The sequence below is a fragment of the Arvicanthis niloticus genome, chromosome 5 (genome assembly GCF_011762505.2).
Source record: "Arvicanthis niloticus isolate mArvNil1 chromosome 5, mArvNil1.pat.X, whole genome shotgun sequence".
Taxonomy (NCBI): Eukaryota; Metazoa; Chordata; class Mammalia; order Rodentia; family Muridae; genus Arvicanthis; species Arvicanthis niloticus.
The window spans coordinates 33,776,209-34,053,579 of record NC_047662.1 but is presented as its reverse complement, the minus strand read 5'-3'; the positions used below and the strand labels follow the sequence as shown (position 1 = coordinate 34,053,579).

Sequence of the window (277,371 nt, the reverse complement as noted above, 5' to 3'; positions counted from 1 at the left end):
CCTGAGCCAGGACCCGGGCGCCGCCGCCCTGCAGGACCTGCGCTTCTTCGGAGCCGTGCTGCGCCGTGCCGCCTGCCTGCGCCGCTGCCTCGGGCCGCCCTCCGCCCACTTACTGAGTGAAGAATTGGACCTGGAGTTCAACAAGCGGAGCCCATACAACTACCTGCAGGTCGCCTATTTCAAGGTGCGACTGGTCCGGACCCCGGCGGCCGGGAGCGACCTGGGGAACTTGAGAAGCAGAGCAGGGAGGAAAGGGACCTCTGGCTGGGGAGCTCTCAGGGGACTCAGGGTTCTTATGGGCAGATGCTAACCCTAAGGGTCCAGCCAGTAGTGACAGCCCAAGGCAAGAAAAACCTGACCTTTTTCTTTTGGGAAGCCCTCCTAGAGGGAACCGAGGCGGCCGCTTGGGTCTCCCAGCTATACTTCATTGCAAGTGTCCAAGTGCTTCTGCAGCATCTTCCTTCCGGTTCGTTCTCCAATCATGCTTTCCCTGCTCCCTAATCCAACAGCAGCGCTCTTTCAGGACGTGGGATTGCCACGTCGCCAGCAGGGGCTGCCTGGCTCCTGGCTCCTCCCTGTGGAGGACCCTCTGGCTAGTGTGTCTTTTTTTTTTTTTTTTTTTTTTAAAGAAAATGACTGTCTTTTGGGATGCCACAGCGCTTTAAGGCCAAGTCAACAAACGAGCTTGGAACACCAGCCTTGTCTGCCCCTGGTGACTGGCAACATATATTTCCAGGACTCTGTTAGAGCACTTTGTTTATTACCTCATTTGCCCTGATACAGTATCCTTTGAGTGAATGCTGTTCATCCCATGTTAGGGGAATGGGCAGCACATGCAGATTACATAGCCACAATAGTTTCACAGACCTTTCAGTTCTGCCTAAAGAGAGACTTGGAGGCTCTTGGGGACCTCAGATTTCTGCTTTGTCCCCTCCATTCCTTCTGATTACTGGAAGCATGCCGGACTGATTGGGTTCTTACTGGGGTCCTGTCACTTAGTAGCAATACTTAAGTTTCATTGACATTTATTGAACACCTACTACATTCCAGTAGGACAGGTAATGAAAACGATTGATTTTTTTGTTTTTCCTTGTGTCACTGCTAGGAGTCACTGTACTAAGGGCTAACTAAAAAGGTTATGCAGTAAGTTAGAACAGGGGGAGCACAAAGGAGGGAAACTCTAGCTTTGCTTCAGTTAAATTAGGCCTGAGGAAGAGGAGACATTGAACAATGGTTATTCCCCAGAGAGTAGAAAGTAGAGCTGGAGGGTGATGTATTTTGGGCCATGGGGTAGTCCACTGCATGGCTCCTGTATGGGGAGACCAGGAGTGACTACAAAGTTCAGTGAGGCTCCTACACACCTCAGGCAGCCGTCATCAGACCTCATTTTCAGAACCTTAATTCTGGAAGGAGAAAGTCGTGGTGGTGAAGATGGGAGAATTAGGAGCCCTATGCCTTAGTCTACCAGAGAAGGCTGTGCCAGTGCCCAGAGGGAGAAGGTGAGGGCTGGGGCTGCGTAGCAAAGGAAGCAGGTGCAGCCTGAAGCACTGGGGAGTGTGAGCTGGGCATGGGCACTGTGCTCGGTCTGCAGCAAGCCTAGGGCTCTCACCACAGTGCAATTGTAAGTGCTCTTTCTGCAGTACTCCCAAATCACTGCAGCTTTAGACTCTTCAGCTCAGTCACTGTGTTTCTTTCTTTCTTTTTTTTTTTTTCCTTGTTTGGTTTTTCGAGACAGGGTTTCTCTGTGTAGCCCTGGCTGTCCTGGGACTCACTCTGTAGACCAGGCTGGCCTCGAACTCAGAAATCCGCCTGTCTCTGCCTCCCAAGTGCTGGGATTAAAGGCGTGCGCCACCACCGCCCGGCAGTCACTGTGTTTCAATCGGCTTTTGGTTGATTACTTGTTTGCTTTATTTTGTTTTGAGACAAAGACTCACCTATAATCCCAGCACTTGGGATCTGAGGCAGGAGGATTGAGAGTTTGAGAGTGACCTACATAGCAACACCCCATGTCAGTATGCGTGCGTACACACACACACACACAAATGCACACACAGAGAAAAACCAACCAAGCAAACAATTAAAATGTGAATGTATTCTTTTACTTCATCTATAGATAAACAAGCTGGAGAAAGCCGTGGCTGCAGCACACACCTTCTTTGTGGGCAATCCTGAGCACATGGAGATGCGCCAGAACCTCGACTATTACCAAACCATGTCTGGGGTAAAGGAGGCAGACTTCAAGGATCTCGAGGCCAAGCCCTATATGGTGAAAAGACATCCCCCACCCTGTGTGTGTGGTGTGTGTGTGTGTGTGAGAGAGAGAGAGAGAGAGAGAGAGAGAGAGAGAGAGAGAGAGAGAGAGAGAGAGGTGCTGTAGTCACAGGCCTTTGTGAGCCACCCTGTGTGAAAGCTGAGAACTAAACTCAAGTCCTCTGAAAGTACATGTTGCTAATCACTGAGCCATCTTTCTCTGGCCCATGTCATCTGAAAACTGTAAGCCCTACAGAAACCTATAAGCGTTACAGCGAGCTCTCCCCTCTTCCTACATGAAGAGCTAAGCATTGTGAATTCCAGGGGTACTTGGGAGCCCGTTTACTCTCAGCCTTCATTACGTAGCGGCACCCAGGGTCCCCGTCCGTCCGTAATTTAGGATTAGGAATCATCATTCCGTAAGTGACTTAGGACAAGGTGACGAGCTCCTCTGGAGCCTGTTTTGAGTACACCTTCCCTCCAGTAGCATGAGTTTCGGCTAGGGGTGCGACTCTACTCTGAGGAGAAGCCACAGGAAGCTGTGCCCCACCTGGAGGCAGCGTTGCAAGAGTACTTTGTGGCCGATGAGGAGTGCCGCACCCTCTGTGAAGGGCCCTATGACTACGACGGCTACAACTACCTAGACTACAGCGCTGACCTCTTCCAGGCCATCACAGGTGGGTGCTGTTCAGAGCATAGCCTGATCAGGCTTCAGAGGGCTTTAAGGTCAAAGTCCCGACAATGCACACAAACACCATACAACCTCATCCCCCAATTTTTTTTTAAAGTTTGTTTATTTTATGTATGTGAGTACACTGTCACTGTCTTCAGAAGGAGGCATCAGATCCCATTACAGATGGTTGTGAACCGCCATGTGGCTGCTGGGAATTGAACTCAGGACCTCTGGAAGAGCAGTTAGTGCTCTCATCCACTGAGCCATCTCTCTAGCCTGCATCCTCAAGTGTTTTAAGTCTGGAACTCTGACTAAAACTTGCCTTTCAGGGGCTGGGGAGATGGCTTGGTGGGTAAGGTACTTGCTGCACAAGCCTGAGGACCTGGGTTCAAATCCTTAAGCACCCGCATAAAAGCCAAGCATGGTGTCACTCATCTGTAACACCCCCCCCCCCGTGCTAGAGCTGGTCTGATCATATAGGTGAACTTCATATCATATGAAGTGATCATATAGGGTACAGAGCCTGTCTCAGAAACATGAGGAGTGATGGAAGAAGGCGCCAACATCTCCTGGCTCCTATACACAGGTGTTCGTACATGCCACTCACATGCGCACAGATGCATGCACACATCCTCCGCACAGATGGCTTTCCACTTCAGCTTGCCTATGTTAGCCAGAATTTGAAACCTAAATATGTCTTTATTAGTCAGGCAGTGGTGACACACACCTTTAATCCTAGCACTCAGGAGGCAGAGGCAGGCAGATCTATGAGTTTGAGGCTAGCCTGGTCTACAGAGTTCCAGGACGGCCAGGACTACACAGAGAAACCCTATCCTGGAAAACAAAACAAACAAAAGACCTCATTATTCCTCATCTCTGATTCCTTTCAGATCATTACGTCCAGGTTCTCAGCTGTAAGCAGAACTGTGTCACTGAGCTGGCGTCCCACCCTAGTCGGGAAAAGCCTTTTGAAGACTTCCTCCCTTCTCACTATAATTACCTGCAGTTTGCCTACTATAACAGTAAGGCCTGCTTTCTCTCTTCTCTTTGATGCCTCAACTAAGAAGCGTAGCCAGACAGGCAGCGTTGGTGGCCACTCCACTTCTTTAGAATGTCTATGTCTATGTCCATGGGAGGCAACATGCCCAGTGATTCCTGGGTGTTTGTCACAAGCTGGTGGCCTAGGTTGCCAATTTCTACTGCCCAGAGGGAGGAACAGGGGAGTCTAGGGCCTCTTCTTTTGTTCCTTTTTGTATATTTATAATCTAACTTTGCATTTGAATGAAAATAAATAGCAACAGTGAGGATGTACTACTGTTGACACTAGCGCACAGGGCATGCCCAGCCTTCCTCCCAGGGAAAAGGGACTAAAACTATCTGGGGGGGGGGGAATTCTCAGCACATCAGCATCAGCAGCTGTTTCCTGGGTACCAGCCAGCAGAGCACATCCATCTATCTAGGGCACGCTGCTATCATAACCCTCCTCTTCTAGAAAGTCATGTTGTGTAGCAAGCACTACTTTGTCCTGTCGTCATGGCCTCAAGACTTCTCTGAAACCAGATGATAAGTGGCTGTTGGTGTCCAGGATTATACCCTTCCCTCCCGGCCATTTTCTTTTCTTCCTTTGCAGTTGGGAACTATACACAAGCTATTGAATGTGCCAAGACCTACCTCCTCTTCTTCCCCAATGATGAGGTGATGAGCCAGAATCTGGCTTATTATACAGCCATGCTTGGAGAAGAGGAAGCCAGCTCCATCAGCCCCCGGGAGGTGAGAGACTTGTTTCAGTGAGGGCAGCTTCTGGCTGAACCCAATCAGAAGGAAGAAGACTGCTCCTGGTGCACGGTGGGGTGGGCCTTGGCCTCAGCTTGTCACTCAGAGTGGGAAGGAATACCAGGAGTTTGTAGAACATGGCAGAGCCTAATCCTCTAGATTTTGATGTACGTTCTTTGGATTGGCACACAGATTTCTCTGCCCTGATTGACACCCAAGCTAGATGCTGGATGCAGTTTGCCCAAAGGAAGTGCTGTTTCCTTCAGAATGGGTCTGTTTTGCCCACACCTGGTTTCTGTTTTAGTACCAGAGTGCATTTCTCCCTATCATTGTCTGCTTTCTCCAATTATTCAGCATTCTCCACATTTCTAGAAAGAGGAGAAAACCTAGGTAGTACAGACTTCATCTCTAAAGGACAAGCCATGGTTCCTCCCATAGCTCTGGAATTGGGTCTTTAGAGAAAATAGTCCCATTGTCAGCCTCTCCCAGGTGAGACTTGTAATTACCCATCTTGTAATTACCCGTCTTGGCCACTAGATGGCGGCCATCTAACTTTAAAAAGGCCCTTCCAGTCTTTGTCTTGTTTGGTTAATATTTTTTCCCTTCCTTGTGATCCTATTAAGGAGCCTGGGAAGGGAAGGAAAGTACTCTGTGTGGGCACGTTTACCTAGAACTCTCCCCCCAGGAAGAACTCTCCCCCAGGAGGGAGTAGCTAATACTGGTTTGAGCCCCAGACCAGGCTGCTCACGCTGCTGTATGTGTATGGCTTGGTTTCTGGCATTTGGAACAGGAAGCCGATCATTTAAACTCCAGATAGAGTTCCCACTTCTTCATGGGTGACTATGGTAGCCAACAGGGTGGACTCCTTTAATGTATTCCTCCTTGGACCTCCTTTCCTTTATTACTGTCTCTTTTTCTCTCCCTTCTGCTGCTTGGATCATGTGAACCCAAAAGGGACTCAGTTTCCCAGCTCTGGGTAAGCCCTACCCCTGAGCACACATGTGATGTCAGAGTACCAAGATTAACTATTCTACAGTTGCCCACCTTAAGGGAGGGATAGAGTCCAGCCATTCTGAGGGGTGGTGGTGGCCACGTGGAAAGAACATGAGCCTGAGGACCCCAAAACCCGGGTGTAAATGAAGGATCACTCCTAATCCTACTGCTCCCAAGAGTCTTCATCTTTAAGATGAAGGTAACAGTCTCCACCCATGAGCTTCCACTCAGGAAGCAGAGGCAGGAGAATCACAAGCTCAAGGCTAGCTTGGGTTATATAGTGACACCTGGTCTCAAAACTAAAATGGCAGACAAGATGGCTCAGTGGGTAAAGCCATTTGCTGCTAAGCCTTGTGACCTGAGTTTAATCAATGGACCCTCATGGTACAAGGAGGAAACTGACAAATTGTCCTCTGACCTCCACAGCACACACACACACATACACTAAATAAAAGTATTTGCCACATAAGCTTTTGTGGCATGGTTCAATCTGCAGAACCCACAAAAGGATGGATGTAAAGAACAGAGTCTATGAAGTCGCCCTCTGACCATCACACATGCACACAAAGTAAACAGATAAAACACAGCAAGAAGAAAAGAGGGCTCAGGACACCGTTCAGTTGGTAGAGAGCTCTGCCTGGTCTGCTTAAAGCCGTGGGCTCAATGTCCAGAACTTCAAAAGCAAAAATAGACTCTCTCCATTCCGAGGATTGTCAGCTCTTCCTCGTCAGAGATCCACTGGGATCTCCTTTCCTCCGTGAGCTGAATCATGCGGCCCTCAGGGCTCTTCTTGAGCATAGAAGGGAGATGTTTGGCCATACTGGGGAACACATAACCTGTGATGTGGAGAAGGCACCCCAGTCGCATAGGAAAATGCAAAATGCCAGGGAGGGCCACCCTAGGACTGAAGGGTAAGGATTGTTCTAGGGGACTCTCTGTTTCCTCAGAATGCCCAGGAATACCGACATCGAAGCCTGCTGGAGAAAGAACTGCTTTTCTTCGCATATGACATTTTCGGAATTCCCTTTGTGGATCCGGTGAGCCAGAGCCGGAGCTGCAAAGGAGGGGGAGAGAGAGGCACTGGGAACTGAGGGAATACATGCTGCACAACTTTGGGGGGGACACTGTCCAGGGCTGAGCCAAGCATGGGTGCGTGGACCCTAAGGATGGGAGGCAAAGTGGCAAGGTGATCCTGGGCCATTAAAAGTAACTTAGGTCCCAAGAGCCCACCACATCGCAGGCAGTGAGACAGGAAGCCATTGTCACACATTGATATCTGGAAGATTAAGTCTCCTGCTTGTTTCCTGACCTACCTTAGGACTCATGGACTCCAGAAGAGGTCATCCCCAAGAGACTTCAAGAGAAACAGAAGTGAGAAATTCCATGGTTGGATCGCTCTGACAAAGCACTTGAGGCTTCCTCCCTCCAGGCAGATGGGATCCTAGCCAGGGGTGGGGGGGTCCAGGTTGAGACACTGGGGTAGGAACCAGGGCTGGCCCCAGCACAGCCTTCAGTGCTGCCATGCTCACAGGTCAGAACGGGAAACTGCAGTCCGCATCTCCCAGGAGATAGGCAACCTTATGAAGGAGATCGAGACCCTCGTGGAAGAGAAAACCAAGGAGTCATTGGATGTGAGCAGACTGACACGGGAAGGTGAGCCAGCAGCGGGTGGCATGCCTGCCCACGTTCACCAGGTGGCAGCACCCACAAGGCTTTGCTCAACCCATCACGTACCAGCTTCTGCTTGGATAGCAGGTGCTAGGACTTCCTCCACATTCAACACACCAAGAAGCTGTCATCCAGACAGCCCTGAGAATGGGCCTTTGGCTAAGAAGCAAGATTCCCATGTCACAGTTAGACTAGCATAGTCACAGTAGGTATAGATAGCATAATCCTGCCTCCCCTTCCAAATGCTCTTCTGACAGCTCATGGTATTATCAGAAGCTGGAACCTTCCTGTCTTCTCTGCTCTGTTTGCTTCACTCTTGGTCCACAGTGATGGCTACTCTCTGCTCTCCTCCTCTCCTGCTTTTCCCTTTGCCATTGTCTTTGGCCCACATAGGCCCAGACTGCTCCTGTCGGTGCTCATCCTTTCCGACACAGATGCCAGGCCTGTCTTCCAAACACCAGGACCACGTATGCATTCTCAATAGTCAAGCATCCTCTATGCACTTGCTCTGTGTATCTGTATCCCCCATGTCTCTACATCAAATGGGATGGACTGTTTCTGGTCCCCTGAGCCTTCCGTTGGCCCACAGGTGATTGTTCATGCTTGTTTCCACTCCTGATGTACTTAGCATCATCTCTGCCCTTAAACACGCCCCAGAGACCTTACAGAGCCTCCTATAACCTCCCTCCTTTGAGTTTGTGAGTTCCTTGAGTTGGTGTGTCTTGCACCAGCTGTGTCTGACTGTGGGGAACAGCACTCTGGGGCCCTCTGACTAGGGAGAGTGGTGTTAGGCCCTCTCTGTCGCATCACTCATGAGGTCTCAGCATGTAGATGGGGTTGAGCCGGGTCTGTAATGTGGCCTATGCAGACACCTTACGATTACAAGCAGAACATTGCCCTTTGCCATTTCTAGGTTGAATTGAACAGGAATAGCATGTGACAGGGGTGTGCAGCACTGCTCTGTTTTCAGAAGTCGCTTTCTATTTTTCTTGCTTCTCTTCATGTCTGAGGCAGGTTAGGCAGATTACAAGATTGCTCTTGTACACAGTATGACAGTGAAGATCCATGGGCAACATTATTGAGCATTCGCTATGAGGCAGATACTGTGCTGAGAGCTTAGCGTGCCTTATCTGTTGCTCTCATTAGTCTGTTGTCAAACTTAGAAGGTAGACGATGTTACCAGTAATTGATTAAAAATTGAGGCTGGGCGCGGTGGTTCATGCTTTTAATCTCAGCAGAGGCTAGCAGAACTCTTGAGTTTGAGGCTAGCCTTGTCTACACAGTAAGATCCTATCTCAAAGAAAAGAGGTGGTTGGGTGGAGGTCTGAAGAGATAGCTCAACAGTAAGAGCATTGTCTGTTCTCCCAGAAGTCTCGGGCTTGAGTCCCAGCATCCACATGGTGGCTCCCAACTGTCTGTAGCTTCAATCCACTTTTTCAACTGTCTGCTTCTTCAGGCAGGGTTTCTTTGTATAGCCCTGGCTGTTCTGGAACTAGCTCTGTAGACCAGGCTGGCCTTGAACTCAGAGACCCACCTGACTCTGCCTTCCAAGTGCTGGGATTAAAAGCATGCACCACCACTGCCTGGCTAATATAAAATAGTTGTTTAAAAAAATAGTGTAACTTAGAGTAGTTAAGTAATTTGCTAAGGTCACACAGTAAGTGGAGGATTCAGAGATCAAGCCCAGTTCTTTGATTCTCGGGTTCGTTCTTTGAGAATGTGTGTAGCTGTTTACTCGTGAGGCCCAGGAGCCAGCAGCTGTTTGATGGCAGAGTGAGGCCTTGGGTGTGGACTTCCATTCCTTTTGAAGCATTTGAAATTCCAGAGGAATGCCTCTGGAATGCCTGTTCTTTGTGAGGAGGCCTTGGGCAGAGCTACCCTGGGACCTGGTCCATCTTGTCCTTGATCTTCAGGTGGTCCCTTGCTGTATGAAGGCATCAGTCTCACCATGAACTCCAAAGTCTTGAACGGTTCCCAGAGGGTGGTGATGGATGGTGTGATCTCTGATGATGAGTGCCAGGAGCTGCAGAGACTGACCAACGTAAGGAACCCAGTCACTACCTTCTCCCCACTCTGTGTGCCATGCAAGCACCTCCTAGGTGCAGCGACCTCTGATGTTCTCCATCGACCCCACTCATCACACATGCACGCACGCACACATACACACCTATGGGCACACGCACACACATAGGTGCATGCACACGCAGCTGCTCCAACTAACTTTGTCTTGTCTTTTGGGTCCATTAGGCAGCAGCAACTTCAGGAGATGGCTACCGAGGTCAGACCTCCCCACACACCCCAAATGAAAAGTTCTATGGTGTCACTGTCCTCAAAGCTCTCAAGGTAAAATCCAAAATCCATCTTGGTTCTCTAGAGCACGGAGCAGGGAAAACCTACCAGCCAAGGAGGAGGAGACCACTTGGCTCTGGGGAGGAGCTGGGGTGGGGATAGAGAGGGAGAAGTGTCTCACTGGTGACATTCCAGCTGCCAGCAAGTGAGGACAAGCTATGCTGAGGAGGTTTCCTGGTAAATCTTGGCTGTTAAAGCAGGTGCAATAAAAATGAGGCAACCGAGATGGGATGGATCCCCAGACATGTGGGCTGGCTACGAGTCAGAGCTGATCCCACAGGGCTGTCTGTGTTCCTGAGCAGGGTACATGAAAACTATAAAGGAGAAAGGAGAGGAGACCGGCAGGTGTGGGGGACAGAGATTGCTCCTTCATCAGTGGGAAGGGAGATGCTTTCAGTATACAGCCCTGTACCTCAGTGTCCTGGAAGCCTATAGAGGAGAATCAGGGCAGCTGACCACCAGTCTTCTTTGCAGCTCGGTCAGGAAGGGAAAGTCCCTCTGCAGAGTGCCCACATGTACTACAACGTGACAGAGAAGGTTCGGCGTGTCATGGAGTCCTACTTCCGCCTGGACACACCCCTCTACTTCTCCTATTCCCACTTAGTGTGCCGCACTGCAATAGAAGGTGGGCCTCATCACCCCTGCGGTTTCTAGGGAGCAGGCTGTGCCCTGGCACTATACTAGACGCTGAGGACATGGAGAAGGCGGGGTATGGTCCCTTCACGCCAGCTGGGAAATCAGTGCAAGTGTGTTGGCTGCAGCCCAGCGTGTTGAATGTGGCAGTAGCATGCGGGAAGATGCAGTTGACCACCCAGGGGTCAGGAAGCCTCCCAGCAGAGTGGTGAGAACTCTGCAGGGTAAATGTGTTTGTGGTGCTGAGGGCAGCAAGAAGACTTGCAAGCCAGAGAGACCTGTTCTAAAGGAACAGAAGCCCTGAGGAAGCTAAGAACACTGCTGGTGTACAGAGAGCCATGCTCTGGAGCTTGTACTGTGTCCTTTAACTCCGTCACCCGGTCCTGCTCTGTGCTCAAGCCCTGTCTTAGTAACTGTTAGATACCAGACGTGTGGGAACGAGTGTGTTTGAAGTCAGACAGAAGAACAAGGCCTTGTTCCCCCTCCCTGACATCCTTGCTTTCACAGCCCTGAGCAGGGGTGGGGCACAGCCAGCCTGCCAGCAGCACATTTCTGTGGTGCAAAGCCAACTCTGTCCTGCTGTAGCGTTCAGAAGAGTCTGGCTCTGACACTGCCTTGGAAGGTGGCTGGCGCTGGAAAGCATGTCTCTCCCTCCGGGCGTTAAAAGCACTAAGAAAATCTGGACACACCAAAGGAATGTGCCAGGCACTTGACTGTGTGCCACAGAGCCTCCAAGTGAAGTGCTGGCAGGTGGAGGCACAGCAGACAGTGACGGACGGACTTGGCAGGACCTTCTTGTTTAAAAGACGAGCTTTGCGGCTGTGTGTTAAGAGGTTGGGAACAGGCGGGTCAGGCTAGAGACGTGGGAGCCAGTCAGCAGTGACCAAGGTGGGTGAGGATGAAGGCTTGAGATCTGGAAGGGGCAAGGAAGCAGAGAAGAGATGCCACGGGAGAGGTGAGCTAGGCGGGGGCTGGTGACTGGCTGGACCTGATGACGTGGCTTCTGTCACTCCTACACAGTGTGCCAAGGTTTGCATTGGAGGAGAGCGTGATCTGCTGACATTTACAGTAACCCTGTTCCTTCTCCTCCCCGTCCCCTCCCTGTGTGGCTTTCTATCCATCCCCACTCACAGAGCCCCACTTGGCTGGCTGTGGTTCACTGCTTCTGTTACCTGCCCCGCCCCTCCTGCAGGCCTGCTGGAAAATGAAGTCAAAGGACCTGCACCCACCAGCCTTCACTGTTGACCCCTGTGGTCATTCCTACTTCAGAAAGTCTCTAGCTCTGTCAGGGTGATGGCACTCAGCCCAGGATCTGCCTTGTTGACCCCTGTGGGCTGCATCTGTTCAGCCAGAAAACTGCCCTAATCTCTAAGCCTTGGCTTAACTAAAGACTCCTCCCAGCTAGAACATGACAGTTGCATAGATTCACATACATTTTGGGACACACCTCCATCCCCTGCTCCATGTGTCAGTGAGAGAGCATCTCACTGTGTTTCCTGTGTAGTCTACTCTAACACTTATCTTGGCCACAGAGTCACAGGCTGAGAGAAAGGACAGTAGCCACCCCGTCCACGTGGATAACTGCATCCTGAATGCCGAATCTCTCGTGTGTATCAAGGAGCCCCCAGCCTACACGTTCCGGGACTACAGGTGAATGCAGCAGTGTGGTGCCCAGGCACTGTATGGCACTGTGCTTGCCCTGAAAGCTCCTGGGTACCCTGCACTCTGCCTCCCCACCCTCGCACATGTGCACACACAGGCAGAGGCAAGCCGTGTGTAGATGCCAGTTCCTCACCCTAGACCCCACATAAGAAGGCAGACACCAGGGAGTCTGTGAGGGGTGTGAGTAGGAGGGCATGACTGGGTTTGGCACAAAGGTTCACTAGCTAGGGTGTGGTGAAGTCTCCAAAGAGGGATGGGGTCCATGCGAGCTGTTTATGGCCTCAGAAAAGCTGCTGGTCTCCAGCTGCTCGTTGAAAGTACAGAGAGGAGGGTTGTGGGGAACAGGAAATAAGCCATGTCTGGATTCCTGCCTTTCCAGCGCCATTCTTTACCTCAATGGGGACTTCGATGGAGGAAACTTTTACTTTACTGAACTAGATGCCAAGACTGTGACGGTGAGTGCTCTCCTGTCCTCATCCCTGGCGACAGAACCCTGCTCTGTAGAGCTGATGTCCCCAGAAGACAGAGGAAGAATGACCACTGGGTTTCCTCTCCACCCCACCAACACCCAGCCTGTCCCCTGTCCCTGGGCCGGGGGCTTTGGGATATGACAGCTCTCCTCTGACCATGCTTGTCCTAATGATCCAGTGCTCTTCTGAGGCTCTCCCCCACTTCTCCTTCCCCACCCCCAACCCCAAAGGCAGAGGTACAGCCCCAGTGTGGAAGGGCTGTAGGATTCTCTTCTGGCACCGAGAACCCACATGGAGTGAAGGCTGTCACCAGGGGGCAGCGCTGTGCCATCGCCCTGTGGTTCACGCTGGATCCTCGGCACAGTGAGAGAGTAAGGGCTGTTGGGAGGGCCACTTGTCTGTTGCCCTGAGACTCCCCACCCAGGCACTCCCTGGACCTTCCTTTTCACGTGGAAGTGGGAGAGGGTGGGACTTGATGTGGAGTCCTTGGTTCTCGCCTTGGGCCCTACTCCAGCTACCAGAGCTTAAGCCTGCTGGGAAGAAGGTGGTCCCAGAGCCCCTGCAGCAATACTGCCCTTGTTCTCTTGGAAGCAGCAGCTAAGAAAAAGGCCTCTAGCGAGGCCCTCTGAGAAGAGTTTGCCTTGCAGGACAGGGTGCAGGCAGATGACCTGGTGAAGATGCTGTTCAGCCCAGAAGAGGTGGACCTCCCCCAGGAACAGCCCCTGCCTGGCCAACAGGACTCCCCAAAGCCTGGAGAAGAGTCTCTGTCAGACAGAGAGTCACAGCACAAGGATGAGCTATGACAGCAGCTAGGTCACAACTGGGTGTCGTTGGACCCATGGGGAGGGACTCAGTCCTGCAGCCTGGACTTCCCAGCCCGGCAAGGCTGCAGAGTGAGGGGCACTTCTGTTTGCTGCCCAGCCAGAGGATCCTGCCCACAGCTTCTGCATGGTGCTACTGTTCTTGGAGTGGGCATGGCAGGACACACTCTTCTCTGGGCTTGGCTGAAGGCTCAGGATGCAGGCCCAGAACCACCCTGGGCCTATGTAGGCAGCTGCCTGTCAGCAGCATGATGTATTTAAGTATCTGTATAGACAACCAGAGAATAAATGATTTGTGGGTTGTTTTTTTTTTTCATTTAGTGGTTTGTTCCAAGAGAGGAAATGTTTCCGTTCTTTCCCAGATGCGGAACTTGGTGGCAGCTACTCTGGGTAGTGTATGGTGGCACGTGCCATACAGGAATTCCTTTGTAGCCTTAGGCCAAATAACCCAGGTACCTTGGGCTATTACCATAGAAGGGGCATCTTGGTCCTCACTGTGTCCACCTTCTGTGGGAACTGGGTGGCCCAGATACAGCATCCAGTGTGGCAACACTTCATAAACTTGAACCCTGTAGACGAAGCATCTAGATTGTTACTAATTCTCTTCTGGCAGAGAACAGCAGTCAGCACTGCTCTGGCCTGTTACCAGCAGCCACATGCTTCCTGCTCTGCTGGATGGCCTCAGAGCCTGTACCTGACTGGAGAGTCAGCTCCTCCAACCACATAGCCGGCACCTTCACCGTGCCTGAGGTGCTGGTGTACAGAGTGTAGGCAACTGCGCCTGAGCAGTCATTAGTCAGTCAAACTATTTAGTGAGGACCAGCTTATTGGTGGAATATGAGAGGGAGCAAAGCAAGCCTGTTCCTCTCAGAGCTTGTATTTTATAGGGGATACATAATAAATGTGTAAATATGTATATGTGTGGTTTGTGTATCTCTAAGCCTTTGATGTACAAAATCAAGTCAGGGCCCCAAGGCAGAAGAAACAGCAAGGGGCAGGAGAGGGGCAAGAGAGGGGACTCAGCACTCAAGAGCCCTTGCTACTCTTGGCATCCTGGTTCCTGTATCAGATGACTTACAACCTACCTGTAACTTCAGCTTCAGAGGATCTGATGCCCTCCTTTGGGACCAGCACATGGCATACACATATACAAATAAAAACATCTAATTTTTTTTAATGGGCTAGTGCCTGGGCAGAGTGCACCAGGTAGAGGAGATCCTGAAGGCCCCAGCAGGATTTTGAGCTTGGAGCATCAACATGTGACTAACATTAAAAAGCCTCCTTGGGCAGGGCAGTAGTAACCCTTGCCTTTAATCCCAGCATTCTGGGAGGCGGAAACAGGCCAGCCTGGTCTACAGAGTGAGTTCCAGGACAGCCAGAGCTACACAGAGAAACCCTGTCTCAGAAAACAAAACAAAATCCTCCTTGGGCAATACATGAAGAAGAATCTGTTGGGGGCTGGAGAGACGGCTCAGCGGTTAAGAGCACTCACTGGCTCACACTGACTGCTCTTCCAGAGGTCCTGAGTTCTATTCCCAGCAACCACATGGTGGCTCACAACCATCTGTAATAGGATCTGATGCCCTCTTCTGGTGTGTGTGAAGACAGCTACAGTGTACTCATATACATAAAATAAATCTTAAAAAAAAAAAAAAAAAGAAAAAAAGAAAAGAAAAAAAAGAATAATCTGTTGGGACAGGAGGAAATGGAGAGAGACAACCAAAAAGAGTGGCAGTTGAATGATCAGAGGGACAGGAAGAGGGCCTAGGTCTGGGCCAGGGCTAGGCAGTAGAGGTAATGCAAGACCAGGCTTAGATCAGTTCCACAGTGCCAACAGAAGGTTGTCATGAGGCATGAGCAGAAGCATTTGCAAGTTAAGCCTCTAGATGAGGACCCCAGGCAGAAGGTGAAAGACAGTAAGCTGCTGGAACCTGGGTTGTTGTCCTAAGGGTAAGTTTGAGGGGCATATAGCGCTGGTGTTTGAAACCAGAGAAGTTAGGAGATATCTAGAAGTGATTTGGAGAACAGCAAGAGAGGTGTGTCTGGGCCGCTGCGAGGGCATTTAAGTGGGAAGTGAGCAGTGTGATAGGAGCCAATGAACTGAGTGAGCACTGTTGCCATGAGCACGGCCACGTCAAAGATCCCAGTGCCTTAGACCCATGGGAGTGGCAAGGCCCTCTTCCCCCGGTCGGAGTGGCAAATGGCTGTAGACCCCTCATTCTGGACATTGACTGTACTGAGTATCAGCCCCCAGAATCTTCCTCTGAGGTGACTGTAGCGGGAGACTGCTGCCCTGCAGAGATCCCCTGCCGAGATGAGCTAACCTGCCCTCTTCCTCCTTGGTGCTGTATATGATACATCAGCTGAGTTTCCAAGCCAGCCATCAGAGAGCACACAGCTCATCAGGTCCCAGGTTTTATACACACACAGGAAGGTAGTAAAGCTGGGACCACTTTTGAGCCTCCAACTTCCCATGGCAGCAGCAGGAAAAGTAAAGTAAAAGATTGCAACGGACTTGAGTCAGACCCTCTTAACCAGCCATGAGCAAGGATGGTGGACCAGTCCCTGGTATTTTATTACGAGAGAGGCAAAACCAATGCCTCTTCATACGAACCCATCAATGATCAACACATACCTACCAAGGCCACCCTCAGGCCAGCACAATGGTGAAGCAGGTGGAAACTAGTTCCCACCCTCAAGCAGTCTGCCATGCCAGGATGAAGCAACACCAGGGAAGGTCCATCCTAGGGTCAATAGCTTGGGACAGCTTGCATCATGCCCAGTTCTAACCATTTATGATCCTAATGACCTCATGAACCAGACAGGAAAGTAGCATCACCATTTTTAGTTGAGGAATCCGACTCAGACAAGCTGAAGACCTGCCTAAGGTCACACACTTTTCAGTAGCCAAGGAAAAGCCAGCACCCTCCGGAAGTGAAGGCATTTTGATTTATTTATTTTTAAACTGTGACTTTGTGTCTACCCCAGGCAGTTCCTGTCAGCTCTGATGGGAGGCTGGGAACCCTGAGCCATCACTCTCTGCATGCCTGAGAGTCACTGGGCTGCAGAACCACCAAGAATGGTAAGTTTCCTAGGGCGGAGAAGCTATGGTGGCTGGGCTAGGGAACTCGTAGCTTCAGGAGCAGGACTTGAATTCCAGATGACTTTGGAACATTGAACAACATAGGAATTCTGTTGGCGAAGCAGAGGATGTTCGGGTAGAACAGACCCAAACCTTAAATGACAAAGGAAAAACCAACTAAAGAGTTTCAGGGGGAAGATGTAAGCATCATTGGAGCTTACACTGAATGGTGGTGGGTTAACCCAGCACTCTGGAGGCAGAGGCAGGTGAATTTCTGAGTTCTAGGCCAGCCTGGTCCACAGCCTGGCCAGGGTAGCCAGGGCTACACAGAGAAACCCTTGAGAAGAAAAAATAATCACGGAGGCTCTGGGTCCTTAGTGTCTGGGAATGACTTGAATGGAGGTACAAACAGACAGGCATCCTGCTACCCCTCAGGCTTCATATCTGTCTAAGACACATTAGCTCTGGGGACAGTGACCATCATTCCCTCTACCTCAGCTTTCACATGTCTGAAGACAGGGGTCACAGCTAGTGTTCAGTGTGGCCCCGAGGCTCCAGAACTCAGGGATCTGACCAGTATGTCCGAAGTCAGAATGAGGCCTGGTTCTTCCTCACAGAGGAGTCTTTGCCAGAGGCCAAAGCTCAGCTGTGGAAGAGAGGGAGCCTTGACTGGCCTTTCCAATAGCCTGTGTAGAGTTGCTACCTGTGCAAGTCCCTCTGCCTCTCCTGAGTTTAATGTCAGCTCAGCAAAATAGTATCTCTTTAACGATGAAGACACTGAACCTCCACAGTTGTCTCATTAGTAGGGAGCATTTTATGAGGCACCCCCATCCCTAACCCACTCCCCCCAAAAGGTAGAAAGGCAAAGACATGGGGAGAGGCCGCAGGAACCAGCACCATCACATCCCAGTTACCTGCCTACCTGGAAGGCCTGCCTTAAGGTTATCAGAGCCTTATTGTCCCCAGCAGTCTTTTGCTTGTATCTCCTGCCTCACTCTGGGCTCTCTCTGGTAATCAATCTCCCGTTTCTTTTGGTCCTACTGTCTTATCATTCATGGGAAGAGACTTGGAAGCCTGAACCATCTTTTCTGTCACCCTACTGAACTCCACTGGTATTTTGGGGATTGGCAGGCTACTCTAAGAAGCAGGTCTTGTGTACACAGGAAGTCAGAGGGACCCAGTGTGTGGCACTGTCTCCCAAACAACACTCACCCCTTACCCAACTTCTCCAGGTCCCCTGAGCTCGGAGCTGGAGCTGCAGGCCATACCAGGGGCCCACGCCCTGAGCATGCACACAGGCTTGCCATTGTCTGAGAGTGCCAGGCACCCACGTGAAGAATGCAAGGCAGCAGGCTGGAGGTTTGTCCCTGCAGTGGGGGTTGAAGGAGTGGGGGAGGAAGCTGGTCATGTTGCAGCTCAGGAAAGGCAGTGGGATGGATGGATGCAGGGGATGCAGGGGATGCAGAGGGGCGGCTGGGAGGCTGGCTGGAGTGGGAGCAGGGGTGTCACATTCCTCCCGCACCCATGCCAAGCCTGTGGGGCTGAAATGAACGTGAGAGGATTGCTAATGAGACCCAGGGGAGTTAAACATTCCCTGCTCCCGAGGGCTGAGTGAGAAGGGGCAGGCAGGGGGCTAGGAGCGGGGAGCCTGAACCCCAGGAATGTACAGAGGCTACTGCTCCTGCCAGGCTGTTCTGGAGCTAGGGGCCAGGGCCTGCTGTCTCAGGACCCAGCAGGAGCTGCTGAACCAGCCAGAAGGGGATTAACTGGCTGAGTAGTTCTTTTTCTTCCGAGTCCAGGACAGATGCTGGCGTTGATCTCCCCAGCTCCCCACCATGTCTGAGGCTGGCAGGCAGCTACTGCTGGCCCAGTTACTGTGGGTCCCTCTTCTGACTTCCCAGATCCCAGACAGACCCCACAGCACACGTCCCCCAGTTTGGCCTCCCCTATTTTGATAGACATGCCTTCTAGGTACCCAGGACTCTTCTCCCCAGAAGCTCTCTGCACGTATGGCCTTAGAGCCTTTACCCAAACTAACACCAGGGGATCTAGGTGAGTGGTAGAGTGTTTGCCTAGCATGTACAAAGCCTGATTTCCATACCCAGCATGCACTATAGTTTTTCCTGTTGTAACTAAAATTTCTTTCTTTTTCTATCCTCAAGTCAGTGGGCAAGAAACCCCTGATTCAGATCAGACACCTAAACACAGCAAAGCCATCCACTGAGCTGGTGCTTGCGGAAGGGATTAGGAGAACCCTAGGTCACTGGAATCACTCCTGAAGGGGGTTTTCCTGGTTCGAAAGGGAAAGAGTCACTCCTCCTAGCCCCTCCCTTCCTTACTATTAAGACAGGGAGGGCAGGGGTCCCCCAGCTTGGACTCTAGGTTCCCGCCCTCCACTCCCAAGAAACTGGGCAAAAAGAGCTCTGCTGGGGACTGGCTGTGGGCGGGTTTTGGCCTTTTCCAGCCCCAAGGCCGCCCCCTGCATTCTGGAATCCAGCAGCCACTGCCTTTGCTGGGCTGACTTTTCGGGCTGGCCAGTCAGCCATCCCCTCTCCTCTCTTCCTGTGCCACTTAGCTCCCCCTTTCCAGCTGTTCGTCTTACCATGATCACAACGTTCCTCCAGACCCTGGCCCATCTCTAAGTCCTGGAACCCTCAGACTCCTACCTGTGTAGGCCATGGCCAATTCAGGCCTCCAGCTCCTGGGCTACTTCCTAGCCTTGGGTGGCTGGGTGGGCATCATCGCCAGTACTGCTCTGCCACAGTGGAAGCAGTCCTCCTATGCAGGCGATGCCATCATCACTGCCGTGGGCCTCTACGAAGGGCTGTGGATGTCTTGTGCCTCTCAGAGCACCGGGCAGGTGCAATGCAAACTCTACGATTCACTCCTGGCCCTGGACGGTAGGCCTCTGGTGGGAGCTGGGGAGGAGGCACTGACTGGGCTGGGGAGGTGGAGGGCAAGCTCTCTCACAGCCTGTCCTCAGTGCCGGGTGACACACTCCAGCCCCTGTGGCATTGCTGGCCTGTGTACACCAGACAGTCCAGGCCAGCCAGGTCTCTAGGCTCTGGGGAGGCAGGAGCACCAGAGGCTGGCAGCCTGGGCTCCCGATCCTGACATCCCTTACCCAACCCTTGCTCCCTAATGTTCTCCTATATAACTAGGACACTAACACCCAGGGCATCGGAGGGTGGACTGAGATGAGGGTCTGGCTCCATAAGACTGTTAAAACTCTCCACTACTCTTTTCTCCATATTCATAGTGTATACACACACACACACACACACACACACACACTAGGACACTAACACCCAGGGCATCGGAGGGTGGACTGAGATGAGGGTCTGGCTCCATAAGACTGTTAAAACTCTCCACTACTCTTTTCTCCATATTCATAGTGTATACACACACACACACACACACACACACACACACACTAGGACACTAACACCCAGGGCATCGGAGGGTGGACTGAGATGAGGGTCTGGCTCCATAAGACTGTTAAAACTCTCCACTACTCTTTTCTCCATATTCATAGTGTATACACACACACACACACACACACACACACACACACACACACACGGTCAAACACCATTACAGCTCTGACCTCAGGGCCATCCCACCTGCATTCCGACAAGGCTCACAGCAGAACTGCCCACCAGCCAGTGCCACTCACACTGGTCCAGGCAGATCACTGGCCTGCCTCCCTCATGGATCCAAGTCTCCTGAGCTGCCTGGGGCCTAGAACTTATCAATACACTCATAAAGGAGACATATGCCTCCATGGGTGATTGACAGGGTTGCCGCTGGGAATCAAGCTGGGTTTAGCTGGTCCTCACAGACTTTCAGCTCTTCCTCTGGTGATCCTGAGTGGTATTCTGCCCCATCTCCTGCTGCTTGAGGGCGTACCAGGCCCAGGAGAAAGGAGCAGAGGAACAAATTCAAAACTACCCCATCACTCAGCACCATTCAGAGGACCTGGTAAGGGCGGGTGGGAAACGTCTTCTCACAAGCAGGCAAGTGCTTGGGGCTCTTCAGGCTTCTACCCAAGCCCTTCCACACCAGCTTCCTCCCATTTTAGATTGAACACCTCCAATTTGTGCGCGCACGCGCGCGCACACACACACACACACACACACACACACCCCGTCTCCAAGTTTCCACTCCCGCTCAGACCCTTCTTAAACTGCCTCAGGTCATATCCAGTCAGCAAGAGCCCTGATGGTAGTGGCCGTGCTCCTGGGCTTTGTGGGCATGGTGCTCAGTGTCGTGGGCATGAAGTGTACTCGGGTTGGAGACAGTAACCCTATTGCCAAGGGCCGTGTGGCCATCTCGGGAGGTGCTCTCTTCCTCTTGGCAGGTGAGTGCTCTGCTTCCTCTCCCCCTCTTGACCAGGCAGCTTGTGGCTGGCTGGGCCAGGCAGAGCTGAGTGCCTCTGCTTGGTCCTTAGGTCTCTGTACTTTGACTGCTGTCTCATGGTACGCTACCCTGGTGACCCAGGAATTCTTCAACCCCAGCACTCCTGTCAATGCCAGGTGAGTGCTGGAGCTGGCCTCCCTCCTATCTGTCCTACCCTGGTCCCTGGCTGTCACTTGGAAGACGAAAGAGGGAACAGGCCCCAGCTAGTTTCTAAGAAATGAGAGGCACGTGAGGGCTGAAGTCTAACTCCATGCTCTTGCTGGGTGACCTGGAGCACTTGTGACTTAACCTTTTCCTGTCAGAACCAGGCCTCCTGTGGTTGTGAGGACCCAAGAGGTGATGAGGAAAGGGACTTCTCCCAGGGCTCTGCACACCAGCGCTTGTTTTACTTCCGTTGGTGGCAGCAGGCCAAGATGGCTTCTTGAATGAGGAAGTAGAATTGGGGGTGGGGGGTGGGAACATGAGACTGGAGAAAATAGTTAGCTAAGGTAAGGCCCAGCAGCTATGAGAATTTGCCCCTCATCCTGGGTAAGGCTGCTGCTGCCCTCTGTTGTGTGCAGAAGAGCAGAGAGGCCAGCTGCTGCCTTGCTTCCGGCAGGGGGCTCTGACTAAGGAGGTAGCTTCAGAAAACAGGCCATATAATTGGGAGCTTCTTTGGTCAGAATTTGTTAAGGCTGAAGTCCTATGGGTAGGTGGGAGTATAGACGGGATTTCAGAAGGGCCTGAGTCTTCCCTTCCTTTCAGCCCAGGCAGGAGTAAAGAATGATAGTTCCCAGGCCAGATGCCTTGCTGACTCTGGGTGGTGGGGGATGAGAAAGGATTCCTGGGCTGTCTTTATGGAAAGGGTCCATGAAAAAGACAGAGAGAAGAATTCAGACAAGAGAGTTGTACTCTGGGTGGGCAGCTACAGCACCAAGACCTGCCATACAAGGTCTAACCTAAGGAACCAAGCTGGAACTGGGACCATCTCTTCAGGACTCTCAGGGATGCCTGGGCTGGGTCCTGAGAGCACAGTTTAGCCTGTCTGCCCTCCGGTGCAGATTATAGGATCTCTCTCTCTCTCTCTCTCTCTGTATGTGTGTGGTGAGGGGTGAGGGGAGCAGGTAGGGGGGTGAAGGGGAACTGTAATATAAGCTCCTCAGTCAGGAGGTTCCATAGGAACTGGCCCTGAAGGTAGAACAGGGAAGGTTCTAGGAGAGGAAGACCTGTACTGAGCCACAGAGATGGAGAAACCCTAGGAGAGTCAGGCTGGTTGGCAGGGATGGATGTGAAGAGAGCAGAGGGCCAGGCAGAGGGGCAGCCATCTCCAGAGGGCAGTAAGGAGCAGCCCTGGCTGGATGCTGTTCTATAGACCAGACCACCAACGGTGAGACTTGGGTCACGGGGGTGTGGACAGCAGGTTGTTCCACTGTGTCCATCTGGATCTCTGTATCTACCAGATGAGGAACTGCCCATCCGAGGCTTGAGCTGTGTGGTGTGGACTTGTTGATGGGGAGGGACACAGGGTGAGCACTCACCCTAGTTTATTTGGAGAAAAGGAAGAGGCCTGTGAGCTTGTGTGCTACCCTCTGTGCACCAGGTGCTGGGGGGTGGGGGAGCGGACCCCCAGGAGGGTTGGAGCCAGTCAGGGCTGGGATTTGCAGCCTGATACAGTCCTTTCTACTTCTCACAGGTATGAATTTGGCCCAGCTCTGTTCGTTGGCTGGGCCTCTGCTGGCCTGGCCATGCTGGGTGGTTCCTTTCTCTGCTGCACATGCCCAGAACCTGAACGAGCCAACAGCATCCCACAGCCTTATCGCTCTGGACCCTCAACTGCTGCCCGAGAGTACGTCTGAGTCTGCTTATCCTGCCTAGCCCCTTTGCCCAGCAACCCCCTTGCCCAGAACTGGAGCCAGACTAAATAAGGCCCTGGGCAGGGTAGAGGGAGTATGGATCCCTTGAACTCAGTCTGGAGCTCCAAACATCTGGTCCTCAACATAGGCTTTGGGTCCCAGACTCAGACACTCAAAGAGATCAGAGACAAGACCCAGCCCACACATGACCCAGTGAGGCCCAGGCCTGTTCTATCTACACCAGAATGAGAACCAGAATGTACACACTAGCTTAGCCACCAGCTCCTTCACTTGCCAACTTACTTGCTGAAGGACCCATCTGCCTAATACAGGCTGGGCCCCGACGGCCTCCCAACAACGGAAGGACCTCAGCGCACAGCACTCTGGGCCAGACAGCCTTCCACACTCCCAGTTCTCACAGTGAGCACATAGAAGAAGTACTCTGGGCTAAGGACTGTCTCCACATCAGACCCAAGGACACTGAGCTTCAGAGAGACCTGGAGGCATGGCTCTCCAGTCTGTGAGAGCAGGCCTCGGCCTCTGGCAGTCAGTTACCCAACACTGTTTGGATGCCTATACAGGTCACAAGGTCAGACTGTCATTCCCATCCCTAGGAATGGCCCCCAGGTAGGGCTGCCATCAGAATCCTGCTCCTGGGCCTGAACTCCACAGCCCCTGACATCTCCCTCAAACTTTGCTCATCCCACTAACCAGCTTTCTCTCTTTTGACTTGCAGACCCGTTGTTAAGTTGCCCGCCTCGGTCAAGGGCCCCCTGGGTGTGTAAAGGCCAGGTTCCCAGCCAGGCCCTGCCCCCTACCACCTCTAGACTGTGTATTTGATATTTTTGGAAAGAGAAGTGAACATTTGGCCCCAAGTGTGATGTCATCCTATCTGTTCTCATGCGCCTAGGGTGGGGCCTGGACTAGAGAGGCCAGAGCCAGCTCTTGGGGCTATTGAGGTGGGTTCCAGGGTACAGGCAGAGCAGGAATCATTTAGGGTTCCAGCTTTGTATCTCTGCCTGCCCTGCCTTGGGAGTCATGGAGAACTTCCATGAGGGAAGATCACAGCTACCCTGGAGGCCACCTAAAGCCTGGCCTAGGAGGGATGCAGGGTCTCAGGGTGAGTGAGCCCCTGGCATGGAGACCATTCCATAGGTAGAATGTTCTAGGCCCTCCCTGGAGTCCTCCTGAGGGAAAAGACAGTCTCTGTGAGGCCCAACTGAGGGCTGTGTAACAGCCGAGTGACAGGATCCTGTAGGGGCTCCCTCAGTGAGGAAGGGAGTGGAGAGGGACATGGCATCAGGACGGCCCTAAGCCAACTCCAAAGCCCTCTGCTCAGCTCTTACCCTACTCCTGCAATGACTGTCAATGCTCCCTCACCCTGAAGTGTAGCCAGATGGACTCCAAGCCTTGAAGTCCAGGTATGACCTACTGGAAAAGGTTAAATCCTCCGAGGAACCGAAGGAAATCAACCCGGGTAAGCAAAGGACCAGCAATGTCCTTCATCCTCGGGTCCCCTATCCCAAGGATGAAGGGAGTGCTGGCCTCTGCCTTACAGGCTTCTGCTACCCGACCCTCTCCCTGGACTCTAGGTCTGTCCCTCTCCTGGGACCAGGTGTCTACCACTATCTTCTCTTGCTTCCCACATGTCTTCCTGGCTAGAGCCAGCTAGTGCTGGCCTTTTCCATGTCCAGTCTCTAACCATATCTCCCACCAAGTTACTGAATCCCCAGGAGCCAGCTCAGCTTCTTGCTTCTGTGCAGTCTTGAGGTGTGAAGACCAAAACATTACAGCTGACAGTGGGGTGGGAGTGGGGAAGCAGGTGACCGGGAGTTGCTATGCTCAGGTAATCACATACCTGCTGAATTGCTGACCAATTAATCTTCTGATTGATGGCAGCCATCTGTCCCTATGGACAACTCTGATCCTAAACAAGTTTCCCAAGTAAGAACCCTCTCCTGAGCCTGAAGCCATCAGGTGGCCCTTGGCTTTAAGTGCACATTGGAGTCATTTGGAAGTAGATGTCCAGACACAATAACTTAGTTGGTCTAATGGATCCAGGCTTCAGAATTCACACAGCTCCTTCAAATTGTGTGGTTCATTTAGAGGTAACTCCTTGAGGCCTACACTCCTGACCATTCTGAGGGATCTGCAGAGGGTAGAAGGAGCCTACCAGAAGAGGGTGGGGGAGGGGCACGACTAGAGAGGAAGTACCGTCCACCTCCTGCCTTTCCGGAGTCCTGACCACTGGAGGAGACGCCTATATCCTTCCCTTCAATGTCCCTTTGTGCTTAATGACTTTGACTTTGAATCCTGTCACGTGCGGCCTGAGTAACCCAGAGTTTGAAACCTGTGAACCAAGTGTGACACAGATAGCTCCTCCCCAGGTCTGGTACTTAGCAGCCCATGGTATTTGGTTGTGAGGCTGGCAGGAAGCCTCATGATTCCTCTTCAGAGTCTGAGGGCTGGGAGGCTCAAGATTTGGTGGTTGTGGCGGGGGGGGGGGGGGGGTTTGAGGATGCAGAGGCAGAATGTGCTGGCTACATCCTGTGGTTGTCAGGAGCAGGCATGAGAGTACAGAGCTCCATGCAAGGACAGGACCTGACGGAAGTGTGGCATTGTCTGTTCCTCTGTGAAAGGAAGCTCATTCTACCCTTGCTGGAGACTGGAAGGGCAGACAGTTACACACCTTTGATGATTCACCAACCAGTTTACACCCTGATTAAAAACCATTTGGTACTGGGGGTGGGAAGGAAGAGTGTGGGAGAAACTGAAGGAGTTTAAAGCTAAGAGTTTGGGGAACGTGATCTCCCAGGCACCTCCTGAAGCAGCCCCATTCAAACGTCCAGTCTGTTGTTTACTGTTCTAATCTCAAGGCTGAAGGCTCCAGGAAAGGCAGGGAAGATGAGGCTCAGACTCAAAAGGGATGGTTCTAAAGCTAATGCCATTGCCTTGAAATGGGCAATTTTGATTCCAGAAGGACCGTAGCTATGTGTTCTGTCCCTGAATTTCCAGGCCCTGGGAGAACAGACTAGGAAGTCATAGCCTGGGAAGAAGCTTGAAATCGAATATGACATACAATTTCCAGAAGTTATTACTTTTGTGTTACATAACGCTGTTACACTGCGTGGTAATGATGCTGTGTAGGCTTTTTTCCCCTTATCTAGCAGAAGCACACCTGAAAGGATGATGTCTGGATTGGCTTTAACCTCTTAGAAAAGGTTCACGGGCAAGGAGAGCTATGATGTTGGGAAGAGCCATCAGCTTACGAGGTCCACTCTACCCCGTTTGTATGTTTGCTAATGAAAAGAAAACTAAGAAATAAAAAGTTTGAAAAGACCCACGGTGTTTGCTAGATGCATCTGTTGTCGTTGTTGTCCTTACTCTGACCAAGGCATAAAGACTTTCATGTCTTAGAGCACCTCAGACTCCTTCATTGTGCCACCTGGCCTGTTGGCCACTCACCATTGTGCAAGTGTGACATTTTAACAAGACCTCTATGTTGGTGACAGCATGTTAAAGTCTGAGAAACGCTGAGGAGCACTGGGCTAGCTGCATCATGAGGATGTCCTCTATGCTTTGTTAGGTATAATGAAGGTGGCGGCTTCTTATCTGTCTCACTATGTGGCCCTGGCTAGCCTGGAACTTACACTGCAGACTGAGTTGGCCTCAAACTCACAGATTCACAGCCTCCTGAGTGCCCAAATTAAAAAAAAAAAAAAAATTGTTTTTATTTTTATTTATGTACATGTGTTTTCATGGATGTTTGCCATGTGGGTGCAGGTACCAAACAGGTTGGAAGAGAGTAAGGCAGAAGATCTGGAGTTTATAGATATCTGTAAACCAAGTGAAGTGGATGCTGGGAAGTAAACTAAAGAAGCAGCCAATGCTCTTAGACCATTGATCCATATTCTTAACTCAGCAAAAATTTGAGACAGGGTCCAAACACTTGTGATTATCCTGTCTCCACCTCTTGCATGCTGGGGTTTTAGGCATGCACCACTATGCCTGCTTCATGCAGTTCTAGGGACTAGGGACCAGATTAGAGGCTTCGGGCATGCTGGACAAACACTAGGTCAACTGAGCTGCATTCCCAGCTTCTCCACAAGGAATGTTAATACTGCTTCTTTTAGTTCTGTGAAGATTGGCTTTGGGATTTTGATGGGTATTGTAATGAATCTGTTGGTTGTTTTGGACAGGATAGCCATTTTCATACTTTTCCGCTCCAATCCATGAGTGCAGAGAAATCTCCCTTACTCCTTTGCCTTCAGGTTCTCTGTTTTAAAGTTTTTTATTGTATTCATCTTCCTCTTCTTTGGTTAGGTATCTTCTTCTGTTGTCTTCTCTCAACTATGGAGAGTGTAACTGTTTTCCTGATTTCTTTCTTGACATGCTTTCACAAACTTATTTGTATACAGGAAAGCTACTGCTTGTTAGTTAATTTTGTGTCCTGCTACTTAGCTGAACTGTTTATCAGTTTTTAGCAGAGTTTTCTGGGTGGAGTCTTTAGTGTCTCTTTGTTTCAATGCAAATGTTACTTCTATGAAAGCAACCATCCTACCCCAGGATGAGATGTTAGCCAAGACTGTTGCCTTGTACAAAATCTTAGTGAGCTAATTTTATCTTTGGTTGTCTTTAGTCAGCTTCTAGACTTGCCTATTGATTTCCCTTTAAATATTTTTCTGATTACTCATGTCCAGTGGTTCATTTGTCTATAAGCACTGTTCTGAGTTATTCTTGAGGGTTAAGACTTGGTGTGTAGTCAGGAGGGTGTGGACACAGTGTAGCTCACACACCTGCCACAATCTTCTAGTTCTCTCTCCTTGCTGGGTATCTTCTGACATTGGTATCTGGAAAGCCCATGGCTCCTTTTCTAATGGTTTTTTTTTTTTTTTTTTTTTTTTTTTTTTTTTCCTACCAGAGTGTCAGTTTAAATGACTAGTATGGAATGTTCACACAAGGTCCCTAACTCAAAGCGTAGGCTGGTTTACAGGGCTTGCAGCATTTGGTGAACCTGTATCTGAATGTCTCCCTCCTCCAGGTCAATACTCGGGGTTCTCAGTGGCCTCTGAGAGCTGAACAGTGTCTAGGGCAAGAGCATCCCTGGGTATCAGTGTCACTTCCCTGTGTCGCCATGTACTTTTGGAACTGTTGAGGATTTGCATTCAGAGAGCACACACATGGTCTCTCTCTCTCACACACACACACACAGAGAGAGAGAGAGAGAGAGAGAGAGAGAGAGAGAGAGAGAGAGAGAGAGAGAGATTACAAGATATCTTAGTGGGTAAAGCACTTGCTGCTAAGTCTAACGACCTAAGCTCAATTCTCCAGGACCTGCACACACTGCATCGAAGGTAAGAACTGACTCTTGCAAGTTGTCCTCTAATCTCCACATGCGTCTGGGGTATATCCTGACACTCACTCACTCACTCACTCACCCCATAACTGTAGTAAAAACGGAGCTCTGTGAGTCCAAGGCCAGCATGGTCTGCAGAGGTAGCTCCAGAACAGACATGACTACACAGAGAAACCCTGTCTCCAAAAACAAACAAAACTGTATTTATAAAATATGTTGTCTGATTTTCTTATATCAAAAGAATTGTCTCAGCATTGCTGGAGCCTGAAGTCAAGCATTGGTCTTTCATCTGGACATGGGAATCCCAGCCCTTAGGGAGCTGAGATTTGGGTCTCATACTGTAAGTCCCAGGACAACTGGGCTACATACAGAGTGAGACCCTGCCACCAACAAACAAATGAACAAATCTGGTGTGGGACACATGCCTATAATTCCAGCACGTGGGAGGTAAAGGCAGAAAAGTCAGAAGTTCAAGACCAACCTGAGTCTCTTTTGCTACACAGTGGATTTAAGGCTACCTGGGCTCTGTGAGACCCTGTCTCAAAATAACAACCACCACAAAAGGAGGAGGACCATGAGAAAAATGGCTGGAGAGACGGCTTGGCAGGTTAGAGCCCGTGTTGCTCCTGCTCTTGCTGCAGATCCAGGTTGAGTCTCAGCATCCACAGAGTGGCTCACAACCATCTGTAACTGCAGTTGCAGGGGATCTGACACCTTCTTCTGACCTCTGACAGGAACCATGACACACAGGTATATATGCAGAGCACAGGTACACAAAAAATAACCATAACTGTTGGGGGGCCGACTCGTAGCAGAAAGCGGCTGTCAGCTCTGCAGCCATCTCGAGCCATATACCCTGACATGAGACTTGGTTTTCAACAGCCTACATCAGCTGAGCACACTCTGATAAACATCTTGTTTATCCCACATAGCTTGTTTTGCTGTTTAGTGACCCCAGCTGCAAGGCGCACGTGCTATCCACGCCTGCAAGGTGCATGGTATCCATGTGCCTAGAAGGCACCAAAGTGTATAAACACCCTGGACTTCCCTTCAAAGGAGAGACAATAAACTGGAGAAACTTGACTATCCCCACTCTCTCTCTTGCTAGACCCTGACCCTCGGACTGGAGCAGCAGAGATCGAGCCGCAACATTTTGGCCCCAAAAAACGGTTTGCAACACAGTGGCCGCCAAGCCAGGCAGTACGGGCCTCAACACATAATAACCCCCACACAAAATAACAATTATTAAAATGTTTAAAAAACAGTACTGGGCAACTTCAGAACACACTTTAAAATTGTTATTCAATTAGAACAATTTTATTTTCCTTTTTTGTATAACAATTTTGCATTACAATTCAAACTCACAGAAGAACTATTAGGTATTAAGATACTGCATAACCAGCTTAAAATATCACCTCTTTACTTTTGCTTTTCTTGAGAAAATGAAATATGGCTCCGGCCTCTTGGAACTCACTATGTGGACCAGGCTGGCCTTTCACTCACAGATCCGTTTGCCTTTACCTTGACTGTATCCGGTGTCATTTTCTTGGTAGCTGTTCTCAATAGAGTGAAAGGGTATCTTAGAAGTAGGCTTGCATTTCCCTGGTTCCTAAGGATGTCCAAGCATTTATTATCAGCTGTGTTTCTTCTAAGAACGGTTTATCTAGTTCATGGCTAAAGCTGTCATGCCTGTAAGGGATCACCTACATCAGGTAAATCATGGCAGGAAGACCCACCTTAACTGTGAGCAGCAGTGTTTTCCTGGCTGTGGTCCTGGACTGAGAGAAAAAAAATGAGCCCAGCACAAGCATTCCTCTAGGTTCTGGCCTCTTGAATGCACACAGCGTCAACAGCAAGGCAGAGGCAGCATGCCTTCACGTCTGCTTCAGTTACCGCCTCCAGGCTTCTGCTCTGACTTCCCTCCATGGAGTCTAAACTGTGAGGTGAAGTAAACCCTTTCCTGCTTAGGTTGGTTTTGGTCAGTGTTTCATCTCGGTATTGGAAAGCAAACTAAAAAAAGCCTGTCAGTCTGGATAAACCCTGTAAGTCACTCTGGTCAGGTGCTTCCTTGCAGCAAAGAGGAAAGTAACCTATATGCTTTGTCGGCGTTTTAACTTCTGCAGATCCCTATGCATGGTACAGATGTTCTTTCTGTCCTGGGATGAGCTGGCAATTTTGTTTCCTCACCCGGAGCCTTTCTCTTCACTCTACTGGTTCTTTTCTGTTGGTTTACATCCTCCTCATTTGACATTTTTCTATTACTTACTTATTTTTGGTTTTCCAGACAGGGTTTCTGTATAGCCCTGGCTACTCCAGAACTTACTTTGTAGACCAGGCTGGCCTCAAACTCAGTGATCTGCTTGCCTCTGCCTTTGCATTCTGCATGCTGGGACTAAAGGTGTGCATCTCTTACAACCTGGCTCCATTTTCCAGATTTTTAAAATGATTTAAAAATATTCTTTCATAAATCATTGGATTTCATTGGAATCTCTAGAAACATGTTTCAGTTTCTAATTTTATTAATTTAGGTCTTCTCTTTCTTTTGTTAATCTTATTTTCAATGAATTAAGTTTTTATCCTGCCTTGTTACTTTTTGCCATCTTCAGCTTCTGGGTTGGACTGTTCAGGTTTTTAGAACCATGGGGATGTGGCTAGACAGTTCTAAGAGGAAAATACAATTACTAGTGACTACATCCTAAAAAAAAAAAAAAAAAAAAAGGAAGAAAAAGGAAAGCAAGCAGGGCTGGGAAGAGGACTGGGTAAAGTTTACCATGCAAGCATGGGACCTGACTTCAGACTGGTTGCAGGTGCCAAGAATTCACAACTGATTCCCCACTGCAAATCCCTGCTCCCTGCTTTTCTCTCTGCAGGTGTTGGCAATGGACTCAGGCTCACACTCACAACTGTGCTTTCCTCTTAGAACTGCCTGGCCTTGTCCCCATGGCTCTAACAGGCTGTTTTCCTTTTATTTCATCTAAGGATTTTTGTTGTTTTGAGATGCTTTCTGTGTAGACTAGGCTGGCCTCCAACTCAGAGATCCACCAGCCTCAGCTTCCCAAGTGCTGGGAGTGAAGGCCTGTACCACCAGCCCCTGGCTGTACTGTTCGCTGCATATGTATCTGTCAGCGTCTGCACCACAGCCCCAGTTGTAATGTTCAGTGTCTGTGCATCTGTCAGCTGTCTGCTGCACTTCTTGCTATTGACTTCTACTTCACTGTGCTAAGATCTGACAAGTTGGAAGAAATAATTTCATTTTTTATTTAGTAAATCTTAATTTGTGGCCTAGAATCTATTTTAGAAAATACTGGCAGAGAAACCAATATTCCCGGTCTTTGGATGAAATATGATATAATTTAGCTGTTTCTTTGCTGGTTTTTAGACCAGATGACCCATCTAGAAATCAGAATGGCAGAATTACTGTTAGGATCTATCTGGCCTTTCAGAACAATTAGTGTTTGATGAAAACAGAAGCCAACAGTTGGTGTATACTTACAACCATGACAACTCTGCCTAACTACTCCCTGTATCATGTAGTAACTTTATCTTCTAGCTTTAGTCTGATTTATCAGCTAGGTAAATCAACTTGCTTTTTAATGTGTTTATTATGGACCTCTATAATTTGATCCTCCACTGTAGGTTTATCTGTCTTCCAAGACAGGGTTTCACCATGTAGTTATGGATGGCCTGGAACTATGTAGACCAGGCTAGCCTCCGGCTCCCACTGGCATGTGTCACCACACCTGGCTCCTACTTTCATTTCTGAGTTAAGTCATTTGAGTCTTTCTCTTGGTTTGTAACACATACAAGCAGCTCGGTGGTAAAGCAAGAGCTCTGGATTCCATCTTCAGCACTGAATCCTCCTCCCCATTTGTGTTAATTTCCACAAACCTTGAGATTTTTACAACTTCACAGTGCTATGGTCAGAAGACACTAAGCTATCTTAGGAGGCTAAGGGACCTCAGACCCACCTGTAATTCCAGCTGCCAGGGTATGGGCGACCTCTGGTCTCTGAGGCACCTGCACACACCCACATATACATTAAAACAGTAATAATTGGAGGATGGGGAAACTGGCTGCTCTCCCAGAGAACCTGGGTTTGATTCCTAGCACCTACAAGGCCACATTCATAACCATCTGCATCTCCAGGGCTCCAGATACACTCTTCTTGCCTGTGCAGGCAACAGATACAGTGGTACAGGTAGAACAGCAAGAGGACCTGGGTCTTTAGCACCACAGAAAAACCCTAGGGGGCAGTGGATCTGTGATCCTGACACTGGAGAGGTGGGGTCAGGGCGTCCTTAGACACTGCTGGCCAGCACAGCTGAAGCAGCAGCTCCATGTTCAGTGAGTGACTTTGTTTCAGAGAGAAGACAAACACACCCACACACAAAGACTGAGACAGCAGATACCAACTTCTGGCCACCTCCCCTCCCACCCTGCTCTGGTTCAGTGAAGTGTCTATATGTAGTTTTCATCCTTTCCCTCACTTTTGTCTCAAAATCTCAGTCTACTGGGGATGCCATGCATTGTCTCATGATTGGAAACTTTAAACCTACTTCTTCCACCTTAAGTACTTGCTGATGAGGGTACTTAAACTCTATTTTTCTATGTACCTTAAAGCCCACTCCCTGCATTGACTTGTTTTCTAACTCCTTTTCTGGCAGTCCTATGGGGGTCACGTGCAGCATCATAAAGCCCCAGCACTCAACTCACGGCATCTTCATTTCTATAACAGAAGTCAATGCTCAGAGGTATTGAGCTCAGATTCTGTCTGCTCCTATTCACTGTCCCAGAAGCCTCTTGCATCTTCCTTTTCAGACAAGGTCTCATAAAATCCCAGGCTGGCATAGAACTACCATAGCCACGGATACCCTCGATCCTCTGCTTCTACCTCCCCAGTGCCGGAACTGCAGGCATGCATTGGCATGCCTGGCCTGGGCCCAGCTCATTTCCTCACTGTCTCCTTTGCTATCTGGGTACTCCAAGCAACCAGCTCTGAAGAGGACTAGATGTGAGACTTTTAGTAAGGAAATGTGTGTCAAAGAAAATGGGGAGAAAGGACAGAGTCCAAGTTTGAATAAAATTGTTGGTGAATTATCAGTGACATTAATACTGTCAACCTGATATAATCTACAATAACCTAGGAGACAAACTGCTGGGCGTATCTCGTTTTTCCTTTTGTCCTAATGCACACGGGTGTTTTGCCTATATGTGTGCATACATGTATGTGATGTGACTTGAGCATACATACATGAGTCAGAGCCTCTGCAACAGAATTCAGATAGACTTGAATAGCCACATAGGTGCTGGGAATTGAACCTGGGTCCTCAAGAAGGTACACCAGTGCTCCTAACCACTGAGCCATCTCTCCATGCCCCTGAAGGAGTTTCTAGGTTGGGTTTATTAAGGGGTGAAAACCTACTGTAGGCTGAGGAGACACTCAGTGGTCAAGAGCATGAGCTCTGTAAACATCAGTTTAAATCCCAACATGTTCGTTAAAAGCCAGCAGCACTGTGTGCCTGTGAATCCATCGCTGGGAGGTGGAAATGGGCAGATCCTGGGAACTTCTTGGCTAGATAGCCTGCTTCAAGTAATGAACGTCTAGTCTGGTGAAGCTTTGCCCCAAGGTAGTCAGGCACACCGCAATAGAAGACACCCAATATCCTGCTCTGGTGCACACACATGGGCCGGGGTATGTGATCCCACAAACTCTACATGCCACACACACCTTAAATGAGGTAAACCATTCTATGGGCTGGGTTCCAGTCTATACTAACTACTCTGCTTAGCTACAGTGTACTTAAATATATAAAATAAATAAATCTAAACAAGAACAAAAAGTTGCCAGACAGTGGCGGTACATGCCTTTAATCCCAGCACTTGGGAGGCAGAGGTAGAGTTTGAGGCCAGCCTGGTCTACAGAGCCAGTTCCAGGACAGCCAGGGCTACACAGAAAAACTCTAAAACAACAAAAGTTATTTTTCTCCCATAAAAAGCCTGGATGTAATTTGTAATAGAGGCTAGCAATGTTTTGGGGTTTTTGTTTTCTTTCGAGACAGGGTTTCTCTGTATAGCCTTGGCTGTCCTGGAACTCACTCTGTAGACCAGGCTGGCCTCAAACTCAGAAATCCGCCTGCCTCTGCCTCCCAAGTGCTAGGATTAAAGGCGTGCGCCACTATTGCCTGGCTGAGGCTAGCAATATTGAGTTGATCTGAATTCCTGCAGTTCTGGCCTTTGTCATGGTGTCCGTGGGACCCCACCCTGAGAGGGAACAAGGCTTCTATGTGAGCATCATTCTTTATTGCCATCATTTTCCATTTCAATGTCTTACTGACCAAGTTTTCTAGGTCAGAGGACTAACTCTAGCTGGAGTAAAGCAAATTTCACGTCTACTGGGTCGCTAGTCAAGAGGTCTACTATGGCACTCCAGCTCAGCATTCAGTTACCTTGTTTCAGAATTACTATTAATAATAAGTTTGTTCTGGCAGAACAAACTCAGGCTTTTTATCTTACTGTCACAAAATGGGTTACACAGGCATGGTGGCACATACCTTTAATCCCAGCACTGCAGAGGCAGAAGGATATGAGTTTGAGGAGGCTCTGACTTGGTTAATGTGTAAACTATACACTGTGTCAGGGTGTCCCTTCACTGAGTCATGTCGAAGCCCCAGTTGCCAGTGTGAGAGTACTTGGTGGTGTTGGGATACATACGAGCTTTCAGTAATCAAATCCTGACTGGTAGAGTGCTTCACTTAGCTGCATGCAAGCTCAAGACTATGAGATTCAATGCTAAAGCACGGTCTCCAGGCCAGACCTCAGACAACCTAGTGTTTCAGGTTTCTCTTCATGAACATTTGCCGCTCTCCCTCTTCTGGGCCTGAGGTGAGGCAATCTTGACATTAGAAGCAAAGCTGTCTTATCTCATGGTCCAAGACAGAAGAGGCATACAACCCTCTCTGAAAGCATGTCCCCTGGTAAAGAGACCTTCCCTTGAGGCATCCCTTCCTCCCAATAGTGCTACTGGCAAAAGAGCTGTCAATGAGTCTTTTGGGCATATTCCAGATCCAAGGCATGGCAGGAAGCCATTTGGTTTGGATGAGGTCATAAGGGTGGGGCATCCAGAGTGGGAATGGTTCCTGTGCCCTGTGAACACAGCAAGAAGGTAACCTTTCTTATGACTGACTTTAAGCCATTATCACAAGACTTACATTGATCTTGAACTTGCCGACCTTCAGAAGTACTGCTTAAGGCACCCAGTCTGTGGTATGATGCAACTGTAATCACACTGCTCATCTTCCCTTCCAGCTATGGCCCTCACTCCACCCCACTTCCATTATTTACTTTCAGACGGTTCATTATTTTGTTCTGAACTCAGCAACAAAACCACAACCCCCCTGGCCCTAAGAAGCTTAAGGTCTACCGGGGACAGACAGCAGAATGATGTCGTAGATGGAGATATGCTGTTAGGAGCAAGCTGAATTAGAGCAGGAATCCAGGAGACCATGAGAACCTGCACACAGGGAGAGGATGCTACGTCTAAACAAACACATTAGAAATGTCCTTCCTAAACCGCAGGCTTTAAAGAACCAAAGGAGAAAGACGTTTGGTTATCTGCAGGAAGTTACAGCCAAGAGGAAACATCTCGTGGTGGGATGGTGCCTCACATGTTCCAGGAAAAGGAAACTGGAACAAACAGTGGACACAGAAACGGGCACATTGTCTCCCATAGGACACTGACCTATGAGATTTTAAGTCTCTAGGTTAGTTTTGTATGTAGCCTTGGTTGGTCTAAAGCTAAGCTATCAGCCTGGCCTCATAAGAGACCCTCCTGCCACCAGAACTTGGTAGGTCTCTTGCACTAATGTGGAAAACAATGCAGCAGACAGCTTACACAGGCGACCCTTTGTGTGTCAGTGGAGGCCTGGGCACAGTCTCAGGTGGTTATGTGCTGTTCCAGTTAAAGTCCATGGAACTCACACTAATTGGATATGGAGGATGTGAAAAAAAATTGGGCCGGGCAGTGGTGGCACACGCCTTTAATCCCAGTACTTGGGAGGCAGAGGCAGGCGGATCTCCGAGTTCCAGGCCAGCCTGGTCTACAGAGTGAGTTCCAGGACAGCCAAGGCTATACAGAGAAACCCTGTCTCGAAAAACCAAAAAAGAGAAAAGAAAAGAAAAGAAAAGAAAAGAAAAAAGAAAAGAAAAGAAAAGAAAAGAAAAAAGAAAAAACATTGGGGCCTCTGAAAGATAGCTTTTAGTCCTAGTTAAGGGCAGAGGCAGGTAAACCTCAGTCAATTCAAGTCTGGTCTATATATTCTATTCTAAGCTATTGATACTATAAAAGGTCAATTAAATGTTCTTGTTTGTTCTCTTCAAGGCAACACAGCCTCCTTACTAATAAGTATAGCAACGCCCCCCCTCCATTTTTTCAAGATGGCTTTCTGTGTAGTCTTGGCTGTTCTCATTTGAGGCTGGTCTAAAACCTCCTAAAAGGTCTGCCTGCCTCTGGCCCCCAAATGCTGGGAATAATGGTCAGTGGCACCATGCCTACCCCACAGCAACACTCTCCATCTCTGGCTTTGAAGGTATCATTCAACTTTATAGAGTCTGAGTTCCCTTTTAGATTAGTTTTCTGGTCACCAAATTTGTCCTTGACCATGACTATCAACCACATGTCTGTCACATATCAGACTTTCATCGGCATACCAGCCTAGATATGTTTCCATCATACATCCAAGCTCGTTTCTGACATCTGTCAACTACTACTCATTTAAGGATGACTTGATATCCCTTCCCATGTTGTAGAACTTTATTCCAGCACAGCACACTATGTGTCTCCAAATTCCTTTCTTTACCCTACATCATCCAACTCCACTGTTGAAAACATACCAAGTTTTACACCCTTTCTTCTGGATTTCTGTCCCAAATCTCACCTGGACCTCTAGATTGGTCACTTAAGAATTCTACAGTAGTGACCCCTGGATCGTTCTCCTTTCTAATTAGATCAGGATTACACTTACTATTTTCAGCATTATCAAAGGAAGTCCCATCCAAATTGTGGTGGTAGCCAGAAAAAGAGGGTGTCCTCCTGCTGCTGAGTTATATCTGCTCTGTTGCCTGTTGATTCTTTTTCCAAACAACACAAGAAATGCTCACAAGCTTCTTCTACTTTGGACGGAATACCTGTACCTCTCCAGGAGCCTTCCAGGTTTTTGGCAGGAGGTAAAGATGCTAAGCACCTAGCTTTAAGAACTAAAACTACCAGATTCTAGGTTGCTCAGTTGATTCAGCTCGTTTCTATTTTAATATAAATGACTTGAAAAAGCTTCAATGCATGTGTACTCATGCTTGTTCCTAGAAAACTCATTAGTTATTATATAAGTACCTATACACAAACAACATTAGCCTTTAACCAATAGTCTATGCTATCAATAAACTGACACCTGTGGATCTTACCAGTAATTTCTTTGACTATGCTCTTGGCAGAGTACTTTTAGAAGTCACCATGGCTGGTATAAGCTAACACTAACTTGTCTCTCAGTTGTTTATGTTAACAGGACTGCTCAAGTCTTCCATCGATTCCTGTTAGTTTCTACTACAAAGAACAGTCTGAAAAGTTGATGGGCTTAGCTGACAAACAGCAGCCATTACTTCCCGCTTTTCAGTTCTTCAGTGCAATGCCAATGTACTCTGGAGCTTCTCTAGAGGGAAACATCCCCCAGACTTGCATGGCCCTGCAAAACTTCTCTACCACGTTCCTTTGCTGACAAAGGAACCTTTCCTACTCAGGCTCTACAGCTCATCTCTTACAGCACTCCTGACAGACTTTGATCTTAAGTGTTCCTGTTCACGGTGGGCTTTTACCAGTGTTACCTGTTATCCTTAAAGTGGGAGATTACAGAATTATGACAAAACTAGACAGACATTATTATTTAAGACCTTTATTAACAGGTGCTTGCAGTTTGTTGACTTTTTTGAAAAAATCAAGTTGTAAACTTTATTACAAATTAAAAATGAAGTTCTTAAAAATCTCAACTTGACCAGATATGAAACAATTTAAAAACCATTAAAGGTGTATTGAGAAAAACCAGGCCTTTTTTTTTTTCTTAAAAAACACGTTTGTCATTACCAAAAAGAGACATCTTTAGGTAAAAATAATAAAAACCCCATGCTGCATAGATAATGCAGATAGTTCTAATGTTATCTGGTCAACGGGCAAAAAGCAAGCACTTAAGGTCTTCAGCTCCAATCTTTGTTCATTTCTTATTGCTGGAATTTCATATTCATTTCTTCTTGTTGGATGACCAAACTGCAAAGAAAAGACTCTCATTTACCATCCCCCACATCTTTAGCTAGTGAGCCACTCTCTAGAATTGTAGCAGCCACATTTTACCCACCTTGTTTTGTTTTAGCTTAAAGGATGATTTACAACAAAAGTAGACACTGGATACATAGGAATGATCTTTGGTACAGAAGGGGAGAAAATGGTAACCCCAGAACCAGAGCTAAGTCTTACTAGCAAGTAAAGCCAAATGTAAGCTAAGCTAGGCATGACAGACCTCATATTCCCCCACCTGGCTTCAAATTCAAAGATCTGCCTGCCTTCTGACTTGGTGCTGGGATTAAAGGCGGGCACTACCAAACCTGGCAAGGTTACTTTTCAAACCCCCTTAAAATCCACAACACTGTCTTCAGAGGACAGGAAGTATCAAGATTTTAGTTAGCTTTCTACCAAAATCAGAGTTGATTCAGAAATGTAGGCAGCTCATAGTCAAAACGTCCATTTGGTTAACTTGTGTTAAGAGTGTATAACACCATAATAAAATGGCTTCTCTTAATCTGTTACTGCCAGTTTCCTTTGCATTAGAGTTCGGTACAGTGGAAGCCAAAGGGTGCCCACTTACCCGGATGATGGTAGAGATGGTAAGCCGGCATTTACTCAGCCCCGCCCTGCTCAGCCTCGGGAGCGGACGAATTCTCAGCTGGTGGATCGGCTGCTTTTGTCTCTTTGCCATCTTGTGGTTTAGGGTTCTCTGGGCGTCTGCGTCGGTAATTGAAGTTGCGGCGATACCGACGTTGAGGTGGCTGCTGACCTTGGGTCTCATCTCCTTGATTTTCTTTGTCCTCTTCATTGCCATCCTCCCTAGGTTGTCTTTGGCGAGGAGGGCCCCTGAAATGAATACTACATAATCTCAGAAAACAGTAATGGCTTTCTTCCTTTAGCCTAACCACAAGTAGTATTTGGTTGGTACTTGGGTGCAGCAATCATTTTCTTCTTCAAGTGGTCTTTTTAGTCAGTTGAGCAAAAATGTAAGTTACTCTCAAAAGCCAAGTACGTTCTCTACTTCATTCATATAAACCAGGGTCAATAAAGCCGAGTCTGCTGCTCAAATGCTTGGAACAGAACCATGCTGATGCCCTTTGACTCAACTTTTCTCGCCAGTAACTAGTCTTCTACCATACCTTTAAGTCTCATTTTCATTTTTCACACAGTCTTACCAATACAGACTCCTTTCCATCAAAAGGAGCTATGCTTCCCGGGTTTCAGTATTTCCTTCTATTTGCTCATGAACAATTAAGAATTTTGTCACTGTGCACTGACACATGAGTGGCACAGCGTTTCATTTACTACCGGTAACACTTAAACTGACAAGCAATCAACTGAGAATTGACCAATTTGTGGCATGGTTGGAAAAATCCTATACTAAGTGAAAACTTTAAAGTAAAATCTGTTACCTGCCATAAAATTAATTCAAGGGCTGGAGATGGCTCCATAGTTAAGAACACTTGTTTTCAGAGGATCAGTGTTTGATTCCTAGCACCTACATGGTGGCTTACAACCAACCCTGACTCCAGTTTCAGGGGGAACCCACAAGCACTTCTGACTTCTATGGGCACCACACATACATGCAGGCAAGCTTTCATACATATATAAATAAAAAACTAAAAATCTTTGCAAAATTGATTTTTAAAAATTAGATACATCAGCTGTAACAAAGCAAGAGGGATCAATATCTTTATAAAAGGAAGGCATACAACTAAAAACACCACCAAAAGATATTTACTTAAAATAACAGAAAACTAGGAAGAGATTTTAAAAGCTCTACAGTACAGTATAAAAGCAAACAGAAGATTCAGTTTCTCACACCCGTGGACTAATGAATAGACTGTTACAAAAACATGCTTTATAGTTATGCTATGGTAATGGATATAACAGCAAAAACACCCAGAGCCATCAACATCAAAATGGACAACAGGAACTGAGCTTAAGAATAACACAAGAAAATAATGCCCACCAAGGGGGTGGGGCGCTGTCAAAATGTCCACTAGTTAAAGAGTTTTTGGTTTCTTTTGCTACATTGTATTCTCAGCACGCTCAACCACCTGTTCTTAACCATCAGTACTAAGGGTTCTGAATGCCTCTGACTTAGGGTACCAGTCATACAAGTGTTGGGCACACATACATGCAAGCAAAACAAACAAATAAAATAAATCTAAGAAATATATAACCAACTATAGCAAACCTTCAAAAGGTTCCTAATAATCTTAAAAACATAGGACAGTGGGCATATGCTTTTAATCCCAGTACTAAGGAGGCAGAGGCTGGTGATCTGGATCTAGCGCTGAGTTTGAGACTAATCTGGCCTACACAGAGTTTCAGAACAGTCAAGGCTACATAAAAACTTTATCTCAAAACAAGCGAGTAACACAAAGGGCAGTAAACATGATGGTTCACACCTTTTAATTCCAGCCTCGAAGGGGCAGAGGCAAGCAATTTCTAAGAGTTCTGGGCCAGCCAGAATTACCAGGTGAGACACTGCCTCAGAATAAAATCAAACCAACAGAGCAAATAATATGCTCACAAGCACTGGTCACGCTAGGTGCCATGATAGTAATTGCCTTTGACTCGGGAGGCCAGGTAGGAAGGCCGGCAGCTCAAGCAACTTAAATATTCTCTTTTTCCCTTCTTTCTTAAAAAAAGCAGGGAGAGGAGCTGGGAGACAGCTCACCAATCAAATAAGGATCACTAATACCATATAAAAACCTTGATGGTGACGCTAACATCAAGGGTAGAAAGCAAGGGCTCACTGGCCAGCCAGTTCAGCTCAATCAATAAACTACAGATCCAGTAAGATACTTTTATTTAAAAGAACTGAGGGGGAAATGATTAAAGATCACAAATGATATACAAACACACCACACACACATAATTGGGGATGGGAGGGTCAGAGTCAGGAGCATACTCACCAGTGAGCACTTGTCAGTCAAGTGGACATCCGATTCAATCCCAAATTCTGGGGTGAGGTGGGAAAACTAGCTGCTAATCCAGTCTTCATGTGTAGACGCTAACATAGCTATTGTAATCTCACTGGGTTTTAACCTGAAACTGGAGCCGGGTATCCTAGTGCTCAGGAAGCTATCACTCCAGCACTACCTTTTACCTAAAGCACCCACTGCACACACAGTGCTTTCTATACTTGAGCAGTGACAGGTCCTACCTGGGCTCATGTTGACTCACGTACGCTGTGACAGGCAGCAGACGCCTCCCAGTGCTTAAAGATCACCTTACCTTTCTTCTCGCCTAAGCAAGCATGCTGTACATACTGTTGTTTGAACTACTCTTACCTTTTTAAAGATAGAAAATTTGGAATTCTATATCCTTGCTTAAGAAAGAAAGAAAGAAAGAAAGAAAGAAGAAAGAAAGAAAGAGAAAGAAAGAAAGAGAGAAAGAAAGAGAAAGCTTTAACTATACAAGCTATTTTAAAGCAGTGCCAAAATGCAAATAATACATTCTCAGACTGTTCAAGTCAGGAAAGAGAATGTGTCAGGGTTGGGGATTTGGCTCATGGCAGAGCACTTGCCTAGCAAGGCCCTGGGTTTGGTCCTCAGCTCCAGAAAAAAAAAAAAAAAAAAAAAAAAAAAAGAATGTTAAGTATTAACTCACGAAAAGACTGAGCAGCACGATGCTGGAGAGGAATAGCATCTGGCTGAAGAACCTAACAGAAACACGTTATTGATGGACCATACCTGCGGAATCGTGGTCTGTAACCCCGATACATATTCTGTCTCACTGGTCTACCTTGCTCTCCTGCACCTTGGTTGTCAGCACCCTGGAAGACATCAGAAATTAAAGTCTATTTGATCAATAACAAAATCTCAGCAAATTCAAACTTTTGTTTCTTTGAGACAGGGTCTTTCTACATAGGCCCTAGCTGTCTTGCCACTTCATGTATGCAGACCAGGCTGGCCTCAAGTTGAGTTCCACCTGCCTCTGCCTACAGAGTGCTGGGGTTAAAGGCACACACCACCACTGCCAGCTACACTACAACTCTTGAGCACAAGACATCTAATAATTATGTTCACATCATAAATTAACAAGCCTGGAGGTAATTTAGGAGAAAGAAAATTTCTAGGAGAGAGTCAAGATACACTCTTTTTCAAAAGCTGTAACAAGGAGTTGGGCGGGTTGCTGATCACTTAGCATCCTCAAAGCCCTAGGTTCAATTCCCAAGACAAGCAAACAAAAATGTTACACTCACAGTATCAATCCTTTTCACTTTTTTGGCACTTACCTCCATCACTTCTCCTTGCACAGGGGGGTTGGAATACTGTGGTCGACGCGCATAGGGTCTCCGCATGTAGTAAGGTGGGAACCTTCGCCTGCGATAGGGCCGGCGTTGTTGGGTCTGGCCTTCAGGAGCGCTTTCTGATCCCTCGTTCTTTTCCCCACTCTCACTATTCTGGTAATTTTGCTGGTAATTGCGTGGAGGACCCCTACGGCGTGGATAGCGTCTATAATGGTTACGGTCTGCTGCGTATTTACTGCCTTGAACTGGAACTCCACCAGGGCCTGTAACATTTGCTGCCTCCGCACCCTACAAAAGTCATTATTTATTGACAATAACAAAAGAAATCCAAATATTCATTAAATTTCACAAAAGCCGGGGAGGGGGGGGGGGAAACCAAACCCAAGAGAAAACAAAATGGAGGTGGTGTGCATGGGCAGAAGGTGCATAGGAATGACTACATCATCAGCTCCTCACTGTTCTGAAGAGACTGCTCTCTAACTGCAGCCAGCACATTAGGCTTGATGCACCTGTGTTCATGTAGTCACCAGAACACATCATCCATCCAATTAGAGCCACCATCCTAAACGGATGAGATCTCCACATGATTTCCATACCGAAGTCAAACCTTTACACAAAAAGCATCCTCACCTTTTCTCCTTCAACAACATCAAACTCCACAGTCTCTCCATCTCCTACACTGCGAAGGTACTTCCTGGGGTTATTCTTCTTTATGGCAGTCTAGTAACATCATTCCAAAAATAGATTAACAGGGGAGAAGAATGTGCTTTTTCATTTTAAATGTACCAGCGTCAACATCATTTTTACCTTGGATATATACTTAATATTTGCTTTACATAAGACCAAACTGTCAATAGTTTAGAAAACAGGGACCAAAGATACCCCCAACCTCAACCAAAAGACTCCAATCTTACAAGGCCCCAGCATTTACAAAACTAAAGTAATTTAATACTCAAGACAGACACAACAATGTGTAAAATAAGGTGCTTTTTGGAAAAGCATCACATATGAAGCTTGGCACAAAATGAGGCCTCCATCTATCCCCCAGAGACTGCACTTAATAGCAGAAGCTAGCCCAACACACAGCCAGTTTAGATGACAGGCGAGTTTAGTTGTACATGCTTCAACGTTGGCCATTAACAACTCTTGTCCCTTGACTATATCAAACTCAATTACAAATGTCAACCAAAATCCCTTCCAGCCTGTCTATGATAAATACTTCCATGGAAATGCATTTCACATGTATCTATACCACTCTTTTGTATTTCTCTCTGTATGGGACTGTTTTTATTACCTCCCCAGAAAACAGTTAAGTCTTACATTATATAGGGCTTTAAAAAATTATGAAGTGCCCAAGGTCACACAGCTATTGAGTAGCAAGGGAACTTTTCTAAATCCAGGTCTTGGGACTCCAAATCCCATGTTCATTCCACATCACAGCAGTATCCATTACAGGATCACTCATGCATTTCCATTCCAGAGGAGGCAGGACAACCAACAAAGCTGAGGCCAATTAAGCTCCGGTGCCCAGAACTGCAGTCTACTTGATACACCACCACGACCTGAGCAGCCAAGTCCCAAGAACAACTCCATGTTGAAACCACTTTCAAAATAAGTAGGGAAGTATATTGGCGACACTTTATGGGGTAATATGACTGGGTGAGTTGAGTCAAATAATCGATCTCATCTGTCATCTGAACTGCTGTAATTCCGTACCTTTTATATGTAGCCAACTCCCAATTATTTGCAGTCATAGGGGATAGCAGAAGCATGCATTAAAATCCCCAAACACATTAGTATTCACCTTTAGCCCCTTCTAATCTTTCATGGTTGCCAGTGGCAGTAAGACTAATAATAAACCTTGTTGCTTGTCTGTTGAACTCTGCTTATTATTTTCAGGGTGTAAGAGGAAAGGTAAAAAAAAGTCACCTTACTCCAACAAGGACATTAATCTTTTAAAGATATGAGCAGTTAATTTACATTTAGAATTTAAATGTTTGCACACTTATATTCCATAGGGTTTTAGATGTACTAGAATCTATACAGGGATTCCCCAGTGAATCTCACTTCTTTCTTCTTTTGGTTTTTCGAGACAGGGTTTCTCTATCTCTGGCTGTCCTGGAACTCACTCTATAGACCAGGCTGGCCTCTAACTCAGAAATCCACCTGCCTCTGCCTCCTAAGTGCTGGGATTAAAAGCGCGTGACACCACTGCCTGGCTGAATCTCATTTCTAAGAGCTACAAAATGCTAACCTGTTAACCTCTAAGGAGAAGCTCTTAGCTATCTGAATACTGTTGAGTACAGATTCTGATTCTAGGTCTTTTAAATCTCTATCACTTAAAAAAAGTGGGTAAGTGGACATTTCAACAGTCCCGGCGGAAAGCTGCCCTCCTTCCTGTGTTGTCCATGCTGTAGACCAGCTTAACGGGAGCAGTGCAGCACTCACGCAGCAGCCTCTGACTTTAACAAGAACTCTCAAGTTCTCAATGCACAGTCACTCTTCTACTCAGGATGCAGGTTCTGCTTGGTTAAGGTTTCTCCTCCAAAAACACTGACAGCCAATTAAAGTTATTTACTGACCAATCACAACTTGGCTGCAACGTTTTCCACTTAATGTTACATTACTAGTGAAGATTTAAATTTCTAGTCAATTCTAAAGGTGAAAACAAAGCATTTAAAATGCTTTAGGACAAATAAGATCTTACATGATGCTGGCTTCCTATTTTCCATTTTACAAAACAGGCCATTGTTGTTTTGTAGCTCTATCCCATAAAGATTCACCCTTACTTAGTAAGGGTGACCTGACTACTGCATCTCAAGTATCTTGTCAATGTTCTGTGTGTTTATGGAAACACGATTCAGGTTCACACTCATGGTGGGTACTTGTCTAATGAGGTATGAAAACTGTGTGCCATCAGTTGAACCGACTCAACATTTTAAGTGAGTGGACTCTCTCTAATGCAGTGCTTCACTCTACACTTTAACCGTGGCATTATTCTTAGATTCAGAACTAAATTAACTCATCCTTGGACTTAATCTTTAGCAAAGAACCACAGCTGAGAACACACCCACCCGCTGCTTCTCACAAGCTGAGGCCGAAGTGCAGAGAATCTGTATAAGCACTTACCTGGTGTACAAATACGTCTTCCTTGGTGTCATTCCTGTAAGACAGAAGAGAACAACAAGTGAAGAAAGGAAATGTAAGTTTCACTGTGCAAGACAAACAAGCCTGGTTAGTGGATACCCCCAATTTCCTCCGAGGTCCTAGCTGTCTAGGATTTAAGTAGAAAGTAACTTTTGACTTTTAATTTTTGAGTGTGGGCCAGGGTGACATTAGAAACTTTGGAGAAACAAATTTTCACATCTTCAGTAGGTAAGGGGGGGGGGGGGGAACTAAATTGTTAACAGTGTAAGATAAGCAAATATGTCTAAGGCAATGTAAAAAAAATGAGCCATAATTCAAAGTATAGCAACTTAATTCATAATTCAAAGAACATAATTCAAAGTATAGCAACGCCTCTCCCAGTCCTTGCCCTATTAAACATTAACAATAACCTAGCACACACCTTTATCTACAGCCAGCATTACTAACAGTAGAGTCATTTCCACTTCCTCCTCCCATTTCTAACCTCCAGAAAATGCCCCACAGAACAGTCCCTTTTCACCTCCATCAGACTTCACAGTCCTTAGGCAAGTGAGATTTGCCAAATGTATCAGCAAACCTTTACATTTTGATAGTTTCAAGCTTAGCCTGATCTTGAGCTTATGAGCTGTGCCTCAGCTTCCACAGTACTGGCTGGGATTAGTTACAGGGGTTTACCAGGAAAACAAAGTTTCATTAGAAGAATGTGGTGTGATAAAATTTATTGCATAAATAGTGGTTTGATTGTTAAGGACCATTTCAATAAGCAGAGTCCAGCAAATTAGTTAGGTCAAAGTTCAAAGTTCAGATAGGAACTGACTAAGTCTTAGACTAAAGGGCCACCCAATGAAGACATTTAGGCTATTTCTCAGGATAAAAATGGAAAAAAAGACTAATTGGAAACTGGAAGTGAGGATTCATTAGGTACCAGAAGCATTGGAAAAACAGATTTCCTTTCCTTTAGTGACCCACTCCACCCTTTTCACTATTGGAAGCCAGAGAAATGTCTCAGTATTAGTTCTAGTATTTTAATGACCAAAGACACTAGCGGCATGCTGCTAAGAAGAAAAGCATGTAAAAAAAGAATGCATACAAAATGACTTCAATTTTGATCACAAAGTAATAGATACATTATCACAACATAATAGACTTGCTGGAACCAAACTACAAATTAACACACACACACACACACACACACACACACACACACACACAGACAGTTGATCATGATGTCCACCCATCTGCAATTCCACAAAGCACCTTAAGGACAGGTAAAAAGCAGCATTAATTTCATTTGCTTCATCAACGACTACTTCAAATCCAGGTCTCTAAAGCACAAGTACTGGTGGAGGTGAAGGGTAGACAAGTCTAGAAAGATTTAGCAGAGACTGCACTACAGCACACTTACCTACTGTTCTAAAGCCAGGAGACTCAGAATTAATTAACAGGTGTAGAAGTGGCACCAGACTTGCTGGATGACACCTAAAAGTTCAATATCCTGGCTGGGGCAATGGCAAGAGAGGCAATGCCAGGTATGGATACCTTCGAGTTCCAAAACAGCCAGAGCTTATACATAGACATTATCTCAAACACTCCCTCCTAAGAATCACTATCCTACTAGGTTTTTATATGAAGTAAACTTAGTATGTAAATACTAATTTTATTCTTAAATTAAAATTGCTGTCTATTGCTTGTATATGGTTTGACAAATCTCAGCATGCAGACCAGGCAGGCCTCAAGTCAAACCTGGAGATCTCTCAAGTGCTGAGATTATTAAAGGCACGTACCACCTCATCCATATTTGCTTTTTTGATAATACTTTATTTAAAATGATGGGGCCAGTAACATGGTTCAGCAAGTAAAGGTACTTTCTTAACAAGCTTGACCATGTGAATTGGATCCCTGGAACCTACACAGGGATAACTTCTACAAGTTGTCCTCTGATCTCCAAATGTTCCCAGTACCTCACACTCCAACTCCAAGAGGTTCAACCCCCTTTTATGGGCTCTGTGGGCACCAGGCAAACATGTGGTGCACATACACACAGCATCCTGTATTACTCGAGATGAAGTTCTAAACACTCTACTAGGTGTTGGTCACGGGGGCATCATTAATCCCTACCACCTTCACAAAGCACTGAACTGAACTGAGATACAACCTGTAGCTATTTGTTCACAGCACCAAATGCAGCTTCCCCCTTTTATTACCACCCGTGCCACATACCACACCATATGCCAAGTGTTCTCTTAAACCTCTAAACATTTCTTGGATACCTATCATTCAAACTCTTGTTCCCTACAATTATCAACAATGTTCTTAAAGCTAAAAGCAAACTAACAGGAACAGAATGACAATAAAAGAATTGAGCCTTCTCAAAGAAATCATCCATGGTGGTGCTGGGAATTGACAACAATAATAACAACAACAACAACAAAAAAATGAAGTGCTTTTTACACACATTAGTGCCTTAAATAATACCTGCTTAAGTTCAAGATTATCCTCAACAAATTACTCCACATCCTATTAGAACCACTAACAAACAATTTCCAAGCCTTGAAGCTTACTCTAAAATCAAATCCCACTTAATTCCTTACTTGTCTTCTGGGCAGACATATTTCTCAGACATGACCATAGATGATTTCAAGGGTTCAGACAAGCCTGAGCGCCATCTGACTCCAAGTAGAGTCTCAGCATATGGCAAACACAAGACTGATGTACTCAATGCTTGTTCTAGAACATTTCAAAAGCAAAAGAGGGAAAACCTGGCAAAAAGAGGTAAAGAACCACAACATGAGGATTCTGTTCCAAGTTAGTGACTGAGTAAGTTGACTTCAGTCACCTTAAGATAGGTGGTTATTCAGGGAGCTTGTCTTGTGTGCAAGCCAAGAGCCCCAGCATTTGGTCAACCTCTTCTTGCAAGTCCCTCAAACACAGTTAAGAGGTCCTCAAGTCTTCTTGTCCAACACCAATTGTAGTAGATACATGTTAAGAGACTTCTGAGATAGAAATATAATAGAATGACTTTAAAAGCCCAAGAAATTTTGGTCAAAACCTTTCCAATCTACAAAATGTTCATTTTTAACAAGGACACTATAACAAAGTACTTTAGGTAAACAGACTCAGCTAATTTTTTGGAATATAAAAATGTACTGCTACCGCCGGGCAGTGGTGGCGCAAGCCTTTAATCCCAACACTTGGGAGGCAGAGGCAGGTGGATTTCTGAGTTCGAGGCCAGCCTGGTCTATAGAGTGAGTTCCAGGATAGCCAGGGATATACAGAGAAACCCTGTCTCGAAAAACCCCAAAACCCCCCCCAAAAAAACAAAACAAAACACACACACATACACACAAAAAGTATTGCTACCATAAATATTTATGCTTCTGATCTTTCCTTCTTGCTTTCCCACAGGGGCAAAGACACACTAGCCACTTAAACTGAACATGTACAGACTCTAGGAATGAATGACACTGCTGCATGGTCCTTTGGACCAAATCAACAATCACTGGGCAAAAAAGTTGTCATTTTCTTGCTGTTCTTGATGAACTGGATCCAAACCTCTACTTTCCCCAGCAGAATTGCCTTTGCACTTGAAGCACCTTCAAAGGGGTTGGTCTTCATGCTGTGCCCAAATGAGCTTTCTTGTATTGTTTAATGTGCCACCTTTGGTCCTGTTGTGATTATAGAGTATGAACACCTGCCCATCCCACCAGATCAACTTCAGCTAAGTAGTAAAACACACAGAGAAACCCTGTCTCAAAAAGAAACCAACCAAGATGACACCACTAGGTCTGGTGACATACATCTATAATCTCACCAACCCCCTGAAAAGACCCATTTCCTTATTACATCAAAACCCAGAATGATCAAGGAGGTCCAGTATTTTCTCCTTTAATTCCTCAACTGCATCTCACTCTTAGTATGGGAGAAACAAGTCTTTTATTGCAAAGCTGACTTGCACACTAAACCAGAGTTCAGGGCAACTCGACCTTATGGAATACAATCAAAGGTAGAACCTGTCACACCTGAGGACTAGTGTCAGGAAACAAAAGACTCCTATGCAGATTAAGTAAAAAGTCTTTTAAACAACTAAGAACAGTCAGTCACCCTAAGAAATTATCTCTAACTGGGTGGACAAGCTCTAAGCTGAAAATGTAGGATCTATTTTCAGAGTGTAACACAACAGTTGTTGAACAAATACTCCAGAATAATGAGTTCAAATCCCGCTCCTACTACTTCCTGTTTTTATGGGACAAATCCCTCAAACCTGTGTTTCCAAGGAACAGTTCCTAACTCTTCAAGGTTTTGTCTTAATCACTTAACAACAAACTCAGAATACTATTCACACCATTGTTATTGCAGTAACTAGTTACATACTTAGAAACCCCAAAAGGGAGGACCCTCAGAGGAAGACTAACACTGACAGCATTAACTTTTAAAGACCACGGGTAAAAAGGTTTATGCTCACAGGCCAGGCAGAAATGGCCATTAGCAACTTAAGAATTACATGCAACAGATTGGGCCAAGATGGTTCACCTGGAGAAAATGCTTGCAGAGCAAACCAGGCAACAGAGCCAGAACCCCCAGAAACCATGTAAAATTCAGACGCAGTCTGTCTTCTGACCTGTACACAAGTGCTTGTAGCACAGACATGCCCTCACACACAAACATGCACGTAAACTTTTTTTAAAGTAACAGACCATGGTTCAAAGAAAAAAAAAGAGCTAAAAGGAATGATGTTCTATGTGAAGGCTAAAGTGAGCAGCAGAGCCACTGTGGTGTTCTAAATGCCTAATTCCATCACTGAGGCAGGCAGCATCCCAACCCTAACTTTTACCACCCTAAGACACATCTCATTGAAAAATGCTGTTTTATGGGCTGGGCGGTGGTGGCGCACGCCTTTACTCCCAGCACTTGGGAGGCAGAAGGTGAATGTCTGAGTTCAAGGCCAGCCTGGGTTACACAGAGAAACCCTGTCTTGAAAAACCAAAAAAAAAAAAAAAAAAAAAAAAAAAAAAAAAAAAAAAAAATAATAATAATAATAATAATAAATAAAAAATAAAAAAAATTAAATTAAAATGCTGTTTACAATTTTCTCTGATCAATGTTTCAGAATTACTAACCATTCTCTACTATAAGCTGAAAAACTCATTTATGGAAGCTATACAAATAGGTTAAGTTACATGCTTTTTTTTTTTTTTTGTCAACACAGTATACAAAGGGATAAAGGAAATAATTTCTTCAACTCCTAGATTATAATGCCTGTATGGTTCTTATTTTTTTTGTTTTATGAAACAGGGGCTCTCTGGAGCCTTGGCCATCCTTGAACTCTTCTGAGTGGAAGGATTAAAGGCGTGTACCACCAACCCAGGCATTATTTAACTTTTTCAAAAGGGTAAGGGCAGGGTCTTGATATATTTAACCCAGGCTGTCCTTAAGTTCACTTAAGCTGCAGAGCATGACTACTGAGAGCCTGTGCCTCCTGGGATTACAAGCATGCATTGCCATGCTTTTTTATGCAGTGCTATGGATCAAACCCAGGACTTTCAGCGCACTAGATAAACACACTATACCAAAGTCAAAGGAGTTAACATCTCCAGTCCCTTTAGTGAAAAATGCACAAAACCAGTGTTTAAAAATAAAAAGCCTTAGGACAAAGAATTCTAAGTTGTAAGAATTCACCACAGTCAGCACACCTCTCTCTAAAGGCAGAGAAGACATGAACTCTTACATACAGATTATAAACTAAAGAACCTAGAATATATAATCCAGAATTCAGTGCACTGTAATACTGTATTTCCCATTTTTCATGGCCTGACCACCTCAGAGTCAACTGTTTCCAGTGCTTGGTATTCTATACTTTTCCTAACTAGGACAAACCTCTAGTTCACTGGAACCAGAATTTACAGTGTATCTCATTTTAAAACCACAGCATTAATATAATGGCCTGCTTAGAAACAAAGCACATTTCAACCAGTTCAATCAGTAATTGGGGTTAAGGCAGTCTAACAAAGAGTTATCAAAAGCCAATTACACTTAACTTGCCCCAATGATGATCAACTAAGTTGATACTAAGCGCATGGTCTTGATTGTAATCTACATAATGCACAGTGTAAAATAACTGAGGTATACTCATCTTGGATAGACACTGCTTCAAAAACTGTGACAAGCCCAGGCAAATATCAAAATGTACTAAATGCATACAAAAACTATACTTACTCAATTGGAAGACCTGCCAAGGAGGGCTAGCTAGCTACAATGGGCCAAGGGGTTAAAACTGTCCCTTGGAAGGTGAGTGCAGACTATTCTCAACATCACCTGGGACCATCAAGGTGGAAATCTCAACCAAACCACGAATAACAATCACTTTAAAAGCCACCAGGAAATCTCCCACACACAATTATCAAAGCATTACATTTTCTCCTTTGCTCACTAGTAACCCACCAGGGGGTTACATGGAAAATGTAGCACTGGTCAGGAAGGCAAACAGCCCGTGACTAGAGAAATCCTAGAGTCTGGAAAAACAGAATGTTTCCCTCTAATTGCAACTGTAGAGAACAGACCATTAAGTGACTGTAATCGCTTTTGCTTGAGTGTTTCCACGACTGTGTGTGGTTCATCAGTGAATGTTTTTCATCACTCCGTTATTTTTAAAAGCCTAGCTGCCCATTCACAAGCACCGTGTCACTCTTCAGCGTTCTTTTCACCATCTACTTATTTAACGCCTTCTAAGCAAGCATGTAAGAGAGAAAACGCTGAAATGGCGCCAAGTCTCACAGCTGTAGGGCCAGGATTGCTGCTGGCACTCGCCGTGCTCTACACCCATGCAACTGCACTAGCCTTGGCAGCCATCTTGAAAAAGATGCCGGGCTCCCTTGTGCAGAGTGCAGGCAGCGCCTGCACTTAACGCGGCCGTCTACAAACCCTCCTCTGGATCTATGAAGACGTAGTTTACAACTCTAAGTCAAACACGAGCAAGGCTACGTTCCCAAGGGCTTAAGGCCACTCCAACAGGCTAGAGCCAAGCTTTAACAAAAACTGATTTGATCAGCATGATTCCCAGACAAGGAAGTAGGAGAAATAAAAAATGAGGAAGAACCATTTTCTTTCAGATGTATTACTTGCCGTTTGGACAAGTAAGAGCCCTCTTTGGCTAAAGAAGCTCTATAGAAAATGTGCTCGGGGTATTAAATGGACCGCATATTTGAGTCGTCTAAACAAAGGCACCATAACCTTATAGTACAGATAACATCTCAGGCAATTGACATGTCAAATCACGCTCCCCGAGAGGTTAGCAAGGTGAAAGATCACCTGTATGTTAATTAGTGGGTCACATTCTTACATAGCAATTTCAAAGAAGCAGGAAAGGATGTCAAGGTTAAAAACGTGCTTAGCCTGAGTTGCCTCAGTTCGATGCAAGGTAACTGTTAAGGCATGGTTCATGCGCCACGCTTGCCTTGACCTGCTTTGTGCCAAAGCTTTGAGGCTAGCTCAAGATTGGTACTTAACGGCAACACAAAGCAAGTCTACCGACCCACTAATCCCGTCACCCAAGGAAGAAACACAAGGTCCCAATCCCCCACCCTGTCATGCCCGTGGTGGCTCTGGCCCATGGAGACTGCCCATGCAGGAGGCGGACCCGAGCTTTCTACACCGGCATCTCACCTGTTGATGAAACCGTATCCGTTCCTTACATTGAACCATTTTACTGTTCCCAAAACCTTCGTTGCTGGAAAACAAAGCACAACAACGTCCAATCACCAGCTGGCCCTGGAAGTCGGACCAGGACCGGCCGCAGGCCCGGGCCGCCGCCCACGCCGCCCACGTGGGTGCCCCGGGTAGCGCGGGTCCGAGGTGGGTGTGCGCCCGGGAGGCGAGCACGTGAGGGCCCGGAAAACAGCCCGCGCTACTCCGGCTGCGTAGGCGGCGGGGCGGGGACCCCGAACACGAGGCCCCGGGGCGGGTGGGCGCGGGGGAGGGGCGGCAGCGGCAGCGGCCAGAGCAGCGGCGGGATCCCGGTGTGCGCGCGCCGCGGGCCTCGGGGGGGAGGGGCGGCCGCGTAGTCGGTGGCTCGGGCCGCGTCGCCTAACGGTCCGGCCCGCGGCCCCACCCCCGGTCCCTTCTGGCGCTCACCGATGACCTTCTTGTCCCCGCCGGCGGGCGCCGCCGATGTGAGGCCGCCCGGGCCGCCACTACCCGCGCCGCTGCCCGTGGAGCCGGGCTTGGTGTCGGCGGCGCTGAGGGCGGCGGCGGGGGCGGCGGGCGGCTGCTGGGTCTCGGCCTCGCTGCTCATGGTTGCGGTGATGGTGACTGGGGCCGGCGGCGACGGCTGCGGCTCCTCCCGGGTGTGATGGTGACTAGGCCGGCGGCGGCGGTGGGGCTCTCAGGGCTCTCTGGGGTCCGCTCTCCGCTCCCGCTACCGATCGAACTAGCGAGAATGGCGGGACGGGCGGGATAAGCCCCGCGATAGACCCGCCCTCGTCCTCTCTTATTGGCCAGCATCGTTGTCCATCTCACCACCTGACCGGGTCTCTAGCGCCTATTGGCTTACGCTCCGCGGCTCCTGCGTTCTCATTGGCACCTTTAGCGACTAATTCGTCCGACCCAACAGCTTCTCCTGCCTCCGCCGCCATAGAGACCGGAACTAGAATGAGAGCCTCGGCCGCGAGCACCATAGAGTACCGGGAGGACGCGCAGAGGGAACGTTTCTTTACGGGGCTGTGCTCCTCGCGCACGTGGGCCGCGGCCGCCGGGCCTACACTGGCCTTCTAGAAGGCGCTTCTTCCCAGAGCTGGGTGAACGCCGGGCCTTCTTAATGGGTCAGGTTTTTGGTGATCCATTCACCTTGGAGGGACCACGCAGGCGCTCGGGCTGCCACGACTCAGCGAGTTCAGGGCGGGGGTGATCCTTTCCCCCGGGCGTACGAGGAATGTATTTCACACTGGCCACAAATCAGATTTAATTTCGTCTCACATTTATTGAATGTTAGGGTTTTTGTTTTGTTTTAACTAAGCAGCACTGTAGGCAAGAATTGCTATCCATGCTCTTATACACTGTAAAACACGCCGCCTTCTGTTCCTGAAGCCCTCCTCCTACCTTCATTCATTCTTTATTAAGCATCTACTATTGACTGGGGATTGAAGTAGTTTGCCAGTGAGTTTCTGCTTTCTGATGGAGGCAGAAATTTAAACACCCAACACTTCTTGGTTGCCTGTGCACAGTGTTTAGGGAGTGGAAGCAGGAAGAGTTGGGTGGTGACATTTCTGGCAAAGGTAGGTTTAAAAAGGCCTAGAAAAAGATACGCCTCAAGGAGAATGCAAATAAAGGAATCCATTCGAAGTAGGATTTAGAGGGTAGAGAGAGAAGGGATTGGAGTGGGGAAAACAAAGGTACTGAGATGGCTCCGCTCCGTCTGTTAAAGGCACTCGACCAAGCCTAAAGACCCGAGTTCTTTCCCTGAGCTCCACAGTAATGGAAAGAGAAAGATAGCCTCTTCCTGTAAGTTGTGGTTTGACCTCCCCATGAGCACTGTAGCATACTTTTAGCTCCCAGGAAATAAATACATGTAATAGAAATAACAAAAAGTAAGTTAATGATGTAACCCTTGGCCCTGCTACTAGACTTGGTGAAGTCTTCCTCAGTCCATTCTGAAGAATTATGATCATGAAGCCAGTCTGGCTTTTCTGCCATTACTTTTAGTGATTGCTATTGCTTAGAGCAGAACCAGCAAAAATTTTATAAGGGCCAAATAATATGGAAAGTTCTGTGGGCTGCTGGGTCAACTTTAGGTCCAAACGCACAGGATACCTGTGCTTTGAATTTTTTTGTTTTTGTTTTTTACAGAAAATAGTGTTACTTTTTATTTTGTGTGCCACCATGTGTGGCAGTAAGACAACTCGGAGTCTCAGGCGTGGCCATCCTTCCTGGTGTCCCTATGAAGCACCTTAGGAATACTATCACTGCCTCTGATTTACTCACAGAGTTGAATTAGAAATGTGATGTCGCCTTTGCCTGTCACAGGCTGTCTTCTTTACACTGTTGTACTACTTACAACATTGCAGATTTTTTTCTTTTTTCTTTTGAGACAGGGTCTTCCTGTGTATCCAGGTTCGACTCAAACTTTCAAGCCTGATTAAAGGCATTAAAAGATTAAAGGCATATACTGCCACATCCAGCCCTCCTCCTTTCTTAATATTTCCCCAAACAGCCCATGTTCTTTTGAAACGGGGAACTCCATTACACTCCAGTCCATTCCTTACTGTGGTATGACCTCTCTAAGTACACCTCCCCACTCACTCATCCCTTGTTCAACCTACCAGGGACTCTTTTCTTAGCTGTTACTATGTATTATAAATCCTTCCCACAATTCTGTAAATTCCTTTTGTAACATTCTCTCTACCCCTTTTGAAACAGAGTCTCACTTGAAACCTCAGGCTGCCTGGTATTCATGGCCTTTCCTTGGTAGTAGTTCTACAGGAACGTACCTTCATGCCTGGCCTTCCCTTGAGCATCTCTCTACCTAGACCCTAACATAGAATGGTTGTTTTGTTTTGTTTTGAGACAGGGTCTCACTATACCTGGAATGCACAGAGATCTTCCTGCCTCTCTTTCTCAGATACTGGGATTAAAGATGTGTGCTACCATGTCAAACAATGTAACATTTTAATGTATTGTTTTGTTTCTGTGGTGACAAGGGTTGAAGTTAATCATCTATTTAATTAGACAATGTGAAAAATGAATCAAAGAAGTGCTTGTGGCCACAGGGCCGTCTGGGCAGTATTCCAGGTGAAAAGGCTTGGGGCAGCAATGTGCAGAGAGGAGGTGGTTACCAGGGATACTGTTCATGCATCCTTCCTCAGCGTGTTCTGTAGACTTGAGACTGTCCCAAAGTTATAAAGGCACTTAGAAAATGACAGCAGTGGCAACAGAATGTGGTGGGCACCTGTACTCCTAGAAGCTGAGAGGATGAGGCAGGAGGACCTCAGTGATTTAGAAGCCATCTTGGGCTATATAGTAAGGTCCAGGCCAACATGGATAGAACCCTTAAGAATAAATGACCAGGGACTGGGGAGATGGCTCTGTGATTAGATCGCTTGCAGTTCTGGTGGTGAGACTGGAGTTTAGATATCCATGATGAGTGGGCATGGCAGCCCTCTCTTAAGATTTCAGCCAGAGAAGGCAAGACTGGGTCCCCAGAACAAGCTAACCTGCAGTACTAACATATCATCCAGCCTTGGGTTTTATTGAGAGACTCTGCTTCCATGAATAGCTGGAATAGCAGAGGAAAATGATTCTGGACATCATCCTTGGACCTCCATATATATACACACATATGCATGAATATGCACGTGCACATCATATACAAGAAATGTGGAAAGAAATAACTGCTTTGGAGAGATGGTGTCTCCAGTTGAAATGCCAATTCTCTATCTGTCTTTGTTTAGGAGTGTTCTTACTTCCTCATCTGGGTACTCATCCATTTACCCTCATGCTTTCGTGTAACATGAAGATGAGGCATTAGGATGCACTGATGCAAGCACCTTTAATCCTGGCATACAGGAGGCAGAGGCAGGTGGTTCACTAAGTTCCAGGACATCCTGGTCTACAGAGTAAATGCCAGGACAACCAGGGCTACACAGAGAAACCATCTAAAAAAAAAAAAAAAAAAAAAAAAAAAAAAAAAAAAAAGCACCCCAAGATCGACAGGTCCTGTTGCAATTCATTTCTTGTCCCAAATTGGAGACTCTCCATTCCTTTCTGTTGGTCATCTCCCTCCCCAACACCACCTGAGGAGTTTACACCAGCTAGTTGCTCCATGAATCTTATCAGAATTCTGGTTTCTGCTTTTAAGGAATGCAAGGGAACAAATCCCAGGAATGTTCTTTGCAAAATAGCTTCTTTCCCCTTTGTCACCCTCCCTCAGGCTCTGCTTTAGAAACACATCCTGACCCACCCTGGCATCCTCCCTACCCCCAATCAATTACCCTAACCTCCCCCCCTCCCCCCCACCCCTGCCATCCTCCCTAGACCAATCAATCCATCAGCATTTATGTCACAAGCTCTTCCAGGACTTCTTTTAAGGCTTTGTTTTTTGAGACTGAGTCTCACTATGTAGCTCTGGGTGGCCTGGAACTATGCTGACTGGCTGTCCTCGAACTCATAGAGATACACTTGCCTCTGCTTCCCAAGTGCCTGGTGCCTTCAAAATTTTAGTATTTTTGGTGTATATGGTGTGCATGTGTTTATGTGTGTGTGGGTCCCGGCGCACCATGGCTCAGATGTCAGTCCTCACTTTACTGATGCTGAGACAGCTTCTCTCATGGCCTGTCATGCTGCATATTTCAGGTTAGCTGGCTGGCAAGCTTCCTTGAAATTGTTTCAACTTCCCATCTTGCTGTTCATGCACTGGGATTATAAACACATCTGGCTCTTAGATGGATTCTGGGGAGCTCAACTGACACCATCACACTTGTCCAGGAAGCTTTTATTGGATGAGCCACCGCACCTGCTCCTGAAAAGCCCCTCCCTGTTCCAAGTTTTTATTTTTATTTTTTAAAAATTTAACCTCTTCCTCTCATCTCTCCACTCCACCTGAACTTCTGGTTCATGTAACACATATAGATTGGACATCTACTAAATATTAGATGCTTAGTTTTTCTAGATGTTAGGGACATAGCAGTTAAACGAAAGTCCCACTAGAACTAAAGACACCAGGCCATGATTCCTGCCTTTACCACCTGCCTGTCTCCTGTCATAAGCATGGGCCACATCTTACTCTTCTTACTGCTTCTGCAGAGACTGGCACAGCAGCTGTACCAGGTGTCAGTGAGTTCAGCTGCACAGCCCATCACAAGAACACCAGATCAGCATAGCTGCTCCATCTTTCCCATCTCATGACAATTCCATTCTGTCCAGTTACTTACAGCCCTCTGCTTAGCATGAATATTTCTTATGTTCACTGAAGTCTGTTTACATAGCTACAGAAAGTTGCTTAGGGCATTTTTGTATTTTACCACCTTGTCCCCAGTACACAGAAAGGGCCCTTTAAGACAGGTTCTGTTTTAGAATTTGACCTGGCTCATCTGCCTATATAGTTGAGGAATCTCTGACCATGAGATGGAAGAAAAAAAAGATGGCTAGGCATGGTGGCACATGGCTGTAACCCTAGCAAGTAGGAAGAGGCAGGAAGATTCAGCCTGGTATACAGTGAGTTCCAAGCTACTCATGGCTACATAGCGGACACCATCCTTCCAAAATATAGAAATGAATACAATAAATACCTCATGAAAGTTGCATCATACAGCCCTTTTTGTATGTGTGCTTTTGAGACAGTGTCTTGCTACACAGCCCTGGCGTTTGTGGAGTTCAGGTTGCTCTTGGAAAGACAGAGATCCACCTGAACGGCATGCATCACTAAGCCTGGCTTAGAGTAGCTCTCTCGTCCTGACATTACACTCACTCTGTAAATGGAATCTTTCCATGTTGGATTAGTCCCTTTCCAAATAATTTCCAAGGCATGTTATTTATATCTGTCCTCTGTGTGTGCATGTATTTTGAGACAAGGTCACACATAGATAAAATGTCTGATTCTCCAGCCTTCACCTCCCAGGGGCTGGGATTACAGGTATGTGTCACCACACCCATCCATTGTTCTCCCTTGGATCTCATGATAAAGCTCAGACTGTCCAGAATTTACTACAGTGCCCCTGCCTCAGGCTCCCAAGTGCTGAGATAAAGTATGTACTACAATGTCTTTTCACTGACCCTTTCAGCAGCACTGAGCTAACTAGATGACACTCCTGTTTTACTGAGGAGAAAACTGGGATCTGAGAGAATATAAACTTCCCTTGAGATCTTCAAGGCTCATGGTTGGAGAGATTGCTCAGTGGTTAAGAGCACTGGCTGCTCTTCCAGAGGTCCTGGGTTCAATTCCCAGAAACCACATGGCAGGGAATCTGATATTCTCACACACGCAGGCAAAACACCAATGCATATTAAAAAACCTCCATGGGGACCTGGTAAAGATTCCCCTACCAGATGATTCCTTCTTGATCAAAACACATTCCACCAGATGGTCTCCTCCCCTTGAGCAGTGGTGGTTCACAGCTAGTGACTCTTAACCTGCTGGGCTATCCTGGACTACCTGCTACCTTTGTCCATCAATGTGAACCTAAGAGGACCCTGCAAGTTGGAGGCTTTGATATACACAGTACTGGGCTCTTCATGTTGGCTCCTGAGAGCTAGCCCTAGCTGAAGCACAAGCAAGCTGATAGGACAGTTATTGCAGCTACTTAGAAGCACACACCAACTCTCCTGAGGTTTGGCTGGGTCTGCCCACCTACCCATTCTCTTGTGAAATGATTCTGTAGAGGTTTACTGCTTTCTTACTCTGTTCTGAGATAAGGACTCTCAATGCAGCCTTGGAGGGCCTCAGATTCGCAGGCCTGCCTCTTCCTCCTGGTGCTGGGATTAAAGTTCTGTGTCACCAGCAAGCTCTGGACACAATTCATTTAAATTGTCTTATTTGGATAAACTTTGGCTTTTCTTGATTTTAAAAATGAGTAATACAAATAGTAACTACAGAACCCAAGCATTAAAAAAAAAATTATTTTATTTACAGTTCAAAATTTAAACAGTATTATTGGTTCTGATCTGTGATAATTCCAGGTCCTGGATCCCATACTGTAGACAGGGAAGCGAAGAGGCCAGTCCAGCTTGTCAGACTCAATGGAGAATGTCACCCCAGAACAGCAGAGGACCTAAATGGTAGAGACAAGACTGTGAGGAGAAAGGGATAAAGGAACAGGAAAAGGATATTCCACAGAACAAGTGCTCCCAGGACCATGTGAAGAAGAAAGTAATATTCACCTCTCCTTACTCTGTGTAGTATATATTACCTTTTCAATTACATTTACTTATATATGTGAGGGCATGCGTGTCATGGAGATCAGTGGACTTGTATGAGTTGGCTGTCTTAACCATGTGGGTCCCAGGGTTCAAACTTAGCACACTGGCTTGCATATACTATCTCCATGCAAAAGGACCAACAAGAGTTCCAGGAGGTTTAATGACTTGACTAAGGCCAGAGTTAACAGTGGTGGGGCTTTCTACGTGGTTCAAGGACTGTGTCCTCATCAGGCTTTGATAGCTTGTTACACAGGGCCTTCTAGACTAGCTGTAATCGAAGAGGAAGGCAGGTCTACCCAGGAACTACCACCGTCTTTCCCTTACCAGTCCTCTTATATGGCACAACCTCTACTAGGAGACAGTGAGTTTTGGTATCACAATGTAGGTTCAGAAAGTTTACTCTGCACCTTCAAAGAGTATAATAATGCGTGAGTGCACTGTAAACAGCACTGTAATCTATAGCAGGGACAAAGGTCTGTGTCACCAGGCACTGTGTTCTCAATATGGTCCTTGCTTCAGGGGTTTTCAGTCAAGACAAAACCATACATATATTTGTGTTAAGTGCTGTAAGGGAACCTGGTGGAAAACACTGACCAGACTGAACCCAGATGAGCTGGAGGGACATAGGCAGGATTTCTAAATTGATATGAACCATAGGCATGCTTCAGGAAGGAATGGAAAGACTTGGGATACACACACATATACATACAGTGTGTGTTTCCATTAGAAGATGTAAGCTCCATGTGGAAATTCAAGCAGAAATAGGACAACATTAATTCAATGGAATGTCTCTGCAGCTTCTACTCAGCAGAAGTATGTACCACTAACTTAGCTCCACAGAAAGTTCTGAGCTGTTCAACAGAGTGCCATGTTTGGCAGCATACTGGATCTTAACAGTCACTTCATTTAGAAATCTTGCCAATGTACACAGGTCCCCTCTTTTCTTTTTCATAAGGCCCAACAGTACTGCATGGAAGAGCCATGACTGTAAAGACAATGTAGGAGCCTGCCTCTGAACTGAAGCCAGACATTCTACCTCTCATGCGGCAGAGTTTCCAACTCTTAAAGCAGGGACTAGTGTCACATGCCCAATAGGCAGGTAAACACATGTGGTCACACCTTTCAGGTATCTAGGGTGCTTGTCTCTTTTCTGGTGTCTTTATTATACTTGCTATATTTACAGTGTTGGGCAATATCATACAGGTTCAGCTGCATGATAAAGTAAGCCTGTGAACACTGTGATTCTTGCTGGAACATAAGGGTGGCATTTCCTCCTGGGCTGGGTTTCTCCATGAAAGGACACACCCTGTAACCCTTCATGCTGAACCTTGCCACTCACTATTACTGGTGAAAATTCACCAGACCTAGTTCTCTAACAAATTCTTCTCAGGATTCCAAGTACACTGAAGTGTGAGAAAGAATACATTGCATGGTAATTCATGCCTGTAATTTGCATGTTCAAAAGGCTGAGACTCTGTCACAGCCCTGCCTCTCAATTCAACTAGACAACAATTGCCTAATAGGTCCTAAAATCATCTATATGGCTGTCAACCATTATTGCACCCAAAACAAACCTGAGATATAATAAAAAACACTTCTGGGGCGATGGAAAGATGGCTCAGTGGTTAAGAACACTCCCTGGCTGTTCCTGGGTTCAGGAGCTGGCATTCAATTTCCAGTTCCCACGGCCCTGGTGTGGTTTTCCAACCTCCTTGGGCACCAGACATGCATGTGGCGCACAGATACATACTCAGGCAAAACACACATATAAAATATTAAAACAGCTGGGCGGTGGTGGCGCACGCCTTTAATCCCAGCACTTGGGAGGCAGAGGCAGGCAGATTTCTGAGTTCGAGGCCAGCCTGGTCTACAGTGAGTTCCAGGACAGCCAGGGCTACACAGAGAAACCTTGTCTCGAAAAACAAAAAAAACAAAAAAACAAAAAAACAAAAAAAATTAAAACAACAAACACTTCTTGGAGGTTAGAGAAGCTTGTATGTTTTCAGAAAGACAGCAGGCTGCTAGCTTATTCTTTATTTTCCTTAATATGTCCCAAGTCTCATATGAAGAAATCCAAAGTGGACAACACTATGCCAAGCCTCTTTACAGCACACTGTTCTCTAGACTCCCTAATGTCTTAAAACCCGCAATAACACTTTAAGAAAAGTATGTGTCGGCTGGAGAGATGGCTCAGTGGTTAAGCAGTTAGGAGCACTGACTGCTCTGCCAGAGATCCTGAGTTCAATCCCCAGCAACTGTGGCTCACAACCATCTGTAATGGGATCTGATGCCCTCTTCTGGTGTGTCTGAAGACAGCTACAGTGTACTCGTATACATATAAATAAATCTTTAAAAAAAAAGTATGTGTATGAATGTTTTGCTTGCATGTATATATGTGCAGCACATATGTGCCTGGTGCCCAAGGAGGTCAGAAGAGATCTCCTAGAACTGGAGTTAGGAACAGTTGTAAGCTTAATATAGTTGTTGAGTACCGAACCTGGATCCTCTGCAGGAGCAACAAATGTTTTTAACTACTGAACCATCTCTCCAGCTTCTACACCCAGCTTTTCTGTGGGTGCTAGGATCTGAACTCAGGCTCTCTTGAGCAAGTACTTTGCCTTCAAAACAAAATGAGGTCATGCTATGCTGCTATCCTTTACCCAGGTTAAACTTGAATTCCTGGGTCAAGTGTGAAGTGGAAACTTCTGGTTTCTTTGGAAAGTCTGTTATGTCAAATGATGTTTTGCTGGGGGACACCTCCCTTCTAGTCCACCACCCACCAGAGGTAGTGGGAAAGAAAGGTATTAGATTACGGGGCAAGTGGACTTGTTTAGAAACAGTTCTTTGGAGCAAATCCAATCTGTGTTGTCAGGACATCATCAGTTCAGTTCACAAGAATCAGCAACAGCAGGTCTATCCAGAGGAAACTGAGAGGCTCTGTTGTATGTGGTTTAGCAGTAGTTCCTTGGGGCAATTTTAATCTCCAATGGTCAGGATACCAGCAGTCCAGTTCAGTTGTGTCAGGATAGCAAACGAGAATCAGCAGCAGTGGCACGATCCAGCAGAAACAGCCAGGCCTCCACTGAATCAGCATGAGTCAGCAGGATTGACCAAGACCGGTGGCGATGCCCAGTGAAGTTCTCTACCATTCCTCTCTCAACAAAGTGAAGATCAGTGAAGACAAAGACAGACCTGTTGCAAAGCAGGCTACGCAAGCCCGCCGTCACTGCCCATTGAGTCCTATTTATACTTACTCCAAACATGTGTCCTCCCAGGAGTCTTGCCTCAGCAAAACACGGGAGTCAGTATCAGCTGACATCACTCGGCCAATCTGCCCAAGTCCGAGGAAGCGGCAAGAAGCCACAAGAACACCACCAGAAGGTTTTTGGTGTTTCTTTCTGTGTCTGCTTTAGAAAAACATTCTTTCATGTATCTGCTTTAGAAAACATCCTTTTACCCGTGTGACCAGCAAAACATATTTGACATGACTGACTTTCCAAAGAAACCAGAAGTTCAGCTTTACCCGGTGGGTGCTTTGCATTCCTGAGCAGCACCCCAGCTTCTTCTTCACTGGGTGCCAAGAAGCTGCTGTCCTGGCTTGCCTTGAACTTGTGGCAGTCTTACCTTAGCCTCCACATGCTGACATTGTAAGTATAACCCTCCACACCCAGCCCAGATTAAAAAAAAAAAAATTACATTTGCTCACTTTGCACATTCGCATATGGGTGTGCAAAGCCACACCACGTCAGGAACAATTGGCAGGAGTCAGTTCTCTCTTTCCTCCACGAGGTCTTGGAGATCAAACTCAGGTCTACAAGCTTGGTGGCCAGACCCTTTATCTGCCCCCTGAGCAGGCTTCATCTGTCCTGTCTTACACAGGGTCTCACTAAGTTGCCAGGCTAGCCTTGAACTCATTCTAAAGTCCAGGCGGTCCTTAATCCTGTCAGACTCTCACTCATCTCTCCCTGGCTGGGATTACAGAATTACTGATGTGTAGTACCACACTCAGCTAAAAATTAAAACACTGTGTGTGTGTGTGTGTGTGTGTGTGTGTGTGTGTGTGTGTGTGTGTGTGTAGCTCTGGCTGGCCTGGAACTTGCTCTGTAGACCAGGCTGGCCTCAAATTCAGAGATCTGCCTGCCTCTGCAGAGTGCTGGGACTGGAGGTGTGCTCCACTATGTTTAAGGTGTGGTGATATTTTATCTCAGCAATAAGAAGGCTGAGGCAAAGAACTAGGTATGGGTGGAGAGATGGCTCAGTGGTTAGAGGCACATTCTTACAGAGGAGCCAGTACTCACACTCACTCAGCTGCTGACAACCCTAGGACAAGTCTAAGGAGGTATATGAACTCAAATGCACATACCCCAACCCAGACAAACACACAATAAGAAAAAGAGGGAAGAAACAAGAGGAATACTAGTGCAAGATGTCATTTAAGAAAAAAACACTCATCCCCAGAAGAGATTGACAAGAAAAGGTGAGCACACCTCACACTGGTGAACACTCCTCACTGGTAAGTAAGTGACTTCTGGGACAAAGAGCAGCTTCTACATCATTACTTTAGTGTTAAAAGTTTTCACATGGAAATTGTATTGTGCTACTTGTTCAATTAAAAATAAACAAGCAGGGGCTAGAGAGATGTCTCAGTGATTAAGAGCATTTGCTGTTCTTACAGAGGACCCAGGTTCAAGTAGCAACACCCACACAATGGTCTACAAGCACTTATAACTCCAGGAGATCTGATGTCGTCTTCTGGCTTCTGTGGACACCAGGCATACAAGTGTTACACAAACGTACACACAGGGAAAACACTCAGACATATTAAAACAAACAAGAAAATACAAGGACTCTAGTGAACAGCTCAGGCTGTTCTCTAAACCTCAGGTGATCCTCCTGCCTCAGCCTTTCAAGTAGGTGGGAGCTGGGAGTAGAGTAGTATACCAACATGTCTGGCCAGGGTGTGTGTGTGTCTGTGTGTGTGTGTGTGTGTGTGTGTGTACACAACCGTGTCCACCTATAAAGTGGGACCGAGGGTGCAGCTCAGTGGCAGTACTCTTTGCTCAAATGCACAAACTGGATTCAGTCCCCAGCACTACACATAAAATTTACATGACTTAAAAAGTTAGTCTGGAATACGTGCCATGTATACAAATACCACTTTGTTTATTTAGGACACTCACTTTTAGGACCCCTCCTGAGGTGCGCAGGGACGAGGTGTCCAGAGGTCTGAAGTTTGGGAATGGGAACCGAAAGCACTGAGGGTAGGAAGTTAAGGACGAGAAAGAAGACAGTGGAGGAGAGGATGTGGCATGGGAATGGAAGGAGGAGACAGCGTGTCCACAACAAATGTCAATCACTGGTCACCCTAGCTGCAAGCTTGTGGGTGATTAATCAACATTTCCCCAACATTTCTGTACGTTTTAAAAAAAAAAAAAAATTAAAAGGCAAACAAAATGCCACGGCTCCTCCCAGAGGTGGGTGGATCATTCTCCCAGTGTGCTCTAGCACACAAGTCACTTGCATTACTAGCCTTCACCTCCAAGACGGTGCCTTCTCTTCCAGGAGTGCCTCTCAGTTCTTTCCAGAAAGCCCCAGTGCAAAGCAGCCAGTGGCAAATATTAGGACAAAGGGCCCATGTGAAAGCAGCATGCGAGGTCCCAAGGCTGGACACCACTGTCGGTTCTGAGGACAGCATAGCACATGTCTCCTGGCTCCCGAGGTTGGTCCCAGTGTAGGGAAATCAGGTCCTTTTCAGGGTGACACTGTATGAAGCAGTGGATAAAAGGGGACTATTTCCAGTGTTCATCCTTTTTTGTTTCTCACAACGACCTAAGGTTGACATCCTCTCCTGACAGGTGAGAAAACTTGCTCTGAAGGAGTGCCTGCTCCCAGCACACATGCAGAGGAAATGGACTCAGTCCACATCTCTGAGTGGAAAGTCTCCCTCAAGCCATGATTCCTTTCTAGCCAGGAAAAAGAGAACACTTACCTGGTTCCATCTTGTCTAGATTACATTTCCCCACACTGTGAGATCACCACTGGCAGTTTGGGCTTATTGTTGGGGCCTGTGGGAACATTCTAGAAAAAAAAGCACAAGATCATGAAATGCACTCAGGCACTTGCCCAGTGACTCATGGAATCTTTAATCACCTATGGAAAGGCCCAAGATCAGACTGATGTGAGGAGTGTGTCCTGACAGACAGTAAAATATAATAGACCAAAAAGAAAAGGAACACTGAGAGACCATAGTCCCAACAATGGGATCAGCTGGTAACACTGAAGAAAAACACTGAAGGGACCCAGTTTATGGAGGGGGAGCCACAGAAGAGGGGACATCTGAACTGGGCCCTGAAGGGTAGGTAAGATCCCAAGAAAGAATTCTTTAGGTAGAGAGAAGCGTTGGAGCCAAGGCTTGGGGTTCGAAGAGCAGGAGGCACGCATCTGTAGGACCTCCTGAGAGAAGAGCCAGGAGCTTGATGCCACTGGACCAGAGGAAACCCAAAGCCCCAGTAAGTGCTAGACAGGTTAATGAATGGGTCCAACTTGGCCTCTCTTTCCCAAAGGAGCCCGAATTGTGAACAGTGACAGGTAGTCTAGAAAACTGGCTTCTCATTAATAGGCAAGAGACACCTGACACATAGACTCAGGACACCCATCAGGACCTACCTCGATCTTCCTCATCACTAGAAGTCCATCAATGATTTTTCCTGCAGAAGAACATTAAGTAAGGCTCCCTTCTTGGTACAAGCACAGTGTTTCCCAATTCCCAGTGCCCATGTTCACTTAGCATCTCATCAGATCCCCTTACAATGTAAGGAAACTGAGATTCGGTGAGGTGAGCTGACTCACCCAAAGTCACAGGGAATATACACAGGGAACTAGGGTACAGGCTTGAATATAAGTGACCCTAAAACCTCACTCCTCTGTGCTGCCTCGGGGGCATTTCTTTATTATTTATTTCATGAGTATTTAGCCGGATACTCTTGCCTTTCCACAGAGTTCTAGCCAATACCCATGTCCATCTGTCCAGCCATCCCCACCATGTCCACATGCCCTAGCCTAGAGCAGTTACAGCAGCTGAGCACACCCAGTGGATGTGGAGACTGGATCCTGTGGCAGGCCCAAGTGTCTGAGACGATGGAACGGGAGGAAGACTTACCAAACACTACATGCTTTCCATCCAGCCAATCACACTTAGAACACGTGATAAAGAACTGGCAGCCATTTGTACTGGGACCACTGTTTGCCTGATAGAAACAAAATATACCTACGTGAAGTTTCTCTGGCCATTGTAGATGATTTCCCACAAAGTCTGAAGCTCTAACTACAACCTAACTGAGCACCTATTATGAGCCCAGACCTAGACAAGGACACAGGACGAATAGTACACAGAATCCTCAATCCTGAGAATCTAAATTCTTTAATCAATGCACAGTTATCTTAGTGTCAAGTTTTGTAGGAGTCAGGTCTCTCTTTCCATCACATGGGTCCTGGGGATTGAACTCAGGACATCAGACTGGGTGATAAGCACCTTTACCCACTGAGCCCCAACGTGAGGTTTGTAATAGGAATGACTGTTCATCTAAAACTAGCAAACATAAAATTTACTTAAGTTTTTAGGTTAGTATATAAAGTAATGACTTTAACTATGGTAAATATATAACATACATAATATGTACATATACATATTAAATTTATAATATAATAATACATATTATATATAATATTCTGTTCTTATTTATTCTCTTCCCTTACTCTCTCATCTCTCTGGCTGGTGCTTTTACTTTTCCTCAAATGGGTCCCTCCCTTTTTCTTTCCTTTTTCCCTCGTCTCTTCTTTTTTTGTTTTTTGAGACAAGGTTTTTCTGTATAGCTCTGGCTATCCTGGAACTAGCTCTGTAGTTTCTGCCTGGCAAACCATGCTGGTCTTGACCCCAGGGATCCGCCTGCCTGTGCTTCCAAAGCACTGGGATTAAAGATGTGCACCACTACCCTGGCTCTTTTAAATTTTTTAAAAATTGTGTGTACGCGCTTTTGTGCATGTACCTGGTGTATGAGATTAGAAAATGGCTGTGTGGAGCTAGTTCTCCACTTCCACTTTGACATGGGGTTAGGACTGAAAGCAGGTTCTCAGGTGTGTGCAGATGGTGCCTTTATCCCTTCTCTTTACTTGCTGAGCCATCTTACCACACCCCTTTCCCTCTTTACAGGACTTAATGTAATTAGTTGCAAATTAGTTACAACTGGACTATACTTAACAAATTAGTAACCAGCTAAGAAGAGACACATTACCTATGAAACCAGCTGTTTGAAGTGGTTTTGCAATGTATTAAAATTTATTTATGTGTATATGTGTGTGCCTGTAGTAACTTTTATGTGGACCACATTCATACAGGATCCTCGGTAGCAGTTGTTAACAGCCTGATGTGGTGCTGGGAACCAAACTTGGGTCCTCTGTAAGAACAGAAGTGACCTTACCACTGAGCCATCTTTCCAGCCCCTGCACTGTCCCAAATCTTTCATTGCTGAATTTTACTTTTGTATTGACCAGAGAGGGAGCTGAAACAAGGTCGCATGTAACCTAAACTGTCCTGGAACTGTACCCAGTCCTGATCCTCCCGCCTCAAGTGCTGGCTTATACACCATACTTATTTTATGCAGTTCTGGAAACCAACCCAGGGCTGCCTGCAAGTTGCTTGGGCACTCAGGCAACTGAGTCCCACCCTAGCCCTGCTGAGAATCAGAAACTTTGTAGACACATCTCTTCCCCTTTCTTTCCTAGAAACTGTTCAGAGGCAGGCTCATTTTGCTTTGTTCCCTCTCCCTCCCAACAAACACGGTCTCATTTCTATAGACCAGGCTGGCACCAAACCATCAAACTTGTGAAGGTCAGCCTCTTGAATTTTAGAACTCTTAAGAATGAGCTACCACGACAGTGTAGCTCGTAGTCTCCCTTTCTTGTGGTACTTAGGCCTCACACACACTGGGCAACACTCTAGCACTGACTATATGCCCAGTCCTGAGACAGAACAGAACTGCCCTCAGCTCGATTCTTTTGCTTCAGCCTCGCAAGCACAGAGACCAAGCATATGCACCATGTCATTTCAAGATAATCTTTACACCAATGTACTTAATAACACAGTATAAAAGAACAGGTTGTAATCATAACTGCCTTTTGCTAAACCCACTGTCATACCTCTAACTTATGTTGAGCGCCTGCAGTGCTGCCTTACAACAGTGTTCCTGTAACTACACGAAGATTTTGGGGTTGGAGGGAAAGAGACAGGAACTAGAAAAGTGAAAGTGCTATCACTCAAAGACACACAAAGCTGGGCATAGGCGCCCATGACTATAATCCCAAAATTGTGCGACTGAGGGAAGAGAACCACAAGTTCAAGGCCATCCTGGTGGTGAGGAATAGGTTTCACAGAACACTACTGTGGAGACTTCAATGGCAGCCTGGCAGGTAGGGTATTGACAGGACAGGTTTTACAGAAACACCACTACTAAGGCAAGAGCAGAACTTACACTGAATGGGGTACCAGCTTTAATAAGATACAGAATGAATCTGAAATGGCCAGTTCTATGTTTGAGCATGAAGCAGTGATGTCTGGGGTCACCTCTAATCTGAGACTGTATACTACACTTTGGAAGTCCCTTTGATCTTTCTTTTCTTTAACCATGCTGGGAATTGAACCAGGGTCCTCACACATACTAATAATCTAACCATTCAGAAGCAGGAGAGGACTGAGGCCAGTTTGATCATTGGAGCTTCCTTCCATGTCAGTCAGGAGAGCATGTCTCAAAAGAAAGCTATGATGTTTGCACACGTATTCCTGAGCATCTCATGTATGAAAAAAGAACTTCCTCCTGCCCGCCACAAGCCAGCTAGAGTTGTCTCTGCTCTGGAAGGGGCACAGTTAGAAGGGCCCACATGCCATCTTCCTCTGCTCTGCTGTTCCTACAGAATCACTTGCTGGCAAGCAGACACACAACAGTCAAACAGCACATCTGTGTGGCCCAGGGACCCTCCCTCTGTTCCTGTAGACACATCTTTAACAGACACACAACAGTCAAACAGCACATCTGTGTGGCCCAGGGACCCTCCCTCTGTTCCTGTAGACACATCTTTAACAGACACACAACAGTCAAACAGCACATCTGTGTGGCCCAGGGACCCTCCCTCTGTTCCTGTGGACACATCTTTATTCTTCCTTTCTGGTGGTGGTGTAGCTTATGTTACGGGAATGGCCCTGCAGCAGGTGACATGAATCGAACCCCAGAACTCCACCAGTGCCTGTGTGATCTTAGTTCACTGATGCAACCTGCCTGTGCCTCAGTTTTCTCATTATCTCAAAGGGAGGCTCAGTATTAAAAGGAATTAAGGCAGGTAAGGTGCTGTAAGTACCCAAGAGCTTTTGGCTGTCATTCTCCTAACTGTTCTGTCGCTCCTCTGCATCTTTGTGTGACAGGAGAGAGGGCCTTGAGATCAGGCGATCTGTCCCTGCCTTTGAAGAACTCACAAGGAGAAGGAAGCCAAAATAACTATGCTATAGAAGGCGCTGGTGCATGCCTGTAAACCCAGCTCCTTTGGAGGCTGAGGCAGGAGGATTGTTGAGCTGAGGATCTCCCTGGGATACAGAATGACTTCAAGGCCATCTTAAGTAATAGAGTGGGATCCTGTCTCAAAGGAAAAAGCAGAAAGAGGGCTGAGGGGCTGGTCAGAGGGTCAGAGGGTCAGAGGATAAAGGCGACTGCTCTGTAAGCCTGACAACCTGAGCTTAACCCATAGAATCCATGTAAAGGAGAGGAGAGAACTGACTCCCAAAAGTTGTCCTTTGACCTCCACATACCCACACACTGGAAATATATACCCTCAACATCATGCACACACATAAACTCACAGTAATAAATAAGCTAGGTGTGGTGGCCCTCAGGACACAGAGGCAGGTAGAACTATTTGAGTTTGAAGCCAGCCTTGTCTATATACCAAGTTTCATGCCAGTCAGAGTTACATGGTCAGATCCTGTCTCAAAACAAAAAGAATAAATAAAGAGTTGCAAAGGGCTAGGTAGGATGTAGCCTATCATGCAGGAGACCCTGGGTCCAATCTCCAGCACTACAGAAACAGAAGAGAATCAAGCAAAGCAAACATGACCTGTCCTATCCCTGACTATGCCACTAGCATAGTTATTGTGTTTCTGTGTGGGCTTGGATTTTTGCAGAACATATCTAGTAGATCTGAAATGCTCTCCTCTTAAGGGGCTGGGTATAGAATTCCTGTAAAGACTCAGATCTTTCCCCTCTACAAAGGCTTTCTCTAGGCCATTAGGGTCCTTTTATGTACCCTCAGATGCCCTCACATACTGAACTGATGGTGTGAACTACTCCTGAGGCCTGACATGGAGGAGCTGTGATAGAATCTTCCATTTCATAAATGCCTGAGAAGATGAGTGCAGAGTAGCTGAGCAGGGGAGAATAGACATGTAAATACTGGGACCAAGGAGGTAAGGATTGGGCATTGATAGCCAGACGGGTAGCAGGGGCAAGAGGGTGAGTAAGGGAAAGGAGGAGGGAGAGTGAGCAAGGTGAGGTGGGCAAGAAATGAGCGGAGGTGGGTGGATGAAGGTATGAGGGGAGAGCTACCAAGATGTGCGGATAGCAATGATGAACACACAAAGTGAGAAAAGCAGTTGCGTGGTCAGGATGCAGCTGTGGTGGCAAGTGAATCACAGCAACCAGGGCAACAAGCAGGTGAGCACAGCCTTGGAAGCCTGCTGAAAACGAGGCTAAAAGCCAAGTCTTGGTGCAAATAAAAGCAGAGCTCAGTTTGTTTTCTATAGCTGTTAAAACCCACCCAATAAAATCAAACCGTACTAAGGAAGGAGGAGGGGCTAGGTGCAGGTGAGGCCTGATTCCAAGAGATAGAGATGGGCCTCAACAAGGTACCAGAAACCAGCTATTAATATAACCCCAAATCTTAACTGAACCTCACTTACCATAGAAAGCAGGCCTGGAGCTGAGTGTCTAAGTTTAAAATTTTCATCTGCAAATGGACCCCGGTAAATACTGGCGACTCCAGTACCATCGCCCTGAGAGAGAAGAGACATATCAGTGGCCTGGAGTGCTGGGCACCCTGGAAACCTGATGATAAGGCTGAGAATGGTCCAGTGGGTGAGAGGAGGTAGCTAGCCAGCTGTCCTAGCTGAACCAAGCAGCTTTCATCTAGTGAAACCCTGCCTCGAGGCAGTTAAGGGAGTGACTGACAGAGAACACCGGATGTCTCCCACTGGCCTCCACATCCACGGGCTTGTACACATGCATGCTCTCAAGCATACATACACGGACATGGACACACACACACACTGGATGTGTAGAGAAACACTGTTGCACTTTAAGCCTCGCTTTTTTTTCTTTTTTAAAATTCACTTATTATTATTTAAATTTTTATTTAATATTTTGGGGATTATAATCACATCACTGTCCCTTCGCTTTCTGCCCCCAAACCCTCCTGTGTACTCCTTCTTATTGTTTTTCAGATTCATGGAGCTAGAGTTACAGATGGCTCTGTAGGTACTGGGAATCAAACCTAGGTCTTCTAAAGAGCCAACGGTGTTCTTAAGTGCTGAGCCATCTCTCCAGCTCCCCAGATTTCCCAGTTGTACCACATAGTTGAAAGGCAACCCAAGTGAAAGCAGGATTTATCCTAAAACCTGCCATTGCAACCCTATGTAGGAGTTAAGATCTTTAAAGATGGGCTGGAGAGATGGCTCAGCGGTTAAGAGCACTGATTGATCTTCTAGAGGTCCTGAGTTCAATTCCCAGCAACCACAAGGTGGCTCACAACCATCTATAGTGGGATCTGATTCCCTCTTCTGGTGTGTCTGAAGAGAACAACAGTGTACTCATACATAAGATAAATAAATCAAAAAAATTTTAAAAAATCTTTAAAGAATCACAAAAATCTAACTAAATTTATATCTAATGGAATAAGAACGTCTCTCAGACAAAAGGAATAAGTAACATAGCCACATAAACAATGCTAACAGTAAGAGATAGCATGCAGACGTGGGTAGGTAAGGAAAAAGCAGGCTTAAGAAAGAAGTATTCTAGCTTATTGACCACACCCCCAAGGCTAGGATGGGGACACAAATAGTGTGGTCACAAAAAAGTTACGGTCTTTTTTTGTGAAGAATGGATCTGCTGGGCCACCTCAGAAGCAGAGCAAACACCCTTTAGTCCTCCCATCTCTCCTGATCGGATCCCTTGCTTGCTAAAACCTTGCTTGATTAAAACCTTAGCTTTCAAAAGGAAACAAGAAAGACCCACAAAAGCAACCAAACACAACCTATACAGTGTTTAGAATAGTGATAGCACAAGAGGAAATAGAAGAGGTAAGCAGAGCAGTCAGCTCCCTTCCTTTTAGAGGAAAACTGCAGCCAATTTCTTTTTTTTTTTTTCCCCTTTGGTTTTTCGAGACAGGGTTTCTCTGTATAGTCCTGGCTGTCCTGGAACTCACTCTGTAGACCAGGCTGGCCTCGAACTCAGAAATCCGCCTGCCTCTGCCTCCCAAGTGCTGGGATTAAAGGCGTGTGCCACCTCTGGCCGGCTACTGCACCCAATTTCAAAGTTTCCTGTGAACAATGAATGGGGATTGTCTTGATCACCTATACATATGCCAGCAAAGTTCAGTTTCTAGTTACAAAAGGCTAGGGTTTGGACAATGGAAGTTTATGACTCAAGTTGAGTATTGCTGTGTGTTCTAAGGACACAGTCAGTGGTAGCCAGCTAGTCTACAGTACATCCCCATGTCCACGCTCTCTCCACTTAACCTACCTATTGTTCTTAAATCTCAAAACTAGGGCCTTCGGGAAAATAACAAAATAGCAGTACTTACATTAACAAAATCTCCACCCTGAATCATAAAATCCTTTATGACCCTGAAACAGAGTTTTTAAAAAAAATCTTGAGGAAAGATTCAGTGGTTCAGTCACTGAGGTGTAGATTAGCATTTATTCTGGAGTTCAGTGTTTATCACTGAGGCCTAGAAAAGGGTGAGCAAGCACAGTGTTAACTCAGGGGCGCCTCTGAGTTAATCTTAGGTGTATGAATCAGCACCTGAACAACAGAAAGGGGCTGAAACCTGGCAGGGAAGAATCAACAGTCACCAAAGCAAAAGTAAAAAAATAAATAAATAAAAAAATGTCAAGGGCTTAATGCAAGTTGGAGGAAAAGAACAACAGCAAATCTCTGTAAATGGACTACTGCACGCACAGGGCCTCAATGGTGTTAGCTGGTATGCAGGTATGGGCCTTAGCTTTGCTTAGCTTCGGTTTCCTTTCTCAAAGAATGCTGAAAACACACACTACCTCACAAGAATGCTGGGGAGGATTACAGACTCTAGCTCTGAAGCCCTTGAAATGGGAGACATGGACATTTTCAGGATTAAAATGAAGCAACTTCCGTCAAACAAAAATAAGAAAACATAGAAAGCCAGGAGATCATGAAGGCCAGTTTCCTACAGATGACTGTTAACAGTGACTGCTGTAAAGCCTTTGCTGAAGTCATAACCTGGAGCCAGGGAGATGGCTCAATGGGTAGAGTGCTTGCTGTGCAGCCTAAGGATCTGAGTTTAGATCTCCAGCCCTGACATAAAAGCTGGATGCAGAGCATGTAGCCAGTGCTTTCCTTGGCATTGTTTCTACAATGCAGTATTACATAAAATCAGGAATGACTCAAGGCACTGTGCACAGGCTACATGGTGCTGAGTACTGAATCCAGGGCCTAATGAATACGGGGCAAATTCTCTACCACCAAGCTACAGCCTCAGCCTGAACATGCCATTTAAAACAACAGACTTAATCCTCCACAGGTTTTGTACTCAGGCGTACAGGACTGGCTGTACGGATACCAAGGGATGACTGCGTTTCCAGTTTTGCCAAAAACCTGCCTTACCTGTGGAAGGTGCTACCTTTGTATCCTATCGGAACGCCATCTTTTCTGTAAACGAAAAGGAAGAGACTTGGAATGATGAAAAATAATCATGGGTCTTTCCCATTTAGGATACAATAGAGGCTAAAAGGCCTCTCATTAAGATATGGATGGGAGAAGAGAGATAAAGGACACATCTAAGGAGTCACTCTCTCTCTGCACGTCATCTTTCATTACTCAAGACCTGTTCATGGTTCCCCAATTCCCTCACCAAAAGTCCAGGGTACCCTTCAGGAGTAGGCGGAGAAGTCAAACACACTGAGACTGACCTGAACTCTCCAGTGCAGAACTGCCTAAAAGGAAAACAGAAAGAGGGAACCATTCAGCCGCCGTACATCACTGCTTGGAGCACCTCTAATCTCTGGAGAGGAGAGTTCAAACACTGGGGAAAGCATGTCCACTAACTGATAGGGAGGATGTCAGGGCATGTAGACTAGTGATATAAGTTGATACGTGATCGGTCAAAATCGGTAACTATTTGGCCAGTGCAATACCCAGGGCACAGGGCTCCGAGGCAATGAATAGGTGGACAGAGGCAGACATGACGAAGACTGACCGGAGGCCGGCTTCGGGCTCAGCTCTGGTTCACTTAGAGCATATCCTTACCTAAAGTTCTCTGCCGTCTTAGGCACCACGTCGGCAAAGAGCTCGATCTTCATGCGACCAACTTCCTGCAAGAAACGGGAGACACAATACTCAGCCCATGACCGCTGCCCACGCAGCTCGGAAGCTCCCACCTCCGCCGCCTGGCCCAACCTGTCTCGGGAGGGCTAGCAGGGCCCCCTCGTCTGCCTCCCTTACCCGAGTCCAGCCAGCCCGCACAGGCCCACTAGGCCGCCCGCACCTCACCTGGCCGCCAATGCTGACATCAAAGAAGACCACTGGATTGACTGGACTTGAATTTGCCACCGCCATGGTTTTGACCCGGAAGTAGAAGCCTGGCTTCCGGTGGCAGGCCCGGTGAACTTCATCCAAATTGCAGACGCAATGGAAACAGGCCACGGTTGCGCCCCGCCCCGGAAGTGTGGCGCGCGCAGAGGTAGCTGGGAATGGTACTTTTAGCTGAGCTGGTCGGAGCTTAGGGAAGGAAGCGCAGGTATCTTTGTCAAAGCCCGTGCGCTTCCCTACTCTCGCTACTGTACTAGTGCAATACAAATGAATCTTCTGCAGACAGCATTTCCTGAGCAGTCACAGTTGGTGTCTCCTGTCACAGCCCGTGAGAGGAGGACCTTCTGGTTCACCTTCCATATTTTAAAATGGTTTGTTACGTAGCCTGGCTCAGTCGGGATGTTGGAAGTGTAATTTTATTTTTTATTTTTTAATGATTGTAAAAATTTAAAATTTTTATTTATACACTTTACATCCCCATCGCGACCCCTCTCCCCATCCCCTCCATTTATTCTCCTCTGAAAGCGTAGAGACCCCCTCTGGTTATCTGGCCCCCCCCCCCCCCCCCCCCCCCCCGCACATCAAGTCTGCCGGGCTGGGCTCATCTTCTCCCACTGAGTCCAGACAAGGCAGCTTAGCTAGAAGAAACGAATTACACAGCTGGGCAACAGCATTTGGGATAATCCCTACTCCAATTGTTCGGGAACCTCATGAAGTAGCACATCTGTGCGTGCTGAGGGAAGGGGTGGGGTTGGGGGTGGGGGCTAGATCCTGCCTATGTATGCTCTTTGGTTGGTGGTTCAGTCTCTGAGAGCCTTAAGGGTCAAGGTTAGTTGACTCTTGGTTTTCCTGTGGAGTTCCTATCCCTTCCGAGGCCCTCAATCCTTGCCCCAACTCTTCCATAAGAGTCCCCAAGCTCGCCGGGCGGTGGTTGCGCACGCCTTTAATCCCAGCACTTGGGAGGCAGAGGCAGGTGGATTTCTTGAGTTCGAGGCCAGCCTGGTCTACAGAGTTCCAGGACAGCCCGGGCTACACAGAGAAACCCTGTCTCAAAAAAACAAAACAAACAAACAAAAAAACCCTTTGTGCTAGTAAATCATTCGGGGCTTTGTCTACTTAAGCCCACCTGTGTATTCAAAATGCTAGAGCTATTTGCTAGGCTGTTAGCAAAGACCAGGAAGTAGAGTTGACCGCTAGTTGGCCTCATCTCTCATACCGTGCTTACCGATTACCCTTCTCTGTTTTGGAGGTCATTTGGTTGCTACACCCTTTAAGTTCTTTTTTGAAACATTTTTTACATTATTATTATTATTATTATTATTATTATTATTATTATTATTATTTGAGACAGTCTTCTTGTGTATCATAGGTTGGCTTTGCTCGACAACTTCCTATCTCAGCCTCCCAAATGCTTCAATTACATACATGGATTGTAGTACTCTTTTGGAATTGGGGCTGGAGAGATGGCTCAGGAGGACCAGAGTGTCCCAACACCCATGTGACAAACTGGGTAGCCAGCACATACCTTCGCACCCAGCTTCAAGGGGCGGTGGATGTTCACTGGGGCTTACAATGGCTTCCAACCTCTCAGAGAAAATTGGAAGCCCAGGTTGAGGGAGAGAGACTCCTTCAACATAATAGGTAGTAGGAATGACATAATGACAGAGGAAGTCATTGATGTCCTCTTCTGACCTCAGTGTTTGCACAGGTGTGCATACCTACACACACTCATTTACAGAAATAAATGTTAATACTAAAACTACCAAATTTGGGAAAGGTATTCAGCGTTTAACTTTGCCTCTACATGAACATTCACCCTCAAAAAAAATGTATTTCAATGAATGTTTTGTTGCCAGCCAGTGGTGGAACATATCTATAACCCCATAACTCTGGGAACAGAGGCAGCAGATATCTCAGAGATCTCTGAGTTGGTCTACAAGAGCAAGTTCCAGGACAGCCAGGGCTCTACAGAGAAACTTTATCTTAAAAAAAAAAAAAGTATACTACAATATAAATACTTACTTCAAGGAGCTATTGGCACTTTGACAGCTGCTGGAAGGAGGGACTCAGATTCCTTTAATAGTGTATCACCTGCTTCCCTGGAACACCACACAGCCAAGAATATATAAGCACACAAATTGGTTTTGGTTGAGCTTTAGAAAGGACACAGAGAAGCCGGGTGTTGGTGGCGCACGCCTTTAATCCCAGCACTTGAGAGGCAGAGGCAGGCGGATTTCTGAGTTCGAGGCCAGCCTGGTCTACAGAGTGAGTTCCAGGACAGCCAGGGCTACACAGAGAAACCCTGTCTCGAAAAACCAAAAAAAAAAAAAAAAAAAAAAAAAAAAAAAAAAAAAAAAAAAAAAAAGGACACAGAGACAGAACAGCAAATTTGGTAGGTAGGGCAGTGGGGTGGATCCGGAGGAACTTCTCAAAGATGCAGTGGAAATTTTAAATCAAAATACATTTATTAGCAGGGCGTGGTAGAACATGCTTATAATCACAGTTTTTGGGAGTGGTGGTAGGAAGAGCAGGAATTCAAGGTCATCTTCTGGCCTATCAAGTTTGAGAGTAGGTTGACCCTGAGCTAACACAAGGGGCTGGTGAGACCACTCAGCAGTTAAGAGCATGGGCTGTTCTCCCAGAGGACCCAGTTCAGGTCCCTTCATCTATCTGTCTCAGCCATCTGTCATTCAAGTTCTAGGGGATCTGACACCCTCTTAAAGCACCTGGAGGCACCAGACATACAAACATAACACCACTACACATAAAAAGATTTTTGTAGGGCTGGAGAGACGGCTCAGTGGTTAAGAGCACTGACTGCTCTTCCAGAGGTCCTGAGTTCAATTCCCTGCAACCACTTCGGGTGTGTCTGAAGACAGTGACAGTGTACTCACATATATAAAACAAACGAATCTTAAAAAGAAAGCATTAAAAAAATTTTTTTTTTTTAAGAGGCAGGCAGATTTCTGAGTTTGAGGCCAGTCTGGTTTACAGAGTGAGTTCCAGGACAGCCAGGACTACACAGAGAAACCCTGTCTCAAAAAAACAAAAAACAAAACAAAACAAAATTTTAAGGCCTCAAATGAACACATCATTGAATAAGGACAATAAGAGATTAACTGCAAAGTGAAATGAGCTGCTCTGGCAATGCCTGAGTAGGTTGCACATTTCCTCTTCTTACTGCACCCACTGTCTCTTGCGTGGCACTGAGTAAATCTTTCTATTGCATGGCCTAAAAGGTGAATTTATTCACCACCGGCTAATCCATTCCATGGCACGACCGATGCTTTTCTTTTCTGCGCTTATTAAACAATCTTGTCTGGTAGAGTATTACTAAAGTTATTTTTTAAAAAAATACCAAACAGCCGGGTGGTGGTGGCACATGCCTTTAATCCCAGCACTTGGGAGGCAGAGGCAGGTGGATTTCTGAGTTCGAGGCCAGCCTGGTCTACAGAGTGAGTTCCAGGACAGCCCGGGCTACACAGAGAAACCCTGTCTCGAAAAAAACAAACAAACAAAAAAACCCCAAACAAACAAACAAACAAACAAAACTTCAGGCTTGGAGAGATGGCTCAGTGGTTAAGAGCACTGGTTGCTCTTTCAAAAGACCCAGGTTTGATTCCCAAAACCCATATGGAAGCTCACAACTGTCTGCAACTCCAGTCCAGAGAATCTGACACCTTCACACAGACACATGCAGGTAAAACACCAGTGCACATAGAATAAAAATCTTCTTAGGGCTGGAAAGATGGCTCAACAGAGCACTGGGTTTTCCATTCCTAGTACCCACGTGACACAGCTGTCTGCAACTCCAGTCTCAGGAGAACCAATGCCCTCTTCTGGCATATGCACAGAGTATATGGACACACTCGGAGACAAAACACCAATAGACATAAAAGAAAAGAAAGAAATTAAAAAAACCCATCATCAATAGGTATATCAAACAATAATTCCATTTTTGAAAATTTTTAATGACTGTTTAATAAGCAATTTTGAAGAATCCTTGTTGATGTCCAGGGTGTTCTGTGAGACTTCTCCAGCTCTGTTCGCACCTTTATATCCAGGCTCTGAGTTAGCAGGATTACTATTGTTGTATATACCAGTGAGGTCATAGTTGTGGCTTTTGGTCCCCTTGTGTGTTGTATGTCTCTTTTAGAGACGTCACATTTATATATCCACTTTCTGAATCCTGTGAACACGAGAGGGGCTCAGGGGACTTGGGGACAACTGTTGCTCCTCCCGATTGCTGCAGCTCAGCCTCCTGGAGATTTTCAGCTGACAATACCAAACCTGTCCCTGAGAAACTGAGAAAGGCCACGTGTGAGGACATCAGTGTACACACAACTTCCTGGTAGAAGGTTAGGGTCATGAGTCTATGGCACTGATAGGACTTTAGCACTTTACAGCTGTCAAATCAAAGAAAAAGTCAAAATCAAAGCTACCAGAGGCCTATGCTCCTGGATTATCACCTGCCTGACACTGGTATCCTGTAGGACTAGAAAGCTGGTGAGGAGAGCACAGACTAGGTGTAGATTCAAAAGCCAAATGTAGGAAGAAAAAAAAAAACCCAAAAAACCAAAGCTGTGTTTTTTTAAGACAGCCACTCGGAACCAGTAAGGAGCCATCTCAGGTGTGCAGTTAATGACCGTCTTGATGTATGTAACTCACCTGGAGTTTTGTAAAGGTAGTATCTTTTTGAATATTTCAAATGCAGCGTTGTCAGTAATTACTGTTTCCTAAAAGAAAATAATATATCTTTAAAAAGATATAATTATTTTTGCTTTGTGTGTATGAGTGTGTGTTTGTGTGTGTGTGTCTGGCTGTATGATATATATATATATATATATATATATATATATATATATATATATATCATACATATCATATATATATATGTGTGTGTGTGTGTGTGTGTTAGATCCCCTGGAACTAGAGTTCCAGGGGTGGCTGTTGAGAGGCCAAACCTACTCCATCTTGGGATGGGCCTCCATCTTAAAGAAAACAAGCCTGAGAACCTGATCTGCAGCAGAACCCAAGCTGCACCCACGTACCAGGAAGGACCCCAAGGCTTGTCTTCGGTCAGAGTTACTCCCTAGTTACTTCCTAGCAACAGTTAATCAAAGATTAGTCTGATTGTTTCAGGTGTGCTTTCAGACCGTTTATGATTATATATGGTCTTGCTTCAGAGCACCCACCGGTCCACTTACAATACACATTCAGTTAGATACTTGTCAGGATAGACCCCACCCCCTTACTTCCATTTTCCTTTAAAACCTTGTCCTGCTGAGGGTTCGGGGCTGCTTCATCTTCCCTTCCCATCCAATTGTGTCAGGATTGGGTTGGAGGAGAGCCCAAGCCTGAGCTTGTGATAAAGAAACCCTAATGCTTTTACATTGGAAACGGCTCCTTGGTGGTCTTTTGGGGTTCACAAACGCTTCCTGGCACAACACCATGAGCCACCTGATGTGAGTGCTGGGAAGTAAACCCAGGTACCCTGCAAGAACAATTACTCTCATCCCGTGAGCATCCAGGGTGGTGCTCCAGCCCTGTTCAGTCTTTATAATGATAAGCCACTGGCAATAAGATCCTGCAATTTATGGTATATAGATAAAGATACATAAAACTGATTTACTGCTGCCAACAGCACAACATACTACAAGCAATGTAAAGTATAAAAGGGTATGGAATGAATAGTTGCTCGCCCTCCCTCCTTCCCCTGCCAATATCTCCCTGCCTTTCTCTTGCCTCTCTCCTTTCACCCTTCTTTTCCTCCTTTGCCCTTCTCCTCTCCATTCTCGCCCCATCTTCTCTCCCTGCTGCCCCATCTCTCTTCTCTCTCTCTCTCTCTCTCTCTCTCTCTCTCTCTCTCTCTCTCTGTGTGTGTGTGTGTGTGCATGTTCTATGTATTTACTGCATATATGTTGTGATGGTCATTCCTGGTTGTCCACTTGACTACATCTGGATTGAAGTTCAATCCAGAAATGGAGGGTACACCTGTGATCCAGATCTTGAGGCTGGAAGACACAGGCTTCTGACCCAGATCTTGACATGGAGATCTTGAGGCATAGTGACCATGAAAAGTTTAGGCTCAGGCAGGGTAGTACATGCTCTTAATCCCAGGAGACTGAGGCAAGCAGGTCTCTGAGTTCAAGCCCAGCCTGGGACAAAGCAAGTTCCAGATCCAGGCATGGTAGCACACACCTTTAATCTGGGCCACACCTTCTGCTGGAGGCATACATAAGGACAGTGGAAGAAGGAAGACTCACTCTTCTTTATCTGCTTGAACTTACTTGCTAGCACATCTGTTGAAACCTAATTCTTTAGGATTCCAGCTTATATAACAGAAGATCAGCCGAAGCAACTAGCTTCGTGGGACTTAGCAAATACTAGATTCTTGGACTTCCCATTCACAGCTACCCATTGTTGGGTTAGTTGGACTACAGACTATTAAGTCATTACAATAAATTCCTTTACTATATAGAGACATTGCATAAGTTCTGTGATTCTAGGGAACCCTGACTAATACTTATATATATATTGCTGGGAAGTAAACCAAGAGCCATGTGCACACTGGGCAAAGCACTCTACCAACTGAATCATATCCCAGCCCAACACTCTTTTTGACAGGGGTGGGAGTGGGGGGCAGTGGTGAAGCTTGAACCAGAGCTTTGAGTATTCAAGAATCCTACCACTAATCTATTTCCTGGACTTTCTTGATTTCATCCTTTTCCCATAACATTTATTTGTTTATCTGTTTTTGTGTGGAGGTCAGGAGATATCTTGTGGGAGCTGCTTCTCACCTTCCACCATGTGCATCCCAGGATGGAACTCAGTTGTCAGGCTTGACAATAAGCATCTTCATGTGCTGAGCCATCTTGCTGGCTTACTGCTTGATTTCTTTTTCATATAAGTCAATGTTAGTGTACTGAAATATTTGATTTCTATGTTGCATTCCTTTCTTGCTCTAATAGAGTTATTTTAGAGGGATTATGGAGTGGTTATGATTTTCTGTACGCAAGATCATATCATCAGCTCACAGTGACAATTTCATCTCTTCCTTTTCTGTTTGGAAGCCTCTGTGCCTTTGCCAAATTACCCTGTCAAGGACTTCCAGCACTGCCCTAAACGGTAGTGGTTAGAGCAGAAATGTCTCGTCTTGTTCCTGACCCTAGAATGAAGGCTTTCAGCTCTTACCCCCGAGTTCCACGTCAGCTGTGTGTTTGTCAGACATGGCCTTTATCATATCGGGGTGCATTCCTTCTGTGTCTTTTTTGAGCTATATGACTTTACAAATAAAACGGTTTCCCCCAGGAAAATAGATTAAAGGTGGCCATGGTGGCTATAATCTTAGTACTCAAGAGGCTGAGGCAGGAGGATCAGTGTAAGTTTGAGGTTAATCTGGCCTATACAGTGTGTTCCAGTCCACCCAGGGCTATACAGTAGGTGACTTTGTCACAATCCTTCGCCAAAACAGTAGAGTCGATGATTGATGATGATGATGATAATTTCCCTAAACTGGACCACAGCTTAACCTTTGATATAGACCAGATAATTCATGCTAGAAATTTCCAGCAGTGGGCAGGAGAGATGGCTCAGCAGTTAACAGCACTGACTCCTGAGTTCAATTCCTAGCAACTACATGGTGGCTCACAACCATCTGTAATGGGATCTGATGCCTTCTTCAGGAGTGTCTAAAGACAGCTACAAGTATACTCATATACATAAAATAAGTAATTCTAAAAAAATTTTAAAAATTAAAAAATTCTGAGGAAATGGTAATTTCTTAGCAATTCTGAAGAAAATGATAAGTTTATATATTTTTTTTGTTTTTTTTTGTAACCTATTTTTATTTTGTGTGCATTGATATTTTGTCATATCCTCTAGAAGTGGAGTGACAGACAGATGTGAGCTGCCATGTGGGTGCTGGGATTGAACCCAAGTCTGGAAGAACAGCCAGTGCTCTTAAACTGCTGAGCCATCTCTCCAGATCTTTATATATTGTTTTTGTACAAGAGATAAAACATTACATCTTAGAGGGATGCTCCTTAAAATCCAAGATGTTCTAAAGTGAAAGGAAACATGCCATCCTGCAAAGAAGTGCTTTAAATTTAGGACTTAACTCAAAAGCTTCAGGAAGTCCCTGAGACTGGCCAGATTCACGAGTTTCCTTAGTCTCCAAGATGATACACTAGTAAGGACTGGTAAGAGACACAATCAGAGGGCTGGTGAGATGGCTCAGGCACAGTGGTTAAGAGCACTGACTGCTCTTCTAGAGGTCATGAGTTCAAATCCCAGCAACCACATGGTGGCTGATGAGATCTGATGCCTTCATATGGGGTGTCTGAAGACAGGCCAGAGTGAGTGAGGCAGGGGCCGGAACAAGAGGAAGAAGGGAAGGGGGTGAGGGGGAAGAGAGACACAAGCCTGGAAGGGACTCTCCAACCTGTTGAGCTGTTTGCAGGTTGTATTTGTACTCCAGGTTTCCAGCTTTCATGAGCTGTCACCCTTGGTGGGATGGCTTTTGGTGATGTAGATGTCTTTAAGTCATTTCTTCTCCTGGAAGTAACCCTCAATCATGCTCTTATAAATAACCCTAACAGAGGTTCACCAACTGGGCCTTGATGATATCTGTTCTTTGGTCTGTTGTTGATTCCCTTCTGGGGCTGCGACAGAACCCTATACCTCAGCACAACTGACTCCATGACAGAAGTACCATTCGGGCCATAAAACTCAGCACATAGATAGCACCACCTGCCTAAACAGAAACAAAGGCCTAATCCATCAATGTCCATAGTTCTGAGGAAGTCTCTGAATGTACTAATCTTGCCTTTTAGCTTCTGTTGTTCTGAGTCTGGCTAACTGTTCCTGTTAACTGAGGTATATCAACACAGGACATGGTTTTTATGCTTAAAAACTCACCCTGAGAAAGACTCAGTGCTACACCAGGATCCCAAATACCCAGTATAGTTGCCAGCTGGCCAAAAAAGTCTGTTGTTGTTGTTGTTGTTGTTGTTGTTGTTGGAGTGAGGAATGAGGGGTTTGAGGCAGGATTTCTCTGTGTAGCCCTGGTTGTCCAGGGACTCACTCTGTAACTCTATAGACCAGACTGGCCTGGAACTCAGAGATCCACCTGCCCCTGCCTCCTGAGTGCTGGGATTAAAGGTGTGCACCTCCATCACATGGCTTTTCTTTTTCCCAAGTCAGAGGACTTGGTTCTTTCCTCCCCCATCTGGGTTCCAGGAAGGAACTGAACTCAGGTCATTCTTCAGGCAAAGGCTACCCTGCCAGTCTAGCCTTCTTGGCTGTTGTTGTGAATGTTGTTGGGTTGTTGTTGTTGTTTGGTTGAGACAGTCTTATGTACCCTAGGCTGGCCTTGAAATCCTTAAGTAGCAGAATCTAATCTTGAACTCCTAACCCTCCTGTTTTAGCCTCCTCTGTTCTGGGATTACAGGTGTGAGCCCCTATTCCCAGCCTCCATGTAGTCTTCTGACTTGTAATCCTCTCATATTCATTCACAGGTGTGTCTGCCTTTCGGTACTGGAATAAAGAGGTATAAAGACACAGACTCTCTTGGTGTTCCAAGACCCAGCCCAGTTCCTGGAGTTAAGGGTTGATGAGTGAGTGAATTGAATGAGAAAGAAGTCACTCAAGCAAACAGAGAAACAAGCAATCAGATCACGTAGGCTGGCAGTTCTGATGACGACTAGGAAACACCTCATGTAGCTTAGAAATAGTGACCTTTGTGAGAACAAACAAGATGCAGGTCTTATAGCCATAGAGCAATAACCAGATCTGTGGAGTAGTATCTTCTGAAGGGACACCTTGCAGTTCATCACACCAGGGAAAGGAGGAAGTATCTATCATCTGATTCTGCTTACTGAAGTTCCAGTCTTCTCCAGCCAGACTCTGGACCTTGACTGAGCCCACACTATCCCCAGCAATTCTCCTTTGAATTTGGAACACACTTGTTTTCTTCAGTCTCGATTCATTAGCAGACTAAACTGGCCTCACTCAACCTTTCTGAGCCTCAGATCTGCTGTTCTTTCTCTTCAAACAGGGCTAGAACAATACGCTGCAGAAGGGTTGTTCAGAAGGAGGCATATCTGAGAAAACATTTAGCATCCATTCGTTGTCAAAGTGCTCTAAAGTGTCTGTCTTGCAGATATGGTCAAGTATAAACTATACCTCTCCACAGATACCGTCATGTATGAGCTAGGCCAATCCTCAGATGTGGTCACAGATGAGTTACAGTTCTTGCCCTGAGACCTCACTGCTAAGTTATTGACCTAGAGCAGAAAAAAAGGCAGCAGCAATGTAGCACATTTAGAAAGATGTTCTGAGGCATATATAGATGGCTTTTTTATTCCACAGGATAAAAGTGTTATGAAAGTTAACCCAGTGATGAGCAGGTCTCACCAAGGTCAGTCAGGGGTCTGCTGTCCTGTGTGCCCCTGAGGAGCAAGCCACTCTGCCACAGCTCACCAGGCAGCCAAGAGCAGGCTGTGGCGGGGGAACCAGCGAGCCAAACCTTAGAGTCAGGACCCAATACAAAGTGCACATCTTACCTCTTCTTTGCGAATCTGGATGCTCCTTATAATTTGCTCCAAGAGGCCAATTTGCTGCATGAGCCGGAGGCAGTTCTCCTGCAACTGCTGGTTTTCTTTATCCAGTAAAAATGCCCTAAACATGGCACAAGTTGGAGGCATAGCTAGAAAACGTTTCCCTCCCCTCCTCCCTTCCTTCCTGCCTGTGCAGGGATCAAACACAGAGCCTCATGCATGTGAAGCATGTGCTTCATCACTGTTACACAACTCTACTACCTACACTCCTTTCCCCTCCATGACATTCTCTTTGAGGCCATGGCGGCTGAAGACAGAAGCGAGCACAAGACTCACAGGATGGCCAGAAGCACTTCCAAACAGTCTCCAGACCCACCCGTGTCCTCAGTAGAGAGACTCTTAACCTCAGGAGCTCAGGGGCCCCTCCACTGCACCTACTTGTTCTGGAATGCAGATATTGTGGACTTGTTGCTGCAAATCAGTTCTTCTTGATTGGTGACTTGTTCTAGAAGCTTCCTCTTTTCCTGGAGGAGGATGTCATTTTGGGTCATGATCTGGCCCTGGAACACTTTCTCCTAGGAAGAGGGAGAAGTTCATATAGATAGTAAGAGCTGCAGCCTGTGTCCAGGTCTTAACAGTAATGCCAGTTGTCCTTGCTCTCTCTTTCTGGCCCCCAAGTCTGTCGGCACCTGTTTGGCATGATCCTTAGTTATACTAGATGCCTCCTGTTTGTCTTGTTTACTTTAGGGAATGCACACATTCACAATTAAAGCAACCTTGGCACTCAATCTCCAGGAAGAAACAGTTGTCTTCCCTGTGTTTTAATTCCAGCAGGCATTAAACACTAGCAAGTGCAACAGAATTCTGTGCTCCATATTGAACTCTTCTCCCTGGACACACGTCCATCTGCTTTGTGGATATTTTTGTTGTTGTTTTGGACAGAGACTTGTTATATATCCTAGGGTGATGCTCTTGCTTCAGACTCTTAAGGGCTGGTATTACAGGCATGTGCCATGGTGCTCTACTCACTGTGTTCTCTTTTCATTCATTCATTCATTCATTCATTTATTCATTTTAAACAACTATATGGGTGTGTACCACAACGTGTATGTACGTGGAGGCCAGAGTATAAGTTGCAGGAATCAGTTCTTTTTAAGAACCCTATGGGTCATGGGGATTGAATTTAGGGCTAACAGGCTTGGCATCAAGTGCCTTACTACTTTTACCCACTGAGCCATCTGGCTGGTATGTAGTTATATTCATTTTTAGGCAGACAGAGAAAGGTAAGAACTTAGCCTCCTTACCATACCTTAGACAAATCAAATTATCACATACCTAGTGGCTTTGCATGGCAAGAGTTTATTTTATCACAGTCCTAGGAGGCTAGAAGTCTGGAATCAAGATGCTGCCAGGGTTAGTTCTAGGGACCGAGAAGGTCTCCCTGTCAGTACTGGAGGCCGAACCCAGGGCTTTGTGCATGTTAGGCAAGTGCTCTGGTGCTGGGTTACACCCTGAGCCCTCACAGGAACACCATTCCAAGCCTCCTCCTGTTGCATGGTTGCCAAGCATCCTCCATGTTCTCTGGCTTACAGACACATCCTCCCCTCTCCGCCTCTGTCCTCATGGGGTGTTCCTTCCCATGGGATGTGTCCTGGTCTCTGTTTCTGCTACTACTCTTGCAAAGATGCAGGCATATTGGACTTATTATATTATTATATCAATATTATGTTATACATTATAGTAATAATATGTGATATTATTACTGTTAGTATGTAATATTGCATATTATTACAGATTATTAATATCATGTGTGCATTATTGCTATATTACATATTAATAATATTTATTAATATTATATTAATAGTATATATTATTATTGTTATTATTATTGACTTAGAATTAATTTGCATCCAGGACAACCTTGTTTTAACTGACTACACCTGTAAAGACTGAATTTCCAAATTAGCAGGTTGCATCTGATATTATACAGAAGGGCATGAATTTTAGGGACACTGTCTAACCAAGTTCAAGGACATGAATTTTAGGGACACTGTCTAACCAATAAAAAGAATAAGGTTTATTCTTATTTTGTGTGTGTGTGTCACATACATGGCTGGTGCCCAATAAAGCCAGAAGAAGATGTCAGAACCCCTAGAACTGGAATAAAGAATCATTATGAGCTACTATAAGAGTTCTGGGAACCAAACCTGGGTCTTCTGTAAAAGTGGCAAGTGCTCAGGCACCATGTAGGTGCTGGGAATTGAATTCTGGACCTCTGGGAGAGCAGCCAGTGCTCTTAACCACTGAGCCATCTCTCAAGCCCTATTGCAAGTGCTTTTAACCCCTAAACTATCACTACAGCTCCAGGACTGATATTTCCACTTGAAGGTGAGACAATTATAAATCACTACTGAGGAATATCTTCAATATCCTATTTGGGTTAGCAACCCTACAAGTCTTGCAGGTCCTTAAGAAATTCCTCACATTCAGGCTGGTGGGGGTAGCTCAGTAAAGTGTTTCCTTTGTAAGCACGAGGCCCTGAGTTTGATCCCCAGAACCCACTTAAAAATCCTGGGCATGGCTGTGAGGGTTGTAACCCCCGGGTGGTAAAGAGTTGGGGATCCTTGGGTGCTTGCTGGCCAGCCAGTTAAGTCTCATTGTTGAGGACCAGCCCAGTGAGAGAAAGGAAGCAGGCACACCGTGCTCTGGGGGATAGCCCCTGAAGTTGTCTCCTGACCTCCACATGCACCTTCATACAAGCAAACATCCACACATGTGCATGTGTGCACATGCACGGGCTCACACACACACACACACACACACACACACACACCAATGTGCACACATACATACACATGCATTAAAAATAAAAGGAATTCCTCACATGGAAGGGTGGAAGGTGGTAGGAAAAACGAAAGCTGCGGCTGAGAGACGCCATGACTAACGAAGGAGAAGATGAGCGGGCATACGCAGACCGTCGACCGCCAGTGGGGGCACGGCACTCTCTCTTTTTTTTTCCCTCACCATTTCAATTTTCTGTTGAAGTTTCCCAGTTTCATCTTCAAGTTCTTTAATCCTCTTATTCCGAATTTCTAACTCGTGAGTAAAACGGTCCTTGACCTTTTGGAGCTTGGCTTTGCGGCAGTGGTGTTTGTCTTTGTAGTTTCTATAAAGCAAAATTCAGGATAAGCATGCTGGAATGCAGGTGGGACCTATTGGTCTCCTTGGATATGACCTATGGACCTTAAGTGTGGATGCTGGCTTGCCTCACACCATCTTCATCTATGTGAGGGATGAGTCTAGAATAATCCCCTCTCTTCAACCAGCCCTATGAACTCAAACCTTGGTTTGAACTGATGACTCTTTAATGTCTGACTCTTTAGTGTCTGAGTTTAATTTAGGAAACTCCTAGGCCTTTGCATCCCTGATGTAGGAATTCTGAATCCTGAACCACTCATGAAAACTATTTCTATTTGTCTAGTTCCTGGCTATACTGTTTTGTTTTGAGACAAGGTCTCACCATATAACCCTGGCTGACCTGAAGCTTTCTATGTAGACCAGGCTGGCCTTGAACTCACAGGGATCCACCTGCCTCTGCCACCCTTCCAAGTGCTGAGCCTAAAGGCATGTGCCACCATACCCGGCCTATACTCCTTGCATTTTAAAAACTTATTATTTCTCCACAACATATATGTGGAGCTCAGAGGATAACTAATAGTACTTGGTTCGGTCCTTCTGCCATGCGTGGGTCCCAGGGACTGAACTCGGGTCATCAGCTTTATGGCGAGTGCCTTCCTTTAACAGCTGAGCCTAATGGCTGGCCCTTAAGTTTCTTTTTATCATTATAGAATCCATGAGATTTGGTTGAGGAAGGGTTGTCTTGTAAAATAACTAAATTATTTTTCCTTATAGCTAGATTTTTCTAGCTTTACTTGTGGCTGCATAAATCCATGTACAGTTGGGCTAAGAGACTGTAAGGAGGAAATGCATGCCTTAAAAGAAGCCAGCAAGCACTGGGCAGTGGTGGCACACGCCTTTAATCTCAGCACTTGGGAGGCAGAGGCAGAGGCAGAGGCAGAGGCAGGCAGATTTCTGAGTTTGAGGTCAGCCTGGTCTACAGAGTGAGTTCCAGGACAGCCAGGGCTACACAGAGAAACCCTGTCTCGAAAAACCAAAACCAAAACCAAACAAACAAACAAACAAACAAAAAAAAAAAAAAAAAAAAAAAAGAAGCCGGCATGTGCCTGCCTTCTCTCCCTGCTTACTGACTGAAAGGTGGGGATTGTAGTAAACTGTCTTCAGCAATGTGGACAAGTTCCACATGTTAAAGCTACAAGATGCAAAGCTACAAGATGTCAGCCAGAGGCAGACAGATCTCTGAGTTCAAGGACAGCCTAGTCAACAGGGTAAATTCTAGGCCCACACAGAGAAACCCCGTCTAAAAACAAACAAAAAAACCCAAACAAACCAAGCCAAACCAAACCAAACACAAAACTAAAACCTGAAACTAAAAAAAAAAAAACAAAAAAACAACCAATCCAAACAACAAAACAAAAGACTACAGGGAATTGACCAGGGAACCTCCATGCGGGTCAGGACTGCTTATGTCTGCATTGCCAGATAAGAGAGAAACACCACCACATACCACATGCCTCTTTTTGGTTCTTTGAGGCAGACTCCCACTATGGAGCTTAGACTGGACTGGGACTCACTATGTGGCCCAGACTGGCCTTAAATTCATGATCCGGGGGCTGAGATTATAATGGGCATGTGTCAACATGCCTAGCTTTATGTCTCCTGTTTTGTGCATGCGTGTGTGCATGCGTGTGTGCATGCATGTGTGTGTGTGTCCATGAGTATGCGGGTGTGCATAAATGTGTGGTTAAGTGTGGAGGCCAAAGGTCAATGTCTTAGTATTGTTCTCCACCTTGTATTTTCACATTGACCCTGGAGCATACCCATCTGACTAGGCTGGCTGGCCAGTGAGCTCCAGGATCGGCCTGTCTTCCCCTCTCCCAGGGTTATAGGCTTATTACATGGATTCTGGGGACCTGAACTCAGGTCCTCATGTAACTACCGACCGAGCTGCCTCCTGGCCTCTGAAGCCATTTCTATTCAGGTTTTCATACAGTACCCTAACTAGTAGTGCTCACTATAGACAGCTACATTCATAAACTTGCCACAGACCCATTTCAATCTGTGGCCCTTGCACAGCACCTACTATAGTGAAACACACACTTCTGTACATCGTTTTCAGTCCCTAAGAACAGGATTTCTTCCCATAGCAATCTCCTTCTCTGTTGCACTGGGAATGTATGGTAAAAGCTATTCCTGGGTATCAGCACCCTGAGGAGCATCAGAGATGGGCCATCTCACAGTACACACAACCTTCCTAGCCTCCTTTAGGTCTTCCAGGTGTTCACAGTGATGCTGATGGATTTTGACTTTGAGAAAATTTGTCAGTCAAAGGCTGATCCTTTCTGCCTCCATTTCCTAAGTGCTGCGATTATAAGTGTGTGCCACTACAGCCAGTAAAATCATCATTTTTTTCTAAAATATTTTGTCTCATGTAGCCCAGGGTAGCCTTGAACTTGGCTACATATCTGAAGCTGACCTTGAACTTCTACTCTCCTGCCTCTTCTAATCATTAGCTAACATTACAGGTCTGTGATACCACTCTCAGTGATGTTCTGACGTCATCGGACACACAGCACACGTTTTCAGAAATTCTTCTACTTATCCTAGCTATTAATACCCAGTCTTGGGCTGGAGAGTTGGCTGAGCAGTTAAGGGCACTTGCTGCTCTTACAGAGAACACAGGTTCAATTCCCAGCACCCACAGGACAGCTCACAACCATCTATAACTCCAGTCCAGTCCCAGGGGATCCCATGCCCTCTTCAGAAATTTCAAGGACACCAGGCATGCATGTGGTGTACTTACATATTTACAAACAGAACACTCATACGCAAAAAATAAAATAAACAATAAGAGAATTAAAGCCCCAAATCATTAGCTTCCCAACCAAAGAGCTGCTACCTCGCCACTTAGGTTAACTAAAAGCTTGTTTTATTTAGAAAGGGATAAGGTATAGAGAAACTGGGAAAACAGCTGAATCCCAATATGTTTAGTATTGCCGTGTTTTCTGTCTAGTTTGTAAAACTCTGTGTACATATATATCTACATGTGGGTTCCTGCACACATGATGCCCAACAGCCAGGGGGAACCCAGAGGCTTCCCTGGCTACTGCTGTCTGGCTTAGATACTGGTTTGGTCTGAGGTTTCAGGTCTGCTTGCCCAAAGAATGTGCAGCTTTTCTGTCCTTCTGACTGTGTTAACCACCAGCCTCACGAGGCAGCACAACACTTAGGGGAAATCTTTTAGCTTGTGTCTAAGTAAAACCCGATTGCTTATTGCTTGGGCTTCAAGAAGGTGAGGAATTTGTTCCTCTGGAAAAGCAGCTGGGAAAACATGTTAATACAAGATTTATCTGTAAAGTTCAGGACTGGTATCAGGGAGATAGAAACGAAAATGAGGCTTGGGCTTTGACCTTTCCTTCCATTGCCCTTCGTAGATCTGTGCCCTCCATCTCTGGATACATGTTAGACTGTATGGTAATGCTCTGGGGAAACACTGGTTGCTTTCCATAGATTTAGATTAAATTCATGTATGTAAGGACCCACGCACATGCAGCTGGGATTGGAGTCATTTTTCTAAAGGTCACACATAAATAACATGGAGAATTATTCAGCCTTGAAGCTGTAACTAACTCACTCTCTCTCTCTCTCTCTCTCTCTCTCTCTCTCTCTCTCTCTCTCTCTCTCTCTCTCTCTTTCTCAAAATCCAGTGGAAAGACCTGGCTGTAAGTACACATGTAAATAATGGAATACGCCGAGCTCTTGCTCAAGTCAGGCATGAAAAGAACAACATGCAGAGCGTGCCTACTTAGACATTCTGGGAACACAGACAGCATAGCAGTGGCTGCCTGAGGACGACACAGGGGATGCAGTTGCAGACTGACTGCACACAGGCAAGAGATGCACAAGCAATGGGGATGTGTTCTGCATCTTGATTGAGGTGGGAGTTACATGTATATACACGTTTGTCAAAATGCATTGAATTGTCTATTAGTCTTTTGGGCATGTGTTCTATACGCGTCAAAAGCAAGAATGTTGGAGGAAATTTTCATCAAGACCGCTTCCCCCTTCAAAAGGGACGTGGAGAAACAGCAGCTCTTCCATCCTGGTAGCAGCAGTGGTGGGATGCGTCTGGACATTTTCCAGGGCATTAATGATGCATAGTGCTGTTCAATCATGTACCCTGGAGTCATTACAAAGGGAATCAGGCCTGGGGTGTGATGACTGGCCAGCCTAAGCTTTCCCAACTGCACTTTTGCTCTTTGTGCTCTTTGGCGCCAATTGCTGGTCAAGGTATGAAATTACACCGAGTAAAATAGTGTGGTTTCGCAGCCACCTTCCCTATACAGGAGAGAGTTAGTTCTGTAGCAGATTGGTACCAGCATGTTGACACTGTTTATCGATGGCAGTGAGAATGAGATTTGGACCTGGCCTCAGGGAGGTCCAGGAGGGCTCTGCTATCGAGGCAAGTAACAATGCAGTGATCAGTTAGGACTTTTGCGCTCTCTGATTCTCTGGTGTCTGGTGTACATACTGTCCAGGCGGAGGAAAGGAAATAAGAGACAGCCTGGAGAGACAGCTCAACGCTTAGGCATGATTGTTGCTCTTCCAGGAGGCACCATTTCAGTACCCGGTACCCACATGGTGGCTTACAACCACCTGTATGTAACTCCTGTTCCAGGGGCTCTGACGCCTTCTTATGGTCTCCAAGGGCTCCTGCATGCACATGTAAATGCATGTAGGCTCACGTCCATACACATAAATTAAAAATAAATAGTAACTATTGAACATAGGGAAAATCCTTGAAGACAGTGAGAGGGTATACTTGGGGAAAGCAAAATACATAAAACAGAGAGTTCCATAAATGGTTAAATTTCTTTTCTTGAGAAGGAATTGGGCTCCACATCTTCCTTGGAACAGTATGTAGTTAGGACTGGGAAATCACACTGATGGCCCCAGCGGTGTGATTGCTCTGCGGGCTGCTAACCAATCAGCCCTCTGTATCCTGATTTTCCACAGGGAACCTGCTTTGTTTACCTCACACGCTCACCAAGTTGCTCCAGAAACCGCCTGTGTTCTTGCCATAGAGCTTCCTTTTCTTGCTGCAAGCTAGATAGTTTCTCTGACAAGTCCTCATTGCTCTTGACATACTGAAAGACATGGTGGAGAAAAAGGACTAGTCTGTGTGTGTGCAGTCAAGTCCTCACACAAACTCCAAGAGGCAAGATTTGAGGAGCCTTAGATACTGTTTGGTCTGAGGTTCGAGGTCTAGCTAAATGCAGACGTGCAGGGAAGACCTGTATTCTTTCACATGCTGGGAGCAGGCTCCCTGCTACTGAACGGGGACAGAAGCTCCTGGCTCCAGACCTTTCCTGACACCATTCTATGAGTCCCTTTGTCTGACTGCTTATTTCTATCCTTTAAAATGACCTTTGTAACAAGCCAGGAAACAGAAGTGTAGCGTTCCCCTGCGTTGTGTGAGCACTCTAGCAAAGCAACTGAATCTCAGGAGGGATCACGGAAACAGTAGCCCATTTCTAGTAGGTCAGGAATGCTGCAGGGCAGGCTAGGGGTGTAGGCTATGGGTGTGGCTGAGCTGACAGAGTGCTTGCCTGGCTTGCACTTAGTCTTGATTTGGACCCCCAGCTATATGTGGTGGCACTTACAATCTTAGCAACTGATCAAGAGCATTGTCAGCTACATAAAGACTTTGAGGCCACCTGGTACTACGTGAGACCTGTCACAAAGAAAGGGGGGAGAAAAGTAACTCCAGAGGCCTACCCTTGCCACTGGGTCTGAAGTCTTGAGGGACTGAATCCTACCTAATCCATGAGGTCTGATGAAATAGTCTCCAGGTCGATTGTGTCAGAATTGAATTGAATCAGAAGATACCCAGCTTCTGGTCACTCAGAGGCATTGCTGGCTTGCCTGTAGGCAGAAAGCCACATAACTTGGAGGTCACAGGAGACTCTGGTGTTCACTGGTGTGATGTGAGCATAGAGGAAAAGGGAAGGCAGCTTGCTTTTTTTTCCCCTAAGATTTATTTAATGTATGTGAGTACAGCATTGCTCTCTTCAGACACATCAGATGCCATTACAGATGGTTGTGAGCCACCATGTGGTTGCTGGGAATTGAACTCTGGACCTCTGGAAGAGCAGTCAGTGCTCTTAACCGCTGAGCCATCTCTCCAGCTCTGGCAGTTTGCCTTTTTTTTAACATGAGTGCAAAATCTAAAGAAAATTTATTGACTTTTGACCCATACAGTATTTGGATCTAGAAGTGACTTCAGTGACTAGAAACTCAAAATATCTATCCAAGCAAGTTATATTGGAAGGTTCATGTCAAATATCTCTTAGCCAGAATGCTTGAGATAAAGAGCAATCAGGATTTGGGGATATTTACAATTACATGATACCTTGGGAATGATGCCTATCATGTCTCATATACACCTTATTCGCATTGCCTGAAAGTCTTGTAATGTTTTTGTGCACCTGTATTTGGATGACCTACCACATAAGGTCAGAGATAGAGCTGTCCACATGTGGCATCATGTCAGCATTCAAAACATGTCTAGCTTTTGTGTGTCTGTGTATTATTTTAGATAGTGTCTTAGTTAGGGTTTTACTGCTGTGAACAGACACCATGACCAAGGCAACTCTTATAAAGGAAAACATTTAATTGGGGCTGGCTTACAGGTTCAGAGGTTCAGTCTATTATCATCAGCACCCAGGCAGGCATGGCGCAGGAGGAGCTGAGAGTTCAACATCTTATACCAAAGACAAACAGAAGACTGACTTTTAGGGAGCTAGGACAAGGGTATTAAAACCCACGCCCACAATGACACACTTCCTCCAACAAGGCAACACCTACTCCACAAAGTCAGACCTCCTAATAGTGCCACTCCCTGGGCCCACAACATTCAAACCATCACAGATAGGTTCTTGCAGTGTTACTCATTGAGGCCTAGAACTCCTGAGCTCAAAGCAATCCTCCTGCTTCCGGATTTACCAAGTAGCTGGGACTCCAGGTGTGTGTCACCACGTCCAGCTCCAAAAATTTCATATTTGGGAGAGTTTTGGATTTTTGAGTTTTGGATTAGGGATTCTTAATATGTAGTATGAGCTCACTGTTACAAAGCACCCACAGGAAAAGGCTTGACTATGTTATCAGCTAACAGCTGCCCACAGGGAAGTGGCCTGTGGAAGACCATATAAAGTATCCCCACATCTCCGGAGTAGTTCCAGCCTTCACAGTACTGTGACCCTTTAACACAGTTCCTCATGCTGTGGTAACCCCAACCATAAAATTATTTTCATTACTACTTTATAACTGTAATTTTGCTACTGTTTGAAGCATAATGTAAATATCTGGCATGCAGGATATCAGATATATGACCCCTGTGAAAGATCAGGTGAACAGTAGCTCCACCAGGCGTTTCCTACCATGCTGCTTTGCCTCAGGCCATGGACAGAGACACCAAGAGGAGGAATAAGCCTTTCCTTCCATATGGAGCCTCCTCAAATCATCTCATTCAACTAGCCGTGCTGTGACGGAACTGAGAATTCTGGGGGCTGCAGGGTGAGTCAGACATCTCTGATCAAGTCAATCAGCATTTCCAGGGAGAACACTCCCAACTTAGGAGTCTAATTATTGGACCAATGTAGAGTTGGAGGACCACAGAGGTTAGATGAGTATCTTAAAATAACCTCTCTTGTAGCTAGAAAGCCAAAGTAACAACAACAAAGTTTTATCAAACAGATGGAAGATTTACACCACAAATCGATGTCATGGCCTTCTTGTGTTCTGTGAAACACAGGGCTCAGAGACACACAGAAAACAAAGGGAAGAGAGCAGGGCAGTGGTGGCGCATGCCTTTAATCCCAGTACTTGGGAGGCAGAGGCAGGCGGATTTCTGAGTTCAAGGCCAGCCTGGTCTACAGAGTGAGTTCCAGGACAGCCAAGGCTATACAGAGAAACCCTGTCTCAAAAAACCAAAAAACCAAAAAAACAAAAAAACAAACAAACAAAAAACAAACAAACAAAAAAACCAAAACCAAACCAAACCAAACCAAAAAAAACAAAGGGAAGAGTGACATCCAACAGGACCTCGAATTCAAGCTTCCATGGCAATCAACGCAAGCAGCTTCCACCTTGTACCCGCAGAGCTTAACATCCTTGCTTTGGGCATCTGTACGAATTGCATCTTAGGCAGGAACCTTGGAAGAAGAAGCCTGTTGCTAGAGATGTGTTTCTGTTGACAGAGGGCTCGCCTAGCACATATGGAGCCCCGGGTGCTGGGAACTGAACTTGGGTCCTCTGCAAGGGAGCTAGTGCTCTTAACCACTGAGCCATCTTAGTGGTTAATAAATACACATGTATTGTGTATGCATGTGCCATGGGGATGCTTGTGGAGGTCAGAGGACAACTTTCAGAAATCTGAAGCTTGGCAGAAAGATCTTTTACCCACGGAATCATCTGGCTGGCTGGCTTCTGTGCTTAACATAGATTCTTGTCTTTTTCTGGGTTTTGTTATTGTTTTGCTTTGCTTTTGTGTTTTTCTTTTGTCTAAAGAACATCTATTAACATTGCTGACATAGCACATTTAGGGCATCAAACCACCCAATTTTTGTCTGAGCAAGTATTTTATCCTTGTGTCTTCTTCCAGGATATTACCTTTTCTTTGAACTTCAGTTTGAACATCATAAGCCTATTTGAGGTTCTTTGGACACTCATCTTGCTTGGAGGTCTCTGAGCCTTCTGAATCTGTGGATCAGCATCTGACTTTTGGACATCCTCAATCATTATTCTACCAAGCCTTTCTTCTTCTTTTTACCTTGGTTTTCCGCACTTGCACCATGCATTATACTTTCTGTATCAATAGTCTGCTCTTTTTCTCTTAAAGTCCACTTTGCTTGCTGCTTTTGAACTTTGTGTTGTGATTTCCAGGATCCAGGATTCTCCCCCCAGCTCGGTGCAGTCTGCTAAGAGCCCTGTCACAGGCTGTCACCACTTCTGCTACTGTGATTTCTACGTCATGCATTTCTGTTCTTCCTTGGACTTCCCATCTCTCTTTCTCCCTTTTATGTGACACCTTATTAGGGTCCGAAGTGTATTAATCACAGGTGCTTTGCATTTCTGATAATTTCAATATTCCCATCATGCTTGAGTCTTGATTCTTCAGTGTTACACAGATTCTTCATGTTGTGTCTTAAAATGTCTTGTGAATTTTCCTTTACAGCCAGACATGATGAAGAAAGTTGTTAGAGATGGATATTTGGTGTGGTGCCATGGCAAGGGGAACGGGCTGCATTCTCTGCTCTGATGAGTAGAACGTCATCTTTCAATTAGCTTCACCTTTGCACTGTGGGCCTTACACGCGCCTCTTTCTTTGCCTCCATTTCTTCCCCTTAAAACGGGGGCAGACTGGGCTAATATTGCAAGTGTCTCTTGCCCTGGTTCAGTTAGGTTTTGACAAAGCCCCATCATGAACTCTGAATGCCTCTCTACACCCTTCAACCAGGAGAGCCTAGGGAGAGAATCCACATGAGCCTTCCATGGTTCATCAGTTTTAGCACAGGAGTTCTTACCTGGTTCTCACCAGAGCTTCTCTCTGATGTTGTGTTCGTCTCTCTGACCTCAGGGCAGTCGTGACCCTGTGACCTCACTTCTCTGATAGATCAAGAAGTATTGCTTAAAATCTTCAGCTTGCTCAGCTTTTTATTTGTGGTTACAGTGGAGGAGGGATCTCTTCCAAGTTCCTTTTGTATAAAACCCTGAGCCAGAAACTTCCATAAAATTCTCTGAGGTTAGGCATTAGAGAGCTTGTGGGTTGGTGAACGTGTGGAGGCGCAGGCTGGACACACGAACTCTGGGTCATGTCTCACACTCCTGAGCATCTCTTCCTACTGGCTACTTCTGAGTCTCGATCTTTTCTAGTAAGCTGATAACCAAGTAAACATTTCCTGAGACATTCTCCTTTTATGTATGTGTACATCTGTGTGTACACCAGCAGAGGCCAGAAGAGGGCGTTGCATCCCCTTCAAGACAGAGTTGTACGCAATTGTGAGCTGCCTCAGCAGATGCTCTTAACCTGCCTCTCTTGAGCCATTCTAAGCATCAGGACCAAACCTGATAGTGTGTCACAGCAGCTTCAGATTTACAGCTGATCTCCAGAAACAAAGCAGGGAAATCCAGATCGATAACTGGGATGGTCCTGCAGAATAAGCCCTTACTTTGTGGAATCTGATGTTGTCTCTCTCCAGGCAGATGGTGTCCACTGAGTTAAAGCTTTGTACACTCTGCTGGTGCCCACACAGGATTGCTTTATGTGGGGGGTGGGGGAGAACAAACAAACAAAAATCGACAAACAAGAACAACAATAAGAACCCTACTGTCTGGCTTCAGAAGTGAAGTACTGAAATAGTGTGGCTCACAGAGAGACCTCAGGCTTGCTCTTCCCTCTTAGTATTTCCTTGAACACACCATCAGAGACAAGGGCAAACAGCAGGGGAGACATCTTTGGCTCTGGAGGAGGTAGCTTCCCTTGATCTCTGGATCCTCTGGGTTTATTGGAAACCCACAGCAGCTCCTTCTGATCTATCCAGCAGCTTTGCAAGCATTTTTCCTCATGTATTAAATAACTTCTTGTTTGTTTAGGGGCTTAGGGCATACAACCCCCAAACCACTGAACCACTGATCAGGATTGCCACAATGTTTGGCTATTTTTCTGTCAACTTGACACAAGCTAGAGTCATCTGAAAGGAGGGAACCCCAATTGAGAAAAAATGTCTCCATAAAATCCAGCTGTAACATATCTCCCCAGCCCCAACCTTTTGTTTTCTATCCCATCCTTTCTTACTTTATGTATATAAGTGCTCTGTTTGCATGTAAGTCACTATGTGGTTGCTGGGATTTGAACTCAGGACCTCTGGAAGAGCAGTCAGTGCTCTTAACCACTGAGCCAATTCTCCAGCCCAGGAAGAGCTATCTTTTGTAAAAGGAATTTACATCTATACAGGAAATGCAGGTCAGCAAGTTTCTATTCAGGAAGAGGGCTTTATTCATGTGGTGTGTGTGTGTGTGTGTGTGTGTGTGTGTGTGTGTGTGTGTGTGCATGTATGCACTCATATGTGTGATATGGGCATGTATGTGCCACAGCTATCATAGAGATGTTGGAGGAGGCTCTCATGATCCTAGTCTTCTCTTCTTTTAGACAGAGTCCTCTTTGTTTTTCTACATTGTGCTCCCCAGGGTCCCTGGACCTTGAACTTCCAGGGATTCTCCACTCTCTGCCTCCTGTTTCCCCATAGGAGCACTAGGATACCAGACACTCACACTGTGTATTGGGCTTTTACATGGGTGCTGGGGATTCAAACTCAGGTCTTCACACTTTCATGGCAAATGCTTTACCCACTGAGTGATGTCCTCAGTCCACACTGGGGAGGCTTTTATCTGTATCTGAGATGACCCCTTCCTTACCTTACAATTCCTCCCCACACCTTCCACAACTTGTCTCTACTGTGCTCCAGTGTGCCCTTCCCCCCCAGCCTTGAGCAGACCTGAGAGACCTTGCTTACCACAACAGACCAAGTGATAGGATCTAGGTGGAGTTACCCACCTTGGCTGCACAGAACACAGAAGCAGAACTGCCCCTGGGCTTGCCTTGAGACATCTCCGGCCGTGACCTAGAACGGATTATGAATTATCCCACCCATCTCCGGCAGAAACCAGGAGGGGTTGTGGGTTGGGCCTTCCCCTTTAAATTGAGAGCTGAACATTAAAGCTTTGAGCCTTGATCAGAGAACTTTGTCTTGGCTTCATCTCTTCTCGCCCTCCGTCCCCTTTCATTCCCAGCCCCCTTTCTGGTGAACCCAGTTGACTTGTGGCCGTGGGCAGCTACACTCCAAAGGTCCCAGGGGCCCTTCTGCATAGCTCAGGATGCTATACAAACTTTGAACATATGACCTGTTTTAAGTCTCATGTTTTATGGACACTCAGTCATATATGTATATTTAAAATGGTCTTACTCCTATTAATTTGCCCCTATGTTGATTAATTTTTAAAAAAATATATATTTTTCATTTTATGTATAAGAATGTTTTGCCTTCGTGTATGGCTGCACACCACATGTGTGTTTGGTGACTGAGGCATTCCTAAGAAGATGTAGAATTCCTTGAAACTGGAGTTACAGGCAGTTATAAGCTACAATGTAGGTGCCTGGAATTGAACCCATGTCCTCTGGACAAACAGCCAGTGCTCTTAATCATTAGGCATCTCTCCAGATCCTATTAATTTAATTTATATCCTAACCAAACAGCCCAGATGATACAAGGAAGCCATATTTCCTTCCCCTCCACTTGGAGATATATCTATATCTATGTCTGTAATCTTCATTATTTGTATATATTTTTTCCCAGCTAAATTCAGAAGGTAAATTAGCCAAATAGCAATAGTAACAACGGAGACTCATTCCAGTCTGTGAGAACAGGAAACCAGGGACACCCATCTGCTGCTTTCTTACCTCTTCACACTTCCTTCTCTCACTTTCCAGTTGTTTTCGTAGAGCCTCTTGTTTCTGGGAATTGGCTGCTTCTTGTTGTTCCTCCTTATCCTGCAAGGTTCTCACTTGTCTCTGGAGCTCATCTACGTCCTGGTCTAGGCGGATCCTGAGGGCAAGCAAGGCACAGCAGGTCACTCTGTGGACTGCCACACTCGGCAAATGATTCTTAGACTCAAAACTTCTGGGCCAGCACGAGGGAGTTTGTTGTTTCAGCAGAGTGAGGTACAGTTATATGTCTGCAAGATAAGGGGACCTGTGCAGGGAACCCCATATATAATAGAAACTTTTCCTTAATTCTCTCTCTTGCCACCAAAACAAACCCATGAGGAAGAAATAAATTTCCTTATGGCAGAGATGAGGAAGGTGTGGCACCAAGAACAGCTAGGGCAAGGCTGAGGTGGGTTTCTGCTCCGGAGTCCACGCGCCTTCTTCCCCGGTGCTTTACAGCTTGGCCTGCGATCTTCTAGCTCCAAACACTGCTGACACTGGTGTGCACACGGCAGCCCTGCTAGAGCCGACTCAGGGACTGACACGCTGCGTGCTGCGTCCATGGGGAAATCCACACTTCCCAGTAAAAGTCATCAACATCTGCTCTTTCAGAGAGACTCGGCAAACTATAGTTCCTGAAAAGACTTTCTGAGGATTTCTAACTGAGATTTTCTTCATCCCGGAGATTCATCTTGAGGAATATGGCAATGGGAGTGATGAAATAGCATGGATGGGCAAAATTCTGACCTGTGTGCCAGGGCAGTAAGATCCTAAGCTGTCCAGACAGACAGCTTTGTGCTCTTTAATTTAAGCATTCTAAGCAACTGATAGATTACTGGATGATAGACTCTGAGACACTGGCTCAGGGCTCTGCCGGCTCCCAGGGCTCTGCTGGGTCCCGGAGCTCTGAGCCTCTCGCTCTTAGGGGCTTAGGATGAAAGCGCAGGTGCACTAAAGATTGCTGGAGCTTAATTCTTTCAGTCACACCTAACCCTATACCAACTTCCTCACTGTCGTTTCTGCTTTATCTAAATCACTATACACATATCTGAGAAATCATCTGTCTTCTTTATGGTTTTGTTAAGTAACCAGTTAGAAATTAGCAACCTTAGAAGACACCTGGGCTGGACCTTTTCTTCGTAATCAATAGCTTGGAAACCCAAGCATGGAAAGAGTAGTGCTGGACAGGAGAATGGCCCAGCATCCTATCCCTGGCTCTATGAGAAGATGACATCCTGGACCACTTTGAACATCTTTATTGTCTAAACAGATCTCAGCAGCCCTAAACCTCACATGATTACTGAACAGCAGGAGGCATTTTGATAAAGAGCAAGAGTATATACCATGGCATTCTCTCTGGAAGGTCAGTTAAGACAGGCCTGTCGTCAGTGGTGGCGCACGCCTGTAATCCCAGCACTTGGGAGGCAGAGGCAGGCGGATTTCTGAGTTCGAGGCCAGCCTGGTCTACAGAGTGAGTTCCAGGACAGCCAAGGCTACACAAAGAAACCCTGTCTCGAAAAACCAAAAAAAAAACAAAAAAACAAAACAAAACAAAACAAAAGACAGGCCTGTTGTCACCTGGAGACTTTGGACACAGTGCAAATGCTGCCTAAAACACAGATGGCACAATGGTCCCCTTGCCTGTGCTGCCTTCTCTGTTCTCTAATAAGCTGCCTGTCTTCTACACTATGTTCTGCAGGTCTCATCTGAATTCTTCTGGCAGACATTTCACAGGGGCTGGGGATCTGAGTGGTGAGATCCAGTGACAGCTGCATTCTTAGTTTTGGTTCAAGGGACTAGATAAGAGCTAAGCCCTGGAACTGAGGAGATACTGATCTGTAGAGCTGAGAAGACCTTGGGTCATTAACCTGGGAGTTCAGATGGAAACTGACAACTAGGAAGTCTGAATGGAAAAAGGATCTTGGGGCTTTGCTAAAGACTGCTAAATAAGTCAGCTACTTCACAAAATGCATGGTTTCAGCAATGAAAGACTAGCAGGTCTTGAGACTGACAAGGTCCAATGAGATACTCTTTCCCTGTAGCCTGAGTCTCTTCGGCCATCTACACAGCAGGCAGTTTTCTGCCTGAGTCACAACAGAATCCCAGAACTTCCTTTATTGTTTCTGGTGTTGACAGCTGAACCCAGGGTCTCGTGCCTTCGAGGCAACTGTTCTACTACTGACCTCCTATCCCTTTAATAAAATCCTTCAGTGGTGACTGGCCAGGTGGCGGTGGTGGTGGCAGCACCTTGAATCCCAGCACTCAGGAGGCACAGCCAGGTGGATCTCTGTAAGTTAGAAGCCACCTTGGTCTACAGAGTGAGTTCCAGGACAGCCAGTGCTACACAGAGAAACCCTGTCTTAACCCCCACCCCCAAGACCCCCTCCAAACCCTAAAAAATTCTGTAAGTGGCTCTCCATTGCCACTTGCTTCAGAGCTGCTCAGACCAAGAAGCTGAACACCTAAGAACTCGAGGAAGCTGGTGACGCAGCCCCAGTTCCAGGCCAATGGTCTGAAAGCACCATGGATGGCTGCTAGCACAGCTCCACCTTCAAAGGCTGAGAAACCGAGAGTCTGACACCTTTAGAGGCAACAGCAGAAAGATGCATTGTTCAATAAGGGAGAGAGTGTCTCCTCTCACCTTTCTGACTCTCTATCTGGGCTCCAGCCTTTTGAAGTCACTGCTCATTCAGAGTGTGTCTCTCTTACTCAGTACACCGACCCACAGCCAATCTTGCCCAGAGACCCTCACAGATGCCCAGATGTGTTTTGCCAATGTTATTGGCATCTCTAATACTAGTCAGGTTGAGAACATTTTGGATTAAATAAATTACAGATTTTGTGGGATGAAGCAGAAGCAGAAAAACTGGTACCAGGAGATGTGTGTGTTATAAAGGAAGGAAAGACTAAAATCAATATTCAGAGCTTCACTCATAGGAAACCAGAGAAAGATGAACGTTATAAATTAAAGACAAACAGAAAAAGAATAAGAAGCCCAAGAAGCCCAGTCAGGTGTGATGGAGCATGCCTGTGATTCTAGACCTCTGGAAACAGAGGCAGGAGAATTGCTGACTTTGAGGCAAGCTTGGACTATCTAGTGAGTTCCAAGATAGCCTGGACTATGAAGTAAGACCCTGTGGTCTCAAACCAGAACTTGGAAGGTGGCAGCATAAAGATCAGGAGTTCAAGGCAGCCTCAGCTATATAGAGGCCAGCCTGGGACCCATGAGATCCCATTGAAAAGAGTGGTGGGGTAGGAAAAATAGATAGATAATGGAATCAGGAAAAAAAATAGAGAAAATCAAATAAACCCAAAAGGTAGTTCTTTTGAAAAGACCAATACAACTGACAAATTTCTATTTAGGCCAGCAAACCAAGAAGTATAGAATATAGAAATGACTAAATAGAAATAAAACAGGGGTTTCTCTATTGGTCCCACAGATATTAAAAGGGCAGTAGAGGATATTACTATATCATTATAGCATCTTAACTGTACGCCCACAGATATAGCAGATTTGATGATGAGCCGACTTCACTATTGAAAGATGGAAACTCATATAAGGACAAACAGACAACGTGCACACTGCTATATCCACTGTAGATGCGGAAGTCTGCAGAGTGGTGTGCTTATGTGTAGTCCCACACTACGGGGAGGCTGACTCAGGAACATCTCTTGATCCCACGAGTTTGAGACCAACCTGGGCAATTCAGCAAGACTCAGAAAGGTAGAATGAGGGCCTAGAAAGATGGCTGAGTTGGTACAGTGTTGGGGACCAAATCCTAGTCCTCCACAAGAGCATCAAGTGCACTAAATCACTGAACCATCTCTGCATCTCATCCCAGCCTCTCCATAGCACTTTAAAAATGGGAGTTTTCTTAGGTCAATTATCTGGCCTTGTGGCAAGTTTGCTGGCACCTCCTGAATGTGCGGCTGATGGTGTTTATCTGCCCCTTGACCTGCAAGTGTGTATCATCTGGCAGTGTTGGGTCAGCTCAGGGTATGCTTGTCTTTGGGGCATCTTATTGCTTTCTTTTGAGCAGGCCTTGCAACTAGCTAGGATCTAACTATGTTATGATAGGCTAGCCTACCATCTCTCAAGACATGGTGGATGAGGCAAGGGTTTCCCCGTGGCATCTCATTGAGTGTATTCAGTCTTCCTGCATACAAACATACAGCCAACTCATTCATTCATTCATTCGTTCATTCATTCATTCAACAAATATTCACTTAGTGGTGTTTTGTGACAGGTCCTAGCACAGAAGTAGCTATAGCTAGAAGATTCGGAGCAATGAAGGGTGTGTGAACATCTCTGTGTGTTTTGGGTGGATAATATATCTTTCTCAAAATAATATGACTACTCTGAACATCATACAAATGAGAAGCATCAATGGCTGAGGTCCAGAGCACCCAAAAGGATGCTTTAAGTCAGAATCGTAACGATTATTTTAAGAGGAAAACCCGCTAGTTCTTATCTGCTAGCAGTTCTTGATGCTAAAGATGCCTGTAAGTGATCCAGAAGTATCTGGAAGAACATTAGCCAACGAATAAAAAAAACTCAACTTCAGTGAAGCCCGAGTCTGCGCACATCATACCAGAAAGCTAGGCAAGCGATATGTCAAACTTCACGGCAGAATCCCGGTTAAGGCAAGTTGCCAGTGTCCTGGGTAAATCTGTGCCCAGGAGTCCCAGGCCCTGGTGGTCCTCACCTCCTCTGCTGCTCCTCCTGGTGCTGCTGCTGCAGCCTGGCCTCCATGCTCTTCGCCTCCTTGATCTCTTCCTCTAGTTGCTTCTTACGCAAAATGCAAACATCTGAAAGGCAGACTTGTCGCGCATGATCTAGTTTCTGCTGCAGGTCCAAAACCTTGGTTGAAAAGGTAAAACATTATGAAGGGTGTGACCCTTTTCCAACAACAAACTCTAAACTTAATTGAACTGTAGCAAGTACCTATGGTGGAAGATGGGTGGGGGGCGGGGCTGGGGGAGCTGCTAGTGGCACTTTCGTATTCTGTGTAAGGTCTTCTCACACTTTACTCTGTAAAAAGGAATCTGTACATGTATGTTGTTGGCATACATGCTGTTAATGGCTTGTATGTTCTCAGTTAACCATCCCCACCTGCAGTCCAGGTGCACTGGAGGAGGATGAGATTGATACTGGCAGAGACCAGCCTGACTCAGCGGTTCAAGTGCCTGAGCCAAAACACCCAGAGAATGAGGGAGGAAGCAAGGATGAGGAGGGCCACAGGCTCATGAGTCCCAGAAGCGTGGCTGAGCGCCCAGGCAGAGGGGCCAGCCTGCATTAGCAAGTGCCTGCCTGCCCACCCTTGCTCTGCCTCTCTAATTCCCTATGTATCCTGCTGGCTAGAGATGAAACAGAAGATGGGTTTTTCTGGAGTTAATCCACTGTCTTCTCCGACTGTCAGCTCTCTAAATAAAGAAAAGGTCTTTTTGTTTTTGTTTGTTTGTTTGTTTTGGTTTCATGTAGCTGGTCAGAACTCACTCTGTAGACCAGGCCACCCTCAGATTCACAAAGATCTGCCTGCTTCTGCCTCTCAAGTCCTGGGATTGAAGGTGTGTGCCGCCACACCTGGCATAAAGTATAATTTTAAGATTTGGTTTGGTCACTGGCTTCTGCAAGTGACAGCAATGAGCTACTGGTGTCATGGTCACACCCAGCATTCACTGCTGAGGTCACAGGCTCCCATGTACATACACTCTACTGTGTCTACTGTGTCCCGTGGCAGTGTACAGTACTTGTCTCCACTTTTATGCTTTGTAGAATGATGTCCCTCTGAAGAGGACTGCACCCTCATTCCTGACATGCACATGCTATTTAGTACTGTCAAGACAATAAGACAAACAGCAATAGAGGGAGACATGTACACACAGACACACAGACACACACACACACACACACACACACACACACACACACACACACGCACAGATGTTATATACTATTGATACCTTGTGTGGTAAGCAATCCAAAACACAGAGCAATATTTGAAAATAGCCAATTTTACAGCAAAAACCTTTCTTAAAAGTACAAAATAAGGTTAGGCAGTGGTGGCGCAGGCCTTTAATCCCAGCACTTGGGTGCAGAGGCAGGTGGATCTTTGAGTTCAAGGTCAGCCTGGTTTACAGAGTGAGTTCCAGGGCAGCCAGGGCTACACAGAGAAACTCTGCCTCACCTATTCCCTCTAAGAACTACAAAATAGGGTTGGAGAGACAGCTGAATGGTTAAGAGCACTTGGCTACGCTTGCAAACAATCTGGGTTCAGTTCTCAACACCCACACGGCAGTTTGTAACCATCTGTAACTCTAGTTCCAGAGGACCCAACGCCCTCTACTGACCTCAGGCACCAGGCACACATGTGGTGTACATACATGCATATATGCAGGCAAAACCCTCATATACACACAACAAAATAAATAAGTCTAATTTTTTTAAAGACTACAAAATAAGTCATATAAACAGTCAATTCAAATGAGAGAAAAATAACTTCTTTAAAATAAAAAATGTAACTGTTCTATGGCTTCAGTCAGTTTTAAGTTCATATTATAGCTTTAATTAAATATACATTTACATATAGGGAGATGTATGTGTGTAAGTGCACATGTGTATACATGATAAGGGGGGTCGTCCTCTGACTCCACCTTATTTTTTGAGACAGGGTCTCTTGCTGGCTTGGAGCTCACTATTTCAGCTAGGCTTGTTGACCTGCTTTTCTGTTTCTCCAAAGCTGGGATTGCAGGCATGCACTGAGGGTTCTGAGGATCTGAACTCAGGTCCTCGTGCTTGTGTGACGAGCACGTCACTGATCCTGCTATTCCCACAGTCCCAGAAGCTTACATTTTTAACTTCATGCAGTTCTCAAGGTTTGTTAGAATGGTAGGGGCAGGTGATATGAAATTATTAAAGAGAGGAAGACATGGGGAGGGCAAAGAGAAAAGATTAGCTGGACCCATGCTTGCACACACCTGTGTCTTAAGGTCCCCCTGGGACAGGGCTCCAGTTATACGCACTGCTTCCTGAATATAGGATAGTTACCTTTTCCTGTGCTTCCGCTGCTTTTGCTTTCTCCCGAGCCAGCTTTTCCTGTAGGCCCTGCTGGGATTTAAGGCTCTGAGCCTGCCTAAGTCCTTCCAGCTCCAGCTCCTTGACTTTCTGCTGACAGTGCTTCCACTCTGCCGTGAGTGAGGAGTGCATCCTGGCGTTGTCTAGCAACTTCTCCTGGGCCTGCTTGAGTTCAATTTTGATCTAGAGTTGGAGCATAAGTAAATATCATAAAAACAGGGCTGGAGATGCAATTAAATGGTAGAAAGCATTCCCAAGGTACTGGGTTTGAGACCTGACACATGCACACGCACAGGCACACGAAGATAAAAATCAACATGAGGGCTGGCAAGATGGTTTAGTTGGTAAATGTAAGGAGCAGGCCCTTAACAGGACCAACTCCATATTTGTAATAGGAAAGAAAACAAATTTGAAGTGAAGTTGTTCTGAAGTGCTGTGATAATCAGAAGTTGTTTTGAAAACCTTATGAATCAAAATATTTGTGCATTAAAATAAGTTATTTTGAATAAGTGTGATAACAGCTGTAATGAAGTCATAGCCCCACAGATAATCAGACACATCTGGTTATCTGCCGTGTACATCAGAAGTAACCCCAATTCAAGCATAAAAGAGGAGCCCCCCCCCGGCCGGAGCACTTCATCACACTGGTAGCCGTGATTGGCTAGCGTGATCCTCCATTCAGGCCTCCTCTGTAGCTGAGAGACTGAGCACTCTGCTGCACCCCATCATCAAAGCAGCAGCCGAGAGACCAACACCCCTATCTTCGTGGTCAAGCATTCTCTGGACCTGAGATGCTGCTGAAAACTGCAGTCATAAGGACTCAGGTCATATAACTCATGAATAATGATGTACTTATTGCTATACTTATTTCTTTGGTAATTAGCAATTTATTATTTGTGTTTACTGTGCTGACATTGATAGAGTCAATGCATAGGAAATGTGGCAATACCTCATTGTTACAATAGCTTTGGCATTGGTGATAATATATTGTTTGCTGTGCATTGTTAAAGAGCAATTAAATATCAAACCTCTGTCTCTGGTGTACTCTCTACCCTCTCATGGAACTGACCATTTCACAGTCAATCCTGTATACGATTCCTGAGTGGAGAGGACCTGTCGCTCCTCTCCCCAAGGGGACTCTAAAACCTTATCACAACCTGCTCATGACAGATAACATACTGGGCTCGAGACAGTAAAGGTGCTTGCCACCAAGCTTGATGACCTGAATTCAATCCCCTGGATGCTACAAGGTGAAAGGAGAGAGCTGACTCCCAAAAGCTGTCCTCTGACCGCTGTGTGTGCGCCATGACACATTGGTGTACATGTTGGTGTTCTTGAAAAAGTAGAAAAACAAACCAGCAACCCTTACTGTTTATATTACCTAGAAAAGATGCTTCATTTGAGTTGGACATACCTGAAATAATGGGCTCTTATTTCTAAAGACCAGAGAAATGTTATCTCCAAAGACATTAACAGACATGGACACACACACACACACACACACACACACACACACACACGTAGTCAAGTCACACGGAGGAGAAAAAAATGTATCAAGAAATTATAACCAATGCCAAATGCCTCCCTGTCTGTGGAGAGCTTTGGGGGCTTTTAGGAATTTGGCAGGAATTTGACATAGGCCTAGAACAAGGAAGTAGGCTCAAGATGAATACAGCTGAGGAATTCGTTCTTTGTATCTTGATGGGTCTTGTTAAGACCCTGAATACAGTAGCATGGGACCTTTGTTTATGCTTTGTTTGTTTCCTATCTACCTTGTTTTTGTCTTGTTTGTCATGCCTTGACTAATTTGTTTATGCTTCAGGACTGACCATATTCTTTGTATGTGCCTAGAACTATGTTGTGGATAGCCCTGGTCTTGTATTTTGATGGTAATTCTGATTTCCTGGGAGGGGGGCTGCAGATGAGGAGTGAATGGTACACAGGTGACTCCTTGTGAACCTTCTGCCCACCTTAATTTGTAAAATAGACTGGACTGGTAACTGGGCAGTAGAAGGGGAGGTGGAGCAGAAAGGGTTTGGGAGAGAGGAAGTGGTGGGAGATCGGCTGAGGAGAAGGACGTGGCCTGGAAAATCCACAAGTTATGAGGGATCTCATAGCTGGGGAATAGAGTAGTGTAGTGGTGAATCTGCCCAATCTAGGTGTGCAGTTTGTATTCATAATTATTGGGTTGTATTCTCTTTGACTGGTCCTATTTGGGTTGGAGATTTACTGCAACAGAATGATATAAAGCAGACTGGAAAAAATCCACTTCAGCCTCAGCACTGGCTGGATTCATGTTATAGTGTTGTCCAATAGTCTTTTCTTTCTTTAATCCTCACTTTCTCCCTAGAGACCCTGTTGACTGACTGAGCTGGCTCGGTCACCTGTCATTGATGGGACAAAGGTCAACAGAAAAAAATTACCATTAGCCTTGTCTCTGTGATAATGCCAAGAAGAAATTCTAGATTGGGCATTATAAACCTTCCCATTCCTGGTGAACACTCACTTTTTCCCTCCATTAAACCAATGCAATGTCTCAGTTCTCCTTACATCTGGTCCTGAAGCAGGGGTGTACCCTTGGACGGCTGGTGGTGCTTTTGAAACATTACTGACAAGAACGAATCTGTTCCTGGCTCACTTCTTCTCAAAAGGAACTCTGGCCTATCAGAAAGCCTGGAGTTCTCATTTCGTCATAACCTAGCTTCAAGAAAACCCAGAAAGTCCAATGGGTGAGCAGGGCACTGGACTCAAGGAAAAGAAGAAAGCAAAGAGTGAGGTGTTTGGTGCACCGATTGCTTCAGGGTCATGAAACCCAAGCCTCTCATTGCTAACGAGGAGGGCACCGTCCTTGCCTGGCACACTGTCCATTGACTCCCCAGGCCAGGAAAGCTGAAGGCTGTGAGAGTCTGTGATGGAGCCACAGGCAGTTTAGAGACACTGCTGAAGTCAGACTGCACTGGTATAAGAACTTGTAAGCCAACGACCTCTGTCTCCAGAGTGGCTTCTGCGGCCTAAAGAGGATCCAGTACAGTGTCTCAGAGCTCCTGGTGGCACAGAGGAAGTGACTTGGATAGTGGTAGAGAAAGAGTTTTCAGACGCCAGTGTGCTGGCTTGTTCTATATTGTTCTAGGTGGTGTCTACAGACATTCATTTTGTAATGTGTTAAACTGCATATCATTATTTTATGCACATTCTTGGTAGTATAATCCACAACAAAATGGTTCAAAGGTATCAAAATTAGTATTCTGGGATGTTAATTACTCTAGTATGCCTAACGGTAAAGACCCAGAGTTTGATCATCTGAGTGGATTTTAGGAAATCAGTCTCGCAGTGGGTAAGAGCATGGACTGCCTTGGTGGCACATTCCCAGCTCCCAAATCAGAGGCTCACAATTGCCTGTAACTCCTACTCCAGGCTATCTAAGGCCTTCGGCCTCTGTGAGCACCTGCACTCACGTACACACACATACACACAGGCACAGATCCATACATACCACACACATGCATGCATATACCACATACATGTATGCACGCGCGTGCGCGTGCGCGTGCGCGCGCGCGCACACACACACACACACACACACACACACAGTCCCAATGTCTGCAAATTTAAGGTCCCAAAATGATTCCAGGCCAAGGAAAGGTGCGATGTGGAAAGTCAGATCCACTCATGTTTCAATTCAGATTCTACAGTCCGTTAGCTTTGCGACCCTGGTGGCCTTAACAACTCTGAGGAGGTTTATGAGTGAAGCTCAAACTGTACACAGGTGGTGGTCACTGTGCACGACACTGCTACATGCCTGGCTCCAAGAGAGGCTTCGAACAGTCAACAGCATCTTCTCTCGTTATGAAGTAACCGTTGTTTCATTTCTGAACGATTGCCTACTGAATCATATTTATAAGGGGTCAATTAGGATCTGTGTCATTCTGGTCACTGTATCAAAAGAGAGCATAACATTGCTTGAGTGTGTCCAGAGTTACGTTGGACATGGTGACGTGTGCCTGTGATCTCGGCATTTGACATGCTGAGACAAGAGTAAGATGAGGAGTCTTCATAGGAATCTTATTCATAGACGTAAGATCAGAGTTCACAGTGATTTCAAGGCCAGCCTGGTCTACAGGATACCGTATCAAAACAAACCAGCTCATCTACGAGGTTTCTGCCACCCCCGGTTTGGTGGTGCTGGGGATTGACCCAAGGACTCTTACATTCTAGGCAAGCACTCGGTCAACCAAGCTCCATCTCCAGTCCCTGAATACTGAAATTTAGAACCTTATACAGGGTTTCTAGTATATATAAGAGACCAAGTCTGTAATGTATATTTATAGAACTGAATGTATCCGGAAGAATACATTATTTATATGGTGCCTTGATCTAAACAGTTATTTATTTCAAAAAACTATGAATCTGTGACATGCCCCCCCCCCCTTAATACATTTACTGGGGAGAAATACACCTGGCTATATGCAACTAATGCAAGGAGGCGAGTCACTGAAATTAAATTAATGTTAAAAAAATTTGAGATAAGGGGCTGGAGAGATGGCTCAGTGGTTTAGAGCACTGACTGCTTTAAAGTCCAGCTCTGACTCCAGAGGTCATGAGTTCAATTCCCAGCAACCACATGGTGGCTCACAACCATCTGTAATGGGATCTGATGCCCTCTTCTGGTGTGTCTGAAGACAGTTATAGTAATATACATAAACTAAATAAATAAATGTTTACTTAGAAAAGGGAAAAAAAGAAAAACCATCTGAGATAAGGCTTTCAACAGGACGGGGTCACTGTAGCCTTTTTGTGTTTAGGGACCGATGGCATCAGCACCCTGTTGGCAGCAGAGAGAGAGAAAGAGTGGAAGCTGGGAGTTAATGAACAGTTGGCTTTGCCCATCCCTCCGTGGATCGATTTTGAGGATTTTGAGCAGTAATGCCGATAATTGTGATTTAGCTCTCCCCATCTGCGGCTGAGAGCCTGCAGGAAAGGCCGTGAGCGCGAGACAGTTACCTTGATGTTCTCCTCCTGGAGCAAACTGTTATGTTGTTTCAAGTCCAGGCTCCGGCCCCGCTCGTACCGCAGCTCCTTCTCAGCCGAGTTGCACAGGATCTGCAGGCGGTGCAGGTTCTGTCGCAGCTCCCGCACGTCCCCGTGATGCTGGTAGCTTGCTTTGTCTCCAGATGTTAGATACTGAGGCAAACATTGTAAGAGAGAAATGCGCTTGAGAGAGCACCACCGGCGTGTGTGGGTTCACGCCATAGGAACCCGAGGGCTCACATTACATACAAGGGCTTCCGGAGTTAGTTCCTTCACCTACAACGGTGCTTCTACAGCTGTGGCTGCTTGGTGCTGCTCCTGTAATTCAAAAGCTTCTACACTGGAGTGCAAAGGCCAGCGAATTATGGGAACAAAAGCAGCCGCGCATGGACAATTACCCTCTCAACTTCTAACGTCAATGAAAGGCAAACAAAATAGAGGATTTTTAGAGTAAAACACTCCTGTTTGAGTCTCAGAAGTACAAAATCCCTTAATAATAAAAACAACCAGGAACCCACATTATTTTCTAGTTTTCTAAAAAACAGTTTAAAATTGTTTCATGTTTATGGGTATTTGCCTGCATGTATGCCTGTGCACCCCTTGAATGCCTGGTGCCTGTGGAGGCCAGAAGAGTATCAGGTCCCCTGGAACTTAGAGTTACAGATAGTTGTGGTTGCTGGGAATTAAACCTGGGTCCTCTGGAAGAGCAGACAGTGCTCTTAACTGCTGAGCCATCTCATCAGCCCCACATTTAAGTTTTAAATTTTTATTATGTGTGTGTGTGTGTGTGTACACATGTATGCCACAGTGCACATGTGACGATCAGAGGACAACTCTCAGGAGTTACTGAGTAATTTCACTAGGCCAGCTAAAGAAAATTAATAAAATAATGATTAAATACAAACCAAGGAGTGCTCTGGGGAGCCAGTTTGCTATTCTTCCTTGGGACAATCAGAGTGAGAGCTGTCTGCTTTCTGGGGACTGTTAGCGGAGGGAAGCAATCAATGTAACAGCCAAGGATCAAGCTCTAGGTTGGCAGTGGTTCCCGACCTTCGAAAGGTTGTGACCCTTTAATACTCTTCCTCATGTGTGTGACCCCAGCTATAAAATTATTTTCATTGCTACTTCCTAACTGTAATTATGCTACTGTTATGAGTCATAATGCAGATATCTGTGATTTCTGATGGTCTTAGGTGACCCCTGTGAAAAGGTTGCTCGACTTCCAAATGGGTCTCAACCTACAGGTTGAGAACCACTGCTCTATAGTCTGGAGACCTGGGTTTCATCATTTCCGCAATGGGGGCAAATACGGTCTACCTTGTTCCTAACTAAAGCCTCTGTTTCTCCACCTGTAAGATACACAGATTAAAGTCCTACACCGTCATATCACTTAATGAACATGGGTGGTTTAGTGCAGTACCCACAGGGCAGCAATATACCCCAAACATTAGAAAAACAGTAAGTTTTAAGCCTACCAAGTTAATACTGCTTCCAACTTGGTTCAAGAACAGCAAAAAAAGGAACCTCATCTGGGCTAGTGTTAACCAGACCATCAGCATCCCCAGCTGACGTCACAAAATACGTCTGACCGACACAACCTCAGTCTTGCCCATGTGAGAGGCTTTCACGATTCTTTCCCCAGTTATAAGCATTCTGAAAGGTCTGGCATCTGGCTTGTCTATTGTTAAAATTGTACACTTAAGAAGATTAGGCGAATATAGCACCATACTAGGTACTACCATCTGGCAACAGGGGTGAAGAACAACACACACACACACAGACAGAGAGAGAGAGAAAGAGAGAGAGAGAGAGAGAGAGAGAGAGAGAGAGAGAGAGAACGGAATAGCCATCAGTGCACAGAACAAATTGTGCTATATTCCTTGCCATAAAATTGTGGGGCTGGAGAGGGCTCAATGGTTAAGAGGACCCAGGTTCAATTCCCAGCCCCCACATAGTGGTTAACAACTGTCTGTAACTCCAATCCCAGCAGGTTCAACACCCTCTTCTGGCCTCTTCAGACACTGCATGTGATTGGCACATACATGCAGGCAAATACACCTACACGTTGAAGAAAGATTGTGTGCAACAGTGATTCGGGAAACAGAAAGTTCAAATAGAAATAGTCAACCTTCCATGATCTCTACATCTGTCTTTTCTTCTCTTTTATGATTGAGAAAGAGGGGTTTTCTTTCAATATAATTAATATAATTATATATATATATATATACATTATAAATATATATAATATAATATTTTAGTGGTACAAATGGATATTTGCATATAAGATGAAGGTGGACTCTTTCTTGTAACACACACAGTATTTGAAAATAGATCCAGGGTTTAATTATAAAGGTAAAAGAATAAAAATAGTCTCAGAAGAAACCTGAGATCAAAGCCTTCTCATGCACATTTAGAAAAGATCGTGAGACAAACATTAAAAAAGTGTACATGGATCTGGGTGTGGGGGTGCACACCTTTAGCCCCAGCCCTCAGGAGGCAGAGGTCGGTGGATCTCTGTGAGTTCGAGGCCGGCCTGGCCTGGTCTAGGATAGCCAGTGCTACACAGAGAAACCCTGTTTCAAAAGACCAAAAAAACAGAATAAAACAAAAAAACAATACCAACCAACCAACCAACCAACCAACCAACCAAACAAACAAACAAAAACCCAGACCAAACCACCACCACCACCACTCCAACAAACCAAACAGGGCTGGATGTGATATCCTACTCTTTAATCCCAGCACTCGGGAGGCAGGGGCAGGTGGATCTCTTCAGTTGGAGGCCAGCCTGGTCTACCGAGTGAGTTCCAGGACAGACAGGGCTACACTAAGCAAGCCTGTCTCAAAACAAATAAATAAACAAACAATTGTAAATGGGGGCAGTGTCTGGGAGACGGCTCAGTGGTTAAAGCCCTTGTTACACAAGCCAGGTAACCAGAGATCAGGTCCCCCAAAACCCACGTAAAGCGCTGCTGGGCGGGTGGAAGTGGCAGCTTGCCTGTAATTCCTGCCTTGGAAAGCAGACAGTGCTTTGTGAACAAGCCAATTAGACGAGCCCTGTCAGCCACCTCTGGGTTTGATTGAGAGACCCTGGCTCAAAGATAAAGTAGAAGACTGATCGAGGATGATTCCCAACATCAGCCTTGGGTCTGTATGCATACATGTGTACATATGTGTCTGTTCTTACAAGGAAGCAAACCAGGATACACACACCACACACATTCATGAAAAGAAAAATTCATAAATGGGTGTGTATAGAACACGTGTGTATCAGTGGGTAGTGGCAGGAAAATGAAGAGACAGCCCATCGAGGGACTATAATATTTGGGTAGCAGATATCTAATTAGATATATACAGAATATATAGTAAACTTTTATTCAACAAGACAAAACAAATGTAATCCAATTAAAACGAGGGAAAGGAGTGGACTAGACATTTCTCTAATGACAATGTGTAAGAGACTGTAAAAACATTTAACGATACACCATGTCATTATACTCATTAGGGAAATAAAAATCAAAGCCACAATAAAAATATGACAGGGATTAAAATGACTATATTAAAAAAAAACAAGACAATAATAGTTTTGGCAAATATGAAGAGGAAAACCCGAGACCATGTACATTACTTGTATGTCTCAGTGATTTTATTTTGATGTTAACAATGGTTACCATAATTAGTTACCATAACATAATTGGAAATACACGAGGATTTGGAATGGCGGCATGCGCATGGAATCCTGGCGCTGGGGAGACTGAGGCAGGAGGCTCTGGAGTTGGGTGCCAGGCAGCTGAGGCTCTGTAGAGACACTGACTCAAAAATAACAACAAGCAACAATGAGCGACCTCCAGACCCCAAACAAAACATGAGATGGATATGCATACATTTTCGTAGCTTCGCTGTGCATAACAATCAGTCAACAACTAATCTTAACTGTGGTCTAACCATAAAAAAAATAATCAGACAAAAAGGAATGATGAACACTGACACACAGCACCGTCTTGAATAAACTTGAAACATGTTCATCTGGTATATGATTCTAAATATATCGGGAAGACCCAGAGCAGGCAAATCCATGGCGACAGAAAGTAGATTAGTGGTTGTCTAGGGCAGGGCAATTCTAGGGCAGGGCAATAGAGGAAACAGGGTGTGATGCAAATGGGAGTGGTCAAGCTTTAACTGACAGCTTGGTCCAGCCTAGAGCCATTCAAAGAATTCCACCTGAGAGACTGCCCAGGCCAAATTGTATTTTCTGACACCTCCTGCTTTTGGAGACTGGGCTTTTGTCTGAGCTTGCAGCCAAGTTTTAATATGTCTGGAGGTAATTTAAGACTTAGCTTGCTGTCCTACTGTGTACTCAGCCTAACTTTACCCTGCCTTTAAGAGAGCAATATAACCAACCATACTATGCCTTGGGTTTCTCATGCAATTAATTTTTTTTTACAACCTAAGCTAAATGCAAAACTTTAAGTTATAAACTGTTCCATACTTTGACCTAGAATAATAATGTTATGGTGTGTGTGAATATGTGTGTTGTGTGGCATATGTATATGTGTACATGTGTGTGTATGTGCATGTGCATGTATATGCGTATGTGTCTGCCATATACCTCCTTGCTCGGCTGCCAACAAAGATATCAATATATCCATCCCATTTCTTTCTCTCTTTCTTTCTTTCTTTCTTTCTTTCTTTGTTTCTTTCTTTCTTTCTTTCTTCTTTTCTTCCTTCCTTCCTTTTTTTTTTTTTTTTTTTTTTTTTTTTTTTTTTTTTTTTGTGAGACAGGGTTTCTCTTTGTAGCCCTGGCTGTCCTGGAACTCACTCTGTAGGCCAGGCTGGCCTCGAACTCAGAAATCTGCCTGTCTCTGCCTCCCAGGTGCTGGGATTAAAGGCGTACGCCACCACTGCCCAGCCATACCATCTCATTATCCAATATCACCAACTTCCTGGACAGAGGTGTGGCCTGGGAGCTGGTGCCAGTTTTAAAGCTGCGGTTAGGTGGGCTTAGGTCCTGATCTTGCCACAGCTCTCTAGATCATGTTCCAGTGAGCTTCCCTAATGCATGCACGCATGCCACAGAACTCTGGGACAACCAATATATGCAGGCAGATGACGACAGCTTTGGTGGTCCCTGCAGTTTGCTTGAGCAATCTAAGTGGGCTCTGCACTCACACATCCTGATACGGAACTTTTCAACTTGGGGGGATCTTCAATCCTCTGTGCTGTCACCCCCACACTGCTAGACTTTGACTTTGATTTTGAGAAAAGCTTAGCGTCAACAGGTGGAAAGAGGAGATCTGCTGGACCACGAGCCATCTAGTCGGACCAAATGCATGCTTGAGCCCCATCAACCTTATTCATTGCATCCCAGGTAACTCATCTTGGTTGAATAAATAAGAACTTTTTTCAATAACTCATGGTCATTGGGGGAAGAAAAACTTACAGACTACACTAGAATTTCCTGAGGCCCCAAAAGGCTGTGTGGCTGTAGAACTATCTGTCCTTTTACAAAGTGACTACATTAGAAATTTCCTTAGAATTTTTGCATATTTTGTAGTCAAACTTGCTTTTTGTCATTACTGTGGGGGTGTTCTTGGTTTTGTTGTTTGAGAATTTTATACATTCGCATAATGTGTTTTGATCTACCCACCCCCATTCCCTGTCCTCCGTCCCTTCCCCCATCCTCCCTCCACATCTTTCTTTGGGTTTTGGCTCCAGGCATTGACTACTAACAAGAGCTTCAAACAAAGGAGGGAGATACATTATACTAACAAATTAGTCAGGAATTACTTTTCAGACATAAAGTTATACATAGACAAAATTTTAAACTCTTAGCCAAGCATGGCATCACAGACCTGTAATCCCATCAGTCAGGAGTGAGGCCAACCTGGGCTACATCCTGAATTTTCAGTCCAGCCTGGCTGCAAACCAATACCCTGACCCTCCCCCCCCCCAAACAAGTCACCATCGACAAACCCCCAAACAACAATGATGACTTTGTAACCCTTGGGTTTCCTTTTCCACATTTTCCCAAGGCCGCTGCTCTGGCCCAGTGTCCAAGAAAGGGAGGGAGTGCAGATTACATGTGAGTTCTTGTTGGGCATTTGAAGTCACGATCTTCTTTGGGCTTCTGAGCCAAACAAATGATGACTCTCCTTTTGTGTGTGTGTTCATGTGATCTCTCTCTCTCTCTCTCTCTCTCTCTCTCTCTCAGAGAGAGAGCTCTGTGACAAAATCTCATTCTCCAGCACAGGCTGTCTTTGAGCTCCCTGTGGTTCCTCCCTCTTCAGTCTCCTGTGAGTCAGACAGTGGTTCTCAATCTGTGTGTGACCATCGGAAAACACATATTTCCAATGTTCTTAGGAACCGAGACACCACTCAGTAGCAAAATTACAGTTATGAAGAAGCAGTGAAAATTATGGTTGGGGTTTTCAAGACCACCAGAAATATTCGTCTTCTGGTGGTTGTGACCCACAGTTTGAGAAGCACTGGCCTATAGTCATGAGCCATCAAACCTGGTTATATTTTAATTACTATGGCTTCTTCAAATTTTAAATTCTACTTCCAAATCTATGTTTACTTTCCTCCTTCTCCCTTCCCATGCTGGATTCCATCTAGGGCATGCTTACATCTCCAGCCCTTGACTTACATTTTTTTTTTTTTTAAAGAAGACATTTTTGGCTGCTTATGGTGTCCCATGCCTTTAATCCTAGCACGCTGGAAAGACATGCAGATCTCTGTGATTCAGCCTGGCTGGATAGAGTTCAAGATTACACAGTGAATCTCTCTCTCTCTCTCTCTCTCTCTCTCTCTCTCTCTCTCTCTCTCTCTCTCTCTCTCTCTCTCTGTGTCTGCGTGGGTTCTGGGAGTCAGGTTCAGGTTCTCTGTAAGAGCCGTGCTCACTCTGAACTGCCGAGTCAGCTCGCCAGCCTTCCTTTCCTTAAAGTACAGTCTTGATCTACTGATCTACTCCCCTTCCTCCTTTTCTCTGAGACAGCCCAAGCTAGCTTCAATATCACTATGTAACAAAGGGTGACTCTTGATCCTCCTGCCTCTACCTCTCAAATTCTGGACTAGTAGGACAATGCCTGGCGTTTTATCAGCTCTTTGAAGGTAGTTTACTTGCAAACACAATAGTCTTCTAATGATGTCAAAATTATTTTTCTGTCTACAGAAAAATTTTACTCTGAACAACAGAGTCCTGTAAGACTAAGAACCAAAGTGAGGCTGGTGGCCGCTTCCTGTAACTCTCCAACAGGCAGAGCTGCAGGAAATACAAATAGCCAGGGCCATTTAAACCACTTCTCTAACCACTTCTCTGAAGTCCTCCCCCCCCCCCCAAATGAACACTTGGTTCACCAAGCTCCCTAGAATAAGAAGGGTGGCACATACCCTGCCATCACTTCACCTCCACCCATCTGAGGCAGATGTGTTCTCTCTTAGCCTGCCTTAAGCTTACGGCTGGGGGTGGGGGTGGGGGGGGGGTGGGGAGGCATCCATGCTCAAACCTCAGAAGGCTGGGGAAAGAAGCAACTCCACAGAGTTGTGCTGCCCCACCCCCACAATTCAAAAACCAACCCTTCAATAACAAAGTGAATCAGCAGGGTCAGGCTTTGGTTGTAATTTTATTACCACTCAAGCTGTAATGTTGCAGAAGAAACATACTTTAAGAAGAAGGTTTAAAAAACAAAACAAAGCCGATGCTTATCTCCAGGGCTAGTCAGAACCCAGAGCATGTGTCTGCAGCACCTACCTTGGTGCTACTGTCATCTGAACTATCACCACAGCTCTGAGAGGGGAGGCTCGCCTCTTCTTCAAGCCTCCCAACTTCCTTGGGCTCCACGGCCAATGGCTGCTCATGGCCTCGCGTCTGCTGTGACTCCTGCCTCTCCCTTGGGAAAGTGGCCGCCTTCACTGACTCGTCTGGCATTTCCTCCTGTTTACTTTCTCCTAATTCAGAACTTGGTACAAATACAACAAAAAACTATCAAACAAATATTCTAGTGGCAGAATAGCGAAGAAGAAGGAGGAGGAGGAGGAGGAGGAGGAGGAAGAGGAGGAGGAGGAGAAGGAGGAGGAGGAGAAAGAGAAGAAGAAAAGGAGGAGGAAGAGGAAGACGAGGAAGAAGAGGAGGAGGAAGAGGAAGAGGGAGGAGAAAATCCTACACCCTAGGAGTTTTTTCACCCTAGGAGATTCCCCCCACAAACTTGGAATTGTACACCAGTGGAGTTGTTCTTGTGCATTTTATAGCAGTGGCTCTTTTACCCCTACTCAGTCAGGGAGACGACCCATCCATCGTATATTTTCATGTACAGCCCAATAACCAGTTCAAATGATTTTTCTCCTCTCTGGACTTCTAGTATTGCACTGGATAGATTTGGGTCATAAAGATTTTCAAATGCCACTCAAAAGTAGTAGGTACCTCCACAGGGGCTACAGTGGGCTGCAAGGGGTCTATAACTGAGAAATAAGGATATCCAGATATAATTAGGCTGAGTGGTAGTATGTAGCTTGGTTAATCATTGACACGAGCTAAAAAGGGACAAGACTAAAACTGTGCATGCGTTTGCACACACACACACACACACACACACACACACACACACACACGGATGTTCGTAGATTTTGGTAAAGATGAGATCATGGCAAAACAAAATATCCCACAATGGTTTGACAAATAAGTTCTGCAGGGGCCAGCAAGATGGCTCAGTGGATGAAGGTGCTTGCTGCCAAGCCTGATGACCTGACTTCAATCCTTGGGACTCAGGTGATGGAAGGAAAGAATAGAGCCCTTTACCTTGTCCTCCTCTGACCTCTGCAAGGGTGCTGTAGCATGCTAACATCTTCCACTCCTCAGTAAGTAAAATTTTGTTTTTAAATAAAAAAATATGCCAGGGAAACTAGATGAGAGGCTGTTGTCTCTATCCACATTATACATATCAGGGTCAGGAACCAGGATGGGGTCTGGAGAGGCTTCAAGGTTGGTATTCCTGATACTCGTCATTTGTCAGATGTGGGGGTGGGGAGGAACAAGGTGACATCTGGATTTCTGACTGGGGTAAATGCGTGGCTTGACAGAGGGTGGACTAAGGTGGGAGGGTGTAGATAAGAATGGAGACACACTTGAGGTGAGGATCTCGACACAGGACAGCAGGGTAGAAACCTTGCACTGAAACCTAGACACACCGAAGAAGGGCTGAGGGGATGAAGGGCTCACCCTAGACAGAAGCCAAAGGCTTGTAAAGCACAAGCAGAATAGGCTGGAAAGCCAGAAAAAGAGGGAGACTCCTTGAGAACTTAAGTCACAGAAACAGGAGGAGGAGGAGCGTCCCTTCAGCTGCCTGAAAATGTACAGAAGAGTGCACACAAATAGTGCACACAAATGGTGCACACTCACAATCTGAGGGCACACACACAATCTGAGGGGTTTTTCTGTGTGTTGCTTCTGGTGTCTTCGTTTTTGGCAGTGCTGGGTTTGAACCCAGGGTCTTCTGCATGCCAAAAAAGCGTTCTGCCTCTAATCTATGACTGTACCTTGGTCCCACTTACATTTCTAGTCCCCCAGTCTGAAGTTTGGGGCTCCTTGAGCTCAGCCCTGCATGTTCCACAATCATAGTTGTTATTCACATTCAAAAAGGAGTTGGCAACACAAATCAAGAGCCATAACGAGGTTTAGATTCTGATGCCCCGGAAAGATGCCTCAGCTGTTAAGAGCAGTGGTTGCACTTCCACAGGACAGGAGTTCAGTACCTAGCTAGCAGCTCAGAACCATCTGTAACTCTTGTTCCAGAGGATCTGGCCCCCTCTTCTGGCCTCCATAAGTATTGCATGCATGTGATGCACAGGCATGCATGCGGGCAAAATGTCCATACACACAAAACCAATTACTTAGAAATTTAAAAACATTTAAAAATGTTTAGATTCTAGAAAATTGTAAACCATGAGCATAGACTGTCCTGTGGATCTGTAGGTGCTGTTCTATGGGTTGTGATGTAACCTGTATCCACTGTTACAAATCAAGTAATTTGTAAGAAAAAAGAATCTCTGTGCGATGCTGCCCATAGTCATTTTACTTAAGATAGCAGCTGATAGAGACAAACCATTCTGGTTTGGAAATGGTTTTGTCATTTCTCCCAAGGGATCCCCTGAGCAAACAGTGAGGCTTGTTTGACTGAGATATCCTTCAACCAACAAGTGTGAAGAGCTGCTGAGGCTGACTCCTGAGGTCAACCTTGGGCCTTGACATTCGGGCACACAAACACCCACATGCAGGCGCATGCAAACATGCTCGAATGCTCACACACAGGGACAAAAACATGAAGAAAAAAAAAAGCCTTGCTCCCTGGCTTCCAGACTGCCATATAATATAATCCCTTCTTGCATGTGTTCCTTCTGCCGGAAGGCCCTTAGCAGAGATGAGTGCCATGCTTCTGAAACCCCAGAACCATGAGATAAATAAGACTCTTGACGAATTCAGCCTCAAGTATTTTGTCATAGCAAGAGACATGGTCCCCAAATCAGCAAATGAAACAATCAAGCTGGAAGTCAAGTTCTTTTATTTATTTAAAATTGTATTACATGTAAATTTGTGTGTGCATATGCATGCCACTGTGCACGTGTGACAGAGGATGGCCCGCGGGAGTCAGTTTTATCCTTCTGTCATAGGTCTTAGAGATCAGACTTGGGCTTGGTGGCAAGCACCCTTAGCTCCTGAGCCACCCGTTGGCGTTCCCTACTGTTTTGAGATGGGGTGTGTGTCTTTCACTGAACCTAGAGATTACCAATTTAGCTAGATGAGCTACCTGTGAGTTCTGGGGACCTTTCCATCTCCGTATGCCACACCAGTCGAGGGACAGGTGGACAGGCGCTGGAGATCTGAACTGCGGTCCTCGTGTTGGCTTGGCAAGCTCTTCACTGCCTGAGCCATCTCCCCAGACACCTCCTACATTATTTTTAAGCCTCTCCCCATACTCCAGCTATTGACTACTCAAACTTCTTCATCCTGGTTATAATCACTACTCTCTAAGTCCTGTTTATTTTTTCTTAATATGTTTTGCACATAACAGGCAGAGTGATTTTCCTAAAGCATGAACCTAGTGTTTTGCCCAGACTTCTAAACTCTAGTTTTTATTATTATTATGATTATTATGATTATGATGATGATGATGTAAGCTCCTAACTAGGGTTATGAATATAGCTCAGCTCGTAAAGCCCCATGATTAACCCCAATATGGCAACACCAGCAAGCAAACAAACTTCTCCCTGATACAGGCATCCCACGGACCTGCATGTTCAGGATCCTGCCTGCAGCTTATCCCCATGGCTCCCCTTCTCTAGAGTAATTCTAAATTATCTCACACAAACATATGCCCCTTGAACATCACATTCTGCCTCCCCCTCCCCTGTCTCTCTCTGTCTCTGCCTGTCTCTCATGCCCCTGTTTGCCCCTTGATAGACTACTGAGCCGGCAGTGCCTTGTTAAACTGTCTTCTCCCACTATACCATGGAGACTATAAAGCTGAGCCAGCCTCTGCCCGGAACACCTGCACAGTGGACAAATGGCTAATGCTGAATGCAGTTGTGTTCCAGGTGTGACTGCTGTGGGGCCGTTAGAGATGAGGAGACGGAAACAAGTGGCAGACACATGGAGGGAAGGTACACGCCAATCCTTTCTGACTGTCACATCCGCGCAGCCTCTTGCTCTAGGTCAGTGTTTCTTCATCTGTGGCTCACAATGGAGTAACTGACCTGTCTGTCACCTTCCATCTCCACCTAAGGAGATGCTAGAACAACTTCCCTCGAAACCTGTCACACTATCTGTGATGTATTCTAGGGTTAGTTTTTCCTGATGCCTCCAGCAAACCTAAACACGGTAATCCAGCTTTTCAGTTCCTGGCTTTTGGGCTCACTGGCATAGACACCCTCCATCTTTCCAAAATGCCCTTCCTGCCCCACCATCCCTCCAAGATGCCCTTCCGACCCCACCCCACCTATCACCCTACCACCCCAACCCCACTCCACTTATCACCCTACCACCCCTCCAAGATGCCCTTCCCACCCCACCCCCACCTATCACCCCACCATCCCTCCAAGATGCCCTTCCCACCCCACCCCACCTATCACCCCACCATCCCTCCAAGATGCCCTTCCCACCCCACTCCCACCTATCACCCCACCATCCCTCCAAGATGCCCTTCCCACCCCACCCCACCTATCACCCCACCATCCCTCCAAGATGCCAAGATCCCACCACACATCTCCACTTTCTGGTTGTGAATCTTGGACTCAGAGCTTACTCTGAAGTTAAAATAAATTTTTAAGAGAACGCAAAAATCAGGGGCGCCAAAACTGGCGAAGCAGTATCCATCTTAGAACACTGATGCAGAAATAAATTTGGTGACATCAAGACTCAGTCTCCGCAGGGTGTCCTTTAGGCTGGTGTCTACAGAGCACGGGCATCTACTGTTTCCTTCTCAATGACATTTAGGCTTTTGCCCACAGAGAGTAATTTGCTGCTATTAACTTTTTGTACCAGTCTAGAACAGATCGTTCGCCCAAAGCCCCCGAGACGTCTGTGAAGGATAATGGTGGTAAAAGTGTGTGATCACGGAGTTGGGGAACAAGATTAAACAAGTGAAAAGAAAGTGCTCTGAAAACCCAATGATCAGCAGAGCACAAACCCCTTAGAGCACCACCATGATTATGTAGAAACAATCTACCTGCAAACGTGCATGCCCAGGAGAGAGATGGCTGAGTGTCTCTCCCCGAGGACAATTATGAGTTATTATAATCCAGTTTTACTTTTACATGCTTCCTATACTTCAACTCAGAGCACATGGTAGCTTTCAAGGACACGAGGGGAAGTTTGACATATAATGTTAATGCTGTGTCAGGAGGAGGTGCGCCCTGTCAGCCCACTGCCCTATGCTGCAGGCAGTACCACAGTCACTGCCCCGTCTGTCTTCTTCCCTCTTCCCATGTAATCAACATACAACTGTTCAAAAAAAAAAAAAAAAAAAAAGACAAACTCTAGGAAACGCTTAAAACTAATTTTTTTCCTGATCACATCTCTTGAAAATGAATGTCAGACTCTTGGGATAATCAACCCAAATAAACCCTCTAGTTACTGTGCTCAGATGTTCTCAAATTACCAGAAAGCCTGTCTGTCCTCACTCAGGCTCACAGCCTCCACTTCCAAAAGTGGCCCTTTAGACAACAGGTCTTCACAGACGTTTTCACTCATCATCAAATTAGCAGTTCTGTCCCCTATAGAGCAATGTTTTAACAGTTCCAGTTCTTGTGAAAACTTCAAGACCTGTGAAGTTAAGTGAAAAAGCAAATGTTCTATTTTGCAGACTTTTATGCACAACTGTGAAAAAAGTACATTGACTCCAGCAAATGCTTAATTACTGTCTTGAGCTATCTAAACTGCTGTCCTATAGGAAGTCTTATTGAGATTTAGCTAAATACTTTTTAGGTGTCATATAACTTAACCCATGTTTACAGTAGACATAAGGGTATATAACTTCATGTTTAACCAACCAACCAACCAACCAACCAACCAACCAACCAACCAACAAGCCAACCAACTGGCCAGCCAGTCAGCTAACCAGCCAACCAAATAACCAATCAACCAGCCAACCAACCAACCAACCAACCAACCAACCAACCAACCAACCAAAAAGGTAGTCTGATCTTTTGATGTTGGCATCTCAGATTGCTATTTATAATTCAGTTGTACCTTTAAACAGGAACAAAGAAACAAAACTCCAGTGATCTCTAAGATTTTACATGATTACCACACACATCTGTCCCACATTTTGACTGAGCTTAATTGATTCATGAAAGGAGTAATATATTATTGCCTTGAGAAAATATTAGAATACTACACGCACAATACAGAAGAGAAGTTTCTTCCAGTCTGACCCTGTTTATTTGGAAACACTTAAGTTTGTAAAGGTACCTTGGTGTGGTGGTTTGAATAAAAATAGTCCCCATAGGCCCAAAGGGAGTGGCACTATTAGGAAGTGTGGCCTTGTTGGAGGAAGTGTGTCATTGGGGTTGGGCTTTGAGGTCTCAGAAGCTCAAGCCAGGCCCAGCTGCTCACTGACTTCCTGCTGCCTGTGGGTCCAGATGTAGAACCCTCAGCTTCCTCTCCAGCACCATGTCTGTCTGCACACCGCATGCTTACTGCCATGACAATAATGGACTAGACCTCTCAACCTGAAGCCAGCCTCGATGAAATGTTTTCCTTTATAAGAGTTGATGTGGTCATGGTGTCTCTTTATAGCAATAAAACCCTAACTAAGACACTTGTTGACTGTAGTAACTCCAAATGTCAGGCTCTGTGACTGAGTGGAAGTGAGAACCCGTGTAAGTCTTCCAGGAAAATCTGTTGCATGCAGGTGTTTTGAGGCATACTGTATTATGGGAGCTGGCAAAATATTCACTTTCGTTTGTTTGCTTTCAGAAAACTTTGTAGATTTGCCATCCTTAAAGGTTACTTGTTTTTATGTATTGTGGAACCAAAGCATATCTCCTTTCAGGAGTAGAGAGGTTGGTTGGGAAATAGTTCTATGAATAGAAGATTGTTCCCATCACAGGACTGAATTAGAACAAACAACTGCTTGTCTGAATGGAGAGTCCCTCCAATACCTGTGCTTCATTCCAGGGGCCATGGGATCAATCCAAAGCTTGGTTTCAATTTACTTTAAGAGATTCCTTTGGTCTCCAAAGACTTTTCCTCTCAAGAGAAACTATGGTGAGTAGTATAAACTAAACTCCATATTATCTCTGTCATTTTCCGTCGAAGGTTGGCCTTGGAAGATGGGAGGCTATGGGTGCCATATTTGGCGGGGGAACTCATAGTAAAAGACACTGACATACAACTGACTTAAGTTCCTTGAATGGAGAGGAGGCAACAAAATGAGGAGCTGAAGAAACAGAGGGACAGGCAGTGGGGTACGTGGGGGGGGGTTCTTCAAAGAAAGTTTTTAGAATGGATTTGCATTATTTTTGCAAGCAGGAAAAAGATTCCAAGATGCAACTTAGTTTCTGATTTTTACAGTTATTTTGAAAATGCAAGCATTACACAATGATAATAAATGCTGATTTTAAAGAATAGCAGACAGTAGAGCTTGGTTGGATTGAATGCTCTAGCAAATTGAAAGCAACAGTAACACAAACACCAAGCATTTTTCATGTCGTTGAGACCCACATACAATCAACAAAGTTGGAATGACTCTTAAGCATTCCAACTTAAGGTGGAAGCTTTCCTTTTTTTTTTTTAAACCAATCAATCAATCAACAGGGTTTTTCTGTGCAACAGCTCTAGCTGTCCTGGATCTCACCTTGCAGACCTCAAACTCACAGAGATCTGATTATCTCTGCCTTCCAAGTGCTGGGATTACAGGAGTATACCACCACAACCAGCTACCAGGCAATTTTTTTTTTTTTGTTTTGTTTTGTTTTTCGAGACAGGGTTTCTCTGTGTAGCCCTGGCTGTCCTGGAACTCACTCTGTAGACCAGGCTGGCCTCTAACTCAGAAATCCTCCTGCCTCTGCCTCCCAAGTGCTGGGATTAAAGGCGCCACCACCGCCCGGCTGTAATTTTTTTTATCTTTTTAAAATTATGTGAATATGTGTATATGTGTATATATATGTGTGTGTGTGTGTGTGTGTGTATGTGTGTGTGTGTGTGTGTGTGTGTGTGTGTGTGTGTGCATGTGCATGGAGTTGCGTGGGGGAGTCCAGTAAAGGAAGTCAGGTCCCCTGGAGCTGGAATTACAGGCAGTTGTGAGCCGCTCAGTGTAAGACTGAGATCTGAACCAGGGGCCTCTGCAGGAGCACAGGGGCTCTTAACCTCGGAGCCATTCTCTAGCCCCAAAGACTTGCAATTATCATGAAGAAAGTTATGCCCATTGGCCTTTCCAGGACAAGACAGGTGAAGGAAAGGGCCAGTTTGTGTTTGGTCTTAGTGATAATAGTTCAGTCTAATCATGGACAGAAAGACCAACCACAGGCTGAGAGACTCCACGTAACTTGGCAGTTGTTCAATCACCCAGGGCCCCTGAGCTCTTGGTATAAATTGATGGTGTAAGGCCCCCATGAATGGAGGACCTCACGCAAACCCCACTGCCCGTCATGGGTCTTGACCTCAACATGTTGATTGACATATACCTCTTGTTGATTGTATCAAGTTTGGTGTCTTGTGAGTTACTGGGTGTCTGCAAATTCCTGAGGCTTGGGAATCTGTGACCACCCTAAGCTCTAAGAACCCACTTGGAGGTATGATTTCTGTGTTTTTGGCCAATTTGTTGTCTATATTGTCTCAGTGAAAGATTTCTGTTTCTGTGGTTTCTGTGTTTTGGGCCCATTCTCTTGTCTGTACTGTCTCAGTAAGCTGGTTTTGTGAAAGTACTTTTGGTTCTTTGCAGCTGTTTGCAGCATTTTCTGTCTCGGGAGGAGATGAATGGAGTGATTGGCAGACGTGCTAGGGAAATCACCGGCTGTAGCCCTGGGAGACGTCCCAAAAAGGGCAGGAATTCTCAGGGACTCCTGAGAGATTCCCATCTGGGTGCCGGGGAGGACACGGTGGTCCTCCTGGTAGGGAGGACGTGGAATCCCTCCCAGCTGGCATGGGGTACCGAGGAGAAAGTGGAATCTCTCCTGGCTGGCACCTGCGATTGAGACAGGATTTTTCTTAGTCTTTCTGTGTATATGTTTTGTCTGGGTTTTATGTTATTTGTGACGATGGGACAGACTGTGACTAAAGTTTAACCTAGACCATTGAACTGAAGTTAAAACCAGAGCACATAACTTATCAGTTGAGATCAAGAAAAGACTGTGACAGACTTTTTGTGCCTCAGAGTGGCCGACATTTGATGTTGACTGGCCGCCAGAAGAGACTTTTGACTTGACTATTATTTTTGAAGTTAAAGCTATTATTTTTCAGGAAGGACCAGGGTCACATCCCGATCAACAGCCATACATTACTGTGTGGCAGGACCTGGTCCAAGATCCACCACCATGGGTGAGAAAGAGAAAGCCAGGCTCCCGAGCCCTGACCCTCTGCTGAACGAGGCACAGACCAAACTGAAAGATTAATCACCCTTCCTTTTCAGATAACCCTGCTAGTCTGATCGGACTGGAAGAGTCTTTAATGTTTTTCCACCAGCCTACCTGGGATGATTGCCAGCAGCTTTTACAGGTTCTCTTTACCACAGAAAAATGAGAAAGGATCCTGTTAGAAGCCCCCCTTAACCGACCAGACTGAGACTTCAACATGGCTACAGGTAGGGAGCGGCTGACAGTTTATCCCACTGGGCTCTGGTGACAGGTAAGAAGTTACAGCATATAGAGGGATTACAAGATTATACCCTGCAAAATTTAGTTAAAGAGGCAGAAAAAGTATATCACAAAAGGGAGACTGAAGACTAGAATACTGGCCTCAGTTGTAGGAGATAGAGAGAAAGGGCAGGGCCTAGGCAGACAGGGAACCTGGGCAACAGAAGACCAAGACCAAATGGGAGCAGAGAGATGCAAAGACATCTGTTTCTTTTTTGTTTTTTTTGTTTTTTTGTTTTTTTTTTTTTTGTTTTTTTTTTTTTTTTGTTTTTTAAAAGGTCAGCATGCTTACTGAAAAAAAAAAAAAAAAAGGACATTGGGCTGGAGACTGCCCAAAGAAGAAAGACATTAGAGATCCTGGCTCTCAAAGAAGATGACTAGAGGGGACCCTGAGAGTAGAGGGGACCCCTATGGACTTTCTGATAGTGAAACAATCATTGAAAAAAAAAAAGACCATAGTCATAGGGGCAACTGGGCAGAAACAATATTCTTGGACTACTTCATGAACTGTTGACCTGAGAAAAGGACAATGTTTCATTCTGGTTATTCCTGAGTGCCCTATGCCTTTGTTGGGGAGAGAAAAAGTTGAAGTTTACTCAGACAGGACCAGGGGTGTCCTGAGAGAACCCCCACCTTTATGATATTGGCCTTAAAACCAGAAGATGAGTACTGGCTTCATGAGCTTCAAGAACAGCAAGAAGCCCCGACCTTAGTAAATGGTTAACAGAATTTCCAAAAGCTTGGACTGAAACCAGTGCCTCCTCTATTGGAGTGTGGCAGTACCCAATGAGTCGTGAAGCCCAGAAAGAATTAGACCTCACATTCACAGACTGTTACAACAGGACATTCTGGTTCCTTGCCAGTCACCATGGAACACCCCCCCTGCTACCAGTAAAAAAAAGCCAGACACTACATTTGACTACATCCACCACACTTAAAGGCCTAAGTCCTCCCTTCGTGGGGGCCTTACAATGGCCTACAAGGTCACACCTGTTTCTGCTACAGATTTCTGTGACAAGTCCAGATGTTGCCCAAACAAAACATCTTCGAAGTCAGCAGCTTTGGCAAATCCATACAGCAGAGCCCACCTTCTGCTGAGCAGATGGCGCCTTCAAGTCTAGAGCACCTGTTCTGAAGAGAAGCTTGAGGCTTGGTCAGGATGCAAAGGCTCAAAACAAAACCTTTTCATGAGCAATACCTCGATGGACAGAAGTGCAGCATCCCAGAGAAGCCATCCACGAGATGTTATCACTGTGAAGGGAAACTCTAGATTTACAGTGGAGAGATACAACAGACAGCACCTCAACCAAGCCAAGATTAACCCAGCAATGACACCATAGCTCAAGACTTTCAATAAAATGTGTCAAGAAGGAAAGATGTCATTTCAGTAGGACTCCTGTCAGGAATGATGGGGACACACCAGACAAATGCAAACTGAGGGACATTCTTCCAAAGAAACAGGCTGTAATTCTTTCAAAATCCCTAAACTAAAAAAAGAAACCCTTGTTGCCCTCAAAAAAAGCAGTCTCAGGAGGAGACTTTAGGAAGCAGCTGGGTCACAAGGGTGGGGCTCTCATGATGACATCAGTAACCTTGTAAGAACCACTTGGGTTGAGGAGATGGCTCATCAGGTAAAGCATTTGAATCAAAAGCATAGGACCTGAGTTTTTATTCTGAAGAACCCATGTAAAGCCAGATGCCATAGGGGAATGAGAGGGTTGGTGGAGGGTAGAGGGGTGTGTGTGTGTGTGTGTGCGTGTGTGTGTGTTCCCAGAGCTCCTACAATGAGAAGGGAGGCAGAGACAGGAAGATATGAAATGCTTGCAGACCAGCTAGCCTAGCCTAGATAGCAGCAAAAGATAACCCGGACTCAAGCCAACTGGAAGGCCATCTGAAGTTGACCCCCACACATGCTGTGCCACACGCAAGTCCACCCTCACATACCTGGACATCTGTGTACCATGTGCATACATATAAAGATTAAAGAGGAGGAGGAAGAAGAGAAGAGAACCAAGGGAAGATGGCTGTCTATCTGCAGACCAGAGAGCAGCCTTCACCAAACATGGGGTCTACTGGCCCCTTGACCTTGGCCTTCCCGACCTGCAGAGCTGTGAGCAACAAAAGCTTGTCACTCAGACTGCCCAGTATATGACATTCTAAGAAACACTGCCAAACTAAGAAACACTTCTTCAAAAACCTCAGACTGACAGATAACTGCTGCAGGCAGATTCAAGTACTTAAAATGTATTATGTGACCTTACAGTGTATCGTGGATTAGAAACGCTTTGAGTTGATACTCTCCTCTTCCTCTTCATGTCCTCCATCATTAGCCTCTCCCTCCTCCCCTCCCTTCTCCCTCTGTCCTCCTCCCTTCCCTTCCCCCGTCCTCCTCCTCCCCTTCCTCCTCCTCACTTTTCTCCTCTTCTTCCTCCTCCTCCTCCTCCTCTTCCTCTTCCTCCCCCCTTTTGCTAAGGAGTGGGACTGACAGCTGGCACTCACCTTACTAACAAGGTCCCCATGCTCCACACATCTCCCTGTGTTCTGGACCGTTCCCTCCCTGCATTCCACACTGTAACCCATACTCTGCAAGTTCAGTTGATAGGAAGCTGATTTATGGTCAGTTATTGACAGGAGGATCCTGAAGGCCAAGTGCTGACTGAAGGGAGAATGTTGCCCTGACTAGTAACTGTGTTATACGTCACGTCATTATATGCTAGTGAAAACCTCGGATTTCTACATCTGTTACTTAAAAGTTTCCTTTTATTCTGTCTACATATAAGGCATGTTAAATATTGATCAATCAAATAAAAATTCAATCTCACCTTGGCTTCTAATTCAGAATTCTCTCTTTGTAGCAGGTTATATGCTACTAAAAACTGCTCTCTGCCCTCAGCCCTCGGAAGACTCTGAATTTCCTTATAAAGGCACAGGAGTTCTGACTTTGATTTTTGGAATTCCTGTTTAAGAGATGAGGATGTTTTTGCGATCAATATTTTAATTTAAAAATTGTTTTAAATAAAAAAATAAAATGTAAAAAATACAAATAAGAATTTTTTTTTTAGAAAAAGAAAGAAATGAAACTATTTTGTAGGATAAATCAAGTCTATTTTCCTGCAAAGGAATAACATTTCTAAAAAGGATTCTTGAAATGGTCCTAACAAATTGTTCAATTTTAAATGTTAACCAAATGCTTCCTTCTTAGAGTTTCCTTTTCCGACTGCAAAGGCTGGACGTCTACAGTTAGTCCTATTTCAAGCAAAGCTTGGATAAACATAAACATAAGCCCTTCATCAGCTCCTGCATTAAATATTTATTTGCCTGAAAAATAAGGCTGGCAAGATGGCTCGGTGAGTGTTCCATCTTGCCATGCAAGCCTGCTGACCTAAATTTGATCCCTGGAATCTGTCTAAAGGTGAAAGGACAGAACTAGCTCCAGGGATTGAGGTCGGGCCTCAACACCTGACCTATGGCAGCAAAGTACCCAGAAGTAGTTCCAGGGATTGCTGTCTGGCCTCAACATTTGCTCTATGGCAACAAACTACCTTCCCAACCACACACACATATCCGATGAGAATACATGTAAAACTGTATCTCACGGCATTGTTCACAGAACACTGTGCTACTGCATGGTATAGCTGTCTGTAATCTACAGCATTCCTAGCTACTACTAAAAGTAGGGCTGGACAGAACTTAAACACAGGGGAGCTTGAACTGACATTGCCAGAGAAATGGAAAGCTGATTCCCATGTCTAACTTCAGACTCTGCAGATGCTGGTGTAGTCTGACAATGTGTGTTCAGTGACTTATGAACCAGCATTTCCTCTAATCCTGAGTAACTGTTTCTACCCAGTTCATATTTAGTTATACATTTTCCTCACATTTTCACACAGATTAAATAGATACACAGTGTTTGATGGGCAGGCAATGAGGGAATGACAGTTTGCAGTACCCAAGAGCCAAGAGGTCACATAACATTTACTTTAGAAGATGGGCTTCTTGATGTCCTCCGAAAGTCTTGGAGTCAAATGGAAGGTGGGGGTGGGACTGTAAAAAGGCAGCAAGGGGTAGGAGGACCCTAAATTCAACCTAAATAAGAACAGAAGGTTGGGGCCCTAACCTGACATGTTGGGCCACACAGAAGGTGGTCAGGACTTCCCAGCCTCCAGGACTGTAAGGAAGTAGGTTTCCATTGTTTAAAAGCCAGCAGTCAATGGTACTGAATGAGAGTATCACAGGCTAAGTTACATTTTCATTGTGCTGTGTGGCTCATGCATGAGAGTGTAGTATGGGTGTGCGGAGCAAGACATTGGATGTCTTCCTCTGTGGCTCTCTGTCTGTTCCTTTGAGATGGGGTCTCTTGCTGAATGAATGGGAAGCTTGCTGTTTCTGCTGGGCTGGTTGGCCAGTGAGCTCTCTTGATCCTTTGTCTCGGTCTCTCAATGCTGAAGTTTCAGGCTGCTCAGACACACCTAACTTTTTATGTGTCACTGGGCATCCAATCTCAGGTCTTTTTACTTGCATAGCGAGTAGTCTTATGCTCTGAGCTGTCTCCCTAAGGCCACAGTGTGTCTCAAAATAGAAACAAATGATCTTGTCAAACCCCTGAATTGGAAAACCAGGAAGAAACCAGCACCCAGGAATGTGATACCTCAGTATCCACTTGCAAGGACTTCTGAATAGCAGTGAAAGCTGACATCAGATGCTGTCTCTTCTCCCTCTCTTCTGACAAGTCACTCTCCAATACTTTAATATTTTCTTGGCCCATTTTCAATATCTGTAAAAGTCATTTCCCATGATTCACCTTGTGAAAAATTGTACAATAGGCACTGTTACCTCTAAAATTTAATAACAATAACCTTCAGCTTAACTTAATGATAGAGCATGTGGGATACGGAAAGTTAGAAAAACCAGTTCCCAGGGCACATTTCCCCTTCCAGGTTGGTAGATGTAACTGCCACGTGTAGTGAGCCCTGTCCTGTCTACAGCATAGCTACCATGGTAGGCATAATGTGTGATTGTGGCGACAAGTGAATAGTGTACTAAATATATTTAAATTGTGTTATTTGTATAGTGGGAGGGAGAACACACACATCACAGTGTGTGTGTGTGTGTGTGTGTGTGTGTGTGTGTAGAGGTCAGAGGACAATTTGTAGGAGTTAGTTCTCAACCTGTGGGTCGACTCCTTCCAGGACTGAACAACTCTTTCATAGGGGTCACCTAAGACCATCCAGCCTATCAGATATTTAGGTGACAATTCATAACAGTAGCAAAATGACAGTTATAAAGTAGCAACACAAATAATGTTATGGTTGGGGTCACCACAACGGGAGGAACTGTATTAAAGGGTTGCGGTGTCGGGAAGGTTGAGAACACTGCACTAAGGCCACTTCCCCGAGCCCCAGATGTAAGGCATCGATGGGATCTTCCCAAATGAAATGCTGAGGACAGTCAGGGTGATGGTGGCAATGGCCGCCATTTCCTGAGGGGGTCCTGCATCAGACACTATGCTGAAGATGTTACATGAATTAATTCACGCTGTTTCTGAAGGACCACTATGGGGTAGGAGTGTATCTATCATCACATTTTTTCCCTCAACAGGAGAGGTGACTCTCAGATGTTACGTCATTTCCCAAGGTCATAGTTATTATGTCCACATCTCCCTTACAAATGCTTTGGTGGTTTGAATATGCCTGGCCCAGGGGGTGGCACTATTAGGAGGTGTGGCCTTGTTGGAATAGGTGTGTTACTGTGGGCATGGGCTTTAAGACCCTCATCCTAGCTGCCTGGAAGCCAGTCTTCTCCTAGCAGCCTTCAGATGAAGATGTAGAACTCTCAGCTCCTCCTGTGCCATTCCTGCCTGGATGCTGCCATGTTCCCGCCTTGATGATAATGGACTGAACCTCTGAACCTACAAGTAGCCCCAGTTAAATATCTTTGTAAGAGTTGCCTTGTCATGGTGTCTGTTCTCAGCAGTAAAACCCTAACTAAGACAAATGCTTACTTTAAATATCTACTCTGTGCAGCCACATTTATGTACATTTTTTTGTTGTATAATAAAACCTACTAGGGAATCCACCTAAAATCATGATGTGCCTTAGTGAGCACAGAGTAATCGCTTTGCAATGCTCCGTGAAGAGAAATGGCTACCACGGGTGAACACACCTGGTCGGGCAGAGCCATGCTGCCTGTGTTTTATCACCTGTGGTGGAAGAGCTGACCATGTCATTATTATAGCTTCGGTTTCCCCAGATGAAGATCATGGACAGTGGTGCCTGGACATATACAGGCACTGCTCAGAGTACTCCATATTGTTCTAAACCTTTCTAAATGAAGTGGTAAGCTTAGTCATCCCTATGGTTTCCACAAGCCTTGCTGACTTCTCCAGGGAGGCTTTCTGTAAACGTCTCCTTACAGTGAGCTGCAGAAGGGCCATTCCCAGAGGTGTGCTTTCTCCCTATGCCTGTTTTCAGTATTTTGAGCATTCTTATGTGGTTTGCCTCACATGTATTAGGAAATATAGCTGAAGAATTATCTTTTCAAGCTGGATGTGGGAGGTGGAAGCAGGAGGATTTACTTGTGCAAGGGTAGCCTGGCCGGTTCAACCCTGTCTCAAAGCAAAGTACCATCTATTATTTTCATTTCTTACCTCGTTAAAATCTTGCACTTTACTTGTCTCTTGGTCTTTCATTCTGGTGCCTCTTCAGTCCTCCTAGGTTAATGATAACTCGGGCTCTAAGATGGAAATCTCAACCCACATAAGTCACCAGTTAAAAACACACAAGTGCTACTAAAATATCTTTAAAATAAGCTATGCTTGTTTAAATTAATTTTAAAAATGAGTACTCTGTGTGTGTGTGCGCGCACAAGGTGTATGTGGGCACACTTGTGATGGTGCACATGTGGAGGACAGGGGAGAACTTTTGTGGAGTCCTTTTTCTCCTACTTTTATGTTGTTCTGGAGATTGAACTCAGGTCTCCAGGCTTGTATGGCACACACCTTTACTCACTGATCCATCTTGCCACACCCCCCCATAGGCAACATTTCTTTTAAAAGATATTTGTATTCTTGCTTTATGTGTATGAGTGTTTGCCTTTGTCTATGTGTATGCACCACGTGGATGCAGTGCCCTGGTGGCCAGAAGAGGGCATAAGATCACCTGGAATCTGAATTACAGATTGTTGTGAACTGCTATGTGAGACCAGGAATCGAACCTGGTTCTTCTACAAGAGGAGTGAGCACTGCTGAGCCGTCTCTCCAGCCCCGAGCTACATTTCTGTGTCATCCTTTTTTTCTGAGGCAAACCCCAAGAAATGTCTCCCAACAAGCTTTATTTTTCTCAGGTTAGACCAACTGTTCTCTCTTATAGTTCATTTTAATTATGGGTTGACTTATTATAGGTTTGGGCATTTGCAATTTGACAGTGAGCCAAAGGGAACACGCATCGGGGAAAAAAAAGTTACAGCATTCTGTAGCGTTAACTGAGTTTCTATTTACAGTCCTCATGTTCAAGGTCCAGAAAACAGGAATAGCAATCTCAAACTGATGAGGTAGAAAGAAGGCAGGATGCTGTGCATGCAAAGACTCAAAGGTGGCTTAGAATTCCTCCTGACAGCAGCTGGACAAAGCATTGAGAATTGTGTCAACTTACAGCATGGTCCAGGGATAGAAGCAAGGATATATTTTTTTCCTCAAAGCATCTTCTCCCTTGCCACTATCAACATCTGTCCTAGTGAACACAAGATACTCTGAGGCATCCTACACTCAATGAAGGAGTTCCTAAGCCACACTTTCATGGCACCTGATGCTTTAATATAAAGCAGGAGAGACAGACACCTCAACTCATTTTCTTTGTATTTTCTTACTATGGGAACATCATCCTGCACAAGAGCACCGTCTTGCTAATGTGGATGGGGGAAGAGGCCTCAACCCTAGAGAAAGAACCAAAGGCAACTAGAAATCCTGGGAGCAAGAAACAGTCTTCCCAAGGAAGAGTCACTATTGGTTATCAACTACCAAGTGGGCAGCCCTGAAGATAGTCACATGCCAGTAACATTATCCAGACTGAGCAGGTTGTAGTTATCTATCTATCCATCTATCTATCTATCTATCTATCTATCTATCTATCTATCTATCTATCCATCCATCCATCCATCCATCTATCTATCTATCTATCTATCTATCTATCTATCTATCTATCTATCTATCTATGTATATATATTTATGTAACAACAACTTAAAAAGAGGCCATGACTATGAAAGAAAGCATGGTAGAGGGATGTACATGGGAGGCTTTGGAAGAAGAAAATGATATAATTAAAAAAAAATACAGGACTGGAGAGATGGCTCAGTGGTTAAGAGCACTTACTGCTCTTCCAAAGGTCCTGAGTTCAATTCCCAGCAACCACATGGTGGCTCACAACCATCTGTAATGGGATCTGATGCCCTCTTCTGGTGTGTCTGAAGACAGCTGCAGTGTACTCATATAAATAAAATAAATAAATCTTTAAAAAATACAGTCGGGCATGGTAGCATACTCCCACCACTCTGGAGGCAAAGACAGAGGCAGATGGATTTCTGAGTTGGAGACCAGCCTGGTCTACAAAGTGAGTTCCAGGACAGCTAGGACTACACAGAAAAACCCTGTCTTTAAAAAAAAGAAACAAAATTTTAAAAAACTATGAATAAAAAAAAGTCATATATTTTAACTTTCATTTGAGACAGAGTCTCACCATGTATCTTTGGCTGTCTGATCTCACCATGCAGACCAAACTTTGAACTCATGAGATCTGCTTGCTCTGGTTCCCAAATGCCAGGATTAAAGATGTGTGTCATCACACATGGCTATTTTTAAGATAGATTTAAAAAATGTTTAAGATGGCTTTTTCAACTAGTATATTTAAAAACTGCAAAAATAATTTGAAATTTATACTTTACAGCAAACTGATTCAACATGGCTTATTTTGTATTCAAAAGCTAATATATTTGAAAGCATTTGAATAAATTCTATCAATATGTGATAACTTATGGCACAGTGAATACAGTTATGCATCTGGGCAATTTACACATTTTAAGTTTGAAGCTAGAGCCGGGTGGTGGTGGCGCACGCCTTTAATCCCAGCACTTGGGAGGCAGAGGCAGGAGGATTTCTGAGTTCGAGGCCAGCCTGGTCTACAGAGTGAGTTCCAGGACAGCCAGGACTACACAGAGAAACCCTGTCTCGAAAAAAACAAAAACAAACAAACAAACAAACAAAAAGTTTGAAGCTAGAAATGGTTGTGCATGATGTGGGAAAGGTCAGGGCTACAGAGCTCCCTGGTGGCTAACAGGAGCTTGCCTCACCTGTCAGTCAGCAGTGATCGAAGAGGAAAGCCAATGGCCTTGTTGCAGGTTGCCTCCTTCACAAGGGCCAGCTGCCAAGGACTTTGAGAAACAGTTAAACGGCTCAGAACGTGGCACTGCCAGAGTTCTGTCTGCAATATGGGACTCACGTAGTGCTCTGAACTTAACCCTGCCTCCTGGGCACAGATTGACAGTCAGTCTCTCTGATGTCACCTCTCCTAGTCACAGATGGCTGAGGGCATCACAGAGGATGAAACAGCCCACTCACCTAAGGGGAGCAGTTTCTGTCCACATCACTGGGCATGCTATGATCTCTATAGGTTTCTCTATAAATTCTTATATAAATCTCTGTAAGTCTCCACCAGAGTTGGAACTGTGGTGGACAGTGAACTCCAGGGTCTGATAAGTCTGTATTAACGCCTGGACGACTCCTGTTTTGCTCAAATCCCCTAAAATTCTCTTTGCGGTGGGAATACTGGTGTCTGCTTTGAGGAAGTCTGCCCCAGTGATCACGAGAGCTGGTGTTGTGAGGGCCCTGCACATGTCATGGGGCTTCATGAACACTTTAAATACCACGGCTACTGTTATAACTGACAAACAGCTCACATTTCTCCTTTTTCAAAAGAAAATATTACATGTTTCTATTCTGTGTCTGGGAGTATAGTTTGTGCATAACACACCTGTGGAGATCAGAGGGGAACTGGTGGAAATCAGTTCTCTCCTTCCACCCAGTGGGTTCTGAGGATCAAACCAGCTCTTTAGCTTGGTGGCCAATGTCTTTACCGTCTGAGCCATCTTGTTCTTTTTTTTCCATTTCTTTTTCAAAAAGCATTTTCTCTGAGAGCATGCAGAGAGCCAGTAGCCTACTTATTGATAAGCCTGATGGCAATAAGAGACACTAGCGTGTCTAGGTGTCTGATCAAAGGAAGAGGTTTTCTGGATTATTTTTCCTTTAAGAACCAAAGAATGTTTTTATTTTCAAGGGAGTGCTATAGGGCATCCAGAAGGGAAGGCTGCTGGGATTGGTGTGGAGGGGGAGCAGGAGCTTTGCCTGTGTGTAGTACTAAGGGCCATGGCAACAGGGTTTAGGAGATTCGGGGCTCTGTTGTCAGGCTGAGCCATGACACCACCCATGGCTTTTACAGTTATGAGTTTGTAGCCTTGGTTTCCTCAGCCAGGTGACCAATTACTGCCTTTTAGGGTTTCTGTTAGTAGTATGGTAGCGCACAGCTATAATCCCAGCTTCCTGGAGATTGGGGCAAAAGGCTAGCAAACCTGGGGACAGTTTAGGCTACAGAAAGAGACTTTGTCACAAACAAACAGCGACATAACTGAACAAAACAAGAAAACTCCATGATTCATGCAAATTGTCAGTATTTGTTACAACACTGTAGATTTTCAAATATCAGCTTCCACCTGTATTAGACAGGGCTCTCCGGGGTTGGGGGTAGAGAGAGAGAGAGAGAGAGAGAGAGAGAGAGAGAGAGAGAGAGAAGGAGAGAGAGACTCCCTTTTTGTTCTATTCATTCCCTTGATTAGATGAGGCCCACCATTGGGGTATTAGCCTCTATCTGCAGATTCAAATGTTATCCTACTTTGCAAAGGTTCTCAGTCACACCTAGGAATATGTGAAGCCCGTTCAGGTCGACATAAAATGGATCTGGCAATATCCCTTTGTCAGAAATTATAATCAGCAGTGGTCAGGAAAGGACAACTGCCCACCTGCAGGCAGAGCATCCTTGATAGGCATGGAGGGCACTGGGCATCTATGACAGGCATGGGGGCACTGGGCAGCCTTGACAGGCATGGGGGCACTGGGCATCTATGACAGGCATGGGGGGCACTGGGCAGCCTTGACAGGCATGGGGGCACTGAGAAGCCTTGACAGGCATGGGGGGCACTGGGCAGCCTTGACAGGCATGGGGGCACTGAGAAGCCTTGACAGGCATTGGGGGGGGCACTGGGAAGCCTTGACAGGCAGGGGGGGGCACGGGGAAGCCTTGATAGGCATGGAGGGCACTGGGCATCTATGACAGGCATGGGGGGCACTGGGCATCTATGACAGGCATGGGGGCACTGGGCATCTATGACAGGCATGGGGGCACTGGGCAGCCTTGACAGGCATTGGGAGCACTGAGAAGCCTTGACAGGCATGGGGGCACTGGGCATCTATGACAGGCATGGGGGCACTGGGCAGCCTTGACAGGCATGGAGGCATTGGGCAGCCTTGACAGGCATGGGGGCACTGGGCAGCCTTGACAGGCATGGGGGCACTGGGCAGCCTTGACAGGCATGGGGGCACTGGGCAGCCTTGACAGGCATGGGGGCACTGGGCAGCCTTGACAGGCATGGAGGCACTGGGCAGCCTTGACAGGCATGGGGGCACTGGGCAGCCTTGACAGGCATGGGGGCACTGGGCAGCCTTGACAGGCATGGCGGCACTGGGCAGCCTTGACAGGCATGGGGGCACTGGGCAGCCTTGACAGGCATGGGGGCACTGGGCAGCCTTGACAGGCATGGGGGCACTGTGTCAAGGTTGAGAAACAAGCTCCTGGGAAACAGCTCCCCCGATCTGCTGACCACAGCACGCAGCTCACTGATTTGGTTCCTCTACTTAGAGGGACCCTGAGTTAATAGTTATTGAAAGCGCATCGCCTGGCTGCCAACCTCAGGTTAGGCAGCACTAACCTTTTCTTTGTGAAAGAACTTTGAAGGGAAAAAAAATCCATGTTCAGTTATCACCCTTCTTCAGGAATCACCTTTAAAAGTCCGTGACTCACAGTAGCCACCGTTCACTGGTGTGTCCTAGTTTTAGTGGGTCTAATGTGTGCAACACATATAATCCTAGCACCCAGGAAACAGAGGCAGGAGGCTAACTTGTGGCTAACCTGGTCTACCTAGTAAGCTCCAGGTCAGCCTTGGCTAGAGAGACCCTGCCTCCCTCCTCTCTAAACAGCACATACTATTCTTTACATACTTAGTAATACCTATGAAATGATAGGCTATATATGTTCATTGCTCTAGGAAGAATACTGATTGCAATGATCTTTACAAGCGTGTTCCAGCATGTGGGTGAAGTGGATTTTGTAACTTTATCAGTACATATCTTTTTCAAGTTCTGATGATTCGAAAAGGAAGTCTGGTTTACACCTTGGTCTAAAGGATGACTGACACACACATCTACTCAAACCAAACTCGTGAGGCTCAATGCTGAGGATCATAGAGACCGTGATGGCCCCTGAGCACCTTTTACAGTTAGACAGATCCTGGGAGAGAAGGTCACATGACACTGGTCACAGAGGGAGGCAGGTTAGGCAGGTATCACCAAGGGCCTTCTTCCATATCAAGAATTCTATGGTACAAAGGGCCATACAGGGGTGAAACACAGCTACAGTTCAGAGTGTACCAGAACAAGACGAGGTCTTCCTGCCCCTGGGTCCTGCCAGGTTATGATTGCAGCAGAACTCTTGGCTGGTGGAGACTTTCTCAGCTATAACAGAATCTGCTTGTCCTGCCCTGCCTTCTCCTTAAGGGATGTTACATCCTGTGTTGGCTCTGAAGGCTCTGCCTGCCTGTACCTGTGCTTCGTAGATCCTTCCCCTGTGTTCCCTCAGTAACTCTTGGGATTCTACATTCATCTTTGGACCCTCCTCTTGGCTCAGTCTGCTTCCTGTGGAGGTTGTCATCATGGTTGCTACCACAGACAAGAGGAAATTACCATATCAGAAGCCAAATCACTTTGGGGCCGCAGAGATGGCTCATAGTTAAGAGCACTGGCTGCTATTCCAGAGGACATGAATCCAGTTCCCAGTACCCACATGGTGGCTCACAACCATCAGTCACTTTAGTTCCAGGGATCCAATGCCCTTTTCTGATCTTGGTGGGCACCAGGCAGTCGTGTGTTACACAGACATACATGTAGACAAAACACACATACACAAAAGTAAACACATCTAAGAGAGATGACGTGCAGACATTACAACCATTAGCACACAGCAGGAGCTTCGAGGAAAACATCTTCTGTCTTGGGAGACAACTTGGAGTGACCATACTTCTCCCATGGCCTGATAAATTTACTTTACACTTCACTGTCACAGGAAAGAACAGGGAAAGTAGGGCAGAAAGATTAGATTAAAAAAAAATTATACCCCTCTCAACATCATAAGAAAAGGCAAATCTGGATAAAATTATTATTATTTTTTTTACATCGTCAGAGGGAAATGTGGTAGAAGAAAAGACTCTGCTTTGGTTTATGTTATATATGAAAAACTTTACTTTAAAACACACACACACACACACACACACACACACACACACACACACACCACACCCCGTTTGGGCTGGAGAGATGGCTCAGTGGTTAAGAGCACTGACTGCTCTTGCAGAGGACCTGAGTTTCATTTCCAGCCCTCACATCATGTGACTCACAACCACCTGTAACTTCAGCTTCAGGGGATCCAACACCTCTGGCCTCTGTGGGTACCTATATTTATGTGAACATACTGCCCACAGACAAATACGCATAATTAAAAACAAGTCTTTAAAAAACTCAGTGTTTCACGTGTAAAATACCTTGTTTTGAATAAAAAATTAACCTGTCAGCTGTTTACAATCTTCTTTCTTCTTGTTAATTTGTTTGTATAGCCACTCATTCATTCATTCAATAAATAATTGTCAAGTGCAAAATATGCACTAGTATTGCCTGGATCACTGGGATAGAGCAATAAAAACAAGAATGAGAAATGAATGAGAAAGCACATAAGAGAAGTGGACTCAGCAAAGGCAGTGCATTGCTTAAACACAGTGAGTTCAAATGGAGGGGATTTTTAATAATTTATTTACTTTTATTGTATGTGCATTGGTGTTTTGCCTGCATGCATGTCTGTGTGAGGGTGTTAGGTCCCCTGAAACTGGAGTTACAAACAGTTATGAGCCAACATGTGGGTACTGGGAATTGAACCCAGGTCCTCTGGAAGACCAGTGCTCTTAGCTATTGAGCCATCTCTTTAGCTCCAGAAGGGATTTTTTTTTTTATTTTTCTCAAGACAGGGTTTCTCTGTGTAGCCCTGGCTGTCCTGGAACTCACTCTGTAGACCAGGCTGGCCTCGAACTCAGAAATCCGCCTGCCTCTGCCTCCCAAGTGCTGGGATTAAAGGCTTGCGCCACCACTGCCTGGTGGGAATTTTTTTAAAAATGGAATTGTTAGAGGAGAAAAAGTCTGTCTGAAATGAGTAATGCATTAGATGAGTTTGAAAATACCTTGGACAATATAGAAAATATAACCTTGAAGAGCAAACAATAGAAATGATCATACTGGACAAACAGAGTGAGTAAAAACCAAACAGAACCTTTGATCTGACACCAAGGGACCCAAGCAAGATTTGGGCAGAACCACAGAAGTGGGGAAACAATGTTTTTTGAAGCAGAGACAATAGTTAAAACTCTCTCACACGTTGTGAAAACTGTCAGTGCACAGGAATAAAAAACCTCAGTCTCCAAGCAAAAGCTTTGTGGTCAGTTGTTATCCTTGTCTGCTTTCTGTTGCTGTGATTAAACATGGAGCAAAAACAAGGGGAGGAAAGGGTCCATTTGGCTTACAGGTTACAGTGCATCACTGAAGGACAACAGGCGGGAACTCAAGCATGAACCTAGAAGCAGGAACTGGAGCCGAGGTCACAGCGGAGCACTGCTCACTGGCTAGCTGTGCCCGGCTAGCTCAGCTTTCTTCCTCATACATGTAGGACTGCCTGCCGTGTGGAACCGCCCACAGTGGGCTGGGCCCTGTCACATCAATCACTAATCAAGAAAATCCCCCCCCACAGACTTGCCCACAGACTCGCTTCTCAGGCAACCTCAGTTTGCTGTGTCGAGTTGACAAAAAATCAACCAGCACAGGTTTTATTTGCCCAAATGTTTATAGTTGTTATATTGTTTATGACATTCCTATTTTATGAACATAAGTTGTCATTCTGTTTCTTGTTTCCTTTTAGAATACTTTTTAAAGTTAAGCATCTGTAAGATGCGTACCTTGCAAGATACAAACCATGGCTGAGAAGATTAAAGTGTATCAGGAGACACAGTCTCCATAGTTTTGAGGATTCAACATTGTTAAAACAAAGTTTCCCTAAGCTGGTGTGAACAGTGCACAACACCCCATCAAAATCCTCACAGGTGTTTCTGTCAAAACTAAATGTGGCAACGGTAAAGATCTGGAATAACCCATATAATTTAGAAAACCTCCACAAAGTCGGAACTGTGGTGCTTTCTAACCTAAAACTTATAAAGCCACAGCGCATAACTGTCCTAAAAATAGGCACATGGATGAGTGGGGCAAAGAGTCCAGCAAAAGACTCAAACAACTAATTTTTAAAAATTTTTTAATTTTAAAATTTTGCCTGCAGCACGGCTGTGCACCATGTGCATGCAGTGCCTGAAGAAGCCAGAAGAGGGCATCAGATTCCCCTGGAAATGGAGTTACAATCAGTTGTGAGCAACAATGTGGATGTTTGGAATTGAACCCAGTTTTTTGGAAGAGCAGTCAGTGTTCTCAACTGCTGAGCCATCTCTCCAGCCTCATACAATTGATTTTTGACAAAAATGTCAATGTAATTCAAGAAAGAAATACTTGTGGGGGCTGGAGAGATGGCTCAGTGGTTAAGAGCACCAACTGCTCTTCCAGAGGTCCTGAGTTCAATTCCCAGCAACCACATGGTGGCTCACAACCATCTGTAATGGGATCTGCTGCCCTCTTCTGGTGTGTCTGAAGACAGCAACAGTGTACTCATATACATTAAATAAATAATTTTTTTTTTTTTTAAAAGAAATAGTTGTTTCCAACAACTGCTTCTGGGAAAACTAAGTGCACTTTAGGAAGTGAACAAGACTCAACCCTTATATCACCATATAAACATAAACCTAAATGTACAAACTAGAGCTATGAGACACCCAGTAGAAAAGATAAGAATCAATTTATGGCCACAGAGCAGACAAAAATAAAGTGGCCATATTGGATTCCATCACAAAATCCATGTGCTCTTCATAAAGCCCTGGAAAGAGAACAACAATGAGCCAGAGAGTTGGCTGTGCCATCATGAGGACCAGAGTTCGAATCCCAGCGCCCTCAAAATGAACTAGAAGTTTCACCCACCCCTGTAATCCAAGCTCCGAGGGGACAGAGACAGAAGCATCATGGAGGCTCGGGCCTTTCAGCCTGGCAGAGAAAACAGGAGCTCTACGTTCAGGGAGAGACGCTGCCTCAAACGAATAGGAGAGAGCATGAGAGAAGACATTTGGCCTCCTTCTGGCCTCCACATTTGCATAGTCATGTACAACTGGCAGACAAATGTGTGCATACACTCACACAAACATATGTGCAATAAATAAGTACATTTAATAAATAAATATCTTATAAGAAAATGGGGACTAGCTCAGTGGCTGAGAGTACTTGTCCACGGCTACACAGAGAGACCCTATCTTTAAAAATAAAAAAAATTAAAAAAAAAAAAAAAAAAAAAAAGAGGACTGACTAGTTCTGCTGGGTGGTGGAAGCTCACACCTTTAATCCCAGCGCTTGGGAGGCAGAAGCAGGGAGATCTCTGAGTTTGAGGCCAGCCTGGTCTACAGAGTGAGTTTGAGTTCTAGGACAGCCAAGGCTATACCGAGAGACGCTGTCTCAAGAAACCAAAAGCCAAAAGCCAAAACCAAAAGAAAAAAAAAAAAAAAAGAAAGAAAACCTTCAAAAAGTATCTTAGGGAGGAAAGGGTTTATTTTGCCCACACTTCCAGGTAACACTGAGGGAAGTCACAGTAAGAACTCAAGGCAGGAACCTGGAGGCAGGAGCTGATGCAAAGGCCATGGAGGAGTGCTGCTTACTGGTACTCAGCCTGCTTTCTTATAGCACCCAGGATCACCAGCCCAGGATTGGCACTACCCACAGTGTTAGGTTCCAGACCCGGGACAAGTAGCTGAGGTACATATTTAACATACCAAAGCCTTCAGGTTTTCCCAGCATCCCTCAGTTCCTACCTGTTACCAGGTATTCTCCCCTCTATGCAGAACTTTCCAGCCCAAGGGCTGGACTTCCCCTCTCCCAGAAGCTTTTCCCTATATAATCCAGACATTTTGGTTTTCTTCCCTGCTCTATCCCTCCCCATGGCGACTTCCCTGGTTCATTCCCAGTAAACTTGCCTGGGAGCTGCTTCCCAATAAACCTGCCTTTATATGACTCAAATCGACTCATTTCACCAGCAGAGAATAACTTATCACTCAGTAAACTGGTCATCCCACATCAATCATCAGTCAAGAAAATGTAGCATAGGCTTGCCCACAGGCCAACCTGCTAAGGCCATTTCCCCAACTGAAGTCTATCTTCTGTTGCAAGATATTTGATCACATTGTGGACCCCCGAGGTTGTGTTAATTACTGGGAAAACCTGTTTTAGTTGTGGTGTGGCTCAGCCTTAGCACACAGCTTTAATTTAAAGTCAACCATAGTCAAGAGGCAGAGCAAGCAACCAGTGGACAGGAAGTAAACATAGGATTATTAAGAAAAAACCATAGAGAGTAAGGGAGTCAGAAGGATGGATAGGCACACAGGACGTAGAAGGGAGGGACACTGAGTTTGAAAGGTTTTTGGAGGGGCATTTGTGGTGGGTCGTCAGCTGAAGAGGAAGATCAGCTGGGTGCTTTCTTGCCTCCTTGGGCTAGCAGGCTTTCACCCCTGCATCTGGCTCCTGGGTCTTCATTAGTAAAATTGAACAATTGAGATTTTGTTAAAAAGCAACAATTTTCCAAAATGACTCTAGGTTGACACGCAACAAGACAGCTCAGGTAGCTAAGCACAGGTTCTAATCTCATCAACGTGACAATTCTTGTGGTCTTAGTAAGAACTATCCCAATGTGTGTTTGTTAATTTTTAAAACAAAGCTTCTTGAGCACTTAACTCTGTATCTGATACTAGAAAAGGTTATGAAACAAATATAATCTGAAGCTGAAGAGACACTACATATGAAAATGTGTATTAAAAGTCAATAAACTCCCAATAAGAAATGGTTTTAAAAGAATATAACAGAATGTAATGTAACTAATCACAAAATTTTACCGAATAAGAGCAAAGTTTTTATTTGGTGACTGTGTTAATTCTATGCTGTTATGGAAATCCTCTATTTAGGGGCTGGAGAGATGGCTCAGCAGCTAAGAGCACTTGCTGCTCTGACAGAGGATCTGCATTCAGCCCCCAGCACCCTCGTGGCAGTTTATAATGATCTTTATTCAATGGACCTGACACCTTCTTCTGACCTCCTTGGGGACTACATGCATGTGGTGCATAGATATACACGCAGGCAAAACATCCATACGCATAAAAACCACAGCAAAAATAAATGCATTCTACGTTTATACAACAGCAACGATGTTGGTTCAGGGCAAGTTCCTAAAGTGAAACAAAGTTACACTGGCGGGTGTGTTCAGGATACAGCTCATCGGCTCTGTATCCTGACAGGCAACGGTTATCAGAACCAGCTCTCAAGGACCAACTTGGACAATGAGTAGCCATGCGACTCACACTGCTGGTTCCTACTGGATACACAACAAGTCAATTCCAGGACTAAAGTACACCGACCATTTCCCCAAGCACCTTTTTCTCCGAGTCAAGCGATCGAACCCGGTTTCTTAACGCCAGAATTTCCTCATCCAGCTTCTGGTTATGTTCCTTTGCTTTCTGCAGGTCAGTTGTACCTAAACAGAGAAGAAGGCAGTTATTCCTCCAAGCCAGTTTTACTTTGAGAGGCACTGGCTCCAAGCACTCATGAGCGTCATTCTGTTCTGCATATGTGGCTTGCTACACACGACAGCCACCAAATGAAAGTGTTCTGTCCACCAAATTTGCTCTATCGTAACAGAACAGAGGCCTTGTATTTCTCTCTTTTTTTTTTTTTTTTTTTGGTTTTTCGAGACAGGGTTTCTCTTTGTAGGCCTTGTATTTCTCACACAAGCCTAATGAACTTTTTGAGTATAAAGTTTCCAACAATATAGGTTCTTCTAAAAACATGAAGTTTTTTTTTTTTTTATTTTGTGTGTATCTGTGTGTGAGTGTGTAGTGTGCAAGAGTATGGTGTGTGTGTGTAAGTATGTGTGATGAGAGTGTGATCTGTGTGTGTGTGTGAGTGTGTGTGTGTGTGTGTGTGCATGTGTGTCGGAGGACAGCTTGCTGGCATAAGTTTTCCCCTTCAACTGTATGTGTCCTGGGAACTAAACTCAGGTCCCCAGACTTGAACTGAGTCATCTCCATGTCCCAGAAGCTGAAATTTCAAAACAGCTGTGCCTAACTTTTAAAAATTAAATGACAGAAAGTTTTCATTAGCCCTGTCTTTTAGGTACTTTAGACATTTCTAGACTCCTCCACTTAGGAGTTTTACAAACAGCTTCCAGGAGTTCACTAAGCAATCCCTAACCATCTGTCTTTGGAGAGTGTGTTCAGTTTGACCACCCAATGAGCTGTTTTGCATTTCTATATTCATCAAGGAATATTTGAGAATACCTGATTTGGGTGTACAGTAATGCTGGTCACTTAAAATTTGGAAATTATTCTCTCTTCCTTAACTTTTTGGAAGAGTTTATATAAAACAAGTATTATTATTTCTAGCCTGTTTGATAGAATTCACTTGTGAAGCTGCCTGACTCTGGGACTTTCTTAATAGAGTTGTTTGTTTTTTTTTTTTTTAAAGATTTATTTACTTTTTATTTATATGAGTACACTGCAGCTGTCTTCAGACACACCAGAAGAGGGCAGCAGATCCCATTACAGATGGTTGTGAGCCACCATGTGGTTGCTGGGAATTGAACTCAGGACCTCTGGAAGAGCAGTCAGTGCTCTCTTAACTGCTGAGCCATCTCTCCAGCCCTCTTAATAGATTTCTAACAACAGAGTCAACATTAATTCTTCTGCCTCTGCCTCCTGAGTGTGTGTGTGCATGTGTGCACAAGCATGTGTGTATACACATCAGTGCAGGAGTTCATGTACCCCAGCACAATGCAAGGGAGGAGACAGTTCTTTAGGAATCACTTGTCCCCTACCACACTTACACCTTATTCTGAGGCAGGGTCTCTACTTGTCTCTGCTACTATTCAGTGCACAGTTCTACAAGCTTCTTGACAACATCGCTGCCTTCGCCTCTAGTCTCGAAGCAGGAGTGTTAAGATTACAGATGGGCACCATAGCACCTTGCTCTTGTATTTTTGCTTGGATTTTTGTGGCAAGCACTTTACCTGCTGGGCCATCTCCTTGGTCTCTCTCTCTCTCTCTCTCTCTCTCTCTCTTTGAGACAGAGTTATTATGTAGCTCTGGCTGGGCCAGGCTGGCTTTGAACTCACAAAGACCTACCTGACTCTGCCTCTTGAGTGCTGGGATCAAAGGTGTGCACCACCACTCTTATCTGGGTCTTAACTCTTATTTTAATAGTTTCATCCTTTTGCTGGTTCATATGCCATTTGCTTCTCTTATTCTGAATTTTTAGGTTGCTTTATGCCTTATTTGACTTCTAGTGTTAACATTAAGTACCACCAGAGTCCCTCAAGTCACAGATTTAGCCTTTGTGCCACAAATGTGGACAAACTGCCTTTTACGGTTGAAGTCCCCCATGACAGATGACCTCTGGGCTCCATGCATATGGGAGACTCCCTTCTTTAGAAGGTTTTCTCTCCTGATTTTGTCTGGAGAATTCTAAGCCCTCACACTCACTTCTACCTGAGGAATGTCGGCTTCAATTAGTTTTAGGATCAATTTTCTTTCTCATGACAAAACCTGTCAGCCAGTACCTGAGATTCCTGAAATGCTTCCCCATGCTAATGAGACATTTCAGGTACCCTAAGCCCTCAGCCAATGAGTGGCTTTTGCCCATCCTGGATGTCCCTACTTTCAGTTCCCCCAAAATTTATAAGCCTTCAATCACTCTACGTAAAGTTGATCTGCCAGCTGACTGCAGACCCTGGTGTGGTTTCTTCACCATGTGCACGCACAGGGCTTCTGAGCCTCCTGTTCAACGTCTCTGCTCCCATTGCCCTCATGGATTGAATCGTCTTATTATCCATTAGAGGGGGAGACCCCCACGCAAATATTAATAATGTCATGTTTCCATCTATGTCAATTCAAAATAAAACCTCCTGTTATCTTTTGTCATATTTTCCTGATGCCAGAGACTTATATGGAATCATCTTCTTGACTTTCTAAATGTTTGGGGACACTTTAAAACATATTCCTGTCCCTGATTTCTAGCTTAATCCTGTCTGGTTATAGATCGGACTTGTCTGATTCTAGTTAACAGCTTGGTCTGACTCCCTTGGAGGCTCTGTCTTGGCAAGTGCTTCATGAGTGTGTGAATAGTGTGTGCACTCTAGTGTTTCTGCACGTGCCAGCCAGGTCTTCCGTAGTCTTACTAGTCATTCTAGTTACCTCATTGGTGGGTCACCATAAGCAGTTTTGAGTTTATAATCATATTCCTATATTTCAAAAGGAAGGAATAACTAATTTTGGAATTATTTAAAAATGATAAAAATCATCCTGTGAATTCCTTTTGTTGTGACCACTGAAATACTTAAATCTTGCAACTGCTGGTAGCATTATTAAATAAACATGGCAGTGTATCAGATCAACTCATTCAACATCATTCTGAAGCTACTGGCTTCCCAGTGAGCACACATGAGGTGTTGCTGAATGGCTTGCAAGGGCCTTCCCCTTCAGTGGCCTCAGGATGGTCTTTGTCCTGGTGACAGGTTTTGGAATTGGACATCCAAGGATTCACATATCAGCTGTAATATTTTTTGTAGTTAATAATAACTCAGTTAACCTTCCCACGACTCAGCGTCCTTATCTATGAAATGGGGATAATATTCCCTACCTGATTTGTTGGGTGGATTAAAGGTAATCACAAAAAGTTCTTGGCAGAGCAGCGGTTGCTCTGTGTGTGGTGAGTGACGGCTGTGGCAACCGCAAGCGTGGCAGCGGCTGTAGGATCGGTATTTGTGATTTTTATTATTGGAGACGTCTTAAAGATTTTATTATTTTATTTACATGTGGGTGTCTGTGTACATGTATGCAAGCATCTGCAGAGGCCAGAAGAGGGTGTCAGATCCCCTGGAGCTTGAGTTACAGGTGGTTGTGAGTTGCCCAATGTGGGGGCTACAACCAAGCTCAGGTCCTCTGCACGGACCTTAAGCACTAACCATGGAGCCCATCTCCAGCTCCCAACTCATATTTTACACTACACATGCTATGCTGTTGTGTGATTTATTATTATTTATTATTACTTTACACACTATTGACTTACCACTTTCTTTCAATTTTATCAGATTATCTTTCAATTTTTCAATTTCTAGTCGGGCGTTTTCAAGTGCATCACCTAAAAGAAAAAAAAAAAGAAAGAAAACATACTACAAAATGTAAATGAAGGGCTGGAGAAATAGCTCAGTAGTTAAGAACACTGGAGAGGACTCTGTTCTTCCAGAGGACTCAGGTTCAGTTCCCACAACCCACAGGGCAGCAAACTGTCTCCAAGTCCAGTCTGAGGGGATCTGGCACCCTCTTCTGCCTCCTCGGGCTCTGTGCACTTGGGGTGCACAGACATACATCAGGCAAATATTCATACACATAAAAATAAATATACCCCCAAAGCAAATGAGCGGGGTATTGTAGTATATCCCTTTAATTCCAGCATCAGGCAGATCTCTTATTAGTTTGAGGCCAGCCTACAAAGAAGGACCTTGTCTCGAAACAACAACAGACGAAAAGAAAAGACGCAAATGACCCATATAACAATCAAATTTCATACTTTTCTCGTCTCTTTGAACAGTCTCTACAGAAAGGCAGCCTATCTGGAAGCTTTCCTGAATCCCCTTATTCCCTCCTTAGTGTTCCTACCACATCCCACATTTACTCCTGGACCTCCGATCTCAAACTTGCCATTTCCTAACCATTCTCTATAAGACTATATGCTGAAGAACTTAGACCACTAACTGTTACAAGGACAGCTGAATGTTTAAAACATTCATGCGTAAAACAACCATGCCTCACTTAACAGTGGCGGGGGGGGGGGGGGGGGGGTGGAGTTGGAGAAACTGTTGCTAGGCAATTTCATCAATGTATAAACATCACAGGGCACACTTGCATAGCAAGATTGGTACAATGTTATTAGGTGATTTAATTTTATGGGACCACTGCTGTACATATAAGATTTCATTTTTAAAACATTTTTTAAAAAAGATTTATTTAAGTATGTGAGTACAATGTTGCTGTCTTCAGACACACTAGAAGAGGGCATCAGATCCCGTCACAGATGGTTGTGAGCCACCAGGCAGTTGCTGGGAATTGAACTCAGGACCTCTGGAAGAGCAGTTGGTGCTCTTAACCACTGAGCCATCTCTCCAGCCACATATAAGGCTTCTTGCTGACCAAAATGTCACTGCGTAGCAAGTGGACTGTATTGAGAATTTTGCCAATTCTGCTAGATATGAAAATAACAAAATCTCAGAAAACAGTTGGATTTTTTTGTTTGCTTGCTTTGTTTTTGTCCCCCTGACCCCCCAGGGACAGGGTTTCTCTGTGTAGCCCTGGTTGTCCTGGAGCTCTCTTTGTAGACCAGGCTGGCTAGGGAACAAGTGTTGGGTACTATACTGGTCACTGTCCTAGTTGCTAGGACACAATAGCTGACACCTCCTCTTGGGAGGAAGCGTTGCTCGTGGCTCCGTTCTAGGGTACAGACTATCACGGCAGCAGGAACTAAGTCACATCCCACCCAAAGCCAGGGAGCAGAGAGATGAAAACTTTGATTCCATTCTCTCTTTGCCTTTCTTCCATCCAGGATCCTCACCCAGAGAATGGTGCTGTTCACACTTAGGATGTCTCTTCCCACCTCAGTGGACCCAGTCTAGAAACTAGATCCCAGCCATGCTCAGAGGTGCGTCTACTCGATGATTCTAGATCCTGCTAGGTTGCAAATCAATATTAACCATCAGGGTACAAAGAATTGCATGAGGATGTCAGACATGAGCATCACAGCTGGCCGGGGGTGGGAGGAGGCGGTTACACTTTTTAGTTTAGGTTTCCCCACTTTGCTTCTTGTGGTTCCCCACTGCGATTGGCTGGTAGGTTTCCTAAACTGTTAGAGTAAAAGATCTGCTACCAACAAGAGGCAAACACGGAGCTGTGCAAGACACCGAGTGCACTGCACAACTGCGCACACTTCATTACTGTGCCAGCAACACTCAGTTCTCCAGGGTGAATCCCATTGTAGCCCACTGGATTCAGAAGAAACTATATTCTAATTATAACAATCTTATTTCTGCTGCTGCCTCCAGGAACATCTGCACCTATTGTCAGATATATTATGACAAATCTACAACGTGGGCACCCACATCCCAATTTATGGGTGAGATAAGCAAGTCCGCAAACAGCAGCAGCCTGCTCAGTGCCATGGGGAAATAAACAACCAGCAGCAATGAGAACCCAGGGCCATTCGTTTTCTCGGTGACAGAGATGTGAGATGGCTTCTGTGTCACCAAAACGAGTTTTCCAGTCAGGCAGTGATGGTGCATGCCTCTCATCCCAGCACTCGGGAGGCAGAGACAGGTGGATCTACATAGTGAGTTCCAGGATAGCCAGGGCTACACAGAGAAATCCTTTATGGAAGAAGGAGAAGCAGGGGAAGGAATGCCTGAGCGGCATGAGTCGTGGAGAGAAGGCAGGAAGAACAAGAGGAGGCAGGAGGGACAGTGGGCCTTCTGGGAAGGACAAGGATCCAGAGCTGCTTGGGTCTGCGGAGCAAAGGATTGGGCATGGGGGTATGCGCTGCAGACAGACAGGCACACAGCAAGCCAGAAAAGCCGTGTTTGCTCCACCAACTACGTGAACCAGGGCTTTCAAATGTTTAAAAGTTCAGAGGAGGTATTGCAGGTATTCAGAAAAAAGTTGGCTTTTATTTTAAAATCTAGGCTGCAGATATATCTGTGGGCACACACCTGTAATCCTAGCACCCAAGAGGTAGAGGCAGGAAGTTTCTGTAAGTTTGAAGCTAGCCCAGCCTACATAGTGAGCCTGACGCTAGCCAAGGCTACATAGTGAGATGCTGTCTCAAAAATAAAATCTACTTTTAAGAACAACACAGCCAAATATATCGTTTGCCCAATTTAAAAATTGCCGGAGACAATCAAGTTCATTAAATTTGGTTGAACAGATTCTCCTGCTATGTTTGTGAAGAATTTGAAAACTCCGGCTTTTTATTAAACAAGCTACAATCCTAGGGTTGGTTGTAAATTTTCTCTTTTGAGAGAAGGCTTTGCTATATAGCCCAGAATGGAATTCACTCTGTCAACACATCCTTGAATTTACAATCCTTCTGCCTCAGCCTCTCAAATGCAGGTATTACGAGCATGTACCACCATGCCAGGCTTGCTTACATTATAATTTATTTATTTTTATTTTATATACATCAGTGTTTTGCCTGCATGTATGTCTGTGTAAAGGTGTCTGATACCCTGGAATTGGAGATACTAACAGTTGTGAGCTGCCAAGTGGATGCTGGGATTTGCACTCAGATTCTCTGGAAGAACAACCAGTGCATTTAACCACTGAGCCATCTCTCCAGCCCTTCTTGGTTACATTTTTAAGACAGTTCGACTGAATTGAAAGTTGCTCTTTTTCCTTTCTTTCTTTCTTTTTTTTCTTTCTTTCTTTCTTCCTTCCTTCCTTCCTTCCTTCCTTCCTTTCTTTCTTTCTTTTTTTCTTTCTTTTTCTTTCTCTCTCTCTTTCTAATGTGCATTGGTGTTTTGTAAAGTCCCTGAAACTTTACAAAGTTAAAAGTGGAGTTATAGACAGGTGTCCCATGGGTGCTGGGAATCGAACCTGGGACCTCTGGAAGAGCAGCCAGTGCTCTTAACCACTGAGCCATCTCTCCAGCCCTATTGTTGTATTTTCTAAGTCTACTTTTTAGTTATTACTCTAGATATGAGTCTTTGTTTGTGTTGTTGACATTTTTGTTTTGGCGGGGTCTTTCTATTACATAGCTGTGGCTGTCCTAAAACTTGCTATATACATCAGACTGGCCTCAAACTTACAGAGATCCACTTGATTCTACCTCCCAATTAAATGGATGGGATTAAATGCATACACTACCATGTCCAGCTCTAGGTATGGGTTTTTTTTTTTGAGGTGGGAGTAATAACAATTTATTTGCTCTTATACCAAGATTAGTAGCAACAAAAGAATAAAGGAGAGATTTGAGTTGTATAAAATAAAACCTTTTATGCATCAAAGGACACCATCAAGAGAGCAAAGATCTTTGAAAAGTGATGGAGAATATTCTTGGTGTCACACAAAGAGACAGACCTTTGAACAATGCAAGAGTAACTCCAAAAGCAAGCTTCTGCTTTTGCAAATGTCTGCACAGTGATCCGAAGAGGTGAGCAAGCACACTTGGGCAGGAGGCCCTCCCTCTTAGCGTCCACCCTGAGGCAGGGCAGTGGATGTGTTTCACGCTACAACCTCTGTCTGATGGGATAGGATAAATTCATAATGGCAACGGGTGGGACAGTCAACTCTTAGGAATGCCTGGTATTCTTGTGAAACCAACAGGCATGTTTTCCCAAGACGAGGAAGGTTAATGGAATGGTAGTTTTTGGCAGGCTAGCCACCTTTGCTGGAAAAGATTGCTCACAATTCGGAGGAAGAAGTGTTTGCAAATCACCTGTCTCATTTGAAGAGATACAAATCCAGAATGTTTACATTAGAAATCCGACAGTTAGACAAGCCGTCATGGCTGGAGTGCAGTGGTCGGAAACCTTTAATCCCAGAACTCAAGGGGTACAATCAAGAATCAGGCAGAATTCTAAAGTCAAGGCCAACCAGAATTACCCAATGAGACCTGGTCTCAAAACCAACCAACCAACCAACAACAACAACAAAGAGGCTGGAGAGATAATAGGGCCTGGAGAGATGGCTCCATGGTTAAGAGCACTGGCTGCTCTTCCAGAGGACTCAGGTTTGATTTTCAGCTCCCACACAACAGTTCAATAAGTGTTAACTCCAGTTCCAAGGGTTTTGATGCCCTCTACTGACCTCCTTGTATACCATGGGCACATGGTATACAGACATCTGTGCAGGAGAAACTCCCATACACATAAAATAATAAAATAAAATTGGGAAAAAAAAGCAATAAAAGCTAGTTACAAAAAAATGTATTGACTAGACATATAAAAAACTTAATATCACTAGCCACAGGAAAGTAGAAATCAAAATCATACAATCAAAATTAAACAAGACTCTATGCTTATTATGATGGCTGTTGTGAGAAGACAAAAATACCCTGAAAAATAGCTAGTCATAGCAAGAGCTAACTTATGGTAACTTTGCGGTGAAATGAACTGAGGCAGCAGCACCAGTTTCGAGGCTGGATCTCAAGAGTATGTTAAGCGAAAGAAAACAGCTGTGCAAACCCATGCATGGTCCCATTTGTGTGACACGTTCAGGAAAGGAAACTCTAGAGAGAAAGTAGGTAAGTGCTCACCTAAACTGCACTGATAAATAATGTTCCCATTTGGCAAGACCAAAAGCAAACCTAAATACTTCTGGGCAACAAAGAGGTGTGTGTTCAGAATAAAGGCTTCTTAAAGACTAGCAAAGCAGAGATGCAATGAAATAGAAATACGTGTGAGAGACGTGGGCAAGGATAGCACCAAACTGCACACGTGAGCAACCACCATAGATGACACAGAGCTAAGATTCTAACACTGAAGCCAGTTAGTGCCACCATATGCTCACCATGACAGGCAACCTATATACATAAAATAAAAATAAATAAAACAAACTTTTAAATGAATGATATTACATGCGGTCAAAACTCAGAAATAGTATTCCAGGTAGAGTGGTGGTTAGTTTTGGTAAGGAAGATGGATGCAGAAGGAACAAATGGGTGGTCTGGGTGCCGGGACTCCTAGTGGGGAGTGGCACACAGTCCTGGGTTGTGTACCTGGGGATGGCCAGGCAAACCTGTGTTTCCTGAAGACTTGGGGACACAGTAGCAGCAAGTCTTTTACATGTTCATCTTTGAGCCCTTTTTCCCTTGGCATATCCTCTCAGATTATCCCAGTAAAACCACAGCCGGAATGGTCGTCTGAAGCCATCTCACCTAACTTTCTCTGCTCTCTCTCCTCCTTTCGTGGCTCCTGGGCTCCCCTGTGGATCTCCTCCAGCAAGGCCTCCAGTCTCTGCGCTATGCACCCTGCTTCCCTTATGAGGCCGTCCTGAGGCGCTGCATCTTTACTGTGCTCTTCATCCTGATGCTGACATGAAACTACAGTTAGTGATACATTGACAACAAATATACTCAAGACACGAGGCTCCTGTCCATGTCTCAAAAACAACAGAGAAAGGCCGCAAACAGAATTTCCACCCATGTGCATGTCTTTGATTAAATTGAGCCAAACAGAATTGTGGGTACTTGGGTTTTTTTTTTTTTTTCTTGTAAAAAACAATTTCAAATGGTGTCACCCAACACACTAAGATTAAGTTTATGTGGTCACACAAATCAAATATAAACATACTTGAGTGTCATCTGACAAAAGAGGGATGGTGCCTCTGGTGTGTATTGTCACCCCCAATGTGTATTCTGTACCAAATAGTTTTCAGGATGCTTTGCTTGGTTCGTTAACCCCAGAGTATGTGTACTCTTTTTAAAGAAGAGCTACTTCTAAAATTGTAATCATGTATAAGGATGTGGGTAGTGTGCACAGCCATGCAAATGCTTAGAAGAGGTCAGAGGTCAGAGGCCAAAGGCCAGAGGTCAGAAGCCAGAGGCCAGAGGCCAGAGGCCAGAGGAATCCATTGGAATTGGAGTTGCAGGGGGTTGTGTACCATCCAATGGGGGTTCTGGGAACTGAACCCTGGACATCTGCAAGAATAGTACACGCTCTTAGCCACAGAGCTATCTCTCTACATGCCTCCCAACTCCCCAAAGTATATGTATGCATTTAGTTTAGTTTAGTTTAGTTTTGTTTTGTTTTGTTTTGTTTTGTTCTGGGACAGATCTTACTTTGTAGCTCTGGCAGGTCTGGAACTCATGGAAATCCCACAGCCTCTTCTTCCTGAATGTCTGGGATTAAAGGCCACAATGTCTGGCCCAGCAGAATTCTTATCAATATGAGGGGATGAAACCCAGGACTTTTTGAGTGTCCAGGACAAGCACTTGTCCACTGAGCTACATCCCCAGGCTTCAGTGATTTTTTTTTTTTTTTAGGAGATGTAACACATATTGTTGAAATTTTGATCCATTTGATAAAGGCTACTTATTATGTGACTTTTCTTTTTTCCAACTTATATGTTTGTGATATTTTAATGCATAATTTGATAAATTTTACAGTATGAATCCACACATTGGTTTTTTTTTTGTTGTTGTTTTATTATATGTGTATAGGTATTTTGCCTGCATATATGTATGGTCATCACATGCATGCAGCCCCTAGAGGCAAGAAGAGGGGGTGAAACTCCTGGAACTGGAGTTACAGGTGGTTGTGAACCACCACGTGGGTGCTGGGAACTGAACACAGGTCCTTTGGAAGAACAGCCAGTGCTCTTAACTACTGAGCCATCACTCCACCCCAGCATCAACACATTTTAATATATTCAGACAGAAATTAGGTAAAAGCTGACTTACAGTAAGCTACATTTATTAGGTAAAGAGATCTAATTTTTACTTGGCCAAGGTATTGTATTGGGTTGCTGTCCAGGCTCCTGGTAATTCTGATGTTCTCTTTGCAAAGGCTGGCAAATTGTCTCAAATTTCACCTTAACAAAATCAAGAAACAGAAGCAGGATCCTGCCTTCTGTGCAAGCACAATCAAATCCTCAGCATCCACATTCCAACCAGGCCTGGCAGCAGGGCACACTCTGCAGCACACTGACCAGCTGCCTAGCCAAGTCAGTGAACTCCAGGTTCAGTGAGAGACCTTGCCTCAAAAGGTAGAGAGTAAGGAGGACACCAATGTTAGGATCTGTGGTTAGCGGTGACAACATTCGCCATTACAAGATGGCGCGGGCATCCTGTGCTCCCACAAGTAAACAACTAACTGTGTAGGTGCAAAAGGCAAAAGTGAGCCAAAGTCACTGCCCATCCCGGGGCGCAATAAGGGGTAATGAGTGAACAGCCAATCAGAAGTGAACACGCCACCCTAGGGTACATATAGCAGTGCCTTTTCCGGGCTTGGTGTCTTCTGCTTCTGCTGATACAAGAATAAAACCTCGTTGTAGTAACCACCCGAACACTGCCTCACGTGTCTCTTTCGCAGGCGAAGGGGACTCGGAGGGGCCCGGAACACACCAACACTGACCTCTGGCTTCCACAGCACACAACATGTCCACATGTATGCAAAATACACACTCACACACACACACACACAATGCCTAATCTTAAAAATAGTTGTGCAACAGTGGGATACAAGAATCTCAGTTTATTCTGGTTCTCACCAACACAGACTTGCATATGCTATGGTGTAAGTGTGAAATGGCCCCAACCCCTCACCAAGCTCATGTCTCTGAACACCTGCTCCTCAGCTTGGCTGCTGTCATGAGAGGCTTTAGAGCCTTTGGGGCATGGCCAGTAGTGGACAGTCTGGGAACACACAGCCATTCAGATCTAGTTCTTTGCTTCCTGGTCCACCATGATGTGGCAGATGCTGCTCTCCCCACCCCTCCTTGGATGCAGATAGCACTGCTCTAGCTGAGCCTTCCTGCAGGGATGGATGATACCCACTGGAGTCAGGAGCCAAAATAAACTTCTTTAAGTGGCTTCTGTCGGTCGGGTATGTGATCACAACAGTGAGGAAAGTAACTAATGAACGCACACACACTAACTTCTTCATCCTCACAGCCACTATGTGAAGCAGCTGAATTCATAGGTCAGAGGTCAAAGCAGATCAGATTCACAGCTGAGGCAACTGGGGCTCATGAAAGTCAGCTTGTTCATGCTGAGTCCAGGAATGGCCATACAAGGGACAGTGTGACATGGTTTCCTGCCCCTGGAACAGCCATCAGGGCATGGGCCTCCCTGAATGTTGATGGTTGCTCTGGATGTAAGGCTTGTTTGTATAATAGTGTACATAGTTTCATATTCTTCCTTGGAGGAATGTCCCCTCTGTCAAGGTTAATGACTCCATGATAATCAAAGACAACTTGAGTCTGGGAAGTGAGGACATGTCTATGTCCCAGCAAATCATAGAACATTGAGATCTTCAGGACAGCCTCTAAGGCTGTGGGAAAGAACACTGAAAACATGAGTTTGAAATATATAATTTCTCAACTATGCAAAACAGAAGGATGCACTATGAATTGTATAAGGATCTTCACAGATCTTAAGAAACAGAAGCAGCGCTGGGCAGTGTTGGTGCACGCCTTTAATCCCAGCACTTGGGAGGCAGAGGCAGGCGGATTTCTGAGTTCGAGGCCAGCCTGGTCTACAGAGTGAGTTCCAGGACAGCCAGAGCTATACAGAGAAACCCTGTCTCAAAAAACCAAAAAAAAAAAAAAAAAACAGAAGCAGCTGCACTATGAGCCAGCTTGTCAGAAAAACACTAAAGAAGGAAGTAAAGAGGTTTAGGGAGTGGTGATGTAAGGCAAGACCCCACCCAGCTCAGTTTTTTTGTTTATGCTTTACAAAGGCAGATGGACTCCTGAGTTCAGGGTTAGCTTGGGACAGAGCTAATTTAGATCCAGGCATGGTCAAAATGGCAATTTCAGGGTGGAGCCCCACCCAGCTATCTCATTGTTTCTGCTTGTGCTTGCTGTCTTTTTCTAAAAATCAAGGTGCTGAGGCCTGGAATCCTGATTTATAGGATCATTAAAAGGGGAGGGGTAGGGGGCTGGGGGAGTGGCAATGAATGAATTGATATGTAAAATAAAAGACTGGGCTTTTTTTAGTTTGCAGGCTATCCAGAGAGTTTTTAGAAGAACACAAGAAAGCTGTCTTGAGCCGAACAGAACATAGAGAGAGCAGTCTGGAAAGCTGTCTGGAGCAGAACATAGGCCACCAGCTTGTAACCCGGCAGCTTGTAACCCACTACTTGACTTCTATGAGTCCTTTGTTTCACCACTCTCAAACCCCTTCTCTCAGAACCCCTCTCCAAGCCGAGGCTGGTTCTTGGCATGTTCAAACACTTACAGCTGGCAGGGGAAGGCCATTCAAATATGAGCTTATTCTGAAGCATGCAAATGGGCTTCATGATATTTCAGTGACTGGCTGACTGGATGAATAATGAAGTCTCGGGGGCTTGATTTTCACTTAGTTATCTAGTTAGTTCTAGAATACCTGGAGAAATTCTTTCTGTAGGCTACTGCTTGGATGTCTTTGAGACTCCAGTGTGGAGTCCACAGGTTCCAGGGCCTCTGCCAGTCTCCTCCTCTCTCCCAGTGAGCACACAGTCTGTTTCCTGGGGCTGCTCAGAGCTAGTCTGAACAAGCCTTCTTGACACATTTGGTTGGCTTCTCTTACATGGACTTCTGTTGGGAAGAAATAACAGAAAAGTATAAAAAGAATTGTAGGCAAATAACTATTGTTTTATAAAACACCAAGAAAGTTCCTACTTAGAGTTTAGTAATTATAAAAATAACACTGACACTGTCCTCTTCTCCCCGTCTCTCCAGGGTACTTGAAAACTTTCAGAAACAATAACATAAGAGTGGTGGACTTGGCAGCACATGCTCGATCCCAGCACGTGAGAAGTAGAGGCAGGAGAATCATGAGTTTGAGACTAGTCTGGGCTACATAGTGAGAACTTGTTTGAAAACACTGAAGGAAAATAGGCTAGTGAGATAGCTCAATGGCTGAGAGGGCATGCTGCACACCCAGAGGCTCTAAGGGCTGCTCACAACCACTTGTAACTAGGAGTTTAGATAGAGCTTAGATGCTCTATTCTGTTCTCTATCGGGGCTCACACATATGTGATTGGCACATGCACACACACACAGACATACAAATAAAGTAAAAATAAAACCTTTAAAAAGAAAAGGGAAAGAAGGGGTAGAAAGGGAAGGAGAAATGGGAAGAGTGAAGAGAAAGTGATGGAATGAGGGAGGGAGGGAGAAGGAAGGATAGCACAAAGAGGACAAAAGAAAGGAAGGAGGGAGGGAAAGGAGAAAGGGAGGAAGAGAGGGAGGTACAGAGGAAGGAAAGGAGGGAAAGGGGGATGAAGAGGAAGGAAGGATGATGGAAGAGTCTTTGGTCCTCCCTAACCATTGTCACACAGAAACAGCAGCAACAGTGGGGAGCAGCTCCCACTGTATAAAGTACCTCTTTGTCAGCACAGCTTGAAGTGGAAATTTCTCATTTCTTTGGAAACTCAGTTATAACACTGTAGAGTGAAAAATTATAAAGACCATTTTATGAAATATATATATAGGCTTTTTCTTTACCCTAAACCTGAGCAAAAGAATGCAAGTTCCAGAAAGTGGAACTGGATGTAAGATTTCAGGCTTTCACTGCCCCAGGATACATTCCAGATAGAGGGCATTATCCCTGAATCAGAGGACACTTGCTGGATTAACATTCCTCAAGCTTCAGGGTGGGGCTATGGCAAGTGAGAAATAGTTAACCTGAAATAGTTGGTAATGACAGGGTAAGGCACAGTGACATGGTAAAACTACATTTTTGAGAAGAATGAGTATGCAGAGTGATTTTCATGTGGCTCTAAATCATTTAGGGTGGGTTCCTCTGAAATGTTCCACTGTTCTTGGTTACCCACCCCCTTGAGGTTTTCTCAGTGTTACAGCCTGCTGATGTTCAAAATTTTTAAAACAACCAATCATGTGTTACCGCGTGAAAATGCAACCATTCATGTGTAACCGCACGAAAATTCCTTCCTTTCCCTGCCCTGTGCTATAAAAAAGGCTCCTCAGCTTGCTGGCCTTTTGTCAAAATTCTGTTCCTGCGTGGACGAGCAGTTTTGACCTTGGCTAGCCAACTTTCTCCCTAATAAACCTCTGCTAATTGCATCCAGGTATGGTTTCTTGTGATTTTTGGGTGGTCTTGATTTCCTGAGACTTGAGGAAGGGTCTCCCGAGTTTCGGGGTCTTCAGTCATATGATGTTTTGCTGGGGCAGACAGGTGAAAGGATGTTTTGCTGAAGCAAATACAAGAGAGGATGTGTGATATTTTAAAAAGAAATATAAAAATGATCCCACAGTGAGTGGGAGGCGGCTTTGGCACTGGTTCGCCTTGCTCCATCTCTCTAGTCTTTGCTATGACGCTATGGTATTGGTTTGCCTAGCACTGCCTTGTTGATCTTTGCTTGTTGTGACTTCATAGAGAGTGCTCGCAGACTCAGGCCAATTGGTGGAGCCTCTTGATTTTTTTTCTGGATCAAACTGCCATTGCTGATTCATGAGTGCTGACTGCTGAGTGGACTGGACTGCAGCTGCTGATTGGTGTTGGTATTTTGCTAATGGACTAGACTGCTGGTAACAGAGATTGGAATAGTCCCAAAGAACTATTTCTAAGCAGGTCCACTCCTGTTTCCTATTAACCTTTCTTTCCCACTACCCCTGTTATGTGGTGGGCTAGAAGGAAGGTGGAAACATTTAAGAACCCCTATTAAAGTAGGTTTTGAAAAATCAAAGCCAACAATAGCTTCTAAAGAGTAAGGGTGCCTTTTAAGGTTTACAGGGACTTGGGTCTGAGTTAGCACACAGTTGTGCTGTTTTCTGAGCACCTACTGTTGAAAGGTATAGAAAACTTATGAAAAATATAGAAAGTTTTTGATCCCTAGACCTGAGCAAAAAAATGCAGGCTAACAGGTTCACTAGTTCCACCAAGAAGACAGAACTAAATGTGAGATTTTAGGTCTTCACTGCCCTGGGATATATTCTACATTCCAGGAGGGGTACATTATCCTGAGTCAGAGGACACTTGCTAGATAAACATTCAGGAGAGGAAGGGAGAGGCTGATTAACATTCCTCAGACCTCAGGGAAGAGAACCCACCTGTGGGTGGGGAAGGCCCAAAGCACAGATGGTTGGGCAAGGTTACATTCTTTAGAAAGATGAGTGTAAGAGACGTTTCCACATGACTCTGGCTGAATTACGGGTTGGGACTTTCTACTGTTTTTATGTTATGTTCCCTTGGTCACACACACACACACACACAAACACACACACACACACCGTTTGTGGTTTTACCCTTTAAAATTTCTCCTCCCCGGGACCGCTGGGTCAATTCCTCTGCTACTTCGTGGGTTAAGAATTGACCATCAGCCGGTTGATCCCGAAATATACCTCTTGCTGATTGTATCTAGATAGGTGTCTTGTGAATTATTGGGTGGCCGTGACATCCTGAGACTTGAGTAAGAGACTCCTCTCTAGGGAGATGAACTTCAGATATGGTTCTTTCCATTACTGACTCAACTGAAACAGAGCAGTAACATCCCTCCTTAAGGCATGAAGACTGTGGCACAGGAAGCAAAGTGACCTGTCCAAGGTCACCTGACAAGTCCTGACACGGGCACTTCTCAGAGATGACTGACCCGGTACTCTGGCTTCCCAGTCCTCCAGCAAACTTCAAAACCTGATTCTCCGTCCTATTCGGCCTTTTGTAGTAATTCCCTGGCTCTGTCATTCCAGTAAGAATGGCCTCTCACCTGTCTGTTCCCTGAATTCTACTCTCTGATCCCTTCCAGGGTACTTCTAGCTCCATTTCAACCACAGAAATTCTAACCCATGAACCTTAGACACCTTCCAAGTCCCTTCTCTCTGCCAGTTCTCATTTACTGAGTCAGGGTCTCACTATGTAGCCCAGGCTGGCCCTAAACTCCCAGTCCTTCTGGCTCAGGCTCTCAAGTGCTGGGACTACAGGCATGTGCCCACACCTTGGCTCTCACTTATTTTTCACAGCCTAGAGCCAGGATGTGGTTCTAATCCGTGCCATGGGAATACACACCTCCCTGCCCTTCTCTGCTTCTGCTTTAGCTGCCGAGCAAAGTCCTGGTTCATTTCCTCACAACTCTCCATCTCCTATGCCTCCCTCCAAAGCCAACCAGGGCTGGAGAGCACTGGCCAGCACTGCTTGGTGTCTAGTGTCTGCTCCTCCCAGTGACGCCTTACTGCCGCCCAGCTGTTGCCCATGCTTCCATTCTCTGTAGAACTAGACCACTGTCTCACACCCTCCCCGCAAGCCTCCATCACCTCCCCTTTCTGTCACCCTGCTTCTTGATCCCCAAAGGACCTCCATACTGCCTTACCAAATCCACCAACTCCTGTATTCTTTTCCCTCAAGAAACTAATGACCTATCCTTATTCCAAAGGCAAAGTCACCATCACTGTCCCCATGGACACTAGATCCCAACCTTCATTTTGCTGTTGTGTTTTTGACACAAGGTCTTACTACATGTAGCCTTGGCTGACCCAGAATCACTATGTAGGCCATGCTGGCCCCAACATCATAGAGATCTGCCTGCCTCTGTTTCCTAAGTGCTTGCATATGTAAGGTATATAGCATATTTCTGGCCTCAAATGTTAGCTTTTAATGCACCGGTTTCATTGAAGATGCTGAACCAAACCACAGGTAAATTTAAGATTGTGCCCCATTAGCCTATCTTCTTCCTTTCACAGGCTTCCCTGTAAGGTCATTTGCACCCCTACTGCACCCCAAGTCTGTCTATGCTTACACTCTAGAATAAAAGCACAAGAATTTGTCTATAGTAGCAAGAGGTAAACGGACATCTGCACTAACACACATCACATACACAATGATAATAAATTAAATTCTGAAAATTAAAATTTATGATTTTCTGTCTGTCCAGTGCTGGTTTATAATTTAATATGTTTAAATCTCCAGAAGAAGCCTGGTAATATTATAAAGCTCAAAGAAGTCTTGGTTCTTCCTACAAAACATTTATAAACAAAAGGAATCTGCTGGAAGCTACAGTCTCCTAATTCTGTATTGCTGAGGAATTATTTTATTCACAGGATATTCCTTATAGTTTATTCAGCTTGCTTGAAAAGCTCTCTCTTTGGGGGAAATAGAGCTGAGGATTGAACCCAGGGCCTTGCTCTACTATGGAACCCCAGCCCCAGCCCCTAAGACCATTTGACCTAAGCCTTCTGTTACAATTAATTTTTCTTACTTTGAGAGTAATAATCCTCGTGGTGGTTTGAATAGGAATGGCCCCCATAGACTCATGTGTTTGAGTAGCACTATTAGGAGGTGTGGCCTTGTTGGAGGAAGTGTGTGTCACTGTGGGGATGGGGTTTGATGTCTCCTATGCCCAAGCTGTGCTGTAATACACAGTGTCTTTCTGCTGCCTGAGGATCAAGATGTTGAACTCTCAGCTCCTTCTCCAGCACCATCTCTGCCTACACACTGCCATGCTTCCCTCCATGATAATGAACTGAACCTCTGAAACTGTAAGCCAGCCTCCATTAAATGTTTTCTTTTATAAGAGTTGCTGTGATCATGGTGTCACTTCACAGCAGTACAAACACTAAGATGCCCCTCAAACAAAATGTTTAAAATAGCAATCATACTGTATATCAGCTTGAACCATCACAGTGGGTCAAACATCTGCTGCCTTGGGCTGGCAGCTCTAGGTTCAGTTCCCAGCACTGATTTGGCAGCTCATGATAAGGGTGGTTTGAGTAAGAGTGGCCCTCATAGGCTTGTTGGTTTGAATGCTTAGTCCTTAGGAAGTGGCACATCCTACTTGAGAAGGATTAGGAGGTGTGGCTTTGTTGGAGGAAGTGCGTCATTAGGGGTGGGCTTTGAGGTTTTAAAAGCCCAAGTCAGGCCCAGTGACTTCTCTCTTCCCGCTGCCATCAGCTGCAGTTGTATAACTCTGCTACTTCTCCAGCAACATGTCTGCCTGTGTGCCGTCATGCCCTCTTCCATGATGATAATGGACTAAGCTTCCGAGGCTATACATAAACCCTCAATTAAATGCTTTTTTTTTTTCATAAGAGTTGCTGTTGTTATGGTGTCTCCTTTCAGCAAGAGAACAGTGACCAAGACACCCACATATCTGTAATACTAGTTGCAGGGCATCCGGCACCATCTTGTGGCCTCCGTGGGTGTGACCATGTCAAGTAGTGCGCATACACACATATGGGAAAACATACACAAGATAATTTTTTAAACATCTGCTGATTTGTGAAGTGACGTGTGTGCTAGAATCTCTAAATAGGACAAGGAGTCACAACTGTTCCAACTGATTACAACCTATAAGTAAGTCTGACCCAACTTAACAGAGATGTACATCTCATAAGTGCTATCGTACCTCAGTCTATATAATATTGTTTTACTTTAAAAAATCATAGTTTTATTATTTTTGCCCTTTATTTTTTATGTTTTACACATCAACAACTTTGAGAACTATATTCAGAATTGTAATTGTCATCTAATTCTCATACTGAAGGAGAAAGGCTGGGGTCTGGTCCTTAGTCCGCCATGCCTCCTCCTTACAACCTATAATTAAGCCTCTTATGCTACCCAGGCCTTTCCATCTGTCGTCACATTCTCCTTCCCATAAGGTCTCTGAGCATCATACAATTACTTGTAGTTTTAGTTCTAGGTATCAGGGAACCCAAGATACTGGACATATACCAATATCCTATGCTGGACGTGGAATAATGCTTATGTTATAACAATGAGACAAAATCCAGAATTCAGGGGCTGATGAGAAGACTCAGTGGGTAAAAAGCATTTACTGTACAAGTCCAATGGCCTGCATTGAATCCCAGAGTCCATGGTGAAAGGAGAGAATCTACTCCTAAAACTCTCCCCAAACCTCCACACACTCCATGGCATAAAAGTATCCATATACACACAAACCACACACACACACACACACACACACATGTGCACACACACACACACACACACACACACACACACATCACACACTAATAACACAAATGAAAAAAAAAAGTTAAAGTAAAGCAGAATGCAAAGGCACTGTCAAGAACTGTGTGAAAACCAGGCAGCCAAGACTGGAAGGAAATACAGCGGTTTTAAAGCATTAGTTACAAACTGCTGAGCTTGTGAGTGAGCAGCAGTGAGTTCAGCACAGTCTCCACACTGTTGTAATGGAGCGAGAGAACCCAAGGCTGAAGGACAGTAAGGGGTGAAGTAATGCAGAAAATATCGCTGGATGCTTGGCTTCTGGGAAACAGGGAGTGAGTCCACAGAGGTAGAGGCGGAGGAGGAGGAAGAGGAGGAGAAAGTGGTGATGAAGGAGGAGGTGGTGGTGGTGGAGAAGGAGGAGGTGGAGGAGGTGGTGATGGTGGTGGTGGTGGAGGAGGAGGTGGGGGTGGAGGTGGTGATGGTGGTGGTGGAGGAGGTGGTGATGGTGGTGGTGGGGGTGGAGGAGGTGGGGGTGGAGGTGGTGATGGTGGTGGTGGAGGAGGTGGTGATGGTGGTGGTGGGGGTGGAGGAGGTGGGGGTGGAGGTGGTGATGGTGGTGGTGGAGGAGGTGGTGATGGTGGTGGGGGGGGTGGAGGAGGTGGGGGAGGAGGAGGTGATGGTGGAGGAGGTGATGGTGGAGGAGGTGATGGTGGAGGAGGTGATGGTGGTGGTGGAGGAGGTGGTGATGGTGGTGGTGGAGGAGGTGGTGATGGTGGTGGTGGTGGTGGAGGAGGTGATGGTGGAGGAGGTGATGGTGGAGGAGGTGATGGTGGAGGAGGTGATGGTGATGGTGGTGGTGGTGGTGGAGGAGGTGATGGTGGAGGAGGTGATGGTGGAGGAGGTGATGGTGGAGGAGGTGATGGTGGAGGAGGTGATGGTGGAGGAGGTGGTGGTGGTGGTGGTGGAGGAGGTGGTGATGGTGGTGGTGGTGGTGGAGGAGGTGATGGTGGAGGAGGTGATGGTGGAGGAGGTGATGGTGATGGTGGTGGAGGAAGTGGAGGAGTAGGAGGAGAGCTCCAGGGCAGTATCCAAACGCCAAGTCGCCCTTGCTCTCCCACTAGTCACACTGACAAAGCCAGGGATCTCCAGTCTCTGTCCTATTTAACCATCATCTCCGTGGCCACCCCACACCCCTATCATAACCTGAACTCCTGGGACAACCCTGTCTCAAGGCCAAACTGCCAAGCTCCATTCCTGATTACCATCTTCTGTCTTCATTGCCTCGTCTTATAAAATTGTTGTGAACTATATGTAAGCCTAAACTTACCATGTTATCCTTTTTCACGTATATGAAGTGATGGCTATTAAATGAATTCACATGTCATCCGTCACCACCACCCATGTACAGAATGTTCTATTTTCGTTTTCAGAATATTAAAACTATTGCGAACAGAAAATCTGTATGTACATCTCAATACTTGACTCCCTCTCCCAGCCCATGGCAGGGCCTTTCTCTTTTTAAATTATTTTTATTTTTATTTTAAGCATATGAGTACACTGTAGCTGTCTTCAGACACACCAGAAGAGAACATCAGATTCCATTACAGATGGTTGTGAGCCACCATGTGGTTGCTGGGAATTGAACTCAGAACCTCTGGAAGAGCAGTCAGTGTTCTTAACGTCTGAGCCAGCTCTCCAGGCTGTGCAAGTGCCTTTCTTTGCCTCTAGTTTCTGAGGACTCAAAGTGCTCACTGTAAGTGTAAGGACAGGCAACTTTCCCTTGTATTGGCCCATTCCACTCAGCTTCTAGCCATCCCCACCTCAGCTTCCCTCCTCTATCAATACTCCACTGTTCTGCACATAGTCTATCCATTCATCTGCTGATGGATACTGAGTAGCTTCTATCTTTGCACTACTGTGAAAGATGTTGCTATGGACATTGGTGTGTGAGCATTGTTATAAGTCCCCACTTTCTGTTCTTCGGGCTTTATTACCTAGGAATAGAATGGCTAGATACATAATTCTATAGCAATCATCTGCTCTAATGGCATTTTATTTTCACATCCGCAATGCAGAAAGGCTCCGATTTCTCCAAGCTTTGTCAGCGCTTATGCTACATTAGCCCAACCTGTCCGATATTTTTATTAAACCTCGACAATATTCTCAATTATTTTGTCCCTTGACCCACCTTCCTGAAAATACCAGTCCTGGGAAAGTCTCAGTAGTCTTTATCTACTGTAGGTTGCTAAGTGCTGGAAGAGAACCATCAAGCAAGCACAGAGTAAAGCTGCTGCAAATTCATGGGCTCCGTCATCTAGGTCACTCTATGCGTTGCTGGCTTCTACTGGAAATCCTGGCTCTTACTTCTGATGGATAATCTCGTTCTTCACACTAGGAAAACTAAGCCCACCTCCTTTCCTTCCCACCCCCACACATGATCATTCATCTTTAGATATCCTTATCACTTCTTCCTCAGTGGAAAGATGTTCACTGTCCTGGTTTCCTTTCTGTTGTGACAAAACACTCGGACCAAAAGCAACTTCAAGGAGGAGAGGGTTTACCTGGCCACATTTCCAGGCCACAGTGTGACACTGAGAGAAGTCAGCACAAGAATTTAAGCAGGAAAGAGGAATACTGCTTGCTGGCTTCTTTCCTAGGTTCCTGCTTAGCTACCTTCCTTATACAGCTCACCTGCCTAGGGATGGCGGCGCCTGAAGTGGGTTGAGCCCTCCTGCATCAATTAATAGTCAAAACAATCACTCACCCACAGTCATACCCAAGTTGATCTAGGCAATTCCTCAGTTGGGGCTCTCCTCTCAGATGACTCTAGGCTATGTCAAGTTGACAATTAAGACTAACCAGGACATTCATCCTCTTGACCAAGGGCAGTCCCTTTCTGTCATCTAGGTCCTATTCTCTAGTTCTTCATTTTCTTTTCCATAAGCACATAATCTTTCTCTCTACTGATATTTGACCAAGCCCAGGACAGCCGTGATAGCAAAAAACCAGTGATAAGAAAAAAAGTGATAAGAAAAAAATTGATAAGACAAGAAAATATCCCCCCTTCTAGCTGTTTCATCTAGTCCTTTCCAGCTGTGTCCTCTTGGACAGCATGTCTCTCACACACACTGTTCTGTTTTGGTCCATGTACTCAGACTAGAAATTAATGAGAATCTGAAAATGTCACATCCAACTGGATGGCTTCCTGTTCTTACAGGTGACGTCTAGTTTCACCTGTTCACTCTTCTGTGAAAGCTTTATCTTCACTGTGATGTCACACTGTCCTGCCTGCACTCTTGTCTAGCCCATCTTATTCAGTGTTCTTTCCAGGCTCCTCCTCTTTTTTATGGGTATTTAAATGTTATCATTCCCGTGAACCCACGTTGACTCTCTGCCTCCCCTACAGCTTGCCATAGCGGATACACCTTGGTTCCAAAGATGGCTGCTTCACTGTGTGGCTGTTGGAGCAGGCTGCATCACCGTGTGGCTGTTGGAGCAACACTGAAGTTGGAACAAACACAGGTGTGTGGCTGAGACTCCAGGTGTCCTTTAATTATAACCTGGACGTTTCCGTCTTCCTCAGAAATAAGATATTACCTAAAACAATCAAAAAGCTGCCTTCGTTGTTGCTAGGTATATTCACATGACCAAGTTCTCAACCATCAGGAGACAAATGGCATTCTGCTCTGCTTCCAGGAATTCCTCTTCGTATTTCGTGTGTGTGTGTGTGTGTGTGTGTGTGTGTGTGAGGCACATGGATTTCACACATGTGTGAGGTGATCAGAGGACACCTGTCAGTTCTCTCCTTCCACCCTGCTACGGCCCCTACCCCTTTCATCCCCACAACTCTGCATACCCTAGGCTAGTCGGCTTGTGAGCTTCTGGGCCACGCTCCTGTCTCTACCTCCCATGTCACCGCATTACTGCTGGGATTATAGATGCAAGCCACGGCACTCAGTTTTTTGTAGGTTCAGATCACACCTGCCGAGCCATCTAACAGCCATCTTCGTTTTTAGACCAAGTGTTTCCCCTGAGAATTCATGCATGTGAATTCTATATCCCTACCTACTGAAGCCATTATTATGTGAGCTTCCTGTCACTCCCAGTCAGTTAATTCCTTACTAACCTCAAGAATGTTCTCGAAAGGATAAGATGTAAGGTCAGCAGGTGTCTTGGTCGATACCTGTAACCCCAGCACATAGAAGGGAGGAGGAGGAGGATCAGGGACTCAAGCTCAGCCGCCCCTGAGTTCCACATCCTTCTGCTTCTAAGTGCTAACAGTCTGGTCATGAGACTCTTATTTTTTTCTTTAAAAAAAAAATTTTTTTTTTTCTTGACAGGACCTCACTAGCATGGAGCTCCCTGGGCAGACCTTGAACTCACAGAGCTCTGCCTGCCTCCGCCACCTGTTTTGAGATGACAGGGGTTCACCACCACAGCTGGCTTCCTGATGCACTTCTGACTGGGTTTCTCTGTGAATATGCCCCTCCTCTTGGCAGGACAGTCTTTGTCTGCTGTTCATCATCGAGGCTGACAACAGAGCTTCAAGCCCTAAGCCTACACATCAGAATAGGCCAATGCCTTGTTTCTCTTGGTTCAAACTTTTGAGAACTTTGGTTCATTCATCATCAGGTTTCAACGACTTGGGCTCTCCTCCACGTGGATAGCTCTCACTTGGTGAGTTGAGATCAGTGCACATCCAATTGTCAATTGAATAACTTGTCTTGATTCATGCATCATTTCCTCCACTACCTTCTGGATTCCACGGTTATAGTCACCAACAGATAATACAGCAACACAGCCTGGCTCAGGTGTCATCCCTGACTCCTCCCCACTCATCTTACCACCACACAGTCCCCAGATCTGTAGCTGCTTGCTCTTTCCTTGCTTCCTGGTCATCTCCCCCAAGCTTGCTGACTTAGTGTAGGCACTCATGATACACTCTGAAGAGCAAGAGCACAGCAGCACTGGCCACTGGAGCAGCTGCTGCCAGCTGGCGCCTACACAGCCTGTGCTCTGTAAAGCCCCCAGAAGGCTCATTCCGAATGCAGATCACTTGCTGTTTAATGTTTGCATTGCTTTCAGGCAGCGTTCAAACCCCTTTGCTTGGCACCCGAAATTCTCCACAGCCTGGTTCCTGCCTGCCTCTCTCAGTTCATCTTCTGATCGTCCATCGTCCTTAGCCTAAGCCTCTCAAGTCATATGACCAATGCTTCCATTATGCTGCTGGCAATTAATTCCTTGAGTCTGCACACCCAGGTCCCTCTGCCTGGGATGATGTTAGAGCATCCCAGAACAAATTTTCTCCCCAGTGATATTTAAAGTGTACCTAAAACTCCCCCCATTTAACCAAGTGCATGTGTTTAAGTCTTCTCACTGAAGTATATACTGAAGAGATGGTCATTCAGCATCTTAGCTGTAAGTGTAAACAGATGTTTTTAGGCCTCTCAAACTTCTCACATCTAAAGTGCGAGGCAGTAAGCTGAAGTGTCAAGTTAACAATGAACTGTAGAAAGAGGACAAACAGCACAGGTGCCGCCATTTCTGCCCTGACTGCAACAGAGTGATGGTTTTCTGGCTCTGAGGAAGGGACTGGATCATGTGGTCTATAAGTGACACTAAGAAACAAACATATACATGACCACAAAACTAAACTGGAACAGCCACTCATGTGACTTTTCACCCTAATTACCCTTCTTACTATAGAAATATATTTCAAACACACATCACATTAAACACAAGAATACGATTCACAGGTTGTTTCAATTCCTAAATAAAATATACTTTTAAAAAGGTAGCAACATGAGAAAGGCCCAACATAAATGAAGAGAAGAATAAAAACTCACAGCATCTGTATGTAAAACGCACTGCATCTCTATGTAAAACATACCATCCACATGTAAAATGCACCCATGTGAACAAGGACTAGCGTAGAGTACACAAAGTTGCCATTAGTTACGTTAGGACAGTTTCTTAGTTTTGCCACTGTTTGCACTTTAGGTGGGACCGTTCTTTGTTAAGTGAGACGTTCTGTATGTCATAGGATGTATCACTGAAGCCCTGGCCGATACTGACTGGGCACTGGTAGCACAACCCATGACTCCATGAGACTCCATGCTTTGCAAATGTCTCATAAATCAAAATCTCCTTACCCCATCCCCTCCTTTAGGACTGTTAGAAGAGAATAGGAAAAGACTATAATTTAATTTGTCATAATTTAAGCACCTCATAAAAGAAAACCTAATTGCCTCTGTGGTTTGTTCCCTTCTTCTTCCTCTTCCTCTTCTTCCTCTTCTTCCTCTTTCTTCCTCTTCCTCTTCCTCCTTCTTCCTCCTCTTCTTCTTCCTCCTCCCTCTTCCTCCTTCTCCTTCTTGTTTTGTTTTTTCAAGACAGGTTTCTCTATATAACAGAGCCCTGGCTGACCTATACTGGATTTGTAGACCAGGCTGGCCTCGTACTCACAGAGGTCCACCTGCCTCTTCCTCCTGGATGCTTCTACTTAATTTTATTTGATGTGAAAAATTAGAAAAGCCGCAGAACGTTGTCCTTTCTAATTTGGTACAGAGAACTGAGTTTTTCACCATTTGGAAGTCAGAAATGACCTCAGCATGAGACATTTGAAATATTGCTTTAAAACTTTACTTGGTTTGAGATATCAAAATATTATAACCCCCAATGTACCTGTACCTGTTTAAAATGTAAACTTACTGCTCCTCAAACATAGTTTTACACTTAAACCCGAACACTGAGAAAGCAATATTACGAACCAACACGGAATGCATATTATGAGACCAAAGTATGACTTAAATAATGCTTTCCAGGCTAAAATTTCACTGGATCTAAATTATTCTATTTTTCACTTTAGAACTTCTGTATTAGTCTCTCTCTCTCTCTGTCTCTCTCTCTCTGTCTCTCTCTCTCTTTTTTTAAAGGGCCACTGGGCTTGCTCCTTTGTCAAAAATATGTTAAGTTGCTCTTGGTTGATTCCCTTCACCAAAAGTGTTTCCTAATTTAGAAACAGAGAGAGAGAGAGAGAAAGAGAGAGAGAGAGAGAGAGAGAGAGAGAGAGAGAGAGAGAGAGAGAGAGAGAGATACACAAACAGTTTCAAGTATCCCCACTCTGGCAAATCCCACAATCCCCGGGTGTTGGATGTACTTTGGCCTAAAAGTCAAAATTCTGCTCTGCAGTCATTTTTGAGCGGCATTTTTACAAGCATGAACATATTGCTTAAATTTGTGTCTAACAGTACTTAACAAGGAACAGAATTTAAATTTCACATATGGTATCTGTATATACGGCTGTCAAGAAGTTCAAAACTAACATTTAATAATTTTTTTTTTGTTTTCAAAATACCATAGGTTTGCAACAGCCTAATGTATGTATTTGCAACGTTTACTTCGCCTATCTCAAGTTCAACCCAAGTCAGAGAATTTGCAACAGTGCAGAGAAACGGAAACTCCTTACAGGGACTGCAGGGCTGAAGGATGAGAAATGTGCAGCCATGCAAAGCCTCGCTGTAGGGAAGCGGAAGGAGGTGGCTTATAGGTGACAGAATGGTGAAGACATTCAACAATGCACAGCGTGGACAGGGAAGGGTGAGATGGTTGTAAGGTAAACAGGAAAAAGGAGCCAGTGCTCGGATGGTGAGAGAAGTGGATGGAGTTGAAGGCTGAAAGGCAGAAGGCAACTGACTTGATGACCTCGGATGCTGGTGTCCCCAAAGGCTTGCAGAGCTTCATCCGGATGCAACGTTGTGCGTGACGAAGCAAGTCCCACAGTCCTTTCCCTCGGCCCGAGCGCAGAGCACAACGGTGTCTCTGGGGCCTTTGTGGCTGCCGGGATCTTCGGGGACAGCACGCTTCTGGGCGAACCGTTACCGGGCCGGGGCACGCCGAAGGCCGCCAGCACCGCGTGAAGGAGCTCACCGGGGATCCTAAAAGATCTGGAATGTGCACCACGGGAAGAGCAGGTCGGTCCGGGGGCTGAGGTGGGATTTTCCTGAGAGCATTCAGAAGGTGCAGGGGTCGCTCAGCTCCAAGCGCCCAGCCGTTGTCATGGCAACTGCGCTCAGCGGGGGACGCGCAGGCGCGCACCCAGCGGGAGCCATGGAGACCGTGTACGCTTTGCGTGCCCGCCGCTCTTTCTGTGATGATTGTTGTTACAGCCCACACCATTGGCCTCCAGGATCTACAGACTACCCCATTGGCTCCGGAGACAGCAGTAACCATGACAACAGTACCGCGTCCATATAATTCACAGGCTGCGAGTAAACATAGAGTTCTAGTTCTTGAATTGTTTCCCTCTAAGCTCAACCTATCTCCTTATATTTATTTCTCTGTAAGTGACTTTAAAAATTGGATGTGAGAGTTCACGAATAGGAGGATGAGGCAGAACTGAGTTTGGAGTTAGCTAGTGTTATTCAGTAAATTCTAGTCAATGCCCCCTAGGCTAGAGAATGAAACCTTGCCTTTAAAAAAAAAAAAAAAAAAGGCAGGATACTGTGCATGTCGGCAGTCGAGCACACAGTTGAGATGAACTTTAGACCTAGTTGGCAAAGCGTCCAAGACAACAGGCTTTGCCACTGGTACGGTGCTGTAAAAGATTGACCTTCCTCTCTACACCCACAGCATTGTATGCTGCTGTCTTATCTGTACGGTGGGTCTGTGCTGCTAGAACTACGTAATCTTCATGATAATATTCATGAGGGATCCACTTCGGATTGTTTTAATAAAACTTGACCAGAAAGGCTGGAACCCTCAAGTAAGCTTAACTGAGCATTGACAATTGCTTGGCTTCTTATAGAATGCAAAAATAAATATTTCTAGAAAAAAATTTGTGTATGTAGGTTTATATAGATAAGTTAATGTGTATCACATGCATGCTAGAGCCCAAGGAGGCCAAAAGAGGACACCAGATCTCCTGGAACTAGAGTTACAGTCACTGGGAGCCTCGTGGGTGCTGGGTAGTGAGATTGGATCTTGGTTCCTCTTCAAGAGCAGCAAATACTAGTAACTGTGTCTTCTTCTTCCAGCCCCAAAGTATTTTAAAGGATACATTTTAGCACAGGCTCAACTTAAGTCTCCAGATGTTCTTTTTGCAAGATTCCAGCTAGATTTTTGGAGGTTCTTTTTTCGGAGGCTTTTGCTTTGCTGGTATCCGAAACACCACTTACATTTCTTGGTCTTACTGAGGCTGCCAGCCCCTCCTTCTGTGTCATCTGGGACCATCATCTGAATAGCATCCCCTATTTTCTGTTAGTTCTTCCTTGACCTTGAAAGTGTTTCTCCCTCTTTGATCTAAAATGCTCACCTCCATCAAGACCCACTCCCGCTGATCAGTTTCAGCATCGCTTCCTCAGGAAAGGTTCCTTGGTCCTCCTCCAATCCAGATCAAATGCCTTCTTGTTTCCCTTTGCTAAAACACAGACACATGCACAAATCCCTGGAACTTCCACCTGGTAAATACTATTTTAAGCTCTCCGAACAGACAATAAACTGAAGGGAAGAAACGTCAGTGAGTCCATAAAACAAGTTAGTGATTGTTTCGGAGCTTTAATAAAACAGCACTGTACCAGTGGTGACGCCTGTTGTTGTCTTGGATGCTTTGTCAACTAGACCTAAAGTTCATCTCAACTGTGTGCTCAGAGACTGTTTTCACTCTGGCTGCAGAATAAACTGTCCTGTGCTGGAGACCACACTTCCAAATTTCAGTTTCTACTTATCTCGCCACTTCTGTTTATATCGTAATGGAAACTCTCTGTACTGCCTCAACAACTGCATGACAAGTTGTACTGTAAGCCAGGTTTTTACATTGCTCTCGTTCATACCCAAGGCCTGTACACACTAGCCAGGTGCTCAACCACTGAATTTGACCACCAGTCCCTAACTGAAATTTATGTAGAACACTACTTCTACATAATTCTACACCCCCCTCTCAACTGTACTCAGGTCTATATGATGGCTCACTCACTGGAGATTTCTCTGCACTAGGTATATATCTTACTCCAGATAGAATAGTGAGAATGTCTAAGTTTCTCAGGGACTCAGTGATCAAATGTGTCGGCCTGATCCACTGAGAAGGAATGGAAATTGCACCAGCATACTGAGTGTGAAGTGCCAGACACAAGACCAATGATCTATCTTTGCATTACTTTGTTTATTCCTCACTACAGATATATAAACTGAGATTAAGTCAAGGGCCTCATTCGTGAAACTAGTAGAACGCCCAGCTGGCGTTGATGTTGAGGTTTGATCCCAGCACCCATGTGGAGGCTCACAACCTCTGAAATTCCAGTTCCAGAGGATCTGATTCCCTCTTCTAGCCTCCAAAGGTACTGCATACCCATGCTGTATAATACATGCAAGCAGAAACACTCAAACACATGAAATAATTAAATCTTTTTTTTTTTTTTTTTTTTTTGGTTTTTTGAGACAGGGTTTCTCTGTGTAGCTCTGGCTGTCCTGGAACTCACTCTGTAGACCAGGCTGGCCTCGAACTCAGAAATCTGCCTGCCTCTGCCTCCCAAGTGCTGGGATTAAAAGCGTGCGCCACCACTGCCCGGCAAAATTAAATCTTAAAAGAAACAATAACAAAACCCCACCCTTTCCAAGTGTCCCTTTGTGGGTACATACTTTATTGCACATAAATTTTTGTACATCCAGTTCCTGAATGAGACATGCTCATTCATCTTTCAGACCCTCACAGCTCACAAAGGCCCTGGCACATGGTAGGCACTTGATAAATTCAGAGCATCACCATTCATGCACCATGACCCTTCCATTGCACAGTAGGTGGGCATACAGCAACTCCAGTCCCATCTGCTCTGCAGAACAGGAAATCCCAGCCATCTTTGTCAATTCTCGTTCACTTTCCAGATCAAGGTGAGTGCCAAGTGTTTCACTCACAGAACTGAAATCCCGACAGGCATTTGCCTGCACACCACTTTTATTATTTCTTCACTGTGTTTATCCTTAACAAGGATTAACCTTAGTTCCCATCAGTGGTTAGAACCCTGGTTATTGATCCTAGAGCATCTCCTTCAGTTTTTGTCACATATAAAAGCTGTGTGTCGAGACCGAAGGTCGTCTACTATCTTCTCTTCTATCACCATGCCTTTTGCTACCTCGTCCTCAGATAGCAGTAACTTTGTCTCTGAGTCTTTGGTTACAATAATCACAAAGGATTTTATTGACTCCAGGATATTGGCCACCACTACTTGATGCTGGTAAACTTCCAGAGCATTCCGAGCCCGACTGATTATGATGTCCGGGTCTGTCTCCAGCTTAAACGAAACTATAAATGCTTTGGGAGCCCAATCCTTAACCAGAGGAGAAAGCATCTTTGGCACCATCTTCATTGTTATCTGTATCAGAAAGACCACACAAAGTTCAGTAAATAAACACTGAACAGGGATCCAAGCAGTCAAAGACTGACTTTGGCCTACGGTTAAGTGGGCTTTTTCATAGTTAGGAAACTTCTTGCAGCACACTAACTGCCAAAGACTGGGTTCTGTAGGTTCCTTTAGGTTCACATTGAAGCCTGAATTCAGAGCCCAACATTTACTTTGCTGCAAAGTATATTTTGTGAACCAGTACTGTTCTGCCACTTTCATTACAGTTCCTGAAACATTCCCCTTTACTTTTCTATTTTCAAAGACTGTGTCTCACTATGCAGCCCTAGTTGACCTAAAGCTTGGTATATTGACCAGGTTGGCTTCAAATTCAGATCTGCCCGCCAGTCTCCAGAGCGCTGGGATTAGAGATGTGAGCTGCTACCACGCCTGGCACTTCCTTTAACTCATTTAAATATTTTTAAGTCTTTTGAGAACTTCATACATTGTATTTTAATTGTATTCATCTCTTTTATTTTTTTAAAAGCAAATCTCAAGATAGCTATAATTTGTTCGTGAAAAATTTACTTTGGCAGGAGTCCAGTAATACTGGGTTTTAAACCTCTCAGTCTAAAATATGTCATATGCTCATGGGAGTGGCTACTGATTTCTACTTACATTTTTTTTTTTTAATTTGTTGATTTGGTCTTCACTTGATTAAAGTTCCTTCCTGTTTCCTAAACCTTATACGACCAGAGGGGAATACTAAGTCATCCTGGACATTCTCAAGAAAAATAAAAATGAGATAAACTGGAGATCCCAGGATTTTTAACAGGTATGAGTTCTGTCTGCAAGTGTGACAGGAGCCACACACAAGTGTGACAGGAATCACACACAAGCTCCCACACCATCGTTCTTCTTGGCATTCACCACCTGTGTGCATCCAGGATTCCCCTGCAGACTGAGTGCAATACTGGCAACTGCCAGTGTATTTCTCTTCCACAATAACGCTTGGCACACAGTAGCTACTCTGAAATACGTAACTTAGCTATCCCAAGGCGCCCCTCGGTTTCATCAAACACCACTTATATCAGCCAACTACTTATAACAGTCTATGATTCATTCCCTCAGGTTCCAAGACACCAATCACCTTCAGTTATCAGCAGTGACACTAGCCTCCATTCCTCTTCCTGAAACTACAATAACTCCCATTTATCCCCTGCACTTCCTAGTTCCAAAATGCTAGGATATTCTGTACAAGCAAAACCTTTTACATTTATTTATTTACTTTGAGATAGAATCTCACTGTGCAGCTCTGGCTGGCTTGTAATTCACTAGGTGAACCAGGCTAGCCTTGGAATGACAGAGCCCATCTGTTGCTGGAGGGCTGCAATTAAAGGTACCAGCAGCTGCATCCAAACAACTATTGTCTTTTCTTCCACCTTGGTGTCTCCAGGCTCCACAGGATAAAGCCTAAGGGTCTTAAGGAATGCCTCTTTAGCCTTACCAAAGCACTTTGGTTCACAGAATGTTACCCAACTGCAAACTCCACTTAGAATAACCTTCCCCACTCGATCAGGCCCTCTGCCCATCTTTTGATGAGTCACCTCCATCACCCTGACTCCCCCATCTCACTACCCCGCGATCTGACTGCACTTTGTACATACCTCCACTACAGCATTTATCATTCTGATCTGTGATTAGGGCTGGTGTCCAGGCCCTCGCTACATTGTGAGATCCTTGAGGGAGAGCAGTGTCTTATTCATCTCTGTATTCCCAGAGCCTAGCTCATACAGAATGCTGAAAGGCCATCCAGATCAAGAGGAAAGTAACCCAAGATTGGTTATAGGGGGTCAGATCTCTGGAAGAGAAGAGCCCATCACCTGCAGTGGGCCACCAGATGAGTGGATCTTGTGTTCAGGCATTTCGGAGACAGGAATATAGAAATCTGACACTGCCGCGGCCAGGTAAAACATCGCAGAAGAACCTGTTTTAAAACAAAACAAAACAAAACAAAACAAAACCGGAGTATAAGAAATCAGGGAAAGGCATGGGATCCTTTCTTTTCAACTTGGGTTCCTTGGCTGTGGGCAGCAAGCATGAGGGAAAAAAGGCTAGGGAGAATGGCTCTACAGCCAAGAAACCTTTGGATTCCTTAAAACATTCACCTAATGGACTGAGAGCCAGGGCCGCAGCCTGCAGCAGATGCAGGTAATCCGCCAAAGTGGTAAACTCTACAGCCAGGAAAGTGCCGGCAGCAGCTGCCTCTTGGTAGCTCTGCAATGCTGCAGCAAAGCCCGGGAGTGCATTCTCTTCGGCCTCCAGACTCAGCTTGCCCGACTGGACTGGGCCGGAAGGCCGAAGGGCTGATAGCCAGGCCTGGGGCGGGAAGCGGTGGGCATAGGGGAAGGCCGAGCGCGCTCGGTACAAGAACAGGACCCCATAGCCCGCAGCCAGGAAGACCTCCGCCGACGTTGCACCGCGTCGCCCGCTGCTGAAGTTGTCCAGAAAGCGCACGGCTCGCGCTTCCAGGGGGACCTTGGTGCCTCCAGATGTGACTAGCACCACCCGCCGGCCCTGCTCGCCTAGCCTGGCCGCAAAGCGAGCCATAACCTCGGCCCAGCGCGCTGCACCAGCCGGACGCGGCAACTCAGCCACCAGGTCCATTTCCGCCATCTGCACTGTAGTCACCCTACGCTAGAACCACGGCGCCCGGGCAAGCCGGCCCGCTGGCGCCACGCCCCCTTCCGGATACCTGAGCTGCGCGCAGCCGCAAATAGTGACTGTGGGCATTCCCTTTCCTATGTCCGCTACTAGGTTTTGACCTTGCCAAGGCTTGAAATGCTTGGCTGTTCTGTCAGAGCCCGTTGAAAAGGGTCTAGAGGAAGTACCTTTCTCAAAAATCCAGGAAAATGATACGTCCTGTGGGTTTCATAGTCTGGAAAACGAAATGGATGTTATTGACCTATGACGGCCACCGTAGAGCTCTCCCCAAGCTCTAGCTACTTTGCAAACAAGTTGTAGCCATTTAACCTTTGAAATTTAGAGTTTGTGCTCTCCCCTCCCCAGTTGCCGCTGCTAGTCCCGCCCCTCCCCCTTGCCCTTGAAGTCCTGACATCCGGGCTGGCCCGCGGTTGTCACGTGACACCTCAGACTTGCGTATGCTAGCCAGGCAACCGTCCTAGAGACTGACGCCGCTGGCGGCACCATGAACGTGATCTACCCGCTGGCCGTGCCCAAGGGGCGCCGGCTCTGCTGTGAGGTGTGCGAAGCCCCAGCCGAGCGGATGTGCACGGCCTGTACAGTCACTTATTACTGGTAGGCCCTGGAACATGGTGCCTGGTGCCTCTGCTCCCTCCCTGTCTCCCAACCCTGGGTCTGGCCTTGTGTATCTGTTGTATGTGGTCTTTTCTGCCAACGACCCCACAAGTCTTGAGCAGGCTTGAAGACGCCTAAGACTACTGTGGCTTTGTCTGCGTCTTCTCCAGCTCTGCTGGTTTTTGCAGGGCTCCTGCTGTTACCATGTTGCAAACCAGTCCAGGTGCTGAGGGTAACGGAATCCTTTCTGTAGATGTGTCCCCTCAAAGCTCAAGCAGAGTTCGGAAGGCAGAGAAGTACACAAATGAAAATTTCAGGGAGAAATGGCAAGTCAAAGGAAATGGGAGGAGAAATTGGGCAGACAGCTTCTCTGAGAGTAGACGATTGTTCTGAAGGTAAGGAGCTAAAGAGCCAGTGTTCTTGCCCTAGAAAAGGCACAGGTAGGGTTCTTAAATAGTTAAGACTTGTGTCCTTCAGGACTAGAAAGAAGACTACTTGGCCAGTGCACAGCTGAGGGAGTTTGAATGTAGGGGAGGTAGTCATTCAAGATGCGAGGGGTTTATGTGTATTCACATTAACACCACTCCCATCCTTTCTTATAAGACAAGGTTTCATGTAGTTGGTCTCAAACTAACTATGTAAGCTAAGCTAAGGATTGAACTTTTGAACATCGTACCCACACCCCTCAAGAGCTGGGGTTACAAGTGTGTGTTGCCATGCCTGGTTTGTGTAGTACTAGAGATAGAAGCCAAGGCTCGGTGCCTACTAAGCTACCAACTAAGTCACATCCCCTCACACCCCCCAGACTCTGTTTTGGGCCTTGAAAAACTAGGATGTTTCAAACTTAACTCATAGCCAACTGACTTGCTTTTTTTTTTTTTTTTTTTGCCTTTATTATTCATTGTACATGCTAAATACTGTCGCTCGTAAACCCTGAGACTTCTGAGGATGGTAACATGGTGACTGGGGCAATATCTAAAAAAGGTTTCTCTGAAATGACATTTGAGTTGAGTATTGAGAGACCAGTATGGGCTGGCTATGTGCAGACACAGAGAAGAAGGGTAGGTCTTTCCAACCATACACCACTGGTTTGGACAAAGGAGGAAAGACCTGGCGCTGAAAGCTAAGTGGGAAAGAGAGCCTCGTGACGGACGGCCAGTGATTTCCACATTTCACAGAGGGATGCCATGAATAACTCACAACCTGCATTCATACTGTATAAGTAATGTATATCCAGAAGATGCATTTCTTCCTATGAGTTGAGTCAAAACCAGTTTAAAAGTCTGATTGGTTAGGAGGAGGAGTTTAAACCAGGAAGATGCAGGTTTGGGCCGGGCAGTGAGACAAGACATAGGGATTTGGAGTTTATTCCTCAGCAAGCCATACGGGTGTTTTGAATGGATGTGATGCTTGTGTTCGTGAAACTGGCAGGCAGCAGCAGTGTGGTACAGGGAAGCGTAGACCCTGCCTCGCCAGATCAGAGGCAATGCAGTCAGTGATCCTCCCTCTCTCAGACTGTTCCAGGTGCCCTTTCTCCATGTTGCATGTGATACATTCATCCTCAGTCTTGGCAAGTGGGCATGGCTAGAGTCCATCATCCATCGCTCAGTAAAACAGCCTGACATTCTTGTGAAATTCCTTCTATTTGCTTCTGAATATTTATGTTATAAACTATGAATTATGAACATGTTCCCAGTGACAGGTCATTAAAAACAGGACATTTATTTATTTAATTGTGTTGGCATGTGTGTACATGTGTGTGTGTGTGTGTGTGTGTGTGTGTGTGTGTGTGTGTCTGTGAGCACAGGTCAAAAGACAACTTTCAGGAGTGAGTTCTCTGTAACTGTAGGCTTTACCACCTTTTTGTTCCCAGAAGTAGCAACTCTGAGACTGAATTACATATGAATAAATGCCTAGATCAATAACTTTGTCTTTGTTCCCCAACTAGCTCGCATCTCAGTAATCCCATTCATCCCATTCGGAGTGCCACATGACAAGTTACCTCTCCTTCAGTTTGATGCTTCTGTCTCCATCAGCATTCCCGGGCAAATCTTGCTCCTGACTATCCTAAAAGTCTTCTATCTGTGTCAGAACTTTTACCACCCTATTTCCTGCCTCAGCTCACAGGCCAATAGCCTTTTACTGAAGCTTTCACACATTAGACAAAAGATTCCCTCTACAGTTCTCTGTTTCAGCATGTGGTTTTGAGCCCAGGTCGTAAGGCTTGGTGGAAAGAAATCTTGTTGGCCCAGAATAAAACATTTTTAAGAAGGATAATTTTATAAAAGTACACATAGAAACAGTAGTAGTAGATCAGAGAGCCCTCAGTTCATGGCACAGCAGATCATAGCATATGGATTGTAAGGTCCACCAGGAAGGGAGGAACTCTCTCTCAACCCTCGGGAATTCACGGCCACCCCAGTAACTCACAAGACACCGAACTTGATGCAACCAGCAAGAGGTATATTTGAATCAACGTGTTGAGGTTGCACTTCTGGCCTGTCCTACGAAGAGGCAAGCAATGAAGTATGACCCCAAATCAGAGAGAGGTAGAGTTTTTAAAGGACAAAACCACAACCCAGGGGAGATAAGCGGGGAATCATGATTGTCTATAAAAAGCAGCTGTCCAGTGTTCAGCTTCCATGACAGGTTCAAGAAACGGTCATGGGGAATATCTCATACAAGCCTTTCTTCTTTTGAGAATCAAACCCTATTCAATCTATTTTGTGGTCAGTCCAGTTCCTGGTACCCAGAGTGCACAGGCATGCTGACCTGAACTCCCAGCTCTGAACTCCTGGCTCCATATCTTATCTAATTTGTCTTGTGGATGGCTAATTTCCTGAGACCCAGAGCACAGAACAAACTGATCTGCACTCTTGGCTCCATCTGTGGACGGTTTAAAATTTTTTAACTCTTTCAGGATAACAGTAATTTGCAATATTTTCCCTTTAATTGAACGTTTGTGATACAAACTTAAAGGCCTTCACTGACCAGCAGGGAGAAAATGTCAAGTTGTATCTGATGATAAGAAGCAGTGGGAAATGGGATGTGGTGGTTCATGCCAGTAATTCCAGCACATGGGAGGCAAAGGCGGGAGGATCACTGTAAATTCAAGGATGGCCTGGGCTAATAGTTCAAGGCAAGCCTTGGCTACAATGTGAATTGTCTCAGAAAGAAAGGGAAGGAGGGAGAGAAGAAGGGAGAATTAAAAGGAAGAAGGAAGGGAAAAGAAAGAGAAGCGTCAGTGACTGGCAGAATTGATGCCTTGCATAAGGGCATCCAGATGGAGGTTAATAACCAAACCATCATGGTGCTTGAATAAAACATGTCTGCCCTATAAACAGCTCAATTGTGATCCCAGCTCTTCCTTTATACCCCAGCCTGTGGTGATGTTTGGGTGAGACAGCTCAATATTGATGGCACCCAGAAACGTATGATGAAAGTTGTTTATTTAGAAAAGCAAGCTCTGTCGGTTACTGTCAGTGGGACAAAGGTCAGGAAGTCGGATACGTTACCTTTTCCACCATTTGCAGTGACTCAGCCTGTCTGTCCCTCTGCTGTGGAATGTGACTGTTTCTGAATTCCAGGGAGATTTTTATTGATATGTTTTCAGTAATTCTCTAACTCACCCCCCACCATTAAACAAAACAACAACAACAACAAAACCCTTAAGATGCTTTCTATCACTTCCATGGTAATAGTATAGTTTGTAAAGAAAGCGCTTGGCTGTGTTTCTGTTGTTTGAAGAGGAGGCATGAGAGAGAGTGGTGGCTGCAGCCATGTAGTTCCCATGACTGCTTCTGTGCGGCATCCAGGGGCTTGAGTTATTGCACCTGAGACCTTAGAGCTCCCGAAACATACAGTAGTTGTTGTCTGGAAGAAAAACAGAAACACACTGGCAACCTTTCCCCTAGATTATAGTTACTGTTTTGAAATATGCGTAATGTATAATAGAGTCCATACATGTCTCATGCTTATGTGAAAATGCATCATTAGCATAGAAATACAAAAGCCTGTAACTGTAGATTTTTAACCAGAGCCTCAGAGTACACAGAGCTGAAGCTGAGAGAGTCAAGGGGAAACAGTCACTGCAGTAGCAGTAGTTGGAAGCTTTAATATCCCACTTTCAGCAGTGAATAGAACAACTAGGCAGAAGATCTGTAAGGAAATGTAAGACTTGGACAGCACTGTAAATTAACTAGGCCCAACTAAGTCTGTAGAACACTCTAACAACAGAATGTGCATTCCCTCCAGTGCATACAAAAGTTCTCCATATGTTAGGTCATAAATATGGAAGGAATAAAATCACAGAAGGTAGGTTATAGTTCAATGATATCAATAACCAGTAACAGAAGGAAATTTGGTAAGTTTACAATTGGGTCAAAAATAACACACTCTTTAAAATCCAGTGGGCCAAAGGGAGACTGAAAAATGCTTTGAGAAAAATGAAAAGGAAACTAAAACCACACTTATAAGGTATCACTAAAACCACACTTAGAGGGTATCACTGAATCTGTAGTTCCTATGAATTTACAGCTGTTAATGTACACATTAAAAAAGACATCAGATCAATAACTTAGTATTCCATCTAAAGAACAAACAAAAAATATATTCATTAACCCGTTCATGTTTGGCTCCGTGTTAGACGTAGACATGCTAGGAGAAGGAGCAGAGGTGAATGAAATGGAGAATAGAAAAACTATAGAAAGGATAAACAAACACCAGTTCCTTGAAAAAATAACAAAGCTGACGAACCTTCAGCTAGAGTGGCCAGAAAAAGAAGATTCAAATTACTAAAATCAGAAGTGAAGTTGGTTCATTATTGCTGGCCTTGCAGAAATAAGGGGAATTATAAGAGAACACTCTGAATACCTGCATATCAATAAATTAGATAACCCAGATAAAAAACAGACGAATCCCTAAAAAGCAACCAAACTGACATAGGAAACAATCAATGTCTGACTAGATCTATAGCAAGTGATGGAAAACCCAAACCAGATAACACAGGTTGGTATATTCTTTCAAACATTTAAAAGAAAATTAACACAGATTCTTTAATTTGTTAAAAAGATGAATAAATAATTCATAACTTATTCTGTAAGACCCAAATTGTCCCAGTAATAAAGCCAAGTAAAATATCACAAAATTACAGAATAATATCCCTAATGAATACAGATGCAAAAGTTCTCAGAATTTTCACAAACTAAACCTGGCAGCAAATGTGAAGGATTAGACATCATGGGCAATTGGGATTTATTTTAGGAATACAGGATAGGTTGACTATACATATATTAGTCAATATAAAACACCATACTAACAGAATAACACACACGCACACACACACACACACACACACACACACACACACACACGTCTCACTAGAGATGTCTCACGAGATGAAAAAAAAAAAAAAAAAAAAAAAAAAAAAACACTGAGTAAAATCCAGCATCATAATAAACACACTAAACTGGGGGTAGGGGAGAGGAACTCCTGTTACTTACTAAAAGAAAATAATAATAATAAAATCCAGAGCTGGTGAAGGCACAGTTGAGCCAGCCCCAAGGGTGAGAACAGGAGAGCTGGCCCAGCCCCTCACAAGCTATAGCGCTTGGGAGAGTGGGCCCTGCACCTTGACAAGGCAGCCCAGGGAGCTGGCTCTGGTGCAGTTGGTGTTGGTGCAGTTGAACCCACCCCAAGGGCATGAGAGCAGGAGAGCTGACCCTGCCACCTTCCTATGGCAGCTTTGGGTGGCATAGCTGGAGCAGTGCTGGAGAGCTTGCCGTGACTGTTCATATAAGGAAGAGCCAGCTCAGCTATCACCCAGGCCCAGATCTAGGGCTCTGAATTGGCCCACCCCAAATTCTGAATCATCTGCAGATGGTTGGGACTCAGGAAAGGGCCAGTCCTGCTGTCCCAAAGCTGCAGGATCTCCATGACACAAGGCAATGACAGGATAACCCGGAGAAGTCCAGATGAGAATCCAGTATTGATGGTGTCACTCATTGCAGTAAACATTTGCAAGTGAAGATGTGTGGACAGAGGGATATAGTGTGGGACACACTGTGACACACTACAGCTTTTACAAGGAGATGCTTTCTATACTTTGTTTTTGTTGTTTGTGTGCTGTATTTTTCGGGGAGGTTGCAAGGGCAAAGATGAATATGGGGGGACAGGGAGATGAATGGGACTGGGGTGCACGATGGGAAACTCACAAAGAATCAATAAAAAGTTTTTTTGAAAATCCAGAGCAAGAGAGAATTAACATCATACTTACTTGTGGAAGACGTGTGCTTCTCCATGGATGACCGTGAGCCCACAATGCTGCTTTCGCCACTCCTCCATACTGTGGGCGGGGTTCTAGTCAGAACGCAGCTAGGCAAGACAATGAAGTGAAAGAGGAACACAACCTCATTTACCGATGCCATGGCCTTGTCGTGATGGCCGATTGTGTATGTCAGCCTGACTGAAGAAGGATGTCAGATAGTTGCTAACACCTTGTTTTGGGGTGTTTGTGAGAGAGAGGAGCATTTGGCCTGGTAGACTGAGTCAAGGTCATGCTCACCAAGAAGAGTGGGTACCCTGCATTCCACTGATGGTCTGAACCTAGCAACATGGCACAGGGGTAATTTGCTGTCTTGTGTGCTGAGATATCTGTCTTCTGCCCTTGGCTATAAGCTTGCTAGTTCTGAGCCCATTGGACTCTGGACTTGAAGCAAGTCAATCCTGTCCTTCCTCCCTGACCTCTAGTCTCAGCCTAGTCTCTAGACTCAGTTGAATTACTGCTCTGGCTTTTCTGCTTCTCCAACTCAGGAAGCATTATAAATCCTAAAGATTTATTTTTTCAATTGTGCGGGTGGGTGGGGGTTGTATAGAGCTACGTGCACATGAGAGCAGGTGTCCACAGAACACAGAGGAATCAACAGGGGATTGTGAGCCACCCAGCATGGAGTCTGGGAATCAAACTCGTGTCCTCTGGAAGAGCAATAACTGCTCTTAACTGTTGGGCCATCTCTCTAGCACGCATTGTGCATCTCTGTATGTTTAGTATCACATGACCAAATCCCTAAAATATTGGTTTTCTCTGGAGGATCCTAACAGGCTTCTAATAGAGAAACCATAAAGAACTTAGAAAATTATATTAAAACTAAGCAACCAAACAGCAAGGCTGAAGGATATACAGAAGTAGTTGCATTCCTATAAACTAGCAATGAACAATCTGAAAGTTAAATTAAAAATACTACCTTATTCAAAACAGGATAAAATATTAGAGAAAAACTTAGTCAAGGAAGTGCATGACTTATATACTGAAATACCATAAAAGATGATGAAGCAGTGGTCAGTCCAAAAAGAAAACCAGTGTAATTCCCTTAAATAAGTCTTACTATACTGAGAGAGTCCTGAGGGGGAAGGAAAAACATTAGACAGAAATAATATGATATATGGACATGTAAATATGATGTGGCCTTAAGACAGCCTTCTTCTTTTGGCCAAGTCCCTAAACAGTCCAGAGGTATTTCTGACCAGTAACTCAGACAGAGAAGCAAGGCCTGACCTTTATAACCTTCCAGGGGTAATGGGAAGTTCGCATGGAGGAGCCATGTACCATAAGTTAAGTTGCAATGCAGACTGCCTAACAAAACATTGTTGAAAGAAATTAGACATTGAGATACTTATTATTAAGATAGCCGCAATCCCCAAATTATCCTGTAGATACAATACAGTCCATCTGAAATTCCAGCTTAGACAGGCTAACCAAAATTCATATGGAAATTTTAAAACTTACTACTGTGCTACACTAATTTTTTTAAAAGATTTATTTTTCTTTGTGCATATGGGTATTTTTTTTCCATGTATAGATATGTGTACCACATGCATGTCTGGTGTCATGAGTCCTCTGGAACTGGAGTTACAGACAGTTGTGAGCTGCCATCTGGGTGCTGGGAATTGAACCCAGTACTCCTAACTGATGAGCCACTTCTCTAGCCCCTACAGTGCTACCATGTAAGGACGATACAGGAATGAGAGGCTATAATAAGTCCATAAACGTTCATTGAGAACAAACGGTCCTTTAACAAATGGTGCTGAGTCAAATAGAGATCCACATGGAATAAGATGGACTTGGATCCTTACCTTCCACCTCATTCAAAAAAATAATCATATGTGAAAGACATAGATGTTAGCAATGAAACTGCAGAAGGTTAGAAGGAAACTTAATCACCGCTAATTCTTGTAGTTTCAGATTTGACATCAAAGGAACTAAAGTGAAACTAGGTGAGTTAGACATCAACAACATTTAATTTCTTGTTTGTTTTCCAAGACAAGCCCTTGCTGTCCTGGAACTCTGTATGTAGACCAGACTTTCTTCAAACTCAGAGATCCTTCTACCTCTGGAATTAAAGGTGCAACACCACATCCAGCAAATCTTTAAAAAGAGAAAGAGAGAGAGAGAGAGAGAGAGAGAGAGAGAGAGAGAGAGAGAGAGAGCTGCAGAGAGCAATGTTAGAACATGAGCTAGTCTGTGAGTGCAGTGTTGGGCCTAATTGTGAGGGAGTAGTCAGGCCTGGCCACGTGAGGGCAGTGTTGGGAACTCTTTGGTGGCCTCCAGGGCTGGCTGGCGCAGGTGAGATGGAGTTGCGTTTGGCAACCCAGTCACCAGGGCTCCGCACAACACACAACACGATGAAGAATGGAAGAAACAGTGCACCGGCCACACTCTCGTGACCCTCATCGGGAAGCTGTGAGAAGGAAGTGGTCTGAGGAGTACTGCACTGCTTCTGTAGAAGAAGTCACTGTTAGACACAACCCTACCCCATTTTCCTCCAGGCACTGAAAACTGTGAGCCCGTGATTGGGGTGGTACTCTTCAGGACTGACCATTCCTTCCAGGTCACTGTGTCCCTGACTGATGGAGGTAACTTCTTTTTCACTGTGAAGTGTATGATCACTGAGAGATTAAAACACCAGCAGATACTGGTGCCAAAGAGACTGTACCGTGAGCTAGAAACTTTTTATACCAAAGACCAAGAGGAAGCACAACACACACACACACACAAACACACACACACACACACACACACACTGCCCTGACCCACGACTGCTGGTGGTAGCAGGAGAGCAGAGAGTCTGGGAGGGCTCTGTATCCCAGGAAACTGTATGGGCCACTGCCTGCCTTGAAAAGTCTCAGTGAGTTAAGATGACTTCCTTTTTAAGGAAAAAAGCAGCATGTGTGCTGCCCTTAATCACTTCAAGACTAGAACTGGCTTCCGTGCCCTCTGAATGTGCCGGGGGGGGGGGGTATTCCTCCAGGAAATTCAGCCCTAGTCTTCTCTTCACTCAGCTTCGGGTACACCTTTTGATATTATAAAGGGAAGCAGTTTTAGTATCAGGAACAATTTATTACAAAGTCCTCACTCTGACTTGGATTCTGTAATGTAGAGCTTCCATTCATTAAAATTGACACCTTTAATCCCAACACTCATTAGGCAGAAGCAGGCAGTTCTCTGTGAGTTCAAGGTCAGCCTAGTTTACACAGTGATTTCCAGGCCAGCTAAGGGTTATATAAGGAGACCCTGTCTCAAAAAATAATAAATAAATAAATATTGCCTAGAAGAAAAGAAAAGAGGAGAGGAGGAGAAGCCCATAGGGTGGGAGAAAATCACACATCTGACAAATGTCTTATATCCAAAATATATTTCAAACTCCTAAAAAGAGTAAAATGATCCAGTCCTTTTAAAAAGGGAACACTGGATTTAAATAAACCTTCCTCCCAAGGAAGATATAAAAATGATTAATTAGCACAGGAAAAGATGCTTGTTAGTCATTGGGGGAAATACAAATCCAAACCACCGTGAGAAACTCTGTCAAATCCATTAGGACAGCTGCAAACACAGACACAAACAAGTGTTAGCAGGGCAGAATGCAGACATTTGACCCTTATACCATGGAGGTTGAGGCAGGAGGATTGCCATGAGTTGAAGGCCAACCTGAATTACATTGTGAGTTCCTGTCTGGGCTACAGAATGACACCTTGTCAAACAACCAACAAAAATACATGTATTTTAAAAAGTCTACAAACCACTATCCTTTCTAGAACACTAAAGACACTGGCTTTGGGGCTTAAAACAGCGTCTCACTTTTTGCTACCTTCTTAACTGTAACATGATCAAACAGATTTTGTTTCATTTTCAGAGTCAAATAGTTACACTCCAAAGCATCTCCCACATCACAATGACTAGAGAGCGTGCCAGTGTAGTCTGTGAATGCTTGCCCCATCCCTCAGCAAGTCTGAAGACATTGCTAGTGGTACTCTTCCTGAGACTGACTATAGAAAAGTGTATGTTTAAGAAGTCCCCAAACCCAACAGTTTTTATTTGTTTAGTTTTGATTAATTTTTTTTTGGTTAGCATACAAAGAAAAGGGTTTTCTTGTGACATTACACAGACACACAGACACACACAGACACACACACACACACTTTGTCCTTTTTCATGCCACCTACTGACCTCTTCTGCCTCTTCCCTTCCTGCTGGTCCCCTTCCCTACTCCAAATAATGTCATGATATATATTTCCACCACCCTCTGTCATTCCTCCTGCTCTTTAGATATCCTCTCCTGCTGGTCAGTAGTGGCACACGCCTTTAATCCCAGCACTTGGGAGGCAGAAGCAGGCGGATTTCTGAGTTCAAGGCCAGCCTGGTCTACAGAGTGAGTTCCAGGACAGCCAGGGCTACACAGAGAAACCCTGTCTCGAAAAACAAAACAAAACAAAACAAAACAAAACAAGATATTCTCTCCTCCTTTCATACTCCCTGCCTCACTTTTATGATGTGTGTGTGTGTGTGCGCGCGCGCGTGCACACACGTGCATGCATGTATTTACACATTACAGGTATGAGAAAATGCACTATTTATCTTCCTAAGTTTGGCTCATTTCATTTAACCTAACATGGTGTGCAGCATCACCCATTTTCCTTAAAAAGTCCTAATTTCATTTTTCTTTACAGCTAAACAAAATTCCACTATGTGCACATACTACATTTTCTTTATTAATTTGTCTGTGAATGAGCACGTAGGCTGGATTCATTTCCTGGCTATTGGAAATCATGCAGCAGTGAACACAAATGTACAAGTCTTTGAGGGTGTGTGGACTCCCAGTCCTTCAGGTGTATGTGTGTGGACTCCCAGTCCTTCAGGTGTGTGTGGACTCACAGTCCTTCAGGTGTGTGTGGACTTCCAGTCCTTCAGGTGTGTGTGGACTCACAGTCCTTCAGGTGTGTGTGTGTGGACTTCCAGTCCTTCAGGTGTGTGTGGACTCACAGTCCTTCAGGTGTGTGTGTGTGGACTTCCAGTCCTTCAGGTGTGTGTGGACTCACAGTCCTTCAGGTGTGTGTGGGCTCACAGTCCTTCAGGTGTGTGTGGGCTCACAGTCCTTCAGGTGTATGTGTGTGGACTCACAGTCCTTCAGGTGTGTGTGGACTCACAGTCCTTCAGGTGTGTGTGGGCTCACAGTCCTTCAGGTGTGTGTGGACTCACAGTCCTTCAGGTGTGTGTGGGCTCACAGTCCTTCAGGTGTATGTGTGTGGACTCACAGTCCTTCAGGTGTGTGTGGACTCACAGTCCTTCAGGTGTGTGTGGGCTCACAGTCCTTCAGGTGTGTGTGGACTCACAGTCCTTCAGGTGTGTGTGGGCTCACAGTCCTTCAGGTGTATGTGTGTGGACTCACAGTCCTTCAGGTGTGTGTGTGTGGGCTCACAGTCCTTCAGGTGTGTGTGTGTGGACTCACAGTCCTTCAGGTGTGTGTGTGTGGGCTCACAGTCCTTCAGGTGTGTGTGGACTTCCAGTCCTTCAGGTGTGTGTGGACTCACAGTCCTTCAGGTGTGTGTGGGCTCACAGTCCTTCAGGTGTGTGTGGGCTCACAGTCCTTCAGGTGTGTGTGTGTGGACTCACAGTCCTTCAGGTGTATGCCAGAGGTGGTATAGCTGGGCCACATTGATGTACTGTTTAGATTAAACTTTTAAAATACTTAGTTATTTCATTTTATTGTAAGAATGTTTTGCCTCTGTGTATGTTTGTGCACCACATGTGTGCCTGGGGTCCTTGGAGCTCAGGAGAGGGCATGGGATCCCCAAAACCATACTTATGAATGGTTGTACTGTGTGGGTGCTGAGACTCAAATCCAGGTCCTCTGTAGGAGCAAGTGCTGTGACCATGGGCCATGCACTGGTCTGCATCCCCAGCAGCAGTATAGAACAGTCCATTTTCCATACTGATTTCCAGCATTTGTTGTCTTTATTTTTTTCTTCAGACAGTTTTTCTGGGTAGTCCTGTCTGTCTTAGAACTCGCTCTGTAGACCAGGTTGGCCTCGAACTCCTAGAGATCCACCTGCTACTGCCTCCTGAATGATGGAATTAAAGGTGTGCACCACCACTTCCTGGCCACAGTGCAGTTTTTATCCAAGTACAAACCTGAGAGAAAATAGACTTCCATCTCAGAAAAGGCTTTAGGCTCCTGCCAGGTTGGGCTGACTTGTCTGGAATTTGGAGCTGGAGAAGACAAAGATCAAGATAACACAGTGTGTTTTTGTTGTCAGTGGTCCTGTGCATCAGAAAGCTGATTGGGGTAGCATCCATGCGAAGATATGCCAGCTGCTAATTCCTCTGCGCACCACCATGCCCTTCTACAACTCAGAGGAAGAGAGGCAGCATGGTCTGCAGCAGCTGCAGAGGCGACAGGCAAGTCCTACAGCCAGTAATGGTGAGGGCAGGGCCTTGGTCTTTATGTTCCCAATCCCAGGGCCGGTCACTGGGTCATTTCCCATGGTTTCACTGAATACCCACTGGACTGGTTTGCTTGGATGGCCATAAGATGGGGTGGTACAAACAACAGACATTCATTTTCTCAACACTGTTGGAGACTGAAAGTCCAAGTCAAGGTTCGTACCTTACCCCCTCCCCTCTCATTCCATCTTTCTTTGTCCCCCACTTCCCTTCCTTGTTCTCTCCCAGCCCTGAGCATCTTAGAGTGCACACAGATGCCTGAGTTGCAGGTGGACACCTGAGGACAACCTCGGGTGTCCTTCTTCAGAGCTATCTACCTTGACTTTGTTATTATAAAACAGGGTCTCTCACAGGGCTGGGTTTTACCAAGCAGGTTAGCCTAGCTGGACAGTGAGTCCCAGGGCTCTGCTGCCTATGGCTGACCCTCAGTGCTGGGAGAGCAAATGTGCCCACCATGCCTATCTTTTTAACATGGTTTCTGGGTATTGAACTTGTTTGGTATAGTTTTATAAAACCATGCCACTGCCTTTTCCCCAAGCTTCTGTGCCTCCAGCCCCTCCCTGTTCCTTTTGTTCATCAGGTTTAGTGTTAACCCGGCTTCCGGTTTTTTTTTTTGTTTTGTTTTGTTTTTGTTTTGTTTTTTTTCTGAATCCTCTGATAAAAGATATATTTTGTTACCTTAACTTGCCTACTAGGCACAATTAATGAGCGTAAATATCTCCTGGCTGGCAATTCGTGCACTTACCAATTTATTATCTCTGTCTGTCTCGCTTCCACCCTAAACATTGGGGCTTGTTCCAATTAGCCCCTGCCAAACATCTTTGGCCACTCACCCGCAGAATTAGGAAGATTGAGAACCACTGCCATAATGAGATATTTACAATATAAATACACCAAAAGGAATATATTAAGGTATAAAGGCATTGTCTTATGTCATCTATAGCATTGCTAAATTAAATTTTCTTAAAATTAGTTCAGGGACGTACATCAGTTGGTATGTGCTTGGCTAGCAGGCATCAAACTCTAGGTTGAAGCTTTGGTTTCACATAAAACTGGGTGGTGGCACATGCTCACCCACATAGTGAGTTTGAGGCTGTCCTAAACTACATAAAAACTCTGTCTTTAAAGGTAAATAAAACACAACAATGAAAAGAACTACAGGATTGATGTGTGCTGTTCATCCGAGAGCTCGTGTCCAACACTCCTGTCTGCCAAATTCTGAACTAAAATGAAAGATGTCTGTTCCTGGACCTTGGCCTCACCATCCCAAGTTTGCATTTTTATCCACCCCACCCCTCAATCGCAAGTCCACCTAGTACAGGAAGGCTCACCGAGTCCCCTCAGCAGACATTGGCTTTGCCTGCAGGTGTTTCCACCTTGCATTTTACCTCGTCTCAGAGTACCTATTCTGTCTTCCACAGAAGCACTTGATTGAATTCTGCTACACCGTTGCCCAGAAATATCTCTTTGAAGGAAGACATGAAGATGCGGTCCCTGCAGCTCTGCACTCCCTTCGCTTCCGCATGAACGTGCACGGGCTGAGCTCGGTTGAGCTTGTGCCTGCTTACCTGCTCCTGGCTGAGGCCAGCCTTGGTGAGTGGAACTGACTTTAGAGCCCTGGAGCCAGTTGATCCTCGACAGGAGCAAGACACCCTTTGTGGAAGAAGAGGGTTGGAATGAAGGCTGGCATAGGGGCATGGAAGCTATGGCCACAGCTGACAGAAATCCACTCAAGCTGGGCCTGGTGTCATTCACCTTCAATCCCAGCACTGGAGAAGCAGAGGCAAGAAGCCACCCTTGTCTACATAGGGAGTTCTAGGACAGCTAGGACTACATAGAGAGACTCTATGTCACAAACAAAACAAACAAAACAACAAAAAGAAATCCACTCACGCTTACCTGGATAAAGGGAAGAAGTCAGTTAGGTTGTTGGGGTGTCCTGGGTGGTTATAGGAAACTGGCTGGCCTCTCAGACGTTCTCTCATGTCCCTTCTTTTTCCTCTCCTTTTTAAAGCGCCCCTTACAAAATCTAGGATGACCTCTCACTCACTAGGTAGCCTAAGGGGTGACTGACTTTCTGACCCTCCTGCCTCCACCACCTTTCCTTCCAGTGCTACGTTTTCAGGCCAAAACTACATTCCCAAGATATGTGCTGTTGGGGACCAAACCCAGGTCTTCATACATGGTGGGCCAACACTCTACCAACTCAGCTACACCCCCAGCCCTCTTTCTTGTCTTTGTTCCTCTGTATATATCTACTATGGTGTGCCTATCTGTAGACTAAATTTTAATATCCTCTATTCACTGTAGGAGACAGTTAGTCCTCAGATATCAGATCCAGTTATATCTTCATGTCCTCTGGATTTAAGTTGAGAGGCAGACATGGCTTAGCATCTGATTTCCATTACAATTTCCCAGAAGACAGAATTTTGTTAACCTAGTTGGAATGTAGCATCTACCGTTGTTCCCTGGAGTCAAAGTCATAGTTCAGAACCGGGAACCCGCCTCCCTGAGTGAGAGAGAGCACGTGCTCAGCTGTCACCTGCCTGAGGGCAGCTACAGATGAGCATTTCAGAGGAGGATTTAGACCCTTGAGCATCTGCAGTGTTTTAGGCACCATATACATCTTAATAGCCATCATTTTGAATATCATTCTTCAGGCTAAGACTATAGCTCATCAGTAAAGCACATTGCCTAGCATATGTAGAGTCCTAGGTTCAAGTCCCAGCTTTGAAAATAAAAAGTGAGGTCAAGCTAGAGGTTAAGCTGTTGTTGGTATAGTATAAGTACTCCATCCAAGCCTTATGTCGAATGCAGAAGGGTCCCTGTGTCTGGAACTCTCTAGTGTCCATTTCCCATCAAACTCCCCCTTTACAAGCACAGTGAAGCCTTCCATTCAGAATTCTCCAAAAATACATTCATAGCCCCCAAAGTTGCAGAATTGGAAAGAGTCACAACTCAGAGACACATTTCCTCTCTTGCTGCCATTTGTTAAATCTTCTCTCTGAAATAGTCTTTCAGCTTTTCCTTGGCTCTTTTGACTTTTAGAGATTATTGGCAAATTTTAAAAATATACATTATTTAATGTATCTGAGTGTTTAACCTGCAGGTATGTTTGTCTATCACCCATGTTCCTAGTGTCTGAGAAAGCCGGAAGAGGGCACAAGATCACTTGGAATTAGAGTTATGGACACCACGTGGGTGCTGGGAACTGAACCCTTTGTCCTCTTAATTGCCAAGCCAACTCTTTAGCCTTGTCAGTCATATAAAGCATCCTAGTTGGGTTTGTCTGCTGTTTCCTTGTTGGGGACAGGAATGTCACCGAGGTGACAGTGTGTTCTTAATCCATGCTATCAACTGACAGTTTTCCCATTACTGATGCTAACCCATAGGCAACACTGATCAGAATGTATTAGATGGAAAATCCAGAAGTAAGATCTAGAGTGGAGGCAGGAAGGTAGGAGTTCAAGGCCACCCTCAGCTACAGAGTCTAGATGCCTTGCAGCTGAGCTCTGTTTAAAGATCATAGTTGGCTTTATTTGCAGTTCTAGAACCAGGCAGCATCTCCTTCTACCAAGTAGGAGATGTGCTCCCAAATGCTTACCATCACACTGACTACAGTGGTGCCCTCCGGCTTCTCTGTCACGAATCAGGCTAATTCTAGTTTTGTTTTATGAGTTGGTACTTTGGAGTCATGTAAACATCCTCCCCCCCCCTTTTTTTTTTTTAACCAAACTCTCAATGAATTTATTCATTTATAGCCATTTATCGTGACTCCTGGTTCCCTGTCTTAATCCCTGGGTTTTTAACCCACTACAGTTAGTACTACTCATGTGTTCGAACTGTCCCTGATTTGACCACTCAAGCTGGCTTTTTATCTCCATTTTTTATTTTTTGAGTGCCTGCTTTCTGAAACAGCATCTCTTAGAATACCGTCTGCCCCCTCTATTTTTATTTTTCCACAGAAAATGAATCTGGACACCAAAAGCTGTTCACTAGACTTTCTCATTGCTATGGGGTCTTACCTGTGCTGGAGCTAACGAGTGTACAGAATTAAGGGATGGATGTGTAAACACAATACATGTCACATCCATGTTAGACACAAATAATCTCAGCATCACACAAAAGGAATTCACGAACAAGGTGAATGTAGCTCAGCGAGGTGATTTGGGGTGCCCAAGACCCAAACCTGTCGAGCAAGCAGCACACAGAGACAGGGAACCTGGCAGGCAAGCACGGGGACAGGAAGGTCACTTGGGTTTTATTTTAGTGCAGGTGCTGACTGTGTCTTTTCCCCACTGGCTGGGTCTGACTTCACAGTCTGCTGCAGTTGGCTAGTTTGAAAAGGAAATGAAGGTGAGTGGGAAGGGGCGGGCCATTTAAATCAAGTTTTGAGAATGCAGCAGGGTTTTTGTGTAAGCAGATATTTAACAGATGAGGGGATCTAAACATTTCCATAAAGGTTTTTCCATAAAGCCTTTGGTGTTTGGCTTCTTTCACTTAGCATGCTGTCTTCAAGCCGTCCTCTTTGTAGCATGTATACAGGCAATATTCTGTTTATGACTAACCACAGTTCACTCATGGGTAAGGATATGCTTATCAACTGGTGAGCATCTGTTATGGGTGGATTGCTGTGAACATTCATGAGCGACTTTGGGCAACAATAAATGTTTGTATCAATGAATAAACCAATGTATGATAACCCATATATCATCATATATTCTTTAGTTAAAATAGGAATTATAACCTTATTTATTTATTCATTTATTTAGGGGTTTTTGAGATAGGGTATCTCTACAGAGCCTTAACTGTACTGGAACTCCAGGCAATCCTTCTTCGTCCCAAGTGCTGGAATTAAAGGCATGCACCACCAAGCCTGGCTTACACCTCTTTTATAACGGACTTTTGACAGGTCTGGGCCGGATAGTGCAGGCTGAAGAATATCTATCCCAAGCCCAATGGACAGTCCTCAAATCAACTGACTGTAGTAACGCCACCCACTCTTTACTGCATCGGAACCTGGGCCTGCTCTACATAGCCAAGAAGAACCTCGATGAAGCCCGGTACCATCTGGCTAATGATGTGAGCGAGCTCACTAAAAACACCTGGGCATTTCCAAGAACTGCTCCGTTTAGTGTCTCTCTTAACTGAGCCTTTCTCTAACAGTACTGCTTATACTGACTGTTTTGGGAGCAGCAAGAACTCAGCTCTAGTGACCCCAGTTCAAGCCTTTCTACTTCCTGGCTATGCAAATGTGGCCAGGCTCTATCTCTCCCCTCCCCCTCCTCAGTTGTCTGAGGCTAATCTGAAAAAATAGAACTGCACAGTGCTAACAGAAGGGCTCTGCTTCTGTCTCCAGCCCTGCACAGTGCTAACAGAAGGGCTCTGCTTCTGTATCCAGCCCTGCTAGTTCTGTGACAAGTTATTTAACCTTTTCATCACATGTAAGACACAAATCATAAACCGGTCCCAACCACATCAGCGCATTGCAGAGATTAATAATAGAAGATTGTACTGGACTTTGTGGCTATTGGTTAAAATAATATTACTGTCTCTTCTTCAGAGAGTGGTTATTAAATTTAAATGAGCTAGATCTATAAGAAAGCACTTACAATCTGTAAACTTGTACAGATGTGAGGTGCGGGAGTCAGATGAGCCGCTCTTCTCAAGTTAGGGAGTTCCTCGTCAAATTTGGGGCTGGAAACTAGTACCAGATAGAGTTCCTGCACCTGATCCACACTAGGTTGGGTCATATTGTGCTCCCATGGGGCCTTTCTGTAGTCGATACCCTGACCTTTCCTCTATGCAGCCTTCCCTCTGGCTGCCTGCCTCTGTGCTTGCCTTAGACTCTTCCCTGTACTTCGAGGCCATAGTGCATGCATCTCTGCCCTGGGATGCAGACCTCCATGGTTGTCCTGAACACCACCGCTGTCTGACTTTGCTAGGGACTGAAGAGTGAGAGGCACAGCAGGGGGCAGGAGGGCAGAGATACGGTGGGGAGGGTTGAGTGCGCCCACCTCAGTTCTGGCAGAAGCAGTCAGCTTTCCTCTCTGGATACAGCTCCTGTCTAGTGGCCATAGCTCCAGCTCTGGCTGGTCTCTGTTACCCGTGCTGTCTCCTCTGGTTTTCTGAGGTACAGGGATGGCAATAGATCCTTGTCATTGCTGTTCTTGGTGCTCCGTTGACCCTCTTGCTTTTGTGACTTCCATGTCTTCAGTCACTCTTCCATTAAGTGACTTCAGGCAGCCCTATGTCATTTGTTTCTGTACAAGCCCTTAACCAATACTTTTTTTTTTTTGAGAGAGGGTCTTACTTATTACATAGTCCTGGCTGTCCTGGAATTTGATATGGGGACCAAGCTGGCCTTGAACTCAAAGAGATCTACCTGCCTCTGCCTCCTGAATGCTGGGCTTAAAGGTGTGCGCCACCATGTCTGGCAACTTTTCTTCATTTATGTTTGTCTCTACCCCCTACATCCTTCAGTTAATTAAGTAGAGGCACATTCTGTCTTGTGCTGACCACACAGTTAGGAATTAGATCAAAACCTCAAAACCATGTTTCCTGAGTGCACACACACACACACACACACACTGTTGTTGTTGTTTGTTTTCCTTTTGAACAGGGTCTCACTATGTATCCTAGCTGACCTCAGTCTCATAGAGATCCGCTTGCTTCTGCCTCCCAAGCGCTGAGATTAAAGGTGTGTGGCAGATTAAGGGTGCGTGGCACACTGTCTCTAGCTGCCTCCCAAGCGCTGAGATTAAGGGTGCGTGGCACACTGTCTCTAGCTGCCTCTTTTGAGACAAGATCTTATTATCCACTTCAGGTTTATTTTGATCCTGCTTTGGCCTCCTGAGAGCTGGGATTACGGATTTTTGATATCGCACCTACATTTCTTCCCCCTTCTTTACTGCACACTTCACTGATACAAACTACAGAATCACCCATTTTCACTGTCCACTTCAGTAAGTTTCAGTGCATTTACAGAGCCACACAACCAGTGGCTTCCCGTCACTCAGAGAAGCCCCTTATTTCCTTTTTTTTTTCCCCGAGACAGGGTTTCTCTGTGTAGCCCTGGCTGTCTTGGAACTCACTCTGTAGACCAGGCTGGCCTCGAACTCAGAAATCCTCCTGCCTCTGCCTCCCAAGTGCTGGGATTAAAGGCGTGGGCCACCACCGCCCGGCCCCTTGTTTCCATCTGCACTTATTTCCCATTCTAATGCCAACCCCAGGCAGCCAGGCTCTGTCTGCATAGATTTTTCTTGCTTCCTTTTTTCCTTCCCACCTTCCTTCCTTTTTTTCTTTCTTTCCTTTTTTTTTCATCAATTACATGGTTTTCGAGGGACTCAGGTGCCTTCTCTTATTCCTGTGATAGATTTATTTTGCCAGTTGTGCATATGGGACAGAAGATGTCAGGACCTCAGGAGGCTACTTCCACCTGGCCAACATTTTCTATGGCCTTAAGAAAATGGAGCTGGCTGACACACTGTATACAAAGGTAAGCTGCAGAATGTGGGGCCTCAGGACTAGCACTCATGCCTGGCATCTATAACCAGAGTCAGGCCACTGCAGACATGCCCCGAAGCTGACTGACATGCCAGCCTACACAGCCAGTCCTGGGCTACTCACTTTCCCCTTTTTCTTTGTCTAATGCTAACAGAGGCCCATCCTTAGCATCTGTAGAGAGACTCAGAGAGAACCAGAGCTCACGGCAGGCTCTGTCACACCCACACAGCCAGTGAGGCAGGCATATAGAGGTATACAATAGAGAAGTATCAAGTATGGTGCCACCAAGGCTGACCCTGAGTCTGGTCTAGGGCCCACATGGTGAAAGGAGAGAACTGACTCCTGAATGGTGACCTCTGACCTCCCATGCATGTTGCAGCACCTGCACCCCCAAGTCCCCTCATAAGTAAGGTAGACTTAAGTTTTTAAAATTATGCTTCTATATATTTATTATTACATTAACTTTTAGTGTCTGTGCACATGCACCATGTCACACTGATGTTTCCCCTCCACCATGTGGGGCTGGAGATGGAAGTCTCATTAGCACATTTGGTGGCAGTCACCTTTACTGTTGAGGCCCCTTTCTAAGCTCCTGAGTTTCTATCTGTCTGTCTGTCTATCTACCTATCTACTTAACATTCCAACTGCAGTTTCCCCTCTGTCCTCTTCTCCAGGTGCCCCCTCCACCTCCTCTCTTCCCCATCCACTCCTCCCTTTCTCTTCAGAAAAGGGCAGGCCTCCCCTGGATATAAAGCAGCCATGGCAAATCAAGTTGCAGTAAGACTAGGCACATCCTCTCCAATTAAGTGTAGATGAGGCATCCCAGTAGGGAGAAGGATCAACCCAGCAGGTCTCAAAGGCCAACAAGAGTCAGAGTCAGCCCCGCTCCCACTCTTAGGAGTCCCATAAGAAAACCAAGTTATATGACTGTAACACATGTGCAGAGGGCCTAGGTCAGTCCCATGCAGGCTCCCTGGTTGGCTCATTCTCTGTGAGCTACTAGGTGAGTTGACTCTATTGGCTTTTTTGTATTACTATTATTATTATTTGAGACAAGGTCTCTCTAGTTAGTTTGAGACAAGGTCTTTCTAGTTAGTCCTGGCCAACCTAGAACTCACTATGTAGACCAGGCTGTCCTTAAACTCACAGAGATCCTTCTGACTCTACCTAATGAGTGATGGAATTAAAGCCTTGCACCATCACACCCAGCTTAAAATTCTTTTGTGTGTGTGCATGTTTGTGTATGTGTGTATATACATGTGTATATGTGGCTGTGTGTGCTTGCATGTGGAGGTCACAGTCCAGCCTTGGGTGTTCTTTTCCAGGCACCATCCACAGGGTCTTTATGCTTTGAAGCTTGCCAAGTAGGCTACACTGTCTGGCCAGCAAGCCCCAGAGGTCCTCCCATCTCTGCTCCCCAACACCAGCATTTACAAGCTTGTGTCATTGCATTTATTTCCAGTGGGTGCTGGGATCTGAACTTGGGTTCTCATGCTTGCTCAGTTAGCACTTTCTCTCCTGCCTCCCAAGCTCTTTTCTATAAAAACTTTCCAGTGTCTGAACATGCCAGTTATCCATTCAGCAATCCTCTCTTAGGCAGCTGCCGTTTCTGTGTGGGGTAGAGGCCATCATGCTGTGACTGTGGATTTTTCTTTCTTAGAAAAAGGTGGGGGCTGGAGAGATGGCTCAGAGGTTAAGAGCACTGACTGCTCTTCCAAAGGTTCTGAGTTCAATTCCCAGCAACCACATGGTGGCTCACAACCATCTGTAACAGGGATCTCATGCCCTCTTCTGGTGTGTCTGAAGACAGTGACAGTATACTCACATACATGAAATAAATAAACAAATCTTTAAAAAAAAAAAAAAAAAAAGAAAAGAAAAGAAAAAGGTGCTTTGGTGTGGCTGAACACCAGGGAACTTTGGAGTCAGACAGAACTGGGTATGCAGCCAGTCTGTGCCATTTGTCAGCTCTTTCCAGAAGTTCAGTGTGTTGGTAACTTCTCTAAGCCTGAGTTTATTCACATGTAAATAGGAGTAATAAGCACACGCTTCACAGTGGTAGCTGCCTTAGGGTTTCCATTCCTGTGAAGAGACGCTATGACCAAGGCATCAAGGCAAACATTTACTTGGGACTGGTTTACAGTTTCAGAGGTTCAGTCCATTATCATCATGGAGGGAAGCTTGTCAGCGTGCAGGTAGACGTGGTGCTGAAGGAGCTGAGAGTTCTAATATCTTGATCCGAGGACAGCCAGGAGACTAGAATTCCACACTGGGCGGAGCTTACCCTAAAGCCAACCCCCATAGTGACACACCTACTGGAACTAGGCCACACCTCCTAATAGTGCTATTCCCTGTAGGCCAAGCATTCAAATCCATGAGTCTATGGGAACCAAACCTATTCAAACTACCACTGTAGCCATTGATCCTAGGCCCAGGCAGGGCTGCCCCTGATGAGCCTGTCCAGCCCTTGTCTGGACTCTCGGGGCTCCTTCTGCTTCCAAGCACAGTAAGAATGAGAACTTCCCAACTCAGGAAACCTGGCCTTGTACAGTGTGTTCCCAACTGGCTGGCTAGTGGCTAACCCTGGCCTTCTGGTCTGATCACCCTTCTTTCCCAACAGGTCTCGGAGATTTGGTATACGTATCTGAACAGTCACTATCAAGCCCTCTTACAGGCTCGTACCCAACAAACAGATTTACTGGGCAAACAGTTTGTGAATGACACCGGCTTGGGTAAGTGGCAAGTCTAGCAAACAGAACAGTGGCTTTTCCTCCCTAAGACTCAGGCCTTGCCTCTGTTCTCATGAAGCCCATTGTGGAGATGGAGAGAACATGGAGACATAGGGCTCAAAGAGCTTGTACCAATGTCAGGAGGAATTGAGACCCCCACTATTACACATAATCCTCAGCAGGCTGATAAGGGCAGATTTAGAGAAGAAGGGGACCCCCTTACTAAACCCTGGTGGTTTCTACCTACCAATTTTTTGGTTTTCCCTCCAGGATACATAAGCCCAGGGAAGCTCTGTGCAGAAGCTACCTTGTTGATTCCTCCTGACTGACAGGATCTTCCTCCTTTCCAGTGTGTGAGGTCCTCAATGGTAGGGCCAGACTTGAGCCATCTCCATCCCAAGCCCAGCAAAGGGCTGCATATTGGGTAGAACTGTGTGTGGCATTGTCCTCTGAGATGGTAAAGAGATGGGAGATCTAGTTCCACTCAAAAGTCACCCGTCCCGGTGCAGTGACGATGCAGAGCCCGTTTGCAGCACAAAGGGACACGCCACAGGTACAAGTTCTAACAGGAGTCCCAGAATGAAGATATGAAGATTGGTAGGTGGCCCTGAAAGGGTGACTGAGGGCAAGACTTTAAGCTAAGGTTCTGAAAGTTAGTAACCTCATCCAGTTTCCTCATCAGGAAAGTGGTTCACATTGTAGCAGAAACAGCCACGCACAGGTAGCCATGCTTAGCATCATGGGCTTGTGCTTTTTGCCTTTTTCTTTAAGCTTATTACTTACACATGTGCTCTTAAGTGCTGTCCCATAATGACTGTCCAATAAATGGTGAATGGCACAGAAGCAAAAGCCTCTGGGAAGAAGTCGTTTATAAGCCCAGCACTTAAGAGGTAGAGGCAGGGGCATCAGAAATCCAAGGCCAGCCTGAGCTACATAGTCAGTCTGATACCAGTCTGGATTACATGAGACCATGTTTCAATAAAATATAAACAAACAAACAAAGAAAAAATCTCTGGGGGAATAAACTCTGGTGGGGAACAGACAGGCTGTTGGTCAGCTGTCCTTGACCTTTGGAGGAGGAATTAGCGGGCTGCAACTGGAGCTGGGACTGAATGGTCCCAAGGAATCTGACCTGACCAGTTCCCTGTATTAGGAGCTCAGGAGATCTCAGTCTCTGAAATAGAAACCTTAGCAGCTTAGGGCACTCGTGGTCTCTCCACTACGGACCTGTTAGACCGAGCTACAGAGCTGTAGGAAGCCTACTTCCTACCCTGCTTTCTACTCCTGTGCTGTGTGTGCACTGTTTCCTCTAGGATTTGGGAGAGGAGGGTGCAGCAGGCTTAGTGTCTAGAGCAAGGACAGGTGTGTGTGTGTGTGTGTGTGTGTGTGTGTGTGTGTGTGTGTGTGTAGATACAGCCTGTCCCACACAGCCAGCTCCAGCAAGCCTCCTATTTCTGTTCCTCCCCAGCACTGGAGTCACAGGCCAAACTGCCATACCTGGTTTTCTGAACTCAGGTCCTTGTGGTCACATAGCAAGCTTTCTTACCCAGTAAGCCACCAATCTGCCCCCAACTCCCACTACCAAACCCTGCAAGGCTTGTGTTTCTTTCTTTCTCTCTTTCTTTCTTTCTCTTGTTCTTTTTTTGGGTTTTTTTTTTTGTTTTTGTTTTTCAAGACAGGGTTTCTCTGTGTAGCCCTGGCTGTCCTGAACTCACGCTGTAGACCAGGCTGGCCTCGAACTCAGAAATCTGCCTGCCTCCACCTCCCAAGGGCTTGTGTTTCTTTCTTCCTCTTCCAATGCAGATGAAGCCCAGGAAGCAGAAGCCATTCGGATCCTAACTTCAATCCTGATTATTCAAGAATCTACTTCCACCAAAGCACCCCAGAAAAGCATCCTTATTCTGAAGACCCTGAGCATCCTTTACTATCTGATGTTGGAGTATTCAAAGGTAAGCTTCTCCCAGAAAGCTCCTGTCTCGATGAAGTAGCAAAGCATCTAGAAGTCCCATTCAGCTCTGCCCACTTCCCCGGCCCAAGGTATCACTCTAGAACATTTCCAGACTGCTTGTGCAATGGACTCTGGATTTCCTCTCTGGGGGCTGGGAGAGACATTTTCCAGAGCTGCATGGAGGAACTGAATTGGAGGGCAGTTCAGGGAGAGGGAACCTGCATGCAGGAAGGTTCTGAGGATCCTTGTGTAGGCTCAAGTGGCAGCTGTGTCCCAGGTCCCTGTTGCTATGAGGATGTAGGAAGACAGGAGCTGCCATGCAACTGTTGAAAAGGATGCCAGCCACTGGCCAAAGCCCTCTGCATGGCTGGCATGTTTAGTTATCATCCCTTCTTTATAGATAAGGAAACTGAAGCACAGAAAGGCTTGGTTATGTTCCCAGTCTTATAGTCAGTAGCTGGTCTATCTCAGGCTATTGATTGAGTCATCCATTCAAGTATTTACTGAGCATCTACCACTTAAAAGTCTTTCTGCCCAGAATGGAGCAGACGGTAGCAAACAACCAGACAAGTTACTTCTCTGTAGAACTTAGGACTTTTGGAGGAAACATGCCACATAATTAGATAGACAACTGGATGTGTAATGTCATCTCAGACAGTAAAAAGTGCTATAAAGAAAAAATAGAGCAGAAGCGGGGGATGTGGGGAGAGGGAGTGTGAAGGGTGTGGTGTGTGTGAGGGATGGGGTATCTGTGAGGTGTGGGAGACTGTGTAAGGGGTGGAGCCCTGTATGAGGGGTGGGGCATGTGTGCAAGGGGTGGAGCCCAGTGTGAGGGGTGGAACCCTGTGTGAGGGTTGAGCCCTGTGTGAGGGGTGGAACCCTGTGTGAGGGGTGGAGCCCAGTGTGAGGGGTGGGGCATGTGTGTGAGAAGTGGAGCCCAGTGTGAGGGGTGGAGCCCAGTGTGAGAAGTGGAGCCCAGTGTGAGGGGTGGAGCCCAGTGTGAGAAGTGGAGCCCAGTGTGAGGGGTGGAGCCCAGTGTGAGAAGTGGAGCCCAGTGTGAGGGGTGGAGCCCAGTGTGAGGGGTGGAGCCCTGTGTGAGGGGTGGAGCCCCATGTGAGGGGTGGGCTTTCTGTGAGGAACACACGGGGAATTCCACAATCTCCTCACAGCTTCATTTCCTCCCTCCTTTTCTTCAACAAACTTTGTTAAGCCTTGGGTACCTGGTGCTCTGTAAAGGGTCTGAAGGAGCTCAGTATGGTCACAAGAGTGTGACAGCAAAGCTCAGGGCTCTGTGGGAGCACACCCTTTTCTACAGGTCAGGGTCCGCCTGGGGGGAAGTCATCATGCCACAGGGTGCTGAGGATGTTAGGTTTATTAATGGTGCTTAGACAAAAGAGCCCATGTGGATATCGAGACTCAACACCTCCCTCCTTCATGTCTAAAACCGTCACTGTCTAAAACCGCAGAGTCCCTGCCTCTTCGTTTGATTCCTGTTGCTGTATCAAAACACCATGACCAAAAGCAACTTGGGGGAGAAGAGTGTTTATTTCAGCTTACACCTCGGTCACAGTCCATCCTTGAGGGAAGTCAGGGCAAGAACTGAAGCAGAAACCATGAAGGAATGATGCCTACTGGCTCATCCCTTCATACAACCCAGGCCCACCTCTTCAGGGATGGTGCTGCCTGGGCCCCACATCAGTTACCAGTCAGGACACTCTCTCACAGGCAGGGCCACAGGTCAGTCTGATCAAGGCCATTCTTCAGCTGAGCTTCCCCCTTTTCAGGGGCCCCTGGGACATACACCACACCTCCGCACTTCAATGCCTCTTTCCTACTTTCTCTGGTTCTCTGGCATACATTAACACTTAAGATCCAGTCATGCGCAGCTGAGAGTGGCAGTGCACATCTGTAATCTCGGCTCTCAGGGGTGGGCCGACCCTGCTTTGCTTCTGCCCTTGGAGCATCCAGGTACCAATGTGGGCCTGACCAGAATGAAAGGAACGAGGCTTGTCTGGGTGGGTGATGTCACGGGACCTTGGAGAAAGCCTTCTCCGAGGATTCTCAGTGTTACAGCTCTTCTACACGGTATTCCCTGAGACAGCTCCTCCTGGCCTGTGGATAACAAGGGCTATATAAACCTTGGGGAGTAGGTAGGGTTTTTGGGGAGATTGTATACATTATTGGCTGGGGCTGAGGTGCGGGAATGCTTTATTTGCATGAAGAGGGATTCCAGGTAATTTGGCCATCAAGGCTGTTGGAGGTGGTAGAAGTGTGTGTGTGTGTGGGGGGGAGGGTTGTCAGTAGGGCTACAGGCCTCCAGGGGCATGCAGGCCTAGAATAGCTACGGAGTGATCCTTACTCTTGCTAGTCTCAAGATGTCATTGGACATCATTGGACATAGCTTGACCTCATTCTTACTTCAAGCCTATGTTGTGCCCACTTCCCACCCACCCCCATCCTCCTACCCTCCACTCTCCCATAACCATGTTCCCTTGACCCACACTTGGGAAGTAGAGACTGTAGGACCATAAGTTCAAGTCATCCTCAACTATACAGTAAGTTTGAGGCCAGCCTGGGCTATGAGAGAACCTGTCTCAAAACAAACCCCCAGTATCATCATGTTTTTCTTATTCACTGTGCTTATTGTCCTTCCTGCTGTGTAAGTTTCACAAGGACACAGGTTTCTGTGTATGTCAGTCCCTGGCAGATAGCAGCCAGCTGATAAGAAGAAAGGGCAGAAAGGATAGAAACCAGAGACTACCCTGAGATAGATGTCCTATGGAACCTCTGTAAAGTCAGACCTCTGGGCCCCAGGGGTCTCCAGGATATTTTACTTCTGACACCAGTGAGCCCTCTGCCTCCTGGCCCTGGTCCATGGCTCAGGACCATCCCTGCTAGCTCTCACTCTGCTAAGGAGGTGTACCTGTCTGTCTGTCCTTTTCTGGTCAAGTCGGGTGAGCTTTCCCTGGCTGTGGAGAGAAGGTGATCTCTCCCCCCCCCCGCTCCCCCAGTTTCTGAGCTAAACACAAAATCAGTTTCTCATTGTTATTCTTTCCCGAGGCCACTTCCACCTAGTACTGCAATTCTGTTCCAGGCGAAGGAATATGCCACGAAGGCCCTCAGTCTAGCTGAGACTTATGTCAGTGAGGAGGAGCAAAGGTACATTCAGGAGTTGCTGAGTGTCATCTCAGCCGAGGAAAAGCAGCTCACCACCTAGAGAACACCTTGCTGGTGCTGCTGGGGGCTGTGGCCTGACCGATGATGTGGAGCTGTTCACAGGTCCTCTGGCCTGCTCCCACCCCTCCCTGGGGACTTCCTGAGGGACTGTGATCCTATTAGCTTGTGATGTATAGAGCTTTGGGCACAGTGTTCAATAAAACTGCTGTTTATCATGACCTTGCCCTTGGCTTTTCATGCTTCTGTTTGGCTCTGGGTAATATATTGCTACATTGCTGTATTGGTGTTTGTAATTAAACTACAAGCAGTTCATCATGTTCCCTGCAAGCCCCACCCACCCCCACCCCAGAAGTATTCTTCCTAGTCTTTCTCCAAGTGAGAGGATGAGGGTTAGATTATATTGGAGCAGTTTCTCTGTCCCGGAATTATGTTAGCATTAATTGAGGCGGACTATGGGAAAAAATAATCCATTATAATCCCTAGAGCAATTGTTGAGAAAGTAATTTAAAATAGTTAAGAATGAACAAATGGATTAAAACAATATACTAGAAAAATGTCTACTTAGTGTAAGTGGAACAGAGAGATAAACAAGATGTGAAACAGAGAAGGACAAAGCATAGGTATAAGGGGGTCCCAGGAGGCACTGGCTAAGACACCATCTGAAGCAGGCACAAGCCATCTGTATTGTCTAGAGGAGAATTACCCTCCCACCACCCCACCCTCACCTCCGCCAAAAAAGACCTGGTAATGCAGAGGACAGACTGTGTCTCCACACCCAGACACACCTAATTTTAAAGCTCAAGTCTTTAGTAGTAGCTTTCTGACATGCGCGCATGCATTCATGCATGCATGCACACACATATACACCTCTTGAGGACTTTGAACACATAGCCCATCCTGGTTCACCTCCGCTGTTAGAGTCTACAGTTGCCTGGCATAGTAGTGCTCTCCTTTAATCCCAACACCTTGGAGGTAGAGGCAGGTGGACCTCAGTGAGTTGAAGGCTAGCCTGATCTGAAGAGAGTTCTAGGACAGCCTGGGCTATATAGAGAGACTCTGCCTCCAAACAAACAAACATCTACTAGGTTTAAATGTATGATCTTATTTTATGGTTCTTTTTGTCTGATAAGTTCTATTTTTTCTCTTCGTTTTTGGGTGATGATTTTTTTTTCCTCATTGCATTAAAAAAGGTGTCATTATACTTTACTCCATTCTCTGTCAGTTTGTGTTTCTGTGTTTTAGTGATTACCCTCAGAAGCTTGGGCAGTCACCTGAGTCCTATCAAAACCTAGCCTCAGAGCTGGGATGGAGCACAGGGTAGAGTGCTGACCTGGCCCTCGCAAACCCTGGGATCGATCCTCAGCACCACACAAACTGAGCATGATAGTACACCTGCCATCCCAGCACTCAGGAGCATCGGAAGTTCAGGGTCATTCTCAGCTACATAGAAAGTTTGAGGCCAACCTGGACTATATGACATTCTGTCTCAAAAAAAAAAAAAAAAAAATTAAAATCTGGTCGGTAGAGATGGCCGGTGGTCAAGGGACTTGCTGCTCTTCCAGAGGAGCTGGGTTCAATTCTCAGCACCTACACAGGGCTTCTCACAACTGCCTGTAACTTCAGCCACAGGGCACTCAACACCCTCTTCTGGATTTGGCAGGCAGGGTATCTTAGTTAGGGGTTCCATTGCTGTGAAGAGGCACCATGACCACAACAACTCTTACAAAGGCAAACATTTAATTGGGGCTGGCTTACAGTTTTGGAGGCTTAGCCCATTATCATCACAGAGGGAAGCATGGCAGTGTGCAGGCAGACATGGTGCTGGAGAAAGAGCCGACAGTTCTACATGTTGATCCACAGGCAGCAGCAGGAGACTTCGCACCACACTGGACCTAGCTTGAACATTTAAGACCTCAAAGCCTGTCCCCCGCCCCGACAGTGACACACTTCCTCCAACAAGGCCATTCCCCTAACAGTGCCACTTCCCACAGGCCAAGCATTCTAACACACAGTCTATAGGCGTCATTCCTATTTAAACCACCACGCAGGGCATGCATGTGGCATACACTCACATAAACATTCATGTAGAATAAATAAAATAAAATGAATTGTTCCTCTGGTTTTATGAGATAAGGTCTCACTAGATAGCCTGACTACTGTGGGACTCTCTATGAAGACTAGGCTGGCCTCAGATTCACAAAGGTCTCTTAGTACTGGGGTTAAAGGCACGTGCCAGCATACGGGGCCCAAAATGAATCTTAAAAAAACCAAACCCTTAAACTTAAATCATCTTTCCTGTAACATACAAAGCTTTTACAATCTCTGAGCCACATTTATCACCTCACAACTTGTATACTGATATTTACTTTAAATAAATCTTAAGCCCACAGCCTTATTATTATTTTATAAAGTCTCCATATTCTTACTTTTCCTGCTTTCTGCATAGGCTCACACTGCTGATGAATCATTTAGTATTTCCTATAATGAGGTCTCTGATGGCAAATTCTCAGGTTTCTTTTCCTTTATTAATCTGAAAGGGTTTTTCTTTTGCCACCATCTTTGGGCTTCTCTGTGAAGATGCACTTCACCTTCATATGTGATGTGCTGATACCTAAACAGTCGCAGTTCCCAAGAGCTTTGTCAAAGGTGGTTTACTTGACCCCCAAAGACTATACCAGGTTAAAAGAATTGGTTCTCTGGTGATACCGAGGCCCTTCATTGAGTGGCTAAGCTTCCCACCATCATGTTTTTCCTTTGCATTAAAATCTTCACAGTGAAAATTAATATTTTTAAGGGCAGGGCTGAGGGATTACCCCTGAAAGCCTGCCCGGGTGGGTTGGAGCGGGGCATTCTCTCTCAGTTGCAAGCACACGCTCACAGTTACAAATTACATCATGTCTGGGAACCTATGTTTAGCAAAGGTCATTCTTCGGAGGTGACCTGCATTCTTACAATAGGAATACGTTAATTGTGCATCCTGGACCGGTGCTGTTCTAAAGGGCCCGGGATGACCACAATTCTCCCTAAATGGCTCTAACACCCCTGGGTCTCACCATGTCCTGCTGCCACTCCAGGTACAGATGAGGCGACTCCATATTCACAATGACTGTAAGGAACCACATCCTTCAGACCCAAGAGCTCACATAAAACAAACATTTGGCAAAGAAGTGTTTAAAAATTGATGAGGCAGCATGATTTGAGCGACAGAACTTGCCTCCGTTTCACTGGATACAGCGTCTGTCCCAATCCATCAGATCAATGGCATTGTGGTGGAGATTCGTATTTTATGTTCGTTCATATTCAGACACAGATTCAATGGCTAATGAGGTGGGAGTGTTGGACTGGTGGATGTCGGTAAAGGCACTTGCCCCAAACCTGACCACCCGAGTCCTGTCCCCAGGACCCACAGAGTCGAAGGACGGAAGCGATTCCTCTGACCACCACTCCTCAATACACACAACTCCTCAGTGTGTGTGCCATGGCATGTGCATGCACACATACACATACACATGCACACACAATGGGTGGGTAAATAAAAAGCCGGGCGGTGGTGGCGCATGCCTTTAATCCCAGCACTTGGGAGGCAGAGGCAGGTAGATTTCTGAGTTCAAGGCCAGCCTGGTCTACAGAGTGAGTTCCAGGACAGCCAGGGCTACACAGAGAAACCCTGTCTCGGAAAAAAACAAAAACAAAACAAAACAAAATGTCATTTTAAAAGTTTCAAGCTGACAAGCCGCATGGCTGCGGGTTCTGTGGAGTCTCAGTAGCCCAAGGTGGCCTCCGAGAGGCCCGTGGCAGGTCAGGCCCCGGTTCTGCCTTGCCTGGAGCTGCCGAGCTACGCCACTACAGTGTGTGCGCTGGTGAGCAGCAGCTATTCCTGCTTGGTGCCCTGTCGCCCCAGTACCTGAGCAGGAAGCGCGAGCAGCTGGACGCCTAGCTCCTGCGCTACTCCGAGAGGGTTCAGTTAATAAAGTATCTTCTACCCATATTGGCTGTTTAGTACATGGATGTTTTAATGCCTCTGTCACTAAACCTGAGCAGATGTCATATGAGGAGTGGCAAACATTGGAGATAAATGTGAGGGATGAGCTGGAATTTGATGTATTTCGCTTAGATTCAGATTCTGCTGGAGTATTCTGCATTCGAGGAAAACTAAATACCACAAGTTTGCAACTTAAGAACTCTGTAGTTTCTGAAGATGTAGCGGAAACTGTCATTGAAGAGGTTGTTGAAAAAACTTCAAAGAAGAAAAAGAAGAAAAACAAAGACACAGAAACATGTGCAACAGTTGATAGTGTTACAGAAGTTGCAGATATTACAGATGTCACTCCAAGGGAAGACACAGTCCTACCGTGTAGTGATAATGTGAATGACTTCTGTGAGGAGGAGCCAAAGAAGAAGGAAAAGAAGAAGAAAAGGCACCAGGAAGATCAGGACCCCATTTTCCAAGCCAGTGACTCCAGTGGCTACCAAAGTGACCATAAGAAGAAAAAGAAGAAAAGAAAACACAGTGAAGAGGCTCACTTTGAGTCACCCAAGAAGAGACAGTAATTGTCTTTCTGTTGTTAACATACTCAGATGCACAGATGAATAGATGTTTTGAATGGTAGGAAATGCTTATGGGAAGTTCACAAGCAAGTACTTGATTAGTAGTTGGGTTTTGTACTGAAATCATACAACTGACTGTAAGTGTTGGATAATACCAGTATCATTAAAGTATTATTTTATTACAGTTCAGTGGAGAATGTTAACAAACGCTCTCACTCTTGACTCATATTGTTAATGTCCTACAGAAGATTTTACATTCTCAACATCTGCCAAAGAACTTTATAGTACTTTCAATTTTTTTCTGATAATAAATTTTGTCTTTAGCCAGAAAAAAAGTTTCAAAATAGCTAATATATAAATAAGCAGCCAGTCATAACTTTTAAAATCATAAAACAAGGTTATTACTCGAGCCACGATTAAACAGTACCAACGTTGTTACTTGCTGGCAAATTTTTGTCAGGGTTTTATATTTCCCCAAAGATCTTGATGAATAGGGTTGGGAAAAGGGAAAGGTAACAAAAGATCTCATAGTTTGAACACTAAATCTCACTACAAGAAACACAGTTGTATGTAAGGGGGCAGTAGGGGAAGATAAGCCAAAAATGACTCCTGGGATTATTTTTTTTCTCGTTTGAGCAAGTTGCTGCCATTGTGCACCCAGGTGAAAATTGCCAGAGAGCAGAGAAAACATTATATTGTTGGGATACAGTGACTCCGAGTTGCTTATGAGATGGTGAAGAACTGAGAGGTGATGTGAGTAACTGGATATTCAGGAAAGAAACCACAGTTCAAGAGAGAAATTTGAGATTGTCATGTGCATGGTCATGAATACGTTGGAAAAAGGGATCATGTAGGGATGATGTGTAGAGAAGGAAGAGTAGGAAACCCGAGTAAAGAAACTGAACACGTGATGGAGCTGAGGCAAAGGAGCCCTGAAGGCCAACACGCAGTCTCAGAACTCCCATGATGCCTTGCTTCCACCCAGCTCCCACCTCCCTGCTCCCTGTGTTCGTTCTACCGTACGGGCTTTATTGTTTTCTCTGTACATCTCTATTATTTTCTGAACCTTGAAAGTGAGTTGCAGATATCATGCCATTTTAGCCCCCAATATATATTTTATTTAAGAAAAAAACAAGTGCATTGCCTTAGTCTCATCAGACAATCGATATAAATCTGATATTATACAATGAGGACCATATTTACAAGGTTTCAGTCCAATTATCCTAGCCATGTCTTGGATAACAAGAAACACCTGGCTGTTATATTTCTTTGGTCATAGACTTTGGGATTGAGAGGGTATTGCTTCTCAAATGTTTTCTTGCTTTGAGGATTTCAGCCAAGCTAGTCTAAGAAAGAAGTAGGTAAGGAAGACTAAAGATCTGAGTCACTGAGCTAAACTATCCTATGCTTGGTTGCAGAGCATGAGGCATGGGAGAAGCCTTGTCTCTGAGTTAGGAAGTATCTGCAGTGACAGCAGCAGCCAACAGAGAGGCAGTGGACATCGGTGAGACAGACAGGTGGGACCAGGAGCAGGAAGCTGGGAAGACCCAGAACACCACAGGACACCAAGAATCAAAGGAGAGGCAGTCTCAACATCTTCCAGCTTCTGGAGACTATAATCAGCCCATGGTCTTTCCACTCTACCCATTTCTGCCAGAGCCACAGACAAGGTAGCCAGGGAGCAATCACTACCCTTTCCTAATACTTCTTGCCATAACAATCCCATTGGCCTACCCTGGAGCTCTGTGGCATTCTGGATGCCTGGGGTAATCAGAATATGGACTGAGAATTAATGGTGTCAAGGTATACTGGTAATGTTACCACATGAGACAACAGCAGAAGGAAACATTTTTTTTGAGATTTTTATTTCTAATTTATGTACACGAGTATTTGCCTGAGTGTATGTCTGGATACCATGTACAGTGCCCGTGGAGGCCAGAAGTGGATATAGGATCCCCTGGGACTAGAGATACAGAAGGTTGTGAACCACCAGGTGGCTGCTGGAAACCGAACTCAGGTTCCTTTCAAGAGCAGTGGGTGCTCTTGACGAGGAAGTCATCTCTCCAGCACTCCCATCCTTCAAGGAGAGATTCTCTCTTGGTAACTGGAGCTTGGAAACAGTGAGGAGAATGTAGGAACAGAAAGAGGGACAGTGTAACATGTCAGAGACAGAATAAATAAACATAGCTTGTTCCAGACCCTACAGGGGCAGACAGTGAGAGCCACTCCTTAAGTGTATGGCAGACTTCTCCTGCAGCCCCTCTTCTGAGACCCTTGGCCCATCTTGTAAACTGTAACTCGAGAAAGTCACATTCTTTGGTCTTTGTCACTCTGAGTCCACTCGTCCTAGCTACTTTATTCTTTAGTCTGTGCTGGTGACCCACAGACAACAAGAGCCTCAAAGGAAGTCCCTTGTCCAAACAGAACTTCCAGATAAGATGTCAGATTAGAAACCTAATTGGTGAGACTTGGTGAAAGAAACTCTGGGCAATAGACACAACCTCTGTCCCTGTAAGAGACAACTGTACTGTAATGGAACTTAGCAAGCCAGTGACATCTCTGTGGGGAAGCAAGAGGAGCTACTGGGAATCTCATCAGGTTCATTCTTAGCAAACATCTCCAGGGGGGTGTCAACACACTCGTGCTGCTGGGGAACTTGACCACTGAGGACTGCACCCACAATTGTCGGTGACATCCCAAAGCTGGACACTTTGAAGCAGATCATGGTAGGTATGCCTGAAATCAGTAGAAACCTCCAGACTACAGGTGTCACCTTCTCATCCTCTTCACATACTGACACTGGCAAACACCCAAGGGAAGAGATGCAGCAAAGCCGGGGACTGGCTGGTCCAATGGCCTCTACACCTCCATGGGCAGAGAGTAAGGGGGCAGACATTGGGAGGTTGAGGCAGGCTTAGTGGAGAATTGCAGCAAGGGCTACTTCCACCTTTTCCCCAGCAGTGTTGCTAAAATAGAGATAGCATCAAAAGGAGGGAACAGAACCACACTGTTCAGCTCAGTACAGTTGTACCAAAAACCACATTCCAAAGCTGTCATCACAATTACTTGTAACTCCAGGGGATCTGATGCCCTCTTCTGGCTTCTGTGAGCACAACACTCATTGACATTCATGTCATTGAATGACATTCATCCGCTCACATGGAGTTCATTTGCTCAGATTATATACATATACATAAAGAAAAATATAATTTTTCTTAAAAATGTAAATATAATTTTTAAAAGGAAAGAAAGGCCACTGACAGCGTTTGGGGTGAAGGTGTCTTTGGCTGCAATAGCTGACACTGACCCTGACTGTCACCTTGGCTTGAACTCCTGATCTGCTTGTTGCTACTTGGAACAGCCTTAGTTCAGGGACTTCAGGCTTGTCACCTTGGGCATTCTTATTACAGCTCTTTATCCAAGAAGCCTCTTGAAATGTTAGGCAAGAACAGCCATGATGACCCACTGGCCAGTCAGAGTTCTTTGGGTGGACGCAGAGCTTATCAGTCCGGGGAGACTCCTGTCTGCACCAGGCTGTCATTTAAGACAGCTTTTAAGTCTCCCACGCGGTTTGAATTGTAATTCACGAGTCAGTGCAGGAGAGCATGGCGAGCAGCCCAGACGAGCAGCCCAGACGAGCTCTCACCATCTGCAACAGTGTTTCCCCCCATCAACTTGACAACAGGGAGCTGTTACAATTCAGACAACACTCTGGGTTTGAAAGGAAAATTATGGTTTTTCAGAACGCAGCTGGTGCACCAGTGAATAGGATGGCGTCTCCCTGAAGCGTCCCCCTCATTTTATGATATGAAAATAATAAAATGGAAATTCAGCATGTGACTCTTACTTAAAAGGATGTCCAAAAGCCACAGCGCACAAAGGCGAATGAAGCATTCTGGTCCGCAGTAACAATCTTAATAAGAAAGCAAGAAGAGCAAGTCATTTTAAACTGATCTCTTCCCTATTGGGAGAGTTAACTTTGTTGTTGCTATAAAACCCGCTTGCAAATGAGCTCTTTAGTTTCCCAGTTAACGTCTGTTCTTTCCTTACTGCACACTCTTAGTTTGCCAGTTGTGCGAGGGAAACCCACAGTGGACTCTCCCCAAGGGAACTTAGCCTAGGTGTTTCCCACAGGGGTGACTGCGACTCACAATCACTCCCAAACTTCCCAGTCAAAGAAAACAGATTTTTTTTTTTCTCCATGTGAAAAAGAGAAGCTAAACAGAACCAGCAGAAAGCATGTTGGCGAGTAGTCTGCCTGACTTCATATGAGTGACCCATGCTTCTCCAGGTCACTGGCTTCCAGGAAAGCCTTCACACACCCACACACCCTACCTCCCTGGAACTGAGGCCTTCCTGAGCTTATATGTGTTTTCTTTCTCCTGTCACCCAGTGGCACTGCTGTGTCAACCCTTGAAGGATACTAACTTTGTCTGTGGTGCCTGCTCATGTCTGTGGTACAGACACCTCCACCACACTGGATTTCCAAGCTACCCAGTGTGACATCACTGAACTGTGAGGTTGGGAAGGGATGCAGACTGGCATCCTATTATGTCTTACAAATAACCCAAGAATACAAAGAACAGGGAAACAACTGTGAGGTTTTGAGGGTTTTTTGTTTTGTTTTGTTTTGTTTTTCTCCCCCTCTTCCTCCTCCTCTTTTATTTAGTTTATTTTTGAGATAGGGTTTCCCTGTGTATTCCTGTCCAGTCTGGAATTTGCTATGTAGACCAGGCTAGCTTTGAACTCACTGAGATCTGCCTGTCATTGCCTCTGGGTCCTGGGATTACGTTTTTGAGTTTTGAGTGTTTACTTATTAAATTCAAGGCAGGGTTTTCAGGTAACCTGGCATTGAATGTAGCCCAGGATGACCTAGAACTTCTCTTGCCTTTACTTCCTGGGTGCTGGGATTACAGGTGTGGGCTGTCTGGTTTTCTCCAGTGCTGGGGATTGAACTCAGGACTTCATGTATGCGTGTGGGCACTTTAATTACCAATGGAACCACAACAAACTCAGCCTCTATTTGAAACATATTTTAGTCATAGACTTACACAATTTGATCATATCTGGTGACTGTGCTTAATAACCATCTCATAAGACTCTTGAATAAGAAGCAATTGGTTCTTGTGGGCCAGAACTGGCCAGCTCTGGCAGATCTCTGCTCTCTGGGGACTTCCAGGTAAGACCAAACACAGGGGGCACCTGGCTAGTCTTGCCTTCACAAAAACCTTACCAGTTTTCCAGTCATTCAGAGTCCCACATCCTCCCTCAACAATAAATCAGCACTTCTACATAGGAGATTCTGGGAGTCTCACCGAGGACCAACCTAAGACATCAGCCTTTTAGTCTGCTCTGTCGGTTGGTTCTGTCTGACCTCCGGGCTGTCTTAACCACCAAGTACAGATGGTGTTATTGTACTATCAGCATTCTCTGCAGGGCCCCTCCCCCTCTCCCCTCACCCTCTGTTTGACAGGTTTAATGCAACTCCCTGGCACCTCCTCTGTCCATGTGATGCAAAGCCAGCAAATCGAAGACAGAAGAGCCAAGAAAACCAGGTGCTAAATCATGCAAGGTCAGGCTTCCCGGCAGCTTCCAGACTCCCAGTGTCCCTGGCAGCTTTTCCTCCAGGATTTTCCTAAGCCATATACATCCCCCATGGCTTGCACTGCTGTCCTGCAGAATCTCAAGGAGGGATGGAACCTTCCAGAGACATTAAGCCTGAACAACAGTCTGCTCTTGCAGCTGTCTCCCCTTTACCCCCCTCTCTTTCTCCCAGCTGTAAAGCTGCTGTGTGGCAGCTTTTATCCCTTGGCACTCAGCCACGATCTTGGGAAGGCACTGCTTATGAAAGCCAGGCCTGTGGTACAATGTTTCCCTTTAAGATGGTATTTGTTGCTCCCACTTACAGCCGACAAAAGATTCGGTAAGGTGTGGTGGCTGTGCCTAGAGTCACACAAGTTATCTGGTTTGAACCAGATCTGACTCACATTGGTACCATTCACTTTAGTCTGTGTCACCATCCATAAGTGCACCCAAGAGCTAGGAGTACAAACGGTTGCTATGATACTAACCAAGTCAGTACAGTGAGAAGGAAGTGTGCCACCTTCAGAGATGCCACTCAGGTGCCCGGGGGGAGGGAGACGACTACATTGATTTTCTTCAAGAAAATCCCTTTGAAAGCCACCACAATTTAAAGTGAAACGATGGCAGGAACCAAGGTAAGAGAAAGGGTGATTGATTATACATGGGAGTGTGAACAGATCTGACTTGTTTCGGGGAATGGAGACAAACAGTACATGAAAGAAGAGTGGATGAAGATTCCTCTGTGGTCTTTGAGAAGATTCTGGGTGTTGCTATGCCTGTGCTGCTGCAGCCTCTGATGGCCCCTCCCACATCACTTACACACACATGCGCACAAATACTTGTTACTGGGTAGAGACGTGCAGGAAGGAACGAAGCTTTATGTCTTGATGGACATGGTGTGGGGACAAGACAACACTGTCTTAAAGCGAGATAGCAGGTGCTGCCAAAACACAAGGCCCTTAGAAACCACAGAAATTCCGGGGCTCAGAATAGAAGCCCAGTTTCCAGACCCATCTGGTTCTCATGGGGTAGTTGCCCTCTGACATTGGGCTACATCAGGAAGAATCTCTACCTAGTGTCTGACTGAAAAGGTGACACAAACAAAAGATGGGTGAAACTTCTGACATAGCTGCTGACTACAAGAGGAACATATGTTATGGGATTTCCCCCTCAACCCAAGCCTGATAGAAATGTACAAGTTTCAAACCCTTCATCTCCAGGACTTCTGCAGTGAGAGACATCAGCCGAGCTGGGACACTGGAGGCCTTTAGTCAGCTTGGCCTGAACCTTCTTTATATCCCATCACCCAGTGTGGGGTGAAGCAAAATACTCACCGTGGGTCGACAAAGGGCCCAGACTTCTTTTTTTTTTTTTTTTTTTTTTTTTGGTTTTTCGAGACAGGGTTTCTCTGTGTAGCCCGGGCTGTCCTGGAACTCACTCTGTAGACCAGGCTGGCCTCGAACTCAGAAATTCGCCTGCCTCTGCCTCCCAAGTGCTGGGATTAAAGGCGTGCGCCACCACCGCCCGGTGGGCCCAGACTTCTTAGACTCTACACGGACATGAATGCTGAGCCTGGACAGCTGGCTCACCGACACTACTGTATTTGAGAACAGCAGTTTATCGAATGAAAAGGTCAGAAGGTGGGCCTGGGATGGCAGCCAGCACAAGCTGTGTGGAGGAAGTCACCTCCAGCAGTATGCTAGGTCCAGCCTTGCTGAAGACTGACTCTGTGTCCCTGGCTTCTGAAACGCTGATTCCCTTTCGAAAGATGGGGAATACTCTCATCTCCTACCTGGATCTCTAGGGTGACCTTTCTAATGTGATCTTGGAATCGGGGATTATGGAGGTTACCAATGGGGCTGGGAAGCTAGCTTTGCAGTGGTCCTACACGTTGGTGACACGGGAACTATAGCTTTAGGAAGCAATAGGAGGACTTGAAGGGAGTTCAGACAGAGCTGTGTGAACCTTTGGAGAGGAGGCTTCAGAGCTCATAGATTTGGAACAGTGACCAGCCTTGTAGGAAGCAGTAAGAAGAGCTGGTCTTCAAGGATGGTCCTTTAGGGAGGAACTTTCTGTGGTTTGAATGAGGTCTCCCTCCCCCACAACCGCCCACTTCTGTCATAACTCTCAGGCATTAGAACACTTGATCCCCAGTTGGTGGCTGTTTGGGGCCAGCTTAGGTCGTATAGCGCTGCCAGAGGAAGTATGTCACTTGGAGTGGGCCTTGAGTTTTCATTTTGAGTATACCTTGCTTCCTGTTTGCAGTTCAAGATGTGATTTTTCATCTGCTCCTGCCACCCTGCTGCATGCTGGTGCTCGCTGCCAGGCATCCCTGCTGTGATGGTCCCTCAGGGACCATAAGCCCCAAATAAACTCCTCCTAAGTTGCTTTGGTCATGATGTTTTATCACAACAATATCAAAGTAACTAAGGCATTTCATAAAGCAGTTATCTAGATGAGCTGGGAGTTCCTAAGCCAATGGCAATGCCAGGGTTTTTGTTTTTTCTTTTTTCAATAACTCTTCTTTTGTTTATTTTTATGTGTAAGGATGTTTTGCCTGCATGTATATATGTGTACCATGTGCGTGGCTGGTGTCTGCCGAAGCCAGAAGAGGCTGTCAAATCTCCTGGAACTGGAGTTATAGATAGTTGTAAGATACCATGTGGATGCTGGGAAATTGATCCTGTGTCCTCTGAAGAGCAGCAACTGTCAAGCCACCTCTCCAGTCACACCACCAGGTTTTCTGTCAGGATCTAAGAACATAAACTTTGAGGGTGCTGGCAAATAGCGGTTGCTTGCATCCTTCTTAAAACATCTGCCCAGACTACCACCAAGCTGAGGCCGTACCTGTGAGCACGGGGGGCAGTGTCCAGCTGGGCCTGATGATGGAGTCACTCCCCACTTTAATACCATTTGTAGATGGTATTCTGTGAGTGACTTGACTGGTCCTAGAACCTTCTTTGACCCCCAAGTTAGCTTCTTCCATCTTCCCTGTATTTGCTGTATTTCCTATATTCTTACTATGACTTAAGCCATTTTCCCTCCTTTCCTTTAGAGTCCCAAGGGATCCTGATTTCATCTCTGTCACAACACTATCCCAGGCCTTTCCCATTTTCTCTCCTCCCCACCCTGTATTGTTTGACACAGGACTGGTCAGGTGGGGTGCTGAACCCACAATAGCGACGCTAATGATCCAAGGAGACATTTATGCTATGTCTCAAAATCCAAAGACCCAAAGTCTCCAGTCCACCCTCCATCTGCCCTGGACACAATCAATCAGACAAAACACACGAAGACGTTTTTCCCAAGTGCAGAATCATGTATATTCTGAGTGACTGAGCTATTGGCATTCAAGTTTTGACCAGTTTCAAGATGTTGCTACCAGACAGTGGAAAGACCACACGCACACACCCTGAATCTATATTACGGAGGAAGACTTGGTGTTGGCATACATTGAGTCAAGGGTTTTAGGTTATGTAGGGTACATCCAGAAGGTTCTTTGGGTGCCTTACTCCTTTCAGGCTGTGAAGTACCTGTGGCTAGAAGGAAGGCCTCTAAGAAGCTGCACTCTGTATTTCAGGGGTTCCTACTACTGTTGAGCTTGCTAAGGCCAAGAATTCATAGCCTCTTCCTTAACTCTCTCAGGAGCAATGAGAAATATAGTTACACTGGGAGGTGTCTGTTACCTCTTCCCACAGACAGAAAGCTGTGCTTAGTAACTCACTTCAGACTCAGAGTGCACCAGGAGGTAAATGAAATAGGCCATTTTCTCTGTCTACAGAATGGAAAGATGGAGACACAGAGCTCAGGTGCCCAGCTGTGTTGGGAGAGCCACGGCCAGACTCCTGCTCTGTATCCCCACATTCTTTCCTGCGAGTGTAGGCAGCTGTGGCAAGTATGGCGGGGCCACAGAGCTGAGACTCAGGGAAGTGCCCATGGCCAGCTGTGGTATGGAAATCCCAGAGTGGGGCTAGGATCCAGATGAGAGTCAGCTTTTCTGCCTCTAGGCAGGGTCAGTTCTGGGCAATAACACCATTGGTTGGCAGACATCTCCGCCAGTTGGAAAATGGGCCTCCTTTGGCAAAGGAATCTGGAAACACTCCAAGCCACTCTGCTCAGGTAGGGCCTAGATGGACATAAATCAATGAGAAGAGGCTTGGGCTAAACAGTGGACATGTATCAGTGTAGCTTCCAAGAGGCCAATGCCAGGCTCACATCTGACGGCAGGAACAGAACCAGCCTTCTTTTAAAGCCACCCCTGAGTGCTAAGGAGAAGATACGAGTCTTAGTCTATAAGGGTGAACTGCCATTTTTCAAGGGTACAGACACACACTCAGATTACAGTTCACTGGCATGTACCCAGGGGTGAGACTGTGTAGAAACTACAGCGGTGAGGTGTGATATCTGTCACATGGCACCAACATTTTCAGGTGTATGACTGTCAGTTGGTGAAATCTGGTTTTAACTAATTTTAAAGGCCAATTTATTTCTATTTAAATGTGTGTTGTAAAAAAAAAAACATTATCATTTGGCTTTATATATACTTTATACTTACAGTAGAGGACAGGAACTATGTGACCACTGGGTAGTGATGCCTTCAAAGTAGATGCCTTAAGGGAAGCGTATGCTTACTGCAGTGTAGCTGACCCAACTCACATTTCTAGAACCTTCCTTGGAAACTGTGAACTTATATGCTCCCTCGGAATGGGCAAATCTTTGTCCTTTATGATAGATCTATAATTTTTAATAGCGAAAGAGCATTGTGTCTGATAAATATAGTGGGTGGTGGAACTTGGCACTGCCTTGGCAGGTAGCAAGAGTTGTGGGGGCGAGGGGTAAAAGAAACTAAACAGGACCTGTTGATAAAGTTATGAGGCCTTTTCCTTGGATGGCTACTACAGTAGTCCCAAAGAGCAATCCTCAATGTTCTTGGCACCTGCCATAAAATAGCTGAAGAGAATGGTCTTCCTACTAAGTATAAAGAGGTAACTCTGGGTGGATTTGGTCATTGCTTGTTTTCAGTTAGACCTTCTGTAGGCAGAAACAAAACTCCATCTCTACCATTTTTCCCAGGGGAAAGATCTTGTCTACTGCTTAAAGAGTTAGAAAGGAAAGCACTGGATATCATGTCTACAATGGCCCACTCACCCCTCCACAAATACCCAGGTCTCCCCAATTTGGAAAAATGGGTAAGGACAGGTTCCTGGAGTCTGGATAACAGTAGTATGTCCAGGAGAAACAGATAGAACAGTCATTGCCCAGTAACTTTCTGTGGTAAGATCCCACTGGTTTCCAGATGACAAGTGAGCAGAGTCCATTGAAAAGGAAAGTCCATGGTGTTGAGTTCTAGTGCACAAGAAACAAAGAGTGTGGCCATAGCTCATCAGATGCATTTCCAGCCGAGGCCAAAGGCAGCGAAGGTGCGTGAAGCTGCTGGAGCTGACATTAGGTAAAGCAAGGATGTGAATTCTGAGAGACGAAGCCATCTGTAGAGATCCCATTACAAAGCCGGACACATGCCAACCAGCAAGGTCAAAGAATGTTCCACCTCACCTTCTACAGAGCGCTTCAGTGGGAAGCTGAGTGTCGGAGGAATGTGCTAGGATGGTGACTGGAGGGAGCAGAGAAGAGCATCCTGCCCACCTGCACACGCCTCCATCTCCTGCATGTGAGAATGGTGTTTCCAGGAGCCAAGTTCATGTTCGCTGCTGCTAATGACCTGGGACAGGAACATGGACTCAGCGTCTAAAGGACCTACCCTTCCATCCACGTGCTCGCAATGATATTGGTCTCAAATCAATCATTTGGGAAGTTGTTCTCGATGAGTGTTTTTTATAGGAGTCTTTACAAAAACCACAAAGCTAGGCTGTTCAGACTGTTATTAGAAAGGATGCTGAGTGCCCAGATGGGATTTTCTAGTTTCTGTGCAAATGAAATCACGTTAGTCCAGATCTAATTCACTGAATACTACTCAGGGAAGCAGTAGCATTTGGTTTAAATGCTGCCAAGAAAGCAGGAATTCACTGGAATTGTGAAGCAATCCTGTTAATGCTGTAACCAGGCTCGGGCAACATGGGGAGGTGGGGCCCCCATTGTTTTTGCTGAGGAATCCCGGACCTCTCCCAGTTCAGGCTCACTCTCACTAGAGGTAGACCCATTGGTGATGGTATAGACACTCTCTGCAACTCCCTGAGCTGAAACACAACCATTTGGCTCATTCTTCTCCCTGGGACTTGCCAGTCCTGGGAGGATGGCCATCTTCCCAGTCTGCCTGTTTGGCAGCAGGGACATAGCATAGTCTGCAATGACTGCCCCCACATCTAAGTTGCATGCCTGGTCAAAGGCCAGGAAACCGACATTGGCATTTGCCTCACACACCATGAAGGAGCCGTCATCCATAATGAGAAGGTCAATGCCACAGAAATCCATGCCCAGGATGTTGGACACCTGGATAGCCAGCTGCTTGCCTTGCTCTGTCAGTGGGCACTTGACACCCACACCACCTGGAAAGAAAGCACAGTGACAAATGCCACTCACTGATGAGGCTAAGGACCTTCAAGAGAGGTGGGACCAATAACAAAGAAGAAGTAAATAACAAGTACTGTTATTTACAGTGCTGCTTAAGGTTTTAGAAAGTTGGAGCAGGAGAGAGGGCTCAGTGGTTAAGAGCACTGACTGAACTCCCAGGGGACCCTACTTTGGTTCCCAGCACCCACTTCGGGTACTTACAACTGCCTGTAATTCCAATGGATCCAATGCCCTCTTTTGGTCCCAATAGGCACCCACACACCTATGGCATACACTCATACTTAAAATATTTAAAAATAAAAATAGAGATTGGAAAATCACAGTGCCTGTTATACAGAGTGTATTCAATAAATGGTTGTTAGAAAAATGATAATCTACCTATTATATAGTAGATTGGAACAACATATTTTATAATCAATGAATGATCAGGGTCAGGGCAGTTACCCAGCATGTAGAAGGCTCTGGGTTCAGTCCTGAGTACCAGAAAGTGAAAGATAATAATAATACACTGTCAACCTCGGGTCTCCAGGCACCACATATCCCCACAAATTTGAGGTTCAATACTGTGGCTCTGCTCATGGCTACTGTGTACATGAAGACGGAACACTCTTCATGTCAGACTTAGCCCAGCATTTGCTTGCATGGCTAGAGCTAGCTCACAACTGTATGCCTGCACAGATTCTGGGCCATGTGCGAGCCCAGAGCTAGAACTGCCTCACAATCCAGAGGTTCTCAATGGATCAGTCACAAGCCCTTTGTGAGTGGAATGACTCTTTCAAATCAGATATCCTGCTTAACAGATACTCATATTTCAATTCATGACTAGCAAAATTACAGTTATGAAGTAGCAACAAAATAACTTTATGATTGGAGGTCACCACACACTGAGGAACTAGAGTAAAGGGCCACAGCATTAGGAAGGTTGAGGACAACTGCTCATAATCTGTCCTCCCAGCTCCACTGCAGATGACGTGGTTCTGCTTGGGGACTTACATAGTGAAACAGGACGTGACCAGCAAACAAGCCTCTTTACAGTCAATGAACTTGGGGCATGCAGCTGCTGACTCAGGAAATAGCTGCAGGGCTTTTCTTTTTCCAAATTACTAACATAAATTCATTCACCAAGTTTGACCAGAGTTTTCTGTGATGGGGACAAGGATGTCTATCTCTACTGGGGTGTCTCCATTCCCCATGATAGAAAACAAGCTTTTGGAGTGGGCTAAAGGGACAGGGTTCTATATTCAGCTAAAATACAAACTGCAGCTTTCTGGCAGTTTCATGCATAAAAGGAAAAGGAAATCTTCAATTAAAATGTGAGGGAACACCTTCTGCCATCTTGGGAACAGGACTCTTCTAAAAGCAAGTATGTCTGGAAGGCTGTGGTACAAGGCCATTTTTGCTGGCTACAAGCGAGGTCTCCAGAACCAAAGAGCACACAGTTCTTCTTAAAACTGAAGGCGTTTATGCCCAAGATGAAACTGAGTCCTACTTAGGCAAGAGATGTGCTTATGTGTACAAAGCAAAAAAACAATACAGTGACTCCTGGAGGCAAACCAAACAAAACCAGAGTGATCAAGGGAAGAGTAGCTCGGGCCCACGGAAATAGTTCGGCATGGTTCGTGCCCAATTCCGAAGCAACCTTCCTGCAAAGGCCATTGGACATAGAATCCGTGGGATGCTGTACCCATCCCGGATTTAAACTAACGAAGAGTAAATAAATAAAAGTTAAAAAAAAAAAAAAAAAAAAAAGTGAGAAAAATACAACGTTTCCCCTGGCCACAGCCTTGGTTGGGGGCTAAGGGGTGGAGGCTGGGTATGGTGGCTCGTTCAAACTGCAACACAACACTGCCATCTACAAAGTGCACACTTGAGAACTATGCAATCAAGTCTAACAGCACCTCTCAAAACACTGCAAGATAAAAATTGCCAGCGTTTTAAGTAAGTTTGTGCTTTTGCGATGGCTGTGTTCACAGCTCTCTGGGGGCATTCAGGTTACAGGTTAGACCCACTTGTAAGGCCTTTGGTAAACCAACTGAGGGGATGCAGTTTCAAGTCTAACTCCTCACCTGCTACCTTATGCGGTCCATGTTTTATTCAGATGGACCTTTGCCCAAAGGCTTGCCACTCCCTTGTCAACCTGACTGGTGAATCCTTACATCTATACAATAAGGTTTTATACTTCAGTGTCTTGACACTAGGACCGTGTCTTCTGGCCCAGCCCTGGACTTCCTGTCCCTCTCTGGACCGCTAATGGGCATGGGAAAGGTTCCCTTCCCATTTTCTGTGAGGTCCTCTGCCCCACTCCCAACTCCCCAAGCCATCCCTGAGGTCCTCTGCTCCCCTCCACCCCCAAGCCTTCCCTGTCTCACCTAGAAAGCAGTTGCTTTGCATGCGACCATCTGTGGAGCAGCGCAGCATGGAGCCAATCACCTGGCCGCCCACCACTACCACCCGGATGTCTTTCCCATGCGACTCCTTCACGTACTTCTGGAACAGGTAGGGCACGTCATGGCGGACCAGGTGGCAGATGTCAGAGAGGTGGTGCTTGTCTCTGGCCAGAAAAACAGCTTTTCCTTCAAGAAGAAAGACGGAGAGCAAGGGAGACCGCTGATCGGGCTATACGCCTGTTTTACCATCCTAGTGCCCCAAGCCTGTCTCCCTGCCCCAAACGGGTACCAGCTTTTTGGAACTTTCCGTGTATCGGCCCCTCCCATTTCCTTGATTAGACTCTTTTGTCTTAGCAAAGAGCACTGAACTTTGTTTTCTTCAATTTTAACCCCACAAAAATCACACCTGTTTGTCTGTCTGCTTGTTTTTTGAAAAAGGGTCTCATTCTATATGTAACCCACACTGCCCTAAAATTCAAAGCCCGATCCTCCAATTCTAGCTTCCCTGAGGAGTGCTGAGAGCAGAGTGTGTCCTGCACCTGCTTTTTTCTTTTCTTTTTTTTTTTCAGAATGAAACTATAATGTATCCCAGAAACTTAGATAAGGACCCAAAGCAAGACTCTGAGACTCCCAAACTGGTCAATAAGCACTTCCTTCCCACCACCTCAAGGTGGTACAGGTCCTCTGTCCGTCTGTCTGTCTGTCTCTGTCTAAATGCTCTCAGCTCCACACTGAGCTTAGAATAAATATATGGCAGACACTCATCTTTGTTTACAGAACACAATGAAATGAACACAGTTTAGAGGAATCTCAAGTGTGGATGCAGAGAGTTGCAAAGGACAACCATAGCACAGTAGGAGGCCCACAGGGTCCTCTCTGCTGCCGTGGGCTCATAGGAGGGGACCTGACAGATACCCTCCTAACTTCCATTTTTGTGTGTGGTATATGCATATATTCACATATATGTGAATGTGGGGGACATGGAGGACAGAGATCAATGTCAGGTGTCTGTGTGTGTGTGAGATATGTATAGTGTGTATATACATACATATATGTATATATATATGTGATATGTATACATAGTATATATATACACATACATATATATGTGTGTGTATATATATATACATACACACACATAGATATGTATGCATACATGTGTGGAGGCCAGAGCAAGATGTCAGCTGTCTTCTTCTATCAATCTCTTTGTCATTGCCTGGACACAGGGTCTTTGAAGCTGGTTGGTCTTGCTAGCTGGCCAGTCAGCTAGCACCTGTCTCTAGCTACTCCAACCCAACGCCTGGTTGATTAGGTGCACATAAACCATGCCCAGCTTTTGACAAGGGTGCTGAGGTCTCCAACTTAGGTCCTGAACCACCCGTGCTCCTGCTGTCCTCCCATGCACCTCCTCTCCAGCTGCATCTCAGTGAACAGGTCAGAGCTGCATTCCCAACAGGTCTGCCCTGCAAATCTGGCATGAGCATGAATGACCAAGCCTTCTCTTAGGCAAAAATGCAAAAGAAATGTTTTCCTTGTTTCCTGTCACCTCTACAAGGGAAGTGGAACAGCCCTGGAATCCAAAAAAAAAAAAAAAAAAAAAAAAAAAAAAAAGAAGAAGAAGAAGGAGAAGCAGGAGGAGGAGGAAGAGGAGGAGGAAGAAGAAGAGGAGGAGAAGGAAGAGGAGGAAGAGGAAGAAGAAGAAGAAGAAGAAGAAGAAGAAGGAAAGAAAGAAAGAGAAAAAAAAGAAGTAAAAAAGAAAAAAGAGAGAAAAAAAAGAGGGAGTTGGGGGTAGAAAGATGGCTTGGGCCGGGCAGTGGTGGCACATTCCTTTAATCCCAGCACTTGGAAGGCAGAGGCAGGCAGATTTCTGAGTTCGAGGTCAGCCTGGTTTAGAGAGTGAGTTCCAGGACGGCCAGGGCTACACAGAGAAACCCTGTCTCGAAAAACCAAAAAGAAACACTGCTCGGTGAGTAAGAGCACTTGTGCAATCTTGAGAACCTGAGTTTGAATCCCAGCACCCACATAACAGGCAGGGATCCTGTGCATAGAACTCCAGTTTTAAGAGTGGCAGAGCCTGGAGGAGACTGGAGGATCACTGGGTCTGCTGGCTGCCAGGCAAGTTGAAAAACTTGAGCTTTCGGATTAGCCTTAGAGCTGTAAGGTGGAGTGTGACAGAGGAGGATACTGACACCTTCCCATGGGCTACACACACACACACACACACACACACACACACACACTACACAGAAGATATACAACTGAAAAGCAACTCTCCTAAACACAGCTAGCACTCAGAGCTGGGAATGTAGCAGAATGTTTACCAAGCACACTAAAGCCCCGGCTTCAATCTTCAGTAAAAATAAAACAAAATGTCATAGTCAACCATTCCTGTAATGGCAGAATCCCAGACACCAGTGAAATTTGGGGACAGGAAGCATGTTTGAAGATGTTCGAGTGGCAGGTGATAGGAGGCGTGCAGTATCTAAACGTGTGTGTGTGTGTGTGTGTGTGTGTGTGTGTGTGAGAGAGGGGGGGGGGAAGGAGGGAATTTTATGAGTGTGGGTTTGTTAATGGATAGAATAGCCCAGATTTAAAAACAGAATTGAAGGGATGGAGAGATGGTGCAGTGGTTAGAGCAGCAGATGGTCTTGTAGAGGATGGACCCAGTTCGATTCCCAAACTCACATGGTGTCTCACAACTGTCTGTAACTCCAGTTGTGAAGATACGAACACCCTCTCTGGCCTCCTCAGGAACTACACACAAGTGGTACAGACATATATGTAGGCAAAACACACATACACACAAAATCAATTAAAAATTAAAAAAAGTTTAAAAACAAATGAAAAATGTTGAGTGAGCTCCCCTTTCTTTGGGCTCAAAGGGGTCTGTGGACATTGTCTATTCACAAACCCTGCCATGTGACTGTCTGCACAATCTAATGTGAGCTTGAAAACACTGTTTCTGAGTGTCTACATCAGACCCTACATCACAGCAAGGGTCAGCATGCATCTGTTTAGGATGCTGCATTTTGTTTGCTCCAGAAGCCTTGATCCCAAGTGTGCTATGCCATCCGAGTTACATACCACCACTACAGGGGGGCTACTCTCTCCTGCTGAGACCTCTGCCACACCCCTCCTCTGCATTGAGCACTGTAGCAGGCCTTATAGCAGTGGTTCTCAACCTGTGGTCGAGACCCCTTTGGAGGCCAAATGGCCCTTTCACAGGGGTTGCCTAAGATTAGTGGAAAACAGATTATTTACATTATGATTCATAACAGTAGCAAAATGACAGTTATGAAGTAGCAACAAAAATAATGTTATGGTTGGGGGTCACAGGGTAGGAAGGTTGGGAACCACACTGCCTTATAGCGTCAGGTGCTCAGGGCCTGGTCCCCATCCTGAGTATCATTGAAAGCGAGAGCTGTTGAGCCATATAACTGTACCAGAAGAGCAAAACGCTTCAGAAACAAAAGGGAAGAATGACTGATTTTGTCTGGAAAAAAAAAAAGGAGGGAGACCAGGGGTGTGTGCTAGAAGAAATGATGTCAGGAGCTGGCCTGAGAGGATGAGCAAAGACAGAGCACTAGTGTAGTCTGGAGAGCAGATGGTTATGGGGCTGAATGTACAGTCTCTCTGGTGACTAAGGACAGCCTGGAATGAAGAAGGTTGTCTGCACAGACCATGGCAACGTGAGGAACACAGACTTGGTCTAGCAGGTAACATGGGGACTTGGGAGGGTGTTCAGCAAGAGGGAACAGCTCTGCTTCTGAGAATCTACTCAAAAGAAAGAGCAGATGCTTTGGCTGTGGACTTGAGAATCTAAATCAGCTCAGGGGAATGTCGGTTGCAGTAGTTAAGGAGAGGTAGGCATCTGACAGAAGGACAGAGGGGATTGAACAGAGCGGGCAGAACACACTGTGAGTGTGCAGAGCATCCCACACGAGTGTGCCACAGAACTGCAGTTATACCCACTGACCCCGGTGTCCCCGTGTACTCTTCACCACCACTGGGTAGCCCAGGGGCTCTGCTTCATCGATCATTTTAGAGAAGTCTTCATGCCCACCTGCCAAGAAAAGGTGAGAATCAATAAAGTGTTGGCAATAGGGCAGAGGCTGGCCCAGCCCTTGCTAGTGTAGAGTGTGCTGATGAAACCACTCCAAATCCATCTAAACCCAGCAGACAGGAACTACACCTGTGATGTGCAAGGTGGGACCAGAGGAAAGCGATTACCAGCATCAAGCCTCTGTATCCACAGAAGCAGCACACCAGCTGTGGTAATCCTCATGGCATCCTTACAGTTGGGTCCTTCTCAATGGTGGTGGGAACCGAACTCCAGGATGGCCTGCCAGACTCCTACCTACCCCTCCTGGTGAACTCCTTTATGGAATCTCTTCTCTTGAGTGAGAGAGAGGCCACTGAATTTATAGGAGCATAGATTATCACTCAGGATTACATTAATGGTCTGTTAACCTTGAGCCCATCAGAGGTGAGGAGGGCAATGATTCTTGGTGGGCCTGCTCTAAATAGGAAAACCCTTTAAGAAGAAACAAGACTTCAGATGATTTTCTGTTGGCTTTGAGGGAGCAAAGTGCTATGGAGCAGGCCATGTAGCAAGGAACAGTATGCAGCCTCTAGGACCTGCGATTGGCCCTTTGTTGATGGCCAACAAGGAAGTGGGGGCCTGCTTGTCACCTCTTTGGAGGTCTCATACTATCAAAGCATTCCTCTTCAGATCTCCTTTCTACTTCCTCTGTTCTAGCTTCCTCAGATGCTTGTCTCACTCCCATCCTAAACAAATAGAGCCCTGCTGCTGAGACCACACCTCCCTTAACTCCAATTCTGTAACCCACCGTCAGGCTGCTTGGAAGTTATGGATTTCAATCAGTTCCTTCGCCTTCACTTCTGTGAGCCTCCAGTGATGGCTCCTCTCCTCATGACTGAGCGGAAGCAGTCTTCTTGTCCTGAGGAGCCACATGGGCCTTTGATGACACCATCTTTCCCACTGGCCTCTGTGACACCTCTGTTCTCTCCTTTTCTCAAATTGCATCTGCCCATTTCCTTTTATAGGCTCTTCCTCTTCCAGCCCCTAAAAGAATCCCCTCCCCGATTTCATTTTATGTTTTAGTCTTTTGTTTTCTATGAGGTGATCTCACTTTGTAGCTCAGGCTAACTTCAAACTTATAATCCTGTCTCCACTTCCCAAGTGCCAAGATTACAAGCATGCATCATCATACATAGCTCACTTTTGAGCTTTTGCCAAGACAGGGTAAGCGGTCCTTCCTATTTCCTGCTTCACAAAAAAGTCTGTCATTCTGGGCCAGAAGGCTGAAGATGGATACTCCAATTTTACAGAGAACTTTTGGGGGACTGTCTAGGCAGCCAGCTTTCTCTGTCATTTCTATAGCTTTGGAAGCTGATTGCCTACACTTCCTGCCTACCCAGGTAACAGTTATTCCTTCTCAAGTCTCCGATGGGGTTGGAGACTGGATAGTTATAGTCTCACGGTTAAGCTTAAGTTGTTCAGGATTTCAGCCTAAGCAGTCATAAGCATTCCATAGAAACCCCTTTAATTGGGCCCTTAAGACCTCTGTTCTTTCATTCTGAATGCCCGTACTGAGTAACCTCCTGTGCCTCTCTACTCAGCATAAGAGGGGCTTCTAAATCTTTGTCCCCAGCCTTTTGGAAGCTTCCAGTTCACTGCTCATTGCCTCCCAAGCATTTTCCCTGATGCAGAATGTGAATGTTGCAAACACACCAAGTCCCCAATGAAACCATCCTCCCTGCCAGCTGCTCACCCTGACATCCAGGTTACTTCTTCCTCTTGACATCTTCTGACCCAAGCTAGAACCTAGTCAACTCGACTGCTCCCCACACTTCCTATACACGATCAGTTACTCTGTTCTATCGTATCTGTTGTGCTCAAATTCCCGAATCTGCTCATGTGTCTACTGGTTTGCGATACCATTCCTCCCTCATTGAAGACACCTACCACTACCTACCCTGTCTCTACTTTGACTTATGTATTTCACTCTCCATGTGGTGGCCAACATGATCAGCAGGGTGACTCTGAGTAGGTATGTCCTGATCAGAAACTTCCTGTTAGCCTTGTGATACTGCAATCTTGTTGGCATGCTGCAAGCCGCACCCTCTTATCTTTCCAATCCTCAACTCTTTCGTGCACCCTTAGCCTTCTGTAACTACTGGAGAGACTATCAGCTATTTCTGTTTTCTTCTGGCTTTTTCTGTTCTCTATTCCCAGCCCTTGGTGCAGGTTATCTTTAGCTTTTAAGGAAGTGGTCCTCAATGTCTGATCACTGCACTAGAAGCTCTCCTATGAACTCCTGTACCACCTAAAGCTCTGATTCTCTCATGGAACATTGACCACACTTCATGGAAACTGCCTGTATATTTGCAGCCCCTCGTTTCTGATGCCATGGGAATGCCTTGGGGGCAGGGCTGTTCTAGGACTATTCTGTGGTGGTTTGAATAAGAATCTCTTCATGGGTTCATATATTTGATGTTTAGTCTCCAGGGAGTGGAAGAAATGCTTTGATAGGATTTGAAGGATTAGGAAGTGTGGCCTTATTGGAGGAAGTGTGTCACTATGTAGGCTTTGAGGTTTCAAAAGCTCATTCTAGGCCCAATCTCTTTCTCTGCCTGTGGATCAGGATGTAGCTCTCAACTACTTCTCAGCACCAGGCCTGTTGCCATGGTCCCCACCATGATGATGATGGACTAAATCTCTGAAGCTGTAAACAAGCCTCTAATTAAATGCTTCCTACTATAAGAGTTGCCTTGGTCATGGTGTCTCTTCACATCAATAAAATACTGAGTAAGATATCCTCTTACAGTGGCTGGTTCATGTTTATCTAATGACTACAGAGAGTGGCCAAGGCAGTTCACACAGAAGGACTGGCCAGCATCCAATATGTTAACACCCCCACCCCCAAGGTAAACAGACTCAGGAAGTCTCTTGGAGAGAGAGGAGAGGTACCAGTATTTTGGGAAGGAGTTATAAATAGATTTTCAGAAAACTCACCATAGGAGAAGGTGTCTGGCATGGGGACCCCATGTCCAGCCAGCTCTTGGAATGTCCAAAATTTGTTGATGCAGTTTAAGATGCTTTGAGGACGGTTGACTAAGCGACAGCCCAGCTTCTCCAGGTGCCTCAGGATGGTGATTTCACTGTCCGACTGGACAGAGGGCGTGGATACTCGTACAACCACCACGTCTGGGAAGGTGGTCAGGGGTTTCTGGCTCAGCTGCAGGCCTGCAAGTAAGGGCTGGAGTGAGCTGGGTGCTCACCAGTGCTTTGTCAACTGGACGAAGTGCTTCCAGACTTCATCTGGCCAGAAAAGAGCTTCAAAACTGCCACATGGACATGGTGGCGTGTGTTGGTGTATGGTGCAAGAAAGCGGTAGACAGCACTGTCCTCTGGCAAATGGGTAGACTGTGATTATGATACAAGTAACGAACAGAGAGGAAAAGAGCATCACAAACCAAGATTGGCACAGTTAGAAGAGTCCACGGCACAGCTCCAGGCAGGCCTCACTTCCCCCGGGGGTGGGGACTGCTCTGGGGCCAGTGGTTCATTAGGGCATCAGTACCACCTGTTTTTGGAATCCCTACACTCTTCGATGACTGAGCCTCATGAAAATTGACTGGTTGCAGCATTATGTGTAACCACTTCCTATTATTGTTAGTTTTGTTTTGTTTGAAATAGGATCTTATGATGTAGCCCAGACTAGCTCGAACTCATGATCCTTCTGCCTCAGGGACTGAGACTCCTGGTTTATGCTATACCACACCCAGCTAAACAATCTTTATGAACACACAGTTACATTTTGTATATGCAAATGTCGGTGTTAGATGGAGAAACAGGACTCTAGTTCTGCTATGTAAAGTGTTTATATGGTGCAATGTCTGGGTTCAACGCCCAGCTTGGCTCAGGATTCAAAATAACTAACTCACTATGGTCTCAGCTATGTAAATAGATGCAGGTTGGGGAAAAAGAAAAGAAACACACATTTTAAACATTGAGAATAGGGTTACAAAGTGATCTCTCTCTTTCTCTCCCTCCCTCCCTCCTTCCCTCCATCCCCTTCCCCCAGCATCTTGCCAGGTAGCCCTGGCTAGCCTGGCATCACTATGTACCACGTGGCTCTACCTCACAGCCACACTCCACCCTTAACTCAGCCTCAGCAGCCCTAGTTACAGGGTTATCGACATGGGCTCCTATAACCGGTCCCCCATCTTTTTTTTTGTATTTTCTCTTTATCTACATTTTCCAGAATATTTTTTCATGTGTATATTATTCAAAACCCAAAATCTAAAATGTCTTCAAAAAAAATCAGTTCAATACTTAACAAATATTGAAATCAATATTCATTAAATAACACTTATTGAAAGACGCTGTAACGTACACAGGTGGAAAGGATCCAAGGCTGTCCACCTGACTCTAGGCTAACCAGGGCCTCACCTTGCTGTGAAGGCTCAGAGGACCCTGAACAGCCTACATGTTACTGGAGGACTTCTTTGCAGAATGCTCTGGCTTGCCTCGAACGACACCAAATGGCAGAGCCATCCACAGAATGTTTTTCGTCTGTTTTGTGCTGACTTTAGTTCCGGGAGCAGCACCTGGCCCTGGTCGGCATTCAGTATTTATTGAACTGGACAGAAGCGGCAGGAAGATGGATCTGGGCTTCACCTTTTGAGGTTCCTCTTCCACGCCTTTAGAATGGAGTGGGCACTGGAACATGGTGCAGCGGGGACGCCAGGCAGAGGCGGCTGTGCAAGCCGCTTGGTGCCTCTCAGACCTGACACAGCATCCACAGGGCACCAGGCACCTGGGATAGAGAGAGGGGGGTGGGGGATGGACTATGTGAGCAATGAAAATTGTATCTCAAGACTTCCAGGGTCACCGGGCGGTGGTGGCGCACGCCTTTAATCCCAGCACTTGGGAAGCAGAGACAGGCGGATTTCTGAGTTTGAGGCCAGCCTGGTCTACAGAGTGAGTTCCAAGATAGCCAGAATTAAAAAGAGAAACCCTGTCTCGAAAAACCAAAAAAAAAAAAAAAAAAAAAAAAACTTCCAGGGTCTGTTTCCACCAACCTCAAAGCATCTCCAAATGCCCTAAAGAAAGCCTTAAAGTACAGTCTATAGACCCATCTTATGGGCTTAAACATATATATATATATATAGCCCACAATTAGTTACACAATGTTTATACTGCATTGAGTGCTGTAAGTGACCTGGAGGCATGCTGAAGTACAGGAACATGTGTGCAGGTGACATGTTAGGGCCTGGAGCATCATTCATATATATATATATACCAAAAACCAAGTGTGAGTGAAATCATACTTTCTCCAACGGGGATTCGGGTGTGCGGTGTTGCTCAGTGCTAGAGTGCTTGCTGACCTTGTATGAGAGCCTGAGTTCAGGGTCCTCCTAAGCTTGCACAGTGCCACACAGCATCTCCTAAACTGACCATGGGAGCACACTCCTGCAATCTCAGCCCTCGGGAGGTTGAGGCAGTAGGATAAAGAGTTCGAAGGTTACTTGGGCTACATGGCAATGATATGGTTACTATATCAATATTGAAGTTCTAAGCTGAGAAAGAAGAAGAAAAATCTCAAAAACAAACAAAAAAAAAAAAACCCCAACCAAACAGAAAGCAAGCCATGCACAAAAAGGACCATGTGGCTCTAACTTACAAGTCAGCCATTGCAAATAATTTAATGGTTATTTTTTAAAGGTGTGGATGTAAAGGGACAGTTGTTAAATAAAATCACATTTTTTTTTCCTTCAGCACTTCTGCTGACACTGTGAGCCCCCAGGTAGAACTGTCTCAGGACTAGTCTGTAAAAAGTGGTCAGGTTAGGTTCATTTGGCCACCAGCAACAGGATGGCTTAAAGCTGCTTTTCCTGCAGTTTGAAAAATCCCCTCTCCCTTCAACCCTTGGAACAAGAATGGGAGAAGTGGGATAAGGCAAAGTTGGAAGAAAAGGAAAGGTAACCACACTGATCAAAACATCGAACACACAGGAAAGCCCAGCACATCATCACGCGGTGAGACCAAAGACGCTTTGAAAATCAACTAAATGCTACACACACAAGGCACTGACACTGTCATGGTACAGATATTCCAAAAAGCAAGGTAGGACATTTTTAAACTACTCAATGAGAAAATAGCTTGGCGACAGAAAAGCAACTTAGAGAAGCAAGAAGCAAGAGAAGCATCCAGCTTTGAAATCCCAGCACAAGCCACGGACACAGACTTCTAGAGAGGAAGAGCAGAATCCAGTCCATCTCTGGGATACCAACCACAGTGCACAGAGAGAGCTCGGCCTCGACAAGCAGTGGCACAGACACCTGGAAAGTCTTACCAGGACTTCATCTCTCTCCTCCAACTGTAAATCTTTGGGCCTGGCTCATCCCCACTGAGGCCTTTAATAAATGAAGAATGCAATGGGTTAAAGTGGAACCCCAAAGGCCCTGAGGCCTGAGCACCCGTCAGGTGCCCTCCTAGGCTGCTGTCTAGCCCTGGGCAAGAGGGACATGTTGGGTTTGGGGTTGTACCAGCTCCATGTATCCACAGGTTTCACATCAATGAATCCAACTGCAAATAGAAAGTACTAGAAAAACTGAATTTATGTTCATATTGATAATGTTCAGGCTTTTTTCTTGACATTATTTTTTAAACAATATGAATACAGTATAGCACCTATTTCAGGGCTGGGGGTATAGTTCAGTGGTAGATTACTCACCAATTATACAAAAGGCTCTGGGTTCAAATCCCACCCACCTTTTAAAAAACTATAAAGAACCCACAATTATTTATACAATATTTATACTGCATTGAATATTCTAAGTGACCTGGAGGTATGCTGAAACACAGGAACATGTGTGCAGGTGACATATTAAGGCCTGGGGCGTCCTTGGCTTTTAATATAGGACGGAAGGCTCTAGAACAAGCACTTGCAAATACTAAGGAATGATCATCCATCTTTGTCCTCTGATATGTCTGACACTCCTGCTCTGGACCATTCCACATGTCCTTGCTCAGTCTCTTCACATTGGCCATCCTCACACAGTTACAATGTGACCTCAGGTAGAGAGAGATGCTTCTCACTCTGGCTTCAGTAAAAGCAGCAGCCACATGGGACCAAGAACAATTTGCATCTGAGGTTGACTCCTTGGCAAACCTGCCTGCAAAGTCTGAGACCTTTAACCACATAGGCCATTTCCACCATTGCCATCGACTCCCAGATAGGCCCCTGCTAAGCCTACTGCAGGGATACAGCTTACTGAACACATCACCTTTCCCAGGATCTTTCATATCTTCATCGTGGCCTGCTGGCCTCAAGCCAAGGGGATGGAGAACCTGTGTGAACTGGAGGATGGGATTTGATTGGCTGTGGTGATGGGAAGGAAAGCTGCCCTCATCTTCAGATAACCAGGGACCTGACATGACTATCACCTTAACCCAGGAAGGTGGGGGAGGATGTGAGCAGCTTCTGGACCCCTCAGACACCTGTCTGGGCTTGAGATTCACTATGGTTAGCTTCAAACCACGTTAAAAAAAATTAATCAAGAAGTGACCACTCAAAGAAGTCAGTAAGATAGTAAGCGGCAAGGATTGGATGTCAAACTGGCTCATGCAATGACCCGGCAAGGATAGATCAACTTTGTGGAACTGAAACACCATTTTCTCCATCTTCTACTTTCATGAGCAACTATGTCCCAATGTCCTCTTGAATTCTGTTTTTATTTGGAGACATTTCAATGCACTTGGCGCACCCCTGTTGTATTAGCTCGCTTTTCTGCTGCTGTGATAGATAATCACCACAGACGTGGAGACGGAAGGGTTTATTTCATCTTGTACTTCCAGATAACTGCCCAACACTGAAGGAATTCAGGACTAGAACTCAAGGCAGGGACCTGGAAGCAAGAACTGATGTAGAGGCCATGGAAGAATGCCGCTCACTGCCTTACTCCCAATGGCTTGCTCAGCCTGCTTTCTTATACCTCCCAGGGCCACCAGGACCACCTGCTCAGGGGTGGCCCCACACACAGTGGGCCACGCCCCCACATCAATCTAGTCAAGACAATACTCCACAGCCTCACCTACAGGCAATGAGAGCCCTCTTCTCAACTGTGGTTCCCTCTTCCTGGATTGATACGCGCTTGTGTCAAGCTGATAAAAAACTAACTAGCATACTTATGACCCCCGGCATTGCAGAGGCAGAAGCAGGAGGATCTCAGTTTTGAGGCCAGCCTAGGCTACATAGTGAGCCCTTGTCTTAAAACAACAACGAAACAAACAAAAAGGATCCAACAGTAATAACCCAGGGCAGAAAAATAGAGTAACTTCTTCAAAGAATCAAATCTGCTTCCATAACCTGTATCAGGATGGATTAAATTCAGCAAGAGTAAACTTTTCATCTGTACCTTATAATGGAGATATAGTAGTAATATATCTCCATTGTAATAATCAAATCCTGGTCCCAAGGTAGAGCTTTAAAACTTAAAAAACAAACAAACAAACAAACAAACAAACAGACAGACAAATAGACAAACCCTACTCTCTTCAGCCCACACAGAGGAAGGGAAGTATGGCCATAAAAGGGCTGTCAGTCAGATCTGCCTCTGGATGTTGTTTTCACTGAGCATTTATCTGCTCTATGCTGGGTCTTCTCCTAAGAATGTTCACATATTTTATCTCATTTAGAGGCATCCTATAATATGGCCCCTAGGAAGGGATTTGATCACAAAGTCTTGGCATTTACACAAACGGGATGAACTGGGGTTTATAGCTCTCCTAGCCTGCACAAGCACACACACACACACACATACACACACACACACACCTGGCTTCACAAAATGGGAAACTTCAACACTAACCTGGATCCCTGTACACTGGGAAACAAAAACCTTTCATGTACAAAGCAGAAACAGCAGGATGCTGGAGGACTGGAGAAAGGCAGACCCTGACTGGGGCGCCTTTCAAGTCTATGGTATTTTAGCAGATCCCATGGCCATGGCTGGCACTGAAGCTCCAGAGCCAGTCATTCTGGCTCTCTGGAGGGTAGTTATTCCTGTCACCCTCTGCATGTGTGCTGTGTCAGGAAGAAGCTGTGTCAGCAAAGCCAACAGGCGCCTGTCACTGCCGCTTTTCTCAACTTCTTGATGTCTACCCCACCCCCATGCCCTACGTCACCATCACCTCTCCTGAGGGAGATATATGGATTCTGGGGTAGATCCGGTCACCACTGTGCTTATCCTTTTGAGGTTCTGTGAGGGAAGATGTTCAAAGAAATCTCCCCTCCATCTCACTGAAACCCACAGTGACTTGTGTGGCCTCCTCCTTTCCCACACTGCTTTTCTGAGGTCTCTTAATTCAGTGCAGTCTTTATTGAACTGTTGGCAGACATACCTACTAAGCAGGGCACAAAGGTGAGCCAGGCAGCCTCAGCTCTCCCAGAGCTCATGGCAAGCTGAAGTCTGACTCAGTGCATACATTACTTTGTCTTTGTTCAGAGGGATTTCGTTGGGCAGCTTCTTTGGGTTTACCCAGGACACCCTGAGACCACAACGTAAGCTCATGTAGCCAAACAGGCGGTGATTTCAAGAAATGCTGATCGAGGAGTCTGGGAAGGGGGCGGGGGGTGGGGGGGTGAGGAAGTTGAGGGTTAAAACCGTGATCAGTGAGTTGGCATCCTCTGGAGGGGAATCCCCCAGCACTGAGTACAAATACACCCACCTGATGGGAGGAAGCTGGAAATTTAGGCATGGTTTTCATTCTTCGTTACTTATGGGGCCGCGTGCGCATGTGTGTGTGTGTGTGTGTGTGTGTGTGTGTGTGTGTGTGTGTGTGTGTGGTGTTAGCAGAATAGGCTCCTGGCAGCAGAAGTGGAATCCAGCAGTCAAATGGTTAGAGGGTAAGGGACCTGGGAGGGCTCCAGATAGCTGAAGAACAGCCACTATTCTTAGGGCAGTGAGACAATGCCCTTGGAGTTAAGAAGAAAGCCAACACATGATTGTCAATAATGTCCTGTGCAGGGTACGTGTGGTAGTGGAAGACAGGGGAGCTTTGGGATGGTTCTTTCTTCATGGGGGAGAATGGAGGACTCCTTCAGACAGGACAGGGGGCTCCTGGTGTGTCTGGGCTCAGAAGGAAGGTGTGAAGCTAATGTGTGTATTCTGTCCACTCTGAACAGAACTAGTACAAAGGAAGGGCTTAGAAAAACTTTCCAAGAAGTTGTCATGGAGGCAGAATGGTCCTGGCCTTCACACCAGAGTCCTGGCTGAACTGTTTGCTGTGTCTCTGGACCTGACTCCCCTTCTGTAAAATGTAAGAGCCCCAGAAATGGGCAAACCTTCACATCTCCTATCAACACCAGCTCCTCACCAACATGGCCTCTTTAAAAACCAGGAAACAAGTCTTACCAAATCCTTCACTCAGCTACTGGAGGCCCATATGATTTCCCTGGATTCCAGCCTCCATGGCTGTCCGCCTCCGCCTACCCCAGCTGTGTGACCCCACGTGCTGGGCAAGCACTCAACCACCAAACTTCTCCCAGCCTTTATAGTTTCTTCTTCTGTCCAACTGTTGGTCCAGTCCCATCTTTCCTGTATTCTCTTGGACCACATCAATAAGCTCTACATTTCCTTGTCAGCGTCTCCTGGTGAGCCTTCCTTTCTGTGCCAGCTGATATTTTATCAACTCAACACAAGCTAGAGTCATCTGGAAAGAGGGAACCTCAATTGAAAAAATAGAAACCTCTGTCAGATTGGTCTGCAGGCAAGTCTGTGGGGCATTTTCTTAATTGCTGATTGATGTGGGAGAACCCCGTCCATTGAGGGCGGTGCTATCCTAGGCAAGTGGTCCACAGCTGCAGAAAAAGCAAGCGATGGAGCTGGAGAAGTGACAGCAGTTAAAAGCACACACCCTCTTCCAGAGGAACAGAGTTCCATCTCCACCAACCACATCAGGCGGCTGGCGACTGCCTTTAACTCCCCCTCCAGAGTAACACGATTCCTCTGGCCTCTGTGGCCACATGCTCACATGTGCATGCTCACACAAATACACAATCACAAACAATAAAAGCAAGTCTTTACAAATATTAAAATAATGGCTACAACAACAAGACACTGAGCTGAATATGCCATAGAGGGAGAGTGACCCAGAAAGCACCTTCGGGCTCCTCCCCTGAGTTCTTGTCTCGGCTTTCCTCTGTGATGGGCTGTGATCTGGGAAATGTGAGACAAATAAAGCAGGTCCTTCCCAAGTTGCATTGGTTGCGTGGTCTTTATCACAACAAACAGAAAGCAAACTAAGACATTTTCTTTCTTTCTTTTGAGTCCAGCTGAATGCCTTTCTCTCCCTGGTGACTCTGTTTCCCCATTTGCCCTCCCAAGCCAGGCTGTTTTCGTGACTCTCCCCTCAGGTCACTCACTGGCCCTGACATAGGGTTGATGTGTTCAATGCTCCTTTTTTTTTTTTTTTTTTTTTTCTGCTTCTTTTTTCCCCTGGTGGAGAGACGCAGTGTCTCCCTCTCCACTGATCACGGGCCCAGCATATAAGTGAGCCGCTGTTCCTCCTCCATAGGCATAGCCCCTCATTCTTAGCTTCCCTTGAGTCATCCTTATTTTCCACCAGCCCTTTACAAAAACATCTTGCAGACCGTGTTCTCACTGTGCTCCCTGCTCCACTTAAACTGCTACAGTGGATCTCACGGGGAGCTGCTCCCCACCCCCATCCTTTCTCTGTCACCTCCTCATTATCCAGAGTGAAGTCAGTGTTTACCACTGACCCGCAAGGCCCTGCATAGCTGCATATCTCAACCCCCACCCCAGCCCTCAGACTCTTTTCCTCATGTCTGCCCCACACTCCCTCTGTTCTTCCATACTGGTCTCCTCCACTAGCCTTCCTCCTTGGACAACTCTACTCTCTACAGCTAAACAGTGAACTTCCTGGGGTGGGAGGAAGTGGTGAGGATAACCCAGAGGGAGCGGAAGGACAGAGAGCTAAAAAAACATTAAGGATGTTTGGAAAAGCCATAGAGAAACATTGTTTTATAAGCTTACCTAAAAATACACATATAATCTATATGGTTCAAATGGAGTTACACCACATAGGGTGATAATGTCTGGCCCCTCCCCTGCGGGAGCCATAGTCTGTTTAGCAAAGACTCCAGTGCCAGATGGGGGGGGGGAAGCTACCCTTCAAATGGTTGCTCAGGGGATTCCAAGACTCCTAAAACAACAAAGGCTATTCCCATTGCCATTGGTTGCCTCCCAGAACTTGAAGGTAAGACCTGATTGCTGATTACTTCAGACAAGATTTGGAAGAATCGAGCTGGAACTAATTCTTACCCCCTTTTCCCTGAGGGCTAGCTCTCATGAGATCAGAAGGTGCCCTGCCAAGAAAGAAAAGCAACCGATAGTCCTGCCCAGCTGTAAAGCCCATGGGGCACGAGGAACAGCCCAGCCAGTTAGTCTCCAGGGTGGGCTAGCACCACTTTATCTTGGGGGTAACCAAAAGCTGTTTAACTGGACTTAAGGCCTGCTCGAATGGAGGGACTTCCTGGCTGCTGTAAACGTAGCCAGCTACCCATGGTTAGCGAGGTCATAGACCCTCAATGGAGAACCGACAACTGCCACTTTCCTAAACAGTCAATTCCTAATTTACTCTAAATACTCACCCTTAAACTCAAGTGCAGCTCTCGGCCCTCATCAAAGCGCCTTCTTTAAAGCAAACTGTATGCTTCCTGACCTCCTTCAGCTCCTGACTAGAACACGCCTGTGGGGGAGGACCACCCTAGTCATCCTCACATTACCATTCTCCACCTCCTGCTTCCTTCCTGTCTTAGAGTTTCTATTGCTGTGAAGAGACACCATGACCACAGCAACTCTTATAAAGGAAAACATTTCATTAAGGCTGGCTTATGGTTTCAGAGGTCTAGTCCATTACCATCATGGCAGGAAGCATGGCATACACACAGATGTGGTGCTGGAGAAGGAGCTGAGAGTTCTACATCTTGATCCATAGGCAGCAGGGAGAGGACTGTGAGCCACTTGACCTGGTTTTGAGCTAATAAGACCTCCAAGTCCACCCCCAGTGATACACCTCTTCCAACAAAGCCACACCCACTCCAAAAAGCCACACCCACTCCAAAAAACCACACCTCCTAATAACGCTACTCCCTATGGGCCAAGCATTCGAACACTTGAGTCTACTTGGGTCATTGCTATTCAAACCACCATCCTCCCCTTCAGCTTTTCAGAAATACTCTGTATCACTTACCTTGTTTATATTCTACCTCAATACAGAATGTAATCTCCTGGAGAGGCGGTGACCTCCGGTACTTGTATTCAGCCACCTAGAACAATACCTTACGTACAGTCAGCAGACACTTGGTGACAGAACACGTGACACATAAACTTGTCAGGGTGAAGACCACCTCTGTTCCTATTTACCGTTCTATATCTGCAAAACATGTTGTGGCACCCTGCCGAACGAACTGGGTAAAATTGAGAGATCGATTGTCGTGAAGAATAAAACATGTATTAAAATTTAATGATAAAGGTTCAGGAGTAAAGACCCATCGTCCCTACTCAGTCCTCAACACAGAGGCACTGAATTATCACCTGCTGCTGGGGAAGTCTTGAGGAACTCACTTTGTAGCCCTGGCTGGCCTGGAACTCATTATGGAGACCAGGCTGGCCTCAAATTCCCATTGACCCACCTGTCTCTGCCTCTCAAGCACTGGGATGAGCCCCGGCCCCACCCCCACCTCCACGCCTGTGCAGTTTCACAGGGTCTCACATAGTCCAGGTTAGAAAGAGCTTGAATTCAAGGCTAGCCTAAATTGAAAACAAATCAAGGCTCTGTCTTAAAATAAAAAAGTAAGAGGCTAGGCATGTAGCTCCGTGTCAGGGTGCTTACCTAACGTGGGAACAAAGCCCTGAGTTCAGTTGTTTTGTACCACAGATAAAAGAGAACCTGGCCTAGAAAGTACTTTATAGCACTGGCACTGTACCGAGGGACATCACAAGCTACCGAGCCTGCTCAAGACCCTGGCTTCAAGCCCCAGGGCTGCATAAACATAAATAAATAAACAGATAAGGCCACCAAAGCTCGAGCTCTGCGAGCTGCAGGATGCTGAGTCATGCTCTTCCTGAGACAATGCTAACACGGCCCCCTCTGCCAGGTCACACGCATTTTCTCTGTCTCGGATTATGACTTTATAACTATCCCTCTTCTTTGAGTCGGTTAATAATTCTGACCTGAGGATGCTCAGAGAACTTAACTGTCATTAGTAAACCTCTCCTCACAGAATAGCTCACCACAAACACATACACATCTAATCATGATCTCCCAAACACAGTCGCTAACTGCATACAAGCCTTGTGCACTTTACAGTACAAGCTTCATGCTTCAATGTAGCTGACACACATTACCAAAGACCTACTATGTACTGGTTATGGAAGAAAAAAATTTTTTTGAGGAATCCTAGATAGGGGAGGGGGCGGATATAAGCCTTGCATATGGATAAATTATAGTAAAACTTCAGTGGGTGCTACTCTGATGTTGTTTGGTAGCAGGTGGAAGATATCTCCATGGGGATAAGGAAGGGAGCTTAGCAGTGACTCCAGGAGAAACCAGTGACTTGATATAGATTTAAGGGATGGATGGAATTCTACCATCTGGGGGGAACCAGATGGGGACCTCAGACTGGTGTTTTAGTGGAAGCCCAGGAATCACAAGACAACAGTGAAGCCAAGGTTGATTAACGCTTGAAAAGACAGCAGGACCCACTGAGTACGGCTGTAACTCCCAGCTGGTGCTGTGTGCATAATGACCTCACTGATGCTTCTGAGTATTAATAAGTAAGAAGAACGGAGCGCAAGCCACGCGCATAGGCATGAGGACCTATTACCATGACTTCGCTATTACTGTTGTTACTATTAGTTACATGCATGTGATCACTTGTGTTTAGGGAAATAAACACTGAATGATTAAAGAATTTGCAGATTCTCAAGGGAACAAAACAAGGTTGATAAGAGGCCGAGCCAGCAGAGTATAAAGGGGTGCTTTCTATAGGACTGCTTTAGTAACCTGAGGGTCATTGCTCCCCACCCCAGCCCTATCCAAATCCAGGGTGGTTAGGGTAGATCACCTAAGTAAAAATAACCATCACAGAGCCAGCTGTGGTGGCATATGACTTAAGGGCAGAGGCAAGTGGGTCGCTGGGAGTTGAGATCAGCGTGGTCTACATAGTGAGTTCCAGCTCAGCCAAGGCTACCTAGTGAGACCTGTCTCCTAGAAACAAAAAATTTAAGAAAACAAAAATAAACAACACCAAAACCCTGCCTTCAATTTCTCCCTCCATCCATCAAGCATCTATATAGATTTTCTTGTAGCTGAAAGGAAACGACTAGATTGTGAGCACAGACATTTCCACACATGAATTCCACCTAATTGCTTAAGTGCTTTCTGAATCACTATGATTTAATTTTCACTTTTCTCACAATTGATTCTTTAAAATGGAGTTTTAGACATAGAAAGAGTGCATTTTCAGAAGTCTTTACATCAGTACATGTAAAGACTGACAAACAGGAAAATCTGACCTCTCAGATGGACATTTTTACAAGCTGTAAAATAAACAAGCAAACTCACCTTGGGAGTGGAAAGAGGTATATATTAATGAATGACTTAGATCATCAAAATATAACTGGTCACTCCACTTAAAAATGGAACCCAAAGCACGGATTTTTCAAGCTTGGAGAATCTCAACTTAAATATGACATACATGAGTCAAAGAGATGGAGGCAAGAGAGAGGGCTCAGTGGTTAGGAGCACTGGCTTCTTTTCCAAAGGACCTAGCTTGGATTCCCCAGAATCTACATGGTGGCTTACAACTGTAGCTTCAGTTCTCGGAGGATATGACGCCCTCTTCTGGCCTCTGCGGGTACTGCATGCACACAGTGTACAGACATATATAGAGACAAAACACCCATACACATAAAATTAACCGTGAAAAGGCAAAACCAAACCAAACCCTAAAAGCAAAGTCAAAGTGATCTTCACAAAGCAAAGCCAAGACATTTGGTAACAAAAAAGCTGTAAGAAGAATCCAGTTCTTTGTTCAGAAACGACATTCACGTTAACCAATAGGGAGGGTTTCAGCAACCCAAGCTTGAGAAATGGTATTTTTATACTTAACCACACCTCTTGAAATGTAGAGTGTCTACTGCTTGCATATACTACTCCAAAAGTATATGTAATTTGAACTTAGGAAGGTTTAAATACACTTACCGATGGCCAAAGTACAACTGTGTTATTTCACTTGGGGTTGGTACTCAAAACCTCACTTGTAAGTAGTCTGTTTAGGGTGTGGAATCCCTTCCCTTGCTGAAGGGACTCTACTCAACCAGATAAAGATGAAATATGGATATAACATTCCAAGAAGCATCCAAGAGGGCCCAACCCTCCTCAGCCCTGGACCCTCTGAAATAGCTGGCTACCTCGGAGAGCTTTCGGAGAACACAGACTGTAAGCCAGTGAATACGAGTTTCCAAAGTCATAGCTTATCAATACATAGCAGACATGTATTGAAGATAATAATATCTGAAAACAAAACACTTTGAATAGGCAGTCAGGGATAATAACCATGCCCCACCCCCCACCCCCAATTCCCCTGGACCCAGCACTGATGGGACGAGTAAGGTCTGGGGGTATATGGCTATTTTGGAATCAGAATTAAACATTCTTTGGAAGGAGGACGAATTAATGGAAATCATCAATCGTTTTCTCTCACCCCTTCCCCTCCAGAGACAACTCCAATCTTTCTCAGCTGTCTCCCATAATTAGGATCCCAGTTTGAGAACAGTGTTCTACCTAGGGCGTTCATCACTGGAGCATACGTACCACTGGAAAAGTTTCCCAAACATCTGCCTAAGAGCAATTTTATGAATTCTGGGTTGGTTCTTTAAATTTCGGAATCCAACCTGGCAGGCCACCTGTGCTCGGAGAATCTACAATGTGAGGTTTGGTGCCTTTAGCTTCAGGTGAATGTGAATGCCCCATTAACTCGTCTCCTAAATGAATTAAACTAAGCATCTTCTCTATTCTTGGCTTCAGGGTGCTGTAAAGAGGGGTTACCTCGGAGCAGGGCTCGATGAGGAGAACCGCTGGCTCAGGGGACCCCGGTGCCCCTCCCTCCCTTTCTCCCTCCCTCCCCGGGCTGAGCTCACCTAGGTGGCCGCCGACGACCGTGACGGCGATCTGGTCCAGGAACACCGCCCGGAAACCCACGTCCTGCTCGGAGCAGCGCTGGCGGAGCGCGCGCAGGATCTGCACCTGCGGGTAGTCCTCGCGGATGAGTCGGTCGGTCAGCAGCCAGACCTGCGCGCACATGGCGACCGAAGCTGCGGCCGCCCGCCCGCGCGACCCCCGGGCGCGTCCCAGGCGAGCACCGCGGCTCTGCTTGCGCCGTGCGCCAGGCGCCTCTGCAGACCCGGCCGGCGGATGCTCGGGATCGCCCCGCGCCGCCGCCGCCGCCGCCGCCGCCTGCCGCCTCCGCCCAGCCAATCAGCACGTCGCGCCGCCCGGGAGGACGCGGCCCGGAGCCTGCGGAGCTGCGCAGCCTGCGGCGGCCGGGCGGGGCTGGGGCGACCTCGGGAACCGGTGGGCCACTGGCGGGGTAGGCGCGACGCTGATCTCCCAGAGAAAGGTGCGAGTCTCAGATGCTTCACTATCCTCTTCCAAAGACGACTCCCAGCCTGGCAAGGTCACATGGCGGGGCTCTGCAGCTGGACTTGACCCTTAGAAGAGCGATCTGTCTGTCCCAGTCCTGGCCTGCAGCCTGGCTGGGAGGTGGAGGCAGTTGGATCTTAGCAGCCAGATAATTCGTTTAGATAATTCGAAGATCCTTTTCTTTTTCTCAGGGTCGTTTTCTTACACTGAGCATCCTCTCCCGGCTTGCACCAGCGCTTGACCATCATAACCCCAGTGTCATAAAAACTGGTCTAACCCCCCACCCCCATTGAGTTAGGAGGACCCCTGGGGTGTGTTTCTTCCTTCTAGTCCACACCTCACGTCCCCTCCGCCCTCCAACTCAGTCCCCTGTACATACTGTCCGTGGTCCTAGCCGTTTGCAAATCCTGCCTGCAGACAATAGCGTGAAACCCGGTATTCAGCTCTTGAAAATGAATTAATTATACTTTTATTTATTTAATGTGGGCCTGTGGGCGGTGGCATGTTACCACGGCTTGCACGTGAAGATCAAAGGACAACTTTCAGGAGCTGGTTCTCCTGAAACCCACCATATGGGTTCCAGGGATCAAAGTCCAGTCATCAGGCTAGGCAGCAAGTGCCTCTGAGACATCTCACTGGCTCCTAGCTAGTCATTTCTAAATAACTATGGGATTGGCTTTAGCCATTTGTGTTTCCAGCTCTTTAAAACATCTTTTTGAAATCATCATCATCATCATCATCATTTTGGTTTTTCGAGATAAGGTTTCTCTGTGTAACCTTGTTGCTCTGTAGCCCTGTCTAGTTCCTGTCCTGGATCTCGCTTTGTAGACTGGGTTAGTCTCAAATTCATCACAGAGGTCTGCCTTTGGATCCCTGAGTGCTGTGATTTAAAGCTGTGCTCCATCGCCACCGATTTAAATGATGTTTTGTGCATCTGTGGTGTGTGTTTGAAGCACAGGGGCACGTGAATGCCACAGTGAGCTTGCAGGGCTTGCAGAACAACTTTTGGGAATGGATTCTCTCCATGGTAAGCTTCTGAGATGAAATTCAGGTCACTAGGTTTGTCCAGCAACACGTTTACTTGCTCAGCTATCTTGCTCTCCCTAAAGCATTTCTTTTTCCTTCCTTCCTTCCTTCCTTCCTTCCTTCCTTCCTTCCTTCCTCCCTCCCCCCTCCCTCCCTTCCTCTCTTCCTCTCTCTCTTTCTCTCTCTCTCTTTCTTTCTTTCTTTCTTTCTTTCTTTCTTTCTTTCTTTCTGCAAAAGAAAATGTACAATTTCAAGCTCAACTCAACGATGACATCTATAATCGGGCAGGGCATCTCTGATAAGGTGAATGTTCAATTGCAAATACCCTGTTCACTAAGATATGCCTCTAGGGAGGTTCTGTATATGTGAACTTTCCAAAAAAAAAAAAAAATTGAGGCAATAATGTTGCAAAAACATCTCCCTAGTCCTTGAATGCATTTTCTTAGTGATGGAACTGTAACCCAGTGCCTTGTAATTAGTGCTTTCAAAGAAGGTGATTTAACCACAGCTCCACTCCAAGCTAGATGCCTCTCCTGCCTTTCCTATTGAGGTTCCATAGTTTCTGAGGATAGGATGCGAGGTACAAAGGGTCTCTCTGTGTAGCCCTGCTAGCCCTAAATCCATAGAGATCAGCCTGCCTCTCCCTCCCAAGGGCTGGAATTAAAGGTGTGCCCAATCGATCTTCCATGGCAATTTTTATTGCTTTTGGAGACAGGGTCTTATGCAACCCAGATTGACATAGAACTTACTATATAGCCAGGGATGACTGAATTTCTGATCTTCTAGCTTCGCCTCCACCTCCTGAGTGGTGGGATTGATGGATGGCACAGGCTGCCATGCCCGATTTTATGCCAGCTCATGGTGTATATTTTGTGTTGCCCTGTCTAGCTCATCCCTAAAGGCCTTCTGCAGAATCACCCATCAGATACTGTTAAGGATCAGAAAACTTTGAAATGGAATAAAAAGAGGAAAATTCTTTCCTAGACCTCCTGACCTTGTAACACCCAATGCTCTTTCTTTCTCAAGTCAGGTATAGAAACCAGAATTCTTTTTCCTAATGCAGGTCATAAAAACCTGGAAGCCCTCTTCCCAGAAGCCAGCTGGAAAACCTAAAAATGTGCCATATTCCATTATGGGTGTTTTATTATATCATCAAAGTTCCTCAAGCATGGAAGTAGCTTCCCCAAATAAATCAGACACTATTTTCTAAGATGTGTTAAGATGTGTAATGTGTGGTTTGGTTAAGTGTCCCCCTGGAGACCATGTGCCTTGAGGTCTTGGCTGTCAGTCTGTCAAGCTCTTGGGAGTGGTAGAACATCTAAGATATGGATCCCAGTGGAAGGAATTAGGTCACTGGAAAAGGAGGCATCAGACGCCAGCCCTTCCTCTGTTTCTTTGTTTTCTATCTGCCATGCCATGAGAGCAGTCTTCTCTGCCAAGTGTCCCAGAACACACTGTCTTGTCATAGGCCCCCAAACAGTAGGTCAATCAACCCTGGATCGAAAACTCCAAAATTATGATGAAAATAAATTTTTTGCTTTATAAGCTAATTATCCCAAGTGTTTTGTTATTGCAATGCCAATTAACACATGTTACTTATGAAATATTTCTTTGCAGATGATTTCCAAATTCAAACCCAACCATGATGTCTCTTGAGCTTCAGCAATATAATCAGATGCCATTTGCTGCCATGCCGGAGTTCCTATTGTAAAACCTTCCGTTCTAGGTCCAGCCATCTTCAACAATAAGGGGATGGTATTATCTCATATCAAAGAAAACTGGGGTAAGTGACCTCTACAGTCCATTCACTTAACTTCTCACTAACAGTAGGGACCCATATATTTTTTCCACATTGTTCCTTTAGACACCCATAGGATGATACCAATAGTTACAACCACACAGCATCCAGCACAAGTCAAGACCGATACTTTCCATGTGGCTTTTTAGAGAGCCTTTCTCAGAAGGCCTCAGGCAGATTTCCCACACCCAAAGCAGTCACTAGTGTCAACATGAAATTACATCTCTCTGCTTTCAAGCATACAGGAACATGGTTTATTTTACCATGGCCCAGGAATACAGACTCAAGTCACCCTGAACAACACGGAGCGAAGAAGATTGTAAGTGAACACATTTATCAAATGCATCGGTGGAACACTGGAGTCTAGAGTTTGTTATTCTTTAAAATACATCCCCATGAGCCGGGCAGTGGTGGCACACGCCTTTAATACCAGCACTTGGGAGGCAGAGGCAGGCGGATTTCTGAGTTCGAGGCCAGCCTGGTCTACAGAGTGAGTTCCAGGACAGCCAAGGATATACAGAGAAACCCTGTCTCGAAAAACAAAAACAAAAACAAACAAACAAACAAAAAAAACCCCAAACCATCCCCATGGTTTACCTAATAGTCATGAGAGTTTTACATCGTATATGGAGGACCAAAGTATATGAAAAGCCTAAGATAGTCCAAGAAAATTTTGGCTCTCACCTTGCAATGTTCTATTTCTCTATAAATGTGATTGATGCCCCCATTCTGCTGTGGACTGAAGTTTGCAGGATTTTAAACAGAGATATGGCTTCCTAGAAAAACTTCAGCTTCATGGTAGGGAAGAATACGGATCCATCACACAAACTTAAATTAGTGATGACTCTTCCCCCATGTCTGGAAATTGGGCTTCCCTCCCTATCCACAGGGCCATGGAGAGGTGGATGGATACTGGAGCAAAACTTGAGCAACCTTCAGAGGACCAAAGGGAGAAGAGATGGCAGGAACACAAACTCTGTGTCTGGAACAGTGTCGGCCTCTTATGGGAGAGGAAAAGCAGTCAAACCACACATTGACTCTCAGTGCTTCTCCCTGGGTGTCGGATCTTCTCAGAGCTCTTCACTAAAACAAAAGTGGCTGGCTAAGCCTGGCATCATCATTGGGGTAGGGAAGTATAACCCTTCCCTCCACAGCAGAAGAAAAAAAAAAACAAGAAATTGTGACCTATAATCCAATCTGTTACAAATTCTGATTTTCCAGAGGTCCTGAGTTCAAATCCCAGCAACCACATGGTGACTTACATGCAGTTAGAGTGCACTCATATACAGAAAATAAGAAAGAATGAGATTGAGAACAAAAGGTTGGGGCTGTGGGTTCAAAGATGCTGTCTCACATAAGCTGGGGACCAACTGAGGAAGATGATTGGCATTGACCTCCAACTTCCACACATATGCGCACAGAGGTGTACATGCAGTAAGACCACACATGTGTGCACGTGCACGCACATACCCCTTGCCCCCACCCCCAAAAAGAAACCAAAAGATCATCTTATTCTCAGCGTAGCTAGATTGAATCCTCTCACAGGCAAATTTGGGGACAGTATATATACCTAGACTGCCTGCAGAGAAAGGGGGTTGCTTATCCGATCTGTAAAACAGACCAGATTTTTTTTTTGGTTTGCTTTGAAATGTGACCCCTTTTATGTTGCCAGACTAGTCTCAGACTCTTGGATCCAATGAGATTCTCCTACCTTGACTCCAGGCATAGTGTAGCGCCACGCCCTACAGGAGCAGGCCCACTTTACTCTGCTGAGCATGTACTATTTAGAGATCTATTTGGGGGGCGGGGTACAAAGAATGATCTATCATAGCCATATTCTCAAGTTTGAAGTGATGTCTTAAGTATACAGCAAACCAAAGTAAAAGAATAAATAACATGTAGCTGGCTGGCAGACAGACAGACAGACAGAACAGCAAAATGTCATAAAACGAGTTGTTCAAAGCATCTAGCAGAAACCAATTGAGAAAGCTCCATTGAGGCTCCACAGAGTTCCCAGCAGTCTTGGGCAGAGTGGCTCATCCTTGTTCCGTAGGGTGAGACTTCCAACTAAAGGAAACAACAGCAACGGAAAGAGATAAGCTTGTCAAATTGAGTGTTGACAGTGTCCTAGAGAAACTGACTGGGGAAGTTGAAGCAGTCGGCCTGAGTTCCGATTGAGCTTGCTGTGGTTGGCCTGCCCACGACTGGATTTCTCTTTCTACCACAAGCACTTTTGTATCATGAGACAAACATAAGAAACTTATAGAAACCTCTGCTGGAGACAGGGTCCCTTCCAGCAGCTCTCAAGGACGCACTGCTTTCACTCTTGATCTCTTCCCTCTTTGCCTCAGAGTTTGAAGGGCCAGTCCATCCTACACAAAGGGAAGACATTTAACACAGATTTGCTGAAAGTGGGAAGGGCAACCCTGCTTCCAGAGTTAGTTTCTCAGTGAACATAATAGCACATAATTTACAATACAAAGGGCATTGTGCTTCGGATGGCTTTTCACAGCAGGAAATGGGCAATCACCTTTTAACACAGTGGCACCAACTCCTAGGAAAAATGTGGACTAATTAAGTCCTGTATGATGATGTGATAAGAAGCATATCTGAGGAGCCAGCAAGGTGACTCAGCAGGCAAAAGCACTTGTCCCAAGCCTGACACTACAAGTTCAATTCCCCTAACCCACATGGTGGAAAGAGAATCTGCTCCTGCAAGTTGTCCTCCATCTCCACAAGCTCACTTTGTTGTACACACAAGTGCCACACGACATCAGTATGTAAACATAGTAATAATAAAACCAAACTCCTACTCCAGTCTTTGTTGGAGATCCCAGTTACTCTTCCTCAAGTCCTTGTAATTTATTAATTGGTAGGAACATCTTTGGGTACATTTGACTTCTTTTTTTTTCTTTTTGGTCCCCAGACTCTGGAATCAGCCTCAGGAGTGAGAAAAGTGAGGAGAACATGGGTTGCTGCTCTTAACAACCAAATTTTAATTTATGTTAATGAGGTGATTTTTGGAATGCCCGATGGGGAGCTGGTTACCAGAGCAATCAACCATATGGTTAGACAGACAGTTAGACGTGGGAACATGCAACCCCACCCACATCCATCCCTAGGAGGAAGAAGGAGCTAAAGGTTAAGTATTCAATGGCTAATGAGATAACCAGCAATGCCTACTTAATGAAGAATCCATATCTCATGAACATTCTTAGAGTTCTGAGCTAGTGAACACAGATGCCCCAGACGAATGCCTTTCTTCCCCCCTGGTTGCTCTCTTCATAATAAACTGGCAACTGTGAGCAAGATGCTTCCCTGAGTTCTAGCAGGTTATCAGACCTGATGACAGAGTGATTGGGAATCCACAGTTTATAGCCAGAGTCAGGATTACAGGATGCAGCTAGCTCTTGAAGAGATTACAGGCTTGGGGACTGAACCCTTAACCTGTGGGATCTAATCCTAATGCCAGGTGAAGAGTGTTAGGATTGAATTGAATTGGGAGTCACCCATATGGTAACCACAGAGACTTGGGTAATCGCCTGCTGTAGAACATATATGCACCTGTAGTATTGAAAGTGTTATGTGAAGCCACGCGTGTAGTATGTGCGAGCCTTTCTAGTACTCACAAGGCTGAGGCAAGGTCAAGGACAGGCTAGCCTACTTAGACAGATCCTATCTCCAAAATAAAAGCAAGCAAGAAAAAGTTTTGTGAGTACAGGAAAAGCCATTACCTGAGCTCTAGGTGGCGATCAGATTGGTCAGCAACTTTCTCTCAGCCAAGCTTGGTGCATACCTGTAATTTTAGCACTTGGGAGGTAGAGGCACAAGGATCAGGAGTTCAAGGTCATCCTAGCTACATACAAGAGTTTGAAGCTAGACCCTGTGATGCTGCAGAAATAGCTCAGAGGACCACAATTTGATTCCCAGCATCCGCACTGGGTGGCTCACAACCACTTGTAATTCCAGCTCTAGGGAATCTACTACCTTCTTATAGCCTCGATGAACACACACACACACACACACACACACACATATCCTGGGTTCTGGTATAGTCAGTAAGAGCAGAAGACACAGGAGGAGAGTTGCAGTCTGGACACACCCAGTGACTACTACTACTGTCTCTGGAGGACTGGTTCCAGGATCCTTCCAGTTTCTACAGATGCTCAAGCCTCATGTATAAACTGACACAGTGTTTACATACAGCCCACATGCAACCTCTGGTATATCTTACATCATCTCTAGATTACATACACTGCCTGTGGCAATGAAGGTGCTATGTGAATAGCTTTGACCCTATATTTAAAACAATGAACAAATAAGGTCTGCATAAACTATTTTTCCTATTATTTTCAATGTCCAATTGGTTGAATCCATTGATTTATAACCTACTAGTTTGAGGGGCATTGGGGGTGTCCGGGCTACAGGTTTTTACAACCAGAAATTCTAGGCAGGATTTTCTTTCTAATTTCCGGCATTCGTTATACATTGTCAAAGAAGATTATTGAGATGAGGACCTGGGCAGGGCAAAGAAAGTAAGTCTTTATAAAAATTACCAGTGACCCCAAACAAGAGGATTTGCCAGATGTACAGAGGATCAAATTTTAATCATGTCAAAACAGACCATAATATATGAAGAGCATTTAAGGAGCAAAGAGGCACCACACATGCACAGATTAAAGGAAAGCGAAATAACAGCATGAAGACATAGCCAAGGAAGAAAGGATGGCCTTGGGAAAGCAATGATGAGAGATCAATGATGCAGAAGCATTGAAGGATGCTCCATGAAGCCTGGAGGATCAAACAAGTCTTTGTGGTGTTGGGACCAAGAGCACAGTGCCTCCCGTCCATAAGAGCACATTTTTATTGATACACATTTTTTTTGGAGGGGCAGGGGATCCACATAGCTTTGCAAGGTAGACTGTAGGGAAGGTACTGAGGTGGTTGTGGCAGTTGGTAATATTTGTAGCCCTGCCCTGGACTTGTTTTCTGCAGCAAATTCCTGCAGATCCATAAGCTGGGTTCTAGGCCAGTGGTTCTCGACCTTCTTAATGCTGCAACCCATCAATACAGTTCCTCATGCTGTGGTGACCCCAGTCATAAAATTATTTTTGTTGCTACTTCATAATTGTAATTTTGCTGTTATGAACTGTAATGTAAGTCCCTGTGTTTTCTGGTAGTCTTAGGTATTCCCTGCAAAAAGTGGTTCAAATGCCTACAGGGTCACGACCCACAGGTTGAGAACCACTGAGGAAGACAGTTCCAGTTTTCCAGGGACTTTCCCTATCTCTCCTGAGGCAGACTCAGGACAGAAGGAAGAATTTTAAAAAAAATGCTTTTAGGAAACAAGCCAGCTTGGGAGATGGCAAGCCTGGCCACCCTTGTCAACATCAAGAAGTTGGGTTGATCAGAGGAACCTAATAGAAATCCCTGGCTCCTGCCACTCCCATGCTTACCATTAGGAGATTAGTATGCATTCTGATCCATTTGTTTCCAGGATGTTTTGAATCCTCAAGGACTGTTTATTGGTAGAATGACCCCCAAAGCTGAAAGCTTCAGTGCCCCAGTCTGGGCCTACAAAAAGCTCGGTCTGTGGTGCATATGGCTGATACGGAGAAGTTGCACCCACCTGTCTCAGTCTGAGTTATATGCAGTGAAGACTGGGCTTCTCAGAACAGAAAAGCAGTTTAAAAGAAGAAAGGTAGAGGAAATTTAGAAAAGAACCATCTTCATACAGATGTATCCCATGGTATGAAGGGAGAGGGCACAGGACCCACGAATTCACTTATCCAGCAATTTCCATCCAACATCTGCGGGTTCCGCAGGGTCTTGAACTGCTGGGTGACCCTGTAAAGCCATCTCCTCCTGCAGGAGTGAGGCTATTTCTTTTAGAAAATCTAGCACTGGCAGCCGTCTTCCAGCAACTCGCCAAAATGAGGAACACAAAGGGAAAGAGGAGGGGCACTTGGTATATGTTTCCTAGGCCTTTTAGGATACATGGAGTTGTTCCTTTGACCATATACATGCAAGTCTACAAAAAGGATGACACTGTAGACATCAAGGGAATGGGCCTGTTCAAAAAGGAATGCCTCTTAAGTGTTACCACGGCAAAACCGGAAGAGTCTACAACGTCACCCAGCATGCCCTGGGCATCATTGTAAACAAGCAAGTTAAGGGCAGGATTCTGGCCAAGAGCATCCGTGTGCAGACTGAGCTCATCGAGCACTGGAAGAGCAGACACAGCTTCCTGAAGCGGGGGAAGGAGAAAGATCAGAAGAAAGAGGAAGCCAAGGAGAAGGACATCTGGGTTCAGCTGAAGCGCCAGCCTGTGCCACCCAGAGAAGCACACTTTGTGAGGACTAACAGAAAAGAGCTGAGATGTTGGAGCCCGTTTCATTTGAATTCATGGCCTAATGTACAAAAAAGAAATAAAGGACCTGTACTGCAAAGTGTTTTCCAGAAGAAGAAGAAAAAGGAGAAGAAGAAGAGGAGGAGGAGGGGGGGAGGGGAAAAGGAAGAGGAAGAGGAGGAGGAGGAAGAGGAGTAGGGGGAGGGGAGGAGGAAGAGGAAGAGGAGGAGGAGGAAGAAGAGGAGGAGGGAGAGGGGAGAAGAAAGAGGATGAGGGGGAGAGGAGGAGGAAGAGGAGTAGGGGGAGGAGAGGAGGAAGAGGAGGGGGAGGAAGAGGAAGAAGAGGAGGAGGGAGAGGGGAGGAGGAAGAGGAGGAAGAAGAAGAAGAGAGAGAAGAGAAAGGAAGGAAGGAAGGAAGGAAGGAAAGAAAGAAAGAAAGAAAGAAAGAAAGAAAGAAAGAAAGAAAGAAAGAAAGGGAAAGGGAAGGGAAGAGAAGGAAAGGAAACCTAGAACTGACTATTTCAAAGTCAGGGCAGCCCCTGCTCAGCAGCCGTGGCAGCCCCTGGTATTAACAGGCCAGTTGACTTACTACTTGAGCTCCTACCACTTCACTATTGATTATTTCCAAATGTCCAACACATCACTGAATGGCAGACAAAATTTCTCACTTTAATCTTGACCTTGATTTGCAATGTCCTCTTGATGCACTTGTATGTATAATCCACCTGCTTCGGCTCAGTAATGTCAATCACCATGTTGGAAACATTTTCCTGATGAAGACTGTCCAAGATTCTTATGACAAAGCATCAACAAAAATCACATGCCATCCCTAAACCTTGACATCCCTTGTTCTTACAGAGTACTCACGTATGCTTTGATCCAGTCCACGTGTTTCTTACCACATCTTTGTACCCCTTGAAGTCCATTTGTGTAAAACGAGCAGCATCCTTTATTGCTTTCACATAGAAGGTAGGGTTTGGATATAAAGAAACAGCTGGAGATCAGAGCCTCTCTGGCCACATCTTGGGAGGTGAATAGTGCTTGTGTCACAGCTGCCCTGCTGTGGGTCTGGATGCTTCAATGACAGCTCACCAGTGAGGCGTTTGCTGCTTCCTTCTTCTTCTGAGATCTACTATGGATCCCAAGAAATCCAAGAGCTTGCTGACGGCTGGCTGCAAGCGGGAGAGAACAGGAGGGTTCAGCCTTGTGTGAATGTGTCTGAAGTGTTCTCTGCTGCTCCAGCACTCTGCCGCAGGAATGGTGGGCTCTCCATCCCTGAGACAATGTCTTTTTTCTTTAATGTTCCATCCAACTTCTTTTTTAAAAAAATTAATTTAATTTTTTACTTATTCACTGTCCCCCTCCTGGTCACCCCCTCCCACAACCCTTCTCCCATCCTCCCTCCCCTTCTCCTCTGAGCAGATGGGGGGGGGGGGCTCTGGCTATCTGCCCACCCTAGCACTTCAAACTGAGACAATGTCTTAATGCAAGTCCATGCTGGTCTCAAACTCTCTATCCTCCTGCCTAAAGCTCCCCAGTGCCTGGGTTGCAGAAGTGTGCCACCACACATAGCCTATGATATAATGCACACAGTGATACTCGTTAATACAGTCTTCTAAAGCTGGAAGTGGCAACATGCACCTATAATCCCAGCACTAGAAAGTTGAGACAGGAGGATGGCAACTTGGAGGCCACTCTGGACTACACAGTGAGACTCTGCCAGTAAATAACTAAATAAATAATCAACTACTCCATAAAACTTACTTTGGGGGTGGGTGGGTAGGGAAGTCTTGAACTAGAGAGGTGGCTCAGTGGTTAAGAACAGCTATTTCTCTTACACAGGACCTGAGTTTGGTTCCCAGAACCTGTGGAACTAGTGAGAGCTAGGTGGCTCTCAATCACCTGTAACTCTAGCTTCAGGGACTCTGACACTCTTGGTTTCCATGGGTACCTGCAACTCACCTGCACATCCACACTCAAGGACATGGACATAATTAAAAATTAAATATTTTTTAAAAGTCTCAGTTTTCACCCATTCTGAGTGGTGTTTTCCTCCGCAGCAATATGGAACAAGCAGCTCACATTATTCTTCTGGTTGGTTTCCTAGTCTACCAAATAGTCCCTGAATACAAAAGGCTACAGCCTTTATCCAGGTTTATCAGTTCATGACAACTCTCTGAGCCTGTCCTCACATCTGTCCCATCTGGCTAGCTGAAGCCTCATCAGACAGACACAAAAGCATCGCAGAGCAGAAAAGGCGAACATACCTAGCCTAACGTTAAATAATTGTATGTTTTTTTCCAAGTAGAAAAAAATTGGAATTAAGAAACAGTATCATAAATTTTTTTTTTAAAAAAAGTTCTTTATTAATGGTTCTTAATACTGCCACCTCCCTCTTGCCTATCTGCTGGCACAAGCTAGATGACAGCAAAGCAAATGAGCAGGGAGACAGTTAATATTAATAGAAAGAAAACGCAGCCAGGGAACAACAAATCACACCTAGTTCAATAGCTCAGGGTGTTTTTCTAGAACTTTATGATGTTCGCAGCTAGTGGAGAAATATTTCTCTAGTTACCGTGCTCTGTCACTCTCTGGTTTAGGCAAAAAAGATAAATAACTTTCCCTAAGTGTGCTGGGGCTACCTACAGTTTCATCAGCAGAGTGAAGCTGCCTTTCCAAAAGGTATTACTCCCATCTTGTAAACGAAAAATGGGCTCCTGGGGGGATTCGAGTAGAGACATCTGAATGTGAACGTCTTAATAGCTGTATGATTTTTGACTGTATCATTTATTTATTTACTACTTCAGTATATATGGGTGTTTTGCCTGCATGTGTGTTTGTGCACCGTGTACATGCCTGCTGCCTATAGAAGCCAAAGGAAAAGGTTGTCAGATCCCCTGGAACTGGAGTTACAGATGCCTGCGAGCTGCCATGTGGTGCTGGGAATCACACCTGGGTCCTCTGCAAGAGCAGTAAATGCTTTTAACTGCTGAGCCGTCTCTCCAGCCCCTGAAGACATTATCTAATTGAATACACTGGATTAGTTAGGTATAACATTTGCTTGAACGTCATTTAAAAAAGCAGATTAAATACAAGACCTTCTTTCTCCCCTCAGTGCTGTGGTGGCTCCTCCGTCATGGACATTCTCAGCTCCTCCTTTCTGTGTACTTACGATCTCCAGCACACACTCTGCTGGCTGTCCGTTATTCACAGTCAGGTCTGGACTATAAAGCCGGGGCCTTCTCAGCTGTCTAAGCAGCAAGAAAAGGGATGAAGGGGTGAAGGACAATGACATCCTCTGAGGTCCCTTCCCAGTGACTTCTGCTTACACTGAATTGATTAAGCTCCAAGAGAAATCTGAACTGTAGCTTTCCATCTGGGCTTAGAATTTGGAAGGAGGGCATCACATGCTGAACACAGTGACAGACATGCCTGTGACCCTCCATGTTCATGGTGTCCTTCTGTCATAGAACCACCACCACCACTGATCTGACCTTGGTCTTAGGGCTAGAGAGTACATTTCTTTAGCTTCCTTTGCAGTGACTTGTATCTTTAGACAACAGGAAGTGAGCTGAAGTATTCGTAGAAAACTGCCTGCCCTTCATTCATTTCTCTCTGCCCATGGGCAGTGCACTGACGTGTGGTGGACAAGTCAGCTATGTATACATAAGGACAACACCTTGGGTGACTGTGCAGTAGCCAGACAGAAGGTACTACTTCCGGGTAAGTCTGCCAGGTGGAGTTACCTACTACTCTGGACCTTCTGCTTGTCTCTGTTGTAGTTTGAGAGAAATCAGCCTGCACTTTTTCAAGTCCCTGTCCTTTGGTATCCTTTTGTCATGATGGCCTTGCTCATATTCAGATATATTCTTTCTTCGTCCCATTTTATTTTTTGGTAAGATGCCAAAGATGTGATGTATTCTACTGAGTTATTGGAAAAATTAGAACCAAGGTAGCAGCGGGGCGTATGATATATCACAGTTAATAGATATCAGGAAGCTGATTCTGACACGTTTGGGAAGCATGTACCTTGCTTTCCTGTTAGCATAATGGAAGACTTGCTATGATTGGGTCCTTGATTTAGAAAAACATGAGAATATAAATGTCTTAGATTTAAACTTAAGTATAAAACCTATAGTTGAGACCAGAATACATGCTGGATTCACACTCCCAACTCCCCTGGGGTTAAACAAGTGAATCGTGCACACTTTCATTGCCCTGAGTCTGGCAATCTGCGAGTGAGCCTCAGGGTGGCTGCCACCTCTGACCTGTCTGCTGTGTGACATGTTTGGAGCTGCACATGGACCACATGGGGGCAGAAATGGCATGAAGAAATCATGATCTTTGTTCTTTTTTTTTTTTTTTTTTTTTTTTTTTTTTTTTTTTTTGTTTTTCGAGACAGGGTTTCTCTGTGTAGCCTTGGCTGTCCTGGAACTCACTCAGTAGACCAGGCTGGCCTTGAACTCAGAAATCCGCCTGCCTCTGCCTCCCAAGTGCTGGGATTAAAGGCGTGCGCCACCACCGCCCGGCATGATCTTTGTTCTTGAGAGTTACAGAATGGAACATCATCTCCTGGCTAGGTCTTAGAGAACTGGATCCTCTGTGCCCATCCACTGTCAGAAGGTGTCCACCAGGTCTGGAAACATTTGTCAGCTGCACACATAACCACTCCTAAATCAGCTCATCAGAAAGATAGAGTTTGGATACGCATCTCCTGACTTCTGCTCTGGCAGGCTTTTAGAATAGTCAACTTCTTTGTCTCAACACATTTCTCAATGTAATTGCCCTGTTGCTCAGTAAACATCCTGATCTGACTGCAGTAATGAGTAAGTGGAGGTATTGTAAGAGGAAACCCTCCACAGTTTGGGTTATGTCTCCACTGTTCTCTTGCCTGCGCTGTTATCATCTCAGAATAGAACTCAGCAAGTGCCAGCAAGGAAGAAAGAGACTCCTTGGGAGAGGAAGCTCTAAAAAACAAAAAGAAAAGAAACAAAAACTATCCTTTGAGAGTATGTACTTGAGTTGGAGAACTCCTCTCCAACCCCAGGAAGCATGACTCTAGAACTAAATTCAATTTAAACACATAGATACAAAACTGCCCTTAAACCTGTGGAAGACAGGGCTCCTTGCAGAAGGTAACAAGTGTTCTCTTCTTTTGCAGATCTAGTTATGACGTGCTAAGTTTCCTCCTGTGTGCACAAAGCCTGTATTTTAAAAAGGACATGTGTAGGTCAACAAATGTATGAGCACAGATTTCAAAGACTTAATGAAACATTGGCAAAAGTTATTCATTAGGAAAGTTTAAAAAAAAAAAAAAAAGCCATGTCACACCTAAGCAGTCTTTAGCCTCTGAGTACAGAATAGCAGGAAGGGTATTGGAAAACTTCTACCAGCAAACCCCCAAGGAAGTAGATACCAGAAAGAAAAAGGTCAACAGACCATCTTGTAGAAGTTTCAGGTAGAAAAACCAAAACAAAAAACAAAAAACAAAAAACAAAAACAAAAACAAAACAAAACAAAACAAAACAAAAAAAACCCAACAAACAAAAAAACCAACCAAACAAGAAACACTGAAAAAAAAAAAAAGCACTGCATGCTTCTCAAGCTATCATTCTCAGGGTTGCATGGTCAGCCCTGTGTCTGAAGACTGTGTCCATGGATCCTGTCAACCTAACAAAAAATAGTCAGAAAAAAATTGTATGTTTGCTTAATGTACATGCATTTTTCTGGTCACTATTCTGGAAAGTATGCTGCTTGCTTTTGGCTGTTAATGTTACTAGGTTAAGAAATATTTTAGGATTACCCATGCACACTTCTAGATGTATCTGTGATAGTATTTTTCAGACAGGATTAGATTTTAAGACTCTGACCTCATGAAGGGTTCTATATTTTAATATGAGGTCTATGTTAGGAGGTGGTGAAGGGTAGGGGTGGGGCCTAATCAGAAGAAGCAGGTAACTGAGAAGGGTGACTTTGAGGGCTATTTCTGTCCTGGACTTTTCCATTATCTCTCTGCCTCATGTCAGCCATGAGGTGAGGGCTATGTCCCAACACCATGATGTGCAACCACATAGGTCCAAGCAACCAACACTAAACCCTCCAAAATACAGGACAAAATAAACATTTCCTCCTACCAGATAGAAGGCAAGGGGGAGGGGTGTGGGGGAGGGGCATAGGCATGGGGGCATGGGTGTGGATGTGGGCAGAGTGGTGTGAGTGTGTGCAGGGGTGAGGGATGGATCTGAGGGGGGGTAAGGGATAGGTGTGGGCGGGTTGTGGGTGGGCAGGTTGACAGGGGTGGGGGAACTTCTATGAAATACTGGACAGGTGCTATAACAAAAGTAGGAGAGATGGCTCAGAGGTTAAAAGGACTTCATCTCTTCTAGAAGAGTAGAGTTCGGTTCTCAGCACCCACATGGCAGCTCACAACTCCAATTTGAGTGGATTTGACACCTTCTGGCCTCCTCAGGCATGCATACATGTGGTGTACAAACATACATGGAGGCAAAACACACACACACACACACATTTTACAAATATATTCTTCATTAAAGGAAGATTTGCTAAAATATTGTTGAAATCTCTTAAAATTATTGGTAGTGTTAATGATGAATTCTCTAAGTTCTTAATTCTCTAAGTTCATTTTCTGTCAATAAGGAGACTCTCGAAGGATAGGGCAATGTGACCCTCTATGGGCAGCTGTTAGACTCTTCTTTGATGCCCTGGCTATGGTGAGGAAAAGACTGGCAGCCAACTAGAGTACCCTTTTACTGCCAGAGAAGGAGCACCTCCCTTGGTGGCCTAAGAGAGGAGCTGCTGTGATTGGTGCTAAAGAGGCAAGGCTCTGATTTGTCCAAACCCAAATTTGATTTCCCTCCATTCCTATGCAAAGTATGCTGTGACTGGTGGAAATGCAAACCTTCATTTGCTCCTGAGTTATGCTGGGATTGATCCAAACACCCATTCTGTTACATAAAGTTCACTTCGATAGCCAGCTTGGGGGACATCCTCCTGTACTGCCTCCCTGGGGACACAACATAAGACCCAGTCAAAAGCTTGTCTCTACTGATCTCTTGACCACTTTTCAGCAGCATGGGCTGGACTGGTAAGACGAAGCAGCAGAGACATACTGTGATCTAGATCAGCCGTGGCAATGTCAGCTAAGTAGTTGCCAGCCTGAGTTGCAGAAGTGGCAGGGCAGCCTTCAGCTTGACAGCTGAAGGAAAGGCAGAGCTGAGTGGTCCAGAGGCCAAGCTGCAAGAGCTGTGAAGTATCTAGCTGCTTAACAGCTGAAGGAGAGACATATGACCAAGATAGTAGCCAGGAATGAGGGTGGGGGTGGGCAGAAATAAAGCCAATGAAGTCCTGAAGCTAAAGAAAGCTATAAATAGAGAAAATAGAGTGCAGGTTCTGGTTGTTGGAAGAGTTTCAGAGAGCTGTCAAGCTTTTAGGGCCAGCTAAGTATCTCAGAAACCCCTAGCCCAGGAGATAAAACACTGCTTGTGTCCAGGGCTGAGGAATCCCAGTGCATAGGCTGCCCAGAGGCTGTGATGCCAGTTGCTGCCAAGAGCTAAGAAATCCTAACCCTAACCTCCTGTCTGTGTGGTTTGAATGAGAATGTCCCCTATAGGCTTAAGTATTTGAACACTTGGGTCCCCAGCTGGGAGAGGCTTAGGAGGTGTGTCCTTGCTGAAGGAAGTGTGTCCCTGGGGTTTCAGTGTTCCTCTATTCCAGGTTTGCTCTCTCTGCCAAGCTTGTGTTTGAAGATCTGAGGCCTCAGATTCCGCTCCTGGCACCATGCCTTCTGTCTGCTGCCATGCTTCAACGCCTTGACGGACTCTCACCCCACAAGATCCGTAAGTCAAAACAAACCCTTCCTTCCATAAGTTGTCTTGTTCAAGGCACTTTATTGTACCAACAGAAAAGCAAACTAGAATACTAGATCTAGACAAGAGTTAAGGGTCACAGTCCCCAAGGCCAGTAGAGAGCAGTTAACACCAGAGGGTGCCTACAGTCGGTCTGACTGCTGCTAATCCATGCTGCTGTCAAATACTGAGGGACACAAAAGCTGCAGAAGGACTTGAAGAGTTTTTGTCACCTACCTATGACTACCACCCAGGATGAACAGAAAGGCTTCAGCCAACTGATGGGTAACTCTCCCCCCCATGAGCAGGACTGAGAGATCTTGGTTGCCACAGCAAGGTCAAGTGACGGGATCTAGGTGGAGTTACCCACCTTGGCTGCCCGGAACACAGCAGAACTGCCCCTGGGCTTGCCTTGAGACATCTCCGGCTGTGACCTGGAACGGACTATGGATTATCCCACCCATCTGAAACCAGGAGGGGTTGTGGGTTGGGTCTTCCCCTTTAAATTGAGAGCTGAACATTAAAGCTTTGGGCCTTGATCAGAGAACTTTGTCTTGGCCTCATCTCTTCTTGCCCTCCTTCCCCTTTCATTCCCAGCCCCCCTTTCAGGTGAATCCAGTTGACTTGTGGCAGCGGGCGGCTACAGGTAACAAGTTAAATCTTCTCAGTAGGGTGTTCACATTCATCTTACACATGTAAAGGAACTTCCATGGAGTACCAAGTGATCTAGAGATGACCTGAAGGTATGAGAGAACATGCATAGATTATAAATCATTTTATTTTTAAAATTTATTTGCTGTTTTGGGGGGGTTTTGTTTTTTTTTGTTTTGTTTTGTTTTGAGACATGGTCTCACTATGTAGCCTTGGCTGTTCTAGAACTGTGTAGACCAGGCCAACCTTGAACTCACAGACAGCCAACTGCCTCAGTCTCCCTAGTGCTGGGATTAAAGGCCAGTCACCATGTCTGGCCCTTTCCTTTCCTTTCCTTTCCTTTCCTTTCCTTTCCTTTCCTTTCCTTTCCTTTCCTTTCCTTTCCTTTCCTTTCCTTTCCTTTCCTTTCCTTTCCTTCCTTCCTTCCTTCCTTCCTTCCCTTTCTTTCAAGTACTCTTTTTAAATTTTATTTATGAGTGCACTATAGTTGTCTTCAGACACACCAGAAGAGGGCATCAGATCCCATTACAAATGGTTGTAAGCCCCCATGTGGGTGCTGGGAATTGAACTCAGGACCTCTAGAAGAGAAGTTAGTGCTCTTAACCGCTGAGCCATCTCTCCAGCCTGTCTGGCCCTTTTCTTTTGTCTTATTTTATCTTTCTTTTTCCTTTCTTTCCTTTTCTCTCCCTCTTCTTCCTCCCCTCCTCCTCTTCCTCATCCCCTTCTTCTTTTTGGACAAGGTCTTGCTGTGTAGCCTTGACCTCATGACCAGATTTCATTTCCTTGATCAACATTTGATGCAGAAGTGTCCAGCTCACTGTAGGCAGTGTTACTCTGGGCTGGTGGTCCTGAGTTCTATAAGAAAGCAGGCTGAGAAAGCCATGGGGAGCAAGCCAGAAAGCAGCACTCCTCCATGGCTTCTGTTTCAGTTCCTGCCTCAAGCGCCTGCTCTTACTTCCCTCAGTGAAGGACTACAGCTATAAGATGAAATAAACCCTTTCCTGTCCAACTTGCTTTTGGTCATAGTGTTTATTGTAGCAACAAAAGCTAACTTACCTCATACTTCAGCTGTTGTTATGGTTTCCAAAGCATTCTTCTTAGCGAAAAAAGAAAAAAGAAGAAAACAAATATGCAAACATACAGGGAAAATGGACTGGATACCTGTTCCTGTATTCATCTACATGATTGCCAATATTGTATACCTATACTTGCTTTGGATTTTTCAAAGAGGAATAAACATTGTGAGTAGAGGCAAAAGCTGTATACACCATGATAACTTTACTTCTGGCCTTCTCTCCATTTTAACACATATCATTAATTCAATGTCTGGAATACTTAGGCTTGTATGTGTGCCACAAACATACTTTTAACATACCTGTATCTTTATGTAGATGGTACCTTACTGTACATATTATTCTGTAACTTGATTTCCTGTCTCCTTACTGTGTTTAGAATGTATTCCTTGGCCGGGCGGTGGTTGCGCACGTCTTTAATCCCAGCACTTGGGAGGCAGAGGCAGGCGGATTTCTGAGTTCGAGGCCAGCCTGGTCTACAGAGTGAGTTCCAGGACAGCCCGGGCTACACAGAGAAACCCTGTCTCGAAAAACCAAAAAAAAAAAAAAAAAAAAAAAAAAAAAAGAATGTATTCCTTGTTGATATCTATTACGCTGGTTGCTTTATTTGAACATTGCTTAGTAAATTATCTTGTGGATGCACTTTGTTTATTGTTGGATATCTGAGATGTTTCCTTTTTTTTTTTTTTATAACAGATAATATTGCAGTGTTTCATGGTGTGTGTGTACGCGTGAGTGTTCACACACGTGGGTACTGGTGTTTGGACCCAGGCCCTCATACATGCTCAGTATGTATTCTACCCATGATCATCTGTCTCATCATTTATATATGTGACTTTGTGTACATATGTGTGAGGGTTTTTCTAGCCTGGCAGAATAACAAACAAGCAAACAAACAATGGAATCTGTGAGTCAAATGGTGAGCCGGTATTCATTCTCACAACTATACTGCCTGGGTTTTCTTTCCTTCTGGAGACAGGGTTTTGCTAAACCGTCTGAAGTATGTGATCCTCGTATCCCATGTTCCCGAGCAGCTGGAGTCACAGGTATGCACCACTGCACACAGCTGTCCATCACCATGAGAGCCATGCTCCGTATCCTACACCTGTACCAGCATCCTCCACCACTTTCCTACTTAGATGGGTGTGAAATAGTGTCCCAGGGGCTTCCTTCAGTTGCCTAGGCAGGGGGAAGGTGCATTTTTTGCATATTTATTTGCCACTCAGAAATCTTCCAGGAATTACTCTTTTTCTTCTTTTCCCATTATCTCATATTTATTAACAATATGTAGGAATCGTATTATAAACTTGTGCGCCAAGCCTTGTCGATACATAAACCATCTTTTCTTTTTCTTCACTATTTTATACTATTTTATTTTCTGTGTGTAGGTGTTTTGCCTGCATGTATGTCTGTGCATCATGTGTGTGCCTGGTGTCTGCTAAGACAAGAAGAGGCCCCTGAGTCCTCTGAATGTTGAATCACAGACAGTTGAGCCACCATGTGGGTGCTAGGAACTGAAGCCAGATATTCTGAAAGAGCAGCTAGTCTCTGAATCACTGAGTCATCTCTTCAGCTCTTCACTGTCTCTTCTGTGTGGAGACTTTGAGCTTCTCCCCTAATATACAATAGGTTGTTATGACAACAGTCACCGTGCTGTGCTACAGAACATTAGTGCCTACAGCTCCCAGGCTGTATGGAACCTGCCGCCTGGCTCTGGTTCTACTTTCAGGTAAGCTCCTGCATGTGAGAGGAGCTAGGGTGCAGGGCCACGGTGTCTCCTGCTACACCAAGAGCACCATCTGAGAGCACCCTGAAGACAGACTCCCGCTGTAACCAACTCTCACACTTATTTATTGAATAGTTTGTTCTTCCCTCTATATTATATTATATTAATTTATTTTTGAGGCAGGGTCTCTTTATGTAGCCCTGGCTGTTCTGGAGCTCTCTATGTAGACCAGGCCTTGAACTCACAGAGCTCCACCTGCCTCCACTTGGATTCAAGGAGTACGACACCATGCCAAGCCCTTTCCTCAGTATTTTCAACAGCAAATTTGAAGTGCTGCAAACATTCAGAGACAGCTTTCTAGGGGTCTGTTTTGATTTTGCCAACCAGTTTATCTGGCTCCATACCAGCGTCACACCACCTCAGTCTAGGAAGTGAGTGGATCCTGGCGAGAAATCCTCTTCAGGTGTCCCAGACCTTCCAGCTGCCTTGTTTTCTGCTTCAGGCAGAATTTTAACATTGATTGTTTCTTTCTGTGGAAAGTCATGCTTGGCTTCCTCTTTACAATGTGATTGAATTCATGGATAAACTCTAAGGAAGAACTTACATCTGTGCACACTGACTCCTACAACTTGAGGACCTGTGACATCTCCGTTTCCGCGGTCTCTCTGTGTGTTTCCGCGTGCACTCTCATGCTGCTTTGTAACTTAATGCTTAGAAGACTCATTTTAATTTTCTTCATAATGAGCTTATCTACTTTTGCCAGATTAATTCCAAGTAGTCCTTTTTAAGATTGATTTTTATTACTGTGTGCATCAATTAGCATTTGTGCATGCACACATACATTAATAATAACAACAACTATTTTTTAAATGTTAAAGGACAAATTTATTCTATTGTACTTTAAAAAAAGTCATAATTAGTCATGAATGCAGCAACTTTTCTGAACTTCCTCATTAGATTTAACAAAATCTACTCTAAGGGACTTTCAGTTCCAGTTTTAAAATTTATTTATTTATTTATTTATTTATTTATTTATTTATTGGGACAGGTCTTTCTATGTAGTTCTGGCTGTCCTGGAACTCAGTATGTAGACCAGGCTGGCCTCAAACACACTGCCTCTGCCTCCTGAGTGCTGAGATTTCTGCCTTTATTGAAATCAGCACAGTCCTTACTCTTCAGAACGATGTACTCCATCAGCAAATTCGAGGTTGTGTTGTGGAGATTCTCAACTAGGTCTTCATATAATTCTCATCCCTTTGACATTGAAAGCATTGACATTGACTTACATAAATTTAAATTGAGCCATATAATTATAATTTTGACTACCCATGTGTTTTAGTTAGGATTTCATTACTGTGAAAAGGCACCATGACCAAGGCAACTTTTTTTAAAAAAATCATTTTATTCATTTACATTTCAAATGATATCTCCCTTCCCAATTACCACTCCAGAACCCCCCCCCTTTTGCCTCTATGAGGGTGCTCCTCCACCCACTCATCCACTCCTGCCTCACCCCTCTAGCATCCCCTGTGCTGGGGCATTAAGTCTCCCTCCTCTCCCATTGATGTCAGATAAGGTCAGCATCTGCTATCAAGGTAACTCTTAGAAAAGCAAGTATTTAATTGGGGCTGGCTTACAGTTTCTGAGGTTTGGTCCATTATTATCATGGTGATAAGCATGGCAGTGTGCAGGCAGACATGGTGCTGGAGGAGCCAGAGAGTTTTACATCTTGATCTGAAGGCAGCCAGGAGGAGGCTCTCCTCCACACAGGCTGGAGCTTGTGCACTAGGAGACCTCAAAGCCCACCAACACAGTGATACACTTCCTCCAACAAGGCCTTGCCTATTGCAACAAGGCCATAGTTCCTAATAGTGCCACTTTCCATGGGTTAAGCAAATTCAAAACACCAC

At 45.6% G+C, this 277,371-nt stretch overlaps 8 protein-coding genes, 1 long non-coding RNA gene and 1 pseudogene across 29 annotated transcripts; 5 read left to right on the top strand and 5 right to left on the bottom strand.

Moving 5' to 3' along the window:
* Nucleotides 1-6: 6 nt before the first annotated feature.
* P3h1 (prolyl 3-hydroxylase 1) lies at nucleotides 7-13,597 on the top strand. The gene is made up of 15 exons (XM_034502827.2): nucleotides 7-184; nucleotides 2,114-2,266; nucleotides 2,738-2,927; nucleotides 3,814-3,945; nucleotides 4,554-4,693; nucleotides 6,637-6,726; nucleotides 7,008-7,060; nucleotides 7,221-7,342; nucleotides 9,271-9,398; nucleotides 9,605-9,700; nucleotides 10,181-10,331; nucleotides 11,872-11,989; nucleotides 12,381-12,456; nucleotides 12,702-12,842; nucleotides 13,119-13,597. The coding sequence occupies exons 2-15, from the start codon at nucleotides 2,177-2,179 to the stop codon at nucleotides 13,272-13,274; spliced, it is 1,683 nt and encodes a 560-aa protein (XP_034358718.1). The 5' UTR covers nucleotides 7-184; nucleotides 2,114-2,176; the 3' UTR covers nucleotides 13,275-13,597.
* Nucleotides 13,598-18,821: 5,224 nt separating this feature from the next.
* Cldn19 (claudin 19) lies at nucleotides 18,822-23,500 on the top strand. 2 transcript variants are annotated; one of them, XM_076934306.1, is made up of 5 exons: nucleotides 18,822-19,274; nucleotides 20,570-20,734; nucleotides 20,825-20,909; nucleotides 22,466-22,618; nucleotides 22,958-23,500. In XM_076934306.1, exons 1-5 carry the CDS (start codon nucleotides 19,052-19,054, stop codon nucleotides 23,055-23,057), a joined length of 726 nt encoding a protein of 241 aa, XP_076790421.1. In that variant the 5' UTR covers nucleotides 18,822-19,051; the 3' UTR covers nucleotides 23,058-23,500. The 2 variants fall into 2 exon arrangements, with proteins under 2 accessions (XP_076790421.1, XP_034357536.1); XM_034501645.2 differs by having other exon boundaries at nucleotides 18,829-19,274; nucleotides 23,362-23,500.
* A 14,406-nt stretch (nucleotides 23,501-37,906) lies between these two features.
* On the bottom strand, nucleotides 37,907-54,350 carry Ybx1 (Y-box binding protein 1). Of its 2 annotated transcripts, none has more exons than XM_034502375.2 (8): nucleotides 53,844-54,350; nucleotides 53,376-53,439; nucleotides 45,699-45,732; nucleotides 43,200-43,289; nucleotides 42,555-42,857; nucleotides 42,010-42,092; nucleotides 38,886-39,151; nucleotides 37,907-38,290 (listed from the first exon to the last, which is right to left on the bottom strand). In XM_034502375.2, exons 1-7 carry the CDS (start codon nucleotides 54,001-54,003, stop codon nucleotides 38,917-38,919), a joined length of 969 nt encoding a protein of 322 aa, XP_034358266.1. In that variant the 5' UTR covers nucleotides 54,004-54,350; the 3' UTR covers nucleotides 37,907-38,290; nucleotides 38,886-38,916. The 2 variants fall into 2 exon arrangements, with proteins under 2 accessions (XP_034358266.1, XP_034358265.1); XM_034502374.2 differs by having other exon boundaries at nucleotides 38,886-39,163; nucleotides 53,844-54,143.
* Nucleotides 54,351-60,303: 5,953 nt separating this feature from the next.
* Ppih (peptidylprolyl isomerase H) lies at nucleotides 60,304-76,608 on the bottom strand. 3 transcript variants are annotated; one of them, XR_013110484.1, is made up of 11 exons: nucleotides 76,457-76,608; nucleotides 76,214-76,278; nucleotides 75,877-75,900; nucleotides 75,572-75,616; nucleotides 74,514-74,556; nucleotides 72,616-72,708; nucleotides 67,777-67,864; nucleotides 67,284-67,324; nucleotides 66,607-66,695; nucleotides 65,798-66,379; nucleotides 60,304-60,469 (listed from the first exon to the last, which is right to left on the bottom strand). XR_013110484.1 is itself a non-coding variant. In XM_034501560.2 (10 exons), the coding sequence occupies exons 1-9, from the start codon at nucleotides 76,520-76,522 to the stop codon at nucleotides 66,627-66,629; spliced, it is 534 nt and encodes a 177-aa protein (XP_034357451.1). In that variant the 5' UTR covers nucleotides 76,523-76,608; the 3' UTR covers nucleotides 60,304-60,469; nucleotides 66,607-66,626. The 3 variants fall into 3 exon arrangements, 2 of the variants coding, with proteins under 2 accessions (XP_034357451.1, XP_076790419.1); XM_034501560.2 differs by lacking the exon at nucleotides 65,798-66,379; XM_076934304.1 differs by lacking the exons at nucleotides 65,798-66,379; nucleotides 72,616-72,708.
* A 2,291-nt stretch (nucleotides 76,609-78,899) lies between these two features.
* Ccdc30 (coiled-coil domain containing 30) lies at nucleotides 78,900-179,216 on the bottom strand. 9 transcript variants are annotated; one of them, XM_076934297.1, is made up of 19 exons: nucleotides 179,076-179,216; nucleotides 164,864-165,054; nucleotides 160,694-160,847; nucleotides 154,844-154,915; nucleotides 151,141-151,256; nucleotides 136,831-136,956; nucleotides 135,005-135,139; nucleotides 127,988-128,151; nucleotides 122,590-122,797; nucleotides 114,813-114,992; nucleotides 109,785-109,994; nucleotides 107,443-107,597; nucleotides 102,710-102,854; nucleotides 95,227-95,339; nucleotides 90,079-90,220; nucleotides 87,493-87,629; nucleotides 87,061-87,175; nucleotides 81,164-81,231; nucleotides 78,936-80,799 (listed from the first exon to the last, which is right to left on the bottom strand). In XM_076934297.1, exons 2-19 carry the CDS (start codon nucleotides 165,026-165,028, stop codon nucleotides 80,604-80,606), a joined length of 2,601 nt encoding a protein of 866 aa, XP_076790412.1. In that variant the 5' UTR covers nucleotides 165,029-165,054; nucleotides 179,076-179,216; the 3' UTR covers nucleotides 78,936-80,603. The 9 variants fall into 9 exon arrangements, with proteins under 9 accessions (XP_076790411.1, XP_076790408.1, XP_076790409.1 ...); XM_076934293.1 differs by lacking the exons at nucleotides 154,844-154,915; nucleotides 160,694-160,847; nucleotides 164,864-165,054; nucleotides 179,076-179,216 and adding an exon at nucleotides 138,829-138,914 and having other exon boundaries at nucleotides 78,926-80,799; nucleotides 151,156-151,252; XM_076934294.1 differs by lacking the exons at nucleotides 151,141-151,256; nucleotides 154,844-154,915; nucleotides 160,694-160,847; nucleotides 164,864-165,054; nucleotides 179,076-179,216 and adding exons at nucleotides 138,829-138,891; nucleotides 141,523-143,466 and having other exon boundaries at nucleotides 78,926-80,799.
* Nucleotides 179,217-179,218: 2 nt separating this feature from the next.
* Zmynd12 (zinc finger MYND-type containing 12) lies at nucleotides 179,219-214,383 on the top strand. Of its 6 annotated transcripts, none has more exons than XM_076934302.1 (8): nucleotides 179,219-179,352; nucleotides 198,619-198,760; nucleotides 200,227-200,398; nucleotides 203,718-203,887; nucleotides 206,181-206,303; nucleotides 208,932-209,043; nucleotides 210,844-210,989; nucleotides 214,083-214,383. In XM_076934302.1, the coding sequence occupies exons 2-8, from the start codon at nucleotides 198,698-198,700 to the stop codon at nucleotides 214,203-214,205; spliced, it is 909 nt and encodes a 302-aa protein (XP_076790417.1). In that variant the 5' UTR covers nucleotides 179,219-179,352; nucleotides 198,619-198,697; the 3' UTR covers nucleotides 214,206-214,383. The 6 variants fall into 6 exon arrangements, with proteins under 6 accessions (XP_076790417.1, XP_076790413.1, XP_076790414.1 ...); XM_076934298.1 differs by lacking the exon at nucleotides 179,219-179,352 and adding an exon at nucleotides 185,850-186,030 and having other exon boundaries at nucleotides 214,064-214,383; XM_076934299.1 differs by lacking the exon at nucleotides 179,219-179,352 and adding an exon at nucleotides 185,851-186,030 and having other exon boundaries at nucleotides 214,049-214,383.
* On the bottom strand, nucleotides 181,986-185,755 carry Ppcs (phosphopantothenoylcysteine synthetase). Of its 3 annotated transcripts, none has more exons than XM_034503556.2 (3): nucleotides 185,604-185,755; nucleotides 184,596-184,699; nucleotides 181,986-182,745 (listed from the first exon to the last, which is right to left on the bottom strand). In XM_034503556.2, exons 2-3 carry the CDS (start codon nucleotides 184,686-184,688, stop codon nucleotides 182,422-182,424), a joined length of 417 nt encoding a protein of 138 aa, XP_034359447.1. In that variant the 5' UTR covers nucleotides 184,689-184,699; nucleotides 185,604-185,755; the 3' UTR covers nucleotides 181,986-182,421. The 3 variants fall into 3 exon arrangements, with proteins under 3 accessions (XP_034359447.1, XP_034359446.1, XP_034359448.1); XM_034503555.2 differs by lacking the exon at nucleotides 185,604-185,755 and adding an exon at nucleotides 184,881-185,435; XM_034503557.2 differs by lacking the exons at nucleotides 184,596-184,699; nucleotides 185,604-185,755 and adding an exon at nucleotides 184,380-184,564.
* A 3,519-nt stretch (nucleotides 214,384-217,902) lies between the features above and the next one.
* LOC117709484 (DNA-directed RNA polymerase I subunit RPA43 pseudogene) lies at nucleotides 217,903-218,794 on the top strand (annotated as a pseudogene).
* Nucleotides 218,795-227,594: 8,800 nt separating this feature from the next.
* Rimkla (ribosomal modification protein rimK like family member A) lies at nucleotides 227,595-254,767 on the bottom strand. Of its 2 annotated transcripts, XM_076934288.1 has the most exons (6): nucleotides 254,473-254,767; nucleotides 240,251-240,481; nucleotides 237,188-237,274; nucleotides 233,194-233,397; nucleotides 230,675-230,799; nucleotides 227,595-230,015 (listed from the first exon to the last, which is right to left on the bottom strand). In XM_076934288.1, the coding sequence occupies exons 1-6, from the start codon at nucleotides 254,633-254,635 to the stop codon at nucleotides 229,896-229,898; spliced, it is 930 nt and encodes a 309-aa protein (XP_076790403.1). In that variant the 5' UTR covers nucleotides 254,636-254,767; the 3' UTR covers nucleotides 227,595-229,895. The 2 variants fall into 2 exon arrangements, with proteins under 2 accessions (XP_076790403.1, XP_034359501.1); XM_034503610.2 differs by having other exon boundaries at nucleotides 227,595-230,799.
* On the top strand, nucleotides 254,639-272,558 carry LOC143442365 (uncharacterized). The gene is made up of 4 exons (XR_013110483.1): nucleotides 254,639-254,951; nucleotides 257,618-257,783; nucleotides 266,954-267,869; nucleotides 271,881-272,558. It is a non-coding gene; the product is annotated as an uncharacterized LOC143442365 (long non-coding RNA).
* Nucleotides 272,559-277,371: the final 4,813 nt, after the last annotated feature.

What these genes read in the sequence shown, in the direction of transcription:
- P3h1 (XM_034502827.2), top strand. Translation starts at nt 2,177, where the DNA reads ATGGAGATGCGCCAGAACCTCGACTATTACCAAACCATGTCTGGGGTA. An exon ending in GCTCCATCAGCCCCCGGGAG is followed by an intron (nt 4,694 to 6,636) that starts GTGAGAGACTTG and finishes CTGTTTCCTCAG; the next exon opens with AATGCCCAGGAATACCGACA. An exon ending in CTGTCCTCAAAGCTCTCAAG is followed by an intron (nt 9,701 to 10,180) that starts GTAAAATCCAAA and finishes TCTTCTTTGCAG; the next exon opens with CTCGGTCAGGAAGGGAAAGT.
- Cldn19 (XM_076934306.1), top strand. Translation starts at nt 19,052, where the DNA reads ATGGCCAATTCAGGCCTCCAGCTCCTGGGCTACTTCCTAGCCTTGGGT. An exon ending in AGCACTCCTGTCAATGCCAG is followed by an intron (nt 20,910 to 22,465) that starts GTGAGTGCTGGA and finishes TACTTCTCACAG; the next exon opens with GTATGAATTTGGCCCAGCTC. An exon ending in CCCTCAACTGCTGCCCGAGA is followed by an intron (nt 22,619 to 22,957) that starts GTACGTCTGAGT and finishes TGCCTAATACAG; the next exon opens with GCTGGGCCCCGACGGCCTCC.
- Ybx1 (XM_034502374.2), bottom strand. Translation starts at nt 54,003, where the DNA reads ATGAGCAGCGAGGCCGAGACCCAGCAGCCGCCCGCCGCCCCCGCCGCC. An exon ending in ATGTTGTTGAAGGAGAAAAG is followed by an intron (nt 42,858 to 43,199) that starts GTGAGGATGCTT and finishes TGACTTTTGTAG; the next exon opens with GGTGCGGAGGCAGCAAATGT. An exon ending in TGCAAGGAGAAGTGATGGAG is followed by an intron (nt 42,093 to 42,554) that starts GTAAGTGCCAAA and finishes GATGTCTTCCAG; the next exon opens with GGTGCTGACAACCAAGGTGC.
- Ppih (XM_034501560.2), bottom strand. Translation starts at nt 76,522, where the DNA reads ATGGCGGTGGCAAATTCAAGTCCAGTCAATCCAGTGGTCTTCTTTGAT. An exon ending in AAAGGTAGCACCTTCCACAG is followed by an intron (nt 74,557 to 75,571) that starts GTAAGGCAGGTT and finishes ACTCTGTTTCAG; the next exon opens with GGTCATAAAGGATTTTATGA. An exon ending in CTCCAGGCCTGCTTTCTATG is followed by an intron (nt 67,865 to 72,615) that starts GTAAGTGAGGTT and finishes TGTTTCTATCAG; the next exon opens with GCAAACAGTGGTCCCAGTAC.
- Ccdc30 (XM_076934297.1), bottom strand. Translation starts at nt 165,028, where the DNA reads ATGTGTCAAGAAGGCTTGTTCAGACTAGCTCTGAGCAGCCCCAGGAAA. An exon ending in CAGCGGAAGCACAGGAAAAG is followed by an intron (nt 107,598 to 109,784) that starts GTAACTATCCTA and finishes TTTTCAACCAAG; the next exon opens with GTTTTGGACCTGCAGCAGAA. An exon ending in CAACTTGGTGAGCGTGTGAG is followed by an intron (nt 90,221 to 95,226) that starts GTAAACAAAGCA and finishes TTTGCTTTATAG; the next exon opens with AAACTACAAAGACAAACACC.
- Ppcs (XM_034503555.2), bottom strand. Translation starts at nt 185,388, where the DNA reads ATGGCGGAAATGGACCTGGTGGCTGAGTTGCCGCGTCCGGCTGGTGCA. An exon ending in CCTGGCTCTCAGTCCATTAG is followed by an intron (nt 184,700 to 184,880) that starts GTGAATGTTTTA and finishes GTTTTAAAACAG; the next exon opens with GTTCTTCTGCGATGTTTTAC. An exon ending in CATCTGGTGGCCCACTGCAG is followed by an intron (nt 182,746 to 184,595) that starts GTGATGGGCTCT and finishes TTTCTGATACAG; the next exon opens with ATAACAATGAAGATGGTGCC.
- Zmynd12 (XM_034503232.2), top strand. Translation starts at nt 185,921, where the DNA reads ATGAACGTGATCTACCCGCTGGCCGTGCCCAAGGGGCGCCGGCTCTGC. An exon ending in TGTACAGTCACTTATTACTG is followed by an intron (nt 186,031 to 198,618) that starts GTAGGCCCTGGA and finishes TTTTGTTGTCAG; the next exon opens with TGGTCCTGTGCATCAGAAAG. An exon ending in CTGACACACTGTATACAAAG is followed by an intron (nt 206,304 to 208,931) that starts GTAAGCTGCAGA and finishes CTTTCCCAACAG; the next exon opens with GTCTCGGAGATTTGGTATAC.
- Rimkla (XM_034503610.2), bottom strand. Translation starts at nt 254,635, where the DNA reads ATGTGCGCGCAGGTCTGGCTGCTGACCGACCGACTCATCCGCGAGGAC. An exon ending in GAGTACACGGGGACACCGGG is followed by an intron (nt 233,398 to 237,187) that starts GTCAGTGGGTAT and finishes TTCTTCTTGAAG; the next exon opens with GAAAAGCTGTTTTTCTGGCC. An exon ending in GCAAAGCAACTGCTTTCTAG is followed by an intron (nt 230,800 to 233,193) that starts GTGAGACAGGGA and finishes CTTTCTTTCCAG; the next exon opens with GTGGTGTGGGTGTCAAGTGC.